This window comes from Xiphophorus hellerii, chromosome 10 (assembly GCF_003331165.1).
Source record: "Xiphophorus hellerii strain 12219 chromosome 10, Xiphophorus_hellerii-4.1, whole genome shotgun sequence".
Classification (NCBI taxonomy): Eukaryota; Metazoa; Chordata; class Actinopteri; order Cyprinodontiformes; family Poeciliidae; genus Xiphophorus; species Xiphophorus hellerii.
In genome coordinates this window covers 246,675-517,881 of record NC_045681.1, presented here as the reverse complement: position 1 = coordinate 517,881, position 271,207 = coordinate 246,675, and the positions used below count along the sequence as shown (strand labels likewise).

Below are 271,207 nucleotides of genomic sequence, written 5' to 3'. Positions count from 1 at the left end.
TTTGCGGCGCTAGTGGCTCATATTTTTTGCGACAGTAGGCAGAGAGGAAGGAGGGCGAAGGATAGGTCAAAGGTCACTGGGACCGGGAGACGAACCCGCGACGAGGACTAAGGCCTCCAAACATGGGGCGTGCTAAACCCGCTGCGCCACCACAACACGGCCCAAACTTTTCTTCTCTTATGTCAGAATAAACTAAAACATTTGACCCAAATCATCCAAAACTGGAAGTTATCCCTGATTCTGACCCAATAAGATTATGAAGTTTAATAAAATTTGTAAAAATGTCCTGAATAAGTTTTCTCATCTTTAATTATTTTATTTTTGGTAATTCTGACTCACCTAAAATGAGAAAAGTTAAATGATATTTAACTTAAACTGTGTTATTATATTCTATAATGTCCTGTTTTTATGAACTTAGTGGAAAATAATGAAAATGAACAGAAATAAAAGCTGGAAAACAAAAGTAAATAATGTAACGTAATACGGGGGGGGGGCGGGGGGGAGGGGCTGCGCGCGCAGCACTCCGATGTTGTTTTGTTACTCATTCTGCTGCAAGTTGGCTCAATTTTAACCGGTAAAATCAGGTTTGGGATTTTCAAAATAAAAGATCCGGAAGTAGTTCATTATTTCTTGCGCGGCCCGGTACCAATTGGTCCGCGGACCGGTACCGGTCCGGTGAAAATATTTCGTCCGCGGACCGGTGCTTGGTCCGGTGCTTGGGGACCACTGCCGTAGTTGATTACCATTTACAGTCATTTAACTGTTAAAGTTTATTACTTTATAAAATATTTTTAGTTGCTTCCCAGAACCGAAATTAAGAATTTTCTTCATTAAGCCAAATAAAATGGATTTGTGTAAAAACTTGTAAAACTTATTGATATAAAAATAAAATTTTGAAAAAGCTAAGAAAAAATATTATTTTTCATTTAAGGAAATATAAACTTTGCACAGAAAATCTCATCCTAAAAAATTACAAAAAGTGTCAGAGGGACAAATTTGTTTCTGAATTGCAGTCAAAGGTCACCAAAAATAAATAAAGTTGATAAATAAACCGACCAACAGTAAAAGCTGCAGATGAACACTAGATGTCACCAGAGAGCAGAAATGAAGGGCAGCGTCTTTGGTTTACAGCAGGGGTGTCGAACTCCAGTCCTCAAGGGCCGCTGTCCTGCAACTTTTACATGCGCCTCTGCTGCAGCACCTGAATAGAATAATTAGGTCATTAAGCCATTTCATTCCAGTGTTTTGTACCTGTGGCTCATCTAAAGACTGCAGGACTGCGGCCCTGGAGGACTGGAGTTTCACACCTGTGGTTTACAGGGTGACGTCATTGATCCTGCAGTAGCATTTCTTCATCCATCCATCCATCCATCCATCCATCCATCCATCCATCCATCCATCCATTATCCATCCATCCATCCATCCATCATCCATCCATCATCCATCCATCCATCCATCATCCATCCATCCATCCATCCATCCATCCATCCATCATCCATCCATCCATCCATCCATCCATCCATCCATCCATTATCCATCCATCCATCCATCCATCATCCATCCATCATCCATCCATCCATCCATCCATCCATCCATCCATCATCCATCCATCCATCCATCATCCATCCATCCATCATCCATCCATCCATCCATCCATCCATCCATCCATCCATCCATCCATCTATCATCCATCCATCCATCCATCCATCCATCCATCCATCATCCATCCATCCATCCATCATCCATCCATCATCCATCATCCATCCATCCATCCATCCATCCATCCATCCATCCATCCATCCATCATCCATCCATCCATCCATCCATCCATCATCCATCCATCCATCCATCATCCATCCATCCATCATCCATCCATCCATCCATCCATCCATCATCCATCCATCCATCTATCATCCATCCATCCATCATCCATCCATCCATCCATCCATCCACCCATCCATCCATCCATCCACCCATCCATCCATCCATCCATCCATCCATCCATCCACCCATCCATCCATCCATCCATCCACCCATCCATCCATCCATCCATCCATCCATCCACCCATCCATCCACCCATCCATCCATCCATCCATCCATCCATCCATCTATCATCCATCAGCATCTCCAGAAACATGAGGAGACAAAACTCAGTTTGTTCTTTTCCTCTCATAACGATGGTAGGAGAGGAAAGAGAGAGAGGCACACACCGATCAGATAACCTGTGTGTGTGTGTGTGTGTGTGTGTGTGTGTGTGTGTGTGTGTGTGTGTGTGTGTGCGTACCACCTGCTCAGGTGTTAGTCACCCAGGGAGATTACTCCCAGTTCCAGGTGGTTAATGAGTTTCGTTTTACAGCAGCTGTGAACAATAGAGTTACTGTAACAGTAAAACCGTCAGGAGCTGCAGGAAGTTTCATCCTTTAATTACACTTTATTCTTTCCTTTGATGAAAATGTGATTATTTACCTTTTGTTTTATAAAAGCAGGTTTAGGAACTACTGGGAGGGTTTGAATGAAGCAGCAACACAAAGTCTGAAGATCATTTGTTGAAATATAAATTCAGAACTAAATAAATGCTGATATGAAAACATTACAGGAACATAAAAAAGCAAAACTAAACCTTTTATCCACATTAAAGCATTAAAACACATCAATCAGGCGACAGTGAACAGTAACTCAGTTTGATGCTTCAGCACCAAAAGCTGTGCTAATCCAGGGAGCAGCTAGCGTTAGCTTATAGCTCATTTCATTATAAACAAAATCATGTTTAGTATTAAATTCAGCCTGATGATCCAAATCATGTCTAAAACAGGAGAAATCACTGAGAGACGTCAGCATTACTAACATAGCGGTTAGCATCAGGCTGGTTAGCCGATAGGCATTAGCATCTGAACCAGCTGCAGTAATAAAAATTAATGTTTAGCTTCTGGTTCATTCTGGGAACAACATGGACAGTGAACGTCTGTCTCTTTAAGAACCCCTGCTCTTTTTGAAGCTCCGCCTCCAGAACATGGCTCCTCTATTAACCCTTTGACGTCTCTACCAGCATTGCCCCCCTGAGTGGGGGCGGAGCTGCACCTCGAAGGAGGAGCTAGGTTCACTCAGGCGTTTCACAGCTGAATGGTTGCCATGGAGACTAAAGGATTTCTCAAACACGCAAGAATCAAAGCAACACTGAAGGTTTGATTTAATGAGGGAAAAACATGAAAACGTTGATTTTACATGACACCGGCCCTTTAAGTTTCTCGCTCATAATGACACACAGTTGCCATAAGAGTTGCGCATTGCCTGGATTAGTGTGTGTGTGTGTGTGTGTGTGTGGGTGTGTGTGTGTTTTAACAGTGATGTCCCATACCTATGAGGACCAGTCTGTATTTTTCTTGTTCCTGTCGGCTGATCTGGCCGGTTTGCAGGAGGCGGTCATGAATGGTTCTGATGATTCTGAAACACGAGCAGAGAGCCGGACCATCAGGAAGTGAGGAGAAGAACGAAGGAAAACGAGACGAACCTGCAGCTGCTGGTCGGGTCCAGACTCTGCAGGAAGGAAAAACTCACCTGCAGCTGGATAATCAGCTGCACCAGAACCAGAACCTCTGCATCTCCTCCATGTTGGGCTCTGGTTCTGTTCCGGTTCTGCTGGACCTCCTGGATGAGTTGCTGATGAGCTCTTGGAATGGTTCTGGTGGATCCTGGTTCTACTGGGAAGGATGTGAGCTTCTCTGTAGTCCAGAAGAAATAAAGTTAATCACAGTTCATTTAGGATTTAAATCAAGAGTATGTTTTCTCTCTGCACTGACCCAAACCAACCTGTTCCCCTCCTGGCCTGTGGGGGCGCTGCACCAAGAACCACTGAAGGAAACGACACAAAAACCTCTGAAGACACTGAGATCAACTTCCTTCTTCACCAGATGGAAACAAGATGGAGGCGTCAGATTTTAGTGTTGGAGGATTTCTCTTTACATGCAAAGACCAGGAGCCATTTCTGCTGCTAATGCTAAGCTAGTGTAACAGTTTGTAAAAAGGATCAACACTGGAATCAGGATCTGCGTCGGTTTATTCCTATAAGACAGTGTGGGTCACTCAGCCATCGTATGGTCACAGTCAGTCTGATCCCTGCGGCCCAACAAACACATTTTGGAGGGAAAACTTCAGACAAACTTTATAAGCGTAACAGTTTAATTTTCACCAAACCCAAAGTTTTTAAAACACTTAAAGACAGTTAACATTATATTTTTATGCAGCACAAAAACTGTGGGAACTATTTTTAACGTTATAAACATTACTGAGAGTGAGAGGTAGCATTAGCACGCATCTTACCAGCAGCTCAGTTAGATAGCTTCTGCCTGTAGTGATGTGTCGGTCGCGAACGATCCGGCTCTAAGAGCCGGCTCTTTGAAGTGAACGATTGGAACCGGCTCCACAATGGGAGCCGTTTTAGGATCCTATTTGGGAGCCGGGTTTTTTTCTACAGTATATCGCTGTCTCTCCGCCTCCCTGTCGTTGTGCTTGTGCTCTGCAAGTGCCAGAGCCGATAGTTTTTCCCCACATCGTTTTTTTTTTGTCCTGCGGTGCCTCGCTGTCTCTCCGCCCCCTTCTCCCTCTCCTTCGCGTTTTGCTCTTCTGCCAGTGCTAGAGCGGAGAGTTTTTTTTCCCTCGGTCGGTCCACTGCCCTCATGTCAAGCGTGTGCTCCACACATCTGACCAATCACACATAGTTTCAATTAATAATGTGGCGGGAAAACACTGAAAAAAAAGTTTATCTCCACTTTTTTTGTGGAAACGGCAGGCAGTTGGCCAAGCTGTATAGCGTTCGTCGGCAGGTGTTTATGTACAGACACTCACTCAGCGGTCAAGAAGCACAGAAAGAAGGGGAGTCAGTGTGAGAACTGAATAGGTGAAAATAAATGAATGACAGAAAACGGAGCAAGATTTGGACTCATTTTAATGCTACATCAAGCTCCAGGGCAGAGTGCAGACTGTGCAAAGTCAGCATTTCCTATCGTCAGGCTCCACAAACAACCTGCACAGCCACATGCGACATCACACGCATCGGTATTGCTATAGCATTGTTATGTGGCATTTTTACTCATCATAAGTGCTTAACAATGTCAATAATGAAACAAAATATTATAAAATTAGGTTTAAGCTATTAATTAATTAATAATGTCAAAAATATATATGGGGAGCCGAAAGAGCCGGCTCTCCACAGTAAGAAGAGCCATTAGAGCCGCATCTCGAAAAGGAGCCGAAAATCCCATCACTATCTGCCTGGCTGCTGCAGCTACGTCACAGAACCTTGTTTGTGCAACACTAATAACCGTCCTCCCAGAACAATATTTACAGTAGGAACCAAAAATAAAAGCAGAATAAAACAGAAATAGCCTGCAGCAGTGCAAAAGTGATAACAGACATGTCAATTCAGCAAAAAGGTGTTTTGAGAAGGTTCATAAGAAAAATTAAAAATAAATAAAATTAACTCAGCTAGGCTAGCACGTTAGCTTTGGCTGTTTTTACCCAGAATGCCCTGCGCTGTAGTCCACTTCCTGCTTTTGAAGTGGTCTCCGGTCCGCTTGGTGTTCACATTCAAACTGAACCAGAGTTTACTTCAACTGAACCCAGACCGAGGTTTGGAGGACCAGAGGTCAGAGGTCGATTAGCGTTCACACCTCACCAACCGGACCGAAGTTTATAGGCAAACGGACTGGAGTCGGGTTAAAGTGGACTGAGCAGGACTGGATTTCCACTTCTTGTCTTTTGCAATATAATAGAACAGCAGCATATTAACACAAGTAACATTACCTGCTCCAGGCTCCCTCTAGTGGTCTGGAGTGGTCTTGCAGTATTTTTTGTTTTTGTTTTTTGTTTGTGTTTTGGAGTTTGTACCATTTATGTGTTGGCAGAATGTTTCCGTGTTTGCTGAGACGAAGACATCGTCAATGAGGAAGATCAGCTGAAAGACGATTCGTCACTGTAATTTATAATTCAGCATCTGAACCAGTATGGACATGGGAACAGAACCAGTACTCCCAGCAGGCGCTTTATTATTCAATAAGGAAGTGAAATAAAGAATAAAAGTGACAAAGACTTTACTGGTGATCCGGAGAACAGAAACAACATGGTTCTGTTTCTGTCAACAAATACAACTTCCTCTGCTGCCAGTCTGAGCTGACTGTTGTTTTAAAGACGCTGTGTGTGTGTGTGTGTGCGTGTGTGTGTGTGTGAACTGGTGCTAATGCAACAGGGATAAAGCAGCTTTGTGTCCGGCTCAGGATCTCGGCCCGGAGCGGCGGAGCGGCCATTGTTTCAGGTTCACTGCGGTCGTTCACACAGAACCAGAAATACAGAACAACACAGAACCAGACATCGGAACAGCAGAACCAACTGTTCGGCCCATTTGGGTTTTTAGTCTGATGGGTCAGCAGAATCAGTCCAGAACGTCCATCTGGATCAGAACCGACACCGCTGCAATGCTGATATGTATTTATATCAACCAAAGCCGATTATTATTCATTATTTAAGATCAAATTTCTTAATTTGCCAACATTTTTACGTTTGTTTGTGTTTTTGTTTTTTTCCGACCTGCTTCAGTCCAACATTGATCTGACGGTCAGGAACCAGATTTCTGATCAATAATCTATTAAAGCTTCACGTTCTGATCATCTGCTTCCCTTTAAAGTCTGAATTTACATCCAACTGTATAAATCCTGAGTTTTTTTGTTCTCACTCAGATGTTAAATTAATTAGTATATTTGAACATTACACCTGTTATTAATGTGACTTTAGTTGTGATGCTAATTAGACTCATTAGGCACTTAAGGAATTAATCTGATTATTTAGTGTATGTTGATTATTTTATTGATGCTGTTTTTGCTCAAACAAAACTTTAAAACGGAGTAAAAATATGTTTTTGAACAACCATCAAGGTGTTTTAATGGTAATTTCTGCAAAATCCCATTAATCTGTCCAATGAGCTCCAAGATTACTTTTTTCTGAAAAATTAAATCAGTTTTACAAATTAAATTTCAACATACATTTATAAACAATCAGTTTTCCTCCTGTAGTGTTTCCAGTTTAACTAAATACTGAAAAATCAGTTTTCCTGACCTAGAAGCTTTTATAAATATTCTGTAACAGTATGTTCTTGGCAAAAATAATTGTCAATATTTATATTACTTTGTAATCTAAAGTAATCATTTAGTTTAAAGTTGCAAAGTCTAAATATTAATATAATTTACATTTTCTTCAGCCATAGCTTCACTATACTATTGCTTCTTATTACTATTACCCATTTCCATTCCTTAGTTGCCTGGTGTATCAAATAAGCTTCATACCCAAAATCAGGAATAAACTTTAGAATTTTGGTCAAATTTAGTAAAAAAAAAATAAAAAAAACCTAAATCTATTTTTTATGCACAAGCCTAGTTTAACATTAATATTTACTGAATTTATTAAACACTTCCATAACAAACATGCAGTTCCCACTCCGTCCACTAGATGGTATAAAGGTTCTTCAAACAGCAAATTTAGTGAGGCAGATGCACCAACCAACATTTATGGTTGTAATATTTTTCTTTGGCTGATTTCTCAATGAGAGAGGCTATTATTAGCTTCCGACCCAAACCGGATCAGAACATTTTGGTTCTGAACCATTTGGTTCTGATCCGGTTCCAGACATGGCAGATGTCCACCACTCTCTTCCTGTGTTTCAGCTGCGCAGCAGCACCAGAACTTTCTCCATCTGGTTCCAGTAAAGTTTTATTTGATCTTAAAGGAGAGGAATGATGCATTATGGGTAATAAAAAGTTTTTACAGTAGTGATGCTTGTCAGCTGCTTGGTTCTGATGGCCTCCTCTAACCGGGTCAGGCTGTTCTCTGGACCCGCCGTGTTTATTCTTCCTCTTATCTCCCCAGAAGTTCAGCTGCAGCCGCTGCCAACGTGGTGAAGCTCCAAGCAAAGCAGCTGGAGGCCAGACGGGCAACCCGCTCCACTTCCTGGTGGGCGGAGCCTGCAGGTCAGATAAGGACAGGCGAACCCTGTGACCCCGCCCCTCACCGCTGGGTGTGGGCGCTTAAGAGATTACATTCAGAAAGCCGCTTTTGGTTTAAATCCAAGAATCTGAGGACAGTGGAGACATTATTAAAGTTATAATAACCCAAAACTTCATCCAATCATCACCTTTAATGCATTTAGAAACAGGAAGTGAAGGAAAAGTTGGTTTCCTGAAGAGGTTGACATACAATATTTATTTAGGTTCACAAAAATGATAAGTTATTTATCAGGTAGTCCACAAATATTGTGGGAATGGTCTCATACAGTCATACAACGGGGGAAACATACATGAGAAACCATTAGGAACATTAGGCCCCGCCCACAAACTGACTGAACCAAATAAGGAACCAAACTTTGGGAAAAATGGGTCACATCCCACATTTTAGTCTAAAGAAACAGGATGATGGTTAATCCTCATCAATATGTCCGTAATTATTATTCTTAAAAAAAAAAAGACCCTAAGCTATTTAAAATATTTCATTTTAAAGTCTCTGATCAAAATCAAAATCAAAACTGGAGAACCTGCTTTCAAAATATTGCGATTTTTTGAGGGTTGTTCCCGAAGCGCACCAGCAGCTAGTCGCCTTCAGAAACCTAGAGTCCAGCAACGGGTGGGGGAGGGGCGTCATCCTGTCCCTGAAAGTAGTCTGTAGTGCCTCTGACTCCCCCTGCTGGCCGTTTTCAGTCCTACACTCACATTTCTGTTTAATTTGGACTTTTGACAGCCAGATTCTGCTGCTCATTAATGGGAACACCCCCCTCCTTAAGCCCCGCCCTCCCGCCATAAGCCCCGCCCCTCCTGAAACACGCCTCGTGTATGCTTTCCACAAAAGATGTCACACGTTGTGAACACGTCATGCAAAAAGTGGCATTTCTGTTTAAAAAGATGGAGTAGTCTCGTTTTTAATCTCTCATCATTTTAGCTGCGACTGTTTCACGTTTACAAAAGATCAACCTAAAGCCCCGCCCACTTCCTGGGCTTCCCGCCTCTCAACAAATAAAACGTCATTAGAAACAATAAGATGGAAAGGATGATTTGTTGCCTTGAAGCCTCCTGCAGTCCAGGTGAAACGGCGAAAGGAGAAGTCGGCTGGTTGAAGAACAATCCCTGATTGGCTGAGAGAAGTCAGGTGACCACCAGGCCGGGTGAGAAGAGGTCCCCCCCCTCTGACGGATATGGAGGCGTTTTGTTTCCTGCTAAACCCTAAATTATGCGTTTACATTAATATATATATATATTTATATATATATATATATATACTGGAACTTTATGAATACACGTCTGATTACAGGTCGACCGCTCGCTTGCTCTCATGCGTCCCACATGCGTCCCACGCGCCACCAGTTGGTGATCAAATCTGAATCTTAAAGAATAAAAAAATCACTGCCTCGTTTTCCTCATGCAGCACAGACGGTCGCAGGAACATAGAACAGCAGTGGGTTAAAAAAACACCGGCTGGAAAACAAAAAGACTTGCTGCCTTGAAAGTCCTTGAATATGGTGGATAATCCTTGGGCATGACATTTTTTAAATTTCTGTTTTGTACTTGAATATCTCTTGTTGGAATCTTTATTGGTAATGAAACTAGAATCCTCAGCGTTTCTCTTTAATCCTCCATAAATCAGTTTTTCTTGGTTTGCGTAGATTTTTTCCGATCTAATCCCGTTTCTACCCATTATTGCCACCCACCCGCCCCGCTCCCCCCCTCTCACCGTCGCCATGACAACAGCGAGGCGGGGGGGCCGTTTCCAGTCCTTCATCTCTCCGCCTCCATGGCGACGCTGGCCTTCTGCTCGGCGCCCGCGTGCGGGGCGACGCCCACCGGCCAGGGGGGCGGGCAGGGCTGCGTGGGGGGCGGAGTCCAGAGTCCCTGCTGTGGCGCGTTGGGCGCGCCGGGCGCCGCGCCCCAGCCGCCCGCCTGAGGGGGCGGCGGCGAGGTCGCCATGGAGACGGCCATGGGGCTGCCGGCGCTGCTGGCGAAGCTCTCGGAGGCTTTCAGCCGGGAGAACATGGTCAGCGCGTCGGGGAAGTTGGGGGGCGTGGCCGGCGTGTTGGCGGGGGTACACATCTGAGGAAGAGGAGAGGAGAGGAAGAGCGGGGTTACTGACTGGACGCACAGCGCCACCTGCAGGAAATATTCACAATATTATAGTTGAAATTGATTATTACTTGATGTATTTTATTAGTAAGAAATATAATTAATCTGAGCTTCATGATCAAAGCTGATTTATTATCATTTCCTCCGTTTATTATTTGATTTTGCTCTGATTTTATTAAACCATAAGAGACAAATTCATGTGAATCCAAAACGTGGAACGATGACAGCAGAAACCAGAACCGCCTCGAGCGTTGGAGGACGGATTCTCCTTATAAAGATTCTGGTTCTGGTTCTGGTGGGAAGTTGAGGGGAATCCCAGCCGCTTATGATGCAACACCGTCTGAATCACTTCCTGTTGCAGAAAAGCTTCCAGCTGATAAATCAGGTCAGCATGTGAACAAAGTGAAGCTCTGAAAACAACAGGGCGACCTTTGACCTCACAGCCACCAGGCGGGTCGGATTAACAGATTCAGCTTTAAATGCAGAAAAAAGTTTTTTATTTCTGCTTTCATGGTAAAATTGATTAATAATCTGATCATCGTCACACTTCCTACAAGCTGCTGCGTGTTTTCTATACTCCACTAATAATAATAATAGTAAATAAAAACAATGGAGGACGGATTATAACATGAAATAAAGTCATTTATGAGCCAAACATAAAAAAATAAAAATCTTATCAACTTATTTGATTATGCAGTTTTGTTTTCCTTTTTTTCATATTTAGTAAAAGTTTTTTTTATTTTATTTCATCATTTTTCTCCCATATTTTGTATTTTTTTAGTTTTATTTGTTCCCTTTTTAATCATACATTGATTTAATATTTTATTCTTTGAATCTTTTTACTCCTGTTCTCTGTGAATTTGATTGGCTGGGATTCAGAGTCAGCTTCGCTCCGATTGGTCAGAAAATGGTTCATGTTCTGATCCGGATGTTTGCTGACAGGCAGAACCGGACCCGACCAGCGCCATCTGATCCACTGCCGCCCCGTAACCATGGAAACGGACGGTTCTGAAACCTGAGTCCTCTGAGCGGTCAGACAGAAAGTGCTGGCTCCTGTCTCTGGAGTCACTTCCTGTCTGACCTCTACCTGACCTCTGGCTGCAGGAGGCGCAGCAGTGGCGATGCACGACCTCAGAACGGCCAGCGGGGGGCGCTCACCTGCACCACACCTCATGTTTTAAAACTTGGGCTGGATTAAAACAGGAAGCAGGTCTGGACTAAAACAGGAAGCAGGTCTGGACTAAAACAGGAAGCAGGTCTGGATTAAAACAGGAAGCAGGTCTGGACTAAAACAGGAAGCAGGTCTGGACTAAAACAGGAAGCAGGTCTGGACTAAAACAGGAAGCAGGTCTGGATTAAAACAGGAAGCAGGTCTGGATTAAAACAGGAAGCAGGTCTGGACTAAAACAGGAAGCAGGTCTGGACTAAAACAGGAAGCAGGTCTGGATTAAAACAGGAAGCAGGTCTGGACTAAAACAGGAAGCAGGTCTGGACTAAAACAGGAAGCAGGTCTGGACTAAAACAGGAAGCAGGTCTGGATTAAAATAGGAAGCAGGTCTGGATTAAAACAGGAAGCAGGTCTGGACTAAAACAGGAAGCAGGTCTGGACTAAAACAGGAAGCAGGTCTGGATTAAAACAGGAAGCAGGTCTGGACTAAAACAGGAAGCAGGTCTGGATTAAAACAGGAAGCAGGTCTGGACTAAAACAGGAAGCAGGTCTGGACTAAAACAGGAAGCAGGTCTGGACTAAAACAGGAAGCAGGTCTGGACTAAAACAGGAAGCAGGTCTGGATTAAAACAGGAAGCAGGTCTGGACTAAAACAGGAAGCAGGTCTGGACTAAAACAGGAAGCAGGTCTGGACTAAAACAGGAAGCAGGTCTGGATTAAAATAGGAAGCAGGTCTGGACTAAAACAGGAAGCAGGTCTGGACTAAAACAGGAAGCAGGTCTGGACTAAAACAGGAAGCAGGTCTGGACTAAAACAGGAAGCAGGTCTGGACTAAAACAGGAAGCAGGTCTGGATTAAAACAGGAAGCAGGTCTGGATTAAAACAGGAAGCAGGTCTGGACTAAAACAGGAAGCAGGTCTGGACTAAAACAGGAAGCAGGTCTGGATTAAAACAGGAAGCAGGTCTGGATTAAAACAGGAAGCAGGTCTGGATTAAAACAGGAAGCAGGTCTGGACTAAAACAGGAAGCAGGTCTGGATTAAAACAGGAAGCAGGTCTGGACTAAAACAGGAAGCAGGTCTGGATTAAAACAGGAAGCAGGTCTGGACTAAAACAGGAAGCAGGTCTGGACTAAAACAGGAAGCAGGTCTGGACTAAAACAGGAAGCAGAGCGTAGAGGCCATCGATCTGAGCCGTTTATCAACATGTTTGGTCTGATTTAGTAAAATAATCTTCGTGTTCAGAGCAGAAGCTGAGCTGCAGCGCAGCTTCCAGCAGCTAGACTATAGAAGATCCAGTACCTACACCTGCTGCTCCAGCTGGTTTTCTCAGAATCACTCAACAAGTCAACAAACTTTAAGACCCAACTGGCCCAGTTCTGGATCTTAACACGTTAAATTCTCGACCAGTTTTCAGTTTAGTTTATTTTTTGTAACTTTTATCAACATTATCATGTTTTCTAACTGAACCAGATGTTCTTTATAGTTGAATATTTTCTTACAGTAGAGTTTGAGTATATATGGCTAATTTCACATTACTGCAGTTGATTGGACTACAATATTATTAGCCAATAATAAGCTGCGTTGCATCCATTATGTTTGAACAAGTTTTTTACTGTTTATTGGTTGAAAATGTTTTGAATGAAGAAGTTCATTAATAAAATAAGTTGTTTTTGTGATGCTGTAAAAACTTCCTTGTTGTGATGAAAACATTGAATTATTTTTCTCAGTAGCTGTGAATCAGATTTTATCTGGAGTTTATTGTTGCAAAGACAATAAAACGGAGCCGTGTCCAACGTTCACTGAATGCAGCACGTTTTATTAACCAGTCCGTTATGGAAACGCCTCCAGAGGGAAAAAACAGATTTAATACGGAGTTTCGATCTTTGTTGCGTTTTGGAGCCGGGTCAGAATAAACCCGAGTTTAGTGAAGTTTCACAGTTTGGTTCAGGAGGCAGAGGAAGCAGCTGATCGCTGGTTTGTGTGCTGACCTGAACGACCTTCAGGTTGCAGCTGGAAGGTCAGAGCTGCAGAGAAAACCCAACCAACACGCAGCGGGACGAGACCGAACACCAACACCGGCTGACGGACGAACCGCACGGAGCTGAGAGCGGCGCTCAGCCGTCACTGAAATAATAAACTAATTTAGTAATCAATCTGAACAGCCAGCAGGACGAATGTTTCTACATCACCGCAACAGAGATCAACAATTATATTGCCGAGTTGAGACCAATTTACAGTAATATAATAATAATGGTGGAATAATAATAAGAACACAAAAACCAGTAAACTTTAAATTCTTAACATTTAACTCTGGAAGACATTTAAATCAACAAAACAACAAATAAAACGAATTCTGAAAAATCTGCTGGTTGAGACCAAAACACCAAACTGAAACTTTTATCAGCCAGTTTCTGGTAGAAAGAGAAAAACTATAAATCATGCAAATGGAAATGATTGAGTTTGCTTTAAATTATCATGCGACTAATTGATTTATTGATTGTAGCGCCAGGCCTGCTCACCGGAATCTAGAAAAGTTAATTTACTGAAATATCAACATTCAGAGCCGTAATGTTCAAATCGACTGGCAGGTCAGAAAATGATGATTTTCCTGTTCAATAAATAATTACATTTTTATTTATTTGCATCTTTTGATGTTTTTCTAATATTAAATGAAAACATTAAAACCTGCAGAATCTGACATTCATCTGATTAATCATCAGAAAACCTGAGTTAGCTGCAAAAACTAAATCTGAACTCAAATAAATAATGTTAAATTTTATCTGAACGTTCTGTCAGGTAAACCTGGACCGGGTTTTACTCCAAGAACCCGGTCCAGGTTCTGGCAGCAAAGGTCCAGCCGGTTTGTGAACAAGCAGGAGACTAGCAGACAGTTTGTGATCAAAACACGGCCAACTGAGCCGTTCCCATGGCAACGGTTGTTATGAGCAAAAGGAGCACAGATCTGCTGCTGTTGGGACGGAGACCGGGTCACAGGTACCGGTCCGGTTCCGGAAACCTCCGCTCCGTTTGTCTGTAAACTCAGACGGTCTGAAGTTACAGGAACCATGGAGGCTTCACCACACAATGTTTACCTTCACACACACACACACACACACACACAGAGACACGCTGTGTTTCGTTGCTAAACGTTCATCTGGAGACGCGAACTGGAAACCAGTTAAAATGTTTATGTTTCCCCTTCGAACAAACTGGAACGGACAGAAAGACCATAACCTGAAACATGACGTCCATAAATCTACAGCAACTTCATGATGACGGACATAAACAGCCGACTGGCTCCTGACGGCCGGCCGCCATTTTCTCTGTGAAAATACATCCAGGTTAGATTACCAGCAGGTTAACTATAACTAGTGTTACCAGGTGATGAATCATCCAGAGGTTATTGTGGTAATATAATAATTATGAACACATTCTCAAAGATCAATAAACTTTAAGCTCTAATCAATATTTAACTCTGGAAGTGGAAGACATTAAAATGATCAAAAACAAACAACAAATAAAATAATTATGAAATCTCTGATAGTTGAGACCAAAACTTTAATCATCCAGTTTCTGGTAGAAAAACAATAAATCACACAAATGGAAATGATTGAGTTTGTTTCAATTAATCATGTGATTAATTGATTTATTGCTTATTGTGAAGGCCTAATTATCAGAGAAATTACATGTTTAATCCTGATTAAAAGGAATGATGGAAATAAAGTGACTTTGTGGCGTTGAGCAGTAGTTCCAGCTGACAGTGATCGTCACCAACGTTCCTCAAACGTCTCAGTGAAAACATGCAGAGCAGGAGAACCAAGAGTTAAACAGAAACTGAAGGAAAAGTCAAAGCAAGCAGAAGAAGAAGTGCTGAGTGACGGTTGGAGCGTTGAGCCGATTGTTCCTGCTGCTTCATGTTTCACTGATTTAAAGGCAGGAGGTCAAAGGTTACTGCAGGCTTCAGGGTGAAAGAAAATTTAAACGTCCAAACACATTTCTACTCCAGACACTGAACTCTCTGGTCAACGAGCCGAGTCATCCTCCACTAAACTTTCAGGTTTCTCTGCTGATCTCCTCTAAACAGGAAGCTCCTCACTGACAAACCAAACGGACCATCAGGAAGCTGCTTTCTCCCGGAGGTCAGTGAACGCATCATCACCGTGGATCATTAGCTCACAGTTTGGTTTCAGCCGCCGCCACTGGAGCGAACAGCGAGCCCCACTTACTGAAAAAAACAAGGCTGGCAGAAACAAGCAGGTCAAAGGTCAATGTGAGACCAGGTGTGTGTGTACACACACACACGCACCCCCACACACACACGCGCTGCAGGAGTTTTTACTTTCACTTCTGAAACGTTGCTTCCAGTTTCATGATGAAAACTTTAAGTTCGCTCTGCTGCTGGTAGAAAGTCGATTCTTTGTTTCTGATCCGGTTTTAACCGACTTCACAGAAAATAATTTCATATTTTCGTCTCTTCAGCGAGTTTTCCAATCAGGGCCAGGCAGAAAAAACTTTATAGATTAGAAATATTTCATTAAAAGTTTCTTACTTCAAGCTGACAAACGTCTCAGTTTAATCTGAAAAGTTTTGTGCACCTTTTCCACACATCAGACTTTTTAATCATTTTGCATTTTAAGCAATAAAATCAAATAAATAAATCATTTTCCAGGAATTTCCCTTTCATAAATTTATTTTACCAGCTCAAGCAGCTGCTGAAAAAACTAAAATATTCGATTACTGAAAAGATAGTTTACAACTGACTTGTTTGCTTGTGTTTCCTGTTGTGTGTGTGTGTGTGTGTGGGTGTGTGTGTGTGTGTGTGTGTGTGAACGCTGTGACTCCAGGAATCAGTGTGAAAGCCAATCCGCCTCCTCGACTCATAAACACATCTGGTCTGCGCCGCCGTCCTGCATGGAGTCTTGTTCCCTGAAGCACGTCAGGCCAACTTCCTCTGCCTGAGAGTGTGTGTGTGTGTGTGTGTGTGTGTGTGTGTGTATGTCATGCCAAGCATTCAACCACATCTGAAGAGGCTTAGCCTGCACTCCCTGCATGTTCCAACATGTTACTCTGCATGTTTCCAAAAGCATGGTTTCCCAGAACCCTAACCACACACACACACACACACACACACACACACACACCCACACACACACATAGGATTCAGTCAGAAACTGATGCTTATCTCCTCAGACTGACCAGCAGCAGAAACTGAAAGGTTTGATTTCCTGTGAGGACAGGAAGTGTGTGTTGGTCCTGACTACGCAGCGTAATGCAGTAAGAGGCGTAAACAGCTCTGTGTGTGTGTGTGTGTGTGTGTGTGTGTGTGTCATCACTCTGAGCTTTATGAAGGTAATTATAGCTCTGCTGCTCTCTGGGAGAGGAGAAAAGTCGGGATTTCAAGAAATCCTCCAGACGAAGCCACGCCTGGACACCCAGACCGTGTTTACCGTTACCAAAAACACACACACACACACACACACACACACCCCTCCTCCTCGTTCTTCTTCTCTCCTCCTGTGAGCTGGCTGTGCCAGGAAACGGCCTCACACCTACTTTATAACCTCCCAGCAGCAGCGCAGCCTTTGGCTGATCCCACCAAAATAAAAGCCTTTTTTCTGATTATTCATATAATAATAATTTTTCCGCTTCGTATCTTTAGAGCGCAGCACCATGCTGCGTTTAGGGGTGGAACTGTAGGGGTCAAAGGTCGCTCCGTGACTAAAACATGATCTTGACATTAAGCTGTGAAGCTTTGAGTTGGAGCCTTTACTGACAAATACACACAGTGTGACGTCACCCCTCCAGCTCAGAGGAATAATAATAACACTGCGTTTCAGTCGTACTGCGACAGACGGGCGACTCGTTTAGTCCGGGCGACCCGTTTAGTCCAGATGACCCGTTTAGTCTGGGTGACCCGTTTAGTCCGGCTGACCTCGCGTGGAGATTATAATCTTTGCCAATATTCTGCTGATGTTACAAGTGAATTTGCTGTTTCCAATAAATCTGATTAAAATCAGACATAACTGAGTTTAATGCAGCAAGTCATTAAAAATCATGGAGGTTCTGTTCTGGTTCTGGTACCAACATGTTCTCAGGAACATGAAGGAAACTCTGTGGTTCGTTTCTCTGCCTCAGTCGCATGATGGAGTCACATGATCTCAGACAGCCGAGCCACTTCCTGCTCCGGTCACATGACCAACATTCAGATCCCTGAAGGTCTGACCGACACGGAGAAAATCAATAATGGAAACACAGAGGCTGCAGCACAAACACAGATACTGCAGCACAAACACAGATGCTGCAGCACAAACACAGAGGCTGCAGCACAAACACAGAGGCTGCAGCACAAACACAGAGGCTGCAGCACAAACACAGAGACTGCGGCACAAACACAGAGGCTGCGGCACAAACACAGAGGCTGCGGCACAAACACAGACACTGCAGCACAAACACAGACACTGCAGCACAAACACAGAGGCTGCAGCACAAACACAGATACTACAGCACAAACACAGATGCTGCAGCACAAACACAGATGCTGCAGCACAAACACATATGCTGCAGCACAAACACAGAGGCTGCGGCACAAACACAGAGGCTGCGGCACAAACAGAGGCTGCGGCACAAACACAGAGGCTGCGGCACAAACAGAGGCTGCGGCACAAACACAGAGGCTGCGGCACAAACACAGAGACTGCGGCACAAACTGCGGCACAAACACAGAGGCTACGGCACAAACACAGAGGCTACGGCACAAACACAGATGCTGCGGCACACTGAGGATGTGTGTGCTGCAGCCCAACCGGATCGACCCGATCCAGATCTATAGATCCGATTGCTTTCGAAGCGTCGCTGTCTGAAAGTCACATTTTACCCAGCATGCATCATAATTCAGCAGCAGGAGAATCTGGACACAAAGTCTGACAATGATGATGATGAAGTGATGAAAGCTGCTGAGTCAGCAACTACGATATTTCATAACCAATATAAATATTGAGGATCATCAGATGACGACTGCTGCACTGCAAAAACACAAAACGTTACCAGGTAGATTTTACTCGCCGAGGTTCCGCCTGCGATCCGCTAGCAGCAGAGATGGGATTCATTTCTGCTTCAGAACATTTTCATTGAGTTCCTCCACTAGTTTAAATAAAGAAATAGATGAATGCTGCGTGTTTATAGTGCAGCAGCTGCAGCACGATGCTGCAGCAACGTCTCAGACGCTGCAGACAGAACAAAGAACGTTTCATAATGTTCGTCTGCTGGGTGTGTTAGCTTCATCTCTGATCCTCAGTCCCAGCTTGGCTTTTTCTCCTCCTGCAGTCCGACTGAGCGTGTCGGGTCAGAGGACCGACCTGAAGCTGCTGCAGCAGCAGCTGCAGCTGCAGCAGCTTCAGGGTCTCTAATGAGGCATCTGGTTAGTTTTTTCCTCAAACTCAGATTCGCCCGTCTGTCTGTTTCTCTCCTAACTTCCCACATGTCAAAAGGAAGATATTCTTTAAAACTGATTCACTGAAAAGCCCAGAATGTATTTCCATGTAAATAAACTTTAGGACAGTTTAACTTCTCTACATTCACAGTTCTTCCTTCACTTTAATCTCAGATTCTTCTGAACGGCTGTTTGACCTGAATCAGGCTGTAAAAATATTAATTCATCCAAATACTAGTGATTCCTTCTGCCTGGTTTGGATGTTTCGGCGTTTCCTGCGTCTTCCTCAGTGATGGAGACGAATTTCACCCTGAACTGTTGGTTCCAACGACACCGTTTTGTTTTTCTCCGTTTGTCATGTTGAAGTGAAAATGTCAGAAAAAAACATGCAGGAAAGAGTCAGTGGCTCTTTAAAATGTGAGAACACACACACACACACACCCACACACACACACACACACACAGCCTTAAATAGCAGAAAACACACAAATCCTCTGAATCACGTTCCTCAGAAGCTCTGCAGATAGAAACTGCTTGGCTCATCTTAAAGGAACTATTATTATTGTTAATAATAATAATACATTTGATCTGTCCAACAAATCCAGAAGGTTTATGGGATTTCACACGACAAGCATTTTGTTTTTAAAAGATGAAGTTAATGTTTTACAGTGAAACATTTCTCCTCTAAAGGAAACGAAACCCAACAGATAAATAAAAAAACGTCTGACACCAACAAACAGAACGGAAACATTTAATCCGTCACTGAATTCAACTCATTTCATAATCGATCCATCATTTCAGCCCTAAGCTACTGTAGTGATCTATTAATCGTTAACTGAGCATGATGACTCTAAAAAAGATATTTTCTGAAACAACGCAGTAATGAAACCAAAACTGAACAATGATAGAAATATTTTACATTTACGATAAAAAACTTTCTTAGTTCTGCCAGAACATCAGTTCAGTTTCATCTGCTTCAAATTCTGTAAAAGAATAAATAAATCTCATATTGATCACATTTTGCATCCAATTATTGATGAGCTAATCAATAAATAATCTCTACTCTGTATTGATGTTCAGCGTTTCTCATTATGACGCTTGAAGGCTTTTTAATCTGCATATGAAAAGTTTTTGATTCTCATGCTAGAAAATTGTTTTATTGTTTATGCAAAAGATGAACTGAATTATTTGTTTATTTGCATTTTTATGCATTTTCTGATACTGGATAGAATATGTTTAAGTGTTTAAATAAATCTGCAGAACAGATTGATGGAATACCAGCTGACTCAGCTAATGGTTAGCTGCAGTAATGTGGAGTTTCAGAGCTGCAGCTCGTCTCTGCAGGTCCACAAGCATCGACCAAAGTCCAGAAGGAGTTCTGCACCGTTCTGCTGAGCTCACAGATTCTGGTTCCTCCAGTCCAACGACTGCTGGAGTTTTTTTTTCCTCGGTTTTTATTTAACTCAGACAAACAATCAGAGTTACAGCAGAAGGAGCCGATATTCACCTGAGTCTGGAAATTCAGTTAAACGATCCTGGTTTATAACGATGTCTGCAGTGAGACAGAGACCGCATTGGCTGCTGCTGCTCGGGATGCAACAGCCAATCAGATCGGCTCTTACTGGAAGATGTGACTGAACCTGATTAACTGGACCCACCAGAAAAAACCCAAACAAGCTCCAGTCAGAGCTGCAGCAGGTCGCCGTTTGACTGCAGCAGCAGAACGACTCGGGCGTTTCCCGCAGAATCCGTTTCCTTCAGGAACAAATTATAACAACAACAATAATAATAATAATAATAATAAAGGAGGAAGCTGCGTGTGATCGGCTGAAGCAGCCAGAACACAGTGAAACCGGGTCAACATGTCGGTTCTGCTCCAGAAAACAAACAATAAAAAGTTGCTCAGCATCACCATGAGGGAGTTCAGAGGAAAACATGGAATATAATATTCACCTGGGTTTATATGAGGAGAGTTTTTAGTTTTACGCTCAGAACCGTCAAAGTTTAAATAGATTCATAAACATTTTATTTATTCAAATAAAATCTATTCATGTCGGTTTGTTCCTGTTGGAACTTGATGCAATAACCTGATTATTAAATAGTTCTTAGGTGTTTAGAGCTAGATTAGTTCAAAATAAACTCAAAACGGTAAAAAATGAAGCTTCAGACAAAAACCAAACTGTTTAAATCTAATAAAGCAGATGTGAGAGGCCCACAGGGGCCCGAAGGGCCACCAGGGGCCCACAGGGGCCCGAAGGGCCACCAGGGGCCCACAGGGGCCTGAAGGGCCACCAGCGCGGCCGGATGCCGAGGCTCAGAGAGAAACCAGATTACAGACGAAGAACCAAAAACTCCTGACTGCAGCAGTTTGATACCTGCTGGTTAGATGTTCTCACCTGGAGGGCAGAACCATCCTCACACACACACACACACACACACACACACACACACACACACACACACACACACACACACAGCGGCTGATTGGAAACAGATCCAATAGTCACTGTTTGGCTGATATTAATGAATTATTATTATTATTATTATAACTATAATCGTTGCACCAGGTGGAGAAGAGCTGAACTGTCTCTGGGTCACTGAGTGAAAAACTTTATTCTGTAGAAATAAAATGTTTAAAAGTAATAAGTTAATTATTCTAACGATTAATAAAATAAAATAGTCTTATTATCCATATTTTTCATGCAACATCTAAGTTTATAATACAATATTAGAAATACATTAAAAAACACAAACAAACTAAATTTATTTCCTTTTTTAAATGATGAATCTGCAGCTGAAAATCCTTCACCATGGATTCAGTGCAGAGCTGATCTGGGATCATTATTGATCGACTGATTAATGAGACGTAGAGATTTATCTACAGAATGTGAACCAGGTGAAGATAAAACTGGACCAGAGGAGTTCTGGTCCAGTTTCTAGAGTCATTTTCTAGAGTCTGAATTTATTACTAAATTAGCTGATTTATTTCAATAACTGATGAATTTGATGAATCTTTCCAGCTGTAAGCAGAAACTCAGTTTTCTCCTCAAACTCTGGATGTGAAATCCTGGCAGCTTGTTGGTGTCTGAGTAAAACTCCATCAGACGGATGGAAACACCAACTGAGCTAATCCAGAACCAGGAGGCTTAAAACGGAAATCCATAATCACTCAGTCTTTGCTTTAATGTAGAAACATCCGGTTTCACAGCGACCGCTCCCTCACAGTAACGAGTTTGGGTTTAACTGTTCTTAAATGAAAAGATTTGTGATTTGAGTTCAGATTCTGCAGCATGTCGGATCTCAGCCCGGTGAAGTTGAGCTGAATGTACACCGTGTCCCTCCTCCTGCCTGCCCCCTGTGGCCGCTGCCGGAGCTGCAGCCTGGCTGTGTTTATTTCTGGAAGCTCACAACATGGCCGCCATGTGCTTTGTTATTGTTAGTACAACATCGTCTCCCTCTGCGGCTCCCATCACCAGAACCACAGGCCGGCCGGCGGACCTCGGTTCGGCCGGAAACAGATAGAGAACGGGCGGGTTTCTGTCAGAACTCACCATTTGATGATGATGATGGCCATATGGGATATTTGTTTCTTGAAAAAAGGCACTGAGGGCAGTCTGAAAAAGGAAACAAACGCAGCAGTTTATGGGTGGAAATACGGATTAAAACCACATATTTAGGTGTTGATTCATCTTACAAAGAGTGTAAATAAGTCAATGAACCTGATTAGTGTAAATATTTGTACAGTGTGTGTTATATTGCATCAGAAGGCTCGTTTATAGGCCAGTCTGTACAACACGGCGGTCATCTTTATTGCGTAATAGTACTCTGGCCTCGGCTGTCGGATTATAGTATCTAATCTGGAGTAAAGTCTAACTGGATGCGCCTTAACCTTGTGCGATACATTGTTGTACTTCACACTGATTTATTAAGCCCGAACTGAGCAACCATGGCGGTTCCGAAAAGTTCTGGATGTGGTTGAAGGAACAGTCGGTCTGAAGTAGAAACGTTTTTTTTTTCTTTCTTGTTTGTATAAAGTGTCTGTAGAAACTGGCAGGATAAACATTAGCGGAGCGGCTAATGCTAACCCAGCCGAGCCGAACCGAACCGAGCCGAGCCGAGCCGCTTCCCCCCGGCTGCTCTCACCTCAAACTGCCAGTGTGCCGCTTGCAGGAGCTGCTTCGCTTGGTCTGCCGCACAACCCGCCGTCAGGACGAACTGGTTAATCATCACTTGATGTTTGAGTTCATCCATTTTTCGACCGAAGCCCGTCCGTTTCCTCCGAGAAGTGGCGGCAGCTGGTTCTGAGGCGGACTTTCCAACGCTCGGCGTTTATTTCTCCTCCTTCTGCTCTTTTGTTGGATCCCGTCGCACTCTGCCTCACTCGTCCACCATTACAGCCGGTTGAGCAAACACAAATATTTACTGTAGGAGCGGTAAGGAAGGACCTGGGCCTGATTGACACGATGACGCAGCCAATCCACGCAGAGCATGCGCAGATGGGAGTTGTAGGCCGTCAACCAGCGGCCTGGGTGTAGTTGTCTGGTGGCGGTTAAAGGAGGGAGAATCTTCATCTTTAAACATAAATTAAACCAGCATAAGTTATAAAATTATAGTATTTTTAAAATATGACGCTTTTGTCGGTCAGAAATGACAGAAATCGACGCGTTCCGGCGATAGGCGTTTGTTTTGGACTACAAATCCCATGAGCATGCGCGTTGTTTGTAAAAGCTCCAGAAGGTTGACTTTTCTGAATGACGGCCTCGCTCGTCCAATTCCCACGCGCTGTTGTCAGCCGCTTGCCAAATATGGTAAACAAGTCCAGCAGCACCAATAACACGGGCCGGAGTTAAATTAGGCCGCGGCGCGGCGCGGCGTCGTGTCCGCTCCTCGCCGCTCCCGCTCCTCGCCGCTCCCGCACGGCGGCGTGGCTCGGTGCGGGGAACGCCGAGATGCTGCAGCGCATCTGATGCACGTATTGCGGGGCTGCTGCGGTGCTGCAACCGCACACATCCGCTTCTCTCCTTTGTTAACAGTTTTCTGCCATGTTCCTTTTGTCTGAAGTGGTTTGACAGAGAAACGATTCATTTAGTGAAACATCTTTATGACTTTGTCAAAACTCACTTTAAAAATGCTGCTTACTAATAACAATACTGTATTTTTAGCACATAATCATGACTTGTTCCTCTTAAAAAGGATTTGATACCTTTAGCAGACTGTCAGATTATTACATAATCCTTATCATATTGTGACTTTACAAATACTGATGGCAGTTTGAAGACAGCAGACACTTCCGCTTCTGCTGCGGTTTTTTCTTTAACACTAAAAGAAAAAAGTGCAAAACATGAGCCGCTCAGCATTGTGGGAAAACGTAATTGTAAACATTGTGGTTGGTAGTAGCTATGACACCAGGAATGGGAGAAACAGGGGTAGTAGAGACACCTGCTGGTGGTAAAAGGCATGACATTCAGACAAACTGGTAAAACATTTAACTTTATTTTTAAAGGTCACGAAAAAAAATCATGAATTTTGACTTTAGGGCAGCTGGGAGACGCAAACTCACTTTCTGTAGCAACATGACAGATTGAAACTATTATTATTTTTAAAATGGCTGATTAAAGTCAGAATGCTGACAAAATTGTTAAAATTCTGAGGAAAAAGTCAGAATGCTGAGAAATTTTTAACATTTTTGTCAGAATTCTTATTGTTTTTATTGGCCCTAATTGTCTTCCGTATAGCTGACCTTTTTGGGTATGAGAAGGAGATATCTGCCGTTTTCCATTCTCAAAAGTTTGCTGCAACAATGTTGTTAATGTACTCCAATAAGTAATATAGAGCAGGTCGGTCAGAGTTCAGTAAGGGTTATGATGCTTCATATTCTTCAGTTGACTGGACCAACTGTGGATCAGAACCACATTCAACAGAAAAAGTTTTACACATTTACCCAGCATGCATCATGGTTCAGGAGGAGTTTGGGCCCTGGCTGGTGAATTTCAACATAAAGGAGCGTCTGAACATTTTTAATTGGCTATTTAATGAAATCTGCATCTCTGATGAATTAAAGGATCCGAACTTTTCTGAGTTTAGTTTCTGGTTCAACTGCAGTGCAGAAATGATCCACAGGGTGGCGGTGTTCTCATGTTTATGAAGCGGTTGTGACCAACTGAGTAAAACTTCACGAATCCCCAATTTATTCAAATCCTCTGTAAATTATCATCGGAGTTGTAGAAAATGATTTAATTCTGACTCAATGAGAGACGAAGTGACGCTTTGAACGTCACGTATGACGTCAGATAAATGACGGCTAGACTTCGTTTCGGTCCCACGTATTGTTTTATCAGCTGTTTCTATTTTTCTTGTGCTGATATGTGAAGAATAATCATTTGTTAAATTAGCTGATTTAACTTACCCGAACTGATCTTCAATTCAGAAAAGATTCAAAGTCGAACAATATTCAACAACACATTTATCTGAACAGAATACAACAGTTTGTACAAAGAACAAGGTCATCTATACTTTTTTATATAACTAAATATATGTATATTTTTAGTTATATATATATTAAAAGGGGGACATTAAAATAAGCTTCATGAAACATGATAAAATATCAGTCAATGCAGTTCAATTTTAAAGAAAACATTTTATAAGATTAAAAAGTTCAGTAAAATGTTTTGTTTTATTGGTATTTTTAATGATCTGATCTGCATTATGAAAACTGTCATCAGCTGCCATCTGACAGCATAACATCACACTTCTTTATTTTATTATTTCTTTATTAGGAAATTATGCTTTGTTTATAATTGTCCAAGAAATGTTTAGCAAAATACTGCATTCTTATTAAAACTGATCAAATATCTGCATTTTGTGGCTCAATCACTTCCAATTAGACGATTGTGACTCACATGCTGAAAAGTTCATAACATCACCGGTTTATCTAATTATATATTTATCTAATTACAGAGACGCTGAAGGTGAAGAAAAGGTTTGATCTGAGCGGGACGTGGCGCGGATTTTAGCGCCAGTCCGACAGCCATGAGCGCCAGAGGTCAAAGTTCAGCTCGTTTCAGGCCAGAAGCTCCTCTAGTTCAACATCAGCTAGTGATCAGTCAGGGAGCGGAGCTGCAACCATCATTAACGAAAATAATCGACAAGTTCGATTATTTTCAATATTTGAAAGAATCTGGATAAGGGAAGCCGGTTCGGTTCGACTGGCCAGTTTACGGTGCTGCACGGATTCTGCTGCTGCTCGCCCTTCACCAGAGAGACAGAGAGAGAGAAACAGAGAGAGAGAGAAAAAGAGAGAGAGAGAGAGAGAGAGAGAGAGAGAGAAACAGAGAGAGAAAAAAAAAGAGAGAGAGAGAGAAACAGAGAGAGAGAAACAGAGAGAGAGAGAAAAAGAGAGAGAGAGAAAAAGAGAGAGAGAGAGAGAAACAGAGAGAGAAAAAAAGAGAGAGAGAGAGAAACAGAGAGAGAAAAAAAGAGAGAGAGAGAGAGAAACAGAGAAACAGAGAGAGAGAGAAACAGAGAGAGAGAAACAGAGAAACAGAGAGAGAGAGAAAAAGAGGTGGAGGAGGAGAGAGAGGTGGAGGAGAGGCGCAGCAGCAACAGGTTCCCTCTCAGCATCTTCTCCATTCTGGCACCGGGAGGTTTTCCAGTTTCGGGTCTTTCTGCAGGGATCCGGTCAGTTTGCTGAACTGTTTTATGTGATTCTTTTTATTCGTGAACTTTTCTGTTTTTTTTCTTGCTTATTTTTCACATTTTGAAGCGGCGAACCGAACTTTAAATGCGCTAAAATCCCGCCGCCGCCCCAGACCGCGCAGACAGCAGGATGCCCGTCCTATCGAGCCCAGACAGCGCCAACAGGTTCAGGGAGAGGTGGCTGGACCAGGCCGCCGGTTCCGGTTCTGCCCCCCTGGATGACAGCCTCACCAGCCTCCACTGGCTGCAGAACTTCTCCATCCTGAGCGCCGACCCGGAGCGGCTGGCCGGTACCGGCCCGGAGTGCCCGTCCTCCCCCCCCCACCTGCTCCTCAGGCGGCTCGGCTTCCCCAGAACCGGGACCGACTCTCCGTCCAGCCCGCCGGCCGGGGACACGGCGGCGGCCGCCGGGATGCCGCGGTACCCGGGCAGCCCCGCCACCTCCGGCAGCCAGACTACCGCCGCGCCGCCGCCGCGGTTCTCCCAGCTCCCCGCACCGGGCTTCCCGGTCCAGGCGGGCCCGCCGGTGGAGGTGGACTACCGGAGCAACCCGAAGGTCAAGCCGCCCTATTCCTACGCCTCTCTCATCTGCATGGCCATGCAGGCCAGCAAGCAGCCCAAAGTCACGCTGTCCACCATCTACAGCTGGATCACAGACAACTTCTGCTACTACCGACACGCAGAGCCCAGCTGGCAGGTAACCGAGCCCGGTCCGGTCCGGTCCGTCCATAATTCATGAGTCTGACAATACTGAGCTGCGCGGCACTCCAGTGTCACCATCACACAGAGCAAAGAGACACTTATGGTTTAACAGACAGACCAACTCAAAGCAGAACAAATCAGGTTTATGGAAAATCAACATGATTTTCAAAGTTCTTGAAATAAAAACCATCAGAGGAAACGTCAGCAGCAGAGATCCGGAGATCCGGAGATCCGGAGAAGGGATCTGCCGGCAGGAGAAGTTCGTTTCTAACAAAAAAAAATCTGCGGTTTTTAAGAGTGAAACAAAAATCAAACAGTTTCTCTACAGTGAAACATGGTGGTGGCAGCGTCATGCTGTGGGAAGATGGGCGGAGATACAAACCAGAGGACAGGCAGAGATATTATGGGATGGATTAGATCAGATCTATGGGTCGGGACGGGCCTGATAACAAATGTTACTGGATGATAAATTATCACGATAAACGATAATATTGTCATTTTCAACTAATCTAACGATAAAGGCAGAATAATCAAGGACACAAAAATCTATTAACTTTCACTTCCAAAGAACGTTTAACTGGAACTGGAAAACGTTTTACAAATAACAGTAAATGAAACAATAAATAAAACAAATTATGTCTCAAAATTCAACTTCGAAGCAATAATTTTAGGACATGGAGAACTGCCAGGTAAGACTTTGGTCAAATTAATAAAGTATAAACTAAATACTTTATTTGGATGTCAAATGTTAAAAGGATTTTTCAAAATGGTGGCTTTTCAATAATATAAACGAACTCTTCAAGAATGCAAACAAGAATTATCTCCGTTATCTGATTTACTGCTTACGTTAGAATGGTCTATTCAAAGTTCAGACCAGAACTGTAAAACTCTTCCAGCTGAAGGAAAGAGGCAGAAAACAAAACACACAAACTATCCGACTTCCTTCTGTTGAAACAAAAACCCAACGTGTCGCCTGGATGGGAGGAAATGTGGAGAACCTTTAAGGAGCAGACAGGTGCTCTGCATCTCTTCTTCTACGTTTTCTGTTCCAGGGGATGTGTGTGTGTTCCAGGGGATGTGTGTGTTTTCCAGGGGATGTGTGTGTGTTCCAGGGGATGTGTGTGTGTTCCAGGGGATGTGTGTTTTCCAGGGGATGTGTGTGTGTTCCAGGGGATGTGTGTGTTCCAGGGGATGTGTGTTTTCCAGGGGATGTGTGTGTGTTCCAGGGGATGTGTGTGTTCCAGGGGATGTGTGTGTTCCAGGGGATGTGTGTGTGTTCCAGGGGATGTGTGTGTGTTCCAGGGGATGTGTGTGTGTTCCAGGGGATGTGTGTGTGTTCCAGGGGATGTGTGTGTGTAACCAGGGTTTCTATCCTTGTGGGGAAAACTGCTTCCTGGAGGGACACTGCTGTTTTTGGGTGATGGTTGGGATTAGGCTGCAGAAAATGAATGGAAGTCAATTAAAGTCCATATAGACATGAAAACATGACCATGTGTGTATGCATTTGTGCCTGTGTGTGTGTGTGTGTGTGTGTGTGTTAATGAGGGCTCCTGAGAGAGCTGGCAGCTAAGCAGCTGATCAGGTCTGAAACGCTCTCAGCTGCCTGTTACTAGAAAGCCTCATTAGCAACATTAGCTTCTCTATAAACAACAACGGCCTCTGCCCCGCTGCCCACGCTGCTGCCTGCTGACAGACGGACCGTTTTAGTTCCTGCCTGGCTGCCTTTCCTTGTGTTAAATGTGTTTTTTTGTTCTTCGTGGTGCAGAACTCGATCCGTCACAACTTGTCCCTCAACAAGTGTTTCAAGAAAGTCCCGAGGCAGAAAGACGAGCCTGGGAAGGGGGGCTTCTGGCAGATCGACCCTCAGTACGCCGACATGTTCGTCAACGGCATCTTCAAGCGCAGGAGGATGTCTGCCAACCACTATGGCAGCGGCGGCGCCGCAGCAAGGCAGAGCAAGCTGGTGGAGGGTTTCCCCGGCAGCTGTCCTCTCCAGGCGGGCGCCAAGCGGAAGCAGCTGTCCTCCACCGACCGCAGCAAGCTGATGCGCTCCACCGAGTCCCCGCTTCTCGCCATGGAGGCCAACAAAGTCGACATCCTGAAGGGGGACTTTGACCTGGGGTCTGTGTTCGATGACGTTCTCGGCAGCGGCTGCAGCACCTTCGAGGATCTGGACCTGAACACGGCGCTGAGCTCGCTGGGCTGCGAGGTGGAGGCGTCCATGAACGGCCGGCAGCACGCGGTAGGCCCGGGGCGGTGGGGCGGCGCCGTGGATGTGACCCACTACCCGTCCTACAGCTACCTGGACCTGAGCGACGCCGCCACAGACGGCACCGTCGGCGTGTCGCAGCAGCCGCAGCAGGACCAGCTGCTGCAGGGACAACACCAGCTGCAACATCTGGACGAGTCGGCCACGCTGTTCGGCGAGCAGCCGGCGGACGCCGCGCTGCAGCCGTGGGAGGAGATTAAAGAGGAGCCGCAGGTCATTCCCCTGACCCTGGACCCGGGCTTTGGGCTTTACGAGGGCTTCTTCACCGAGATGCAGCAGTGGGAACGAGCGGAGAGTTTCCTGTGAACTCATGGAGAAGAGTCCAACCGCTGGTCGGCTCAATGAAACGTAAACCAGCTACTCATCTCATCTCCTCTAATCCGATCCAGCAACCACTGAATTATTCATTCACACTGATGAGCCATTATGAACACCGAGCAGGTCTTCATGTCTCTGGAACCGGGTTCTTTGGGTCAGGTGTCAGATCCCATCAGATCAGAATTTGGGGAGTAAACTCATCATCTTCTTCTAGCCTTTAATAGTGATTTTCTGCAGCCGGGTTCATTTTGTGCCATTTTGTTCCAATCTACTTTCATTTCATACCTGTAAGCAATTCATTTTGGTTCCATTTACTTAACCAATGCATATCAGTGTATTTTTCTTTGTAGTTGTCTGTTTTAATGAATAATACAGATAAATAGTTATAGAATAGTTCAATCTTATTACAGAGATGTTCACAAGTCAATCTTTTCCCAGAAAGGTCTGAAGGCATGTTGACCACTTTGTCCTTTTGCCATTTCATGTCCTGATCGTCTGTCAGGGACTATCCACCAGGGGGCGTTTGGTTTTTAAAGTACAACTAAACCCCAAATCAACTTTTTGCTGATAAATTGTCTAAATAGGTTCTTAAGAGTTCTGTGATGTTTCTGTTTGCCATCAACTGGAAGCATCATGCATAAACTGTACAAGGACCTTAGGGTGCAGTAGGGTCTTAGGGTGCAGTAGGATCTTAGGGTGCAGTAGGGTCTTAGGGTGCAGTAGGGTCTTAGGGTGCAGTAGGATCTTAGGGTGCAGTAGGACCTTAGGGTGCAGTAGGACCTTAGGGTGCAGTAGGACCTTAGGGTGCAGTAGGACCTTAGGGTGCAGTAGGACCTTAGGGTGCAGTAGGACCTTAGGGTGCAGTAGGATCTTAGGGTGCAGTAGGGTCTTAGGGTGCAGTAGGATCTTAGGGTGCAGTAGGGTCTTAGGGTGCAGTAGGATCTTAGGGTGCAGTAGGACCTTAGGGTGCAGTAGGACCTTAGGGTGCAGTAAGGTCTTAGGGTGCAGTAGGATCTTAGGGTGCAGTAGGGTCTTAGGGTGCAGTAGGATCTTAGGGTGCAGTAGGGTCTTAGGGTGCAGTAGGGTCTTAGGGTGCAGTAGGATCTTAGGGTGCAGTAGGGTCTTAGGGTGCAGTAGGATCTTAGGGTGCAGTAGGGTCTTAGGGTGCAGTAGGGTCTTAGGGTGCAGTAGGGTCCCACAGTAGTGTAGGGTCTTATGATGTACAAAACCTTCCCTGCTGGGTTGAAACTGACCAACGGTTGGTAAAACATCCTCAGCAGTAATCAGCTATTTTTCATAATCGCTAAAGCATCAAAGGACCAAAGTTAAAAATGGCAAAGGGTTGAAGTTTCCAGCCTCCTGTCCTACTGAAGCCATGGGGCTGCAGGGGAGGGTTAATGTCATGTTAGACATTTGATCGGTCTCCAAAAGCTGGCGATGATTGAAGTGTTGAAGCAACATCCTTGTGAATCCAGCAGAAAGTTGCTTTATAACGAGATGAACAGTGTTCCTCCTCCTACCTGTGCTGGTGCACCATAATGTCATGTGGATCAGTTCATTTCTTTTTTCTCTAAAACATGATGGAGTGTAATGTGTGTTTTAAAGACTTTTGATTCTTTCTCCTGGTTGAAGGAGGTTGGACAGAAGACATGTCAGTGAAATGGAGATCCATCAGATCTTAACCATTTCATTCTGGAATACCAACGGAGTGAAAATGGAAAAGTCTGGGAGGCCTGGAGCAGGACTATGAGGGACCTGATTGTCCCGGAGACCCCGGCTGCTCTGGAGTCGTCATAGTAACAGGACTGATGCACAACCATCCTCCATCGACAGACTCTCCAGAGAGAAACTCTGAAAACTGACAGGATGTTACTGTGCTACATTAGCATTGACGTTTTATACTAACTGTTTATGTTTGATGACTAAAGATGAACATAAATGGAGATGAATAAACTTCAGAGTCAATAAGAAGAGTTTAGAAATCCACAACATCCTAACAGCTGAAGAAGCTGGACAGGATGAGCCGCCATCTGTCCTGATAAAACCAGAACAAGTTCATCAAATCTAACTTTATGCACTTTTAATAAGCAGCAGCAGTTTGGTTTTGTTTTAGTTTACTGTGTTGAATTGTTTTTACTGATTCTTAGCACATTACACTGCAATAACTCAAACTGGCTAGTTCTAGTAAGCTTCATCCACGCTGTGTTTATGGTTTTATGTAAAAATTTATATTTGTTGATGATTTTGCGCCAAATCTGTAGAAGAATTATGCAGTTTGCTGTTATTTTTTTATTGATTAATCAGAAAATGATTATTTGGTTTTATGATTGGCTGATGATTTTTTTAAACTTTCTTTTATTTCTATTGTTTGTTTTCACAGATTTGATCAGAAATGGAGAGAAAAGTTTTAGAGAAAAAGTTTATTAACAAGCCAGACTCTCGTTGTAATAAGTTTGATTATTATTGTTTGATTTTGTGTTCATTTGTACTTTTTTAAGCGCTTTGGGATGCAATCATGCCTTAATGCAATAAACGGTGTCAATTCAACATGTTTCAGCTCCACAGCAGCGCAGCTTGGTGGCCCGGCTCACTGTGTGTAATCTGCAGATAAACAGCCTATCAGGGTTTATCATTAATCAGAACAGACAAGTTTGGACTCGTCTGCTTGTTTCAACAGGAAAAAGGTCTGTAATCAAAAACTCACTGCAGAAGAAACCGTTTTATTGAAAGCTTTATGTTTTCACAGCTCGTTTCACTCCCCTGCTGTATCTGATGTTTTAGCAGTAAACTGTATGAACAGCGAGATTAAAATACTGCAGCCATAAACCAACTTTACATTAATCAGGAAACAAATCTTTTACAGAAGAATCTTTGCCAAGAAAGCAGCACAAAAACATTTTTTTGAGTTTAAAACATAAAAACAAAAGTTTTAAGAGCTTCTAGAACGATTTTTACTTATTTCCTTCAAAATGTTAAGAGAAATCCATCATGGAGATTTCAGGCGTTCTGCAGCTGATCTCAGACGCCGACTGAGACGACTTCCTTCCCCGGCCAAGCCCAGAACATCGGGATCTTCAGACGGCGAGTTCTGATGGCGACCAGATTAACGTTAATCTGAAGAGCGTCGCCCAGCGTTAAAATCCAATATGGCTGCCTGTGACACACTGAGAACTGCAGCATCTAGGTTTGGATTTTATTCAAGGGTTCTAAAGTAAACTGGGTGGAAACCAAATGCATGCCACACTTTTCAGATTCTGCCTCATAACTGCGGAGCATTTTGCGTTGTTCTACCAAAGCAGAACCCAGTTAGGTGTGATTGGATGTGAAGTTGATGACGACCTGAAACCTAAGAGGTGTTCCAGTTTTCAGCCAGCTGCGCAGCAGAGCTCAGTGTCTCCGTCCGGACTTAGAAACCGGACCCAGGCGTCGCCATCACCACAGCTCAACCTGCTGCAGGACTTTATTTCCTTGTCTTGTATAAAAAATGTGCTTTTCCATCCCAAATCTGCTTTTAATTAAACTGGAGGAAGGAAGCGGGGCGTAAACACGGCTTATCCACGTCCCTCCGGTCCGCGGCGCCCAGCGGCGCCAGGATCGGCCCGAATAACTCAGATTCCCTGAAGCAGCAGGACGAGGCCGGGTTCTGCATCTGGACAGTCACCTGAAGTGATGAAGGTGATGAAGAAGCAGCTGCTGCTCTGTGGGGGGAGAACTTCCTCCCCAGCCTCCATGTGTGTGTCCATCCACAGGTGGCTTCGCCCGCCTGGTGTGTGTGTGTGTGTGTCGCCCGCTGAGTGTGTGTGTGTGGCTGTGCTGGGCCCAGATAACGTATCTCAGTGGAGCAGGGCCCCACGGCTCTATTGAGGAAGGGTCAGGGGTTAAGGTTAGCTGGTGGGCGGCGCAGCATGCGGACCTCCTGAGCGGCCGTCTGCAGCAGACCCGGATTATTCTGCTTTATCGCCTCCTCTGGGAGGCCGGGCTTCACTGCGACTGTTTGCTGATGTTTTATTGCCTTCCCAGCGCTCTGCACCGATTCTGATTAGAGTCAGGCACAAACAAGACGGCCTGAGCGATTCATTTTGGGTGAAGCAGAAAGACGAGACCCACAAATTACATCCTTTTGTTGCTGCAAAAAGAAAAAACGTGTTTTATATCCCAGAGGATCCGCAGAGCCGGCGCTCAGATAAGAGCCTGAAACCTGGACGGTCAGCAGGAAGGAGGCTCCTGCTGACCGCCTCTCTGGGGACTGGCGGCATTTTTTCTAAGGATGAGATCAGTTCTAGTGGTGTGAATCTTTTTAAATCTTTTCATATTAAATCCCTGATCAATTCTAGACATCTTGTTTTTTTAACATTAATAAAATAGATCTTCATTTGAGATTTCTGTTCATATATTTTGACAAAGGTTGACTTAATTTTTCAGTTCAACGTTTTATATCTTTGTTTAAAAACAGAAAACTTGACTGTTTTACTTCCAGGTGTTATCTCTGGAATGAGAAACTATCACTCATGGTGAATCCCTAATCATTTGTGTTGTTCTGTGTTTATGTCCATCAGCTGATTGCTAAATTTGCTCATGTACGGAAAACCAAGAGGGCCAAAAAGATGTGAAATTTCATGTCTTTCATACATAAAGTATGGCAGGAATCTGTCCAGCATATGAATCCTGACAAAGACAGACGGATCGTTTTCCTCCAATCAGAGTTCAGCTTGGATAAAAAGGAACCAATCACAACCAACAAGTCAAAATACTCCAGGAAGTAGAGCTGGGCGATATGAACTTAAAGGTTTTATCACAATGATTCATAACAACAATAAAACTGACAATAAGAAGGATTTATTCTCTAGCTAAATTTAGGTTTGGCTGTGACTGTAATCAAAGCTCCACAAACACTTTAAAAAATGTGAAGCGTGTTTCTTTAGGACCAGTCAGTGAAATAAATAATGACTTGTATCATTAACTGCACACAGTAACTGCCTTCAATGTGATTTTCAAATTTACTGATATTTATTTGATTATCTCAGTGAAAAAATAGTGGAGAAAAAAAAAAAATTCAAAATTCTCATCATGATATAAAACGTATCGCGATAAACGAAATGATAAATGTCCAGGAAGTGAAATTATACAACAAAACTACAGGATTCAGGAAACACACGAGAAATCTGCAAGATTCTCATGTTTCCTGTAGCTGAACATAAAAATACTTTGTACATTTGAGGAAACATTTCCACGTTTGTTGTCAGCTGCTGCCTCTCTGGTTTCCAGAGCTTCATCACATATTGATAAGCGAGGACAGAACGCGGAGCGCTGACCGTCCGTTAATGGCTCTGGTTTAACAGGAGGGGCTTCGGCAGGAAATGCATCTCAACAGGTTTCCTCAGGCTGCTGATTATGGATGAAATGCTAATGGAGGCTCCATTTAGATGGCCTGCTCCAGGCTAAAAGGAAACATGAACGCTGAATTAGAATAAAAGCCGCTGAGGTGCATGAAGACGAGGAGGAAAGGCTTTTATTAGCATGTGGGATCGGTCCACTTGGTTTCAGAACAGGATCATTACTTTCACTCAGCTTCACTGGGTCTTATTTGCACGAGTCCAAACAGAAAAGATCTCAGGTTAGGTTTGATGTGCTAATTTAATTTATTCAGGCATCTGTACGGACAGATGCAGGTGTGAACATTATGGAAACATCCTGCAGGGTTTAGAGGCCAAAGACGCTGCAGACATGCAGCAAAATTACATTTTGACAAATTACAACCAAAACTTTCGTGTTTTATTAAGATTTTATGTGAACAAAAAAGGATCTTAATTATGCAGGGAATGGAGGGATGTGCAGTTTTACGTTTTCACTGGAGGTGGGGCTCAATTCAATTATTAATCCAGTTTAAATGCAGAGTCTGTAAAAATGAATCCAATTTAATCCACAAAATCAGCAACACTATCAATGAAAAACCATTTCTGCTGCCAAGTTACTGAATAAATATCATCAGACAAGTTCATGTTTCCAGAGTTTCTCTCATCGTTCATGGAGCTTCTTTAGAAATCTGGACGCTGGACGCTGGCGTTAGCTGCTACATGTTAGCATTCAGATGCTATTTTAGGCTAGCATGACTTCACTGCTATGCTAACTGTTGTTAGCACAACTTAATTAAAGCTAACCCTTAGTGGAACCAGAGAAGACGAGTTAGCGATGTAGCTTTAGCATCAGATTTACAGGTAAAAAGAAATAATTATTAATTGCATCAAAGTTTTTAAAATGTTAAAATCTGTACAGAAGCAGAAATGAACTCACTGTTATTAGCAGTCGTTGCTTTGCGTTAGCTTTATGTGTTTAACAGAAACAGAAGACAAAGGTTCCAGCTCAGGATGTTTCTGTTTGCAGTCAGAATCTGGTTCTGGTTCTGATTAGGGAACGTCTGAAACTGGTTGCACTGGATTTTACTGAGCTGTGCTTTGTAGGGATTTATTACTTACTGCTGTTCTGTCACAAAAATCCCAGTAAAACACTGAAATGTCTGCTTGTAATGTAAAAACTTTACTAGGTTTGAATAACAGAAGCAACCATTTCTACTGCATCTTCGTTTTTCTGAAAGACCTGAGAAAAAAAAACAACTTCTGACTTCAGCAAAGCCAGAAAGATTTTATTACAGCAGGAAAACCTGAAGTTAAAGACATTTTTAGGAGGATTTTAACAGATGTTGGTCAACACATGATGAAGAAATCTTGTTTTATTTACGCTGAATTGTTCCGGCTGTGTGTGTGTGTGTGTGGGTGGGTGTGTGGGTGTGTGTGTGTGTGTGTGTGTGTGTGGCAGCTGCTTGCCCTCCTCCTGTCTGGCTGTGAGACAATCAACTTCTCCTGCCACCACAGAGACCGAATCTACAGAGTAAGAATGTCTTTTACTGACCAGATCAGATCCTGGATGCCAAGACACACACACACACACACACACACACACACACAGCGTGGAAAACGAGCCAAGGCGACTCGCACCAGAAAACCAGTCTGGTCGCCTTCGACTCGTTTTCAGCCCAGAAACTCCTGGTTCAACTTTTACTCACTTCCAGATTTTTACTAAATAAAATTAAATCATCACAAAGTTTGACCTTTTCACCCTTTGTCACTTTACAGTCACCAACTTCAGTCTATTTGAAGGGAATTCAATGCGACAGACCAACAAAAACCAGAGAAGGATTTTCCTCTGGTTCCACTAAATAAAATCCACGAATTCGTCCAGACGAGGACAAAACAGATTCCTGATGATTCTGAGAAAATATTTTGCAGAGTAAGATGGACCTGACAGCCAAACATGGCGGTGGCAGAATAATGCTGTGGGCTGTTTCAAAGAGCCATGAATTCTGCAGAATGTCCATCTGGAAGGGAGAAAACCCACCGAGATGTTGGAATGGTCTAGTCAAAGAACGGGCCGCTCACAGTAATACGTTTCCAGGTTGGTTCAGACGGTTTAATTACTGCGTTTTGTTTTTACTCTGATTGTAAAACCATCAGAAACATTTCAGCTAAATTAAGAGTAAATTCTAAAACTTAGTGATATTCTTGTGCGTGAGAACAGCAGCGCTCTGCCGCCTCTCCGGCAGCCATGACCTCATTCCAGCCCGTCCATCAGAACCTCTGGTTCTGTCAGAACGATTACCGACTGACACCTGATCTGCAGCGCCGCAGCTTCACCAACAATCAGCGAGTTAATAATGCATGCAGGATCAAAGCTGCTGCCGGAGCGCGGCTCAACAACAAACTCCCTGCAGCGTCCTGATGAAGAGGAGAAGCAGCATGGAGGCCAGAGAGTCACCAGCAGACCCGGTTCTACTGGAACCAGAACATCTGCTCCACCTCCAGCTGCTGTGGTTCTGAGTCAAACCAACCTGTTCCCCTCCTGGCCTGTGGGGGCGCTGCACCAAGAACCACTGACGGCTTTGGTTGGATTTACCCAGAATGCCCTGCTCTGTAGTCCACTTCCTGCTTCTGCAGCGGTCTCCGGTCCGCTTGGCGTTCGCATTCAAACCGATCGAGTTCACTTCAACCAAACCCAGACCGAGGTTTGGAGGACCAGAGGTCAGAGGTCAATTAGTGTTTACAACTCACCAACAGACCGGATTATACAGACAAACGGACTGGAGTCGGATTAAAGCGAATGAACTGGGCTGGTGGGAACGCAGCCTTACACACTAAAACATGCAGAGATCAAATAAAATATTAAAAATGTAACTGGGAGTTTAAAGTTTAACAGTCTTCCATGACTTCCTGTTTGCTTCAGTTTTCAGAGTTTTCTCTTAGCCACTCATTAAAATGGGAAAGACAAAAAAGCATCTAGCAGCCGATGTGTGCTAGCTAAAGGCTAAAGCAGCTGAACTCAGGTCTCTAATTCTGCGTATTAACCCTTTAATCAGCACAGTGCTGATGGAGGAGAGGCGGAGCGCAGCCCACCCCCAGCCTGGGCCACCGGGGGTTAATTAAACTGATTGGGTCCAGAGAGACAGAGTCGGCCTCTGACAGGTGTATCTGAGCGTGTGTGTGTGTGTGTGTGACCATGTGTGTGTGGCTGTGTTTAGCGCATCAAGAACACAGTGTACTCTAATGCTCATCCCTTTGGAGTGTGTGTGTGTGTGTGTTAGGTTATGCATATGGATTGCAGCCTCCATATTTAACTCTCTATTTGCATTTTGTTTTAATTCATTTCGTGTGTGTGTGTGTGTGTGTGAGAGCCTATTCAGGAAGCCTGATTAACTTTCTGCCTGGAACCAATCGCTGCTCCACACCTGTCTGCCTCTGGAAGAGCAGAGCCTCCTCAGCTCAACGCTGCGCTGATTACAGAAACGCCGCTGACGTCGCATGCTGAAGGGTTCTTCACTCCATCCTGATGGATGCAGCCGCAGAGCCACGCAGGGCAGCAACGGCCGTCAGAGCCGTCGGTTTGCATGCACTGATGCTGTTTGTGTGCAGCGGTGAAACTGCTGTTAATACAACAGGAGGCTGGCAGGGGAGAGGTGCTTTACACACACACACGCCAACACACACACACACCAAAGCTGGCAGGTAGAACAGTCAAATTAGCCTCTGGAGGACGAAGCCATCAGGATCTCCACGGGGAAACGCAAGAGACGGAAAACAGAGGAGAGAAGATGGAGGACAGGAAAACACGAGGCATGAATGAACAAACGGCTGAAAGCTTTGTCACGATATTATGCAGTTCTATCATAACAATAACGATAAGAACTATTTATTATTTATCATTTTAGGCAACTGTGTGTCACAGCAATTATAGTCCCACAAACACTTTAAAAACATTCCTATTTGTAAAATGCTTCTGTAGGACACCAGTCACAATAAGAGGTGTGATTTATATCATTAAACTACACAGTTTATTTATTCATATTTATTGATGGTTTCATTGAGCAAATAATAAAACTAACAATAACAGTTTTTAGCTTTTATGCATCATCAACTGGAATTAATCATGGTAACGATAAATCAAAATTCCTGATAAGAAATTTATCACGATAAATAAAAATCGCAAGTCAAACGTTATCTCTGATGTTCCTCCTTTGTCTCATTTAGAAATCTGCAGCTGGCAGCAGAAACAGATTTGTGAAATGATGAGGATCAGAACCCGATACAGGGAGCAGAACAAACAGAACCGACAGAACGAGCAGAGTCGACCCGAATCAGACCTGGAACCGTAACTGATGCTGCTGGATTCATCCCAGAAGTTATCGCGATAAATGATCATATCGCTTTCAGACCATTTTGGTAAAAATTCAAATTCCAATGAAAATTTAAAACTGGACGACATTTGAAATATCAAAAATAAATAAACAAAATAGAAACAACAAATAAAATGAATTATGAAGTTTCTGCTAGTTGAAATCAAAACACCAGAATAAAAACTTTTATCATCCAGTTTTTAGCAGGAAGAGAAAAACGATACATTATGCAAATGGAAAGAATTGAGCTCGTTTTAATTCATCAAGCGATGAATTAAAGGCCTGATTCAAACCAAACAGCCGACAGGAGAACAAAGAAGCAACAGGAAACAAGCAGACAGGAAAGACGGGTTTTCAAAATAAGACAAGAACTAAATTACTGAGACTCAGGTTGTCACAGCAGATCCTCAATAAAAGTTTTTTTATTGTCGTTTTTCCAGCTGCAGATGAAACCCGACTGCAGTCAGACATCTGCGTGAAGGTTCTGACCAAAAAACGACCCAAGAAGAAGAACGAAACGTCCCCCTGCAGCGCCTTATGGCAGTAACGATGGCCGCCACAGCGCTCCGTTTATGGCAGTAAAGATGGCCGCCACAGCGCTCCGTTTATGGCAGTAAAGATGGCCGCCACAGCGCTCCGTTTATTGCAGTAAAGATGGCCGCCGCAGAGCTCCATTTAGGCACCACAGCACTCCATTTAGGCAGTAAAGATGGCCGCCGCCGTCTGTAGATGGATTTTAAAGTTGCTGGTCACCAGATCTGAACAAACCGTCGGGATGTTGCTGCAGATGTTGTCATTTATTTGCCTTGCAGCAGGAAAACTTTGTTTTTTATCCGTTTTCTACCGACTGGAATGTTTTCTACATTCTGACAGATTTCTGCTGCTTTCTTGGTTGTCTGATTTTTTCCTCATCGTGTTTTTAATGCGTCCAACTTTTGACCCTTATCTTTGTTGATGATCTGATTTGCTGTCTTTGTGGATTATTTGAGTTGTTTCCAACATCTGGTGTGAATTTTATATCAGTGGTAAGAGATTTAAACTAAAATGAGGCTCGATATGGAACAAGATCAGGATGAGTCACAATTAACAGCGAAACAATTCAAACAGGATGAGACATTTTGTTGGAGAGGTTAGTTTGACAGATTCCCAATCTTTGATCAGTTTGTTTAAAATCTGTTAGAATTTGATCAATTTATTTTATTTGTTACGTTTGTATCGTTTCTCTTCAGTTAATCTAAAGTTTATGCAACTTGTGTCTCTAATTTTCTAGGTTAAATTTTAACGTTTCTTTGTGTAACTTTAATCGTCCTGTGGTGCAGAGCAAACCTCCCTGTTGGTTCTGGCTGTGACCCGGTCCAGCCAGAACCGGTCCAGCCGTCCGTCTGTCTGTCCATGATGGACCAGAGACTCGTCCCCACTGGACAAACATCGGGTCCTGAGCCAGCTGGGACCGACGCTTCTGACCTTTCATCATCTGGGAGACGAAAGAAAAGCAGGAGAAGAAAAAGTGTTCAGCCAGATCTGGACCAGAACCAGAACCAGGTCCATCTTATTATTCCAGCAGACCGCTCAGACGAGGACAAAGAGGACGAGAGACAGCAGGGACGTTTCCAGCTTTTCCACTAAACTTTCAGTTTTCCTCCATTTTGTTTCAGTTTTAGGAACATTTTAAATAATGTGGACGGATCCGCTGCTGAAGGAGCTTCCTGTTGGTTCCAGTCAGTCAGCAGCTGCTGCAGCAGCTGCTGCAGCTGCATGTCAAACACATTGAACCAGAAAAATATCAACAACATTACAAACACAAGAAAAGGTTCTGGAAAAAAAATTTTCCCCTCAGCTGGGACTAAAGAAAACTGTTCATTCTGTATGTAATATTTCATTAATATGATAATTAATGTAAGCTGTTCAACCTGAAAACTGAAATATCTCTAAGTTTGACACCAAGTCTAGTTCTGTAGAACTCGAGACCGGTTTTGGTCTCAGACCACTTTTTGATGGTCTCCATCTCGTCTCGGAAGCTGAAGACTTGGGATTTTATTTCAAGACCACAACTGTAAAATTATCACTAAAATGCCAGCATATTGTCCAGTTTATATCTTGGCATCTCTCACACACACAGAATAAAAAAATATCTAGAGTCTAAAAACAATAATCCAGTCTTTTGCTGCAGCGAGTTCATTTCTAATTCCTGCAGCTGAACAGAAGATTCAGGATGAGCCTGGAAAACATGAGTTAGGATGGAAACAGGCAGACATTTCAGATCTGATTGATTTTTCTCTTTGTGTTTTTATATCTGTGTGCTGATCTGCAGTAGAGCTGGAAGAAAAGCTGGAGTCTCTTTGATAAAGAACCCAGCAGCTCTGTCTGCCCCTTTGGGAAAATTACGGCACGTATTTTTCTCCATATGAGACACAAAAGGGAAGCCTGGTTTCTCAGTGACACGCTTCCCTGTGATTAGCTTCAGAGCCGCATGGCGGAGAGAGGCGTGACACAATCTGTGGTTATAATTATGGTCTCCCCTCTCCAGAGTAATCAGCAGCCATTAAAAGCCCCTTAGCTCAGCACCGCAGCATTAGCGGTTAGCATCTCCATTCCTCTGGGGAGAGACACAAACAGGACAAGTTACAGTAGAACTACTGCTACATACTTTTACTCAAGTAACAAGAAGCTTTACAAGAAATTACTCTAATAAGAGTAAAAAAGTATTTGCGAAAATGTCAATACAATTATTGAGTAACTGATTAATTATCAGTCATTTAATATTAAAAAATTACATCATCAGATGGAAAAAAATATAAAGTTATGTGGAAATTTTGGTATTTTAAGGACAAAAATTACAATAAATCATATAAGTAACAAAAAAAATCAAGCAAAAGAAAAGTTTTCAAAATCATTTCTTTCAATAAAAAACAAATTTAATTAAAGCTGCGAGCAGCCTCGGGCGGCCCTCGCAGCAAGCGCCGCTCCGGCCTATTGGCCACCGCGGGGGTTCCAGCCACCGCAGAAGCTCTCTCACGGTTTCCAGAGCCGCAGCCCGCTCCCCACCGCAGAAGCTCTGCCGCAGTTTCCAGCACCGCCGCCGCTAGCCGCCGCAGAAGCTGTCGTGCATTTTCCCCACCCGTCCACCGGGCGATACGCGTGAATGCGTTCGGCAGCGCTCCCCGACGACTGTCAAAAAATCTGGTGCAGATCGGTCGATGCATCGAGGAGATATAGCCGATGTATTAACTTAGGGGGCGCAGTGGAGTCAAATTACATTTCAACCTTGTTGGGCTCTTTAGAGGTGAACAAAGGTCATACATATCCAGTTTGGAGCCAATCGGATGATCCATGCTTGAATTAGAGCCAAACGTATGAATATGGCGAGGGACTGATATTCGCCATTTGGCCACGCCCACACGGTTCAGCCAGCAGCGAGCAATGACAGAGCTCATCATCCGAATCATCTTGATTAGGTCAAGAGAGCCATAAACGGAGCTTTCCAAGGAAAAAAACGGCACTTCCGGTTCCGAGGGGGCGGGGCTTAGATGACGTCATAATGTGATGACGTAGGATTGACGGGCAAGCCTCCAGGATCACTCAGGCCAAGTTTGATGCAGCTCGGTCAAAATATGTGGAATGTAGAGGCAAACGTATACGAACGGCGTTGCCGCCATTGAAAACTCTTGGCACTTTAAAGCAAGCGAGACCAACTTCCTATCTGTCATCCAACACAGAATCACCTTGATTAGGTCAAGAGAGCCATAGATGAAAGTTTCCAAGGAAAAAAATAGCACTTCCTGTTGTGAGGGGGCGGGGCTTAGATGACGTCATAATATGATGACATAGCATTGTCAGGCATCACAACAGGATGAGTCAGGCCAAGTTTGGTGCAGCTCGGTCGAAACATGTGGAATCTAGAAGCAAACGTATGGCATCGGCGTTACAGGTCACTTCGCCATGCAGCCGCACCCAGCTGCTTCATCGCAGCCGGTCAGGGCTTGAATCCACAACACACCAACATGTCTTCTGTCTCTGGACACAGTTTCATGTTGAGTAGGTCAAAGGGCTAAGATAGCGACCGTTCACAGTAAAACATGACACTTCCTGTTCTCAGGGGGCGTGGCCTAAGCGATGTCATAATTTCACCACAGGGTATTTTAGGACACCTATTGATGATCAATAACTGAAAGTTTGGTGTCTCTGTGAGTTTCTGTGCAGGATATATAAGAGTTTCGTGTTTCATGGCGAGTAGGTGAACTTTGACCCCTGGTAACCCCCCTTCAGCAAGCTCATACAGTCACCAATTTGATAACTTTAAATCAGACATGCCTTATGATCAGACTGACCGAGTTTGAAGCCGATCAATCGAAATCCCTAGGAGGAGTTCGATCAAATGCAAAGGCTGTAAACGTCAAAGTCGAGGTCCAAAATGGACCTTCAATACAAAATGGCCGACTTCCTGTTGGGTTTCGACCATGGCTCTAAGAGACTTTTTTGTACGTCCTGACAAGATACACATGTGTACCAAGTTTCGTAATTCTAGGTTAAAGCATGGCTTGGGGCTGTTCATTTAAAATACTCTAGGGGTCGCTATAGAGAAATTAGGCCACGCCCACCAAATTTTGTTATGAATTCCTGTCGGTGGGTGGATAAGGATCCATCCTAGTGAGTTTGGAGCAGCTGGGCCCGAAATTGTGGAATTCAGAGCCAAACGTATGGCAACGGCGTTACAGGTCACTTCGCCACGCCGCCACGCCCACCTGCTATGTCAAAGCCGGTCGGGGTTGGAATGCTCAACACACCAACATGTCTTCTGTCTCTGGACACAGTTTCATGTTGATTAGGTCAAAGGGCTAAGATAGCGACCGTTCACAGTAAAACATGACACTTCCTGTTCTCAGGGGGCGTGGCCTAAGTGATGTCATCATTTGACCATAGGGTATTGTAGGGCACCCGATGACGATCAATCACTGAAAGTTTGGTCCCTCTATGTGTTTTTGTATAGGAAATATAAGAGTTTCGTGTTTCATGGCGAGTAGGTGAACTTTGACCCCTGCTAACCCCCCTTCAACATGCTCCAAAACTCACCAATTTGATAACTTTAAATCAAACATGCCTTATGATCAGACTGACCGAGTTTGAAGTCGATCAATCGAAATCCCTAGGAGGAGTTCGATCAAATACGAAGGCTGTAAACGTCAAAATCGAGGTAAAAAATGGACGTTCAATACAAAATGGCCGACTTCCTGTGATAGTTGGCTTATAACATTAAATGTAAGTTCTGAGTCTTTTGGTGAGCTCTACAAGTGTACCAAATTTCATGTCTCTACGATGAAGTACGTTCATACCATTGTGTCAACAGAAAATTGCTAGTTGCCGCCGTTGAGCAATTTTTTTTGCGATTTTTGCGACAACCTTAAAATTCAAAATTTTTAAATTTTCTAGTCGCGACCGCCAAGTTTGGTGAGTTTTTGAATATGATAAAGCCCCCAAAAAGGCACCTCTTTAGGGGGGCAGAATCGTAATAAGAAACAGTACAGATACAATAGGCCTTCGCAGCGCTTTGCTGCTCGGGCCTAATAACAATCTTTAAAAGAAGCTGCAGCTGTGAGTCTGGTGAGGTTTCCGTTAAAACGTTTGCTTCTCATTCAGTGGGCAGAAAATCCCACTGAATTCATAGTAAATGAAGGATTAACGTGACAATGAAACATCTTTCAGTTTTTCTAACAAACTGTTGGAGCATGTCAGAGAAAATGTTCTGATCCTGATGCTAACCTTCATTAGCTCGGTAGGAGCCCAAACTCCAGCTTTTTCTTCAGACTCGCTCCTCTTCCTCTGTTCGCTCCTCTTCCTCTGTTCGCTCCTCTTCCTCTGTTCGCTCCTCTTCATCGCCATTTCAACTCGCTCCGGTTCAAAAGGCCTGAATTTTCCTCAATGCGCAAAATTACTGCGCCGAGTCCGAAGGGACGGAGCTAGCGCCGTAGCACCTAGCATACACTATCTACCCAGCATGCATTGCAGTGTAAACAGCATGGCGACGCCTGGGTGACTATATTTTACAGACGCATAAAAACGTATATTTCAACTCACCTACAGTGTTGTGTTTACATTTGAAATAAGTGTTTCAAATAAAATTTATTGCTACAACTACTGCTGGCTCCGTCTCAGGCAACAGAAAGGAAATTTTGGCCAAACTAAAACCAGGACTTTCTATTCTAGGAAACAGAGCAGAGACCACTGGAGGTTTTACACGTCCACATATTCCCTTTAGCACAAAGTTTAAAAACTATTTGTTAGGATCATAATTTCTGCTCCATATTTGGGCAACATTTACCAGAAACAACATGTGAGAACTGAAAAGCTGTAAAACTGTAAAGTATTTTTTAAAGTTTGTGTTGCTGTAAAAGCAGCAGAATGTGGGAGAAAGACAAAAAAGTGAGATGAAGAAAACAGAAAAGGGAGAGTCTGAGGAGGAGGAGGAGGAGGAGGAAGGTTTATTCAGTGTTTTCCCTCCTTTGCTCTGTCTTTTGCCTCCTTTTTCATCTGTTTGAAGTGTGTGTGGGTGTAGGTGTGTGTGTGTGGGCGTGGGGATGGGCGTGTTGTGTGTGGGTGTGTGTGTGGGTGTGTGGCACACTTGAGTCTTTTACTGATTACCTGGCACACATCAGGTCTTTCAGAAGGGCTTTTAACCGTGGAGGATAATCTCTCTGTTTCATCGAGCAGCTGAGAAACCGTCTGAATCGATATGAAACTAAAGACGCTCTGCACTGGCTGCACATGGAAAACATCTTCTGTATTACAAAAAATATTTTACTGCTAAGCCTAATAGATTTAGATTAAATGTGTTTTGTTGCTGAAGTGACGGTAAAACAATGTCAGCAGAGAAATCTAATATTATGTTTTATTAAATTTGCCTGCCAGAAATCATTGATTCCCATCTTCTTCATGAGCTGATGAACTTTTTCTTCCTCTAGCAGCAGAGCAGTTTTCTGCAGGTTTTCCAGTTCCTCCGGTTGGAAGGCCTCCATACCATCACCCTAATCTTTCTCAGAGTTTCTATCAGATTCATGTCCGAAATCCAAAACAATCAGATCACAGTAAAAAAATGTTTTAAAACCTTAAACTGCAGGGGTAGAAATAACGCTGTTTATCTGTATGTAATGCAAAAATACAGATTTAATTTGAATTCTTTTCTGAGTTTTCCTTCTGAATTTGATGATTTCACATCTTATTGCCAAGTCTCCCACCAGGAGCTGTGCTGGAGGTCAGAGGTCGTCCTGTAATTTGAAAAGCTTTTGTGTTCAGAAAAGCAAATATTTAAAGGTTTTCTGTTTCCATGTTGCTGCTGCTGTAAGCCTGAAGTTTGAAAGACATTCAGACATGACTACCAGCTGTTTTACCTCATTAATTCACAGTTTTCTGTTACATTTGAATATTTTTAAAACCATAAATGTTCGTCCTGAATGAAATTAAGTCATAAAAGTTTAGAATTTGGGCAGAAAATGAGTGAAGTTGAGTTTTCTCCTGATGAGAGCTGATGTATCTCTGAGGTGGTCGGGGTGTTTGTCCTCCCTCCTTCCCCCGCCTCCTGTGTTTTATGTGTGTGTGTGTGTGTGTCCTGCCCATCCTCTTCCATTCAGACCCCCGTTTACCATGACAATAGCTGCCTGCCGAGAAGCAGTGCTGTGTGTGAGTGGCCCACCGCTGGCTGCTGGCGGGCCCTTTCAGTGCTGCGACCCTCCCGGGTCATAAAGAGGCTGGCAGCAGCGCCAGCAGCCCGTAAACTCACAGCTCTACACTTGTTGTGTCTGCCTGCGGTACCAGCAGCGCGCTGGACCGGCTGGGTTCATGTTCATGGTTTTGTCAGCAGATGAAACGGGAGGAGTTTGATTTTCTGAACCTGGTGGATGGGGCCGGTCTGAAAGGATGGGGACACAGCTGAGGACAGAGTGTCCAGAGTGGGAGGAGGAAGACGGGAAGCGGAGAAAAACAAGTTTGCTTTTGAGTCGTTACTGTAACTTCTATTATCCAACTGAACATCAACTGGAAGCTCTGGAAATACCATCCAGAAAGAACACAACACAAACGGTACCAGAGATCGGTACCAACAGAGCAGCAGCAGAAAACCTTCCCCACAAGCTGGGCAGCGAACCCAGAACATTCAGAACCAGAACCAGCAAATCTGTAGAAGGTTAGGAGAAAATGATACCAGCACCATGATCCTCTAGTCTGTCCTGGTTTGTCCTGCTGGACCTTTCTGGACTCCTGGCTGACAACTGGCAGCTGGACAGTCTGTCTCTCACTATACTGCCCCCTGGTGGCGACCTTAGGCAAGTGTGCAGCTACTTCCGTCTCCATGTCAAACGTCGAGACTAGTCCAGCAGCAGTTGGAGGATTTCTCTTTAGTCTTTAACTAAAGACCACTAGCTATTTTGCACCGTCACATTATCTGTACATTATCTGTACTTTGCCATAATTGGACCTGCTGCTACTTCTTTGGATGGTTGAGTGCCTTTAGTTAATTTAGTTGTATATATTGTTATTATTATTGTGTGTTTGCTTATTTCTACTGTATATATTTGACCTTTTGCACGGGAGCTGCAATGAAAATTTCGTTGAATTCTGTTCAATGACAATAAATGCTATCTATTTCTCCTGCTAGAGCTAGATAAGAGATAAGATAAGATGAGATAAATCTTTATTGTCATTGTCACAAGGACAACGAAATTTAAAAGGTGCCATCAGTCAGTGCATATGCTTAAAAACAAAAAATAACTGTCTCACAATTCACACACAATGTAAGAATCAACAAATAACTGGTAAAAAACAAAACAACAACTAATAAATAAGAACAGCCACATTCTCACATACATCATTCATGATGATTAATGGTTGTTTTTGATTGCATCTAGTTTTGTTATTGCTGTCGGGTAGAAACTGTCTCTGAGACGGTTGGTTCTGGTTCTGGTTGCTCTGTATCTTCTGCCTGAAGGCAGCAGTGTGAACAGAGAAGGTCCGGGGTGAGAAGTGTCCTTTGTGATGTGTTGTGCTTTTCTTAGACAGCGGTCGCTGTGCAGGTCCTCCAGTGAGGGGAGAGGGCAGCCAATGATTTTTTGGGCTGTATTCCCAACCCTTTGGAGAGCTTTCCTTTGAGCCGTAGTGCTGCTGTTATACCAGACGCAGATACAGTAGGTCAGTATGCTCTCTATGGAGCACTTGTAGAAGGACACCAGCAGCTTCTCCTTGATGCTGTTCCTCCTGAGAACCCTCAGGAAGTTCAGTCTTTGCTGGGCCTTTTTTATCAGCTCCAAGGTGTTCATGTTCCATGTGAGGCCCTGCTCAATGTGGACCCCCAGGAAACGGAAATCAGCTACCCTCTCCACACATTTTCCCCCAATGGTTAGTGGTGTAATGTCCGTTTTATTCCTCCTGTAATCTATTATGAGTTCTTTTGTCTTTGAGTTGTTGAGGAGCAGATTGTTCTCCCTGCACCACTGCAACAGCCGCTCCACCTCCCCCCTGTAGGCGGACTCGTCGCCTCCTGAGATGAGCCCCACCACTGTGGTGTCATCAGCAAACTTGATGATGGTGTTGCTGTGGTGGGCAGAGGTGCAGTCGTATGTGTACAGACAATAGAGCAGGGGGCTCAGCACACAGCCCTGTGGAGAGCCAGTACTAAGGCTGAGGGCAGTGGATGTATGTTTTCCCACCCTAACTCTCTGCTGTCGGTTGGTCAGGAAGCTCAGAATCCACATGCAGGTGGAGTGAGGGAGGCCCAGGTCCCCCAGTTTGTCCACCAGTCTGTGAGGGAGGATGGTATTAAAAGCAGAGCTGTAGTCTACAAAGAGCATCCGCACATAGCTCCCCTGCTGCTCCAGATGTGACAGAGCAGCATGGAGGGCCGTGATCACAGCGTCCTCTGTGGATCTGTTGGCTCTGTAGGCGAACTGGTGGGGGTCAAAGCCAGGAGGGAGAAGTGCTGTGATGTGACCCCGGACCAGTTTTTCAAAACACTTCGTCACCACAGGGGTTAGTGCCACTGGCCGGTAGTCGTTGAGGCAGGAGATGTGAGGTTTCTTGGGTATGGGGACTATGGTGGAAGATTTCAGGCAGGATGGGACTGTAGACAGGGCTAGGGACTGGTTGAAGATCCTGGTGAAGACTCCAGCCAGCTGATCGGCGCAGTCTTTCAGGACACGTCCAGGGACGCCATCAGGTCCAGCAGCCTTCCTTGGGTTGACAGCCCGCAGTGTGCGCCTCACCTCGTGCTCCTCTACAACGAGGGGTGTGGTGTTGTGGGTCGCTTGGTGTAGTGTGGCTGCCTCTGTTGGCTTCACCTCAAAGCGGGCAAAGAAGAGGTTCAGCTCCTCTGCCAGCGTGGCGTCGCCTTCCGCAGCTGCGAGGTTGGTCCTGTAGTTGGTGAGATGCTGGATTCCCTGCCACACCTGCCTGCTGTGGTTGCTGTCAAGGTAGCCCTCTATCCTCCTCCTGTAGTCAGACTTAGCCATTCTGATGCCGCTCTTCAAGTTAGCTCGGGCTGTACTGTAGGCGTCCTGTCCCCAGACCTGAAGGCGGTATTCCTGGTCTTTAGCAGTCGCTGGACCTCCTGAGTCATCCAGGGCTTCTGGTTTGGGAATACCCGGATGCGTTTATCCACAGCTACAGTGTCAATACAGTTCTTGATGTAGCACAGTACACTGTCTGTAAAAACCTCCAGGTCCTGATGTTCAAAAACATCCCAGTTTGTCCTGTTGAAACAGTCCTGCAGCTGCTGTGTCGCATCCTGGGGCCAGGATTTGATGGTTTTGGTGATGGTTGGAGCAGTTTTCCTGAGGGGGGCATAAGCAGGAATTAAATGCAGGGACAGGTGATCGGACTGACCCAGGTGAGGAAGTGGTCTAGCCCTGTAGCCTAGCTTGATGTTGGAGTAGACTTTGTCCAGAGTGTTAGCCTCTCTTGTAGCACACTTTACATGCTGGTGGAACTTGGGGAGCGCCGTCTTCAAGTCTGCATGGTTGAAGTCCCCCGCTATGATGTGCACAGCATCTGGATAGATGCTCTGCAGATGGCTAATGCTGCCATGCAAAAGTCCAATAGCTGTTTTAGCATTAGCATCCGGTGGTATGTAAACAGCGGTTACCATGACTACGGTGAACTCTCTGGGGAGGTATATTGGTCTGCATCTAACAGTCACATACTCCAGGTCTGGGGAGCAATGGCTGATGACAGTCGCTGTGTTAGTACACCAGGTGTTGTTCACGTACACACAGAGCTAGCACATTAGCTTTGTATTTACCCAGAATGCCGTTGAGCTGTAGTCCACTTCCTCTTTCAAAGCGGCCCCCGGTCCTCTTTGCGTTCACATGCCTGCATTTGGTCTGGATTCAGACTGAGGTTCATCTATCCGTCCATTCTCTAACACCTTGACCCTTTGGGGTCAGGAGGTGCTGCTGCGCTTGGGGCGAGAGGCGGGGTCACCTGGACGGGTCGCCGGCCTGTGGCAGGCCTCAGACTGAGGTTTTTTAAGGTACATTTAATCATAAAGTCAGCACGTTTGGCTGATAAAGAAGACAATATTTCATAAAGTTTAGGTATGAATAATGGTATTTAAGAGCTTCAGGAAACCTTTAGCAGGTTTGGGATGTTTGCTCCTGGCTGACTTCCTCTATTTATTCTTTGCTAAATGTTGAGATTCATCAAATCTGTTTGCTAAATTATAAAATCACAAAATGTTTCAAGGAGGAATCATCAGAAAACTAAAAGCTCTTCAGCATCAGTCAGTCATGGCTGGTCAGACGCTCTAGATTCAGATGTTCGGCATTCAGTGTGTGTGTGTGGAGTGTGTGATGTGTGTATTAGCCATAGTTGCATGCCTCAGACCTTGGGAGGCCGGGCAAGTCTGGGCTTGCCCGGCGGTCGGACAGAACCTGGCAGAGACGAAGCCTGAAGACACACAGAGCAAATAAACTCTCCAACGTACGATGCATCTGCGTCTATCTGTTACCACATCTGTGCTTTATCACTGCAGGCCACAGAGAAACGGGTGAGGGAGGGGAGTGATCCAGCTGTTATTGACCTGCAGCAAACAAAGCACAGAGTCTCTGATAACCAGCTGACAAGTCCTGAAGCAGCAGATCTTCGCTGAAACGGAGCGACTTCCAGAGGAAGAGATTCTGTTGATTCAGCCTGAGTCCTCCTAAACGTATTGACAGAGGGCCATGCATGGCCAATGGGACCTGTTGGGGTTACTGTGGAAATTTCCACTGCAGACGTTTCCTCTCCAGACTGTTTGGGATTTCTGTGACACTAATAAAAACTCCCGATGAGAAGCATTTTCACTCAGGGGGGAAACAAACCCAACAACAGGAGGTTTATAGTGATAAGATGTAAGAAAGCTGATTTCACTTCACACAAGGTTTAAAATACATCCCACATTTCCTACCAAGGAGAGACGGTGATTTTTGAGATTTTTGAGAGTGGCAGTGATTTTTATTACTGGGGTGAAATGTCTGTTTACCCATGCAGCCTGGCTTGATTGGCATAAAAAAGCATTTTAAGTCATTTTAACCATCACATCTTAATAAAATGGTTAGAACTGCTCCAGGTGAGGCTCGAACTCACAACCTCAGCATCTCTCACACCTTGTACTGTCTAGAAGTACCGCGCGCTGACCGGTTGCGCCACTAGAGCTGATGGTTGATAATCTAGTGAATCTGTTCCCACTGGGAAACTTGTGATTTTCTTTCAAACTGACTAAACGCTCAGCAGCTCAAATGTCAGATAAGAACTAAATCTTTGGTCACTAGCTGCTATACTAGAAAGTCTTTAGATCTGCTGCCTGAACCTTTGACAAAACTCACCTTAATGCCTTGAATTCAGTTAATATTGAGTAACATATCATTTACAGCTGTTACATTAACCCCTGGCAGGTTTTTGTTTGATGCAATGTTAAAATTTCTGTGCTCCAGGTGAGGCTCGAACTCACAACCTCGGCATCTCTCACACCTTGTACTGTCTATAAGTACCGCGCGCTGACCGGTTGCGCCACTGGAGCTGATGAGTTTGTGGATCAGACCACTGGGTCCTGCTCATCCTGCCAGTAATCTGCTAACAGTTGAGCTAACTGTAAAACTTCAGCTGAGTCTTCAAAGTAACGACACCTGCTGCTACTCCTGTTGCCTGAAATTCAGCTGAGATCTAAGATCTCTGGTTTCTTTCCTTAATTATCACATTTTTAAGTTTCTTTGTCCCTTTAAAAAACACTTTGCTCCAGGTGAGACTTAAACTCACAACCTCGGCATGACTCTGCAGGTCACTGTCTATAAGTACCACACGCTAACCGATTGCGCCACTGGAACTTGTTCACCAAACCAGGATTGATCAATTAATCTGTAACAAGTCACAGAGTGTACCCAATTCAAAATAACGCCACACGTTTTATATTTAGGACATTTCCGTGTCTAAGCCTTGGTAACATCACTATCGGTCTCCAACTGTCCTTCAACCTTACTGACTAATTCATGTCTTTCCTCATAGCGCCAATAAAAGACACATGTTCCAGGTGAGGTTCAAACTCACAACCTCTCACTCCATATACTGTCTATAAGTACCGCATGCTGACCGGTTGCACCACTAGAACTTGTTCACCAAACTAGGATTCATTAATTAATCTGTCTAAAGTCACTGGGTGAATTGACTTCAAAATATGGAACACCTTAAATGTTAAATTCAGGACAATTCTGGGTTTTAAGGGTTGTAATCTCACTCTCTGTCTCCAAACTTTGGCTTTTCTTCTGGTGTAATTGTTGGTTTTAGGAGTTTGTTCCTCAATCAGTGGTTTGCCAGTTCAATTCCTGCTCTGTCATTGTGTTCTTGGGCAAGACACTCCACCCATCTAACCTGCTGCTGGTGGTCAGATTGCCCCGGGGCAGCTGCGGCTTCTATCCAGTAGCTTGCCACCATCAGCGTGGGGTCTTGATAAACCTTACCGTCTAATTCATGTCTTTACTAATTGCTACAGTTTAAATGATGAGAAAATCTTTGTTGAATCTTCAATTAAAAGCAACACATCTACAGCCAGTAAACTCAGCTACAAATCAATAAACTGCACTAGCAGAAACATCATCATGTGGAAGAGTTAATCTGTACCTGCCCAACCTGTTCCAGGTGAGACTCAAACTCACAACCTCAGCTTGTCTCCCACATGTTGCTCTGCTGGTCACTGCCTAACTGCAACCCGCCACTGGAGCTGATGGGCCTGTTCATCACACCACTGGATCATCTAGCAATGCTTTGCTTGTAGAAATATCTACTGCAGCTAAAATATATCTTAAAGACTATTAATATATCAGACAAGTGAAGAAATATAATTTTCATCAGAATAAAAAAACTGCTGAAAATTTTCAGCAGTTTCATAATTCCTCTATAATGCCTTGTGTTCAGTTGACATAGAGGCTGAACTTCTCATCCAGCTGTGATATTAATATATTAGTGATTAATATATTAATGTGATATTAATCACTAGCAGCTTGTTGGTGCAACTCCAGTGTTAAAACTTCTGTGCTCCAGGTGAGGCTCGAACTCACAACCTCGGCACCTCGTATCGTCTATAAGTACCACGCGCTGACCGGTTGTGCCACTAGAGCTGATGGTTGCTCATCTGGTGCAGCGGTTCCTAAAGTGTGGGGCGCGCCCCCTGGAGGGGCACAGTGCCATTACAGGGGAGGTGTGGGGGGAAGCGGTATGGATGAATGAAAAAAAAAAACTAAAGTTACACAAAAGTGTTTCACTGTAAAGATGGTTTGTAGTTTTGTTGCAACCTGAAGTGTGATATAAACTTCAGTGGAGTTTGAAAACAAAATGTGTGTTTAGGTTTGTCTGGTTGAACGATGTGTGACCAGCTGATTCTTTTTCTTTATTGGGGGATTTTATTGTAATCTATAGGGGGCCAGAAAATCTTTGGTCTGATTAGTCTGATAAGTAACATGCTGACCAACTGCAGTACATAGAGACACTGCTGACTGTCAGGACTTCAGCTGTTGATCACACCATTGAACCCAGTCAGTCATCTGTTTGTGTAAAGCTTAAACCAAATGTGAAATCTTTGATCGTTCTCCAACACAAGGAGCCACTTCTGCATAGGAACATAGATGACACAAACTGCTGGTTAGGGTTAAGGTCCCAGTCATCATTCACCCTCTATTCACCTGTTTTCTTCTGATTAACCAAGATTGGCTCAGGACGCTAGGACAGTGTGCTTGAAGTGAAGAGGTTCTGACTTTTGGGTGGATGAGTTGAGTTGATCTTTTCTCTGGGCTGGAGCCCCCAGACGTCCCCAAAGCAAAGGGGGAGACTACAGGGTCCCACCAGTCCGGTTTGGTCTGCTTTTACCCAACTCCAGTTCATCTGTCTATAAAGTCTGGTTTGGTTGGTGAGCTGTGAACGCTAATCGACCTCTGACCTCTGACCTTTGGTCCTCCAAACCTCGGTCTAGGTTTGGTTGAAGTGAACTCTGGTTCAGTTTGAATGTGAACGCCAAGCGGAGCGCAAACCGCTCTAACAGCAGGAAGTGGATGCAGCGCTTTCTGGGTAAATACAACCAAAGCTAACATGCTAGCCTAGCGCTAGCAGCAGTAATGTCGGAACAAAGTAATTGCTCATAAACTGATATTTCTGCAAGTTTTAATAATAATGATCAATCACGACATCCCAACTGGAAGGAAACTTCCAGCAGCTTCCCAGTCCAGTCAAGCCCAGACTTGCCTTGTTCAATCATTAGTCCTCTTGTCTTACTGCAAACACAACAAGCCCCTCCCCCTCCTCTCAGCTATGCATCCCTGTTGACCCATCACTAACCGACTGAAACCAGGAGGGAGGACCAGACCATTTCATTAAGAACAATAAAACACATGCAATGTGGGAGAGCCGCATTCCACAGCCCATAATTAGCCTGAACACTGGAAATGTGAAGAACTGATTGTGTTCTAGTTTTACACCCAGACGTGTTTGTGACCATTCAGAAAGAGTCATAAAAATGCAACATTTTAAACATCGAATGACTAATCTAACGTGAAGTTTTAGGAATATCCTTGGTGGTAAACGTGCAAATTGACACTTTGTGTAAATGTGCAAAATGAGATCTAGATCTCAACGGGGTTCACCTGGTTCAGTAAAGGAAATTTAAAAAATAGTTCCGCTAACGCTAAAGCGCAGTACTTAGCTAGGCTAATATTCTAAAACACTTTATTTAATCATATTGATATCTATCATAAAAGGTTGACATTTAAATTAGAGTTTTAGAATTTATCCAAAAAATGCATTTAGGGGAAGTTAAATGTGCTAAACATTTTGAAAGTTACCAAAAATGCAAAAATGCTAAGCAAAATGTTAGCGCTGTGATTAGAGCATTAGCAGATTAGCAGCACTGGAAACAATAAAATCCTACAAACAGACGAAAGACTCATTTTTAAAAAATAATTTAGAGTTTTGCCCGCGCTGGACCTGATTGCTGTGTCTGCATCAGCTAATAAAGAAGACAGCAATATCAAACCTTGAACTTTTATTTATATAATGTATAAATTCTTTATGCAGCTAGCTGCTTTGCAATGTGCATTAAACTTGTTTGGGAAAGCAGAACTGCTGCAGGAATCTCTGGTTTTATAAGTCTGGTAGATTATGTCATCAGTAAATATTTTCCAGGTTCAAAAGACAAAACAGGTAACCAGGCCGCCTCCTGGCGGTACGCCGTCTGAACATTTTGGAGCAGAAAGTTGCTGTGAGAACTCTTTGTTCCTGGTTGTCTGACTAAATGTTCTTTACTATTCCTGTCTGGTTCCCGGTGAGCGTTCCATGAAAACACGTCTGTAGAGACTCAAACCGAGCAGGAGGGAGGAGAGACGGCAGAGCCGGACGGATGAACGGAGAATCTCCTTCAGAGGCTTCACGACGGCATCCAGGGAAAAGGTATTGTTGAAGTGATTGCTAATGAGCCATGTGTGTGTGTGAGGTGATGAGAAGCAGTGTTTAGGACAGCTGGAGGGCGATGAAGAGGCTTTGCCTCCAGAGATGAAGATGAAATGAGTGTCTGCGGGGAGGATGCCACTCGGGAGTTTCTGTGTTTTACTTTGTGCAGGTCCGGTCCGATTCTCTCAGGATTTACGTTTATTCCTGCAAAACGCCTGCAAAGAAAAGCAGAACGCACAAAAACTGAAACCTGAACATCAACATCAAGGTTTGGGTTAAATTTACTGATTATGCTGAAAGGAACTCACCTGTCGCAGTGAAGAGTCGGTTTGATTATTCTGGGATGTTTGTGAATTTAACTGATGAAAAGTCTGAAAATGGCAGAATCGTCATGGTAAAATTGGGCCTCTGTCTCTTTAAGAACTCCTGCTGTTTCTGAAGCTCCGCCTCCAGGAAGTCGTCCCAACATGGCTCCTCTATTAACCCTTTAATGTTTTTACCAGCGTTGCTCTGAGCAGCAGTTTCTATAATGAGCTCAGCAGCTGTTTGCTAATCGCTGCTGGCTAGTCTGAAGGAGCTGAGAGGGGGAGGAGCTGCGCCTCGAAGGCGGGGCTAGGTCTTCTCAGGCGTTTTAACAGCTGAATGGTTGCCATGGAGACAAAAGGATTTCTCAAACATGAAAGAATCGAAGCAACACTGCAGGAAAAACATGAATATATGATGATGAAAAGATTAAAAAATAGATTTTAAATGATACTGGCCCTTTAAAACTTTGGATCTACAATGAATAACATCCATTATGTATTACTAAAATGTACTATTTTATTTATTTGTCTTCTTAATTTAGTTAAAATAATAAGTGTGATGTGATGTTTTATTATTCTATAAGCAGGAAAATGACACAAAATTCTCACTGAGGAGCCGAATAAACCTTAATCTGTGTGTGTGTGTGTGTGTGTGAGGGGGGGTCTGTCAGTGTCAGCCCAGATGGTGTATGGGACCCCACTGGGAGAATGGGGGGGGTATAACGTTACTCTGCCACGGCGGCTCATCAGGCAGGTGTACGCCACGGATCCGTCACACACACGTGTCTAAATACCACACACACACACTTCACCTGACAGCGAGGCTGCTGATGGATCTGAGTGTGTGTGTGTGTGTGTGAGTTGCAGTGAATAGAGAGGGGCTGTTGGCCAGCTGGCAGGGTCCCGTTTCAGGTAAACACGACTCCTCCACGTCCAGCATCCGCTCCCTGAGGAACCCCACAGCCCGGGTTCAACCCCCAAACTAAAACTAAAACTAAAACTAAACAGAGTGATGAGATGTGAATGAGGAGGAACGAGAGGAAGAGGAGGAGAGATGATTCCTCATGAAGATGAAGGCAGGAAACAGGAAGGTATTAATCGATTAATCAAATAAAAATATTGCCACATTCTGCAGATTTTTTATTCAGTCACTTAAACATTTTTTATACAATATTAGAAATACGTTAAAAATGAAATAATTCAGAGCAGAACCAGAACATCTGCTAGCTTAGCTTATCTCTAACGATGCTAAAATGTAGCTACAGCTACCTTATTCAAGCTCATTTAACTTAGATGGCCTATTTAAAGTAACAAGAGGCTGTCGCTGATATCAATGGCCTCCTGCAGCAGGATGAGCAAAATGATAAATTATTTAATATTCACCCAAATCATCTGGTCAAAGATTCTTCATCTGATTTCTATTTTTATCAACTGAGAAAATAAATTTGACCAGAATCTCAAACATTTAATAAACTTTTTTCACCTCTTTGCTGCTTTTCTGCTTCAGGTGTTTTTATCCAGAGCAATGCTGTCAGTGTGTGTGTGTGTGTGTGTGTGTGTGTGTGTGTGTGTGTGTGTGTGTGTGTGTGGTCACTGAGCCAGGAAGAACCAACATGTTTTCTGGTTGATGACTTTAGAAAACCTGATTTAATCAACAGAACCTTCATCCAAAGGTTGCAGGTTTTTACCCAGAAATACTCCACTGGCGCCATCTAGCGGTCATCGAAGGAATGAACATTTATTTTGTTTTACATGAAAGAAACATAAAATCTGTAAAGTTTAAGGAAATGAAAAAAGGAACAATGTCATTATTGCTTAATTTAACTCTGCAGACAGAGAAAAAACTTTAGTTTGTCTGATGAAGTTGGACTGGAGACATGAATATTAATAGTGATGCTAAATATTTAGTATTGATCCGATACAAAGGGCCAGTGTTGATATCAATACTTTGGTAATAAATATAATAAAGCTAAAAAATCATCAGACTTCAGATGATTTTTTTTCTTTACATAATTTTTGTTCAAACTTCAGGCAGAATTTGGACAATATCAGATATGACTGAGAAACTGCAATAAATCAAATAATCTAAAACTGAAGCATTGATCTTACCTCGCCAGTATCGATTAATAGTTCCAGTATTTTGGATCAAATCAGTTCTGATTTTTTGCACGTTTTACTAAAAGAAAATGCACACAAGTTTGTTTCTCTATTGTTTCAGTTTATCATGTTAATGTATTAAATTATTTCCTATAGAAAAATAATAAAAAAACCCAGAAAAACACCTGATGGTCAGAAGTTTGATGTGTATCAAACTTAACAAACTGTATCGGTGTATCGGTATCAGTGATCCTGATCCTGTATTTAGTTTGTTGGTTGAACCAAAATGTTCAGCTGTTAGTGAGAAACGAACAGGACGAGTCCAGCTCAGCTGAAAAGTAGCTAAAACGCTACAATATTTAATAAAACATGAAAAAAACCCAACTATTTTAACAGATTTGACAGTAATTCAGCTTTAAGTGCTTCATTCACAGGATGAAGTTTTACCACCGGATATAAAAACGTTTCATTCATAAACAAAGTGTATAAAAGGCTGTAACTGAATCATAACTCAGCCACTCAGAGGATTTCCAGGCAGGAAGTGAGTCTGTGGAGGATGAAGCCAAGGCACGTTTCATCAGAACGGGTCAACTCCGGCCGCGTGTCATGTTCCGTCTGGCCGCTGGGGGGCGCTGTGACGTCAGCTTTACAGTAAAAACAACCATTTCTCCGACAGGTTAACTTTGCTCCTTGTGTTCAGGTGTGAACCCACGTTTTCTAGAAAAACGTGGAAATTTGAGTTTGAAAATTCAAAGTGTCAACAAAACACTCAAATTTTAGAAAGTTGGAAATTTCTGATTTTGCGATGTTGAAAATTTGCTAGAAAAAAACTGAAACTTTGAGATTAATCACAGAAATGTTCCAGAAAAAACAGGGAAAATTCTCAGAAATTTCACATTTTCCCCCCCAAAATTTCTGAGATTAATCTCAAATTTTTAAAGTGTTTTTGGCGCAAATTTTCTTTCTCCCTGCAGCGGTTCTGATCCGCCGACCTCTGGTCCTTCCTGATCCAGAAGTGATGCATTTGTTCCAGAAGGTTCCTGCGGCGCCACCAGGAAGCAGTTATCAGACCCGGTTCTGACGCCCAGACCCGGTTCTGACGCTCAGAGCAGGTGTGCGTTCAGGTCGTACTTCTCACAGAATTTGTCTGTGACCGGGACGCAGGTGAGGAACTCGCACCAGTCGCATTTGAGCGGGTAAACGTAGAAGAGGACGGCCAGCGCGGCGAACAGACCCAGGAAGACCAGCAGGAAGCCGCAGATCTGGAGCCGCTTCCTGTACGAATCGGAGCGGCCGAAGCTGAAACAGGAAGTGGATGTTTACAGACGGAACGGATCCTGGATCCTTTTGGTTTCGCTCCGCTGACCCACCTGATGTACGGCAGGAAGGCGAAGGACAGGAAGAAGCCCGACAGGAAGCCGCAGACATGGGCGAAGTTGTCTATCCACGGCAGCAGACCGAAGGAGAAGAAGAAGACGGAGATGGCGGCGAGCTTGGTGAACGCTCGCCACGGCCGCTCCAGGATCTGCCAGCTCTGGAAAAGCTCCACGAAGAGGCAGGCCAGGATGCCGAACTGGCTGCCGGCGGGACCCACCTGGAGAGGAAACAGGAAGAGGAAACAGGAAGTAGATCCCTCTGTAGGGTTGGGTAGGGCTGGTCGATAAATCTGATCTACCAATGAATAAAATGTTTGCTTTTGTAAAGCAGTGCATAAATGTTCCAAAAGAGGGTGCTGTTGTTTTCTGTAATTGCTGGCACTGCCACAATTCTAACATGTTTGTCCTGCCGGGGACACCGTACCGCAGGGGATTTTTGCGCGCGAACTGCCGTACTCTTTACAGTGTGTTTACTGCCTGTAAGGTAAGCAGCAGCTCTGCTAGCTCGGTGTAAAATCTACAGTATATTAATATACCGATCCATTTCTGTTTGTTCAGTTTGCCTGTTAAGTATAAATTACATTTTGTTTTGGTGATGTTTGATTATTTTGTAAAAAAGAAAAACGATTGAATGCTGACAGTGTGTTTACTGCCTGTAAGGTGAACGAAATAAACGCGCCAAAGTCTCCCCACAACGACGAGCCGCCTGTCTGATTCCTCTCCTGCACGGAACACATCCCACCCTCACACAAACACAACGCAGAGTCCATCGGGTGTCTTCCAGCAGCTGCAGGGTTAAAGAGGGAAAGCCTGGGTTACACTTTAAAAAAAAAAGCGAATATTTTCCACCAATTGTCTCCTTGGGTTGCTGTAGTTCAGAGTGATGTCATCGCACCCAGTGGCGCCATTTTGGTAGATAAAAGTGATTTTATCTGGACTTTGAATTCAGGCTGAATATGACAGAATAGAACCAGCTACAATTTTGATTGTTTTTTTTTGCTTTTTTTATACAAAGGATTGAACAGAAACGGTGGAGAAAGTTTAACATTTTCTGCTGTTTGTCTTTGGGATGAAATCCCAACAAAACCTCCAGTTGGTGGATTTAATGTGAGAAACATGAAGGCAGAGCGTAAGACGTGTGAGCCAGCGTGTCTCTGCCAGGCTGCCGTACCTCTGCTCTGTAGGGCAGGAAGATGGCGGACGCCAGGTTTCCTGTGACGCCGCTCAGCAGGTAGATGATGGAGATCCGGAGCCAGCCGGCCAACTTCTCCAAATCCCTGAGAACCGACATCTGGAAAAACACCGAGACCAGGCAGTGCAGGACGCTGCAGACACACAGGAGACACCGCAGTCAGCCTGCAGCGCCACCAGCTGGCGGCGCTGCAGCTACAGGAAGAAGCTGACCGACCCGGCATGCAGGAAGAGAGACAGCCAGAGGCGGGAGAACTGATCTGGGATCTGTGGGTTGAGGAACGGCAGCAGGCCGCAGACATCGTCCATACAGGCCACCTGGAAGACACAGTGACATCATCAGGTGTCGACCATGAAGCCCCGCCCCCTGTGACACTGCTGAAAATCTACTTTATTCTAGCTCCAGTCCGTTTGCCTAGTCAAAGTCTGGTCCGTTGGTGAGGTGTAAACGCTAATCGACCTCTGACCTCTGGTCCTCCAAACCTCAGTCTGGGTTCAGTTTGAATGTGAACGCCAAGCGGACCAGAGATCGCTCCAAAAGCAGGAAGTGGACTACAGCGCAGGGCATTCTGGGTAACTACAACCAAAGCTAACATGTTAGCCTAGCGCTAGCAGCAGAAATGGCTCCTGGTCTTCAGCCAAAGACTAAAGAGAAAAATCTGACGCCTCCATCTTGTTTCCATCTGGAGAAGAAGGAAGTTGCTCTCAGTGTCTTCAGAGGTTTTTGTGTCGTTTCCTTCAGTGGTTCTTGGTGCAGCGCCCCCACAGGCCAGGAGGGGAACAGGTTGGTTTGGGTCAGAACCACAGCAGCTGGAGGTGGAACAGATGGTGGAGTTTTTTCTGGTACCTGTGAGCAGAGCGTAGCTTCCTCATGGAAGTATCCGTGCATGAAGTCGCAGTATTCTCTGGACGTGATTTCACATCTGAAACAAACAATTCCTGTTTTACCTCCAGTTAACAAACATCCTGAAGCCATCGCTGTGTTTGGTTTTAAGGAACCGTGTTCTGGATCCAGAAGGTTCTGTTCTGGTCGGGTTCTCACCGTCCCTTGGTGCCGATGCAGCAGGGCCGACCCGTGATGCTGCAGTCGATGTGAGGCAGGTTGGTGTGGTTCCCAGAGTCCAGCTTAGTGCAGATCTACAGGACCGACCAGAACCAGGAGGCAGAAGCAGACATAATAATAATCATAATAATAATAATAATAATAATAATCATAAATGCGCTGGTCATACCGGCCACTGTGTGATGTCGTCGCTCCACTCATGCGGTGAAACTGAAGCGGGTTCTTGGCAGATTCTGCGCGTTGAGCAGAAACAGTGAAGGTTACAGTCAATCTGTCAACATGTTGAACTTCAGCTTCGACGTTCTGAGGTGTAAAAATAAAACACATCCTGCAGATGAAACAGAACCATCCCAAAAACACAAACGCTGCAGTTTTCTATCTAACTGTGGAGGAGTACCGGCCCGGTTTGTGAAGGTCACACAGGCCCAAAGCCTCATTCCTACACCGCCGTGCTTTGTGCTGAGGGAAGGTTTGGGTTTTCATCAGTCCAGAAGTTTTGACTGATGATTTCATCCTTTAGTTTACTGCTGGCCTCCAGAGCAACAAAACTCAGAAACCTTTGGGTCCAAATGCTAAGAACTGCCGACACTGTTCTGTTCTGGGTCACCTGGGGTCCTGGTGGCAGACTGAGCCGTGCTGCCGTTGTTTCCCCTCTAAATATGGAGCGCTGGCGTGTTGAGGCCACTTCACCCAAACTGCCAGGGTGTTCTGCAGACAGACACAGTTCAGTTCAGCTTTAGTCTGAGGGAACCTGAGAGCATGGCGGAGTTCTTCCACCCACCGAACATTCCTCCTGCAGCGTCTGCAGGCAGCCGGAGCGGTCGTTCCGAACGCAGCAGCCGGATTGTCGTTCTCTCGCCTTCGTCTCCTCAATCAGCTGCTGGATCTCTTCATCTTGACGCATGCAAGGAGAAAACTTTGCCCCCAGGTGGATCAGCGCCTCCTGCAGGACAGCGGCAGAAATAAAAACTTTAAATAATCTTCAAAGATGTTCTCTGCAGGAAGAAATGAATTAACTGTTTGCCTTACAGATCTGAACTATTAACATGAAAGTGAATTTTACAGTCGGTCTGTTTCCTCTTCAAAATGTTCAGAATAAAATGTTTGTTATATTCATGTTCACTTTAAATAATCTTACTTGAATTTTTCAGAATTCTTTGCTACTGCAAATTTTTTTATTTCTAATATTTGTTCAGCAACTTTAACATTTGTTATCTTCTCTCCTGTTAATATAATTATTTCTTTAAGCGTTTATCAAAATATTGTAATTGTTTTGTTACAGTTTCTGAAAGCGATTCAGTGGTTTGGTTCTTACCGAGCTCGGACCGACCCAGAAGTTCTGCTGCTGCACAAACTTCACGTTTTCATAAACTCCCTTATTTCTCAGCACCTGGATTGAATGGAAGGTGAAACATTCAGAGGAGAAGGATTATGGAACAGATTACAGATTATAATCCGGCTCACAGAGTCGACGGTCTCGTGTTGCGTGAACCCGATCGGTGCGATGCCGTAGATGGAGACGGACAGGACGGTGACCAGCAGGTGGACGAAGGTGATCCAGTAGCTGAAGAAAGGCCTGAAGAAGAAAACATGACGAGTCACAGAGCCGGCTGACCTTTGAACCCGGAGCAGAGGTCGAGCAGAGGTCGTGCCTGTGGTCATCCATGTCTTGGATCTGTTTCTGGACGAAGCTGTCCAGGCGCTGGCGGTAGGTCCGGTTGGTGAGCCGGCCCACCATGCCCAGTCCATACGGCCTCTTGTCCCGGGCGAACAGCTTCTGGACCGGCGCCGAGATCCTGCGCCCGCGCCGCTGCGGCCCGCTCGCCGCCTCCCGCTGCGGCGGCGCGCCGTCCTTCGCCTTCCGCCAGCCTCGCTCCAGCGGCCTGTGGAGAGGGAGGAAGGAGTAGTCATGGTAACGCTCCGGTTTACCTGTGAGGTCACACTCGTGTTCAAAACTCCGCCCACAACATCAGGTGAGTCCGCTCCAGCTTGGTCCGGTCCAGAGCACTTCCTGTCAGAGCGTTTCCTCTCTCGGCGCCGGGCTGCAGGTCGGTCTCTGACGGCGTCTCAAACACGTCGTCGGCGTAGCTGGACGTCTCTTCCTGCAGCGGAAAAAAGTTTCTCATTTATTTCATACCAAATCAGATTTCATTGATTTTTTAATTTAATTTAATTGGTTTATTTGGTAGGGACAGACATACAGACATAGACAAACTGAACAAAACAGCAGTCCCATGTTTACGTCATAGTGCCATAGCAACAGCTAATTCGCAGCACTTGTCCCTTTTCTTCACTTTCTTTCCTAAAAAAATTATTATAATTTTCAAAAAGTGGATTTTATCTCAATCCTCAGAAGACGGAGTATCAGGGAAAAGCTAGGAGAATTTTTGTTTAATTACAAAAATAAAGTTGTGATATTAGCAGAATAAAGACACAATTTTACCAGCAGAACGTCTCAAACGTTTTGTTTTAAAGAAAAAAAGTTTGTATTAGTTATCAGGGTCTGATTTGATCAGTTCAGTTTTCTTCTAAACAAACTCAGTTATTTGGAAAATCAATTGAAATTCCTGGTGACATTTTGATGCTGGCGTGTAAAAACATGAAACTTTTCTTTACCTGTAAAACGGATGCCAGCGTCACAAAATGATCAACATCCATCATTTAATTGACTCATTTTTGTGAAGCAGTTCCCATAAAGTTACTAATTTATCCTCCTAATATTACGACTTTAAAATTAATCAGTCTTATCCTGACCACAACACTCACTGACCTGAAAGTCCAGATTAACAGAACACTTAACAAAACAAGATGGCCGCCCTGAGCGATGACATCACTACAGAAGCCCAAAGAGCAGATTGGTGGGATAAAATCCAGATTTTCTAAATTAAATCTTTGAAAACCAAAACATTTATTATTTAATAATCGATTTATCGCCGAGTCTCCATATGAAAATCCAACAACTGAGTGTGAGATCCAATCAACATCAAATAATACTACTTTATATTATTATTCTTCACATTTTTAAATAAACGGCGTTTCCTCACTCTGCTGAAGAACGAAGTGTCCAACTCGTCCGGGAAATCCGTCGTGTCGTCGTCATAGAAACTCGGAGGCATGAAGCTCCGCCTCCGCCTCCCAGCGCCGCCCTCAGCAGCCGTCCGACCCTGAAATCAACAATAGAACCCAGTCAGGACGCCGGGTCAGAACCAGAACAGGACCAGCCCGGAACAGGATCTGAGACCGACGTTAAAAAATCAGTCAAAACAAACAATTATTCAGAGTTTGTGTTTGAAAAAACTTAAATAAAATTCCTGGATTAGCATCTAATTTGATGGAAAAATTAGATTTAAATAAAAAGTGTCCCATTTAAAGACAGGAACAGAACGGTGCTAGCCCTCAGGAAACACGGTGGTGGCAGCATTATGGCTCAGGTTTGTTTCTGGATGAGAAAAGGTTTCAATAAACTTCAAACTCTGATCATCAATTTATTTTCATTTCCTAAATGACCAACAATCAAAACCGAGCTCTATCTAGTAAAACTGTAGCTGTATTTATTAATATTATTAAAATATTAACATTTAAAGGGATACAGGACTAGTTGAACATGTTGCCTAAATATGTTGCAATTTTCCTATCACCTAAAAAATTGCTGTTTGTGATTCGCCAAAACTCATAATTACTTCAAAAATATTCATCTTTTGATATATTTTTCACCCATGGAGGTCTCCATCTCTTCACCGATGGGTTAATGACATCATCAGGTCCGTTCTCTACTGGAGTCTACAAACCGGACGGCTAACTTTTCCCCAGTACTTGCTGCTGTCATTTTAGATGAAGCCACACTGTGTCGCTATGGGCTGTGATAAATATTAAACAAATAAATAGAAATTGAGGCGAATCTGGATAATTTCCCACATGAGAGGAAGGAGAGCGCAGGGCGAGGGTGTGTGTGTGTGTGTGTGTGTGTAAATGACTGATGGCTTTAAAACGGCGGAAGAGGAGCAGTTATAGCAGAAAACAAAGAAATTTCATTTCCAAATCTTAAAATCCAGAGTTTTAACGAAGAATTTATAAAACTTTTAACTTTATCACATTTGATCATGTTACAAAAACAAACTAATGTTTATATTTTTGTCCTGAATAAATGAATATTTATGCAACGTCTGCAACAGCAGAGCCTCATTCACTGGAATTGATTCAGAATGCTCAAAAATTTGAGTTGGACTTTATTGAACATAGTTCATTAAAATTCAAACTAAAATAAATGTAAAGCAAACAAAAGAATAATGTATGATATACAGCTCTGGGAAAAATGAACTGCTGCACTGAAAACTTCCTGGTTTTTCACCAAATATTGATTTCCTGAGTTTAAACTTTAGTTTTGTTGTTTCTAAATGAATATAATTTTTTTCTTTGCATTACTTGAGGCCTGAAAGCGCTGCATCTTTTTCGATATTTTGACCATTTAAATAATAAATTTTTGCTCTTAATTTTGGAGACCTGTCAGTAGTTCATAGAATAAAATGTTCATTTGATTCAGACATAAAGAGTAAAATCTGATCATTTTAACTGACCTCTGGCTTTGAACTCATCTTTACATCATCTAATCAATTATTATTCCTGTTAATTTAGTTTTAACTTTCAGTATTTTCTATATATCTATAACTAGAACAGTGCATTAATATCTCCAAGCCTTTATATGAAATAAATGTTAAAATGCGTATAAGTTGAACTTGTTTACATCCTGTTTGTTTTGCCCCCTTTATGTATTTTATGTATCTCGAATTATTCGTTGATCATTTTTCATTTGCATAAAAGCCAATATTGGTCATTTAAGTTACAGAGTTTAATGTAAAACCTATTTTTGTTTCTATGTAAACTGATTTAAAATAAACTGATACATTATGGAACCTAATAAAATAGTTTAAAATAAATGTTTATGAAGGCTTTTCTCTCATTAGTCATAATTTATTCAGAATCTCTGAACTATTTCAATAAAACAATTATTTCTAAATTAAAAATCGTTTTTGAATTGAATTGTGGCCCTGAAATCAGAATAAATTCATCAAACTCTGAAATATTCTGTAACATTCACCAATATCTGATATATTGATTTATTGATTGGCAGCAGGAGTCAAACCCACAACCTTCAGATAGTTTATGGTTTCTCTGCCTGGACCAGCTGAACATGAAGCTGTGAATAATAATAATACAAACGGTGAAAATACCAAAAACCTACAAGCACAAATCTGAAAAGTGTGGTGTGTTTGTATAAGGTGGCCCCTTTTACTCTGACACCCATAAAAAAAAAAAAACGGCCTCAGACTTTAATTAGTTGGTGAAAATAATCAACCTGAGTTACATTTCATCAGATTTGATTTAATTTAATTTTAAACTCAGTTTTTCATTAGTAACATTAAAATCACTGAATATTTTTTACTCTGTAAATGTAAACGGACAGAAACCAAACCTTCATCAGCGCCGCGGCAGCCTTGATGCTCATGACGGCCACGGACTCCCGCTTGCGTCGCCGTGGCAACCTGTTGAGGGCGGAGCGTGAGCTGGAGAAGGAGCAGAGGGAGGCGGAGCCTGGGGTGAGCGGCGTCTGAGGGGCGCCAGGTCCGTCCAGGTCATCCCCCATCCGGAAGGCCCGACCGCGAGCCAGGGGGTCCACGACCTGCACACACACGCACACACACACACACCCCCACATGAAACACACACACACAAAACACGCACATCAAATGTCGCTGCGGCGGATTATTTTGGGAATCTAAAAGTTGTAAAGTTTGAATATTTAAATGGAAAAGGAAATTCATTTTTGTGTCATTTTTCTTTTATGTTTTCCACTTTATCGTGATAAAACTCAGACCATCAGCTCATCAGGTACGGTCTAGTCCAAGTATCACGTTTGTAAAACCCTCAGCTCATTAGTGGAAACATTTCTACTAATCAGTGTTGTTTTTTAAAATCAAACTATTTCTGTTTTCTCTTCAGTCCTGAATCAGTTGAACCCTGTTGCAGGCTACAGGTATCCAACACGCGGCGCGGGGGCCGTTTAGGGCCCGCCATTATAATTTAAGAATGGACTAATTTAGTTTGAAAGATGAGACACTTAAAAAAAACACAAATTAAAAATTTCTTAAAATGGAAAACATGAAGTCTTTATCAGTCATGTTTTTGTTTTTAATTACATTTCATAGTTTAATTACATTACAGTTCATAGTACAAACTAAAAGAATTAAAGTCGCAAAAAGAACATAAATGATTAGGTTCATTTTGACAGCCCTAGAAAATTTTTATCCTTTTTGCACTTTAGTGAAAAATAAAGAAAGGAAAGCTTCGTGTCATTTGAACTTGAAATTTCTTTAGTCAAAACGTTTTTACACCAGGAACTGAAAATGTGATGAGGAACGAAGAAACGAAGGGAGAGAAAAGGGAATGTTTCTCCGGTTCTTTCCTGCGTCCTGAGCAGCTAGCAGCTAGCCTACCCGCTGCATCCCGTAGCGGTGGCAGCGTGGGGGCGGGCAGGGTTTGGGGGTGGGGTCGGGGTGGGGGTCGGTGCTGGACAGGGACACGCTGTCCAGGCTGAGCAGCGTCACCTGGGCCTTCAGGCCCCCGAACAGCTGGCTGCAGTGCTGCAGGCTCCGCCTCCTCCAGCGCTGGCCGCCGTCGCCGTCCTTACTCACGCCGAACCAATCAGCCGTCCCCCTGCAGCAGGACAGGCGCCATCAGAACCAAAACAAACATGTTTGTTAGCACCATAAGAATTCAGGGTCAGAGTTCAGATTTACATTTTAAGATGTAAAATATCCATGAACTGTTTTACCTTCACTTATAAAAATGCTTTATATGTCAAACAGGATTTAAAAGAACCAGCTGTTTGCTAACTGCTGCTGGCTAGTCGGAAGGAGCTGAGTGGGGGGAGGAGCTGAGGCTCGAAGGCGGGGCTAGGTCCACCCAGGCGTTTTAGATACCAGAAAGTATGAAAAAATCCAGAGAAACACATCATTTAGTCTGAGTCCGGTTCAGAGGTTCTGGTTCTGGTTCAGAGGTTCTTTACAGAACCAGTGAACCGAGCCGAACCCAGAGCTGAAGATGGATGAATAAAGGAAGAAACCAGTTACTCTGACTGGAAACCAGTTCTGCAGAAGAGGTCAGATTGGTAACTCTTGTTCTCCTTCACATCTTTCTGTTGGTTGATTCCATAAAATCCAAATAAATATTTTCAGTTTTATGTTTTTAACATGAAGAAAAAACTTGTGAACAATGTGAATAAAAAAACTATAAAGTTACATCATTTCATCACTTCATCATTTCATCTGTGGCTGCAGATCATTTCATTAAACAGAATTAGATGTTTTTTTGTCTTTTTCCACAGAGAAAAGCAGAAAGGTGAAGAAGAGGAGCTGAATGTCAGGAATGAGGAAGAAACCAGCAGGAGAAACTGAACCGTTCAGCTTCATCACTAAAAGCTGCAATTCTGATGAAGATCAAATGATCTGATAGTAAAGAGTCAGATGAACAGTTCAGGAACTGTTCAGTTCTGGCTCAGGTCCTCTCTAACGTTTCCCTCTGTCCCTTTAAATGGAGCGCATCGTAAATTTTTAATGATCATTTTTCTTAATAAAATCTAATCTGTTTTCCATCATTTTTAGAAAAACTTCTCATCTTTCTGATTGGCTGCCAGTCGAACTCGTCATGCTGCTTTTCTCCTCCAGCGAGCATAGCTAGCATAGCAACTAGCATAGCAACTAGTGTAGCAACTAGCGTAGCAACTAGCATAGCAACTAGTGTACCAACTAGCGTACCAACTAGTGGAAACAAAATGGAAAAGTTTGTGAGCAGAAAGCAGCTGTATGAAGATTCCAGCTGCAGAAAAGCGTCCTGGAATCAGGAGGTATGAATTCATTCATTCATTCATTCACTCTGAATGAATGTTTGTGTTTAGAATAAACTGATGATAACTGGGAGAAAAACATTCTGAAGTTTCTTACATATTTTGCTGCATCTTGTGTGGGTTTGCAGATGGAAATGGAAAAGTTTGGAAACGCTGCTGTAGATCAGAGTAATAAATAAAAACGAGGGCAGGCTGTGCTTCATCAGGAGGAAGAGGAGTGTTTACAGAGCTGAACGTTCCTACATAAACACTCATCCGTCATCATGGACAGCAGCAGCACCTTTTAAGGCTGAACATGACAGGGAGGAGTAGTGCTGCGGGCTCCTCCTGCAGACAAGAATGTTTCTGGAAGAACTTTGGAAAAACCAGAAGAAGAGGCTGAGGAAGAGTTCTGGGTTCTGCTTAGGGAACGTTTGTAGGGAACGTTTGTAGGGAACGTTTGTAGGGAACGTTTGCTCCTTTATTCCAGATCGAGACGAAGCTCAGTTTGATTTGACGCTCAGTTGGAACCGAGTCAGGAAAAATCCTAACAGTAAAATCAAATATTCTGGTCTTAAAGTTTCACAGTGACGGAAATAAAATCATCCAAACTCAGAATTTAAATAAACACAGCAGAAAGAAGAATGGTCATATCGCTATGGCAACGCATGGCTTCCTGTTTTCTCCACCTGAGCAGCGCACCCCCTCCATGTCAGCCTCAGACCGACCCAAACCGGTTCCCACCGGTACCTGATGATCTGTTTGGGGATAGACGAGCGGCGCCGGGCCAGAATTTTAGGAACGCAGGAGCGCCGGCGGCCGGTCGACGCCGTCCTGGCGCGGCGCTGGCCCTTTGGAGGGACGGTGTTCAGGCGGTCGAAGTGAACCCGCTTCTCACTTCACTCAGCAGGAAGAGGAAGGACAGCAGACAGAAAGAGGAAGGACAGCAGGCAGGAAGAGGAAGGACAGCAGACAGGAAGAGGAAGGACAGCAGGCAGGAAGAGGAAGGACAGCAGACAGGAAGAGGAAGGACAGCAGGCAGAAAGAGGAAGGACAGCAGGCAGAAAGAGGAAGGACAGCAGGCAGGAAGAGGAAGGACAGCAGGCAGGAAGAGGAAGGACAGCAGACAGGAAGAGGAAGGACAGCAGGCAGAAAGAGGAAGGACAGCAGGCAGAAAGAGGAAGGACAGCAGGCAGGAAGAGGAAGGACAGCAGGCAGAAAGAGGAAGGACAGCAGGCAGGAAGAGGAAGGACAGCAGACAGGAAGAGGAAGGACAGCAGACAGGAAGAGGAAGGACAGCAGGCAGGAAGAGGAAGGACAGCAGACAGGAAGAGGAAGGACAGCAGACAGGAAGAGGAAGGACAGCAGACAGGAAGAGGAAGTGTTAAATCAGGCAATCAGAAACAGGAAGAGAGAAAAAACTGATTACTGAGATTCAACAGAGAGGAAAGGGACTGAATCGATTATTTAAATAATACTCTAATAATTTAGGGATTTATTAATTTTTAATTGGAGCAAAAATGAAACCAGAATTGAACAAAAACATTTTGCATGTAAGATAAAATTAAAAACATAAATGTACCAGAACTCCTCTAGTTCAGTTTTAGCGTCACCTGAAAAAATCTCTATTCATCACCTTTTCCTATCAATTATTAATCTATAAACAATAATCACCAGATCAGCTCCACTATTGATTCTCATGTTGATGTTAGAAGGATTTTAATCTGCAGCTTCATCGTTTGTCACAGAAGATCAAACTTTCACTAAGGAAACCATGTTACTCACTTTTAGGCAATAAAAAAACATTATTTAAAAAATTAATCACATTTTTTATTTGCATTTTTATTGTAGTTCTAAGGTATAAAACGTCTGCAGTGGCTAAAGAACCAACAGATGGAAAACTTTGATATCATCCAGAATTTTATTATTCAGATAAAATCTAAATATAATCAGGTTTTACTTTATCCTTCATTCTGTTGATTCTGTTTACCTTTTATTTTTCTCCCACCTTGGTGCCAGGAAAATGAAATAATAATAATTATTATTATTATACTGATAAAAATGACAAATCTGCAGAATGTGATATTTTTACTGATTAATCATCAGAAAATAATCAATAAAATAATTAATGACTAAATAATAATCAGTTTAGCCCTGAAGAAGCAAGAGGAAGAGGAGCAGCAAGCAGGTGATCTGAGATGAAGGTGTGTGTGTGTGTGTGTGTGTGTGTGCGTGTGGGTGTGTGTGTGTGTGTGGGTGAGTGTGCGTGTGTGTGTGTGTGCGTGTGTGTGTGTGTGTGTGTCTGACCTCTTGATGGACTGCATGACGGCCATTTTCTCCGCTGGAGGTTTGAGGTAGACGTTGGACGTTTCCATGGCAGCAGAGTGTGTGTGTGGATTTTCCCCGGGCATGCTCACACTCCGCACTCGCTTCACTGGCTGCAACACACACACACACACCCCCACACCCACACACACAGCATAAGACGCTGGATCAGCTGGATCCCAGGTAAAGTTCCCTGTTTCTCTACCTGGAATTCGTTTTTGTCTTGCGCCTCGTTGCTGCGTCTGACTGCAGCAACATGTGGCCCAACATGCGGCGTGGCGGCCTGTGGCGGCTCGTCCGGCGTCAGCTGGATGGTCGGGATGTCCAGCTTCAGCCACGGCGGTTTCTTCCTTTGGAAGCTGTTGGTTCTGCTTCCCGCCCCATCCGGGTTTTCCGCCTCCATCTTGGACGGCCAGCTGGAAAACCAGCAGAAAATACAAAATTTAACAATTTCAGTTTAAATGCTTTATAGCAAAAATGTTAGTTTGTGCCGCTGTCGCTTCAAGGATTTTAATAAATATTTCCAGAGAGACTGGCAGCGGCACTGCAAATCACAACCACAGATATAAAACCATAATTAAAACACAATATGGATAATAAAAGGAAACAAATAGAAAACAGACATAAAGGTCAAAATAAAACTAAAATGCAGCTCAATTTTATTCCTAGTGAAGGTGATTATGAGTCAGAGTCTGATTGGTCGGTCGGTCCTGCAGCACCAGAACCACGTGATGACATCATGACAGATATTATGCATGTTCATGTTTGCTGCCATGATTAAAACTGTAACGACTGGAAATGATCAGGAATGAAAATTAGATGTTAAAAAGAAGCAAAAGAAAAAATATCTGCAGAAATTTGATTTATTTTGATGCATAAAGAGAAAAAACTGATTTGCTGAAACAGGAAGTAGGAACTAAAGCATGAACACACACACACACACACTCTCTCACACACACACTCTCACACTCTCTCACACACACACACACACACCCTCACACACGCACACACACACACTCTCACACACACACACACACTCTCACACACACACACCCCCACACCCTCTCTCACACACACACCACACTCTCACACACACACACACACCCCCTCACACTCTCTCTCACACACACACACACACACTCTCACCAGCTGCAGCCTTTCTGATTCTCCATCAGAACCAAAATGGACTCAGAAATCCTTCGCCGTCGCCAGTCCTTCCTCCTCTGTCCAGCTCAGTTCTTCCTCTCTGGGCTTCATGACAGTCAGATTATAATCTGTAATCCCTGAACGTCACATGACCCGGTCCGCTGGCTCAGACCGAGCCCGGACCGGACCAGAACCGCCGTCCGCTCATCAGAGCCCAGAGGAAGAGACGAGGCTAAACCAGAAAACATTTACAGATATGATGAGGTTCAAGGTTTCAAATGACGAAAATACAAACCTGAACAATTAATTTATCTGCAAATAAAAAATATTCAGCAGTCAAAGCGTCCAGATCCAAACATTCATCTGAACTAATTCTGCCTCTTTATGAACAGCACAGAAATATTTACAAGAAAGAGACTCTTTATTTTGCTTTTACACTTTAAATGTCTTTTTATTAAATACATAAAACCGTCCAATCAGAGCAAAGTTCATCCAACCGTTATGTAACCAGAAGGACTGGAGCAGATTAAAATGAATTATACTATTGCTGCCGAGGCCCCCCTCCCCCACCCGCCTGCCAGATGTTAGAGCCGACACACACACACACACACACACCCCCACACACACACAGACACACACACACACTGCGTGTTTCCTCCATGTTTCAGCTGCTTTATGCTAACAAACACAAATAAATCTGCAGCCTGATGCTTCGTCTGATCAGAGAAACTGAAACAGAGAAAAACAAAGAAAGGCTGAAGATGACCTCTGACCTCTGACCTGCCATGCTGCTGCTTAACGCACCGAGTGAAAACTTTACACACTTCAGTGTGTAAAACAGATTTTAACTTTTCATCCTGATCATTGTTCATCCACATTACAGAAACATCTGGAAGATAAAATAATCAGACCTGATGTTTAGTTTAGTTTAATTTAGTTTGGTTTAGTTTAGTTTGGTTTAGTTTAGTTGCCCAGTCAGACAAAACTGACCATCTTTATCAAACATGTTGGCAGTAAATCAGATTTAAAAACTTGTCGGCTGAAACTCTGAGAATCTGTTTCAAATGCATGAGAATAAATTCAGGAGCTTAAAGGTGATTTTTTGTTCATAACTCGGAGACGTGGATGAAAAAGCAGCTTAGCCGTGGGAACCAATCAGAGCGAAGGACCGAATCTTCTGCTTCCTCTGAACCAATCAGCTGAGGACGGACTCAACAGAACAGCAGATAAAGTAATCCAGAGCTCCTAGATCTCTGCCACTGTCATAAAATAATAATAATAATAATAATAAGAGGAGTTATAAGCAGAGGGCTGGGCTGCAGCGTGACGTAAAGCAAAGTTTGAGTTTCCACAGTCAGAGTGATGCATGTATGGAAACCTGACCCAGATACACACAGCTGGTCTGAACAGGAAGTGACACAGAGACGTGTCACTTCCTGCTGCAAACCTCAACATGACAAAGAGCTGAACTCTGTCAAAGATGTCTGCAGGAAGGAGGACAGAGAAGAAGACAAAACTGAAAAGATGCAACAGAAAATCAGCAGAAGAAGAAAACAGGAAAACCTTCAATGAGATCATGGAAACAAACTGAACGCATCTGTTGATCCAGCAACATGTTGCCGCCGTTGGGTTGCATGTTTACGTGGACGTCACACACACACACACACACACCCACACACACACACACACACACCCAGCTGCAGCTCTACACGCATACGAAATTAATTTCTCTTAAGCATTACTCCAATAGCTAAAAATTTTATTTACACCAGGTGAGTCTTTCTTCTCTGAGAAAGTGGACCGGTACCGGTACCGGACTGATTCTGAGCCTTCAAATGATTTTAACAGAAGTTTCTCATAACTTAGAAGTTGATGTAAAAATAATGTTTTTAGCCACTAAATGATTTTGCTCAGCAGCAAACAACATAGAGCAGCTCATCATGTAGCAGCTTGTAGCCTGACGGAAAAACATTTAGCTAACAACGTCAAACATTGACAAGTTTTAATTATTCTTATTAAAGATGGTTTGAAGCCAAAATAGCTCAGAAATATCCAGAGCCACCATGAGAATCAACTCATTTAAAGTTTAAACTCTAGCATAAATGTTTGGCTGCTGAACTGGACCGGTCCAGGTCGCTATCAAGCTAATGTTCTGTTAGCAGCTTTACTAATCTTTTACATTACATTAGCAAGACATATTAAAACAAACCTTTATCTTGGCTTTTTCTATTCTTCCTCTTTCTTTTCTCCCTCCCTGGAGGTTCAGTCCTTTTCTGAGACATAGTTTTGCTAACTTAACTTCTGACCGGAGCTTTGGACCTTTGGATGTTCTGCTCGGCAGCTCGTTACCGGCGAAGCGTGCGGTACCTACCGCGGCCACCAGGGGGCCCGGAGAGCAACTTATTTTTCATTTTATCCATAAAATAATAATTTCTACATACATTACCATATATGTTATTGTAAAAACAAATCACTTCATAATGAAATTGTGTGTTTTTGTTATTATAATGACATAGAAATTATTACAAAAAAAAAAAAAAATCAGCTCTACTGAGGGGCCCCTTGGTGGCCCTGGGGCCCTAAGCGGCTGCTTGGTTTGCTTATGCCTTAGGCCGGCCCTGCTCCAGTCCTATCTTCTTAGTAAAGAGCACTTCAGAAGACTCGGATCGGTCGTGAATGTCTCATCACTATAGTCAAAACCTCCACACAATAATTCAGGCAGGGAGTGACTTTTTTTTTTCATCATAAATGCTAATGTGTCTCTTACAGCTAACTTTGCTAACATCACGTCAACGGAGCTTAACTTTCTTTGAGCTTCTTTTCTAAGTGACGAAAAAGTTAGACGTAGTTCCCACCGTGTGAAAGCGAAGCGCTGCTGGATTAGCTGTCGCATCGGATTTCTTATGATTTATGCAGCGCAATTTTATTACTGACGATCTTTACAAAGATCTTCTGCTGCTCAGAGGAAACCACTGAGCTGAGACAATCAGAGAGACGTTCAGCTCCAGAGATCAGCAGGATGGAAAATACCTGCTGGTTTTTCATTAATCACACCTATAAAATAAAAACTATGTGTAATCTTGCTTCATGTATCCAGTTTTGTTCTTTCACAACTTGCATATATTTCCTTTTTATGTGTTTTTTATTTAAGTCTGAAGAAATTTAATTTAGGATTTGATGACGACAGAAAAAAAGAGTAAAAAATGAAAGAGACGAGAGACGGATTAAAGAAATCCTCATGTAGATCTCTGGGGATCAGATCAAATCTCCATCATTTGCTCTCTGAGTGGATGACAAGCTGCAGTTTCTGCAGCACCAGTTTCTGCAGCATCTGATTCTGCAGCATCAGATTCTGCACCATCACTGCCAACAGTTACAAATTTAAACAAAGCATTTTTATATATTTTATACTTTAATTTAGAACGTTTATCAGAGTTGGAATCTGTTTTCATTAATACACCAAAACTTCTTGTTCTATAATAATGCAGTAAACTAAAATACAATTTTGCATGTTTAGTTTATCAGAAAGCCAATAAAAAAACTTAAAAGGAAAGACAAATATTTTTGTGTCTTTCATAGTAAAAACTTGGGACTCTGTATTTTAAGGACTTTGTTTGTTCTTGTTGTGGTTCTCTGGCAGCCCGGCGCCTCGGGTTTGGTAACATTAGCAACACCAAATATTACATAATTTAACAACAAAACGCTGCAATAAAAGTGGGAGAAGTTGGGAAATAATCACCATCATTAAAGGTTTTACTGCCACAACATGATGAGCTGCAGTCAGATCAAAACCTTCACTGAGGCGGAAACAAGAGGAAAGTTTTCCTGATTCAGAAACCAGAAAAAAGCGGCGCTGAGAGAAACCGAGCCGCTGGCAGACCGACTCATCAGAAACCTGCTGCCGACCCAAACCGGTTCTCCACTCTGCAGCGCGGCACTTCCTCCCACAGCCTGTTGGAACTCGCAGAACGCGCCAGACCAAGCGAAGGGGAGGACATGCAACAGAACGCTGCAACAGAACGCTGCAACAGAACGCTGCAACGTTTTCACACCGTGGTTTTGGATTCAATCAGCTTCCTGCTGCAGTTCAGCTTCTGTTTTTGACATAAATCAGAACTGTAAATCTGTCTCAATCTTCCCTGGGATTATTATGGGATTATAATGGGATTACTAAGGATTATGGATTATACTTGAGTTGTTTGTAATGTGAGTGTTGTTTATTTATTATCTCTCAAAGTTTATCTAATGCTTTTACTTCCTGAATAATTAACTCATGTAAACCTGAGAATGTTATCTGATTGTGAGCGTTAAATAAATCGGCTTCAGATTTTAACATTTCAAGGAGAAACTTTCATTAGAAAAAACTGCATCAGGTTCAGTCAGATGAAGTCATCGTTTATCTTAAAGGGGCAGAATTTTATGTTTTCCAGGCACAAAGTGTCATTTTGTAGCATAATTAATTCATATATATATATATGTATATAAACATATATATATATATATATATGACTTAAAATAAATTTTACTTTCTAATTTAACTCCTTGAAATTGGGCCTCTGTCTCTTTAAGAACTCCTGCTGTTTCTGAAGCTCCGCCTCCAGGAAGTCATCCCAACATGGCTCCTCTATTAACTCTTTAACATTTTTACCAGCGTTGCTCTGAGCAGCAGCTCCTATAATGAACTGGTTGCTAATTGCTGCTGGCTAGTCTGGAGGAGCTGAGAGGGGGAGGAGCTGCGCCTCGAAGGCGGGGCTAGGTCCACCCAGGCGTTTTAACAACTGAATGGTTGCCATGGAGACTAAAGGATTTCTCAAACAATAAAGAATTGAAGCAACACTGCAGGTTTGATTCTGATGAGGGAAAAATATAAAAATGTTGATTTGACATCAAACTGCCCCTTAAATACAGAAACATCTTCTGTCTATGAAAATCCAACCTTTAATAGTAAGTAGAGTAAAAACAGTTTCTGTGTGGTTCGGATCTGAGGTCCGTTTCCTGTCTGTTTTGGATCGACTCAGATAGTTTCGTGCTCTTATTTAATGATTGTGTTTTTAGAAGAGCTGAACAAAGTTCCCTGAGTGGAGAAACAGGCCCACAGCATCACCAATCCCCCACCGTACCCCACAGCAGCCAGGAGATGCTTCACAGTGTCACACCAGACCCAGTTCTACCAAACAGTTTCACCCGAAGCTGCTTCAGCTCCATCTGGCCGATTAGCAACAGGAAGCAGCCGGGGCTCTAACAGAGGAAAGAACAACCTAAACTCATGAACAACTAAATACTAAGAAACACAAAAAAGTGAAAAACCCAAAACCAGCTGGGATCCTGCATGACAGGAAGTCCAGAATTCAACTTCCAGGTTTAAATCACTTTCTATGTGAATGTACAGTTACTGCAGCTGGTCCAGGTGTTTGTGTGTCGGCCAGATGTCTCCGCTTCCTCTCATCTTCCCAAACAGGAAGTTACATACAAATCCTTGAGTAAAAAGGTCAGAGGTCAAATGGCCTCAGAGGGGCAGAGCAGCCTTTACAGATCCATATCATCCAAAAACCCGGGATGGAGAGTCAGACACACACCCACACACACACACACACACACACACACACACACCTGTCCCTATCAGATCTCTTACAGCGCCTCCAGCTGTGGAAAAGCCTCCACCCAGCGCGGGCCCACCCCCACCCAGGAGGTGAGGAGCGACTCTCCCCGCTCACCTTCGTGCTGAGTCCGGTTCTGGTCCACCGGTCCGGGCCGGAAGTCCTCCACCGGTGAGGCGCGAACACCTGGCGGTCACTTCAGACGCTCCTCCGGCCTCATCACGAGGAGCGCGAGGACGGCTGCTGCTTTCAAGCGCGCGCTGAAAGCTGGAAATAAAACCAACGAAGAAGCGGGCAGAAACGTCTGGACTCCTCGGAGCTGCTCGGCTCTCTGGTGCCTCGGAGTTTCGGTCTAAGTTCGGTCCTCCCCCCGCTGGAGCTGCACAGCTGGCCGCCGCTGGAGGAGACGGTGGCCGCTCCTCCAGCGGCACCTAGCGGCCAAACAAGGAAGCTGCAGGCAAAATGGAGGCGATCCAGAATGTATGCAGAACGTTATTAAAAATAGACTTAAGGGGGAATTTTTCTGCCATAATCCACACATTTTCAGTCTGAAAGTGAGATTCAAGAAAAATTCCCCCATACAGACTCAGTTCATTGTTTGTTGCAACATTATTTATACAATAAACAAAGTGAGAAAATGTTGATGTTTCTGCAAATATGTAAAAAGAAATCAAAATTCACAGCGTTAACCGGAGGCAGACGATTTGTTTTAGTGTGGAAAACATAAAATATGATTTATGAAGTGGATAGAGAAATACTTGAGTTGTTTGTAATGTGAGTGGTGTTTATTAAGGCCATTGTAGATTGCAGTACATTTTGAAATTAATCTCATAAATTCCCTAGAAATAACTTGGAAATTTTCGGAGTTCGTAAAGTCAAAGATTTTTTACTTTTGGAAATTTTCTGACTTACAAAAGTTGACAGTTTTTGCCTTCTCGGGCTCAGAAATGTCCCCGTTTTTTCCTGAGCTCCCCTTTTTAAAATCTACAACAATAACCAGCTGTTGTACGCTTATGCTGACCATTTAGTTGTAAAAGTGTTTCTATGCAACAATGCGAGAAAGTCCCTTATGTTAGCTCTGCTGCCCTCTAGTGGCTGAATATAGCATCTTTTGAAAAATAATCTAATTGAATCCGTCACAGAGGTTCAGATTAACGCAGGCCTGGAGGGCCTAAAAGTCTCCTGCAACTTTTAGATGTATCTCTACTTCAACACACCTGAGTCAAATAATGATGTCGTCAGCAGGACTCTGCAGAACCTGACTGCACTAGGAGGAGATTCAGCTGTTGGACCAGGGAGACGTGTAAGAGTTGCAGGACAGCGGCCCTCCAGGACCAGGACTGCCCACTCCTGTGCTAAAGTGAAATGGTTCAATTAAAGTATAACGGTGGGAACAGTTTGGGTTGAGGCTTGTGTGTTTGACCTTTGAACTTTAAATGGCAAATATTATCCATCTGGGTCCCTGGAAGGATGAGAAAGAACTTTTTTTTTTCAAACTTTTACAGTAATAAATACATTTTTATATGGAATTTGATGCCATAGAAGAAAATTCTCCCTATTTATGGCACATAATATCCCACAATTATCAGTTTGCAGTGTCCTGTATGTATTTTTATGAAGCACCAAATTCTCCCAGTGGATTCCAGGTCAGTCCGTTGTAAAGCCAGGCTAGCTGCTGCTAGCTAACTGTTAGCTAACAGTCAAGAACGAACCGCAACAGTTTGGCTTATTTAGCCTCTTATGAGAGAAAAATGGGGTTAATTTTTCAAAGACATAATTTCATCATGTTATTCATTCGGAATTCAAACGGAAGTGGACTATCAAAATAAAAGCTGTATCGAGAGCGTATATCTCTGCTGCTGGTAAACATCTGCACTGCCTTTAAAACTGTCATCCGGTTTAAAGATGAAATGTTGTTCAAGAAACAAGTAAAGAGGACAAAACGATGATAAAGAGGAGACACGAAGCGATTCGGTAGACTCGTCTTTTATTTTGGCAGTCCACTTCCGGTTAATGGCACGTGAATTTGGATTTTTGGTTAGCTCAAAGCTAAATGCTTAGCTTTAGTCTGAAACTGTGACATTTATAGATGAATGAATAAGATGGTGAAACATGACTTTGAAAAATTAATTCCTTTTTTAAAATTATTTTTATTTTTTTTTTTTCATTTAACCTGAATTATTATTAAACTGGCTAAAGTTACAATCTGCGCTCAGAGGAATCTCTCCAGTTCACAGCTGGGATTCTGAGTTCAGGCGATGAACTCAGACTTTATTTAACAACTGAACAGAAAAATGTTTTTATTCTTTCATATCTGCTGCGGAGTGACGTCAGGGTGGGGCGGGAGATGATCTCTCTCTCCCACCCGCAGCTTCTCCTGGGAAAAACTCAAACACATTTCATTAAAAACTGGTTTTCAAGTCAGAAAACAGGGAAACTGATGAACTCAACATTAGTACAGCAAATTTATTGTTAGCGAACAGCAGAAAACAAGAAAAATAAAATATATTTTTCTGCTTTGATGCATTTCCTGAAAAGTTGCTGATGTTCTGCTCATTTTGGGGCACCAGTCTACACTGTAAAACCTGCTGGGTTATGTTTAATCCAAAGTCTGAAAGTTGCAGGAGTTTGAACCGAGCATGGGGTCAGCTGGTCGGACAGAGCGAAGATCCTCAGTGTTATCAGATGCTTCACACGCTCCACCCTGCAGATGGACAACTTTATCTGTTCAACAGTGTTTATGTTTGTTTCTCTCAATGGAGTTAAAATTTCCTTACTTTGACATTTAAAGTTATTAAAAGATGTTTTAATAACATCTTTAAAATAAAAACATGCTTATGTTTTATTTAAAAGATGAATATGTTGACGTCTTAGTGTCTTTTGTTGTTGTCAAGTGTTGACAAGATGAATGTTTATTTATTTCAAAAGCAAAATGCTCATTACAAAATATGCCAGTTAGCCATCAATGCCAGTTTTCATCTGCAGTCTCTTAGGTTATTATCAATATAAAAACAATATGTTACAGTGCAGGCAAGCTAACAAGCAGAAAAGAAAATAATCATAAATGGAAGGATTTTTATCTAAGAAACATATTTGGTTACATATTTGAAAAGAATAAAAAGCCATAAGCCCCAGCAGTTCACCACATAAAAATATACTTTCCCCATAATTTTAAATTAGAAAATAATTAGAACAATGTTGTTATGCTTTCTGTATGGGAAAGTGCAGAGCAGGATGTACTTCCTGAGGAGACTGCGGTCCTTTAACATCTGCAGCAAACTGCTCTGGATGTTCTACCAGTCTGTGATTGCCAGTGTCCTCTTCTACACCGTGGTGTGCTGGGGAGGCAGCATATCCAAGAAGGACACGTCCAGACTGGACAAACTGACCAGGCGTGCCGGCTCTGTGGTCGGCATGAAGCTGGACTCTCTGGTGACGGTGGCAGAGGCGAGGACACTGAACAAACTGCTGGACATCATGAACGATAGCAGCCACCCTCTACACGCCGTCATCAGCAGCCAGAGGAGCCGGTTCAGTGACAGACTGCTGCTTCCCAAGTGCCGGACCAATAGATTTAAGAACTCTTTTGTCCCCCATGCCTTCAGACTGTACAATTCCTCATTGGGGGGGCAGGTGACACAGGACAGAGGGTGGAAGGAGGAGTGACCCCTTGTATTTTTCTCCATATTTATCAGGTCAAACCACATAGTGCAATACGATATCACTGGTCAATCTATCCGCCAAATTCTTATATTTTTTTGCGTTGTATTTATATTTACTTATATTCTTATATTCTATATTCTTATTCCTTGTTTCTTGCATAATTTAAGGTTTTTCTTGCATAATTTAAGGTTTTGGTTACTCACATTTAGTGTGTACCTTAGTATTTAATTTGTATTTTGTATTCTTTTGCACCTTTGCTTAGAGTGTGTTAACTTTGTTTTTTGCCTGGGAGCTGCTGGTAACTTCAATTTCCTGAGGGAGTCTTCCCAAAGGATCAATAAAGTACAAGTCTAAGTCTAAGTCTGGTATTTTATTCCAGCCTTGAGGAGCTTCTTCAGGTGAGATATTTTAACTAAAGGTGAATCATATTTAATACCAATAATTAATAACCTGGATGAGGCTTCAGTTCGGTTAGAGGTAATTCCCAGGAGACGCGACACAGTTAGCTACTGGAGCAGCATGACGCACAGAAGGTTCTGATAGCAGGGGCTGCGGCCCCCGCCCTGCCCCCCGCCCTGCCCGGCGCCGTCTGATAACAGAGGAACAACAAGGCTGAAGCTTCACGCCTCGTTTTCCCTCCAACAGGAATTATTGACCTTCATCTGGTTTTCCTGGCTCCTTTCAGCCGTTTGACTGAGTTAAAGTTAGTTCAAGTTAGTTCAAGTTAGTTACAGGGTCAGTTTAGCTAACGCAGTGATAAAATGGTTGATTGAGGCTGAACCGACCGCGGGGAAGAGTCTGTACCTCGCTGACTTGGGGCAGGATGCTGTCCAAGAAGGAGAAGAAGCTGATTAAGGAGATCTGGGAGCGTCTGACTCCGGTGGCCGAAGACATCGGCTCTGAAGCTCTGCTCAGGTACGGCGAAATATTACCCACTCATGTGTGATGAAGTGACGTTACAGAAGCATTGAGCCTCTGTCTTTATGACTGTGGAGGGAATAGTTCAAGTCTGGGATAGTTTTTGTTACACTGTAAAAATGAACAGTAATAATTTGGGTTATTTAGAACCCAAATAGAACATGGTGAAATCATATTCACCAAGTTATTCAACAATTCATAAATGTCACAATTCAGAACAAAACCTTTAATTCACAAACTAAATATTTAGTTAGCAAATTAGTTTACAAGATAAATATTTAGTTTGTAAACTAAACATGTAATTAATGATTAGCTAACAGGTTGCAAGCTATGCAGCTTGTATCCATCTGCTCCATATGGATCCAAGCTAATTGTTTAGCCTCTTAGCTAAATATGTAGCAACAGTTAAATATTTAGTTTGTAAACAAAATAAGTAGATTACAAACTATTTGTATTTAGTTTAGAACCTAAGTATGTAGTTTGTAATCTACATATTTAGTTTGCAAGCTAAATAGCTAAGTAAATATGTAATATGAACGATAACTAATTTGTGAGTTAAATATTTAATTTTCAAATGATTTACTTTCAAAGTAAATCCTTAGTTTACAATCAAAATATATTAATTTGGAGCTAAATATTTAGTTTGCAAATTAAATGATGAGTTTGTGATAAAAATATTTAGTTTAGAACTGTTACATTCATTAAGTTGTGGATAATGAATGTCCACAAAAAATGAAAACATGACTGAAAAATTAACATTATATTTAGATTCCAACTAAACTAAATTATTTCTGTTCATCTTTGTCTCACCAAAGTCTGGACCTGGACATGAACCTGTTCTTCTGTCCTGCAGGATGTTTGCTTCGTATCCGGGAACCAAGACGTATTTCTCCCACCTGGACATCAGCCCTGGCTCCGCCCACCTCTCCTCCCACGGGAAGAAGATCGTCCTCGCCATCGCCGAGGGCGCCAAGGACATCAGCCAGCTGACCGTCACGCTGGCGCCGCTGCAGACGCTGCACGCCTACCAGCTGCGGATAGATCCCACCAACTTCAAGGTCAGGCTGGGGTCAGGCTGGGGTCTGTGGTCAGGGTCAGAGGTCAGAGGTCAGTAATTATAACAAACTTTATCCTCTCCAGACAGACACATTCCTGGAACACACCTGAGACTTTCTCACAGTTTCACCTCCAGGCTGACGGCGTTTTAAACTTTAATCTGAAAGTCGTTTCTTTAAAACGTCAGAAAATACTTGTCTCTGCGGCGGTTCAAACCGTGGTTCCCGGGCTCAGTGGAGCCCACAGTGGGTCCTGGAGGCCCGGCATCCTGCATGTGTCGGTTCCCTTTCTGGTTTAAGTCACCTGGATCCAATAATGACTCATTAGATGAACTTTGACCTGCTGAGGAGGAAGTTACTGCCACCAGCAGGGAGGAAGTGGAGCATGCAGGATGCCGGGCCTTCAGGACCCACTGTGGGCTCCACACACGGAGGTTGGCTTGGCTCCACCTTGTGGCCAAATGGAGCAAAACATCCAGAAAAAGTTTTTATAGACAAATTTCTGTTTTGAATTTTGAGGTTTGTAGAAATATTATGTTTAAAAATCTTTTATATTTATTTGGTAATAAATAAAATAATAGACCGGAGTGGATCGTAGTTATTCTTCTATCTTCTGTACTTTCAGACCTCAAGCCAGTTTTTATAAACAATATAAATAAATCAAAACCTTTTCATGCCTGTTTCTTTTCTGAAATGTCAGTTAATGTTTCTCCTGCCGCTGCTGTGCTGTCCAGGTTCTGCTCCAGGTTTCATTCGTTGCTCCTCTCTCTCTCTCCCTCCTGCAGCTGCTCTCTCACTGTATGCTGGTCACGCTGGCCTGCTACCTGGGGTCAGAGTTCACGCCGGTCGCTCACGCTGCCATGGACAAGTTCCTGTCAGCCTTCGCAGCCGTTCTCTCAGAGAAATACAGATGAGACTCAGCCACCGTTCCAGATCATATGTACATGTAAATGATGTGTTATTGTTTTATGGGTTTTGTTATAATAAACAACTGCAGCATAAATGAGTCATTTTTGGTTTTATTGTATAAACATTTATTAAACACGTTTCTTTGTGTCTCCTGGTGAAATGCTGATTATGTTTATTAAATTTTATGCTGACACATTTAATTACAGTTTAATGAACATAAACTAGAGATGATAAAAAGATTTTTAAAATTACATTTTACGAAAATTGTTTTCATGTTGATTTTACAACAAATCTAACCTCAAGCACAAGTATTAAAATATTCAGATTTCAATATTTTATTCTAATTTCCTGGAGCTTGTTTGTGAGGGACCACAGGGCTGTGTGCTCGGTCCCAAACCTTTATTGTTATGGATTATGCAGAAACATAAACATTTCAGATTAAAGAACTATTAGTGAAACTGAATGCATTAAAACGGACTAATTTATCAAACTTCATTAATCCACTGAAAGCATAAATTATTTCCATCCAAACTTTATTCACATGTTGGAAATTAGATAACCAAAATGTGAACTAATGTAAAGGCCAAAAGATATAAAAACATTTATATCTGTTATGAAAGAAAACCAGCAGAAGAACCAGGATGAGGAATTCAGACAATCATAACTTTTGATCATATTGAAGATTTTAAAAACCAACAAATCTTTGCCAAGTTTGAAGAACCAGAAAAAACAGTAAATTAAGCAACAGCACCACCATGTGGCCAATCAGCAGAACGCTTCCTGCAGAAAAACCTCCAGTCTGAGCTAAAGTGAAAAGGTTGGCTTTTGTGGCCTAGTCAAAGTTTAGCGTTAAATCCAATTGAGAATCTGTTTCCAGACCTTAAAACTTTCTTTTGTCATGTTGCAGGTTGTGGTTGAAGAACCAAACGCAGCAGAGCAGAAGAAGAAATCTGAATAAAACCAGACAGAGAAGGAAGAAAACAGCAGCAGCGTTTAAAGAGCGGAGCTGATTGGCCAGCGGCTCGCAGGTGACGTCACCTTACAGTCAATAAATCAACACGTTAATGTGTTGAAAATGAAGATCTAGTTTCTGGGATCTGTAATAAATCTACAGCAAAGTATGAAATAAATAAATAATAATCATTCATCTGAACATCATAGAAAACTGAAATTTATTAGAGCTTTAATAAATTATGAATGTTTTTAAGAAGAAAGAGAAAAAGAAAAAGCTTTGTCCGGGTGCAGAAGCTCCTATTCCTCAAATTATTTATGATGTTATTTATGATATTATTTATGATGTTATTTATGATATTATTTATGATATTATTTATGATATTATTTATGATGTTATTTATGATATTATTTATGATATTGTCATTATTATATGAAATCAGGCGGCGCTGTCCTTGACTGTCTCTGGAGCTAAAAGGAGAATTTATGTTTCATAAAAACAGTTTTTTTTTTTTCCAGATCTATTAAACTTGTTTTTTTTCTGATTTGATTTGATTTCCTGATGAATGAATTTTTAAAAACTTATTTGGATTTTATAAACAAAGCTCTGCTGATCAACTGATCGTTTCATCCAAATGGCGCCTCCTGCTGGATCCAACCAGCAACTGCAACGTTCAGGTTAGAGAGGTGGGACAAAATATGTTTATGAAATTCATTTTAGTTTTCCTACTTACAACAAATATCAAGCTGCTAATTAGATCGTTGATTGATGGATGTTTTTATTTAAAATTATTATTGCACTACAGATAAATCAAACAGTCCAGAAATACTTCAGTTATGTTTGGATTTATTATACTGAATTCAAATTATATAAAAATAAAACTTTAATATATTATTTTGTTTATATTTTGAATTATTTGATATTTCATATTTTGACCCCAAACGGAAAACAGCTCAGAGTCTTAGAACCGAAGCTTATTATTATTATTATTATTATTATTATTGAGCAGGTCGCTGTTCAAAATGAGAATTTGTTCTCAACTAATTCATGTTGGAAAATAAAGATTTATAATAAAAAAGTTGTTTTTTTCTGTTAGATTTTTAAGCGCCACAAAAGTGATTGAATCGAAAAATGAATAATAATAATAATAATAATAATAATAATAATAATAATAATAATAATAATAATAATAATCCAAAAGTGAAATTCTCGTCGCTGAAATGAATAAAACTTGATTCATGGACTCATTTTATTTTTTGCAACATGAATATGTCACATTTGGTTCTGGTGTTTAAACAGGAGTCAGGAGAACGTTCTGCTTTTTCTCAGCTTTTATTTCTTCCCAGAGGAGAGTCGCTTCCCGGCCGGGCGCGGAGCTCTGCTCCCGGGTTTGGGCCGCCGCCGCCGGGTTCAGTGGTACTGCTTCCCCAGGGCGGACACCACCACGGCCAGGAACTTCTGGAAGGTCGCCTGGATCTCCGGGGTGAAGCCGGAGCCCATCTTGGCGGCGATGACGATGGTCAGGCAGTCAGCCAGCAGCTGCGGGAGGAACACGCAACAGATCAGCGGCTCCCCGCACGCTGGGTGTGCAGGGAGCCGCCGGAGCGCCGGGTCCCGCACGCTGGGTGTGCAGGGAGCCGCCGGAGCGCCGGGTCCTACCTTGAAGTTGTCCGGGTCGACGTGCAGCTTCTCGGAGTGCAGCACGCTCAGCTCGGCGTAGGTGGTCTTGATGTCATCCATGTTCTTGACAGCGCGGTCCAGGCCGTGCAGAACCTTGGTTCCGTGGGCCTGGATGTTCGGGTTGGTCTTGATGGCGTCAGCATTGTAGAGGTTACCGAAGCTGGCGAAGTACCTCTGAGTCCAGGGGTAGACGATCAGACACCTGGGGACAGAGAGGCGGTGAGAGGGTGCGGAAGGCTGGGAGAACCGAACCGAACCGGACCGGACCGGTACCTGATGAGAGCCTTGGGGCCCACATCGTTATAGTCCAGGTTGGAGAAGATGGAGGTGATGATGCTGCGCTCCTGATCGGACCAGGCTACCATGGCGGCTGCTGTCGGCTTTCTTCTGCTTCAGGCTTGAAAGAGAAACGCTGAATGGATCCGCAGGCCGAACCGGGTCCATTTAACGGCCCCGCGGTTCCCCACGCCCTGAGGAGGCGGCCGCTGATTGGCTGGAAACGACGGCGCTGATTGGCTGGAGATAAACCGGACATCGCTCCAGAACTTACCAGAAAAACCTGGACTGAGATCCGAACCGAGTCACATTTACTGCTGATATCTTCTAATGTAACGTGACTTCAGATAATAAAGTTGACACAAATATTTTAATGACTTTTATTTCTTTCAATCCGTTTTATAAATAAACTCAATCAAGTTTATTATGAAACATTTCAGACACGAGAAACAAAGTTTTACTTCATAAAAATATAAAAACAAATCAAAAAAATATAAAAACATCAAAATATAAAAATATAAAAACAAATCAAAAAAATATTAAAACATCAAAATATTAAAATATTAAAAATATAAAAATATAAAAACATCAAAATATAAAAATATAAAAACAAATAAAAAAAATATTAAAACATCAAAATATAAAAATATAAAAACATCAAAATATAAAAATATAAAAACATCAAAAAAATATTAAAACATCAAAATATTAAAATATTAAAAATATAAAAATATAAAAACATCAAAATATAAAAATATAAAAACATCAAAATATACACTGTTATCCTTTGCTGTATTTTCTACAGTTAAATACCACAAAATGCCCAGTAAAACTACCATAAGACATCTTTACAAGTAGTTACTGTAGTTTGCATTGCATTATGGGTATAGTACATAGTATTACAGTAACTTACTGTATGTTTTGAATTTGCAGTAATTTACTGTTTACACATTACAGTAGTGGTACTGTACTTATAATATACAGTAAGAATTATATTTGATTCCCAACGGTCATCATACACTGTTAGCCTTTGCTGTATTTTTTACAGTTAAATACCACAAAATGCCCAGTAAAACTACCATAAATAGGGTGACCATATTTTCAGTTGGGAAAACCAGGACACGTTGTAGCGAGGGGGGGTCTGAAAGCGGGGAAACTCTTTTGTAAATAGTAGGTAAACATACATTTGCGCTTTCGTATGTTGTTTTCGTACTGACAGCCACGCTATCTATCTTCTGATTAAGAACAGGGCTGCCCGCACTGACGCGGCTCAGGGATTACGTCACACGCAGGGCCGTGCGCAGTGCCCTAGTGCCTGTAAATATAATGGTCCAATGAAGGTAATTTAAAAAACAGGACATTTCCTCACTTTCTAAAAAACCCGGGACGCCCGGGACAGGACGTGAAATACGGACATGTCCCGGGAAATACGGACGTTTGGTCACCATACCATAAGACATCTTTACAAGTAGTTACTGTAGTTTGCATTGCATTATGGGTATAGTACATAGTATTACAGTAATTTACTGTATGTTTTGAATTTGCAGTAATTTACTGTTTACACATTACAGTAGTGGTACTGTACTTATAATATACAGTAAGAATTATATTTGATTTCCAACGGTCATCATAGCTGCTTCATCGTGGTTCCCTGTTTCTGTATTTTTACTCCTTTAGTGGTTAACATATTTTTAAGGCAGAAAGAGAGCATGTACTTTTGTTTTGTTCACATCCTAGCTAACATTAATATGCAGTTTATCTAGCTACGTCATCAAGCGTGGCTTCGCTTCCAACTGTTTTCTGATGACGTTTGTTTTAAACTCCGAAGTTTTTCCCTCCAAGTGCAAGTGCAGCTCTGTCTCCGTGCTGTGGGCTCACACTGCTTCAGCTCTTCAAGACAGGAAAAAAACCACTTCTTAGAAAACTGTTTGAAGCCAAAACCTAGTCTGGAAATGTACATTTTAGATGGAGTTAACGTAACTTATAGCACGTTAACTTATAGCTCGTTTGTGCTGGTTAGCCTGGTAAAATAACGTTACCTTTACTAACTCTGGTGTTTTATATAACTGGCATATTGCAACCTTATAAGTTACGTGTCTGTAAATGAGGTGAAAGATAGGAAAATATGATGGTCTTACTTTTTGAGCTGGTTCGGAATTAACGTTAGCAAAGGTGCTAATTTTACCGCTGAAGGTTTTAGCTTGACTTTTACCGCTTAATCTTCCTCGGGCGGCTTTGGGTTGAGATGAGCTCAGTGCTGAGTGTCTGTTAGCATTGTTGCTACATCCTTTGTCGAACAATATAAGCTTAACTGATAATTGATCCCCCCCCTTCTCTTTTTTTTTTTTACATCTAATGACTGTTCATTTGTTTAAACCATGATCTTGCAAATGTTAAAAGTGCAGATTAGCTACGTAGGTCAGCAAGGATGAATTTCTAACTTTGTTCTTTTTTTTCTTTTCTTCAGATGACCTTTTTTTTTAACTCCCAAGCTTTTTCCCTCCAAGTGGCTGTTCAGTTCTGTCCTACTGACTGCTAACATAGCTTAATCTCTTCAAAAGACAAGACAACAGGTAAAAAGACAGCTCTTCAAACATATTTGAAGCCACAAAATAGTCTGGAAATGTAGAGGAGCAGCTAACCTAATCTATAACTTTGAGCTTGCTACAGCTGGTTAGCCTGCTAAAGTACCATTACATCTCCAACATAGTGTATAAGAGTCTGTAAATGAGGACAAAGGTGAAAAACATTAAAGTGGTTTCTGTTATTTTTTGAGTTGGTTCAGCCACAGTGGCAGGTGGACAAAAAAGTTAATTTCCAACCCTGGTTACATATAAGGACTGTTCACATGTTTAAACCATGCTCCTGTAAATTTAAAGTTAAGTCAGTACTAACAGGTGCAACTATGTACAGGTGTAAATTCTGCAGCATTTGTACTTCAGAATTTACAGAATTTTGTAGTCATGTGAAGAAACATCAACACACAGCTAATTATCGGTTTGCATGTGGAATAGAGCAATGTCCTGCTTCCTTCAGAACATTTTCTGCATTCAGGTCCCACATGCACAGGAGTCACCGCCATTGCAGAAGTCAGACTGAACACTTGTGGAATGTAATGCTTTAAAAAATGCATTTAGCCCCACAAACTGTCATTCACATCCGCTGTTTCAGAGTGGTAGCAGGATGTAGGGGTAAAGTCTAGTCTAGTCTCCGGGATGAGGTTCTCAAAAACCTGTTGTAATCTGGGTGAACTGGCCCTTTAAATATAAATTACTACCAGTAATTCATATTTAAGAGAGTTTTCCTTTTATGTTTTAAAGGTGTCTTCCACCAAGACGTCTGTTGAAATGGAAATGACCTTACCCACTACACCAAGGGTAATCATGCTTGGTAAGAGGAATATTTTCTATCACTATAATTTTTTCGTAGCAATGTATGTAATTGTTATGGTAGTCTGTACTTTTACTCACTAGCGTTAGCCTGACAAGGGTTTGTCTATTTTAGGAAATAGCTTGATGTCTGCAACCCGGTGGATGGTCAGTATGGAGGAGAAGGTATTTTTCCAGCCTGAGCAACTACATGACTTTGCCAGCGTCCTTGCTGTCTTTTTTGGGTCATATTATGTCTTCAATCTGGAGTATCAGGAGTCAGCATCCACCACGCTGGAGATGATACAACGGCAAGTACTCTACACCAAGCCATTTATGAATTAAATTTAATGACAGTTTGACTGATGATGAAGAACCATAGCTGATTGCTGTATTGTACGTCTTCATTAAAAAAGTACAATTAATATATTTTATTTCTGTTAAAAGATTCTTTGTGAGGATCAATCCAGATGTTGGTACCAAATGCACAGCCAAAGTCGGTACAAGCCGCAAGACGGGAAGTCTTGTCAAGAGGAAAGTAGTCAGTGTCAACTCCCAGATCACCACCTTCTTCCAACAACTTGCTGAATTTGAATGGAGGACTTCCAACTAGGTAAGTATTTTACCAAATGTAAATGTTTATTATTTTGTTGTCTTTTCCTCCTATCTTGCATGCTCTGACTTTACTTTAGCCTTTTTAATCTGATTTTAATGATTATTTATAAATGGCATGTGATTCCTACACAATAGCCCTTTAGAGTAGCCTGCATCTTTTCTGTGTCCGTGGTAAAAAGTGGATGTCGCTGCATCTCTTAATAAATCACAGAAATGTATAAGTGTGTAGTCGTTTAAGTGTGGTGTATTTTTATACTATGCAGTTTTCAGTTTATTAGGCACACCTTTGCAGTAATCCATCAGCACCAACAAAATGACTAAAATCTTTTGAATTACTGAAGACTGACTGACTGACTGCTTTTGCCATAAACAATCCAAAAACCTGAAGTGAAGCCAGTCCTGCTCATTCTTTATGCAGCTTCTATTATCACTTCAGTCCAATTGATTTTTTCTTTAAAACAAATTATCAACTTAATGCTGCTTTATGACAAAGATTTTATGCATGTGAACATTGTCACTTCAGCTTAATTTGTCAACTTCCTGTCGATTTGAAAATGTAGATAACTTCCTGACCATCTCATGACCTCCCACATTGTCTGTCTTATTCTTTACAGTTCAGCTTCCACAAGATGGATCCCACTGCTTTTGTTTGACGAATGGAATAAAAGTTCTTCTGATGTAGGAAATGTGTTCTATGGTTTTGTTGTTTTACAGCACATTATATTGTATTGTGACATTGTTTTTTATGACATTGCGAATATGTAAATGGATTTTATTTCTACAAATCTGCTGAAAATAAATGCCTGTTATTCACAGTACTTGGACTAAAATTTCTTTTATGAAATTTTTCGGTTTATGGTAAAATATTCTTATCTTAAAGAAATGTAAACTTTAATTTGCAGTAAAACTCTGACATTATGTTGTGAAACAAGTTTACAGTAGACCAGCTTTACTATAAAATACAATTACTGTATTTGTTAGGAAAATTGTATTAGTAATTATCAAATATTTGTTGTATCATGTAGCTTTGTAATTACATTTTAGATAATGTTTCTGTGTGTTAAATAACTTTGATTCTATCCTGAGACTTCCCTGGGAAATAGAGGTAACAGCTACTCTTAGCAGCTGTTGCCCTGCAGGACTTCCTACAAGACAGAGGTGTTAATTGCTCCCAGCAGAGTTTTACATGCCTGACAATAAACTCTGCTCTGTGCTTCTTTGTGATACAAAGCCGTTGCTTTGAAGCTATGCAACGTGTCTGGAGAAAGAAAGATTTAGAGTATAGATAACATGTGTCTAGATTAGTGAATGTTATTTAGCGCTGCAACCATGTTTTGACTCCACCCTTTTAGAGTTGCAGCGCCCCGTGTGGCAGGGTTTCCTAAAGATCAATAAAAGAGAGGAACAGACAGATGTGTTGCAGAGTGGTTGGAGATTTGTGACTAAAAGCACATCTCTGTCTGCTCTCCTCGCGAGTATAACAGAATCTAACTCTCTTGTCTTTCCTGTATTTGTTTAAATTGTCTCTAATAGGTATTTAGACCTGACAGTATTATACTATAAACTACATTTACAGTAATGCAGTTATAACTGTAAAGCACACTCACAGTAAAAATTAACTGTGAAATATCATAACAGTAAAGGTACTGTAGAATGGTAAATACAGTAACTTGCTGGCAACAGTGTTGCCAGCAAGTTACTGTAAAATTACAATAAAAGGTCTAACAGTGTAAAAACCAGAAACAGAAAATGACATTTTGTCAAATTCCATCGTTAAAATAATCAATTCATAAAAACATGATGATAATTTTATTTATTTGATTTTAATGAAGTGATTTCAACATTTTTTATGCCTGAAAACAAAAAGCAGAAATATGAATTCATATAATTTAATATAATTTTACTCCTTCTGGAGAAAAACCAACAGCTGCAGATTAATGGAGCACATTATTTAAAAACATTATCGCAAAATATAATAACAATAATAATAATAATAGTAATAATAATAATAATAATGGACATCAAGTTCATTTGGTCACTTATGTTATATAAGAAAAATAAAATAGTAAATAATTATTAAGCCGCTGCTATTTTTTAAAATTCCATTTTATTTCTAAAGTATTTTAAAACATTAAAACTAATAAAACAGACATCAAAACAAAACATTAGAGTGATATTATAATCATCATCATCTGGTTTTTATTTAATATTTCAAGGAGTTTTTGTTTTTAGTTTCTTAAAAACGATTCATTTCATTTCGTCGAAGGTTTTGTTGCTGCAGCATTTTGTTGCTGCAGCTGTTATCTACCCGCCCAGCCGCCTCTTATCTGCACCGCCTCCCCTCTGCAGGCGGGTCTGGTTCTGAACCAGAACCAGAACCTGAACTCCCTGATAAAAGCTGCAGGCCAAGTTTGGAGCAAAGATAGCAAATAAATTTATAAGTCGAGCCAAAAATGAGCAATAAAAAAAATACAATCAGAGAAAATCTGAGAAGAAATCTGAGAGGATTTTTAACTGCAGCTTTTATTAACATCATAAAATATTAATATGATTAAATGTTAGAGAAAATAAACTAATATGTTTATGGTTCACTGGGACTTTAATAAAATAAAAATGTATTATTATTTCTAAAAAGAAATCCTCAGTGATTTTGAACACTTTATTTATTCTGTTAATTCATTTAGTTTGTTCATCATTTTTCCACTTTTTTCAGTTTATTTGAGGAGAAAAAACAAAGAAACATTAAAATAAGTTTTAAAAACTTTACATATTTTGATCCGTTTCATTTTCAGGATCATTTTTCTGGTCTCTGGTTTCATGGAAATAAGTAAAGTTTGTTTGTAGTTTTTCAGACATAAAATGAAAAAATGTTGAACATTAAAATGTTTGAAACAGAATAAAATGTTGAGATCAAAATCAGGAAATAAAACGTTTCCAGTTTATTAAAATCCTCCAGAAAACAGGATCAAACTGGAGAATATGAACCAGAAAACTGATTATTATTATGATTTCATGCGCCTCCCCGCAGCATGACGCTGCCTCCATCGTGTCTGACTGTGAGACAAGACGTTTGAGCTCAGAAAAACTGAAAGTGAATAACTGTTAAAACTGATCAGGATTTTATTTTTATTATTTATTTTCTTATTTGAATTATGATTTTATTACGTCACAAAACGGATTTGACTCCAGAAAGACTTTTAATACTTGATGGTTCATGAGTTTTACATGTATAATTTCTGTGGTCTTGTGTTTACCGTCTCTCAGCTGTTCTCTGATTGGCTGTGACCTTTGACCTCTGCCGTTCTCTAACAGTTTTTCTATCTTTGCTTCCAGGAAGCCGTTTGTTCCTGATGGTGTTTCTACGCCTCCGCCCGTGATGCCGGCCGCTGATAGGGGCCCCGCTGCTGGCGCCCCGCCACCCGGCCTCCTATCAGGCGGGCCGGACCGGGCCATCTGCGTCAGCGGCGACTTGGCTCCGGCGCGGTGGGAGGGACGTCCGGGCCGAGGGGATTTAAACGGAACCGGGAACAAACGTCGGATTCAGGCAGAGACCGAGACGAGCAGAGATGAGTCTGACGGAGAAGGACAAGGCTGCGGTGAAGGCGCTGTGGGCCAAAATCGCCAAGGGGGCGGACGCCATCGGGGCGGAAGCTCTGGCCAGGTAGGTGACCCGACACCGGCCGCACCTGGAGAACCAGAACCAAGTAAAGCAAACGTAGATCCACTGAACTAGAAAAGGAAGTCATTTTGTTCCTCTGTTTCAGTTCAGATCGCAGATTAAAGCTGAAATATTAATTTTCACTCTGACGGTGTTTCCATGACAACCACAGCAAAGATTTCATTTCAGAGTTGAAGACGTTCAGCTCAGCAGCAGGTTGAAATAAAACGCAGCACAGAGTCAGGAAATGTAATATTTAATAATTCTTAAAGATTGATTTGACTTCTTCAGTCAGAGGCTCCCCCAGAGCCGCTGTAATACAGACTGCTACAGGAGATCTTTCCTGCCTGCAGCCATCAGTGTCTACAAAAACTCTCTGAAAATTAAATGTATTATGAATTACAATAACATTTCATTTTCTTTTTGGATCAATAAAGTATTTCTGAATTTTATTTGTTAATCAAACATTTTCATTTCCTCCAGTAAATCTCATTTTTTCTGTCTTCAAATTTCCCATAATTCAGACTTTGTGTTTGTGACCTTTGACCCCTGTTCTCCTGGCAGGATGCTGGCTGTGTACCCCCAAACCAAGACCTACTTCTCCCACTGGCCGGACCTGAGCGCCGGTTCCGGTCCCGTCACGAAGCACGGGAAGAAGATTATGGCCGGAGTCGGGCTGGCGGTGGCCAAGATGGACGACCTGTCCGGCGGCCTGCTGGAGCTCAGCGAGCTGCACGCCTTCCAGCTCAGGGTGGACCCGGCCAACTTCAAGGTTCTGACCCGTTCTGGCCCAACCCGACTCGGCCCGCTGCTTCCCGGTGTTTGGGGTGTGACGTGACGTGTGTTTGTCCGCAGATCCTGGCGCAGTGCCTGCAGGTGGTGATCGCCACCATGTTCCCCAACGACTTCACCCCGGAGGCTCACGTCGCCCTGGACAAGTTCCTGTCCAACGTGGCCCTGGCCCTGTCCGAGAAATACCGCTGAGCCGCTGCAGCATGACGCAGCACGACGCAGCATCATGCAGCATGACGCAGCATCATGCAGCATGACGCAGCACGACGCAGCATCATGCAGCATGACGCAGCACGACGCAGCATCATGCAGCATGACGCAGCACGACGCAGCATCATGCAGCACGATGAACAACCCGACAGAGCAATAAACTGCTTGCCACCCAACATGTCTGCTTCTTTTATTTACACTTTTCCTCTCATAACCAACAAACGACAAACATGTTGCTGTTAAACATCATTTATTTACCTTCAAGGAGTAAAAATGTGTTTATGTAATAAAGTCATTTTTATATATCATTTATTTATAATTTCATTACAGATTTATATACAGTTATGTATAATTTATATATATATTAACATGTTACTTGAGCAACATTTCAGTATTGCCAGTCCACATAAAGATCCTAAAATCCCCCAAACAGCTTTTATTTTGATATTCCACTTCCACTTATCAACAGGCTAATTTGCATATTCGTTAAACATTTAGCTTGGATATAAATATTTAGGTCTGAGCTAAATTGTTTGTTTAGAAAATAAATAATTTGGAGATAAATATTAAATTAAGAGAATGAATATTTAGTCAGAGCTAAATATTTAGTTTGAAAACCAAATGTTTAGCTCAGATAAGCATTTAGTTGGAAACTAAATATTTAGTTTCTTCACTAAATATTTAATTTCTGAATGAAATATTTAGTTTGTGACTCTGACATTCATAAATCTGGGAATAATACAGTGAAAATTTGACGTTGACGGATGAACACCTAAATAAACAGAATTATTGTTTTAATTTTTCACTGTAACTTTAGAAACTGTTCCCCATAAACATTAACTTCTGTTTTTATTACTCATAAATCAACGGTTGCCAATGTCAAAAACATCCATGAAACATTATATGAGTCAAAAGTATGCAGAGATAAAGTTTATACCTCCACCACAATAAAGAGCTGAATTATGACTTCAAGACGATTCGTAACTTCTGATCTCCCAGGACGAGCCTGAAACAGAGCGAAGGACGAGCTGGTCACAGCTTTTCCTAAAGGTTTGGTTTATCAGACAGTTTCGGTGCAAAGCGTTACCTGACCAGAGCAGTGGCCACCGCCCCGCCTGTAATGGGCCCCACCCAGTAAACCCAGTGGTAGGTCCAGTGGTTGGTGACCAGGGCCGGACCGAACGCTCGGGCCGGATTCATACAAGCTCCTGAAATATCAGCTCTGTGTTTCCATAAAACAGAATTTAGTTATTCATTAAAATACCTACAAATAATTGTGAATGATGAGAGATAACGGTAGATCTCCATATTTAGGAGAAAAAGTTAATTTTATACATATTTTGGAACTATTGATCAAAACTTTGATCATAAATGTTTTTTGAAATGTGATCTTTGAGTCGAACAAGCAGAAGAAAAAGAAACACTCTATTATATGTTGCAAATGACAGTCATATTCTAAATAACGCTGAAGATTTAAAGGGTTAGTGCTTCTTCACTGCTAATTTAGCTCCGTCTCTTTAAAACTCCCCAGAACTCAGCGCCCCCTGCTGGCGCCATCTTAATAAACCAGGTTGGTCAGAAAATTCAAGGTTTGTTTGTTTCTAAGGGAAATTATGATATCAGCAAAAACATTTATGATATTATGGTTAGAAAAGATAAAACAGTTTTATATTGATTCTGTTTCATTATTCACCAAAATGATGGATTTATCAACATGGAAGGAACAAGCTCATAACTGACAGGGCCATAAAGGTCACTAATGGGACCATTAAGGTCATTAATAGAACCATTAAGGTCACCAATGAGTCATGGTGGACCTTAATCACCCTATTAGTGACCCTATTGTCCCTATTAATAACCTTAATATCCCTATTAATAACCTTAATATCCCTATTAATGACCTTAATATTGTGGTGTTCCAGACAAGGAAATGATGGAACCTCCAGGATTACAATTGTTAGACACTTTTGGTCTGGTTATGTTAACAATTTCGCCATTGGTGGCGCTCTTGCGGTGCACAAGAGAGGTGAGCTGAAAAACCAGAGAAGAAGATGTTCTCTGTTCGAATAAACGTTGCCATGTGCTACTTCCAGTTATCTGCTTGAACATTATTTTATTTGACCTAGGGTATCATACACAACAGAGTTTTGGCGACGAGGATGGGATGTTTCAAGTTGGAAGGCACAGAGTCCGCAGACGGAGCGGCTCCATAGAGGCACACGGGACCGTAAAAGCCGAGCGTTTTGGTGAGTGAAAGGACCGCCGAACCAGAGCTACAAAGATGGCGTTTGGAAAGCCAGAAGATTTTCACTTCGAGGAAAGTGAGGAAAGTTTTGATAACTACCGCGAGCGTCTCGAGCAGTATTTTGCGGCAAACGACTTGGACACTGAAGAGGAGAAAACTAAGTCGGTGTTTCTCACGGTGGTGGGGAAAAGATCCCATAGCTTGCTGATGGACCTATGTGCTCCAGATAAACCGTCAGAGAAAAGCTACGAGGAGTTGGTGGATTTGCTGCAGAGGCACTACGTACCAAAGACGAACTTTATTGCAGAAAGGTGCAAGTTTCACGGAAGAAACCAAAAAGACAACGAAACGATCAGTGAGTACGTGGCTAGTTTACGAAAATTAGCAGCTACATGTAAATTTGGGACTTTCTTAGATGAAGCACTGCGTGATAGATTCGTCTGTGGTGTAAAGAGCGGTGAGCTCAGAGATCGGCTGCTCAGCACCGCGCACACCAAAGACTTGACGCTGCCGCTGGCTGTAGAAATGGCGCAATCCTTTGAGGTAACTAAGGACAGTGCACAGCAATTTGCACAGAAAGCTTTCAAAGCTCATGTAGTGGACAAGAAAGCTAAAACAAAATACCGCGAAGCTGAGAAAAATACAGCTACCGGGAAGTCCTGTTATCGTTGCGGTGGAAAAAGTCACAACCCAAATGACTGCAGGTTTAAAGAAAGCGAGTGCCATGAGTGTAAGAAGAAGGGACACATAGCAAAAGTCTGTCGAACACGCAAAGAAGGAGGCCGTTCGAGTACGACCAAGGGAACCATGCATCTGGATATTCAGAGACGACCCAGCGCTCTCAAGCAGCGCCATGATGTCGGCGTTCTCCAACAGCAGGATGTCTGCAGCTGGCCCGGTCCGCAGTACCCCCATGAAGGTGCGCCCCAGTATGCAGATCCAGGCAACAGGCAGGAGTTTAAAGGGGATTCAGATGACAACAAATTTCTGTCACATCAAGCCAGAGAAGACAGAGCAGCCAGTGATGTTGTGGTTCAGTGCAAGATGGAAGCTGCACCAAATTCTGACACGGTTCCAGATCAGACATTGGACAGTCCAGATTATGGTCTGTTTGAAATGAACACAGGTAATGGGGACATTGTAAAGCCTTATTATGTGTATGTCAGTGTAAATGGTTCAAGAGTGAAGATGGAACTAGACACTGGTGCCGCAGTGTCAGTGATATCTGAAAATCTGTATAAGCGCAGATTTAAATCAGTCAAACTTAGTTCAGCAAACTGTGTACTTAAAACATACAGCCAAGAGTCATTACAGCTGATGGGTAAATTTGTGGCAAAAGTGAAATGTAAAGAGACCACTAAAAAACTAGAACTGTTAGTAGTGAAAGGAAGAGGCCCTGCTTTGATGGGTAGAGACTGGATTAGCCAGTTGAAGCTAGACTGGTCACAGGTGAACAGAGTAGCTCCAGAAACAGTGGAAGATGTATGTGCTCAGTATGCATCAGTGTTCAACCCTGAGCTAGGCAAGTTGAAGGGTATTAAAGCTAAGCTACATGTTGCTCCAGAAGCAGTGCCAAAGTTCCATAAACCAAGAAATGTTCCATATGCATTAAGAGAAGCTGTGGAAAAGGAACTGACTAAATTGGAGGCGGAAGGAGTTATTTCACCCACTAATTACAGTGAGTGGGCTGCTCCAATAGTGTGCATACCTAAAAAGGATGACAGTGTGAGATTATGTGGAGACTACAAGGTCACCATAAATCCATGGTTAAACGTGGATCAGTATCCACTCCCAAAAACGCAAGATCTGTTTGCAAAATTAGCAGGAGGTCAGAAATTCACCAAACTAGACTTATCTCAGGCTTACCAGCAAGTCCAGTTAGAGGACAGGTCTAGGTGTTACCTGACCATAAACACTCACAAAGGGCTATATCAATACAACAGGTTGCCTTATGGTGTTGCGAGTGCTCCTGCAATTTTCCAGAAAATAATGGATCAAGTACTTCAGGGTATGGATGGTGTTATCTGCTATCTTGATGATATTTTGATAACTGGTAAAGATGCAGAAAGCCACCTGACTAACTTAAAAGAGGTCCTTAAGAGGCTCGAAAGCTACAACCTTAGGGTAAAGCGAGAAAAATGTGAGTTCATGCAAGACAGTGTTTCATATTTAGGACATGTCATTGATGCCACCGGCATTCATCCTATGAAGGAAAAGACAACTGCCATTCAGAAGGCTCCAGTTCCAAGAAATGTAACTGAACTTAGGTCATTCTTGGCTCTGTTAAACTACTATGGGAAGTTTATACCAAACTTATCGACTCTGATCCAGCCAATGTCAGCGTTGCTACACAAAGATGCAGACTGGATTTGGTCAGAAAACTGTCAAAATGCTTTTGAGAATGCAAAGAAGGCTCTTCAATCTGATAAAATTTTGGTACATTTTGATGCAGAGCTACCAATTATCTTAGCATGTGATGCATCTCCTTATGGAGTTGGTGCTGTAATCAGTCACCAAATGAAAGATGGAAGCGAAAGACCGATTGCATTTGCATCCCGAATGCTAACTAAGACAGAACAAAATTACTCACAGATTGAAAAAGAAGCACTTGGTTTAGTGTTTGGTGTTATGAAGTTTCATGACTACCTTTATGGTAGGAAATTCATTTTGGTGACAGACCACAAGCCATTGCTAAAAATTTTGGGACCAAAAACAGGTGTGCCTACGCTAGCTGCTGCTAGATTGCAAAGGTGGGCTCTAATCCTAGCTGCATACAAGTACGAGATTCAGTACAAAAGATCTGAGCAACACAGCAACGCAGATGCTTTATCAAGGTTACCGATGAAACCAAGTGTGGATGTGGTGTCAAACCCAATTTACAAAGTATCTTACCTTGACGAGTTACCTATTACTTCAAGGGAGATAGCAAAAGAAACAGACAAAGATCCTGTGTTAAAGGTGGTGAAACAGTTGGTGTTAACTGGCTGGCCTAAACATGTACAGGATGAGTTACTGAAGCCATATTTTCAGAGACGTTTTGAGCTGACTGTTGAAGATGATTGTCTGCTGTGGGGGTTACGAGTGGTGGTTCCTAAGAAATTAAGGGATCAGTTGATTTCTGAACTGCATGAACACCACTGGGGCATAGTAAAGATGAAATCCCTCGCCAGAAGTTTATTCTGGTGGCCAGCAGTAGATGAGTGCATTGAACAGGAAGTCAGTGAATGTACCATTTGTCAAAAGCAGCGTAGTATGCCTTGTACTGCACCAGTGCATAAATGGAAATGGGCTGCCAGCCCCTGGGAGAGAATCCATCTGGACTTTGCAGAGGACCACAAGCAGGTGTTTCTGGTAGTTATGGATGCCTATGCTAGATGGCCAGAGATTATTCCTATGCATACTACTACTTCAGTTAAAACCATTGAAACACTGAGGAATTTGTTTGCTGCTTACGGGTTACCGAAGGAAGTTGTAACGGATAACGGTCCTCAGTTTGTTTCACAAGATTTTGAGTCATTCCTGAAAAAAAATGGAGTGCAGCACATTAAGTCACCTGCATACCACCCTGCCAGCAATGGATTAGCAGAGCGCTTAGTCCAAAATCTTAAAAAGTCGCTAGCAAAGAATCGAGCCGTAGGGGGTATGACACTTGAGCACTGTGTTGCAAATTTTCTTTTAGGGTACCGAAACACACCCCATACAACTACAGGAAAAACTCCTGCTGAGTTATTTCTAAAAAGACAGGTTCGAACAAGACTGTCACTGATCAGACCCCAGTTCTCTCAGAGAATGCAAAACAAAACAGAACCAACTCTTCCACGTGTGAGAGTTTTCACAGTAGGTCAACCTGTATTGGTTAAGAATTACAGGGGAGGGGAGAAGTGGTTGAATGGAGTTGTACAAGAGGTCCTGGGTCCTGTAACTTACAGTGTGGAAGTGAATGGAAAGTGTGTTAAAAAACATGTAAATCAGATTTTGGGTGTAAATGGAAATCCAGCTCATTTTACACAAACAGACTCGGTTGCTGGAAACTTTTGGAATGATGACGATCTCGATACAACCAAAGGTGTGGATCAACAGATGGAAGAAAAAACTGTTGGGAATCAACCAATAGACTTGCCATCATCTACAGTCGAAAGGAACACTCGTCCAGTGAGGAACCGGCGACCTCCTGATAGACTGAATTTGAAATTGCAACTCTAATTGAGGGTTTAAAAAGAAAAAGAGTGTTTCTTGATTTCAGTTATATTTGTAAAAAAAAGACTAAAAAAAAAAAAAAAACATGTTTAATTGATTGGGAAGTATTGATTTTACAGGGGAGGAGCTGTGGTGTTCCAGACAAGGAAATGATGGAACCTCCAGGATTACAATTGTTAGACACTTTTGGTCTGGTTATGTTAACAATTTCGCCATTGGTGGCGCTCTTGCGGTGCACAAGAGAGGTGAGCTGAAAAACCTGAGAAGAAGATGTCCTCTGTTCGAATAAACGTTGCCATGTGCTACTTCCAGTTATCTGCTTGAACATTATTTTATTTGACCTAGGGTATCATACACAACAAATATCCCTATTAATAACCTTAATGTCTCTATTAATGACCTTAGTGTCCCTATTAATGACCTCAGTGTCCCTGTTAATGACCCATTAGGTTCTGTGGTCATGCTGCTAACTCACCCTGCCAGGATGTTGAACATGATGGTGCTTCCCACCAGAAATGGGCCGAAGGGCGTTTTGGTCCGGCTGTTGACCGCCACCATCAGCACCACCAGGGTCACCAGGCAGGTCATGGCCACCTCTCCGAAGAGCGCCCGGTACAGCTGGCTCTCTGACCTCAGGAGGTCAAAGGCCGCCCCGCTGGCGTTGCTGAAGCGTTCTGGGCTGGTCATCAGCTGGCGACGGAAGAACTGCTTCACATGCTGCTGCCGACCAAACAGCATCAGGACATTTTGATGTTGATAGCACCAACCTTAGCCATGCCCGCCCCCAGGACTCCTCCGACCAGCTGGCTGACCAGGTACGGCGCCACCATCGCCAGCTCCATGCCGCCACACAGGCAGACGGCCACAGTGAAGGAAGGGTTGAAATGGGAGCCGCTTCAACCAGAGAAGGAAAAACGTTACTAAACCAGAGTTTCCCCATCAGCCTGGCGGGTCACCAGGCTTCACTAGTGACCCCCGCCAGGCTGAGTGTTGCTTGTTTTTGTATTAAAGGTATTTTTTACACCTGTAGCAGTGAAGATGGTTAAAGAGTCTCTTTAGTGAGAAACTCAGCGTGTCAGCATGCTAACTACTGCAGCAAAGTCAAAAACTGTTTTGGTTTAATTCATTCATTTCTTTAATGTTTGCCCTTTTTAAGACTCGTTAGTATCATTATTAATGTCTTCCAATAGCAAATAATTATCTGCTCATATTTTCACATTTCTTGTCAACTTTAAACATTTTTGAGACAAAACCCGGCGGGCCGCAGGATGACCGACCGAAACACCGCAGAACGATTCTGAATTTTAAAAAATGATTCTTAAAGAAAGGAACCATCTAACCCATGATCGGAGGAGAATGTGTTGGTTCTAATCCTGAGGAAAGTCACCTGATTTTGTCCATGATGGCCACCAGAACCGCCAACGCCAGGCCGTGCACCAGAGCCGGCTGCAGCCGCCCCGCTGCGGGCGAGTTCTCAATGACGGACACGCAGCCAACGAAGACAAAGAACATGGTGCCCAGGACCTCCGCCAGGCAGGGCTGGAAAATCCGCTCGTACTTGTTGAGCATCCTGGAGATCGGCTTCTTGGGTTTGTCCATGAGGGAAGAGTCTGGAGCCTCCATCTCCAGTTTCTCCATGGTGTCCCTTCACTCCTGATGCAGTCTGCTGACTGAGGCGAACTTCTGTTTGTTTCCACCTGTCAGCTCAACCGACTGCTCATAAAATCCAAAGGTGAAGGATAAGCGACTATCTGAGGTCAGAGAGTATTAAAGGTTCTGCAGGTTCTGGCTCCGGCCCAAAGCGAAGCCTCAAAGTTTCTGTTTGCAGAAAAGATTAGAAAAGTCAAAGTCTGCAGGAATCAGACTCACATTATTTAATCACACGACGTTTCTTCAGCCTTCTGACCGTCTGGTTTCTGTCTCTGCTGCACGTCTTCACTGGAGGCATCAGGATTTCTCTCATAACATTTAGATGAATGAATGAATGAATGAATGAATGAATGAATGAATGAATGAATGATTTCAGCCTGGACTCTAAGTCTGTGCTGTTTCCAGGTCAGACATTTTATCAACAAAGAAAGAAAAATAATCAGGAGGAAATTTACACTAAAAAACTGACATTTTCTCAAAAATGTTGACTTTTCAAACTCAAAAAATGTTTTTCAGCATTTAAGAACCAGAAGATCAGATCTACAGCCAGACACGGCGGAGGCAGTATGATGCTGTGGGCTCTGCTCTCTAGCAGCAGAATGACGACCCAAAGGTCGCCAGCAGGTCATCGTCTGACTGGCCTAGTCAAAGGAACATGAACTTGAGACAGAACTGAAACACTGGAGGGGTGTGAAAACTTTCCAGGTTGTTTTTATTTTCTTCAGTGAATAAAATCGTCTGAAACAGATTTTTGATTTTATTCTATTTTCTTTCGTATTTAAAGAAAAAATCCAACATCAAAAACAAAAAGTGGAGATTTCTGTGAAAACTTTTTCACAAGATCTTTCGTTTGAACTTTAACAGTTTGTTGCGGTTGCCATCAAAGTTGCCGCTTTACGACCTTTCTGTGACCTTATGTTACCAATAAAACAATCAGAATCAATTTTTCATTGAAGATTTTCAACAGCAGAGATCATAAAGATGTCAGACCCGTCACGTTTATTATCCGAAATGTTTCTTCTGCTTCCAGCTGCAACAGATTCCAAAATAAAAGTTTCAACAGCCAACAATTTATGACCTCTGGATATTCAGAAGAAAAACATTTTAAATTAAAAAAACTTGAGTTCTCTGGTCACCAAACAGCCAACAATTGATCAACTGGTTATTGATTATTGTTACATTTATTGTTTAAGAATATTTATACATTTTTAATTTCTTCCTCCAGATTATTACTAGAAAGACTTTAAATATGATTAATAAAACGTCGTCCACACGTCTCAGTTCATGCCCAGTTATAAAAATGCTGCATATTTAAAACTTTATTTAAAAGAAATTTGACATTTTGAAATTGGGTCTCTGTCTCTTTAAGAAGCCGTAACTTAAAATATGAAACCATTAAAAAACCATTCAGGTCGGTTTTTTAAATGGATTCATTTGAGCCTCCATTTAAAAGCAACGCCTGATTTTTATTGGTTCATTTCCAGTCAATTTAATTTATTGACTTTTTATCAGTTTGAAGTATTTTGTGGATTTTTTCTCTCATTAACAGGGTGACAATAATTTGAATAACTAAAACAAAATGTTCCTCAGCCTGTCAGGATGTTTATTCTTCACCTAATTATGAATTTATTGTCATTCAAGGTCAGAATTATTAATAAAGTATTTTTAAAACAGTTCAAAATGCAAATGAACTATTTCTAATGAAATCATAAAACTATCACAAAGAATCATTTTAGAATCAAATAATAAAAATGGTTTAAAGACTTTCAACAATAAAATCAAACTTTCTGAAAATCCTTGAAGCAGGAAGCTCAAAGCTTCAGGTTGCCATGGCGACGCCAAGGCTTTTACGACGCAGATAAGTTACCAGGAAATGTTTCCATGAAAATGATTTAAACTCTGTTATGAACGGGAGATAACAGAAACAAACACTGGACTTGACCTTTGACCCCTGAGTATCAGAAAGGTTAACGGCCTCAGACGTTTGTAACGATACACTGTAAAAAATGTTGCGGTTATATAATGTTCACCATTTATAAATGTCACAAATATTTAGTTAATAAATTATATTTCACTGATAAGAAGATATTTTCCTGTTATAAGTGAAAAAACTGGCTGTAATAATTAGACGGATCTGCAAACCTGACAATTTATTTTAAATTGAAAAAAACTAATAATTCATTTTTTTTAATTATTTATCCTCTACATTGTTGATTTTCACATGAAAATCGAGGATAACTGGTTTGCTGTTATGATAATAATAATAATAATAATAATAATAATAATAATAATAATAACATGAATCTCTTCTCGTCTGTCAGTCTTTATTTCCAGCAGATTCTGTCAAACATTTTTAAATATTCCTGTTTAATTTTTTCCAGCATCTGGTTCCAGTGTGACCTCTGACCCCGCGGCTCCCAGGTGATCAGAGAGTCCTCTTCCCCTGCTGCCTCTGGCAACCCGACCGTGACCTCTGAACCTCAGAAGGCCAGCTGCGACAGACCTAAGGAAGCAGAACCGACCCGGCTGGTTAAAGATGGTGGACGGCTGGAGGAAGTTCAGCAGCGGCGCGTGGCGCTCTGCAGCGGCGGCGCTGCCGCCACTCACATGCAGCCTGTGGCGGGTCTCACCCAGGTTGAGCCGGTCCTTGGTGGCCCAGCAGATGCAGTAGTGCTGCAGCAGCTGCTGCAGAAGCTCCTTCTCATCCAGGAACTCCAAACGCTCGATTCTGCAGGACACAAAGTCACCCAGTCAGACCCGGATTCGAACCCACAACCTTCCTGCTGCAAGGCAGGTCCACATATGAACCTGATTCACATCAGATCCTCCGGTTGGTTGCTCAACATTAAACTCCCTTAGAAACCAGTGGTTGCTATGGAAACTCCATTTCTAACAATGAGCTTCCATTATTTTCTGTGAGGTAGAAGCTCAACCTGAGTTGATGTTTCAGCTGCTTTAAAATTCATAATTACTGTTCTGACTTTAAATTTAAGGAAAGTTTTATTCTGTTTCCCTCCTGATGGTCCGGTTGACCCGGTTCTACTGGAACCAGAACTCCATCATCTGCTCCACCTCCTGCTGCTGTGGTTCTGAATCAAACCAACCTGTTCCCCTCCTGGCCTGTGGGGGCGCTGCACCAAGAACCACTGAAGGAAACGACACAAAAACCTCTGAAGACGCTGAGAGCAACTTCCTTCTTCACCAGATGGAAACAAGATGGAGGCGTCAGATTTTAGTGTTGGAGGATTTCTCTTTAGTCTTTGGCTGAAGATCAGGAGCCATTTCTGCTTCTAGTGCTAGGCTAGCTTGTTAGCTTTGGTTGGATTTACCCAGAATGCCCTGCGCTGTAGTCCACTTTTCGGAGCGGTCTCTGGTCCGCTTGGTGTTCACATTCAAACTGAACCCAGACTGAGGTTTGGAGGACCAGAGGTCAGAGGTCAGAGGTCGATTAGCGTTTACACCTCACCAACAGACCGGATTTTATAGACAAAAAGACCAGAGTCGGGTTAAAGCGGACTGGACCGCTTTAATACCATCTCTGCCAGCAGGGGGCAGAGCAGCTGTCCTACCTGGCCACGTCGTCCTGAGGGAGGACGCTGTAGACCGCCATCATGTCCAGAGCGCTGGCCTGATCCCAGCCGGCCCTCAGGAAACGCTCCTTCTGCAGACACACAGACAGGCTGCTTTCGACGACTGGTTCCTACTGACTGGTTCTTACTGACTGGTTCTTACTGACTGGTTCCTACTGACTGGTTCTTACTGACTGGTTCCTACTGACTGGTTCTTACTGACTGGTTCCTACTGACTGGTTCTTACTGACTGGTTCCTACTGACTGGTTCTTACTGACTGGTTCCTACTGACTGGTTCTTACTGACTGGTTTTGTGCCGACTGGTTTTACCTGGGAGTCCAGGGACTGGCACAGCTCCACTCCGGCCAGCGCGCAGCGCCGCCTCTGCAGGTTCTCGATCATCACCTGACCAAAGCGGTCGCTCATGTTCACCTGCAGGAACAGACGGACAGGTCAAAGGTCACTTCCTGCTACTTCCTGAGAACTTGGCAGTACAGAAAAGCATATGAACACTGACGAGGCAAATGGTGCTGCAGCGTGACTTTAAATAGGCCAAAGTGTCAGAATTTAATCAACTCAGCAAAGCAGAGAGGGTCAAAGATCATCCTCGGCCATGTTAGGTACTGGGTTTAGTTTGCCACACAGAGGCAGGATGGTGTGGAGAGATTTTGGTTTGGTTTCCATAGCAACAAGTAGCAAACAGCTGCATCAGTGATTTTTACCTGTTCGTAGTTTATGAACATGGCGGTGTGGAACGTCTGAGCGGCCCAGTGGACGAGGCTGGATGACTGGGAGGGGGTCATGTAGACCAGGACGCATTCTGACAGCAGCAGCGTGGGCAACCTGCGGCAACACCAGGACAGGCAACATGAAGGCAACACAAACACAGCAGCAACTCCTGAGCCTGATCAGCCTCTTCGCTCTGCCTGAATCAGCAGATTTCATCTGAAAACGTGACTCAGCAAACTGGAGGTTTAGTTCTGATGCGGCGGCGGGCGTGGCGCCGCCTGCAATCAGCCTCCAGATGGCCTCTGACCGGCAGCTGCTCTGCAGCTGCGGCGCTGCAGCAGATAAGCTGCAGTTCCTGGACCTGCAGAGGCCTGTGGAGAAAACAGAGACCATGGTTTCCATGGAAACGCTGATCTCAGGTCACTAAACGTACTCCGGGTCCAGCTGGAACCGCCTCAGCTTCTCGTCCAGGCCGGGAACGTCTCTGAGGTCGGCTCCGATGATGCAGAACCGGTCCGAGTCCAGAACATGAGACTCTGAGGAGGCGCAGAGACGACATCAACATTTTAAAAATAACATATAATAATAACAATGATGATGATGATGATGGTTTTTACCCAGCAGTAAGGAGTCGGTGGAGTGAACATCGATGATGGGTTTGGACAGAGGGGGTTTTGTCCTAGTCAAAGACCAAAACAGAAACATCTGTCACAATAACATTTTGCTAAACGATAAATTGTCCCAGAAATTATTGCCATAAATGATAATATTGTCATTTTGAGACAATGTCAGCTATTTAAATCAGGGGAGCCCAAAGTGGCCCCTGAGGGCCGGCATCCTGCATGTTTTATTCTCTCCCTGGTTTTAGTAACAACCTTTCAGCAGGTCCATGTTCTTCTCTAATGATCATCATTGGATCCAGGTGAGACTGAAACATGCAGGATGCCGGCCCTCAGGGGCCACTTTGGGCTCCACTGGTTTAAATGCTGCTTTACCTGATTCTCCCTCTGCTGAAAAAAACCCGAGAAAATCTTAAACATAAAGAATCCAGAGAAAGCTGCAGAAGTTTTATTAGATAGATTAATGTCAGAGTAAGAAATGTTCTGTTCTGACTTTTCTCAGATTATCTTTCTGTCCAAATTTGGACTGTTTTACAAACGAAACGTTGAACCTGTTTGAATCTGGATGTTGAAAGCTGCTAGAAACTTCAGGTAGGTGATTCAATCCTCAGCAGGGCAGGACACACATAACAAGGTTTTTATTATTTACAGTCAAACACAATCAAAATAGGGGCGTGCTGTGGTGGCGCAGCGGGTTAGCACGCCCCACGTTTGGAGGCCTTAGTCCTCGACGCGGATGTCGCAGGTTCGACTCCTGGTCCCGACGACCTTTGCCGCATGTCTTTCCCCCTCTCCTCACCCTCCTTCCTGTCTGCCTACTGTAGAAAAAAAAAAAACGAGCCACTAGCGCCGCAAAAAAAAAAAAACGATCAAAATACAAACAGTGAAGTTTGAATCTGTAACCTGAACCAACAGGGTGTGAATACTTTCTCCTGGAGAAAAACTCTGGACTTTCACACATTTATCACAACATGGTAGTTATTTCTCCTGTCTTCGTGTTCAGCTCCTGAGACCCGGGCTTTTGTTTGATGTGCATTTTTTATGTCTCCTTACTATTTGGGATTAGTATGACCTAATTTTAGTTGAAATTAAATTTTAGCTTTCTATGTGCTCTTGAACTATGTCAAAACCAATGCCCTCATATGAGGACAATGGGTCTGTTTTTGCATATACATTTTTTCCTTGTCATTTGGGATCATAAGGACTCAATTAGCCTAAAAATGAAATTTTAGCTTTCTACAATAAGTGGTTATCTCAAAACCCAATGTCCTCAGACGATGACATTGGGTCTATCTGTGTGACGATAAGACCATTCAATCAATGTTATTATTTACATCTGTGTTTCACAGTATGTACATTTACGCTGCTTTCTGTCCAGACTTTCATAATGAAGACACCATTGGTTAACAAAGTACAAAACTTTATTTTATACTGTCAACAAACATAAAAGTGCAGATAAAAGTGTGCAGCTTTTGCATGGAAAAGTGCAAACTTTATGAACTTCATTATGAACATGTCATAGCGAACTCAGTCATTAATTCAAGTATTCCTGCTTGCCTATGTGAAAGGCTTTGCATGGAAAAGTGCAACGTTTATGAGCATCATTATGAACGTGTCATAGCAAACTCAAACAATAATGTAATGATAAAAATGCACAATCTATTTCCTTGTAATAGGAAATAAAAACTTGCTCCACTGGCAAATTATTCTACTTATTTTTTAGTGAAAGTTCGCTTGAAACAAGTGGTGATTGTCTAAAAACAAGTTACTTTTTACAGGATGAGTCTTATTTTAAGTGTAATAAGACTTATTTTGACTAGAAATTAGACATTTTGACTAGAAATAACACAAATGCTCTTGGAAAAATTTTACGTTTTTGCACTGAAGGTAGACCTGATGTCCTTAAAGAAGTACGTCATGTTTACAGACGTTGTAGCTTGCTAATATTACTCAAATATATCAAATAAGCATGCCACGTGAAGCTACAGACATTATTGTGCATAAATAAACTAGTTTCAATCATAAAATTTGATTAGGATTTTTACCTTGTCCATGTTTCTGTCGGGAGCTGCCGTAGAAGACGTTCGCTGTTATCCCCGCCATGTTGTTTTTTTTCAAATGAGTGTAATTTCATTATGAGACCACTAGGTGGTGCAGGCAGGGCCCCCAGATGAGGGCAATTGGTCAAAATTCTTACAAATTAAGTATCATGGTGCAGAACAGCAAAAATGTAATGTCCTCATATGAGGATGCAGGGTCTCAGGAGGTTAAGCTCCTATATGCTGATTTTGAACCAGACTGTGGCGCCCCCTGGCGGACGTTGCTCCGCATTGCAGGACCAGCCAGGAGGAGAAGAAGTCAAAGGTGATTTTATCTGATCTGGCTGGAGAACCAGAGCAGTTCTAGTTGAAACTGTGTTGTTATCAGTAACATGATGTTTCTCTGCATGAATCTGCTCTAATGTTTATATATTAATATTTAATCTATATTAATAACTGGATCTCCAGATCAGCTTCACTATCGATGTTCATCTTTTTATCCTTCAAACATCCTTTGAAGAGGATGATGAAGAGTTAACTAAAGCAATGCTGTTATTGACTTTTAGGCAAGAAAATATTGATTTTATTATTTAAAAAAGAATCCAATATTTATTTGCATTTTTTATGTGTAACCCAGTGTTTAAAAACACAAGAAAAAAATAATAGATGTTGATTCAATGTCTTATTCTACCAAAATAGCTAAAAGGTAATTACGTAAATCTTCAAAAAATGTGAAATATGCTTTTAGTGTTAGCTTCTATTGACAGATTAGGCAGCCAATGGCTGGCGCGGTCTGGTTTCGTGTCGGCCAATGGGGTTGATCGTCCCGCCCCTTTTTAACAGCTGACGGTTGTTTCGCTGCGAACGCTTGAGAGCTAACAGCTGACGGTCGTTTCCGTAAAGAGGTAGAAAGAAATTGACGAATCTGGAAATTGATCTCGGAGGGTTTCCCCCGTGAACAGCTGAAGCCCGAAAAATAGCCGTTGACAGCTCGGAGCATCGGTCAGGTTTTTTTTTTGGAGTGTGTACAGTACACTTTTGGCTTGGAGGGCCAAAGATTCCAAGACCCTCTTCACCTGAAACTGGATGGCGAGCCCCAGCCCAGAGGACCAGGCGCACGGGTAGATAGTAACCCGACTGGTCACCAGCTGAGAGACTTTGAGACTGAAGAATTAATTCATTGGAGACTGAAGTATTCAATTTATTTATTTATTTTATTTTTTTAAAAGCGCGCAGTATTTGTTTGTCTGTTTTAAATGTGGATCCACAATTGTTTATTATATTAAATATTTGCTCTTTTCTTGTAGACACTGTGTGTTCTGTTGTTGCTCACACCTGGGTTCCCTAGAATTTAATATCTTCTGATTAGGCCCAACTTCCTATATATATAGTATAAATTAATTAACCTGTTTTTGTGAGTTGCAGGTTACAAAAAAATTTGGCGAGTACAGCCAGGAGCCTAGTTGTGTGACAACAGTGGAACAACAATTTGAATTTTATCTGTTAACACATTGGTACTATGGATTTCATTGCAAAATTAGGAATTAAGATACCAAATGCAGTCATTGTCAGCGGTTTAACTGGATCTGAAAAGGATGATGATGTTTTTGACTACTTGCGACAATGTGGTACAATAAGTAGGACACTAACAGTCGATGATAGTTCATCTGAGTTTTACCAGAACTGTGTCGTGGAGTTTAGCTCTGATTTAGCTGTTCAGGAGCTAACACCTGCATTGCCTTACCTGTATCCATCAGCTGAAAATCCAGATGTTAAATACTGTGTCCGCGCCCTAACAGATGTTTACACAAAAACCGTAGGGGGCAGTGTAACTGATACCTACCTCACTGAACTAAAGACCTTAGCTAAGTTAAGTGGGAAGGATTTTGAAGAAGTCTTAAGGGAGGTGATGTCAAAGTTTGAAGAGTCCATGGGATCTGTTGAGGCAGCTGCAAGCCCATGTCCAAATAATGACACAGAGCCTACACAAAGTGTTGGTTTCCCTCCACACCACATTGATAACCCCCACTCTCCTAAGCTTGTTCAGAGCCCTAACCCAAGTTCCTTGAAACTTAATCAGAAACCTCATATATTAAGTCAAACCGATCTAGTCTCACCTGAAGTACAGAGGATTGTGGTTGAACATGTTGTCAAAACTACAGAGAAGACATCTAATGGTCACTCCACCCTTAGGTTGAGAGCTTTTTCTGGAAGAAACCCTAGACCATATCCCGAAGTTGACTATGAAACATGGCGTTCCCATGTTGACTTAATGATGGGAGACACATCTCTTTCTAACTTGGAAAAAACCCAAAAAATTCTTGAAAGCCTTCTCACTCCAGCTTCAGATGTCATTCGGCCTCTTGGGCCTGATGCATCCGTTGATGACTATCTTAGGCTGCTTGAGTCGGCATTTGGTACTGTTGAAGATGGTGAGGAACTGCTTGTGCGATTCATGAACACTTTGCAGGATCCTGGGGAGAAACCATCTGCGTACTTGCATCGCCTACAGGTGGCACTGAGTCTTGCAGTGCGCCGGGGTGGTGTAGACCCCCGAGAAAGAGACAGACAGCTTCTTAAGCAATTTCAAAGAGGCTGTTGGGATGATAACCTGCTGACAGAACTGCAGTTGGAGTTAAAGAAAAATAATCTGCCCACGTTTGCAGAACTATTACTCCTACTCCGTATTGCAGAAAACAGACAAGAAGTTAAAAGCACAAGAATGAGAAAACACTTTAGTGCAACCAAACAAAAAGCAGCGTCACATGAACAAACTGTCACTGAAACAAAAATGGACTTTTCCGAAACAACTTCAAACACTTTAAGTGATCTGAAAAAACAGGTTGCTGATTTAAAAAGCCAATTAGCAGCAGTTATGAAACAAAAGAAACAAACAGTACCTAAGAAGAACCAAACAACAAAACCTGACCATGCAAACCCTGAACCCAACTTACCTTCACACAGCCGCCCTAGTTCACGGCCCAAGCCTTGGTACTGCTTTCGCTGTGGGGAGGACGGACATATTGTTGCCAACTGTGAATCTGAGCCAAACCCTGCACTTGTAGAGGCAAAACGTAAAGAACTAAAAGCAAAAAGGCAAATATGGGATAGACAACACAATGGCTCTGCTTCTTTAAACTGAAGTTTGCCTCTGTTGAGGGACAAACAGAGGCTACCACAGAGTCAAACCGTCCCCTTGAACCCAGGCAAAATGTGCCGACTAAAAAACGTGCCATTTTAAAGTCGCATACTAAAACCGGCAGATTCAAACTGCCTCAAGGTTTAATCGGTACTAAAAGTACAGCCCAAGTAAAGATTGACAGCAATACTGTAAACTGCTTACTCGATTCTGGCTCCCAGGTGACCACGGTCCCACAATCATATTATGAACAACATCTGTCCAGTCATCAGATTAAGCCACTTTTTGACCTACTCGAAGTAGAAGGTGCAAACGGCCAATCAGTGCCTTACTTAGGGTACATTGAAATGAACGTCACTTTTCCAAAAGAGTTTCTCGGCATTGAAGCCGATGTGTCAACACTTGCCTTAGTCGTGCCAAACATTCGAGCTGCTTCCCAGTCTTTGGTGTTAATTGGAACTAACACCTTAGATGTGCTTTATGAATTGTATAACAAAGCATGTCCCGGACTGCAGCCTCTCATTTCAGATGGTTATAAGGCAGTGTTAAAAGTGCTAGAGTTAAGACACAAACAGACCAAAGGCAGTAGCCTTGGTCTAGCAACCATGTATAACAAAGGCCCTCAGCTAGTCCCAGCAGGCCAGACAGTTGTCCTGGAAAGCTTGGTAGCAGTGTCAACTAATACCACAGAGAGATCCGTGCTGCTAGAGCACCCATCCTTTTCAACCTTACCTGGGGGTGTCCTAGTAAAGCCAAGTCTCATCAGCTTACCTGAGCGAGCACCCTACCTGATACCAGTTGTTCTCACCAATGAAACTGAACATGATGTGACAATCCCTCAAAAATGTGTGATTGGAGAGATCCACACGTTCCAGAGAGTCCTCTCTCACCAACATTCAGTGGGATCTTCCAAATCTGAAGTCGGTCAAAAACACAATCTGGTTTTTAACTTTGAGTCCTCTCCTATCAGTACTGAGTGGAAAGAGCACATCTTGCATAAGCTCAATAACATGCCAGAGGTTTTTGCACAAAATGACCTTGATTTCGGTCGGACTGATCAAGTCAAGCACAACATTAAACTGTCAGATGAAACTCCATTCAAACACAAAGCACGACCCATACACCCCAATGACCTAGAAGCCGTCCGTAAACATTTACAGGAGCTGCAACAAGCAGGCGTGATTCGAGAATCCACTTCACCGTTCTCTTCGCCCATTGTCGTTGTGCGAAAGAAAAATGGCGACGTCCGTCTCTGCATAGATTACAGAAAACTCAATTTGCAGACTGTAAAAGACGCTTACGCGCTCCCGAACTTGGAGGAAACATTCTCTACATTGACTGGATCTAAATGGTTTTCAGTCCTTGATTTAAAATCTGGCTACTATCAGATTGAAGTAGAGGAAGCTGACAAACCAAAAACTGCGTTTGTATGTCCCAGTGGCTTTTGGGAGTTTAATAGAATGCCTCAAGGCATTACAAATGCTCCCAGCACTTTCCAGCGCCTTATGGAACGATGTATGGGTGACATGAACTTAAAGGAAGTTCTTGTGTTCCTTGACGACATCATTGTCTTTTCCAAGACACTTGAGGAGCATGAAACTCGATTAATGAAGGTTCTAAACCGCCTCAAAGAGTACGGTCTTAAACTGTCTCCTGAAAAATGCAAGTTTTTTCAAACTTCGGTGCGATACCTCGGACACATAGTATCCCACAAAGGGGTGGAGACAGACCCAGAGAAAGTGAAAGCTCTGAGTAGCTGGCCTGTGCCCAGAGACCTTAAACAACTTCGTTCGTTTTTAGGTTTCTCGGGGTACTACAGGCGCTTTATCAAGAACTATTCGAGCCTTGTTAAGCCTCTCACAGATCTAACATCAGGCTATCCACCGCTGCGTAAGAGCACAAAACCCAAAACTAAGCCTGCTGAGTACCATGATCCGAAAAAACCCTTTGGTGAGCGGTGGACTCCCTCTTGTGAGCAAGCTTTCAAAGACATCATTGAGAAGCTCACTTCTGCTCCTATCTTGGCATTTGCAGACCCTAAGCTGCCGTACTCACTTCATACCGACGCCAGCACCACAGGGCTTGGCGCCGCCCTTTATCAGGAACAGAATGGACAAACAAGGGTCATTGCTTATGCCAGCAGGGGGTTATCCAGGAGCGAAGCTCGTTACCCCGCCCACAAGTTAGAGTTTTTGGCCCTAAAGTGGGCTGTAACCGAAAAGTTTGCAGACTATCTTTATGGGAACCAGTTTACTGTCATTACTGACAGTAACCCTCTGACCTATATTCTGACAACAGCTAAGATGGATGCAATGAGCTACCGTTGGTTAGCTTCTCTTTCCACCTTTAACTTTAAGCTCCAATATAGAGCAGGAAAACTCAACTCTGATGCAGACGGTCTTTCAAGGCGACCGCATGGTGAGTTATTAAATGATGCTGTATCACAAAAAGAGCTTGACAGGATACAGCAGTTCACCCAAACTCATTTGGCACAGCAAGACACCAGTTTAAGCCAAGAGGTGGTGTCAGCCATCTGTGAGAGACCCTTATGTTGTAGTTTCTCAGATGAACCTACCCCTCTTGTTCACTCATTAGCCATCTCGGTAAACACCTTACCAGATGATTTTGTCAATGAAGATGATTGTGGTGGTCTTTCAGTCGTGCCTCATCTGTCAGCTGAACAACTCAAACAAGAGCAACGAGCTGACCCTTGCTTGCGCGAGGTCATTATCCAAATTGAGACTGGTAAAAAGGTTCCACCTACAGTCAGAACAGAACTTCCAAATATAAGTCTGTTGCTTCGAGAACTAAATCGTCTTGAGCTGCACAACCAAATATTGTACCGAACACGCCAAGATGATGGCAGTGTCACTCATCAGCTCGTCCTACCCGAGCAGCTCCGTGAGGCAGTTTTTCACAGTCTCCATAATGATATGGGCCATTTAGGTATTGAGCGTACCCTCGATCTCGCCAGAGGAAGGTTTTATTGGCCTCGTATGGCAGCTGACATCGAGAACAGAATCAAAACATGCAACCGCTGTGTGCGGCGAAAGACCCCTCCGGAAAAAGCTGCAGCGCTTGTGAACATAAAGTCTACCAGACCGCTTGAACTGGTTTGTATGGATTTCCTATCCATTGAGCCAGATCAAAGCAACACAAAGGATGTGCTCGTACTAACTGATCACTTCACTAAGTATGCCATAGCCATTCCAACTTCTAACCAAAAAGCCCAAACCGTGGCAAAATGTCTTTGGGATCACTTTATAGTTCCTTATGGCATCCCTGAACGATTACATAGTGATCAAGGGCCAGATTTTGAGTCACACGTAATAAAAGAACTTTGCAAGATCATGGGCATTCACAAGATTCGAACCACTCCTTATCATCCTAGGGGGAATCCTGTGGAACGCTTTAACCGCACCTTGTTAAGTATGCTTGGGACCTTAGAACATAAAGACAAAACGCAGTGGCGCAACTTTGTAAAACCATTGGTCCATGCGTACAATTGTACGAAAAATGACACAACCGGATTTGCACCTTATGAATTAATGTTTGGTCGTCAACCCAGATTACCTGTTGACCTTGCATTCAACCTACCTCTCCAAAACAAAAGTTTTAAGTCCCACTCACAATATGTGGAAAAACTGAGAACAACTCTCCAAGAAAGCTACAAACTAGCAATCCAAAATGCTAAGAAAATGGCTGACAGGAATAAAGCCAGATTTGACATGCGTGTAAAACCATCCAAACTAGAACCTGGAGACCGAGTTTTGGTGCGAGCCGTTCGTCTTAGGGGTAAGCATAAACTAGCCGATAGGTGGGAGACAGACATTTATGTTGTGGTAGAACAAGCTGGTGATCTGCCAGTCTACACCATTAAGTCTGAAACTAAAGATGGGTCAGTGCGCACTGTCCATCGTGACCTTCTTCTACCTTGCGGGTTCCTTGCTCCCACAGAAGAAAATCCAACTCCGCCAAATCAGGTCTGCAAACCTAAAACACGGCAGTCCCCTGAGCAAAATGAAGAATTCACTCTTCCTGAACCTGACAACGAGGAGTTCTATTGGCTTAGAGAACAACCTGTCCCAGAGCCAATCAAATTCACGCGAATTTATGAGATTCCAAAACAGACATGGCCTAAAAACTTACCTATATGTGACAACTTACCTGAATGTGACAACACACCTGAATTCAGCAATGTACCCGATTGTGATGACGTTCCTGGCAGTGACCCGGTAGTTCCTTCTGAAGAGAAGTTTGAAGCAGTAGTAAATACTGAACGGTTGACCCATGGTAGTGATTGTAAAAGTGAACCTAACCTACATAGTGAAGGTGTATGTGACCAAAATGTATCAGAGGACAAACCCAACCACCCAAGTCATGAAACCACAAATCCTGTGAGACGTTCAGAGAGACAAACCACTCAACCAAAGAGGCTCCAGTATAGCCAGTTAGGGAACCCACTCATATCCATTGCCCAGTCCCTATTCCATGGCTTAAGCCTTGCTTTTACTAGTGCCTTGATAGAACCTGAACTTGAAACCACTTTTAAGGGTTCCAGCATTCCTGTCATTTCAAAACAACCCATCCTATGCAAAGGGACTTGCATGTTCCAAGGGGGGACAGTGTAACCCAGTGTTTAAAAACACAAGAAAAAAATAATAGATGTTGATTCAATGTCTTATTCTACCAAAATAGCTAAAAGGTAATTACGTAAATCTTCAAAAAATGTGAAATATGCTTTTAGTGTTAGCTTCTATTGACAGATTAGGCAGCCAATGGCTGGCGCGGTCTGGTTTCGTGTCGGCCAATGGGGTTGATCGTCCCGCCCCTTTTTAACAGCTGACGGTTGTTTCGCTGCGAACGCTTGAGAGCTAACAGCTGACGGTCGTTTCCGTAAAGAGGTAGAAAGAAATTGACGAATCTGGAAATTGATCTCGGAGGGTTTCCCCCGTGAACAGCTGAAGCCCGAAAAATAGCCGTTGACAGCTCGGAGCATCGGTCAGGTTTTTTTTTTGGAGTGTGTACAGTACACTTTTGGCTTGGAGGGCCAAAGATTCCAAGACCCTCTTCACCTGAAACTGGATGGCGAGCCCCAGCCCAGAGGACCAGGCGCACGGGTAGATAGTAACCCGACTGGTCACCAGCTGAGAGACTTTGAGACTGAAGAATTAATTCATTGGAGACTGAAGTATTCAATTTATTTATTTATTTATTTTTTTTTAAAAGCGCGCAGTATTTGTTTGTCTGTTTTAAATGTGGATCCACAATTGTTTATTATATTAAATATTTGCTCTTTTCTTGTAGACACTGTGTGTTCTGTTGTTGCTCACACCTGGGTTCCCTAGAATTTAATATCTTCTGATTAGGCCCAACTTCCTATATATATAGTATAAATTAATTAACCTGTTTTTGTGAGTTGCAGGTTACATATGCATTTCTAATATTGTATAAAAAAGGCTTAGAAACTGCAGAGTACACTAGTTTTTTATCTGATCATTCATCTGAATAATTAATAGATTAATCAATAACTCATTGATTAAATCATTAAAGGCCGATAAACCAACTAACAGGAGTAAAGAACAGCTGCAGACTCACTTTATGTGGTGGATTTTCCGAGCCACAACAGTCGGAAAGTCAACTTCAAACAACTTCCGTGGCAACAGGTTTTCCTCCTAAACACACACACACACACACACACACACACACGCTGGAGTTTCAGTTGGTCTGCAGCAGGACAGAGAGCATGCTGGGATGAAGCGCTCTCTGCTTCCTCACCTGCAGCCTCCAGAAGGTTGTGTCCAGGCCGGCGCCCAGGTTGATCACCTGGCAGTGACCTTGGGTTTTCTTTAGGAAGGCATCCAGCAGCAGGTTGACCCCCTGAACCCGGGCGTAGTACCCTGAGGTCAGAGAGCAGCGTGAACAGCGGCGGGGCCGGTTTACACACACCGGATCACTCTGCTGATCCCAGACCGGATCCCAGACCGGATCACTCACCTCTGTTGATCTCGGGCGCCTTCCTCTCTCCAACGTTCCTCACAAAGTACTGGAGGCTGGAATCCTTCCAGTAGCCTTTACTGGTGGCAAACCTGATAAATAAATTCAGTTATCAGGAAGAATAAGAATAGCAGAGAGTTTCCATGCTGCTGGAGATGAACCAGGACAACCCTGGAGGAAAACCAGTTAGAGACTGGGAGGAGAAACCCTGAACAAGCAGAGATATAATGGGATGGTTTAGATCAAAGGTTGCCATGTCTGATCCTGGAGAACTAAAATCCTGCAGCTTTTAGATGTTTAGATGTGTTCCTGCTGAAGCGGCTGAATCAGGTGAAGGTCCGGTTACCAGGCCTGAAGGACCGGTTCTGATGAGGAGGACATTCATTGATCTGCTTCAGGCTGGAGAAGAGACACGTCTGAAAGTTACAGGATGACAGATGAATCAGATCAAAGCAGATTCATGGGCTAGAATGGCCTAGTCAAAGTCTAGACCTAAACCCATGCATCTTGTTCCTTCTACTTCATTCCACTGGACTCTGAGTTTAGTTGGCCTGTCGCGTAAATACCGATAAATCTATTAAAGTTCTGATTAAGTTCTGATTAGTAAAATGAGAGAAACGCTATGAATGAATGAATGAATGAGTTACAGTGCGACCAGTTGCCAGATTTTCTTGCTGCTACTCACCTTTTACAGGTGGTCGCATCGTCGCAGGTGGCCCGGACCGCTTCATCCGCAGTGTCCGCGTCCGCGAAGGGTTGCCGGGCGGCCATCGGTGACCCAGAGCCTCGCTATTGGTGCAGCATGAGACCGGCCTGGAAGGAGGCCGGGGGCAGTGCGGGCAGCGGCGGGATCCCCGCTATCAGGGCTGGATCTCCCGCTAGCAGCGGCTGGATCTCCCGCTAGCAGCGGCTGGATCTCCCGCTAGCAGCGTCTTGCCGCTGCCTAATGTCCGTCCTGCTGCTCCGAGTCTCCTGGAGCTTCAACAACCTTTGGGGAGGATATAAACATCAGCATAAGTGACAAAATAACGCTAAAAATACTAAATAACTAAACACGGGAACAGAAAATGTGTGGAAAACTGCAGCCGGAAGCACAACATCATACACTTCCGGTTAGTGTTTTTCATAATAAGATTTTATGTTTTTATAAATTAATACATGTTTTGATTATGTGACAAAATCTCTGGAGAGATCTGAAGTATCTAAAGTTATATTTATTAATCATGATTTATTTGACTAAGAAAGCGATGCTTTCTTAGTCAAATACATTTTCTGTTATTTTAATCTGAAAATACCCACAGGGCAGAGCAGCATGGTTGCCCCACTAGCCACCAGGGGGCAGCAAAGCTCAATGTTCAGCCTCTTACATCAGAGATTCCCAACTTTTCGGCTTCTGACCGACAACATAATAACGGAGCGGATCAGAATAATACCACTATCACCAACAGCCAATGTATTGGTTCCTCTGTTTCTGATTGCTGTATTTGTATAGCAGGCCATAAAATCGGTTTCTTCTGACTATCTGTAATAACATTCCAGATATCTAAAAATTTGTTTTGACTAGACACAACTACATTTTGTCTCAGCTGATGATGATTTAAGATTTCTGCATTTACATTCTGACTATTAAGCATAAGAATTCAAGATAACTTGATTAAAATTTAGACAGTTTAAAATGCCTTTCAAGATGGCGTCACCAAATTCGTCATCTGCGGTTCTGATCCAAACCATTTTATTCTGTTAAACTGATTTTTCCTCAGGTTTTGATCATAGCTGTGCTCTAAATACTTCTTTTATTTAATAGCAAATTTTATTAAGTTACTTATCAGAGTTATATTTTCTTGCTAAATGACAATGATTATTTGCACAAACCACTGGGATTAATGCTAAATTCACCATGGCAACCAGCATTTGGAGACGGTGCTAACGGATAGCAGCTAACTATAATAATCTTTATGGTTAACACTGTGGTATAAAATTTAACTGCTGGTTTGTGGCTCAAGCAAAACTTCACCTGATATGTATATTGTTTAATAAATATCTCCTGAACAAGTGAATAAAGTTAGTGTTTATTAATTTATTATTAAAATCATGTGTTTGGATGTTAGCCGCTAGCTAGCTGGCTAGTTGCAGCTAGCTAGCGTGGTTACCCTGAAGGGTCTTTGTAATGCCTGCCTCGTGTTTCTAGTTATGTAAAATGCTATTATACTAAAAAATGTTTTAGCAATATTATTTGGTTCCTCAGGTTCTTAGTTTCTGAACTAAATCAACATTTCAGATAGAAATAGGCCCAAAATTATTCATACACTTGGCAGATTTAGGATTAAACTAATATTTTAATTTCATCAACATATTTCTTCTGACAGGAAGTAATCAATCAATCAAATGTTATTTGTATAGCACATTTCAGCAGCAAGGCATTTCAAAGTGCTTTACATCATGTCAAATACAGAAACACAATGCAATATAGAATCAATAATCAAAACACGACATTAAGTCAAGTTCCATCAATAAATTTGTAATTGATCACATTTCAAATTCAATCCTAAACAGGTGGGTTTTAGTCGAGTTTGCATAAAGGTTTACCTGTTCACTCCTACTATGTTATATGGAACAAAATACCTGTTGCTATTTTTATTCCCTCACGCTCACAATCACACACATAATCCGGAGGATGGGGAACAATCTGCCCAGAGAATCAGGGCAGGGAGCTCAAGATTAGGGTGATGGTAAGGAGACCTTCCAACCGCAAAGACCTGAATCTCATCACCAAAGATAAATCAGCTGAACAAAAGACATAAATGATATCTGTCACTTTGCCATTTTTTAATAAAAAAGTTAACAGAATAAAAAAACCTGATCTATATTGATATCCTTATTTATTTTTCATTTTCTGTCAGAAACAAACTTCTTAGTTTATTGAAAACTATTTTAAATCTAGATCTGCTAGGGGTATGAATAATTTTGGACTTAACTTATCTGAAAAGGAAAATAAATAAACGTATCAGGTAATTTTATTACAACGGTAATAAAAATGATATTAGAATCAACAGGAAGAGCCGTTTCCTGCTGTTTGTCATTTAGCTTATTACTGGATTTATTCAGGTTTCTGTGTGAATATCACCGTTCTCATGCCTGGTTACCATGTCTGACCATCAGCTGGAGGAATGAAAGGCTTCAGGTTCAGATAGATAAACAGAACAAAGCCGTCCTGTCTGCTTTTTAAAGCGGCTTCAGACTGAACAGACGGCTTGCTGACCCGTCAGCCGGTTCTGACCCGGCTGTGATTGCTTAAAAGCTTCCACAGGAGAACATTGGCTGAACTGGATCACCTGATCACGGTTATTATGACTCACATCCATTAGGTAACATTTGGGTTTCCCTCCCGACTTTCTGCTGAGAAAATGAAAGAGGCATCTGAAAAGAAGCCGCGCTGCCACCAGGGGACATCTTTTCTCCCAGATGAATCGCAGGTCAAAGGTCAGCCTCTTGGTAGGCTGCAGACAGAATATGACAGCGTTGCACAAACACTCCATTAACCCGACGGCCCTGAGACGTTTCACCCCCGGGGTTCGGCCGGTGGCGTTCTGCAGAAAATGACCCGGAGGTTTTGAGACGGCCGCCACATCGTTACGCCGTGTTCCATTTCCTCCCTGCTTACAGGTGAATCGAACCACAGGAAGAACAAATTAAACCAAACAGCACATTTCCTCCAAGCTTGTTCAAGTCTGAAACCAACACGGATTAGACTTTCTAAATATTATCTCAGAAAAACTCTGGAAAGAACTTTATTCTGCAATTATCTCAAAGCAAACAATTATTTTGGAAAATAAATCATTTCAGCTCCTGAGATCCAGATCAGATTATAGATGATTGTTGAAAATTATTCCATCTTTCTTCGAGTCTCCAGAGCCAAAACGCAGGTGGGTGACATCACAGCTATTCGAGCATTACAGATGATTTCTGAGCCAAAACACACAGAAAGGAGAAAAGTCAAGCCTGAAACGTCTGCTAACGAGGGAAGCTCTACTCACTGAGACAGAGGGAGTTCAGGTGATGCTCCTGCAGCGTCCAGGACGTCTGAACCAACTGTTGGCTTCTGCAGACACAAAGAAAAGTTTCTCCTCAAACAAAGACCTCCAGCTGATATAAAGCCCGGTTCTACTGCAGCCGCAGCCTATGGGCTCTCTGTGAAGCCCTGAGATTCACCACTGAATGAACTAAATGTTCAAACATCATCAGTATCAGTTCTCTGCTCATATTTGATTACTTATTATTGAATGAAAAAATGAAGAAATATTCTGTGTTAACAGGTACAAAGACATGAAAGAGGAAAACCTCAAAACAAACAAAAATAAATGGAACTGAAAAAAATTCTGCAAACAAAAAATGCTTCAAAGTGTCTGAATGAAACAGAAGTCCTCCAGACCAGTAGGGGGAGTCGACCACTAGATCAACGGAACCGGATCCTCAGTAAAGACCGGATGTCATGAGTTAAAGATCATGTCCCTGCTGTCTTAAATATTAATGTTACAGCAGCATATTTATCCCTGACCAGAACCAACCAGAACCCAACCAGAAACAACAAGAAGTGACCAGAACCAAACAGAACCTGGCCGGTCAGGTTGGTTCTGGGTCCCTCAATTCAGGTCTTTATGGACCCGTACATTAAGAAGAACCAGAACCTGAAGTTCTGTTCAGGAATGAAGAGTTCATGTCATCCGGTTCTGATCGTGACCCAAACTCAAACCGTCTCAAACTCTTTCTGATCCATTTTTCTTCAACTCTTTGAATCTTTTTCTTTTTTAGGTTTAGCAGGATTTTATTAAATTGGTCAAAATTGGTTTATTTATCCTTCAAATTTATTCTGTTTAGTCAAAAAGGTTACCATAGCAACCGGTAACTGACAGCTCCGCCCTTTTTTCTGTCTGTAACTAAGATCAGCTCCAGTATCATCTTCAAACATATTTTAGACACATTTAATTAGACATGAGTCTCATGTGTAATTTTGTCAGACTTTTAACTTTTCATAATTAATGCTGTTCATTTTAGAAGTTTAATTTTCTCAGGAGTTAATATCAGTTAACTCTTGATCACTGATATTAACTGATATTAATTACCCGATGCTACCCGATATTACCTGATATTACCTGATATTACCCGATATTACCCGATATTACCTGATATTACCTGATATTACCTGATATTACCCGATATTACCTGATATTACCCGATATTACCTGATATTACCTGATATTACCCGATATTACCCGATATTACCTGATATTACCTGATATTACCTGATATTACCTGATATTCCTTGCTGCACTCCAGGCCAAACCCCTGTGTTAATGCAGCGCTGCTGCATGGCTGCAGTGCTATACTTAGGCAGCAGCTAACTGCTCTCTTCTTGGTGAGTTTGATTTGCCGTAGCATTTTATTCATTGCATGTTTTGCTGCAGCCAGAATATATATATACAGTATATACTGTATATATCTGTATAAATTTATACCAATTTATTCAGTTTGTCTGTGAAGAAAAGTTTATTTGAGTTTAAGAGGTTCCAAGGTCTTTGAACGCATCATGATTAGTTATAGTCTGTCTAAGTGTGTGTGTGTGTGTGTGTTTGTGGGTGTGTGTGTGTGTGTGTGTGTGTGTGTGTGTGTGTGTTAAATGAAGTTTGCAGTGAAAATGAGCTGAATATATGACACCTGTTAGCCCTGTTGTCAGGAGGCATTGGTGTCTGTGGGGGTGGGTGTGTTGGTGTGTCTGTGTGTGTGTGTGTGGGGGGGGGTTGGTGTGTGTGTGTGTGTGTGGGGGGGGGGGGGGGGGGGGGTGTTGGTGTGTGTGTGTGTGTGTGATTGGGGGATATATCAGTGTCATCTTCGGCTCCAGCAGGGTGTGTGTCCATGCAGGCGGCTCCTCTCCTCTGGATGTGGAGGCATGAAACCTCTGAATCTGGAGCTGAAGCTGCAGAGCAGCAGCGAGGAGGTTTGAGCGGAAATGAGGAGAAATGAACTCTGGTCGACAATCACAGACTAATATTCCTCCTCCATCATTCTCCAGGCCTCCTTCCCTTCCAGCGCATTAAAAGCGCATTAAATATCATTAAAGTAACGACCATATTCCTCTGAAATTGCTCTAATAATCATTTGACATGAGACTTTTTCCTTTCTTTGACCGGATAATCGTTATTTTCGGGGTTATTTCCGCGCGCAGTGGCGCAGCGTGGGCTGGGGCCGGAGGGGGCGTGTGTTGGACGGACTGGGCGTGGATGTGAGTTTCCCGTGGAGCACCGGGACCAGAACCCGCGGAGGACCAGCCGAACATCCCGGCATGCTGCTCTCCAGTCTGGGGACGTGAGGCTCCCTCAGTGATGGATGCGTGGCGCTCCGCTGTGACGCGCAGTGGGCAGGTTTGGCGCACATCGCGCCTGTGGATGAGATGATCCGGTTCGCGGCTGAACCATGAAGTCCCTCGGCGTGCCATGCCTCCTGCGCTCCGTCCTCCATGGGATGCAGTAGATGGAGAGCTGCGCTCAACTTCGGACACCTGAAGGCGCAGTCCAGGCTGCCCGTCTTCCTCACCATGATCCTCCTCTTCACTTACCTCTGCTACTGTCTCAGCAGCCGCTGCGACGCGCTGCCCCGGCCGGTGTTCAGCATCGGCGCTCCGGCGGCCGAGCGGCTCCTGGGCTCCCCGGTGCCGCTGCTCCGGCACCGGCTGGCGGACTCCGCCGGCGGCCTGCGGCCTCCCGACAACATCTCCGTCTCCAATAACTTCGGCAGCAAGAAGTTCCCGCAGGCCATCATCATCGGGGTGAAGAAGGGCGGAACCCGGGCGCTGCTGGAGTTCCTGCGGGTCCACCCGGACGTCAGAGCCGTGGGCGCTGAGCCGCACTTCTTCGACCGCTGCTACGACAAGGGGCTGGGCTGGTACAGGTAAGACCTGCAGCCGGGTCACACTGCCGGGAAGGTGTGTTCACACACCGGGGGAGACGCGGACATGGTGGATGAGGAAAACTAAGATAACAACTTCCTGAACTAATTCTGCAGCCTGGAATGTTTCATAATATTAGCATTAAATCTAAAGCTGACACAGAAAAAAGCTGGGCGATACGGGGTTAGAATTTCATCGTGATATTTCAGTACTATTGCGATAACGATAAATATAATTAAATGCACGAATTATTCTTTTTTACTTAACTGTATTGTTGTGAATGGAAAAGCACTCATTGCGTCACAAACACAAATCCTGCTCTTGGAAAACTTTTCTATTTGATACGAGTTTCTTCAGTATGTCGCCAAGTTAAAACAATATTTAATTTATATCACTAAACTGAACACAGTCACTGTACTTCATCAGTTTTACAGTTTATTGGTTATTTGTTGATGCTCTCCTGGAATAAACAGCTCAAAATAGTATTTATGTCAGTTCTTTAACAAAACAACAATAAATGAAAATTCTTAAGAAATTTGTAATGATAAATGCAAAACGACACAATAACTGTAGATTCATTAACAAATGACTGGATGAACTTATCCCAGAAATTATTGCATAAATGATAATATTGTTTTGAGACCATTTTCACATAATATATTGATAATAGCATAATAATGCAAGTTCTCCCTCTCAAACATTAATACAGTTTTTAACAAACATTTATAACTGGACATGGAAGACATTCTAAATATCCAAATAAATAAAACAAGTAAAAACCATAAATAAAATGGAAATAAAAACCGAAACAATAAAGTCTCAGTAAACAAATATTAACCACCAGAAATTAAATTATTAAGCTCATTTGAATTTGTTATGCAATTAATTGATTAATTGCTTCTTGTTGCTTTCATTTCTTTCCTCTTCATAATTTTAAGCTTCTTGATCTGTTAAATAAAATCAAACTAATCTGAGAAAAAGTTCAAGGTTTATGAAAAAACATATAGTTTAATCTAATTAGTTTCTATGTTATGGTTATGTAGCACAGTCAGCTAAGTTGATGTATTTTGTGTATTTGGTCTCATATTTTGACGTGTTGTGTTTTATGATGCTGATTTGGTAAAGAGGTTTTAATGCCAGTGAGTTATTGTCCAATTTAAATGAAGGATAAATATTAATAACAGATGCACCATTACATATTTATTTTTATTGCTAAAGGTTTAAATTTGAAGTAAATTTAATTTTCTGAAATGTTCAGACTGTTTATGTCCTTTTGTTGTGTTAAAGGAAACATGATTTATTTATTAATGACATAATGTCCTCATATTAGAGAAAACAGAGTCTGTCATCAGAACCTTCATCAGAACCAATCAGGTTCTGTCTTCACTTTTTCACTGGAAAAAGTGAAGCACAGAGTTGTTCATTCAAGCTAATAACTACCATTGAATACATTGTAAAATAATTGACTTGGTTGTGAAAGTCTATTTTTTTGCATTCTGAGGTGTCAATTTTGATTCAGACTGAATTAATAACACTTCTGAAGGAAAGAAAGCAAATATTTTGGTTCCTCTCAAAACATACTGAAAGGAAATGATGTCATATTTTTTGCCAACCGCCATTAAAAACAAAAAGAAGAAGAAGAAGAAGAAGAAGATGTCATATTTTCAATCTGAGTCACGTGAGAAGAAGTTGGGGAGAAGTGCTTGGAGAGCTTCGTCCGTTTCGGCATGGGGAAGAAAGAATGATTAACGTCCCAACACGTCATCAAAGAATAAACCTGCGGTAAGTACTAAACTAAGCTGATGTAAACGTGTCTTAACAAGCCTACAATTGTATTAATGCAAAAGACTGAGTTAATGTCACCTGGTTAGCAAGCTGAAGGTCCCGCCTAAATGTGTGTATCCCAGTAAATGCTTTCTTTTTTCGCCGGGTTAAATGTGGTGTAATTTCTGAACTTACACTTATTTCACGAGAAATATAACTATGTGTACATTGTTCGGTTGTAGCTGGAATTAATCAAGGTAGGCATAATTCGTTACCAATCAGTAGCTTCCACCACGTTAGCTCGGCTACACCGTGAATTTGACTAGCTCAACACAAGTTAAGCCATGTTAGCAATTAGTTAGTCTAGTGTGTTTATACCACTATGATTGTAAAGTCCCAGTTTGTTAATGGTAGCGAGGCCCGTTGAAAATGAATGGTGTTTTGTGCATGCATTATACTTGTATGGTATGGTAGGTGATGTTTCCCAGTGTTCGCCATGCTGGTTTGTCCAACTGTTAAAATGGTTGCCCAGGATATGCTCTCGGTAAGCGAATCTCCTTGTTAAGCCTTAAACTTTTTGTTCGGCTCTACAACTGGTTTTCAGGCATTTTGTTCACGACACTGCCCCATTTACTGTAGGTTAAGAACTTCATTTTCCAAATGCATTGTGTTTTCAGAGATATGTCATGGCATGCTGGCAGGTATCTTATGAAGTGTGACTTCGCACGCGTGAGCCAGTAAAACTGTTGGGTTGCAACGTTCAGAAAAACCAAATGAATGTGGAGACGAGATTAAGTGGACCAAACGATTTAATTAATTAATTAATTTATTTTATTTCAGTCGAAGTGGTCTGCAAGATCAGTGTGGCAGACAGAGTGCTTCAAAAAGTGAACATGCCAGGTTGATGCAGAGTTTCTGCGGGTTACTGCAGTTCCCCTCCTGACCAGATTCATGGCACACCTGGACAAGCACTCCCCGCAGCTGCTGAAGATCTTCAGAAAGAAAGGCGGGACCACTAAAGCAAAAACTGCCACGATCCTTGAGTTTCTTGACCAGGTATGATGTGCAGTATATAATTAGCCACTAACGACAGCCCTCAATCCTTCTACATGAAGAGGATGTGCAGATGATGTGCAATTGATGTACATGGCATTGTTATTGTGTGCCAAGTTGTTTTGCACCATATTCACTATCAACCATTTAAAAAAGAAAAACATGTGCCACCTATGAGTACATTAATGTGTAGTAGCGCATAGAAAATCATTTGTGCACCTCTCACTGCACCAAAGATACTTTGAGACGGTTGGTCACGTGATCCGGACCAGTATGGACGCTTAGGAGCTTGCTCTGCCCCAGGACCTTATTAATTTTATAACTTTCTACTTTTGACATCTGCATTCTGTCTGTTAAACGGTCCATTGGAGATGCCGAAGTCGCAGCGTGACAAGGAATTCCCTATTTTTTCATCGACGGGCAAAAAAAGACCCACTCAACAGAACACACGTGCGGCTAGCGAGGCAGAGCTAGCTGTTGCTGGCCCTTCGGAGCCAGCGGCAGCTAACCAAGCTACTATGGAGCAGATTTTGGCCGAGGTAAAATCCGTAGCCTCCCGGGTAAATGGAATGGATGAATCTGTCGGTGCCCGTCTCGATGGCATCGATGGCACTTTGAGTGAGATAAAGATATCCATTACCTCTGTGGAGGAATCCTTATCGTCTCTGTCCAACCGAGCGTCACAGCTGGAGAAGCGAGCGGAGGAGGCCGAGGAAAGGATTTCCGCTGCGGAGGACCGTTCGGAGGACCACAGCTCTCGCTTAGCCGCCATGGAAAAAACAGTGGAGCGTCTTCTACTGAAAGTTGACGACTTGGAGAACCGCAGCCGCCGCAACAATCTGAAAATCATCAATCTCCCCGAGGGGGCGGAGGGCACTACCTCTTTGGTGGATTTTCTCCAGTCCGCTCTTCCAGCTCTGGTTGATCTTCCTGCCGATTTTCCTTCGCTGGAGATCGAGCGGGCTCACCGAGCCTTGGCCCCCGCTCCCGATCCGGGCAAACCTCCGAGGAGCGTTCTGGTTCGGTTCTTAAGATTCTCTCAACGGGAGGCTGTGCTCAGGGCTGCTTTGAAGAAACGTGATATTCGACATGGCGGCTCCCAGCTGCGCTTCTACCCCGATTTGTCTGCTGAGGTCCTGCGTAAGCGACGAGAGTTTGATGCTGTGGGGAGAGCGCTGGCTCGGCTCAACAAGTATCGTGGATTTGCTTACCCAGCTCGCCTCCGTTGTCTGCATAAGGGTCGGATTCTCTTTTTTGACACTCCGGAGTCAGCTGCTGTGTTTTTGGACTCTATAAAGTGAGGTATCTCTCTCGCTCTCCATTGCTGTTGTTTTTGTTCTCGATGGCGCTGTAGAGAGTCTGACTGTTCTCCGAGTCGTTTCTGACCGTTTCGTTCCTTTCACGCCAAGTTTTGGACTATGAAAGCGTGACTACACTACGAACAATTTCATTTTGTATACTTAAGGTGTCTTGAACTATTGTATTGTATCTAAAAATTCATTCTCTCTTCTATTAGAGAGAACAGAAACGAATATAAACAAGGCAATGCATTCCAATATTGGTCTGTAATTCACTTATTCATGCATCAATATTATTTCACTTTTTTACCAATATTATTACATTTTATATTTTCCAATTTTCTATGGAGGGAGGATTGTAGGTGGTGGTCAATTTTCGTCCAGGGGCACTGATGCGGTTTCTTGTTGTCCTGTTTGTTTCTGTGATCACACTGTTTAGATACAGTATTGTGAAGTTATATTTAGATTTTTTGGTGACTTCTTTTGGGATGTTTCTTTCCTGCCAATTGGGGGCAGGATTTGGGAGGGTATGTGCTGCTTGTCAAGGGGTTTTGTCTTGTTCTTTTTTGTTTTGTTACTCCACAACAATCTTGGTTTTCTCCTCCTCATGTCTCTTTTTGATTTCAGTATTTCATTCATCTCCTTCTAACATCATTCATAATACCTTACGCCAGTATGCCTCGGCCACTTAATCTCATTTCCTGGAATGTCCAGGGTTTAGGCCATGTAATCAAGAGGAAGAAAATTTTGACTTTTTTGAGGAAGCAGGGAGCTGACATTGCTCTTCTTCAGGAGACTAGGCTATCTAGGGTAGAACATCTGAAACTCAAAAGAGATTGGGTGGGCAATGTTTATTCTTCTTCTCATCCACAGAACAAAAAGGGCACAGCCATCCTTATTAATAAGAACCTCCCCTTTACCCTCTTACATGAGGAAAGCGATTCGGAAGGTAGATTTATTCTGATTAAAGGTTCAATTGCTGGTCAATCTATAACCATACTCAATGTCTATGCCCCTAATAATGATTCACCTAACTTCATTTCGCAAGTAATTTTATTGTTTAGTCAGTGTTGTGATGGTTTTGGCTTGCTGGCTGGCGATTTCAATTGTATAATGGATGCCGGTTTAGACAAATCTTCCGCGGCACATGTGTCCAACCCCAAAGTTTCATCTGCTGTTAAAGAATTGTGTTCAGACATTGGGTTGATCGATGTGTGGCGTAAGCTGAACCCCAAAGTAAAGGACTACTCTTTTTATTCACATCCTCATAACTCATATTCTAGACTTGATTATTTTTTTATCCCAAAATCCTACCTACATTCTGTTCTGTCTTGCTTTATGGGTTCAATTGCCCTTTCAGACCATGCCCCTATATATTTACAATTTGAATCTTCATTTAATACTGTGAGGACTCCCATTTGGAGATTTAATACCTCGTTCTTGAACAACAGCTCTTTTTGTACCCTTGTTAGGAATAATCTCTTACAGTACTGGTCTGATAATGAGTCTTCTCCAGTTTCTTCTGCCATGATTTGGGATGCGGCCAAGGCCACCTTAAGAGGGCAGCTCATTTCCTATAGCTCTTTTCAGAAAAGAGTTTTGGAGGAGAACAGAAAAAAATTGGAGAATGAGGTGTCTAGGTTGGAGCATATACATAAACAGTTTCCTACATCAGGGAATCTCAAGGCATTAGTTGCTGCTAGGACCAAGCTGAATATGGACTATACTCGCCATGCCCAGAAGCTGTTACTCTATACTAAACAGAAATATTACGAGTTTGGTAACAAGTCAAGCCGTCTGCTTGCCTATCAATTAAAGAACCAAATCAATGATCGCTCTATCTGTCAGGATCTGTGTTTTTCTGTGTTTATTTAGAGTTTTCTGTGTCCTTAGTCTCTTCGTTGTCCTGTCCTCCCCTTGATTGTTCCCAGGTGTGTCTCGTTTCTGTGATTACCCTCCAGTGTATTTAACTCCACCTGTGTTCCTTGTTCCTCGTCGGGTCCTCGTCATTGTTTCGTCAATGTCCAGTCTAGTCGTCCTCAGTGTTTCCCTGTGCCTGCTGTTCGTAGTTTTGCCTGGTTTTCATCATTAAATCATCATAATTCATCTAACCTGGGTCCGCTGCATCTGCCTCACCACCAACACCACCCGCACTTCATGACAGTAGGACCCGACCAAACCGAACGGTGAGGCTAGCTTTAAAATGGACCCAGCTGGAGCGAGGTTGCCTCCTAGAGGGCAGAGCGGCCCGAGGCGGAGGTCCGGCAGGGAGGACAGGGAGCTGGCTGAAGCTCTTGCCGACTTGCAGCGGGAGCTTTTCCGGGGGACGAGACTGGTGTTGGCACCCCCCGGATACGGTCCCCGTCGATACCTCCGTCCGGGAAGCCAGCGACCTGAGCCGCCGGTGGAGCCGGCCCCTCGTCGCTTTCCGGAGCCACTTCCTCCGCTGTCTGCCCGGAGACAGCGACGTGAGCCGCCGGCAGACCCGGCCCCTCGTCGCTTTCCGGAGCCGCCACCCCCACGGTCAGCCCGGAGACAGCGACGTGAGCCGCCGGTGGACCCGGCCCCTCGTCGCCTTCCGGATCCGTCACCTCCGCTGTCAGCCCGGAGACGGCGACGTGAGCCGCCGGCAGACCCGGCCCCTCGTCGCTTTCCGGAGCCGCTACCTCCGCTGCCCGCTCGGAGACAGCGACGTGAGCCGCCGGTGGACCCGGCCCCTCGTCGCCTTCCGGAGCTGTCACCTCCGCAGCCGTTTCCAAGGCTTCGCTGCGGCTCGCCCCCGCGGCCGGTTCCAAGGCTTCGCTGCGGCTCGCCCCCGCGGCCGGTTCCAAGGCTTCGCTCCGGCTCGCCCCCGCAACCGGCCCCGAGGCTCCGCTCCGGCTCGCCCCCGCAACCGGCCCCGAGGCTCCGCTCCGGCTCACCTCCAGCCGGCGCACCCGAGGCCGTTTCTGCCGGCGTTCCAGCCGGCGCACCCGAGGCCGTTTCTGCCGGCGTTCCAGCCGGCGCACCCGAGGCCGTTTCTGCCGGCGTTCCAGCCGGCGCACCCGAGGCCGAATCAGCCGGCGTTCCAGCCGGTGCACCCGAGGCCGAATCAGCCGGCGTTCCAGCCGGCGCACCCGAGGCCGAATCAGCCGGCGTTCCAGCCGGCGCACCCGAGGCCGAATCAGCCGGCGTTCCAGCCGGCGCACCTTCCGAGACTCCCAGTGTTCCTTCCGAGACTCCCAGTGTTCCTTCCGAGACTCCCAGTGTTCCTTCCAAGACCCAGACCCCCTGCGTTCTTCCAGAGACTCCCAGCGTTCCTTCCGAGACTCCCTGCGTTCCGACTCAGACTCTCTGCGTTCCTCCTGAGACCCTGACCTTCTGCGTTCCTCCTGAGACCCTGACCTTCTGCGTTCCTCCTGAGACCCTGACCTTCTGCGTTCCTCCTGAGACCCTGACCTTCTGCGTTCCTCCTGAGACCCTGACCTTCTGCGTTCCTCCTGAGACCCTGACCTTCTGCGTTCCTCCTGAGACCCTGACCTTCTGCGTTCCTCCTGAGACCCTGACCTTCTGCGTTCCTCCTGAGACCCTGACCTCCAGCGTTCCACCCGAGACCGAGACCCCCTGCGTTCCACCCGAGACCGAGACCCCCAGTGTTCCACCCGAGACCGAGACCCCCAGTGTTCCACCCGAGACCGAGACCCCCAGTGTTCCACCCGAGACCGAGACCCCCTGTGCTCCGACCGAGACCCCCTGTGCTCCGACCGAGACTCCCAGCGTTCCGACCGAGACTCCCAGCGTTCCGACCGAGACCCCTTGTGCGCCGACCGAGACCCCCTGTGCTCCACCAGAGACCCTACCTCGAGGGGCTCGTCATCGCCGTCTGTGGGCGGCCCCCGGGGCTCATCATCGCCACCTCCAGGGCCGCGGATGGCCGCTGGACCGCCTCCTGGGGTCCCGCCTCCGGGGTTCCCGCCTCCAGCGCCGCGGACGGCCGCCGGACCGCCTCCATGGTTCCCGCCTCCGGGGTTCCCGCCTCCGTGGTCCCCGCCTCCAGCGCCGCGGACGGCCGCCGGACCGCCTCCGTGGTTCCCGCCTCCAGCGCCGCGGACGGCCGCCGGACCGCCTCCGTGGTTCCCGCCTCCAGCGCCGCGGACGGCCGCCGGACCGCCTCCGTGGTTCCCGCCTCCAGCGCCGCGGACGGCCGCCGGACCGCCTCCGTGGTTCCCGCCGCCGCGGACGACCGCCGGACCACCTCCGTGGTTCCTGCCTCCTTTGCCTCCGCCCACCCTGTGGGTAGTTTTTTGTTTGTTTATGGACTCTTGGCCCTTCTTGTGTTTCCGCCCACGATGGTGGGTAGTTTTTTGTTTTTCTGGACTCTGGCCCCCCGTCCAGCGCCCCTCCGCCCACCCTTGTTGTGTTTTTGTTTTTTCTGGACTCTGGCCCCCCATCCGGCGCCCCTCCGCCCACCCTTGTTGTGTTGTTTTTTTTGGGCGTCTGGTAGCCGCCCTTGAGGGGGGGTACTGTCAGGATCTGTGTTTTTCTGTGTTTATTTAGAGTTTTCTGTGTCCTTAGTCTCTTCGTTGTCCTGTCCTCCCCTTGATTGTTCCCAGGTGTGTCTCGTTTCTGTGATTACCCTCCAGTGTATTTAACTCCACCTGTGTTCCTTGTTCCTCGTCGGGTCCTCGTCATTGTTTCGTCAATGTCCAGTCTAGTCGTCCTCAGTGTTTCCCTGTGCCTGCTGTTCGTAGTTTTGCCTGGTTTTCATCATTAAATCATCATAATTCATCTAACCTGGGTCCGCTGCATCTGCCTCACCACCAACACCACCCGCACTTCATGACACTATCAATATGATAAGAACCTGCAATGGGGATGTTACCTGTGATCCATCTGTTATTAATAACACTTTCAAAGACTTTTATAAATCCCTTTACACGGCTGGTAAAATAGAATCAGATATTGGTTCCTATTTAGATGGTTTTCTCTTACCCTCAATTTCAGAGGAGGCTCGCTCCACCCTTGATGCTGCTTTTACACCTGAGGAGGTTTGGGTGGCGATCCAATCGATGCCAATTGGAAAATGTCCTGGTCCTGATGGATTTCCACTGGAATTTTTTAAGAAGTTCTGGCCCGAGATCCATCCCATCTTTTTACCTGCTATAAACGATATCTTAGCAGGAGGTGTGCCTCCGTCTTGGAGTTTTGCTTCTATTAGCTTGTTGTTGAAGAAAGATAAAAATCCCCTAGATTGCTCATCCTATAGACCTATTAGTCTCCTTAATGTTGATTACAAAATTGTTGCTAAGGTGTTGGCGCGGAGACTAGAAAAAATTCTTCCAAAGATAATAAACCCCGACCAGACAGGTTTTGTAAAATCTAGATATGGAAAAGACAATGTGCGTCGTGCTCTAAACGTCATTCATTATCTTAATCAACATAAAGACCCTGCTTTGCTTATCTCTCTTGATGCAGAAAAGGCCTTTGATCGGGTAGAATGGCCCTTTTTATTCCTAGTTTTACAGAAATTTGGCATGGGCCCTAATTTTATTAACATGATTAAAGCCTTCTATTCCAGTCCAGTAGCCATGGTAAATACTAACGGTTTGCTGTCAGACAGCTTTTCTGTTCAGAGGGGTTGTAGACAGGGGTGCCCCTTGTCTCCTTTGTTGTTTACGTTGTTCATTGAACCTTTAGCTGTGGCTATTAGATCTAACCCAGACATATCTGGAATTAGGATAGGTGAAGATCACCATGTGATCTCTCTTTTTGCCGATGATGTCCTTTTATACCTGAAAAACCCAAATAAATCGGTCCCGGCTGTACTTAGTTCCATAGATAAATTTGGTGCTCTTTCGGGTTATAAAATTAATTTAGGCAAGTCTGTCGCTTCTCCTTTCAATATCCCCCAAGATATGATGCTACAACCTATTTTTCATACATCTAAAAGAGGTTTCAAGTACTTGGGCATTTTTATTACCCCTGATCTGAAAGACCTATTCCCATCAAACTACTCCCCCTTAGTTCAGAACATTAAGAATGATCTGTCGAAATGGTCTACTTTACCTATATCACTTCTCGGTAGGGTTAATACAATAAAAATGAATACTCTCCCTCGCTTAAACTACCTGTTTCAAAACCTTCCTTGCTATTTGTCCCTTACATTCTTTAAATCCCTTAATTCTCATATTTCTCGTTTTATTTGGAACAATAAGCATCAACGAATTAGGTTCTCCACTCTTACTAAACCCAAACAGTTGGGAGGTTTATCTTTACCCAATTTGCAGCTCTACTACTGGTCTGCTCAGTTTAAAATGATGTCTGACTGGTTTTCTAGTAGAGACACCTGCTTATGGCGGGACCTTGAATCTTTTTCATGCTGTCCTAGAAGGTTAAGCTCTCTCCCTTTTATCAATAACTTAGATCAATTGGATTCATTGAAGGAAAACATGGTAGTTTATAGTACTTTGTTAGCTTGGCAAGACGTAAGGAAATACTTGAATATTCCCTCCTTTATCTCAATTAGATCCCCCCTGACTTTAAACCCAGACCTACCAACTTCTATTAGAAGTATTGGCCTATTGAACTGGTCTTGTTCTGGTCTGAATGATTTCTCTGATTTGTTGATTTCCGGTGCTATCAAATCATTTAATCAAATCAGGGACAAGAGCAACATTCCTCAGAAAGATTTTTATAAATATCTTCAGATTCGACATTTTATGGATTCATTATTTCGGTTCAATGCATTCCGTAGGGAAATGACAGACTTAGAAAATGTTCTGGTTTCCACCAATTCTCCTAAAGGTCTGATTTCCAAATTTTATGCATTCTTCCTCTGCTCTGTACCATCAAGCTTTGACTCTGTCAAGCGCTTGTGGGAGCGTGATCTGGAGATGAAATTCAGCCCTTTAGATTGGCTTAAGATTTGCAATGGAACCTTTCCTCAATGCACTTCTACTATTTCTATACAAGAACAGAATTTCAAACTTTTCTATAGATCCTACTATACCCCTGTTCGTCTTCAGAGAATGTTCCCCAACCGTTCCAATCTGTGCTGCAAATGTTTGAGGCACAGAGGTACTTTTCTCCATCTATTCTGGTCATGTGATTTATTAAGGACCTTTTGGAGGGACATACATTTGGTGATTGAAAAGGTTTTGGGTGTTCGCTTTTCTTTGTCTCCTGTGTTCTATCTTCTAAATGTTTCCCCCAATCATTTGGATGCACATTCTAAATCCTTGTTTACGATTCTTCAATTTCTTGCCAAGAAATGTATTTTGTTACAATGGACTTCTCCTTCTGCCCCCACAGTAAATATGTGGCTCACACAGATATCTGTTATCCTTCCTTTGGAAAAGCTGACCCATGATCTTAATCACAAATCAGATACATTTTTGACACTTTGGGGTCCCCTTGAGTCTTTTCTGCTTGGTCCCTAGGATTTTATTTTATTTTTATTTTTCATTATTATTATTTTGTTTTATAGCTCCATTTATTCTTGCCTGCTTTTGTTTCTCCGCTCTTGATGGCTGAGGGATGACGTGGACTGGAGGAGAGGATTGACACCCTGTTTCTCGTGCTTGTGGGGTATTTTGTTGTAGATTTTTTTTTTTTTTTTTTTTTTCTGTGTGTGTTCGTTTGTTTGTTTGTATGTGTGTGGCGGCACAGGTTTCTTCTTTGTTCTTTATATTGTAACAAATCTAAAATTAATAAAAATAATATAAAAAAAAAAAAAAAAAAAGATACTTTGAGACTATAGGAACCCAAACAGGAGCCATCCAGTCTGTCTTCATATTTAAAGAGGCCACATCTGCCAGTGGCCTCTGGCAGATGTACTAGAATGGCTTTACATTTTCACTGCTTTCAATTAGTCTGCCATGGATTCAATATTGACCAGGCGCACACTGTAAAAGCACTGTTTATGGTAGAGCTGGGAATGAAGTTGCTAGACTAGTCTACACATCGCATAATAACCATTTTGATTGTCCCTAAAGGGTGCTGATGCAGATTTCAGAAGGGAGTGTATCCTCAAAGCTCTCATCATCTACCTGGGAGAACGTGTTGAGGACCTTATAAAGGAATACATGGTATGTCCAGATATTTTCTGTCACAATGATGATTCAACTTTATTCATCACGGGAGACCACCTATGCCATTATACAGTATATAGTGATTAATGAGGTGTGCCAGACTGCAGCTGTTCAGTTGCATATTTCGTATATTTTGCCTCAGGTCTCCCAGAAAGATCAAGCCGAGCAGGAGCTGGAGAGGACCATCATGGCAGTCTTCGTCTTCGGAGAGAATTCAAGCCTTCTACAGCAGCCCCAAGACGTTGGGATTGTCATTGATGGTGTGGAAGTCCTCAATGAGTTACCTTCTCTTGCAGCCGGAGTGGCAATGCTCTTTGGACTTTGCTATGCTCTTAACATGGAGTATCCACAGGGTTTCAGGTTCACCTTTGAGGCCCTTCAGAAGATCCTGATGGAGCTTGGTTCCAACAAGATGACTTCCAAGATTCGCAAACTCAGTGGTGAACTCAAAACTGCACAGTAGTGTATATTTGTGTGTGCTTAATGTGTGCATGTAGTTGCCACTGGCTTCTATTTAAGAGGTAGACCACCTCAGCAGCACTTTGTTATACAGGCTCACGGGGTCACTTTCATGGATGCTTTTGTTGGAATGTTAGTTCTTTGATGATGTTTAGAGATGCAACATTCCTTCAAGTTCAGATGTGTTTGACCAGTACAACAACAGTGGATGCTTTCCGTCCATTTAATTTAGCTTGGTAAGCCATATTGTCTTTATTTCATTGCTCTGATATAGAGCAACAATGACATGTTTATATTTGTCTGAACATGCAACTTTTTTTTTGTCCTTTTGTACTTGTGAGGAATAAATGACTTTGAAAATAAACTGTTGCTGGAGTGTGTTAAGTGTGATGTGAGTGATGCAAATTGTTTTTGAAACCAAGTTTATGAAATATAAAAAAAAGACTTTCATGGTGCCAATGAATTAACTGGTGTTAATGCCTGAATATTAGTTTGGTGCAATGTATATATATTTGATTGGTTCAATTTCAATATTTTAGTTTGGTTCCAAAACTGAAATGTAAATAATTTAACTTGGATAAAGGTGAAGAATTAATATTGGGTCAAGTAAAGTAATATGGTTTGAGTCAAAATTAAATAGTCATGTTGTACCAAACCACTTTATTTAGATTCTGTGAAGTCAAATATTTTAGATGCAACAAATGGACATCAATTTTTTTAATTTAAGCCAGGCCACACTTTTTACAGTGTACCAATGAATCTCTGCTTATAGAAACTGAGAGATATTTAAAACAGTTAAAACTGCAGCAAGATTTTTTTATTAAACTCATATTTTTCTGGACTATTTTACTCGTTCATCGTATATTTCATAAGGAATCCTTGATTAATTTAGAGGAATAATGATTTATCTGCATATCAGCTGGTTTTTAAGTTTACATTTAATTGCTCTTCATCTTTAATTGCTGTAATTAATGGTTTACATCTGGGATCTGAGTTTTATTAGAACTGGGCTTCAGGTTCTGAGCAGGTTCTGACGGGCCTGTTCCCTGGCCCGGTTCCTCTGCTGTGAACCAACTAAAACACCCTGGGAGGAAGCGCTGGCAGGTCGGTGGAGAACAAAAGTTTTCCTGTGGCGTTTCGCGTCCTGGAGCCGGCGCTGCGGTTTCCCGCTGGACGATGGGAAATCAGAGGAGAGGAAAACCTGCGCTGCATTCAGGGCCCGTTGGTTCATCCTAAACTTGCAGCATTAAAACTGAATTAAACATCAGAGCAGAGCGTTAGTAAAACCTGCGCTGCATTCATGGCCCGTCGCTTTTAAACCAAACCAAACTTGTTTGGTTTGATTTAAATCAGGTTTATTAAAAAACTGCCAACAGCTGATCATGATTTTATTTTCCCTCTGTCTCCATAGAGACGGTGTTTTTATTGGTTGTTTAGTTGAGACAGTTGATCTGAGTGAATGATTCTGAAGAACAGATGAACTGATTCACATCCTCACTCTGTTTTTATTGATATTTCATGAAATAAACAACACATAGAAACATCTAACTGTAAAGTTAAACGACCTGGTCAGGTTTTCTGTTAGAAATTAAAATCTGAAATGTGTGGAATGCTTATATTCAGCCCCATTTACTCAAATACCTGTAAATAAAATCCACCACCACCAGTTTCCCTCCGAAATCACCCAGTTTGAGTCATTCAATCCAAGTCCATCTGCAGAGGTTCTGGTTCTGGAGAACAACCAGCCTGATGGAGACCAGTTAACCCAGCAGACTGGTTGGGGAGGTTCCAGTTCTGTTTAAAGCTTTAACCAGCTCCCTCAGCTCCGATATGACCTTTAAACTTTTTGTCGCTTCCCTCTGGACAGACCGCCACCACAGTGAAACATGGTGGTGGCAGCATCATCCTGAGGGAATATGCAGCCACAGGTACAATCACTTCAATCAAAGCATATTTACGTGTTACAATGGCCTAGTCAAAGTCCAGACCTAAATCCACTTGAAAGCTGACTGTTTCCATTCCAATCTGCACGAGAAACATGAGCAGCTGTCAGTGGTCCATCACACTTTTCAGATCCTTATTCAGATCTTTTAGACCGGGGGTCCTGCAGTTTTTAGATGAGGCTCAGGTACAAAACACTGGAATGAAACGGCTTCATTACCTCCTCCTTGTGTAGATCAGTTCTCCAGAGCCTTAATGACCTAATTATTCTGTTCAGGTGCAGCAGAGGCTCATCTAAAGGTTGCAGGACTGCGGGCCCCCAGGCCTGGAGTTTGACACCCCTGCTTTAGAGGAATGATGCCTGGTCTGTAACCACAAACAGGAAGTGGAACTGACACTGTAATCTCAGACAGGAAGTGGAACTGACACTGTAACCGCAAACAGGAAGTGGAACTGACACTGTAACCGCAAACAGGAAGTGGAACTGATACTGTAACTGCAAACAGGAAGTGGAACTGACACTGTAACCTCAAACAGGAAGTGGAACTGACACTGTAACCGCAAACAGGAAGTGGAACTGACACTGTAACCGCAAACAGGAAGTGGAACTGATACTGTAACTGCAAACAGGAAGTGGAACTGACACTGTAACCTCAAACAGGAAGTGGAACTGACACTGTAACTGCAAACAGGAAGTGGAACTGACACTGTAACCTCAGACAGGAAGTGGAACTGATAAATATGTAAATGAATCTGAGATCAGAGCTGATCAGATGGAGGTGGAATGAAACTGGACCTTTGACCTGTGTCACATTTAAGAGGATGGCTGATGAGGAAGAGAAAGATCTTCTTCCTCTTTAGAGAGATGGAGATGTTGAGTCTGCAATGGTTTTACTGGTTTACTGGTTTACTGGTTTCAAGAGTTAACTGGTTAACACGGCTCCAGTTGTGCGCAGACAGCAGGCGCTGCATTCGGAGCGTTTCCAGGTCCAGAGCTTCACATGTGGCTCAGACAGAAAAGTTTTCACATCCTTCCTGATTTCTCCTGCCTTTTTGTCCGTCATCATGTTTCACATCAAACACATTTATCTATTAGACAAAATGACCCGATTTAACACAAAAAGAACGTTTTTTCATTTTTTATTACGTGAACTAATCTTTCCAAACCAGCAGTGTTTCTGACCGTGATGAGTCTCTAAACTGGACTCCTCCTCTGTCCTCTCTCTACTGCCACTGTCAAACCAAGTAAGAAAATCAGAGAAATTAATTTGTTTGATAAATATGATGTGATTAATGTGAGCATTAGCAGAAACCAGCTGATCTGTAAATCATAGATATATAATGAGAGAAGAGCCAAACTCACAGTGGGAGCCCACATTAAAGTCTGCCCAGGGCCTCAGACAATCTTGGGCCGGCTCTGGTTCCAACACGGAAATAAAACCCAAAGAAACATGAAAATGATAAACCGGCCGAGTCATGAAGAAGAAAAGAGAAACATGAAACCATTTATACACCCTGAGAGCCTGAATGACACGGCCTCAGTCTGCCTGGGTGTTTGAGTCTCTGGGTGCGTGTGTGTGTGTGTGTGTGGGTGGGTGTGTGTGTGTGGGGGTGTGCGTGGGTGTGTGTGTGTGTGTCACTGCCACTAATTGCTCCCTCCCTCTTCAGTTATCAGATGGGAAAATCAGAAGTTGTGTTCCTGCTGGTCCACACTGGTCTCCTTGTGTGGTTTTATCTAGGAGCAGCCAGGGGCCACAGGGGGAGCGGGGGGCCACGCCCTGCCTGATCGCAGGGAGGGAGGAACCAACAAACTGGTGCAGAGATGGGCAGATTACAGAGTGACACTTCCTGCCTCCATGATGGCCTCCATTACGGAAAAACCTCCAATGTGTCTGAACTGAACAGGCTAGCTGCTACAAGCTAGCCCAGGAAATGAGCCGGTTATTTATTGAGATTTACTTTCAGGGACAGTAAATAAATTTTAACTCCAAAGGATCAAGCTGGAGGTATTAAATTATGAGCAACATTCCTCCATGTCTGATAACACAAAAGTTTTAGCATCCTGCAGCATTGTGAGGCTATGGCTAGCAGCTTGCTAGCTCATCATAAACAAAGGAAGTAACAGAAGCAATGACAAAACATTATATGGAAATTTTAAAGAGATCTGACATCCATACACTTTGATTACACTCAGATGTTTACATTTTTTTTAATAAAAGGCTAAAGCTAGCATGTGGTTAGCTTAGCCGCAACAAAGGTCCTAACATTAACCCATAAGATTAGTTATTTAACACCTAAAAATCCATAGAAAGACATGAAAAGTTGATCTAATTTTTACGTCCAAGCTAACATCTCATAGAGCTAGCATGTGATGCTAACGTGTAAAAATCTCCAGCTGAGTTTCAGCTTCTCTTCCCAGCAGCTCTGAGCAAGCAGTCCATTTCCTCTCAGAATCACGAGCTGAAGATGAACTTTTTCTGAATCCTTGAGACGTTAACTCTCAGGTTCTCCTGTTGTTTGGTTCTGGTTCTGGTTCCTGAGAGGAAACTCTGACCTCCTGTCTCTCAGGCCTTGAGACGCGGGTATTAACCGTTACGCCTCTGTTTTTCCTCTCAGACACATTCTTCAGCTCTTTCCTACCGACCTACCCCAGTGATGCAAACCTCCTCAGTAAAAACACTTTTCACCGCCGAGCGCCGGCCAGGCGGCCAGATGAGCTACAAACCACCAAGAACCGAAGGATTTACATCACATGACGTAACCTCTGACCTTCAGTCATTCTGCCAAAATTAGTACCAACAATATCAATAATAATAGCATCCTGTTAATGAGCTCAGCATTCAGAAATGCTGAAGTGATCAGTTTTAAATGGATTATTGATCTGTGCAGCAACACACTGCCAGCCAGCAGGCTGAAAGAAAGCTCCTTCACTTTCCTGCCCCTAAAAAAAGAGCTAGCTCTAACGTATCAGACTCAATAAACACCAGAACTGAAAACAGGCATCATTAATGGTTTTTATGTTTTATTGGAAGCCTCGTCCAAACGTAGTTTATTGGTTGTTCTAACAGGTTTGGTAATAATTCATGCTTCAGTCATGATTTCTGATGTACATATCATGAAGCTGGAATATTTTACTGGTGTTTATCAAACCGGCTCCGTCCTGATCTGATGCTAATTTTAGTCAAAGTGACAGCAGAGAAACTGAAACCTTTGAAGAAATGATTGAATCTAGTTCTGCAAACATGGAGACAAGAAAAGACTTCATCATCCACATCATGCAGCACACAGACAGACAGACAGACAGACAGACATCACCTGAGCTCCCTGCCATCAGCCCACAGGAGCTGCTCACGCTGCAGCCACAGTCCGGAATCACTGGCTTCTCCTGGCGGCCGGCAGGTCTTTGAACGCACCACAGGGAAACTCCCACAGAGGCTCTGTGGTGTTTAAGGACGTCGTTCAGTTCTGGACTCTTCTGTCAGATTCCTGCCTGAAGGACGCAGGAGTCACAGCAACGCCTGGGCAGCTGCAGGACAACGAGGAAGAGGAGAAGGAGGATGAAGAAGAGGAGCAGGATGATGATGAGGAGGAGCAGGATGATGAGGAAGAGGAGTAGGATGGAAAAGTGAAGAAGAAAAACTGAGAGGAAACGAAACGTTGAGAAAACTCTGATCATGATGACGTTTCTTTACATGATCCCTGTGACCCCCGAGTGACCTCACCAAGAGAGAAACAGACAGTGACCTTCACTCTGACCTTAAGGTTGGAAGAGTCCATTTGAGGCTTCCGGTCTGGCACACTTTCCTCAATGGCGCTGCTGCCCCCCCCCCCCCCCCCCCCCCACACACACACACCCACAAACACACCCCCATACACACACACAGGGAGCTTCATTGCTCACAGATGTGAGTCTGTGGTGTTGAGGGAAAGTTTAAGTCTTTGTGTTTGTGTACAAACAAGAATGGAGGAAAGTGGCCCCAAACTGGCCCTAATGGGCCCCAAACTGGCCCTAATCCCAGTTTCCCAGTTAAGAGATTAAGAAACGCCAGCATAAATCAGAGAAGTATGGAAGAGAATTAGTGCCACTGAAAAAGTTGAATTCTGACTTTTTTTGTCAGAATCCAGATTGTTGAAATTATTTATGCAGCATCAGAAAAATCTAGTCTGAAAACTCAAACCTACCAAATAAATTTGTGAAAGGCTTTCAGTGTGGATACGTTCGCAAATTTACGACAAGGAAAACAAAAGTCATGCGATTATTTCTATATACTAACAACATAACTGAAATACATCTATGAATATTTGGTTATTTACTTGGATTTTGACATAGATTGACACAGAATTAGCCTGCTGAGATTAAAGTCCCTTCTCTTTAATGCTGCTGCTAATGCATTAGCATTAGCAGCAGCAGGCCTCTGCCTCTATCCGCCGTGTCTCTGCTGGTTCTGCTGCTTGTGGCTCCGGATCACAGACCCGCTGCATGTAAACACAGAGTGGATGGAAGAACCTCTGCGCCTGCAGCAGGAACAACAGCTTGGAATTAAACTGATTCTCTGCTACAAACACTCGACCGTCTCCCTGCAGCCACAGGAGACACAAGAAGTACTGGAACGCAGTCTTTAACACATTGTTCCATTTTATTCCAGTTTTTCTGGTATTCCTTAAATGAAACAAAACGTCGGTCTTTCTGCAGCTGAAAGGAGAAACGTTTCTGAGACACAAATATTACAGCCTCCAACTGAATTCTGAATATGTTCATTAAAGAACAAAACTTTCCCTGTTTTCTTTACTGGAAGCACTTAATGGCTTTGGCATGTTCACTGATAGACTTTAGAAAAATGTAGAAAACACAGATAGTGCGAGTTCTGAAGTTTTAGGTGCATCACTGCAGAAAAACCTTTCACCATGAAACTCTACAAGTTTTTATCCAAAGCTGGAATTTACTTTTAAAAGCAGCGTTTGGGTCATGAATAAGACGTGAAGCTTGTTTCTTCTGTAGGACTTTGTCAGTCAGTCACCAGCAAAATTCTGCTGATCCAGCAGATCCCATCCAGGTTCCAGCAGGCAGGTTGAGGTATAAACTTTGGCTCCAAACTGACATTTTAAAGGATCCCTAAAGAGAACGAACCATAGAAACACCACCACTTTCCAAAACCTCTCTGTGTTTGGATTTCTGTGTTCTCCTCCGGTTAGCTTCGCTCCAGCCGCTAATGCAGCTCAGACATTTCTGGTGAAGAGCTGAGGCGGTGAGCCCAGCGCTGCACGCCAGAGGACATGCTGGACTTGGAACCAAGTGTGTAAAGTTGGATCAGAGAGACAGAGCTTCATAAGACCTTCACTGACAGACCAACCACGAAGCCTCCGACCCGACCGCCACCACATGCCTGCTGAGGACGGAGAGGAAGCATGGAAATCAGCCCAGGGTTCCTTCAAAGCTGCAGCTCTGGCGTTCTTCACTGCTTACACATGAACTAACTCCATTATTTAAATCTTGTCTTGACTTGGTGAAAGGAGCTGTATTTTTTGCTCTTCAGAGAAAAAGACAGAGGTTATTACATTCTATTTTTGCATGCTTGCTCTTGAATATAGTAAATGACAGAAAACAAATAAATTTTCCTTCCCCTGTAATTTCCTTCCATTTCTATACAGCCTGCTCTGGTGTTTCAGGAGGTTTACAGATCATTAATCTGGTTCTTCATCAGAGAGCAGAGCCAGGAGATAAAAGAGAAGCGTGTGATCCAGTTCCCTAAAGCTACCAGTAGAACCAGAACCTTCAGACTGACGACGATAATCTGCAGAGCAAGAAAATGGAAACAACCAGGCCAGGGCTGCGTTCACAGCAGCTCTGCTTAATTCGCTTTAATCCGACTCCGGTCCGCTTTCATTCTAGCTAGCTCCAACACGTTACTGTTGTCAGCCATCAGCGCCGCTCTTTTTGATCGTTTCTTCATCCTTTCTTGGTCTGGCTTTTAGAGGTGGTTCAGTTTTATAGTTAGCCCAGAAGGATGCCTATCCTTCTGGGCTAACTTTTTAGCTTTGCTAGCAAAATGGAGCTAGCATGACGAAGCAAAATCAACCCAGACTCCGGGCGGTGGAATAAAGAGGTTATGATGTCTTTTAATATCTTTGTTTTCCTCCCTAACTCACTGAATTAAACTCACACTTTTAAAATATTTATTATAAGGAATTTTAAAGTGCAAAATTGAAAAAAACTTACAGAAAAGTGGGAAAACTTTACGTATGAATGTTTAAATATTCTAATTCCTTTCTGTTTTTTTTGTTGTTTTTCCTACAGGAGTTTAATGCCTCGGACTCTGGAGGGTCAGATCACCATGGAAAAGACTCCAAGTTACTTCATCACCAAAGAAGCTCCGCGGCGCGTCCACGCCATGAGCCGCCACACCAAACTCATCGTGGTGGTGCGTGACCCAGTGACCCGGGCCATCTCTGATTACACCCAGACGCTGTCCAAATCTCCTGGGCTTCCATCGTTCCAGAACCTCGCCTTCCGCAACGACAGCGCGGCGCTCATCGACACGTCCTGGAGCGCCGTACGCATCAGCATCTACGCCAAGCACCTGGAGAACTGGCTGCGCTACTTTCCTCTGTCGCGCTTCCTGTTCGTAAGCGGGGAGCGGCTGGTGACAGACCCAGCGGGGGAGATGGGCAGAGTCCAGGACTTTCTGGGCCTCAAACGCGTGGTGACGGACAAACACTTCTACTTCAACCAGACCAAAGGTTTCCCCTGCTTGAAGAAGCCTGAGGGCAGCAGCCGGCCGCGCTGTCTGGGGAAGTCGAAGGGCAGACCGCATCCTCAGATACCGACTGAGGTTCTGCTCAGGCTCAGAGACTTCTACAGACCCTTTAACCTCAAGTTCTACCAAATGACCGGCCAAGACTTTGGCTGGAGCTGAACCACCAAACATCTTCCATCGGTCAACGCCAGGCTGGTTGTGAAGCTTTTCCAAAGAGACTTTTAGGTCCTCGAGGTCCTTGCAGAAGTTATTCTTATGTCTTGATTCCACTGAGCGGTACGATACGGGTCGGCTTGGTTCTGTATTTTATGCCCGGTGTATTCACCGCCACGGGGCCGGCGGGGTTAGACCCAAACACCCAACCTGATGTCATAACACTAGTGTCTCTCTGAGTATCGCAAACAGTGACGTTTTTCTGTCGTCCAATCAAAGGGCTGCGTTGTGTGACATCAGCAGTTCCTCCCTAACCGGACCGGACCAGATCATTGTTCTCTGGACCTAGACCTGACGGAGGTCTAGGAATGGTGCGGTACCGGTCGGTTGTTTGGGTCTAGAAACAGACAGAACAGCAGCGATGAAAAACAATCAATTCTCATAAAAGTCCGATTCAGAATCACTTGAAAAAAATTGAAAATAAATCCGCCGTCTGTGCACCTCCATTTTGTAACCTTCTGACGTCGCTACGGAGACGGTACTGGAACATACCACAAAGCACCAACACAGAGAGAAAACTAGGAAAACCAAAGAGAGAGATTCAACCGGCCCCGAAACATTTGGACTCCGCTAATGGTCGGAGCTAAGCTACGACGTTCCCTCCATTACAGAGCTTTGGGAGGTGGGCTGTGATTGGTCAGAGGGTTGTGGGCGGGGCTTTATCTGCAGACGACACAAATACTTTTAAGGAACGTTTATCCAACTTGGTGAGGGAAAGATCAACAGTTTTGCAATTCTTTACTAATAACCAAAAATGAACAACTCCTGGACGGAAATGGCAACATCAGAAGTTTCAGTTGTTTGGAATCAAAAATTGATTTTGAATCAAAGGTGAGCTAGTAAAAGGTTCCCACTCCAATAAACTATAGTACCGACCCGACCCGAAACGAGGTGTTATAACCTCGTTTAAGCTAGTAGTTCTTGAGCCATGTTAGTAAAGCTGAAGTCCTAGTCAAATCCCTCAGAACCACTGAGAAGCACAAGCCACAGAGACACACACTACTTTAACAGTTGTTCAAACTTCCAACTTCAAAGAGCTGAAAGTACGATGACCTGTCAAAATAAAAGCACACAAACAGTTAATCTGTGGGTCAAAGGGCTAATGGACCCGAACAGAACCACACAAACCAAGGGAGGCACTTAGAGTCATGGTACTATCACAATAAAAGCACATAGTTTGGGAATCAGCTGCTCACTTCCACATCTACAGTTATATGGAAAAATCATTTTAATATTTCAAACTGAAGAACTTTTAAAGTTTATTTCTTTATGAATTAAGGAAGTACTCCTGGTCCAAACAGGTTCTGACATGCAAACTGTGCTGAACGTTTCCTCTTGCTTTGCATATTTACAGACCTGAACAAAAACTCCCAGCTGTTTCCTGACTGACTGGCCTGGTGCTCATATATGCAACTTTGTATTTTTGTAAAAACCTAATTTATTAGAAAACAAAGTGTTGTAGAGGCGTTTTTGTCTGAGAATTTTGTATCTGATTTTCTTATTTAAGTGAAATTGTGACTAAATCTTTTTACCCTGACGTGCTTTAGGATCATTTATCCAGAGAAACCGTCACTTCCTTCTGTTTGTATCGATTTCAGAGCGGTTCATGCTGCTGCTGCCAAAAACACGATCTACATCTGCCGGGCAGATGACTTGGCCCTGTGGAGCAGCAGGATGACGGCGACTTTAATCACTTCTGTAGAAGTTGACAGCATGTTTACTGAAACGTTCCTGAAGCGTGGCGTTAATCTCCTGACAGGAACTCTGAGACGGAGGCCGGACAGCAGAAGCTGCCGTCCATTAGCTCTTGTAACCTAATGCAGCCTCCGTCCTGCATTAGCTGCATGTTCTGAGAGAAACGTGGAAGTTCTTCTGGGTTTCAGGCCTTTTCACTGATCCATCTGCCATTAAGAGTCAAACAGCAAAGGCTTCAACTGAATTTAATACAAAATAAGAGAAAAGGAACACCACTAAACTAAATTTGTAGCTGACTACATGCTACTTTTCACTCACATCTTTAACTGTAGGGATGGTAATTAAAGGGATAGTTTACCTTTTTAAGTGACGTTTATTGACAGAGATTAGACATAAAAAGGGTTTTAAAGAGTTCAGAGATCCTACTGGATTCTAGTTTTTACAGTTTTGTGGACATTCTACAAATTTTAATTAAATTCAGTTTATTACGATAACGACATTTCACAACAAATGTCGACTCGAGGCACTTTAAAAAATATAATCAAATTAATCCCAGTTATCATCCATGCATCAAGTTCAGGTTATTATTCTAATTAGTTTGAAATGTTTGTATCTGGAAACCCAGCAGAACATTGAGACGTTACGCAGCATCACTCCTCCTGACCAGCAGGCGGCGACAGTGGGAAGGAAAAACTTCCCTTAAACAGGAAGAAACCTCCAGCAGAACCAGAACCAGAACCGGGTTCAGAACCAGCGTCATGTCAGCCCAAACCAGAACAGCAGACCAGACTTGTGTTTTAGGCAAAATAATGCAGAACTGAAGAAATTTTTATGAAAATGTCAAAATGTGCAGAGAACCATAAAGATTGAACCTTAAATGTCATATTTATAGAGTTTATCTGCAAAGAAAAGGTGGATTTAGGGTTTGGTTACAGCTGAAAGCCTCATCTAAAAAGTCTTCAGGGTGTCTGCCTCGGACTGAAACTGTTAGCTAAGGGCTCTGCTAACAGTTTCATTCTACAGCAGGAGCCAACAGGATCAAGCCTGCAGCATGAGAGCTAACATTTATTAGCATTTATTATCAAACACAGTAATACTGATAGCCGCCATCTTTCCTCGCCCAGCTGCAGTTTGTCCTCGCTAACACAGGAAATATTTTAGTTGGTCAGGAGGTGAAATGAACGCCGCTGGTCAGATGTGAAGTTAACACAAGACTGGAAGTTCTGATGTGTCAGCGTTTAATTCATCTCTGACCTCTGACCTCTCAGTTGACCTGTGAACCAGGCCGCCATAAACAGCTGAGCGCTCTGGCCAGGCTGGTAAATGGAGGCACACACACACACACACACACCTGATCACACACAGGCATGCAGCAGCTCCGTCCTGCTCCACTGATACTGCGATGTGCAGGCAGCATGCAGGGATCGATGCGCGTCCGTTTAGTTTATAGCTGGTCGCTGGTCGGCAGCATGTTGCTTTGATTTAACGCTGAGGTCAAGCAGGGGTCACCGGCGTCTATCTGTAAAATTTTATTTTCACCTGATAAACGATCAATCTGATCGCTGGACACGGACTTCAATCTTTTTAAGATTATAGTGTCAGACTGGAGCTTCTGTCACGTTCATATTTTTTGTTTATAGTCTTCAATTTAAGGTTTAAATTAATTTCAGAAGAAATAAAATCAAGATAATATAGAACTGAATAGTTTTCATGAGACTAAAACTTTGTAGCTGACAGCCATCTTGACAGGTATACGGATACGTTCACTCTGGCATCCATGTTACTTCCACAAACACTGAGCATGCTCACTACGTGTGACGTCACGGCGGCGCTCTCTACTGCTCATGCCGAACTCTTTTAGGTCATTTGTGAACGACCACACACACAAAAATCCAATTTCACAAAAAATTGGATTTGAGCATTAAGGCCTGCAGCGTGGTTCTAGCCTGACAGTTGCTATGACAACAATAAACAAGCCACAAGTTTAGAACTAGCTCTCGCCTCGTTCCTAATTGACTTATAAATAATATAAGTATATTACAACTATTAATTAATTGCAGTTTTTCAGTACTTTATCCGCCTGTGTAATACTAAGATAAACATCAGTGATATTTACTGTAGTACTTAATGCTGAACTAGCAGCGTTAGCTTAGCTGATGTAGCTTTTATCTGCTAGCTAACAGGACATGTAGCCTTGTGTTTGTTACTACATGTACTCACTCTGCCAGTCAGCAGAACCTCGTTTTTGATACCAAGAGTTGGTACGTCGTCTAGAAATCCGTTTAAATTTGACTGTATGGATTTCAGGCTGTGAAGCTCCTCCATGCTGGATCAACTCTTCCTGTTCACTAAGCAGTGAACTATGTCACAGTAGGAGGTCAGAGGCAGCGCGTTCACACCGTCTGACATGTTTCCGTTCTCCCTCTCATACGGGTCGATCCCCACAGCTCACATTTTCTTTACATATATTTCTCCCATTGTTCTGATGCTTTGCGCTGCGCTGGACCACCAAGATGGCGCCGGTCACTTCCTGTTCAGATTTGTGGAAAATATTATCTGAAAAAAAATCAAAAGAGGGAATAAATTAGTCTCCACTATAAATATCATAAGTGCATCATAACACAAATCCACTTTCCAGATGAATTTGTGAGAAAGGCATGAATCATTCCAGATGTTTTATTGTTGATCTGTCACCAAATGTCCTCTATTCATTTTCAAATGACCAAATCTTTTTTTTCTGTTCCATAAAATGAAACACCATCCATGAAGAGCATGTTTCTGTTTTCAGTAATAACCCAGCAGCAGAGCCGCTCTGAGCGCGCTCAGTCCGCCCCCTCTGGGCCCACTTCACTCCTGAAGGGACTCCAGCAACTGGTCCCAGTTCTGATCCAGTCCACAGAACCCTCTGTGGGCTTCCACCCGGCTCTGGGGTTACAGAGCCGGGTGACCCCTGGAATTCACTTCCAGGGGTCACTTCTGGTCATCTGACCCCCTCCGCTTCCCAGAATCCTCTGCTCCAATACAGTGATTATGATAGTAGCCTGAAGAAGAGCCGTGACTGAACAACTGCTGTCCTCTGGTTCTCCTGGTGGTCACTGGATAGAGTGGTCATCTGTTGACCTTTGACCTGAAGGAGTGGGGAAGTGGAGGAGTCAGACAAACTGAATGTGACACCTTCACTTCATTGCTCAGCCTGAAGTTTCTGTCAACATGTTTCTGTCTAATGAACCCAAACGGCATAAAGCTGGTTTACTTCAGGGTCTGTAGAAAATCTGGATGCTTTTTAAATGAGCCGTTTCTGAACGTGAGACAGAAGTGACCCAGTTTTTCCAGAGGAAGGCGAGCCGCTAGCTCGCTAACAAGAACAGAGCGATCTTAAATGGGAATCAGGCCTTAAAATATTAAAAGTCATTCCTTCAGATGTCTCATTCCTCTCTGTAACGTCCCAGCTGCTTGTGCTGACGCCAGACCAACATCCTCATCTGCAGCCAGACTTCAGAGCTCCTGGCAGCAAATCAGAACGGATTTGCACCTACGTTTCCTCTCTAATTAGCAGATCAAGGCTGCAGCGAGGACAATGTGCCAAACCTGATTACTAATTCCCAGGATGAATATCAGGGATCTCACATATCACAATAATTCATCTGCATGCCCTGGTGATGACAGTTTAATAAATATAACCGAGGATCCATTCAAACATATGTTCTCCAGATCCAGCTGGGTGAAGTTTCTGCTCTGCTTTTGATCCAAGAATCTTTCCATTTTTGCTGTGAAGAAATTATTCAGGAAAGAAAAAAAATCCTTGGAAAACAGATTTGAAATATCAGAATTTAATTCAGTGTATAATTACTGATAAGGGTTAGGGTTTCCATTGTGTTGTGCTTCGTTAATGTTGTTGTGCTTTGCACCTCAGGGCCACCATAGAGGGGATCATTTACAGTTAATCAGGGTGACCCTAAATTAGGCATCTGCAGATGACCTTTGACCCTTAAAGTGGACATTAAGTTTATGAAATGAGTAATTAATGCTTCAATTATTCAGGAACCGCACAGTTCTGATAATAAAGACAAGTAGTCCAGATTACAAAATCTGACCCAGAAACATAAAAGGTTCAGGTTTTTGCCTCATTACAAGACAAACTGACAGTTTCCATATTTTGGGCTCATCAGTTGTTTTGTTGGCCAAATTTGTACCATTCTTGACTTAAGATTAGGAGCCGAATAAAATTGTTTCTAGGGACACAAACGGCCCCAGAACCACAGTTTGGACACCGTTGGTGTAAACCCAGATTACCTGGTTCTGGAGGCTGAAGCTAACAGCTGGTCCGGTGGGGGAAAGAACGGTGAACTCTGGTACCGTTCAGTTTGAGTCACGTTAAGGTTCACGTAAAATATGATTTTAACGATTTTAGAAAAACGATTTGATGCGTTTTTATTTGGTGAATATTTTCACAGGAAGCAGTGGATCCACCATGGAAACCAAACGGAAATATTTCAAGCCAGTGAATTAGCATTTTATCTAAATATTTGGTTTGAAACTGTGACATTTATAAACGAATAACTTGATGAACAACTCAGATTTGTGCTGTGAAACTATGTGACCTTCCAAACGGCTCCCATCAGGCCTCATTCCTCTTTGCTCTAAAATCTAAACTGGGCTCCGTCCCACGCAGCAGAGGCCTGGACTCAGAGTCTCTCTGGGCTGCTGGGTCACCGGGCTTTTCTCACAGCCACAGAGGAGCTGGGGAACGTCTGCAGGGAACCCATCACCTTTCAGGGACGGCCTCCACGGACAGCTCCACTTCCTCTATATTCATCTGTTTAAGGATTTACATAATAACTAGGATCAGAAACTCAATCAATAATCAGTTCTTTATGAGGAATGATTTGTTTAGACCTTCGGGAAGAAAGAAATGACATGACATTACCTGGGTGGTTTTTGTAGAGCAGAAGTTTCTGCAGAAGTCGTGAGGATGGAGTCAGCAGACAGTTTATTGAAGATGTTCTGCAGGGAAACGCATGGCCTGTAGCAGGAGCGCACATTGCTCCAAACTCGCATATTGATGAGAAAACAGACTCTGGGCTCAGGATATAAGTTTCATATCAACAGGACAATAGACAGAGGATGCAGATATTAGCAGGCTCAGAAATTAAAATGCATCCCCCCTACATTAATAGACTGGACAGTATTATTATGATATTATTATGTATTAAATGTTCTACATAATGTTTTCTCATGTTTGAAGCTATTATGGTGTTAAAAGAAAAAGCGGTGAATTACAAAACGTGAGCAGAGAACATGTTCATCAGACAGTGACTGTAAAACTTTGACTCGTGTGTCTCATTAAAGGAGTCAAAACCGTATTTATTTCAATTCATCTGCAACATAAAACCCACCGGTTCAGGGCTCACATGGTTAGGAAACATGATAATGTTATAAATATCTTTTTTCAAAGTTTTCTCTTCGGTCATATTTCAGTCCGTTTTCTCATCAATATGAGTTTCGAGCGATGTGCGCTCCGGCGACAGGCTGCGTTTCTCTGCATAACACCTGTTCCCTGAGAGCCGGACTTCGCTTAATTCCTGCTTTAGAAGCAGAGAGGAGAACAAAATCAGATTTGCCTGCAGGGCCTGAGAGTCTCTTCGTGTAATAACCCAGCGCTTTCCTCAGAGGTCAAAGGTTAATGGTGAATAAGAAGCAAGTCGCACTCAGGAGGAAACGGAGCCACTTCAGCCGCGGATGTTCAGGCATTAGATTCTGCAGAGACGCAGAAACACAAAGAACCCTGAAGAGACAAAAAGACGAAGGGAGACGAGACAGCAAAAATAAAACATATTCAGCACATTTTTCATCTTTCTTTGCTTTTCATAAATGCTGCTTCACACCGAGTTCAGTCAGTTAGTTAGTTAGTTGGTTAGCTGGTTGTTTTTCTGTCAGTGAGCGTCCTGCAGAGCGGCTCAGGCTCCAGAACGTGTCCGTCTGAGACGGAGCCACTTGCCGTTGCCAGAGATGGATGGGCGCTGCTCTCCTCCACCCTTCAGCTCAGCTGTGATGCATCGTCAGTCCCAACACTTGGAACAGCTAATAGAGTGCATTGAATGCAGCACATGAACAGCCACAGCCGTCAGGATCAATAGGCAGCGAAAGGAGCAGGTAATATGATATCGATGGAGCTGCAATTACTGCGATGTTTAGCAGATGTGTTTGATTTTGTGTCAGGATGTGTGTGTGTGGAGGGCGGCCGTGTATGCAGACATAACCCTGAGTTAATTGATCTTTTTATAACATAAATGTATATTTTTCCAGTTTACATCCTCTGGGTTTGCAGCAGTGAGTGTCAGGCCTGCAGGAAATCAATGACAGACTCAGCAGGATCTTAATATTATGACTGAGGTTCAGCTATGAATGGACTCAGATATCAATATGATCAGTGTTGTATAGTAACGAAGTAAAAATACTTCACTACTTTACTTAAGTATATTTTGGAGTACTTCATACTTTCCTCGAGTATGAAAATTTTTGATGACTTTCACTTTTACTTCACTATATTTTCGAACTTAATTGCGTACTTTTACTCCGATACATTTTCAATGTGTGGTTTAGTTACTCGTTACAAAAAAGCGAGAGAGAGAAACGCAAGTGTTTTGACCCCACCTACTGATTAGCAAGTAGCAAGCAGGCTACCGAACAAAGTCGGTAGCCTGCTTGCCTGGGCTTGTTCATCACCACCAATAGGATACACCTGTTTCACTTCTCCCATTAAACACAAAGCAAGTCTCGCAATCAGCAGCAGCCACATGGAGGAGGAGACGGAGACCACAACGACTGCAACTACGTCAGACACGGCTCCAGGGGAACCACCAGCTGGTGATGAGAGCCCATGGCCTTATTTAAACACAATATACTCTTTCGTGGGTGTTAAAGATTCGTCGTACCGCATGCAGTTTATGTTATTCCTGCCCGAAGATGTGGAAATTCTATCTTACAAAAACTCCCCGTCCAACTTGAAGAAACACATCGAGGTAACGTCTTATGAAATGGTTATAATCCTCCTGTTTCAGTAACTATAGCTTGGTCACTAGGCACTACTGTGAAATCTTGAGCATAACGTTACCTGTATAAATGAACTTTGTTTGGCATTGTTTCAGTTCCACACGTGGTGTATTTAGCTTAGGCCTAATGTTGACTGTAGCAGGCTACCTAGACTCCTCTGTTCAAGGGGGGACAGAAGCCATAGCGATAGCAATTTAGACTCAATTTAACGAATATAGGAAAGGCATGCAAGTTCAAAACCACAAACCATTAACATGTGCTACTCTTTAAAACTGGAACAATTTATTAGCAGGTTTAATTTTGCCTGCACTTGGTTGTGTACATTATTTTAAGTGTATTTGACAAGTTTACCAAAATATTAAAAAAGTCATTCAAACTGCATTTGCCTTGTTTTACTTTTTACTTGTACTTTTCATTACATTACTTGAGTACATCCATTTTTACAGTAATCTCCATACTTAAGTACAAGAAGTTTCAGATACTTTAAGACTTTAACTCAAGTAACATTTCAGTCAGTGACTTGGACTTTTACCAAAGTCATATTTTGGAGAGGTACTTATACTTTTACTTGACTCTGAGATTTCAGTACTTTATACAACACTGAATATGATTTACAAACAAGCAACAATCCTCCTTACACACCAGAACCTGCAGTTATTCTTAGGTTTATTTAAAACGTCATGCTGTTGACCAGACGGGTTGCTGAATTCATCCGGACTGAATAACTCATTCATTCACTGTCGATTACCCAGGTCCAAACTGGCATAAATCGTGTTTCCATCAATGTTTTTTCTGTGTATTTTGAAGTGTCGCATTAAAAAAATCAAAATAACTTTTAATAATAATAATTTTACAAAGAAAGTTTTTCGTTTGATTTGGTTTTTGGCTTTTCAGGAAAAGAATCAATGAAACATGGAAACAAGTTAGCTAACTGTTAGCTGAATAGATTCTGATGTAGTGAACCCTCCCATCCACTGGTGGCGCTGTGCTTTACCAGAGGAACCAAAACCTGAAAAATGTCAATTTTCAAACCTAGAGGAGAAAAAGAACTGTTTCTGGTCCATGCTAGCTTCATGTTCTACTTCCTGTTTATCACAGCAGGGAGAAAATCACATCACACCGCGTCTGGGTCCAATTCACAGGAACCATGTAATGTCTAAATCAGATCAAAATAAAACATAAAAACGTTTCTGGACAGACTGATCTGAGAAAAGATTTAATTCTAAGAAGGAATCATCGACTGCAGACAGTTTGTTTCTGATTTTATCAACACCTTCTGACAATCAGGATCCAGAGGTCGGGAAGAATGGCCTAGTCAAAGTGCAGATCTAAATCCAGCTGGGAGTCTGAGACTAGACTTGAAAACTGATGTTCTCCGTCTAATCTGATGCCAGGTCAGAACCGGGTCAGAACTGAGTCAGAACCGGGTCAGAACCGGGTCAGAACCAATCTGCCCACCCAGGAAGAAAAAACGTACCGATTACATTTTGCCTTCATTTGCTCTGAATGTTTTTTTATTACTGAAGAATAAAAACAAATTTAATGTGTTAAATATGAATTTATTAATAATGAATGAGACCAGCTGAACTGCAGTAAAACAAGATAAATCCCTAAAATTACTGCTGGAATTATTAGACTGAAAACTCACATCAAGTTTGTTTAGGCTGGCTTAAAATATTTTATTTTCATTAAGTCATAGATTTATAAAACTTCGGACTTTACCAACGGGTTGTTTCTAGTGGTCATGCATTTTTGTTGTTATGGTCATAAATGAAACGGTAAGCCTGGCTGAGCGAGGCTGAAGCAGACACTGAGTTGGTTTATTGATTTAATAAAAAGCACATCCAGGAGATTTGTGAGCGCTTCTCCTGATTTTTAATCAAAAACAGATTTTTTAAAGGAAGTTTGCAGCTAATTTCCTTGGGAAATTCATACAGTTTCAAAATAAAACTTTATGGTTCATGTAAGTTAGAGATACATGAAGCAATCCCTCCAGAGGTCTGTTGTGGAGCCACTTTAGCAATATTTGTGAGGAATTTTGTGATATTTTCCAAAATTAAACCTCTTATAAAATCTACAATAGAAGAAAAAAAGATGAGAAAAAACAGGCAGACAGATTGGACACGCACATATTATAATAACTGAAAGAACTTAAACTCTATTTTTATGTTTCTGTAACGCAGACGATAACGTGATGTCAGGTCAGACCGAGGGAGAAGAGTTAGCATCAGTTTTCAGTTTGTTTGTTTTTTACATTTTTTGGAGAAAATTTGCAATAAACTAAGAATTATGAATTAGAATGAAAAAATGAAAGGATTTGATGGTTTTGACCTTGGAATCGCAAAAAACTGGACAACAGATTAAAGGTGATTTCCTCCTGATGGTCCAGTCAACCCGGTTCTACTGGAACCAGAACTCCATCATCTGCTCCACCTCCAGCTGCTGTGGTTCTGACCCAAACCAACCTGTTCCCCTCCTGGCCTGTGGGGGCGCTGCACCAAGAACCACTGAAGGAAACGACACAAAAACCTCTGAAGACACTGAGAGCAACTTCCTTCTTCACCAGATGGAAACAAGATGGAGGCGTCAGATTTTAGTGTTGGAGGATTTCTCTTTAGTCTTTGGCTGAAGACCAGGAGCCATTTCTGCTGCTAGCGCTAGGCTAACACGTTAGCTTTGGTTGTATTTACCCAGAATACCCTGCGCTGTAGTCCAGTTTTTGGAGCGGTCTCCGGTCCGCTTGGCGTTCACATTCAAACTGTACCAGAGTTCAGTTCAACCAAACCCAGACTGAGGTTTGGAGGACCAGAGGTCAGAGGTCAGAGGTCGATTAGCATTTACACCTCACCAACGGACCGGATTTTAAAGACAAGTGGACTGAAGTCGGATTAAAGCGGCTTGGAGTCGGGTTAAAGCGGACCGGAGTCGGGTTAAAGCGGACCGGAGTCGGGTTAAAGCGGACTGAACAGAACTGAAGAACGATGCAGAGTTGGATCTGAGGAACAGAACTGATCTGGTCTCTAATCGTCTCTGCAGGTTCAGGATCTCTGTCTCCGTTTCGACTCGTCAGTATGTTGATTTCTCTTTACCACTTTTCAGTCTCAGTTTAACCCCTGCCAGACTGCTGTTACCGTCCCGTCACTACGCATCAGACGCAGCCGGGTCTGGCGGGTCTGGCTTCCCACAGGCTCCGGATCTCTCTGTGTGTTCCTCTGCAGAACCGCAGCTCTGAACCCAGTTCCCCTCCCTGTCTGTGCTGGTCTGGGCTGGCGGCTGAGGCCAAGCTAATGCGCTGCAGTACATGATGGCCCTGACTAGGATGGGGCCATAATTCGTTCCATTCCTTTTTATTAAACTCATAGCCACACTGTTATTAGTGCCTGGTGAGAGAAGCTGCTCTGTAACAGCATGATGTCTTCCATATGTGATGTTACTACCATCCCAAGGCCCAGCACTACATCTCAATGCTAAAAGAGACAGATGAAGCAAAATCTTTTCCCTCTAATTGTAGAGTTTGGCTTGAGCAGAACCTAAATGACATCCAACTGGATTTGGGATCAGAGCAGCATGGTTTGCCTTCACACGCGTCTAATGCATGGCAGCCCGGCCGTCCATGTGACGCTCTGAAAAATATCCAATCTGAAGAACAATTTGCACATCGAATCACATTTATCTGAGAAAAACTACAAAGCTGCAGGATTCTCTAGAAGTGAATGAAACCAAGGCTAGTAAGCTAGCTAACACAACTAATATTAGTTCAAAACTGTTTCCCCAGCATAAAAAGTTTAGACTTTTTAAAACCTTGGTAAGTCCTATATAGATATGATCATAAAAAGATGCTCCTGGTGAAGCAGAATCACTTCTTCTCTAGTATATACCTTTACACAGATTAGCTCCAGTTGGAATGATGTAAAGGTTCTATTAGCTTAGCTAGCTTAAGGTAACCTAGCTAACATTTCATAACTCTGAAATGTGTCTGGTATTTAGCTGCTGAATATTCATTAATCAGATTTGATGGCTAGTATTATCTAAGTAGCTTAACTGTTGACCTGTGACCTCTGTCAGTAGCACCGGTTCTGGTATGCTAGTTTAGCAAGTGAGCCTAGTTATCATATCAATATTTGCTTAAAATTTGAAGAAAAGAAAAAGAACACTGATACATTTTTCAAAGAGTAAAAATTTGAGGAATATGTTATTTAATTTCATTTGTGTTAAAAAAAAAGAGAGAAGTTTGATGCATCCTCAGCTAGCTTAGCCATAATTTACTCTAGCTAACATCTGGATATTTGATGCAAAAGACATGAACTGTGAAAGTGCTTTTGTATTAAATTGCTTTAGCTCTACCATATAGATACATTTAAGTACTTTTACAAAGATTACGCCCAATCAGCCAAAGTTACAGGTTTTGCTTTTAATAGATGAAGTAGCTAGCTAAGGTAGCGCTCAAAATCTGTTGAAGTAATAAACATCCCAGGATGGATTATTCCAAAATAATGTTGATAGTGTGGGTAAAGTTGTTTAACGCAGATGAAACAAGACATTGTGCCTCTACACATGAAGATAAACTAATGGTGCTGATCTTTCCTTTACAAAGCAAATAAATCAATAAATTATCATGATGTTCCAATACAGGGGAAAGACTTGTGTTGCTGGTTGGACTCTTAAAGTCAATATGGAAATTATCAGAAATACTGCAACCAATCTTCTTTATATTACAGTGTGTATGGAGGTGAGTTTCACGCCCCTCCATTGGTGTTTCACGTCCCTCTGAAAGGCCCTCGCCCCACCTTTTGGAACCACTGAATTAAAGAACAAAATAAACTGAAATAATTTACATTTTTGTGTCAAAGTCTTTCATGTTTGGATCAGAAAAGCGTTTAACTTTAACAGATGTTAGAAGTGTGTGGTGAAGCTCAGATATTCTGGATTATCAATAGTTTTTCTGCATCCAGTTGTTGCGTCGCTGCTGACGGTGTTTTCTGCAGATCATCAGTTCCAGATGCTGTAAAATCAGCAGCGCTGCCGTCCCCCACATGGCCGCCCACAAATCTCCTTCATATGTACGGCTTTACGGCGGCGCTCAGAGAAAAAGAACGATTTCATTGTTCAGAGGAACAAGTGTGACAAAAATATGAACGCTCCTGTTTTATGTTTCATTCAGCAATAACTGAAGAAACGTGTTTCTGATCTGATGTTGAAATGTTGAACAGCCTGTTTTTAAATGATGAGAGCTTCCTGAGGTCAAAGGTGAAGGAGCTGAACCTGTCAGAGGAACCAGCAGAGTTTATGAGACAAAATATTTAGGTATAAACTTAGTTACAAGCCTCATATTATATGTATTAGAATTAAAATGGCAGAAACTATTGGAATAATATTTAAAATAAAAGATTTAATAAATGCAGAAGATTTGCATATTATGTACTCCTCTCTGGTTTTCACTATTCGTCATATTCCTCACAAATCTGGAGAAATGCAAATAAAACAACTGATATAATACTTTTTATTTAAAGTAATACTTTAACATTACTTTAATGTTATACTAGAAATAATGTATAAAACACTGAACAAAAGTTTTCTTCTGGAATTCAGAAATTATTACAGTTAAAAAGAGTAAATATAATTCACAAAGTTTGTTAATATCTGAACATTTGAAGAGGAAAGTAAAGTAAAATCCAGCTGTGTTTCAGTTATCAGTGTGAAACTGGAAAAAATTAAATGATCTCAAATTATGATCTTTGAAAGAAATTATTTAAACTTATACTGGAAGGTAGATGTATGTATGTGAGTTTACATATGCATATGCAAATGTAAGTGTACTGTATGTGTACTTATGTCTGTATGGTCAGTAGATGTCTAATAGACCCTTTTCACAGTGACGTCAGACAATGGCCGCCATAACTCAAAACTGGGTATCTTTACTTCCGGTGTGATTTTGCCTTGGGAACCAAGCTGAAAACTTCCCGCATTCTCATAATCTTAAGGATATAATAAAAGGTAAGTTTAATAATAACAGCATTTAAGTGTTAGATAGCTGTTACTAATCATTGTAAATTCACCATTCTCTATCTGTGTATAAAATAAACAGCCTCTGATTGGAGAGTAAACCACCTAGCAGCAGCTTTAGCCACATTTAGGAAACATATACTCTCTGTCAGCGCTGTAACGTTTAGAGGTTCACTTTCTGTGTTTTATAAAACAGTGTTTACGTGTTAGATAACCGTTATAAGTCATTGTCAATTTACCATTCTCCAACTGTATTCAAAGGAACCAGCTTCCGATCATGAGTAAACCAGCTAGCAGCAGCTTTAGCCACAGTTAGGAAAGATATACACGGCCGCCTGTCAGCGCTGTAACGTTAGAGGTTCACTTTTTTATTACTTTTTTATAAGTTTAGAAAAAACAAGACAAAAGCCACAAATAACAGTTGGGCTTGACGATATTTCTGTTTTTCCAGCAACAAAATGCGCGTCTCCATGCACTGTTCATGTTTCTGTCACTGCTAACTGTCACAGAGTCTCTCCCAAAGACGCAAAGAAGGAATAAAAATAAATACACAAGAAAATATTAATGTGCAATGATTTGGATAAATAACTTTAATCTGATTACTGGATTTGAAATACGAACTCGTTAGATTATTCGTTACCGAAAAAGTGGTCCAATTAAAGGCATTACAAAGCAGCGGCGGCACCGGACATCTCTGCTTATAACAAACAAATCCCTATTTTATGGGATGAGTGGCAACTCCAGTCTATAATTTAATAATCTGATCAAGATTAGAGCCTAAAACGTTATAGTTCAAAAACAGTAAAAAGTTCTGGTTAAGGAACAGTTATGTCACGTAGTTAGCTAGCTAACAAAATTCACTAATGCTAAGCTAACGGTTACGCAAAACAAAAATACCTACCTTCATAGTCAAACAGGTATTGTTCGGTGAAGAATTTGTAGCCTTTGTCTAATTTAGATTTTTTTGTCAGAGAGAACTGGTTTGCAAATCGTGATATATCTTCAAATCTTATTTTAGGCAAATGTTTTAGAGACTGTGTAAACTCCATGCCCCGGTGATCTGTCTGATCAACATATGCTGTCAGATTTATACCTCTCTCTCTCTCTCTCTCTCTCTCTCTCTCTCTCTATATATATATATATATATATATATATATATATATATATATATATATATATATATATATATATATATATATATATATATGACATATATATATATATGAAATAGACAACTTTATCATTACTTACTATGTACACCGGAACTAAGGATACACAGCTTCGAGCCAAAACGGAAGTTGTGTGACGTCATGTGAAAAGGGTCTATTGGCTTCAACATGTTTATATTTTGGTAAGTTATTGGTTTGTTAAATAGTATTTAATTTGACTTCTTTTTTTGTAACTTTTACTAAAATCAAGTTAATCTGAAATTCTGAACTGATTCAACTCTGGATCCTGCTCAGCTAAAAATATAAAACTATTCATCTGCGGCTCTTTCCCAGTAAAAATGACGAATGGCCAGAAAGTGTGTGTGAACAGCATGAAGCCGACAGCAGCAGTAGATCAGCAGCAATTTTATCCTGAGCTGCTGAACCTGTTTGACTGCAGCACAAATCAGACACACGCAGCAAAACGCAGAGGAACAGACACAACCTGAGCCGCACTTTCATTTTTACATTTGAGATCAGCAAGAAAAGATTTACAAGGTTTAAAGATTTACAGAGCACGTTTCACATGTGGAAGAAGTTTCCAGCTAAAGGCAGGCTCTGGTTCTGGCTTGCCGACCCGTTTACGAACGGTTAGCGAAACGCAGCGTTAGCCGTCCAATAATAATCAGATTAGAAAACATGAAAACTTCACTGGTCACAGATTCATTATTAAAACTGTTTATAAAAACAGAATAAAGAGCCAGGAAATGACAGGAAGAGCAAAACAAACTGAGAAAGAAGGCTGGTTCTGGTTCTGGTTCTGGTTCTGGTTCTGGTTCCTGATAAAAGTTGTCATCCTCTACACCAGGTGTTTACACAGCAAAGTGTCTTCAGTCAGAGGCTTCTTCAGATTAGTTGGAACACTGACTGCTACTTTCTGCCCACACTACGGCAAGTCGTTTAACATAAAATCGGTTTTGTCTGACTATCTGTTTACATTTCAGGACTTTGACTAGACACAGATACATTTTGTTTTTCGTGGATATTAAATTTCTGCAGTTTGTTTGTTTGGTGCTGAAGAGCAGAACTTGCTGCCGTCGACCCAGTAGCAAAATGAAAATGGAACATTTTTCATTTTTTCATTGAAATTTCTAAATGCTAATTAAATCTGGGACATTTTGGCTAGATAGAATAATTACTCCACATATTAGTGACGTCAATCTAACTATTATTAACTCAATATATCTGAAATAGAAAAGTTGTCTGGATTAAAATGTTCAAATATCTCTAATCTGGAAATTAGATTCCAGATTAGAGAATCTCTGGAACCTCTAGACTTACAGATTCCAGAGATTCTCTAATCTGGAATCTAGAGATCACGAGGGGAACGTGAAGAGAGCGCTCACCTTGATAAGAAGATTGATGACACCAACGTTGGCACTGGAACTGAAGACCTTGTTGAAGCCTGTCTCTCTGTTCACCAACTCCAGCTGGTAGAACTTCTTGTCATCCTGTAACTGTCCTGATTAGGATTAGGAGGCAGTCTCTGTTTTGCATTGAACAATAAAGAGTAAATGTCGGCATAAACACTGGAAAATGTCAGAATATTTCCTCTTTATGTCCTAAAATGTCATAATGTCATGCCTGCCAAGATGCCACAGAGCTGAAGTCACCAAACAAGGCGGTTAAATCATCTAACAGCAGATCAGAAACCGGGCCACAGCGAGAACAGGACGGCCGTCTTCCAGGACGGGAACTGACGTCATGCCGCTGCCTGACTTCAGCGGCATGTCATTAAATGCATTCATCGTTTGCTCTGCCTCCCTGGGACAAGGCCTCCATGCTGGACGCAGGCTGCAGCTGCAGGCAGGCAGGCAGGCACACAGGTGGCAGGGAAATTACAGCAGACTCCAGGTTGGACTTCTTCCAGGTCAGAGAAGCCAATAAAGCGGCAGGCTCTCCTGCCAGCGACTGCTAAAGCTATATGGCTGTGGAGGCACGCCATGCCAGGATATTGCTCACTGTGCACGGGACAGTACGTTTTATTAGTGGGATTATATAAAATAATGCAGATTGGATTCATTAGGCCATTAAAGAACTGAAACCTGTCGGGTTTTGAACAAAAGCTCCGTTGTTTTTAAAGCGTGAGAACAGAAAGTTAAACAGAACAGAGGGAACATCCTTCATCAGCTCTGCTCCCTCATCACATGAGATTTACCGGCAGATCCAGACCCAAACGTCCCAGTTCACCTTTCATACGACCTGAGCTCAAAGCTGGTTTGACTTTTTATGTTTTTAATGTTTTTATGAGTTCACATCTGCTCCCAGATTTCACACAGGATGTTCTGTTAACCAAGAAAAGTCTGGGAATGAAAATCTGCATCACCGTTTATGATCATTTATTATTAATCACATGAATAAAGTTTCTTTGGTTGAATCTGGGCACCAGCATCTCTGCAATCAGAAGTCAAACTGATCAGGGATTAATTGTAAATTGAGCTATTGATCAATGTTTGTGGCGGTGATCATTGCTGGGTGGAGACTTTCTTCTGCTTCTCTAATTTATTAACACTGAAATAAACCAGTTTTATGTTTTTATTTTAAGATTTATGACAGAAAAACAGCTGCATAATAACTTTAAAATATTTTTGTATCCAGCTGTATTTACACAAGTTTAGGTTTTGACCCATGAAATACCAGAGGTGTGACCCTTTAGCAAACTGAAGAACACACACATCAGTGATTAGTGGTGATAAGAAGTCAAACATCAGCAACTGTTTCACTATTTAACCATTCATCCATCGCATAATAGTTTTTGGAGTGTGGAAGTAAAAACCAGGGAAACTCCTTACAGAGTCCGCAGGCTGGGATTCAAACCGAGAACCTTCTGTCTGCAAGGCAGCAGAGCAACTGACTGTTCCACCAAGCAGCCCTCACTGCCTTTAAAAGGATATCATCAAAAATGCTTTTATTAAACATCTTTATTTACACAGTTTAAGGAACTATTTTAAGACCTCGCTCTCGGTGTCTCACGCCCCACTGAGGCCCTGATCCCACCTTTTAGAACGTCTGGCTTAAAAATGAGATAATCTGATTTTTTTTTCTGACCAAAAATCTCTTTGACATGTCAAAGACTTTCATGCTTAAAGCATAAACCCTTCTCCAGTCTTTAGCAGAACAGATGTCACCTTTTGTCATGATTTGTGGTTGTTGAGGTTCTGACCCAAAAGCAGAGAGATGAGGCAGCAAATGAGTTTTGAGGATTTAATGAGGATCTTCAGAGAGTACAAAAGTCCAGGCAGCACAGGTGAGCAATGAAACTAAAACTTAAACACTGGTAGCACTGGTAGACAACGACTCAACGTAAGCTGTGGCAGACTGGCGACCTGGCCAGGTGACCCCGTCTCTCGCCCGAATAGGCCGAGATAGGCACCAGCACCTCCCGACCCCACTAGGGACAAGGACGTACAGAAAATGGACTGGTGGATGGAGTCAAAGTAAGAGAGCAAAGACAAGGATCAGACAGGGAAACACAGACACAGGTGGGATTAAATACACAAGAGGTAATCAGGGAAGCCGAGACACAGCTGGGAGCAGACCAGACAGCACAGGAACTAAATTGACGCATAGAAAAACCAAATCCTCACACCTCTGTTAGTCAAAGTGTGTGAAATTCTTGTATTACAAGAAAATTAATCAGTTTTTACATTCATAATAATATCAACAGATTAATTAAACGCCCCATTTAGAACAAACAACAATGATACTCTTGTTTCCGACAACATTGAAAGCAGCATCTGTGTTCAGTCGCGTGCGCCAATGTTGCAGCGGCGCGAAAAGTAAAACAAACCAGGGGCGGTTTCGCGATAAAAACGACGTCGGCAGGTGAAAGACAGCGATTTATAATACACAGATGAATGTTAAACAACATTGTTTAATATTAATAGGAGTCTTTGACTAAAGTTAGCTGAAAATAATTTATGAATGTTTTTGTTTAGGCAGCGTTAGACTAGCTTTAGCTATGGTAAACGTTTCTTTTAGCTAAAGCTAACGCGTTAGATTCAGTTTTATTTTCAAATCTTTTACAAAAATAAATGCGTAAAATACGTATTTTTATTTAGTGTTCTTTATCCTATTCGTGACTGTATTATCGTGTTTTTCCATAAAGTGCGCATCAAATGGCTTCTCAGAGCTACATTTCCATCTCCGAGCTTCACCCCAACCTCTCCCATCCTGTGAGTTCACAGCTTATATTATTACTGCGGATTTCCCAGAATAAACTTCCGTGGTTATTTGGCTGGGACGTTACCTTATGTTTTTGAACGCTGTGTACTTTCAGACATGTACTTATTGAGTAATTTAGGCTGAATTATTTAAATTCCCACAGATTTTGTCGCTTTCTGTTTCTTTATGCTAATGTTTTCCAGAAAGTCTTTGGGGTCATCATTGGAAAAACGGATGTGAGAAGTTTCCCCGACAGAAAAAGTCAGTACAAGTCTCTTTTTTTCACCTCCTAAGACTAACCTGCTTTTAACCTGGCTGTGTTGAACACCAGCGCCCTCTGCTGGTCATCCCTGTATTATTTATAAACCTAATGCACCAATCAAATCTGTTTGTCCTCTGATTACAGATATTGAGATTGAACGATTCACCTTTGGCTTCACCATAAGAGACTCTGCAGAGTTCTTCATCAATGTGTCGGCCTGGGGCGGCGAGGCGTTTATCAGCGGGCTGGCCGACAGCTTCAGCATCGGAGACTGCGGTGAGGACGACCTGCTGGCTGCTCTGCCAGGATCCTCAGTTACATACTGTATATGTAACATAGAAACATTAGAAACAAGAAAGAATGGCTCCAAATATTTCCTGTTGAAAGTTTAATGATGGACTGTTTTTATAAACAAGGTTTTGTTATATTATTTTTGCAAAATATGGAAAACCTATTCAATTTTATTTTTTATGTCTAAAATTATTATGGTGAAAGAAAAATGTGTGGAAAATGTGTGTATATAATGTTTTTATTTCTTTTTTACATTCCATCTTTCTGTTTGTTCTTCCTTTCTTCTATTTTTATACTTCCTTCCTTCCTTCCATATTTCCTTCCTTCCATGTTTCCTTCCTTCCTTCCTGCAATTTTGTTTTTTTGTAAACATTTAAACTTTGAACTGATGACTGTCTTTGGTGAATTCTTGGTAATCGTTTATATGTTGAATTAAGCAATAAATTAAGAACTTTACAAAGATTTATGTCTGAAATTTGAACTTAAAATCTGTAGGAACTGATTTAAACCAACGCCTAAAAATAAATATTAATACAATAGTAAATTATTTGAAAATCTTTTCTAACAGTTTTGTTATTTGCTTGTTTCTTAGTGATCATTGAAAATCCTTTAGTTTCCACCAAAGACCCAGAGAAAGGAGACAAGTTCTGCCCGGCAACACCCAGGTAAGTGGATCAGGTTATGGTAAATATGACTTTTATTAAACTCCTGTGATATGTCATAAAGCGTGATGTAAGCAGGGTTTGTGCTGCTGCAGCCACTACAGGTTGCTGCTGACGGAGACCCACTCCCAGGTGAGTGTGTGTGGCGACGGCGCCAGTGTGGAGCGGCTGCTGCCGCTGCTCCACCTACCAGTGAAGGACAACAGAGACTTCTACTCTCTGGCCGACATCGTGGCCAACGGCCAGCAGCTGGACGGCGCCGTCATCAACGTCCTGGCAGCCGTCAAACTGGTACGGGGCTCCGGCTTCCCGATTCAGCTCCGCTGCTGTACGCCAAACCAGGGTGTCCAAGCTGTGGCTCAGGGGCCGTCTGTGGCCCTTCGCTGCATTTTAGGAGTGATACAAATCTGAGGACAGGTGATGGATGCAGAGGGAAACTTTTTCTCTGTAATCAGGGTAAAATCATCACTGACATCTTACAACGGTAAATGTTAAATACAACACAAAGTATGAATCTTTTTATGAGCTGAAACAATCAGATAAATGAATTATTGAAATAATCCATCCATTGTCTTCCACGCTTTTCCCTGGTGGGTCAGGAGGGGTGCTGGTGCTGCTCTCCAGAGGTCAACCGCCGAGAGGCGGGGTCACCTGGACAGGTCGCCCATCCATCACAGGGCATACCAAAATAATCCCCAACTAATTTAGTAATCGATTAATCATTAACTGGAGTATAGACACTCTAAAAAAGAATAACCTCAGAACTGTAATTTACCCAAAGCTGGACAATAAATCTATACATTTTGCGTTTAAGATAAAAAAAACAACTTATTTGTCTGTAAATCTGTTCTACCAGAACTCTACTTCACCTGATTCACACCCAGTAAAAAATCTACTAAAAACGTTTCCTACCCAGCCATTAATCAGTTTGTCAATAATAATCCCCTGATCATCCATGCACAGTATTGATGTTCAGATTTTCTTATGTTGATTTTTAGCTGCAGATGATCAAATTGTTTTTTGTTGTTGTTTTTTTTCGTCTTTTAATGTGTACAAAGATGCAATAAAGTTCATGTTCTGGTTAAACATAAAAACGCACTCAGACGGGTTGCAGTGTGTTTTTGGTTAATAAAGCTGACAGCGAAACCTGTAAGGGTTGAAGCAGCTGTGATCTGAAGCGTTCCGTTTCCTCTGGTCAGATCGGAGAAACGAAGCAGTTTGTCACCTCAGACGGACGCAGAGGCCAGAGGCTGGAGCTGAAGCTGTTTGATGACTCCGTCTCATCGTTTCCTCTCATCAGGTTTGTTTGGGAGCGCCACGTTTCCTCATGATGCCTCCTGATCAGGGATTTATGATCATTTATCTCTGTTTGTCCCCAGCTGGGACCGGGAGGCCATTCAGCTCCTGCAGAACCTGGTACCCAGAGAAACCGGTAACAGCTGCTTCTCGGCCCAGCTGCTGGGTTCTCTGCCTCTCCATTCGCTGAATTGGTTTTATTTTCCAGTTCTCTTTGTTGCCGATGCAAAGATGAGCTTTGACAGCTTCCGCGGCAGCATGGTGGCGACGGTTACCTCCAAAACCATCATTACTGTCAACCCTGGTGAGAAAACACAGCCACACGGTCTGAGCGATCAGAACCAGACCCAGTAATATCAGGTTGTAAAGTGTGTAAATGTGGTCATTGGTCCTCAGACACAAGAGAAGCCAGCCTGTTGTTCAGCTATGTGAAAGAACTGTCAGAGTCTGGAGCTCTGGACCAAGACGAGGCTCTGGAGGATCCACCTGGTGGGTTTCAGGAGCAATTACACTCCTTATTTAATTTAGATGAATTTATCTTCATCTGGAACCAGATGAGTCATCATTTCCTCTATTTCATTAATTAGAATTGGATCATACAGGTGAAGGGGGTAGCAGTCTGACGCTGCTCTTTAACACACTTTATCATATTTATTTTACATATAAAAGTCCCAAACTGGAACCGTTCTCTTCCCATGTTTCTGGTACACCTGTTAATGTGACACACAAGCTACATCCGCCAACAGCATCAACAACAAAGAGTCTTCCCTGGTCCACCCTGCTGTGTTTTGTTGCAGTAACTGCTGCATCTTGTTGCAGTAACTGCTGCATCTTGTTGCAGTAACTGCGGCATCTTGTTGCAGTGTCGTCCATCACGGCCGTGTTCACAGTGAAGCAGCTGAAAGAGAAGGCCAGAGAAAACGCCGAGCCGTTCTTCTGCCTCGCCTACGGCTTCGTCTCCAAGCTGGACTTGGACTCGTCCGTGTCCAAAGTGGTCAGGACTCGCTGGTACTCCAACTCGCTGCCCCAGACGGCCCCTGAATGCACCACGGTGCCGCCGACTGTGCGCTGACCCGCTCTGCCTCCTAGTGCCAGGTGCCGCTTCCTGGTGCAGCAGGAGCTGCAGCGCTGCAGCAACCCGCTGTGTCCGGACGGCGAGCGGCCGCTGGCGGCCTGCACCGCTTTCGACCTGCTGGTGGACGTCACCGACCACACCGGCACCCTGCAGGCCTGCAGCTTGCGCGGCCCTGTGGCAGAGCAGACCCTCGGCTGCACGGTCCGTTCCTCCTCACTGACGCTTCTGAGGTCAAAGTTCACCAGTAGACCAAGCATCCCTTCCTGTGTTGCAGACTGAAGAGTTTGTCGGTTTGACCGACGGTCAGCGGACGGCGCTGAAGTGGAGGTTTCTGCTGGAACGGTGCAAAATATACTTGAAGGTACCGCAGGGATGGATTGGTGTTGCTATGGAGACCAGTCAGGTGTTTAACGCCAGGCGATGTGTTGCAGATCTTCCCCTCTGCCAGGATGAAGAGCGGGATGAGGGGTACGGTCCTGGACTGTTCGCTGGCCGACCCCGGAGAGGTGAAGCAGAGCATGTCTGCCCTGCTGCAGGAGCAGTGATGCAGCCGCAACTAATGACAAAACTCACAGATAATATTTATTTAACTTATTCATCTACATCTATTTATTCTGTTAGCATGGACAGCTTGTTAGATTATTAAATATGTGTTAAATAAGTGATTCATTTAAAAGCATCCATAGCTATTTTGTGAAATGTTTCAATATTTATTATATTTATTAAGCGGCCAATATTGAACTCAGTATTCGTCTGCAGTTTGAAAAAGTATTTTCATGTCAGAATAAAGATAAATGCAAAAATATGTATGTTTGCAGACCCTCTAAAATTTCATCCATTCATCCTGTATTTAATTAAAATTTTACTTATAAAATATGGAGGTCAAATTCTGCCAAAATTGGTAATAAATAATTAAATCACAGGTGTCAAACTCCAGGCCTCCAGTCGCTGTCCTGCAGGTTTTAGATGAGCCACAGGTACAAAACACTGGAATGAAACGGCTTCATTACCTCCTGGTGTAGCTCAGGTCTCAGAGCCTTAATGACCTGATTATTCTGTTCAGGTGCTGCAGCAGAGGCTCATCTAAAGGTTGCAGGACTGCAGCCCTCCAGGACTGGAGTTTGACACCCCTGACTTAAATTAATACATTTCTTGATGGAGTAAGTAATTTGCCAAATATTGCATCAACAAAATGACAACTTTGCATACTTGTTTAATTATAGTGTGACATAAATGTATATTTTTTATCATCTACAGCAGCAATTTAATAACTATTTATTCCTCTTCAGAAAGTATAATAAACTGATGTAAAATAAAGTGAGTAGATTTAAAAATAATAAATACAGAAATTATATATAGAAAAAATGATTAAATAGAAATGTGACAGTAAATATGAAATGTTAAATTAATACAGAACATAATAAATAATGAAATAAGAAAGGAAACTAATTGAGCAATAAGCATGGAAATAAAATGGAACATTAAATAATATAAATAATAATAATATAAAATAAAAGTTCTTATTTTTTAGTTTTTGGATGCAATCAATACTTTAGCAGGTCATTTATTTATTTCTATATTGTAATGTAAAATGTTACATTTTGTCAGTTTCCGTCCTCCATAGTAAGTCTTGAAAACGAAGAAAAAAAGTATCATCCATCAGAAAATGGTTGTTTAAAGCTGTTTTAAGTCTGTTCAGGTATAATGAAATGCTCCAGCAGGTGGCGGTAGTGTCCCATCATTTTATCCAGGCGGAACTCTTTAGGTCCAGTTTCAGGTTTCTGACGGACATTTTAAGGAGCCGTGCCAAGCCAGAAGCGAAAACAGAAGGTAATGTAAACAAAATAAACTCTTTATTGTTCAGAAACGGTGTTTTAGTTCTAGCAGAGCTAGATTTATTTATTTTCTAGAAGCTAAGCTGGCTAGGATCAGACGTGGTGACGTCAGAATATGTTTTTCTGACGCTGGTAAAGGGAATATTTCCTGTTTTTAAGCTTTTGCAGAGTTCACGTTCCAGCTGCAGAACCATGAATGTGAACCAAGGGACGGTGGGCAGCGACCCGGTCATCCTGGCTACGGCCGGATACGACCACACGGTCCGGTTCTGGCAGGCTCACAGCGGGATCTGCACCCGGACGGTCCAGCACCAGGACTCCGTATCCTGACCCACAATCAGCCGAAACCACGAGTTTACAGCCTTTGCCGCCCTGTCTGAGGTTAAATCAGAGCAACTTTATAAGACAATATTATGTCTTATATTGTACTTACTTTATTTTATTACAGTTTACTTACAATACCACGTCACGTAGCATTGCGCCCACAAAGATTCATTTTCTCTCAAATGTTTTGGATGTTGAATGTTGAACCGCGAAGAGCCGAGGGATTTTAATATTAGAAATGTTAGGAGAATAAACTTATAATATCAGGGGAATTAAGTCGTAATATTAGGGGCTTAAAGTCATAATTTTACGAGAACAGTATTAACTTCACAAGAATAAAGTTTTCAAGTAACAAGAATAAAGTTGTAACTTTATTGTAAAAGTGACTGTAAAAACAGAAGGAACTATGTCTTCTGTGGTTTTATGTTTTATATTATGTAGAGCACTGTGTGGTTCCTGGCCTGCAAAAGGTGCGATGTAAATAAAGTTTACTTATAAATAAAGTTTACTTATAAATAACGTTTACTTGTAAATGAAGTTTACTTATAAATAAAGTTTACTTATAAATAACGTTTACTTATAAATAACGTTTACTTATAAATAACGTTTACTTATAAATAACGTTTACTTATAAATAACGTTTACTTGTAAATGAAGTTTACTTATAAATAACGTTTACTTGTAAATAACGTTTACTTATAAATAACGTTTACTTGTAAATAAAGTTTACTTATAAATAACGTTTACTTATAAATAACGTTTACTTGTAAATAAAGTTTACTTATAAATAACGTTTACTTATAAATAACGTTTACTTGTAAATAAAGTTTACTTATAAATAAAGTTTACTTATAAATAACGTTTACTTGTAAATGAAGTTTACTTATAAATAAAGTTTACTTATAAATAACGTTTACTTATAAATAACGTTTACTTATAAATAACGTTTACTTGTAAATGAAGTTTACTTATAAATAACGTTTACTTGTAAATAAAGTTTACTTATAAATAACGTTTACTTATAAATAACGTTTACTTGTAAATAACGTTTACTTATAAATAACGTTTACTTGTAAATAAAGTTTACTTATAAATAACGTTTACTTATAAATAACGTTTACTTATAAATAAAGTTTACTTATAAATAACGTTTACTTATAAATAACGTTTACTTGTAAATAAAGTTTACTTATAAATAAAGTTTACTTATAAATAATGTTTATTACTTATGATTTATTTTCGTTGCCTTTGAGCTGAATGACTTAAGGTTCTGGGTTTCCTTCCAGAAGCTTCTCTCCATAGTTTTCTGTAGTTCTGGTCCATTCCAGACAGAACCAGCAGAATCGGGTCAGGATTGTAGTCTGACTGGATGTGGAGGGACATCTGGGCCCATTTGGACCCGTTTGGAGTTTAACTTCCTGTCTGATGTCTATCCATGTTGCATCTTTTTTTATGAAGTTCATCAGTTCATACAGTCCCGCAGCATGATGCTGCCACCCCCACAAGGTCTTTGGTTTTTGTTCTGGGGTTTTGGACCAGAACCCGTCCATGACATCATCATCTGGGCTTTCCCCAGTAATCATTCTGTATGTAAGCTACAGCATTAAGAAATTTTAACATTTTCAGTGGTTTAATAATCTGCCCGGTAACAGGTGACTTCCTTAACTCCTCCCTGCAGCAGGTGAATTCTCTGGAGGTCACACCTGACCGCAGCATGATAGCTGCTGCAGGTCCGTTCAACCCTTCATCAACTGTTTTACATGTTCTATGTTATCTGTTTCAATAAAGCAGGTTTATGTGTGGAAGGATAACGATTCTTCAAAATCTTTACGACTAAAAATCTGAAAAGTGTGGTGGGTGTTTCTATGTGTTCATTTGAACCACATTTCGCTGCAGTCTTTACGGTTCTTCCAGCTTTGAGCATCTGCAGACTGGAACTGTTTCTCATTCTTGTTTGCTTCGGCTGCATAAGGAAGCTTTTTATTACGGCTTCTGCTGTTATGTCTGAATCTTCTGAATCTGTGATTTCCAGGCTATCAGCACATCCGCATGTATGACCTGAACTCCAACAATCCGAACCCTGTCATCAACTACGACGGTGTCAGCAAGAACATCACATCTGTGGGTTTCCATGAGGACGGGCGCTGGATGTACACGGGAGGAGAGGACTGCATGGCTCGCATCTGGGACCTCAGGTACCGCCGCCGTTAGCTCACCGTTAGCTCGCCGTGCAGCAGGCTGAGCCGCTGTCCTTGTTCAGGTCCAGGAACCTGCAGTGCCAGAGGATCTTCCAGGTCAACGCTCCCATTAACTGTGTGTGTCTACATCCCAACCAGGTGAGTCTGCTGGCTCCAGAGTAACTATTTACTTTTACTCATTTTATTATGAAGTATTGCTACTCTTACTTGAGTAAAATTTATGAACTTATTTTAAATGTCACCAGACCTGCAGTTTTTGTCATTTGGAAAAATGTTTTTTTTGCCTGATTTTATTTTGCAGTTGCAGTATTTATATAAATTATTTTCATTTGGAAATATTTTAATTTCCACATAACTTTATATTTTGGTCCGTCTGATGATGTAATTTTTAAATATTAAATGATTGATCATTTTATGAGTTACTCAGTACCTGAGTGGACGTTTTGCCAAATACTTGTTTACTCTTACTTGAGTAATTTTTTGGACGGGTACTTTTTACTTTTACTTCAGTAAAAACATGTTGAAGTGGTTCTGCTCTTGCTTGAGTACAGTTTGTGGCCCCTTCCCTCCTCTGCACACCCCAGGTTGGGAAACGGTTTGCCTCCAGATAAGCCGACGCTGTGGTTTGTGTTGGAGTCACGCAGCGTTTGCTTCATGGTCTGTTTTCCAGGCTGAGCTGATAGTGGGAGACCAGAGCGGCGTCATTCACGTCTGGGACCTGAAAACGGATCACAATGAGCAGCTGATTCCAGAACCCGAGGTTTCCGTCAACTCCGTCCACATCGACCCAGACGCCAGCTACATGGCTGCAGTCAACAGCTCGGTCAGTCAGGCTGCACAGAGCGCGAGCCGGCAGGGCCGTCACTGGGTTTTAAGGACGAGGGGGGCTTAGGCCCCAGCAGCAAGCGTAGCGGGCGAGGACAAAATGGCTCAAACCCCAACAAAACAAAAAGATGCTTTCCATTTTTAAAATAGAAAACTCTTCTACTACAAATATGACTGTAAACAAGTAATAAATATAATATAAAATGATTTCCTAGCAAACATTGCTCAGATAATAATAATAATTCTCTGCAGCTAAAATTATTAGGTTCCTTTAGAAAAACGTCAGTGCAAACTGTCATGCCTGTGTCATCTTCTGAGCAGTTAGAGTCAGACTATTGTACTAATAATTAAAGGGGAGCTGACAAATTTAATTTAATTTCAGCTTATTTGATAGGGACAGACACACATTGACAGATAGAACAGTAGTCCCATGTTCACATCATAATGCTTATATGCCTCTGTCTCTTTAAGAACTCCTGCTCTTCCTGAAGCTCCGCCTCCAGGAAGTCATCCAACATGGCTCCTCTTATTAACCCTCTAATGTTTTTACCAGTGCTACTCTGACCAGCAGCTCCTATAATGAGCTCAGCTGGTTGCTAATCGCCGCTGGCTAGTCTGAAGGAGCTGTGTGGGGGAGGAGCTGTGCCTCGGAGGCGGGGCTAGGTCTTCCCAGGCATTTAACAGCTGAATGGTTGCCATGGAGATTAAAGGATTTCTCAAACATTAAAGTATCAAAGCAACACTGCAGGGAAAACATGACAACATGATGAAAGATCAAAAAAAGTTGATTTTAGGTGAGACTGCCCCTTTAAAAATGATACTTTATGTGATTATTTATTTAAACTCATATTATGGCCACAATATATTGAATTTGTTGGCAGTTTTTTGTAACAAGAAACAAACAAAAAACTTGAAAGACTTATTTCAGTGAGGGTTGAGAATATTTCCGGGGGCTGCGGGCCCCCTGAGGCGGCCCTGGAGACGCCCCTGTGGGACTTTAACCCACGCTGGTTCCTCTGCAGGGAAACTGCTATGTGTGGAACCTGGCTGGAGGAATGGGAGACGAAGTCACCCAGCTGATTCCCAAGACCAAGATCCCGGCACACAAACGCTACTCCCTGCGCTGCAAGTTCAGCCCAGACTCCACGTGAGCGACCTTTGACCTGCATGCTCTCCTCCAGATGCAGTTTGTCTGTTTTTCTCTGTAGATAAGTTGTGTTTGTGTTTGTTCCCTCCAGACTGCTGGCCACATGCTCAGCAGACCAGACCTGTAAAATCTGGAGGACGTCGAATTTCTCCCTCATGACGGAGCTGAGCATCAAGAGCAACAACCCTGGAGAGACCTCTAGAGGCTGGATGTGGGACTGCGCTTTCTCTGGGGACTCCCAGTACATCGTAACTGGTCTGTATACGAGCCCTGGAGAACAGAAAGTCTCTGACCTGTTCATGATTCATTTGAACAGTTCTTTTTATCAGAGTGGAACTTCCAGGCTCAGATCTTTACATATACCAGCAATATGTGTGTTTGTCCAGAGTCTGAGTTTAAATCGTCTCTGGGTTGTTTTAGACTCAGGTTTGTTTATTATTTCATCCTCTTTAACCTCTGGCAGCTCGACAAACCCACAGCATAATGCTGCCACTGCAGCACATGGTAGAAGGTGAAAAAGTGATGAAAACATTAGAAGTTAAATAATCTGCCAGTGAACAGGAAACTCCAGTCATTTGGTTGTTCAGTAATTATTAAATACATTTTTTGAAAATAGTATTTTCTGTTGAATATTTATTAATTAATCCATGTAAACATAATCACAATCAGACAAAAAGTCACAACTAAACTGAACTGAACTATTCTAACCCTGGGCAGTGTTCTGGCTTTAAAGGCTCAAAATGATGTTGGTTTGTGTATGTAAACTTCTGGCCTCCACTTTAAATAGATTTCTTTAGTCCTTGATGACAGTTTTTCCTTCCACAGCGTCTTCAGACAACCTGGCCCGGCTGTGGTGCGTGGAGACGGGGGAGATCAAGCGGGAATACAGCGGCCACCAGAAGGCCGTCGTCTGCCTGGCCTTCAACGACAGCGTGCTCGGCTGAGGAAGACGAGGAGGACGACGAAGACGCCAGCAAGCCGGTTCCTCACAGTGGAGGAGAGTTAAAGGTTTCCCTGCAGCATCATGGCCGCCTCAGGCTTTACAGGACAGACTTTATCAGGCAGGAGGAGGAGAAGCAGAAGGTAAACCTCACATTTCAACACGTTTCTGTATTTATTCACCACAACTGGACATTCAGCTGAGCTCCAGAAGGGCTCACATTGTGTCACGTTGCAGCAAACCTCAGAGCTCCTTATTGGGACTTTAGATGAAAAAACGCAGAATTATTGTGAAGAGGACAGAGAAAAATACAAAATAAATCGCTTTCATATTCAGCCCAAAATTAACAAAGGTTTGTAGAATTACCCAGGTTTTTTCTGTATGTCTCATTTAAAGAATTAAAGTTTTACATCTGCTATAATCTGATACCAGGAGTGTCAGTATTAAGAGGCTGAACACAAATGCACACCACACTTTTCAGATTTTGTTAATTTGTTGCATAAAATCCAAGTAAAGTTTCTAAAAGTTTGTGGTTGTGACGTGTCTGTGATGCTCTCTGTTCAGATCTGTTTCTCTGTGAATAAACCATTACAAATTATTTAAAATCAGTTTTAGTCTCTTTTCTGTGAGATTAAATGAAAACAACATCAACATAAATACCAACTGTATGTGTTTTATAAGGCAGTTAAAAACATTTCTACAATGGTTGCACATAATTACGCCCCAGTCTAAACAAAAACAGATTCTGTCTGGAACCTCCAGATGATGCCACCAGGGGGCGCATTGCTCCACCACCATGCCGCTGCTCTGCTTACAGGCTGACCTCCGTCACTCAGGCAGGTAGTAGAAACACACCGACACACAGATGTTGCTGGGGAAGCAGATGTCGATGCAGAAGTAGACCAGCCGCTGTTTGCCTGGGCCTGGGGCAATTAGAGACACCATGGGGGTTAGAAACAGAGCAGGCTGCTGATAAACGCTTACGGTACATGGACCAACGTTTTCCACACTCAGCTGAAAATCAGATTAAAACTCGTTTGGTTTTTATAGGGCACCGTTTGAAAAGTTACAGTAGATTAACAGAAATAATTTGGGTGAATTAGCCTGAAAGAAGAGAAAACAGTTTGTCACGTTTTATTTTCATTTATAAATACCACAGATTCAAACTAAAAATTTAGATACAAACTAGATTGTTAGCTAATAAATAGTCAGTCAACTTTATTTGTAGCATTAGGTGGATTTGGTTACCGGGAGATGAGTCAGATTTCTATTTAGTTTGTAAGCTAAATATTTACCGGGCAAACTGGCTTTCTAACTAAATACTTAGCTTCAGGCTAACTAGATATTTCGCAAGTTACCTTGCTATGTAACTATTTAGTTAGCCATAAGCTAAATATTGAGCTTGCCAACTAAACACAACATATTTACTTAGCAAGCTAGTTTGCCAAGTAGATATTTAGTTTGGATCATAATCTTATCCAGGCCCGGGAGCATTAGGGGGCATTGGGAGGCATTGGGAGGAATTACCCGCCCACAGAGTCGCTGTGCCTCTGGACTGGAAGCTGTTTGTTGTTTTGACCTTAAACTGGCCAACTGTCTGTTATTCCTATATCGATTTGATACAGTACACTTCCCATATCTGTGCCTTCTGTCACTTTTTCTCAGCAGTTAAATCTGTTTAATCCGTTATTAACACGTCTTAGCCTGTTTTTCCGAGCCGCCTTTAAACGCAACATGAGCGCTAAGACGCTAGCTGGGTTTACACCTGCTGCTGCTGCGCAGAGCCGCGCAGGTTAGTGTTTGAATCATGGTAGCAACACGCAAAGAACTTTGCACAGTTTTTCTCAAACTAACCGACTGAGTTGAGTAATGATGTTGGATGCAGCTAATGTTAGCTAAAAGATGACTAGCTAATGTTAGCTAAAGATGATTAGCTAATGTTAGCTAAAAGATGACTAGCTAATGTTAGCTAAAAGATGATTAGCTAATGTTAGCTAAAAGATGACTAGCTAATGTTAGCTAAAAGATGATTAGCTAATGTTAGCTAAAATATGACTAGCAAATGTTAGCTAAAAGATGACTAGCTAATGTTAGCTAAAAGATGACTAGCTAACACCAATACAGCACCTTAAGCCTGTTAACAAACATATAGACTACTGGTGTTGTCTGTGTTCAGAAGTGGGCAGGACTTCTTACATTCACTCGAGTAACTTTTTTGTAAAAAATGTATTTATAAGAGTAGTTTTACTATACTGTGCCTCTATCTTTTACTTGAGTAATATTATTATTGCTACGTAGATTCATGTTGCCCCCCAAAATAAGCCAATGCCCGCCCTGTTAAACTCGTCTGGAGCGAGGCTGATCTTATCTCTGAACTAAATATTGAAACTGACATTTATAAATAAATAAAATGGTGAAAATATGACTCTGAAAAACAAAACATTTCTATTCCTTCAGGCTAAATGTTAGTTTTTGGCAGTAAGTTTAGAAACGGCAGCAGCATGTTGGTCTCTTCTGACTGAGCGTTCAGGGACACAACGACCTTTCAGTCAGTTGAAAGGTCAGAGTTCGTCTCATGTTTCTGCTGGTTTGAGTCCTTCCTTCTCCCAGGCTGTATGACGCAGACAGATGCAGTTTGATCGGTTATTGATTGGGATTAAAACTGATTCCGTTTTATTTTCATGTATTAGCACCAGTTAGCAGCCTGAGAGTCATTGCTGTGTGTATGAGTGGAGAGTTGAGTGGAAGGAAAACCTTTGTCTCATCAGTGGCATGTTTCTGCTCTCACCGTCGGTCCTGCGGGTCCGGTGGACGGTTCTGTCCCGACACAGCGTCCGGAGCGGCTCGTCCAGCGAGGCCACGCCCACCTGACCGCCCGCCATCACGCCCAGGAACTGCGTCCGCCTCTGTGTCTCGTTCCCAGACAGCTGGACGTCTCCCTGCAAGGACAGGGTCGCCGTTCAGACGTCCACACCAACAAAGGCTTACAGAACCAGAACCAGAACCAGCAGGAATCATGTTGAGCTTAAAGAGCTGCTGATGACTGACGACAAACCAGATGGACGCAGCGGTCTTCCGATAGTAAACTCATGACAATGAGTCCAATCCTCCATGACAGATTAAATTACTCTCTGCTGCTGTCCATGCAGGAACAAACCCGGCTCCGTTCAGCCTCAGATTATTGTTAGAAATCAGATAATCCAGCAGAAATCATACCTGGCGTGGAACCGGACTCCGCCTCTAATCTGACCAGCAGGAACAGTCGGCCCTTTGAGAGGCTTCGCACAGAGCGACCATTGTGCCCCGGTCGGGTCGCTGCTGAAAGCGGATCCGCCCGGATCGGATCGCCGATTCAGCCTGGAGGCCACGGAGGGAGAGCTGCAGTTGCCTGAGCCCGACAGAACCGAACCGAACTGCTGCTGAGCCCAACAGAACCAAACTGAACCGAACCGCTGCTGAGCCCGACAGAACCGAACCGAACTACTGCTGAGGCTGACAGAACCGAACCAAACCGAACTGCTGCTGAGCCCGACAGAACCAAACTGAACCGAACCGCTGCTGAGCCCAACAGAACCGAACCGAACCGCTGCTGAGCCCATTCACCTGGTTCTGCGGTCCGCTGAGCAGGGAGCCCACGTGGTCGTAGTCGGAGCGCTCCATGGTCTGCAGGAAGCAGCGCTGCTGGTCTGCAGGTCGGTAGCAGATCAGGCCCTGCAGCAACAGACTCATCATCATCTTCTTCATCATCATCTTCATCTCCAAATGACTGAATATTCCTGATTAATCCTGATTAATCGGTTATTGAAACAATAGACTGATTTCTGCTCAGGTCCGTCTTCTGGATCTCTTTGCGGTTTTACCCGTTAAGAAAAGGAAATAAAATAAAAAATGGTTCAACTAATTCAGTAATTGATTGATCATTAACTGGAGTATAAAATTTCTCAAATAAAAACCTTTTCAGTCTGTAAATCTGTTCTACCAGAACTTTTATAGTTCAGTTTCAGCTTCACATTCTGGAAATAAATCTATTAAACACCTTTTACATCCAATTATTAATGGATAATCTCCAGATCAGTCCTTCACTGTATTGATGTTCAACTTTTCTCATGTTGATGTTTGAAGGATTTCTGTCTCAGATTCATCGTTTGCTGCAAATGATCAAGAGTTTATAAAAGAATGCTGCTGTTGACCTTTAGGCAGTAAGACGTTAAAATGTTTCTTTGTTTCTATTACAGAATGAAAGGTTAAAGAGACAAATCTGCCAATTTTGTTGCCTGATTAATCATTAAGATAATCGATTAATCATCAGAAACATCGATTAATCGTCAGAATAACTAGCATTACAGTTCCAGCTGTTTGTTGCCGTCCTGGTTTGCAGGGTAAACGGTGTAAATCACGTACATGTTTGACGTCAAACAGAACCGTGGACGTCTGGTTTCCTGCCGCGGTGACGGAAAGTGTCACCAGGTGGTTCTGCGGGTCCAAAACGGCCGTCTGGTTGAGCAGAATCCCCGTCTGGTCCGGCGCCGTCAGCCGCACGGTCTGCAGGGACTGAAGTGACGGAAACAGATCCGTTTAGACGGCGGCTCAAAGGAAAAACGCAGCGCGATCCGGACGTGAACGTGGTACCGTAGAGCCCGGCCCGGTCAGCGCAAGATAGCCGGTCAGTCCTATCGCCATGGCGACCAGGAGCAGCAGCGCCGACAGGCAGATCCAGAACCCCTTGGCTGGGAAGTGGGCCGAGTCAGAACCTTCACCCTGAGAACACGGCATGAACATCAGTAGGTCTACAGCGTTTAAAGACATCAGCAGTGAAAAGTATTCACACCAATCTGAAAAGTGTGGAGAGCTACCAGGACGGCTTTAACCAGAGAAGCTCTGGAGGAGCTGCAGAGATCCACAGCTCAGGTCTGAGTGTCAACAGGAAGAGCTACAAGAGTAAAGCCGGCTGTCCCGCCTTCGGCCACTAGAGGCAGAGAAGAGGCCAAAATGGAACTGAGGATGTGGTGGTGGCAGCATCATGCTGTGGGAAGATGGCTGGAGCTGAATCAAGAAAACTTGAGACTGGAGGTTCGGCTTCCAGCAGGACGATGGTTTAGATCAGAGCTAGTTCGTGGCCTAGTCAAAGTCCATACCTGAATCCAACTGAGGATCTGTGGAGAGACTCGAAGGCTGATGTTGAAAGCTGGTGGAAACGAACGGCGGTCTCACCTGGGATTAATGTGGGAATGAATAGAAATGCACGCCACACTTTTCAGATTGGTATCTGAATCCGTGACATTTTGCTTGAAGTTTTAGTTGTTGAACATGAAAACTTTTCTATCTTTTTGTAACAAATCCCGGATCATCAACTGGATATACTCATGTTTGATCTGCTCTGGTCCATTTGTAAATTCAGTTTGATATTTTTTTCCGGGTTATTGTGAATTTCTGGGTAGGGGGTTATCCGGACCTCCGACCCGCCGCCGGACCTCCGTCCTTACCGCGCCCCGGCCTCCTCCTGAACGCGTCCAGCACTTCACCATCCTGGTTCCTCTGGTGGCTCCTCACGCAGCTACCCGCATCAGTCTGCAGTCATGACCCGCTCCGACTGAGGCTGGCTCACCTGGGCACGCGCTTTTTACCCCCACCCCGCCCAGCAGGTAGCACACCTCAGCACAAAACCCCTAAACTCCTGATCCTCCTCCAGGTTCGGGCCGCGCCGCCCGGCCCGGACAATGGACAAAGCGGCGAGGCGCGGCGCGGCGCGGACAGCAGCCGTCAGAGGCCCGGAGGCGATAGGAGAGCCGGAGCCGCTGACAGAACCAGGGTCACTTTCAGCTGAAACACTCAGGTGAGGCTGGCGCTGGGAAAATACTGGCTTTATTGGGGATCTTAAACATACAATATTATTATTTAGATACAAACTGGTCAGAAACGTGCGACGGCGTGGTACGGCCATAGATGGAAAAAAATAGATTTCCGCCAAAAAACTAAAACTTGGAAGGTAATCTCACAAATTTTCTAGAAAAACTTGGAAATTTTTGCATTTCAAAAGTCAAAATGTTTCAATTTTTGATTTTTCTAGACAATTTCTGAGATTAATCTAAAATTTTTTCCAGAAATTATTTGACTTAAAATCAGTAAATAAGTTTTTCTGGAAAATTTCTTAGATTCTTGTAGTAAACTTTTGAGTTTTCAAACTCACAAAAATGTTAAGTTCTTTTCTAGAAAACCTTTGAGATAATCAAAATTTGTGTTTTTTAGCAGAAAATTACTTTTAATTCGATCCATAATACCAGTAATAAGCCCCTCACACATCTTCCAACTGCATTGGTTGCACAACTTGTCATTGCACCATGAACTGAACCCAACAGGAACTTAACAGATTCTGGAGCAGACATGTCCAAACTGGTCACCAAGAAACAAAAAGAAACAAAATGCTGACTTTTTAATCCACTGAACAATAAACCAGTGGATTAAATTAGTAAAATGTTTTTTAAGGGATGTGTAAATAATCGTTGATCCAAACAGGTTTACCTCTAAAAGAAAAGGTCTAATTTGAGAATTTACTGAGCATAAAAACATTTTTGTCAATTCTGAGCAATAAAACCTAGATTTATCACTTTAATTGAAAAGTAAAACCAAGTTTAATAACGTGATCAGAAGCAGCTCTGGATGGATATGATCCTCACAACGTCTTGGGGATCAATACTTGGTGCTGCATCCAACATTTTCTATTGTAAGATTTTAACTTGGCTGTAATAATTTTGCCCCGATTTAAAATAAAAACAAAATCCTCCATCTGCATCGACCACCTTTTATCTCTAATTGGAGTCGTGGGCCGCAAAAACAATCAGTCCAGGGCCGTAAATGGCCCCCGGGCCGCGCTTTGGACACCCCTGTTTCAGAACCAACAGCTGCAGGCTGAACATGGCGATGCTCAACAGGAAATGACATCACAAACAGGATGGAGACAAAGTGCTTCCTTACAGCTGCATGAACTGAAACAGAAACAATACTGCAGACGGCGGCTCTCCATCATAGGAATAGCCTAGTCAAAACATTAAGTACAGCCTGGATTTATTCTTCCTGCAGCTGTGACTCCATTTAAAGCTGCAGTAAGTTTTACATGTTAGTTAACACTGTCACCAGTTTAATACGAGGCAGATAATCAGTGGACAGACGGATCTCCAGATGCTCTGAGGAAATGAACCAAAAACAACCAATCAGAGGCAAGAGGCGGGGCTTAGCGCTGTCAATCATCCTCATGTACTGTTGCTAAATGTGCCAACAGCGGAGAAACAACATACCGATACAGGAAAACCGTTTATCCACTGTCATCTGTCGCTATGCTAACTAGCCTTAGCTATGCTAGCATAGCAGCGAGCAAAAGCCATGATTGACTGCGCTAAGCCCCGCCTCCTGCCTGCTTGGTTGTTTCTAGTTAGCATTTGGAGAAAGCAGAGGAGCTCTGTTTTTTCACAGATTATCTGTCTCACCATAGAATCATTTCAATAAATATACATTTTTATAAACGTTTCATCTGCAGCTTTAAGCCAAGTGATAAAATATTCCCTTCAAAGCGACGGGTCGTCTTCTCCCTGCAGCACCGGCAGCAGGTCGGCGATGCTCTCCACGTAATAGTCGGGCACCATGGCACGGCGCTCGTCGTCGCCGCTGTCGCGGTGGGCGGCGGCCTCGGCGGCGGTGCTGACCCCGGTCAGGGTCAGCAGCGTCTTCAGGCCGCAGGCGGAGCCCAGCAGGATGTCGGTGTCCAGCCGGTCGCCGACCATCAGGCAGCGCTCTGGCCGCAGGCCGAACCGCCGCGCCACGCACTCAAACATGAAGCGGCTGGGTTTGCCCACCGTCTGGGCCTGGCGCTGGGCGGCCGTTTCCACGGCCTGCAGCAGACAGCCCGTACCTGGAGAGGAGGAGGAAATGATGTCACTTCCTGTTTATACAAACACACATCATCTTTGAGAACCAGATAAAACTGAAGATCATTAGTCATCTGGTTCTTCAGGGTCACGGTCTGACCCAGAAGCTTCAGGTCCGGCTGCAGCACGGGGGTTCAAAGTGCGGCCCATGGGGCCATTCGTGGCCCTCTGAAGGATTTTAGGCGGCCCTGCAACCTCGATTCTAGAAATCATCAAAACTTCTAGGGCAGTGGGGTCCAAAGTGGGTCCCTGATTCCCGGCATCCTGCATGTTTCAGTCTCTCCCTGGTTTAACTCACCTGGATCCAATGATGGATCATTAGAGACTAAGAAGAACTTGGACCTGCTGAGAAGGTTCTTACTAAAACCAGGGAGGGAATAAAACGTGCAGGATGCAACCGGCCCTCCAGGACTTTGGACACCCCTGTTCTAGGGCAGCATTTTCATCTTTATTTATTTATTTTACAGATAAACAAGAGTTGCAAAAAATATGCTCCCATTTACTAAATTTCTGGCATTCATCTTAATTTTGGAGTAACTAGAATCACAATTATTGACCTGCTTTTACTCAAAAGAAAATAATGTAGCCAAAATAATAAAAAAATAAATATAAAGCAACCTGGAAAATGTAAAAACTGGTCTTGTACTGCAAAAACATTTTTTATGTTTAAAATGATTTACTGACTTTTGCTGATTTCTGTAATTTTTTTAGTTTATAATTGAGCAGATATATATATATATATATATATATATATATATATATATATATATATATATATATATATATATATTAAAAAGCACAAAACGTTTGTTTGAAAAATGTAATAAAAATATATGATTCTTGGACTAGAGGGTCTCAAAAAGTGAACAAACTAGAGAAAATCAGCCTGATTGTCTCAAACCTGGCCACTGTACGCCGCCCCCTACTGGACGGCCAGTGGAAGCGCAGGGGTCCTCGTTAGATGGCCAACATCAACTAGGACTGATTTAATATTTTAAAGTATTGACGTTATATGTGGAGAACTGATATTAATATGTTCATTAAAGTATCAAGCAGCACTGAACTGATTTTACCTGGAATTTTGTTACAAAAGTTTTTTTGGCAAATATTAGGTCAGTTATGTGAGTTAGTTGGTTTTTATTGTTTAAGGCTGGAGAACATGATGCAGCTAGTAACTAGTTACTTTGACAAGAGTAACTTTTTAAGGTACTTTAGCAGTCGTTTTACTCCACTGAATTATGGGATGTTCTATTTATTAATAATTATTACCCACTGGTTTCATAACTTTAATGATAAAAAACAACAACTTATGATTAAATTTGTGATGTTGTGCTTATTTATTTTTTTAAGTCTACCAGAATTTGAACATTGTTATATTTTTGTCATGATTTTAAATATGAACTCAGATGTTATGATGGTTAGTAACTCGGGTCGCTTTTCTTCTACTCGAGTAAAACGTCGTTCCAGCAGAACTACTGGAACTCTGGAGAAGCTGCTGGTTTTATTCTTTTCTTTACCTAATGGAGCCGTCCGTCTCTCTCAGGACTCCTGGTTCTGAACAAATTCATTACTGCTCAATACAACCATCTATGGGATCACCATAGAAAACAACTGTGGACGCAATATTTAGGTGGCTATAGTTGCCTTGTTCTAATAATATTGTGCAGCATATTTAATATGAATCAGATTAACTCAGATTAGAACCATTTAATGGAAATCTTTACTTCAGCATAACTCCAGTCACTTTATATTATTGTTTATGTGTTTCAAATAAGTGGAAAGGCTAAATGCAGGATGAGCATCGCAGCAAACCTTCTGGATCATCTTCATGTCTAAATATTGACTCATCCTAACTGGGATCATCATCATGGTCCAGTCACTCATGTGGATTTTAAAAAATTATATTTTAAATACTACATAAAAATTATTATACGAGTAAAAAAAATTACAAAAGTAAAACTTAAGGCTATTTAATTATATGAATAACATTCTAAAACACAAGTTCTTTTTTATTTCTATTAAATATTTTTTTACAAATATTACAAAATAAGTTATGGCAAAGTTCTATTACATAAATGAAAAAATACTTAAAACTTTAGGAAGTTATTTTTTTATTTTACGTATATAAATCAAAAAGTTGAGTTATATTTCATTGTACAAATAAAACATAAATTAAAACATATTCAGTCCTTTATTATTATACATCTAAAATAATAAAAGTTATGATGAAATTCTTATATAAATTTAGGTATAAATAAAACCCTTCAGCTATCTTTCGTTACATATAATAATAATAATAATAATAATAATAATAATAATAATAATAATAATAATAATATTTAGTGTAACCCTCTTCCAGGACCAGCAGCCCGGGGATCAGGTCTTCCTACCTGGAACCGCCTTGCCCCCCTCCAGAGGCAGCCTGGTGTCCCTGTTGGTTCCGACAAACAGGCAGTCCTTCTGGGTCAGGTACTGCATGGCTCGGTTCAGCTTCATGTAGCTGAAGTGTTCGTCGAACCCGACCACCACCGCCTGGACCTCCGGGTCCAGAGGCACGCTGGCCCAGTCCAGCTGCTTCCCGGACACCGGGTCCGGCCCCACGCCGACCGCCTGGATGCCCACGGCCTCCAGCTCCTGCCGCATGGCGTCGCTCCCCACCAGGTAGACCTTGCCCCGCAGCCCGCACTCCGACCGCAGGTACGCGGCGCAGCAGAACGCGGTTCCGAACACCTCGTCCTCCGCGGCGTCAAAGCCCAGAGAGGACAGCTTGTCGGCGTACATCTTCCGGGTCTTGGTGCTGTTGTTGGTGACGAAGAAGACCTTCTTGCCGCGCTGCTTGAGCAGGCTGATGACCCGGGCGGCCCCGGGGATGGCCTGGTCCCCCCGCCAGATCACGCCGTCGCAGTCGAACAGCACGCTGTCCACGGAGTCCAGCAGCTGGCGGACCAGCGGCCCGCCCAGCCGCGCGCACCGGGACCCGGACATGAGGAGAGCTTCAGCCGCTCAGGCTCCAAGAACCATTACAGACCCAATCCACGCTCACACTGGCATTTATTCGCTGTGGAAATTCACCCGACAACTCACCTGACCTTCTGCCCCGCGATGCGGCAATCTGCCCATCACTTCCGCGCCGGCTTAAAGGGGAAGCGACGCAATTCTAAAAGTCCCGCCCACTTCCGGTAGAACAACCGTAATTTCCAGCCGGGTCTGTATACATTTATATATAAACATCTAAAATACTTAAGCTCTATTTCTATTATGTAAATTAGAAAATAAATTAAATGAAACTTTTTATTTTATTCAATACTAATGTTAATACTAATATTAATAATACCCAGTAGTTAATTAAGCATAAATTTAAAGTGATGACCTCATGATGCCACCATCACTAAAACATTTAATTTGCATAAAAAGCTGAACTTTGAACATTTTGCCCAAATGAATTTTTTCCATTTCTGACTGAAATACAATTTTTGCCTCATTTCATCGATGTGTTGCATATTCGATGCATATTAGTGTATTTAAAGACTTTACTTTGAATTTAAAAAGAAAAACTACACATATAAAAAAATGTGCAATCAGAAATCTCAAAGCCAACTTAGGTGTTGCGACCCCCATGTTGAAGACCTCTTTATTTGGTAGAAAATGACACTATAAAAATAAACAGAACTGAATTAAATCAGACCCATAAAAGCAACTTCCTGTGTATAAAGTTTGTTTTGGTTTCTGCCGGGTCATTAGTGAAGCCCAGGAGGGTAAAGCTGCATTTACAGCACCGGTCCGTCCTGGCTGGCTGAGTCTTCCTCAGTTGCCTTTCTTCTGGCCGGCGTTTGGAGGGAAGAAGATCTCCCGCAGGTTTCCCAGCAGCCCCCGGCTGTAGCAGTGCCGCTCTGAGCGGTCGGGGGCGGGGCCACAGAGGCCGTCCGCCTGCGGCGCCGGGCGGCAGCGGCGACACGCCAAACCTCGGCTTTTGAACCATTCGTTGGAAGTCTGGTTGACCAGAGCCAGGAAGCAGTGGAACATGGTGTAACCGGCGAGGAGGAAGAAGACGAAGACCACAAAGCCCAGCATGAAGACGATCCGTGGAAACGTCAGGAACAGATGCTGGGAGAAACATGGAGACGGATCATGGTCTTTGGCTCCATGAACCCAGTTTGGTTCTGATGCAAAGGATGTTGGTACCTGAACGATGAACAGCGGCCCGGCCGGCTGCTGCTGGCCGCTCTCGTCGACGTAGCTGGCTCTGAGCAGTCCTGAACGCAGCACGGCGTGAAGCAACATGTCCGCCGTCAGCAGGCCGATGGCCAGCGCCATGCCGCACATGCTCAGTAGGTACAGCAGGAAGTAGCGCGTGTTCCTGGCGCCGACGCAGTTGTTGACCCAGACGCAGTGGTGGTCGAAGCGCTGGACGCACCTGTTGCAGACTCCTGAGGTTCAGACGAGAAAAGCTGCTAAAAGCCTGCATGACCTTTGACCTTTAGGCTGACCCCTGGCAGCTGCAAACATCAATGTGTTTCATCAGCCAAAACAAAATAGCTAAACTCCCAAAGTAAGAAACTGATATAAAGTTTTAAATCATTTTTGCAGATACAAATCTTGAAAGTGTGGCATGCATTTTTACTTGGCTCCCTTTAATCAGAATAAAACCCAGTTCAGCAAGTCGACTCGAGAAGTTGCCTATTCAGTAACCAGAGTCCTGCCGGCTAACGGCAACCAGCCAACCATCCCCGAGATGAAACATGGTGATGGCAGCATCATGCTGTGGGAATGCTTTGAATGGAGCTAAATAAAATGAGAAACCCAGTTAGAGGCTGGGGGACAACCAGCCTGAACATGCAGACATATTATGGGATGCTTTAAAGGTTGCTCATGTGTTAGAATGGCCTAGTCAAAGTCCAGACATAAATACAATTGAGACCCAGTTGTACCTAGACCTCCACCCGTTCTGACTGAGCTTGAACTGTTTTACTATGACCAAGAGAGAAATGCATGCCACACTTTTCAGATTTTTATTTGGAAAACATTTTTGAAATCACGTTTCTTTTGGTTCACATCATAGTTACGAGCTGCTCTGTGCTCATCAGCCGGCTAAAGTCCCAACCAAACACTGAAACGTTTGTGGCTGGAACTTTGCAGAATGTTGTGAGCAGAGTGTGAACTCACTGCAGTGTTTGGAGCGTGCCGGTTTGATAAGTTGACACGTTTCACAGGAAACTCCAGGGTGGAACAGCCGCCTGTCGTACGGATAGATGGGAATCAGGCTGGAGGCCTTCGTCTTTGTGACTGTTCCTGGTGAGACGCAACCCGCACAAAATAATCTAAAAAACTACATTAATGTCACTTTTTCCTACTAATCAAGAAAAATAACCCAACACCGCCTCTGTTCTGGCTTTAGGGTAAAAACTGGGGGGAAAGAGGAAGTGAACCTGGGTCTGTCTTGATGCACAGATAGAAGAAGAAGGTCTTGATGGCCAGCAGGACGTAAGGAACCGACAGGCTGGTCAGGCTGCTGTCCATCTCCCTGCAGAAACCAAACACCTCCAAGCTGAACTCAGCGAAGACGGCGCCTTCCAGCAGGATGTGCAGGTAAATGAACAAGCTGCTCCTGCAAAGAAACACAGAAATAAGGGTAACCCTAACCCTAGGAGGAAATTACAACACAGTGATGTAGCAAGGCTAAGAAAAATCATCTAAAGTCAGAATACTATGAAAAAATTCCTATAAAAAATAAACTCATAATATTGAAAGAAAAAAGTCATACAAGAATTAAGTCAAAATGTTACAAGAATTAAGCTGTACAATAAAATATCACAAAAAAAGTAAATTATTTAGGAATTAACTCATATTACAAGAATAAGGCCATAATATTATGAAAATAAAGTCTTAATATTAACAGAATAAAGTCTCAAACGTCTGAGAAAAAAATTCATATGAACATAAATTCATAATATTAGAAAAGCTGTAATGATACAAAATGAATGTCTTGCAACATAAAGTTGTAACATTATGAGAATAAAGTGTTAATATTAACAGAATAAAGTATAATGAAATAATTTTATGGTAACTCTTACATGGAAAAAAAAACCTTAAAATGAGGAATGTTGAGCATGTTTATAATCTGATCCTTCATCTTTAACACAACAGCATCAGATTCCCATCAGCAGCAGGAAACAATCGTGAAATCGACTGGATCTATTTAGGAGAAGCGCGAACCAGACGAGCTGCTCACGCCAAATCTTCATAACTTTATTGAAGCTTTTGTCTTATTAGAAAACTTTTGTCTCGTAATTTTTCATTTTTTTCAGGTAACATTGAGCTTTGATTCTTCTAATGACTCTATTCGTGGAATTTTAAAAAATCTGTTAGTCTGTCCCTAATAGTCAACTTTTTGTCAACCCCTTAATTGGGGTCATAACGTTTAGTAAAAACAAAAAAGAAGCTTTTTAAACTGAAAAGATTTGAAACTGAAAAGTTCCAAACTACGTTCAATATTCAATGTTTTAATTAAAAACAAACCTCTGATGGAAGAGTCTGTGGAAGATCCAGTGTGAAAACCTCTGCAGCCACCGAGGAGTAAACGGTGCGACTACCTGGGAAGGAAATGCACCTGTATGAACCTCAACAGCGCCACTCAGCGGTGGGTTGAAGAAATGACAGAATTAAAAAAACTTACCTTTGTAACATAACTGATCAGAGTGTTAAACGGGCTGTGCTGCTGGCCGGAGTATTTACAAACGAGGAACATACAGGTTAGCACTACCACGACGTAGATCCCAAACAAGGTGAGGAAGTCCATGTTTCACCTGGCAGGGGCGTACAGGTGTGTTAAACCTGTCCTTCCTGCCTCGGGAACGCTTTGCTACTGTTAGCTCGGTCTATTCAGTTCTCATGTAAACAGAACATAAAAACTACAACATGAAGATCCGGTTCTCTAAAAGTCCCAGATAAATAACTTACGCTAGCATGCTAACCATAAACACAGCGGCCCCGCAGTTAGCATGCTAACCATAAACACAGCGGCCCCGCAGTTAGCATGCTAACCATAAACACAGCGGCCCCGCCGTTAGCATGCTAACCATAAACACAGCGGCCCCGCCGTTAGCATGCTAACCATAAACACAGCGGCCCCGCAGTTAGCATGCTAACCATAAACACAGCGGCCCCGCAGTTAGCATGCTAACCATAAACACAGCGGCTCACTCCCAAGAGCCAGATGTTGCTCTTCTCTCACCTCAACATAACTGGCCTGCTGACCACCAGGTTCACCTGTCTCTCCCACCTTTTGCATCCGTGAATGACGCTACTTCCGTAGCCTGACGCTAACATGTTCACGTGGTTCTTGATGCGCTTCGCCGGGTCAAAATGGATGTAACTCCGGTAAAGGTATCTCTATTTCAATATAGTTTTACTCGATTGGATTAAAGATGTTAAATTGCGGGATCAGACAGATAAAAAAATATTCAGAAATCCTGTTATTTTAAAGAGTAAATATAATAATAGAAAAATCAAATAAATAAAGATAATACCAAATTCAGGCAGAAGAAACACTTTCCCACTAATTATGAGCCTACCTGTAAAACTTACAGGGATGCACTTTTTGCATTAAAAAAGTTCTGTTTTTATAATAAAAATATAAAACAAAGTAGAAGAAGTTACACGGTATTCTCAGCCCAGTTATTCTTCTCTTCACAGATATTTTATGTCCCCAACCACAATTCAAGAATAAATTAGGACAAAAATACAACTTTTAATCTATTTACAAGAATGTTAGATGCAACACAAAGTGATATTTTTTTCCCAAGGTTTCCATCTGTTGTCATGGTAACTATGACCACATTTACTCATGTACATACATGTATATTAGGAGTTAGACCTTAGTTCATCAAAATCTGTTTTTAACTGCTTTATTAAAACTTGACTGAATACAGGAAGAGTTTTCAAACGAAGGTTGACCCAGCAGACAAATTTGAGTTTTCTTTAAGCTAAAATAATAAACAACTGGACGCCTCTCATTTAGCAAGGACAAACATTTGAATCTGCAATCCTGTTCCTACAAAAAGAATCTGATTATTTGTTTAATTAAAATAGTTCATGCTTAGTTTATTGTTATGTAGGTAAAAAAATATTTCAACATATTTAGTGATTTTAGTTTTTTTAAAATGATATTTTTTGACCTGCGAGAATGTTTGAGCTGATGACATTACAAAAAGTCTGGACTCGCCTGACGTTCAGAATAAAACACCTGCAGATGAAACACCTGTCCCTCTGCAGGTGTTTTAAGCTTTTGTCCCGTCCAGGTCCGCTCTCCGCGCCTTGATGCATGATGGGATACCGGCTGGGTCTGGTTGCGGACGCGGCCGGCGTGCAGCTCAGGTTTCGTCCCTCCGGTCTGGCAGGACCACATCACTGTGGAGCTGTGAGCTCACCTGTGGCTGCGCTATAAAAAGGTACTGGTTGTGTCCAGGTTAGACTGGAGGGAAACTTCCTGTCCTGGTGATTTTTCCATCTAAATCCTGCGATTTACAGTTAAAGCAGCTAAAGCGGTAAATGTTTCTGTCTGGATCAGTTTGTTTCCTGTTTGGGAGAACGCTCGCTTTGTTTAATTATTCAGGTGTAACGTACTGCCTGTTTACAGTGTGCTCTCTGCCACTAATAACTGTTTACAACACATCCAGGACTTTCTCTTGATCTGTAAGGATTGTTTGACATGATTTACTTAATATGATGTTTTGCAATAATATTAAATTATGTGTAATAGAAAAATGTCTTTTCCATGATCAGTTTAATGTGAACTCCAGCTTCTCTTCCTGGTTAACATTAGGGTTGATTTAAATAAATAACATTTCCAACTCATTTTGTAAAATATCACAAACAAACTGGAACCCACTAAAACTGAATCACATGTTTTAATCAGTTACTCAGAGCTGAAATTGTCTTTCTATGAAATATCTTTTCACTCTTTCCTGGGTAGTTTTCTGGATGGATACTTTGATTCTACTTCAGTAAAATCTTAGAAATATATTGATAGATGATAAACAGGAAGTTCAATTCCTTTTTTAAATGAAACATAAATATTGGGTAACAGCATGCCTATAGTGAAATCTATCATCAGTAGTAAACGATGAATCTGCAGCTCAAAAATCATCAACATGAGAAAAGCTGAGCATCAGGGCGGTGAATGGATGATATTGAGATTATTATTGATTAATGTTTGGGTAGCAAAATGTGCTAAATAGATCTATCTTTCCAGAATGTGAACCAGGCGAAGCTAAAACTGACCTAGAGGAGTTTTGGTAGAACAGATTTACAGATGAAGAAGGTTTTTTATCTTAAATGCTAAATGTTTGTATATTTTGTTAGTTTTGTTTGGACTTTTGCTCAGATTGTGTTGTTTTTCACTAAATGGTTTTTCTAGAGTCTTTATTCTCAGTTAATGATGAATCGATAACTAAACTAGTTGATGATTATTTCAATAATCGTGATTGATCCGATGAATCGTCTCAGACTTAATGAGTTATTGTCGTCCATCTTGGTTGATAAAACACCATCAGTATGAGGACTGAGGCGGTTTAGAGGGGTGTTCCTGTATTCATGACGGGGTTGGAGGAGGACTAAAGGTCCATCTGATAATCCTAATCCTGTGGGCTGAAGGATTAAGTCGCCCCCAGTCCTGCACAGACCCGCAGACTTCCAGGCAGGCAGATGCTCCAGTTAGCGTCCGTCAGGCTTCGTCAGCCCAGCGCAGAGTGATTCTGGGCCAGCAGCGGTCCCTGGGAGAGCCACCTCGCCCAGAGAGGAGGAGGAGAAGACACTGCGGTGTATTTATAGCTAAATGAGGCCTCACAACGGCCTTTTTTGGACAGAATTATTAAGGAAGTGAGGTGCGCGGTGCAGGCGTCCCAGTTTTCTGATTACCAGTGTGCAAGCTGGCTAGGCTGAGGATGAATCAGGGACTAACTCCCTGACACACTCACAGAGAGACTCACTGCACACTCACCCTCTGCTCATGACGAAGCGGCTGCGCTCTTAGGGTGGAGGAGCATCTCCAGCCACTGACCTGCTCTGCCTGCCTCCGGCCTCTTGGGACGTTTTACAGCTGGACTGACTGACTGACTGACCGGCAGGATGAAGAAGTTCCTGCAGAATAAAAAGGGCAGATACTCGTTCCGGCAAAGCAAACGTGGCCCTCGGTGTCCATCGAAAGATTTCTGTAAGCTTTTACTCTCAGTTCTTACACTTTGGAAGAATTATTCACAGCTTAATGTCAAGTTTAACAATTATTTCTGAGGCTGTTGCTTTGGAGTAATTTGTTTTCAGGTTTTAGTCTTAAGAAGCTTGAAGTTTGACTTTGATAATTACGTCCAACAGAAGTGAGCTGCTCCACTTTCCTTTGCTCCATAATTACCATTCAATGGAAATGTGCTCATTTCTGCACAAACGTTTGTCTTTCAAGCTAATTAAGGTCACAGTCTGTGTCATGCCTCCGTGTGATTGGCTGCCGTGGCTTTTAGAAGCGGGTCGAGTTCGGTTCGGCTCGGGGTGAAGGCAGCTCTCAGTTCAGCCGCAGGCTGAGGAGGCAGATTAACTCAGATTAACTCAGATTAGACACTTTGGAGGTAAATCAATGGAGCTGGAGGTTTGGGCTGCGGTGGGTAAGTGGAGTATCTGATGGTGGGAAGAGTTGAGATGGTTTCATCATCATCATCACCTTCATCCTCTCCCCGTCCAGTCCTCAGCATGCCGGCGTCCAACCAGGGCTGGCCCGAGGACTTCGGCTTCCAGCTGGGCGGAAGCGGACCCAGCTACATCCTATGGGTGGAGGAGGGCAGCAGCGCCCACCTGGCCGGGCTGCAGGCGGGGGACCAGGTCCTGGAGATCGAGGGCCACAACGTGTCCACTTTGGCCCCGCAGGCCGTCATCGCCATCGCACAGACGCAGAAGAACATCCCGCCCAGCATCGGCGTGGTGTCCCGCATCCAGCAGGTCCAATTCAGCTCTCCGCCTGTCCCTGCTGCTCATGTATTCATCTGTTCATTTATTCATCTGCTTATGTATTCATCTGTTCATTTATTCATCTGTTCATTTATTCATCTGCTCATGTATCTCAAGGTGCAGTTCAGGTATAATGAGAATTTAATTATCCATCCTTAAGTTTCACTTAAAAACTGATAAAAAGTTTAGTAACTGGTTGTTACTGGTTGCTGAACCAGGTTGCTGAACCAGTAACCAGGTTTGTTTGTTTACTTTATATTTGTGCTTTAATCAGATTAACAGTAAATGTTTATTGTAAATAACATTTTAAAGACCAGGGTCATCATCCATCCATTTTCTTCCACCCTGTCCCTTTGGGGTCTGGACGGTGCTGGTGCCTCTGCAACCGTCAGCGGGCGAGAGGAGGGGTCACCCGGGTCGCCGGTCCATCGCAGAGACCAGGATAATCTATATTTTAATTTGGCTGCAGTGTGACTTCCTGTGATGTTTTGTTTTGAAGCTAGCAGCAGGTTTCTGTGGTTTCACCGTTGTTTCTGTGTCTGGTCCAGATGGACATCGTTCCGGGTCCGGACAGTCGTTTTGGCTTCACCATCGTGGGAGACTGCCCCCTGCTGGTGGAGGACTGCTCACCATGCTCCCCCGCCGGCCGGGCCGGGCTGCGGGCCGGAGACTTCGTCATGGAGGTGAACGGGATCCCTGTCAGGCACCACGAGATGGCCGCCGCGCTCATCAAGGCGTCGCAGGGCCGGACGCTGCGCCTGGGCGTGCTGAGCCTGGGGCCCCGGCACAAACGCAGCACCAGCCTGGAGGACGGCCCGGCGGGCGGCGAGTGGGCCCGGCTGGACCGCAAGCACAAGGCTCTGGAGTTCAACATGAAGGTACGGCAGGCAGACAGGAAGCGGCTCAGTCCAGACGCTAGGCTAATCCAGGGTCAGCAGGAAGAGGAACCGCACCACTTCCTGTTTCAGTGTTCTCCATTAAAACACAGAGCTGAATAAAGATACCACCGTTTTACACTGACACTGTATCTTAGCACACTTAGAATTGGACAAAATTAACTTACCAGTAACTTTTAATCAAATTTTTTTTAGCTTGTTTTAAGTCAATAATTCCTTAATATTGATGAAAAAGTTCTGGTTCCAGTAGCAGCGCTAGTTACCCTTCCTGAAACTCCTCCACATCTGAAGCTACGCCCTTTTTCTGAAGCTTTTCCCTTGTTTCTTTAGCTCCTCCCTCAGTGTTTGTAGCTCCTCCTTCAATATATCAAGCCCCACCCCTCGCATGAAGCTCCGCCCCTCATCCCTGCAGGTGGAGCAGCTGCTGGGCGAGGCCCCAGAGGTGAAGGAGAAGCTGTTCTCGGTGCTGAAGCAGTACGCGGCGGAGAAGAAGGTGGAGTGGCTGGCCTCGGTGCTGCCAGAGGTCCTGACCACCGCAGAGCAGAGGCAGCTCATCTCCAGCATCAGGTAGAGGTCGGAGCGGCTCCCCGCCTCCATCGGGACGGGCGGAGTAGAAAACACATGTCAGTGGTTCCCAGTGTTCCCAGTCAGCCAGCCTGTCAGATCTGGAAGAATCAACATTAAGGTCTGTTTGAGCCTTCCTCCTGGTTAACACCTGAAACATTGAGGTGAAGTTTTCAGTTTGTTTAAACGATGATCAGGAGCTTTAAAGGAACAAAGCGATTTAAGCTGAGAAACTCTGTGCTGGGAACAGAGCAGTGAGTGGGCCACTGCTGCCTGCTGCAGAACATTTATTTATATCCCAGCGGTCTGCTGCCTGCAGCCAGCAGGGGGCGCTGGCAGCACCAGGCTTTCATCCTGATTGGTTCCAGAAAAACACCAAACATGCATCTGTGAAACAGATGACGGCTTCTCTAAAGGGAGAGAAACTGCTGACAGCCCCCAGAGTCACAGCCATTTAAAGGTACAGCGCGTATTTATTCATTACAGCTTCTGTCTGAAATATTGGCAGAAAATACTGAGTCCTTCTAGAGGGACGCTTCAAATCGATCTGGGAACAAGAGTTCATGTTTGATCTTATTATGGCCCAAAGCTGTAAATATACAAACCTCCCCAACACTGCCTGGCCTGGTTGACCCGTTGCTAGGTCCGGTCCGTTGCTAGGTGCGGTCTGTTGCTAGGTCCAGTCCATTGCTGGGTCCGGTCCGTTGCTAGGTGCGGTCTGTTGCTAGGTCCAGTCCGTTGCTAGGTGCGGTCTGTTGCTAGGTCCGGTCCGTTGCTAGGTGCGGTCTGTTGCTAGGTCCAGTCCGTTGCTGGGTCCGGTCCGTTGCTAGGTGCGGTCTGTTGCTAGGTCCAGTCCGTTGCTGGGTCCGGTCCGTTGCTAGGTGCGGTCTGTTGCTAGGTCCAGTCCGTTGCTAGGTCCGGTCCGTTGCTGGGTACGGTCCGTTGCTAGGTCCGGTCTGTTGCTAGGTCCGGTCCATTGCTGGGTACGGTCCGTTGCTAGGTCCGGTCTATTGCTGGGTACGGTCCGTTGCTAGGTCCGGTCCATTGCTAGGTGCGGTCGACCCAGTTGACCCATTGTTTTCTGATAAAAATCTAGAAATTTCTGTTCAATTTCACTGATTTATTCTGGTTCTGGTTTTGGTTTTGGTCTTGGTTCTGGTTCTGGTTCTGGTCTTGGTTCTGGTTCTGGTTTTGGTTTTGGTCTTGGTCTTGGTCTTGGTTCTGGTCTTGGTTCTGGTTCTGGTTCTGGTTTTGGTTTTGGTTCTGGTCTTGGTTCTGGTCTTGGTTCTGGTTCTGGTTTTGGTTTTGGTCTTGGTTCTGGTTCTGGTTCTGGTTTTGGTCTTGGTTCTGGTTCTGGTCTTGGTTCTGGTTCTGGTTTTGGTCTTGGTTCTGGTTTTGGTTTTGGTCTTGGTTCTGGTTTTGGTTTTGGTCTTGGTTCTGGTTTTGGTTTTGGTCTTGGTTCTGGTTTTGGTTTTGGTCTTGGTTTTGGTTCTGGTTCTGGTTTTGGTCTTGGTTCTGGTTTTGGTTTTGGTCTTGGTCTTGGTCTTGGTTCTGGTTCTGGTCTTGGTTCTGGTTCTGGTCTTGGTTCTGGTTCTGGTTTTGGTCTTGGTTCTGGTTCTGGTCTTGGTTCTGGTTCTGGTTTTGGTTGGTTGGTCTTGGTTCTGGTTCTGGTCTTGGTTCTGGTTCTGGTTTTGGTCTTGGTTCTGGTTCTGGTTTTGGTTCTGGTTTTGGTTTTGGTCTTGGTTCTGGTTTTGGTTTTGGTCTTGGTTCTGGTTCTGGTTCTGGTTTTGGTCTTGGTTCTGGTTCTGGTTTTGGTCTTGGTTCTGGTTTTGGTTTTGGTCTTGGTTCTGGTTCTGGTTCTGGTCTTGGTTCTGGTTCTGGTTCTGGTTCTGGTTTTGGTCTTGGTTCTGGTTCTGGTCTTGGTTCTGGTTCTGGTCTTGGTTCTGGTTTTGGTCTTGGTTCTGGTTTTGGTTTTGGTTTTGGTCTTGGTTCTGGTTCTGGTTCGTTTCCAGACATTCTTGCCGAATTGTGAATTTCCCTTCAGCAAATTAAATAAAGATGATCTCTAAAAAGTATTAAAATATAAGTTTAGTTTTATTTAACACCAGCAGAGCTGCAGCAATATTCTATAATCTCAGATTAGGGTGTGACTAGATTTCCACATAAGGCCAGGTTGGTTTGGAAATATTTGTTCCCTTAAAATCTAAAATCATCAGTTAAACAACCAGCATTTTGTGTTTGTTTAGATTATGAAACATTTTCCTACAGCAGGCAGGTGGGAGGAGCCTGCTCTCGCTCAGCTCTCACTCTCACCGCAACGGGACTCCAGATTAAAACTTCATCTAAATCCTCCACAAACAGATGCAGAGTTAAAATCTGACCATGACTTATGGCCATTTTTATGAAAAGTTATCAGCTGTTTGTTTAGGAAGAGGAAAATCATTTTCATAACTCATCATCAGTTTTATATTGATATTATTTGTTATTGATTCATTTTATCAGCTGTTTTCCAGCCTGCAGTCGTTATGTAACATCTGACTGCAGCGAATTTAAGAAGAATTGAACCAAATGAGGATTTTCTCTAATTTATATGGATATTTACATACAGGCTGCTGACGTCTGATTGGATGATAGTTAGCATGTTAGCATGTAGCAAAGAAAACCCAGCAGGAGCGTCCATCCATCCGTCCATCTATAGTCTATAAAGTTTCATCCCCGTGTTTTTCCTCCAATCATCTCTCAGCTCTGTTGTCTGGCCGACGGATGCAGGGAGGTGAGATGCTGGCGGAAGTGGAGGAGAGAGGAGGATGGAGAGAGAGAGGGAGGAATCCCACCTCGCTCGCTCACTCCCACACCTTTTCTGTCCCGCTGTATCGATGCGCCGCCGTTTCTCTCTGCAGCAGTTCTGATCAGCAGGCAGAGTTTCCTCCTCAGATCCAGATCTGATCTCTGATCAGTTTTCTGCCTCCAGACTCGTTGGAGTTCCTCCTCTCTCCCTCTGGGAATCGGTTTCTTCAGTTCTCTGAAGGGAATCTTGTTGAGTTAGTTCCATCTGAACTCTGAGTTTCTGTCTCCAGCATGGACTGAACCGGACCTGAACCTGAACCGGACCTGAACGGACAGCCTTCTAACGTTTCTCCGTCTTCCTCGCATGCCGCCATGTTTGCCAGAATCTTCGTCCCCAAGAAACACCGGCAGCGTTTCGACGAGGCCGTCTCCCAGAACGTCATCAACCGGCTCTGCCGCTCCAAGAGCATCAGCGAGCCGCAGGGCCGCATGCGCCGCAGCCGCAGCGAGGACCAGTCCGACCGCCGCCACGGCTCCAAGCGGGCCAGCTCCGTGCCCAGGGACGGCGGAGAACCAGAGAGGGAGCGGGGCGCCAGGAAGGCCGGGGGCCCCACGTACCCCCCGCTGGGGCCCAACCAGAGGTAGGCTGCAGAAATGTGAAGAAGACGAGGAACTCAGACATTTTTATGTTTAAAATGATATTTGATGCAAATTCTCAGATTTTAATTCCTGTGATGTTTGAAATTCCAACATTTGCTGCATCATTTATTGTTTATCTGCATAAAAAGTATCAAAAATCAAATATCTATCATTTTATTTAATTAAAATTATTTTTAAAGTCACAGCAGCCATTAGATGGTGTCATGTGATACAGACACGTTTCAGTTATTCACAAATAATCTACAAAAATTATAGGAAAACACAAGCAACTTTTAAATTTACTAAGAAAAGAAGAAAAACCTGGAGTTCCACTGTTAATATATTTTGTTGTTTTAAGTGAGAAATATAATATTTTCAGTTTTAACTGATTTCTAATGAAGAGTTCAGGTATGTGGTAGTTTACAATAATCCTGTTTAATGTTGGTTATTCATTATAAAAATATAAATCCATTGTAATAAGCTAAACTGACTCCTGAATAAAATCATAAACAATGATTAACCAGGAGGTATTGATATTTACAAACCAATAATCAATGAAACCTGCAGATTGATCAACTTTCATCCCAGTGAGATTTTTAACCTCAGCAGTTTGAAAACTCTGATTAACACGGCGAGCTGCGGTGGCGTAATGCTCACCGTAATGCTTCATGAAGGAGAGAGACGCCGACGCTGCGTATGATGTGGGCCGGCCGGAGTCGGGTAATGTAGCAGATCATCGGGCTCCTATCGGACCGGGCCAGAAATCACCTTCCTTTAAAGTTTTAATTTTTGGGAAATTGGGGTTTCGCTCTTTGGGTTCCCCTAGTTCAGAGTGATGTCATCGCACTCAGAGCAGCCATCTTGGTAGGCAGCTTCTGTTTATCTGGACTTTAAATTTAGGTCAACTCTATGATGGAATATTAGAGTCAGGCTAAGAGTTTTATTCTTTTAAATTAAACAGTAAAGATTCAATAGTAGGAGAAGTCCAGTAAAAATGAAACTGAGGATTGTTGAGCATCTTGTTAAATTATAATTTGGCATCAGATTCACAGATGAAGGAAATCTTTCATCTTTAACACATCAGTGTCAATCATTACTGAACTTTGAAACGATTTAACACCGACTGAGTTTAGAAGAAACAGCCAGATGAGCTGAGCTGCTCTCAACTGAAGTTTTTGTCTGTAAAACATTTTCTGGTAAAATTACACGTTTATTCTGCTAATATTCTAACTAAACTGTATTCTGGTAAATTTGTCAGGGTAGCCTGGCCCTGATATTCCATCGTCTGATTCCCAGAAGGGACGATTGGAATTAAAACAGTTTAGAAAATATTTTCTGTCATTTATTTTGTAGGAAAGAAAAATGATCAAATTTGATATGAAATAAATCAGACTGAATTTTCCCCTCAGGCTGCTCTCATCCCGCCTTACATAAGATGCTGCAGACTCCCCGGTTTTCCTCTGCAGGTTGCCTTTTTAGGTTTCCCTCGGCTCAGAGACGCCCAGGCTGCGTTGCCTCCTGCCGTTTCCATGGCAACGGGCTCTGGGCATTCAGCAGGCCTCCGCCGCCTCCACCGCCGATGCTGACGAAGCCGACAGAAGCACCGCCGCGATCGAAATGTCACGGCTGTTGTCGGCGACGAAAATGTCACGATCTGGTTTTATTTTGGACTAGAACCGACCCGACAGAACCGCACAGGGGAGGGGAACAGAACCACAGAGAGAGAGAGGGAACAGAGCGTCATGCCTCCATTTGCTTTGACTCCCACTGACAGGAAGTGACACACAAAAACAAAGAACAGGCTGGCGAACAGCAGCGGATCGGACCGGACCGGATCGGACCGGTTCCAACCGCTGACGCCGCATCACAAGGTTCTGCTGAGGCTACATAATCACAAAATAAACAATAAATCATTTAATAATTGATCCCAATAATCTAGTAGATTAAAGGTTTAAACAGGAACTTAAAGCCGTTTCTCAAACGGTGGTGCGAGGGCCCCCAGTGGTACGTTGGCTGCCTGGACTGCGATCCTGAACGCCCAGCTGTTATTCAAATGGAAAATATGAACCAATCAGCTGCTGATGCAAATAAACAAATAATCCAAAAATAAACTAACTAAAGCAGCAGCATTCCTTTACTAAACTAAACTACTCTAGACTAAACTAGACTAGACTAGACTAAACTAATCTAGACTAGACTAAACTAGACTAGACTAGACTAGACTAAACTAATCTAGACTAGACTAGACTAAACTAGACTAAACTACTCTAGACTAAACTAGACTAGACTAGACTAAACTAATCTAGACTAGACTAAACTAGACTAGACTAGACTAAACTAATCTAGACTAGACTAGACTAAACTAGACTAAACTACTCTAGACTAGACTAAACTACACTAGACTAGACTAAACTAATCTAGACTAGACTAAACTAGACTAGACTAAACTAGACTAAACTACTCTAGACTAGACTAAACTAAACTAGACTAGACTAAACTAAACTAGACTAAACCGGAGGAGTTTTTCTAAAAGACGATTTTTCATCTTAAATCCAAATTGTTTATTTATTTTGTGTCATTTCTGATTGTCCTCTTTTAGTCTGTAAATCCAGATTAATCTGTTACTGGATTAGTTGGTGATTATTCCAGTAAGGGGTTAATGGTTCCAGGCCCGGCTGCGAGCCGGTACCAGCGGCCCGGTTCTGCTGGTACCAGCTGATGTCTCCGTCTGCAGGGTGATCCGAGTCTACAGAGGGAAGAAGAGCTTCGGCTTCACGCTGCGAGGCCACGCCCCCGTCTGCATCGACTCCGTCATCCCAGGTACCACTTCCAGATCAGAACCCGGGTCGGTTCAGAACGGGTTGGTTCTGACCGGGTCAGTTCACACCAGGTCAGTTCTGACCGGATCGGTTCAGATCGGGTCGGATCAGAACCTGGGTTGGATCAGAACGGATCCACGGGATCGGGAACTTGCCTTAACGGTTGGTGCTTTAATGTGACGACCAACAGGAAGTGGAGCTTTGTCTTCCTGGAATATAATCTGAGTTTTAATCTGCAGTTTGTAACTTTTATCAAATATTTTTACTTATTTAATAAACTGTCTCCATGTTGTTGAGACAGATAATCTGTGAGCACATGGATCTCCTCCAGCTCCTCCCTCATCTGCTACTGTCTGAAGAAATGCACCAAAAACAACCAGTCCGAGCCGGAGGCGGGGCTTAGTGCTGTCAATCATGTTACAGACTCGCTGCTAAATGTTGTAAAGGTGGAGAAACAACTTACTGTTACAGGAAAGCCATTTATCAACCGTCGTCTGTGTCTACGCTAACTAGCCTTAGCATTCACGATATGCTATGCTAGCTGAGCGTACAAGATTGTGATTGACTGCGCTAAGCCCCGCCCCCTTGCTCTGATTGGTTGTTTCCAGTTAGCACTGGGAGAAAACAGAGGAGATCAATCTTTTCACAGATTATCTGTCTCATAACAAATTGTGACAACATGGAGGCAGTTTGAATAAATATGTAAAAACATTTATTTTTCTGAAAGTTACTGCAGTTGACCTCCAGCATCGCCTGTGGAGGGAGGCGAACAAAACGAAACGCTGAGCAGTGGGAAGCTGTCAATCAGCTGTGATCTGAACACAAGGGGCAACACGGTGGTGGCAGCATCATGCTGGGAACTGAATCAGGACAATCCTGGAGGAAAACCTGTGAGGGGCTGAAGAAGAGCTGGGACAATCAGCCTGACTTAATGTGTTAGAATGGCCTAGTCCAAGTCCAGACTTAACTACCCTTAAGAATCTGTGGCAGAGAAAGATTTCAGTCTGTAGACGTTGAAAACTGCAGCTTCTGCACAGTTCTGACTCAGCCAGTCTGAGTAGAGAAACATGCCACACTTTTCAGATTTTATTTGTTGAGTTCCCCCTGCCTGGTCCAGCTGCACTTTGTGTTGTTGGACTTTTAGTACTTTAGCTTGTTTTTCTTTTTTCTTTAGTATTTTCACTTGTTTTTGTCTGAGATATTTTAACATGAGACTGAAGCTGTTAATTTAATCCCATTAGATTAATAACGATCCTTTATATCAGTTCATAATAATCTGTTTTGGGTTTCCGAGATGAAAGCATCAGGTTGTTATTGAAGCTTCAGCGATGACGGCGCCCAGCCGCCCACCGCCGCCCACCGGCCTGACTCAGTGGGCCTGCCGGGGGCGGAGCGTCGTGAGGCCGACGCCAGGCCTGCCGAGGAAGACGAGCCACGAAGAACAGAGAGCAGAACTGGAGCCGCTGTCGGTCTGCTGGGGTTACTGTGTGTCTGGACCCTCAGAGCCACATAAAGAGGCTCCAAAGCCGGCCTTCTGTCGGCGCAGGAACAGAGACCGACCCAAAGCCGGCCTTCTGTCGGCGCAGGAACAGAGACCGACCCAAAGCCGGCCTTCTGTCGGCGCAGGAACAGAGACCGATGCCTGAGTGTCAGAGAAACTCATCCAGGCATTTATCGGTCACTGCTTTCAGCTTCTAGGCAACAAACTTCTGGAAAACAGCTGAAACTCTGAGGTCCTTTAAATCCAGACTAAAATCATGTTTAGTTGTTTTAGCACCGTAACAAATTGAATATTGATCAATATGTTTGATGATTGTGATCACTCATCAAAATGTACATTTGTTCTCTTATTAGTGACTCAGTGATGTTTTTCGGACCTGCCCTGTTGCTGAGATGTGCTACTAGTAAACAATTGATTGATTGATTGATTGATTGATTATTCGTGTATTGTCCCTCTCAGACAGCCCTGCTGAGGAGTGTGGCCTGAAACCCGGTGACCGCATCCTGTTCCTGAACGGCCTGGACATGAGGTCGGTCCCTTCCTGACCAACGTTCAGAACCAGGTCCAGTACTCTGGACCTGCAGGTTCTCCTCTGATTCATCTTCAAATTCAGGTTCAGTTCAAAATGAACCAGATTTCAGGTTAAATTCTGCAGATTTAGAACCGAACCAGCCGTTACTGTGGGGAGGCATGTAGGGTCAATATTGCACACAGTGAGTGAAGTCCAACTGAACAATAATGTTTTATTTTTATTTTCCTGGTTAACATTAAGAAAACATCAGGCTGGTTTCAATGCAGCATATCTGGAAACTTCCATCTTCTAACACCTTGACCCTACTGGGTCAAGGAGCTGCTGCCTCTGCAGCCACGTTTTGAGATAGGCGGGGTCACCTGGACAGGTCACACAACCACACACACACACACACACACCTAGGGAAAATTTAGAGACCAGTTAACCTGACATGTTTCTGGACTGTGGGAGGAAGCCGGAGAACCGGACAGAACCCACCATGCACAGGGAGAACATGCAGACTCCATGCAGAAAGACCCTGGGAATCGAACCCAGAACCTTCTTGCTGTAAGGCAACAGCTCTACCCACTGCACCACTGTGCCTCTGGAAACTTCTTAAACAAATTAAAAATCATTCAGATGTTCCTACAGATCTCAGGGAAGCCAGAATCTACAAATCAGTTTCTCCTAAAGTCATTTTTAGATGATTTTTCTCTCCCTGATAATGTTTGCATCTATTTACTGAAATCTGCTTTGGAAATCCAGAGCAGAAATCAGAGGAAACATGAAGGTTTCACTGCTGCTGGTTGGTAAAACGCTGCAGTTACCCAGCAAGGAGGTTCGTCTCTTCGTTCTCCTAAACATAGAAATGCTAAACTTTAATTCTTCTGACAGCTTCAGATCAGAACCAGGCCAGTTTTCAGTGCTTACTGTCAGCGATAGCTGCATGAGTTAGCTTAGCGCTACAGCAGCCATTATGTAATATTGCTGTGCTGCTGCTGTTCCCACCTCACATCACCGGCTCCCTATGAAACTCAAAGCTTCATGAACGACATGAAGAGCAGAACCTGCTGTTAAATCTGGGACCGGCTCGGTCTGAACTCCAACAGCTGCTTCACCTGAACACGCTGCACCCACAGAAACCCGTCCTGACTCATGCTGTCACCTGGCAGCCACGTGAGAGCTGTTGCCATGGCGACCTGATCGTTTAGCTGCCGAACCAGGCGACGGCAGCAGCGTAGCACCTGCAGAGTCAGCATACGGTGCAAAACAGCCGTAACCATGGAAACCGCTTCCAGACCAGGAGGAAAACAGCTGAGCTGAATATGGTGATGATTTCATGTTTTCATAAACAGACGACTCAAAACCGGCGCCATTAAAATGTTTCATCAGGACAATTCCAGTTAATCAAACTCTATGGACAAAATAATTCATATTTTTAATTCAAATTCTCTTTTTTCTGCTAAATTATTGAATAAATATGATCAGATATGAACGTCAGATGAATTCATCTCAGAGTTTCTCTCATCGTTCATTCTTTAGAAATCTGGACTGTGGACGCTAACATTAGCATTAGCTGCTACATGTTAGCATTCAGATGCTATTTTAAGCTAGCATAGCTTCTGATAGGCTAACTGCTGTTAGCACAACTTGAACACAACAACAGTCTCTTCCATCGTCCAATCAGATCATTTAGAAACAGAAATGAACGGGGAGAATCGGCCTCCATTTTCTCCGTGTTTAGCTCAGAATAATCCGTGTATTGTGTTATTTCCTCTGGTTCTGTTCTTGGGCTTCATGTGGAACCCGGCAGAGGCCTGGAGCAGGTTTCTGTTTCTGGATGGTTTGTTGCATCTCCTGTTTCAGGCCCTCCATCTCGTCTTCCTGCAGGAACTGCTCCCACGAGAAGGTGGTGTCCATGCTGCAGGGGAGCGGGGCGGTGCCCACCCTGCTGGTGGAGGACGGCCCGTCAGACTTCTCCTCGGACCAGACCGACCCAGAAGAATCCCCCAGTCTGGCTCCTGCCATGGTTCCCCGCTCCAGGTCGGCACAGAAGCTCTTTAGCCTCACAGATACTCAGAGATCCTCCAGTTTTATCAGGAAGCTTTAGGCCTCTGGTTAAAATAAGGAAGACATTTTACTGTTAATTATGTTTTTTTTAAATATTGTAGTATGTAAGATAAAGTTGTTTTCTAAAATCAACTTTTGTTTACACAATGTTAATAGAAGGCATCTTGAAAAGTTGATTTACTTTTCTACCAGGCTGCACTTCACTTCCTCCGTCTGATTTAAATAACAAATTCATTATTAATTTGTGCTACAATAGTGAAGATGAGTTATGTTCAGACAAACAAACAGCAGAGACAGAGGAAGACATTCCTGACACTCTGTCCCTGTCTCTGCTGGACTCTGTGTCTCTGCTGAACGCTGTGTCTCTGCTGGACAGGTCCCCGGCACTCAGCTCCCTGCAGTGGGTGGCAGAGATCCTCCCTCCCAGCATTAAGGTTCAGGGTCGGACCTTCAGCCAGCAGCTGGAGCATCTACTGACCATCCAGGAGCGCTACACAGTCTGCAAGGCCCTGGAGACTTTCTTCCAGCACAGGTGAGTGGCGGCCGGGGCGGTGCGGGGCGGTGCGGGGCGATGTGGGGTGGGGAGCAGGAAGTGACCTCATATGGTGTGTTGTTGCTGGCAGGAACCTGGACAGCCTGATAGTGGACATCTTCCCGGTGCTGGACACTCCGGCCAAGCAGCTGATCTGGCAGTTCATCCACCAGCTGCTGACCTACGACGAGCAGGAGCGCTGCCAGAGCAAGCTGTCTCGCTTCCTGGGCTTCAAGAGCAGCGGTATGGGTCAGAACCGCCCGGGTCAGAACTCAGGGCTTAGAAGGAACGGGTCTGAGTAGAAATACTCAGCATAATTTTATTTGCACAAATTATACGAATATTTAGAAAGCTAAATAGTGAGCTTGCTAACGTGATGTTTAGCTCCTTTGAGGCAAATAGACAACTAAATATTTAGTTTGCAAATATTTGGAAATAAATATTGAAATTCCAACATGCTAAATATTTAGCGAGAAACTGTGACATTTATAAAAGAGATGCTGAAGATATGACTTCATTTTATTGTCTGAATAACCCAGCTAGTTTATTGATGTTCATTTTTACAAACAGCGAAATGTTTAAGAGGTGCTTTACTGACTCTGTCTGCCTGTCTCCCTGTCTGTCTGTCTCCTTGTCTCCCTGTCTGTCTCCCTCCCTCTCTGTCTGTCTCCCTGTCTGTCTGTCTCCTTGTCTCCCTGTCTGTCTCCCTCCCTCTCTGTCTGTCTCCCTGTCTGTCTGTCTCCTTGTCTCCCTGTCTGTCTCCTTGTCTCCCTGTCTGTCTCCCTCCCTCTCTGTCTGTCTCCCTCCCTCTCTGTCTGTCTCCCTCTCTGTCTGTCTCCTTGCCTCCCTGTCTGTCTCCCTGTCTCTCTGTCTCCCTCCCTGTCTGTCTGTCTCCCTCTCTGTCTGTCTCCTTGCCTCCCTGTCTGTCTGTAGTGCTGCTGGATCCTGACAGCGCTCCAGAGCACCACAAACGCAGCAGCTCCATGCGGGTGACCGGATCGTCGTATCGCAGCTGCGTCAGGGAGAGGAGTTCTGACGACTGCATCATCGGGACTCACCTGGGAATGGGTACGCCGCCCGGAAACACGGGCCGGACAGAACCGCCGGCTTCACAGAAATCTAACTATAGATTTTCCATTGGTCTAGAATCGTTTTTATTGTTTGTTTAGGTGGGAAAAGCCAACAGCTGTGACTCCAGAGGTGTTTCTGTTTTACAGCATTTGTCTCCAAATTAATTATGTCTTTTATTGTGAAATCCTTTGAGGCTAGTAGGCAGCTTTTATTGTTTGTTGAGGATGTGAGCTGCTGCTCCACTAGCAGTCAGGCCTGATGTCAGAGATAGGAGCTGAGCTCATGTCCACCGCGCGTCGCCTCCATCAGCTGCAGCTGCTTCTCTGTGCTTCCTGCTCTCCTCCGGGCGAGCCGGGTGGAGCCGGGCTCACGGCCGTGTCTCTCCACGCTCTGCTTCAGGAATTCATGTGGATGAATGTGGGAGCCCGGAGGAGAGGCAGTCAGGAGACGGGACCTCCTTCCCCGAGTCCCCGGACCTCAGCCATGTAGGTAGACCTGCAGCTTCCCAGCATGCCGCTCTGCACACACACCATCATGGCACCCTGCCACCTACTGGCACCTGATGGCCAAACATGTAAAACCACCAAAGTTAAGTCATATTCATTCTCTTTTTCCTTGGTTTAGAAGATATGGTGCCATTTTAAAGTTACACTGTCAAAATGAAAAGCAATGTTTATTATTTCACCTCTTATGAGAGAAAAAATGAGGGTTCATTTTTCAAAATCACATTTTCAACGTTATTTATTCATTTATCAATGTCACAGTTTCAAAATAAATACTTAGCTTGTTAGCTAAAGGTTTAGTTTACAAACTAAATTTAGTTTGTAAACTAAACCTTTAACTAACAAGCTAGCTTGCTAACTGTAATATTTAGCTTGGAGGTAAATAGTTAGCTTGTAAACTAACCTGAAGCTAAAGATCTCTAAACTAAATATTTAGTTTAGAACTAATTAGCTAGCTGTAATATTTAGTTAGGAGCCAAATGCTTTGCTTGAATTTATCTCTAAGCTAAATATTGAATTAATATTGAAATGATCAACATGATGAAAATACGACTTTGCAAATGAAACCTGAATTTTTCCAGACTGTGTAACAAACAGCACCCAAAGGAAATGCACATTAAGAAATTACCGTTTATAAAATAATAACCAATTAGTGTCTCTGTTTTATTACCTTTTCATTTAAAACAACAACCTGAGTAAAATGGTTTTCTGCCGTTAGAGATGAATTTCATGTTTCGCTTCGAGGCTGCCAGTAAGTCTGCAGAGCGCTGCAGGTTCTTTCTGCTCTCGGCTCGCACATCTGCAGCTCTGATGTGCGAGCCGAGGCGTTGCCGTCGGCGACGGTGTGCTAACCAGCTGATCATGCCTTCACCCGTAGATGACAGGTGTGTACACGGAGCTGGAGAACCTGTACGCAGGGAAGAGCGTGTCGCCCGCAGAGCCTGAGGCAGCGGGGCAGACCGAGGCCTACAGCCGCTCTCTGTCCCCCCTCACTCTGCCCCCACTCACAGGTACCAGGGCTGACACACACTCACACACACACACTCACAGAGACACCACCCCACATACACACACACCCCCACACACACACAGGTTCTCAGCTGCTTCCTTCAGTGGTCTGATGTCATTCATCAGCAGCGTCTGATTGGTTAATGAAGAGAAACCCTGCTGGCGGATGATGATGTCATGATGACATCATGCTAACTCAGATTCTCTCATCATGACATAATAGCCACTGATTGTTGAATGTGTTGCAGCTCAGACTCATGCAGCCCGTTGCCATGGTTACCCCAGCTGCATCCGGCCGGTCAGCCGCAGGTAGAGACGGCGTGTCCGTTTGTCCCACAGGCAGCAGGAAGTCGGGTCTGTCCCTGTCCTGGAAGGAGCCGCTCCCCTCCGCCATCTACCAGGTGCAGCACCAGAGCAGCGTGGAGTCCAACCCCTACGTCAGCCTGGAGAGCCCCCCCGCCTCGCCGCCGCGCCCCGCCAGCGGCCCCAGCACGCTGACCCGCCGCAGGAAGTTATTCACCTTCTCCAGGCCGCCCCGCAGCCGCGACACCGACAAGTTCCTGGACGCTCTGAGCGAGCAGCTGGGCCACCGGGTCACCCTGGTGGACGACAACGACTACGAGGAGGTGAGGGGGCGGAGCCACAGGGGGAACGCGTTGAGCTAGAAAGGGGGCGGAGCCACAGGGGAACGTGTTCAACCAGAAAGGGGGCGGAGCCACAAGGGAACGCATTCAGTCAGAAAGGGGGCGGAGCCACAGGGGAACGCATTCAGTAAGAAAGGGGGCGGAGCCACAGGGGAACGCGTTCAACCAGAAAGGGGGCGGAGCCACAGGGGAACGCATTCAATCAGAAAGGGGCGGAGCCACAGGGACAGTGCATGTCGAATGATTGTATTGGCGCTAGAGTACCAGGCTGACAGGAAGCAGCTGGTGATGCCTTCATGCTCCGTCAGTAAAACTCAGCGACTCTCCTGTTTGCTTCAATGAACAGATTGATGAAGGTGATTGTCATGGTTACAGAGGAAGAGGGTTGTCTGTAAGTAAAACCTGTTTCTCAGTAGCAGCTGAAACTTTTAAACACATCAGCAGGGATCAGGCACAACATTATGACCAGAGGCTTTCCATAATGGCTGCCGTTAGCGTGAAGCAGCAGGTCAGAGCTGATAAAAACACTAAAATATGATTTGACTCAAGTAAAAGGAGAAAATAGGATAAAAAAAATATGAACAAAAGGCGACTAAAGTACAGACAGAGAAACATTTCTGGTATTTTAAACATTAAAATGAAGGATAGATAGATAGATAGATAGATAGATAGATAGATAGATAGATAGATAGATAGATAGATAGATAGATAGATAGATAGATAGATAGATAGATAGATAGATAGATAGATAGATAGATAGATAGATAGATAGATAGATAGATAGATAGATAGATAGATAGATAGATAGATAGATAGATAGATAGATAGATGCTCTGGCAGCTGAAGGTGGTCATAATGTTCTGCCTGATCTTTACGTTGACATTCAAACAGTTTTTCTTTATTTAGAGCTTTTCCATCGCAGCGTTGCGTTTCTGGCTCCATACACGCCGGAGCGCAGCAGCATGTTAGCCGCTCTAAAGTATTCACCTCTGAACGCTTTCACAGCAAAACGTTTTACTGGTTTTACTGGTTTTACTGGGATCTAACGGTGGAGATGAAGGAAAATGACTCATGGTTTGATGTTCTGATTCATGGTAGCTGAAAACGGATGCAAGCCACACGTTTCAGAGTGTTTTCTGTAACAATGTGGAAAACGTTTCATTTTCCCTCCATGTCAGTTTTCCACCTGGTCAAGCTGGGAGGAGTTCAGAGGTTTGTAAAGCTTCATCTCTGTGTTTCATGCAGATCAGCTTTTATAAACAGGAAACTGGAAAAATGCAGCGTTTCCTTTATGCGCCATTAGCATTTCAGTTAGCATCGACTTATAAACCCAGTTCCAGTGAAGAGGGAACGTCCTGAAACCAGAATACTGGGAAATCCTGAAAGCCTCTCTGAGGCCCAGGGTTACCGTGGTAACAGCGGCGCCTGGTGCTGCAGTCAGTGACGAATCAGTGAAACGAGAAACAAAACCATAAAACTGAGACGTTAAAAGGTTTTATTTTGCATTTTCACATTTAAACTAACAAACCAGATATTGATTAATCTGATTGATTGACCCGGTTCTACAGAACGACCCAACACAACTGGAACTGGGTCCAGTTAGGACACATCAGGACCAGAGCCTGACACTGCTGACCTCTGACCTCTCCCTCCTTGCAGATGAGCTTCCCAGAGGAAGTGGGCGTGGCCTTCCGGCCGCGGCGCCTCAGCAGCGGCAGCAGCGCGGAGCGCAGCAGCAGCAGCGGCGACGAGGACGCCCCCTCTCCCTCGTCCTCCTCCGGGTCGGAGCCCATCCCCCCCCCGCCCGACCAGAGCCCCCCGCCCCCCCCGCCCCTCCAGGCGCTGATCCCGCCCCCCGTCCAGTTCACCGACCCGCTGCCGCCGGCGCGGTTCTCCCCGGAGCGCGGCCCCCGCGGCCGCGCCCCCTTCCAGCCGCAGCACCCCATCATCCCGCCGCCACCGCCGCCCCCCCGCACACTGCTGGCCGCGCGCTCGCCGCTGCTCAAGCCCACCAGGGAGGAGGTGGAGAAGGCCCGGCAGCGGTTCCGCTCCTCGTCCAGCCGCTTCTCGCAGGGCACCGCCCCGACCTGCTGCACGCTGCGCGCCGCCCCCCCCCGCAGCACCCACCTGCCCCGCCAGCTCAGCCAGCCGCAGCCTGCCCCCCAGGCCTCCCCCCAGCCGCTCCGGCCCAGCCAGCTGGTGCTGCAGCGCCACCATCAGCTGCACCACCAGCACAGCTACCAGGGCCCGCTGCCCCCCTCCCTGCAGAACCAGAACCAGAACCAGAACTCCTCCCTCCCCACCCACACCGGCAGCTTCGACGCCCCCCCACCGGAGCCACAGTCCCAGCAGGTGAGGCTGCAGGTAAATCTCTGGCTGCTGCCTGAAGGAGTCGCTTTGTTCATGATGTGTGTCGGTCTTAGGCTCCGCCTCCTCCGCCCCCTCCCCTCCCTCCGCCCTGTGACCCCCCCCCGCTGCTAGCGGGCCAGCAGCCGTCCGACGCCAACCACATGAGCGTGAAGCGTCTGCGCTGGGAGCAGGTGGAGAACTCGGAGGGAACCATCTGGGGTCAGGTGAGTTCTGGAGCGCTACAGGAACAAGCTAACAACGAGATAACAAGCTAACTGGTGAGACACCAGTCGTGACTGGAACCAGTCTGTTTGCTTTCAGCTCAGAGAAGACTCGGACTACGATAAGCTCAGCGACATGGTGAAGTACTTGGACCTGGACCTGCACTTTGGGACTCAGCGCCGACCTAGTGAGTGATTCTGGAACAACCCAGCCTTCTTTTCAAAATAAAGCGTCACATGGTGACTTCCTGTCAGTAATCACCTCCTGTCATTTACTTTTCATTCTGCTGATCTGCATCTCGGCTTACTGAGGATGTTTGTCGCGCTGCTCCTCCCGTTCTCCATAAGGCGCCATTAACCTCAGACTGTCATGTCCGCCGTCAGCTGCTGAACTCTGCTCAGGTTTTCACAACCTTCCAGTATTTTATTTCATTTTCAGATGATGGACCAAAATGAAGCAGCACTTTATTTTGTGAGGCAAAAAGTGAAGAATTCAGAGTTTTTAAATTCAGTGGAACTGTTTCCACTCAGCGTTGGTCTGCAGTTTGTTGACCAGCATCATGTTGGAAAGGTCAAAGGGTATGAAAACCTCAGCAGGGCGCTTCATTCTTCAGGCTCTGCCAGCGACAGAGGAGCAACCCGTTCAGCGGTCGAAGCGTTGCGGTCTGTCGTGGCAGAGCTGCGTTGATGCTAACTGACCTCCTGGTGCCTGGAGAACCAGCATTGACTCTCTGTCTGTTAAAATGGCCAGTTTCTCCTACAGAACCAGCATTCCTGCCAGAGAACCTGAAGAAGAAAGACGTGGTGGAGATCCTGTCCCACAAGAAGGCCTACAACGCCTGTAAGAGCCGCAGCAAACAGACCAACATGAATGAGACCACGCTAACAGAAGCATGACCAGAAACTTCTAACCAACCCGACCACAGAGAGAAGCTAATAAAACCAGCTGTCCTCAATCTGCAGCGCATTTACTGCAGGTTTCATCCTGGCTGATGTGCAGTTCACTCTGTTCAGTCATAACCCAGTAACTCTGAACAGAACCAGCTCAAACTTCCCTAACCACCGGCAGGGTTAGCATTAGCGTTAGCGCGGAGCAGGACGGCAAATGTTCAGCAAACACACTAATGATGCAAATTCTAAAAGTCAAACAATAAAACAGAAAAACTGAGAAAAAGCTGCAAGTAGCAAAAACAGCAAATATAAAAACGCTGCAAACTGGCTGCACCACATGGAGGCCTCCAGGCCACTAGGGGGAGTCGAGCTGCGGACCAGATGGCTCCAGACTCAGTAAGACAGGATGTCCACTTCATGTCTTTTCAAACATTCTTTTACAACATTAAACAACATCAGGATATTTACCTAGGTAGCATTAGGTTCTCCAGACTCCCCCTAGTGGCCTGGAGGTCCATTAGGTGACGCCGGTTTGGAGCGTTTCATGTACTCAGCAGCTTTTCCTTTCTAGTTTCTGTGATTGCAGCGTTTTTCTGTTGCTTTTGATTTTGTGTTTTGGAATTTGCATCATTTTGTGTTTTCTAAACTCAATATTTAGGCAGCAAGCAGAAATATTTTTATAACTATGTATTTAGTTGGTTAACTAAATATTTAACTTGCTGCCTAAATATTCAGCTTCAAATTAAATATTTAACTACTAACTAGTTTGAAATTGTGACATTTATGTAAATAAATAATTACTCCCATTTTTTCCTCTAAAAACCCAAATTATTTCTGTTAACTTTTGGCTGTAACTTTATAAACATCCATCCTTTTATTGAAAGTTTACATTAAATTTAATTTATATCCAACAGAAATGTAGAACTTTACATAGAAATCCTCAAACTGAAAACTGAAGGCTTTTTACAGAAAAACCAGAATTGATGGATCTGTTACTGATGATCTAATCGACCTCAGCAGCCAATCAGGAAGCAGCAGATTTGACCTTTGTGCTGACCCTGCAGCCATCCTCATGGCCCACCTGAAGCTGTCTCCTGACGAGCTGCGCCAGGTTCTGTTGGACCTGAGCACGGACCGGCTGGAACCGGCCCACATCAAGCAGCTGCTGCTCTACGCGCCCGACCAGGACGAGGTCCAGCAGTACCAGCGCTTCCAGCAGGACCCGGCCAAGCTCAGCGAGCCGGACCAGTTCATCTACCAGGTACCGCGCCGACGGCCCGCCGGGCCCAGGCAGAACCGACCCTCACACTGACCGCCGGCCCTTTTCAGATGCTGACGGTTCCGGAGTACAAGACCCGGCTGCGCAGCCTCCTGTTCAAAACCACGCTGCAGGAGCGGGCCGAGGAGATGAAGGCGGCCTTTGACTACATCTACAAGGCCTCGGCGGAGCTGAAGGGCAGCAGGAAGCTGGCCAAGATCCTGGAGGTGGGTCGGTACCGGACGGTTCTGCTGGTTCTGAGTGGTTCTCATTGGTTCTGTTTGCGACCCACAGTTTGTCCTGGCGATGGGGAACTACCTGAATAACGGTCAGCCTAAGAGCCACAGAACCACGAGCTTCAAGATCAACTTCCTGACGGAGGTAGGACCGTAACCATAGCAACATTTAGCTCCACATGAAATATTCAGATTTCTAACTAAATATTTAGTTTGAAACTGAGACATTTATGAATGAATGAATAAAATGATGAGATCCAGTTGTTTTAATAACTCTACATATTTCATAGTTAAGCACGACGAAGACTGTCGATGGAAAATCCACGTTTCTTCACATTCTGGCCAAGTCGCTGAGTCAGCACTTCCCTGAGCTGCTGAGCTTCCCCAGAGAGCTGCCGACGGTTCCTCTGGCCGCTAAAGGTACGCCGCCACTTCCTGCAGGTCAGTATGACTCCACCGGCAGCTGCTCAGTAGCGCCCCCTGTCGCTGTTCTGCTCCAGTCAACCAGAGGGCCGTCACCACAGAGCTGAGCGAGCTTCACGCCGCGGCCCAGGACATCCGGACGGCCTGCCAGAAGCTCCCGGCGACGGCCGACGACCACTTCGCTTCTGTCATGAGCGTAAGCAAAAACATATTTACAATAAAACATTTACAATAAAACATTTACAATAAAATGTTTAAAATATCATCTAGATGGAAAAACAGAATGGAGAGAATAAAAACAGACCAGGACTGGAGAGCAAGTCATTCACACATTCACAGATTACCAGCAAAGAAAAGATCATTCATTCATTCATTCATTCATTCATTCATTCATTCATTCATTCATTCATTCATTCATTCATTCATTCATTCATATGTTTCAGTTTCCAGATAAAGATTTAGCTACAAATTAAATATTCAGTTTGAAGCTAATCTTTATCTCTAATCAAATATTTATCCATCAAGCTGAACGACTTCTGGTTCTGGTTCTGGACCGGCCCAGCAGACCCAGACAGTAAGTGAAGTCTGTCTTCCTTCCACAGAGTTTTCTGGAGAACAGCCACCCGGCCCTGCAGTCCCTGGAGTCCCTCCAGTCCCGGGCCATGGCCGAGTTCTCCAAGGTGGCGTCCTTCTTCGGGGAGGACAGCCGGTCCACCAGCACCGACTCCTTCTTCGCCATCTTTGCAGAGTTCATGTCCAAGTTTGAGGTGAGCCGCCTCCCGGAACCGGCCGGGCTAAATTGGACCCGGCTCAGACAGGAAGCGTCTCGTTTTCGGCAAGATGGAGCGCCTGCGCCTCATGTAAGAGTAGCCTGGTAAAGGTTCTGGTTCTGGTTCTGTCTTTCAGAGAGCGCTGAGTGAGACCCAGAGTCCTGAGAACCCCCGCAGCCCCCGACTGTCCTCCCCCATGGCCTGGTAGGAGCCGCCGGGCCGACCGGACCGGACCGGATCAGAACTGGATCAGGTGTTAGATTAGGTGCTGAAACAGACAGAACATTGCTATCTCTGTACGAAGGAGAATATTTATTGTCATTATTAATATTATTAATAATATTATTATTGCTAATATTATTAATATTATTATAATATTGTAAATATTAAGTTTTCACGTTAAATATCCTGACGTTAATATCTGATATTCGGTTTGTTCTGCAGCTCCAGTAAATTCATGTTTTCACTTCTGGAGATTATTTTTCATCTGAAGCATAGATTTTACCAGATAGATTGGATCAGTTTTCTGGAGGAGCTGCGGTCCAGATTTACTCCAGATGATTCTAGATTTAATCTGACGTCAGTGACGATCAGACGGAGAGCGAAGTGAATATTTATTACGTAAAAATGCTTTTATTTTTTAAGAAGCCGATATGAAGAAATTTCTGATCTGATAAACGTTTTTCATCACTTCAGTCTGCGATCCGATAAAATCCGTTCTGATCCGTTAGCCTCAGTTTGGCTTCAGGTTATTAATAAACCGAGTCCAGATATTTGCCTCTGCCTGCTGGTTTACCTGGTAACCATGGCGACCCGTCCTGTTCAGTCTCTTTCTGATCTTTCTATGCATCCTGCTTGTTGGCTCCGCCCCAAAAATCCGTTTATTTTCTTATGAAACTTTTTCTTGTTCTGCGGCTTCGGTGAGGCGCCGCGGCGCAGCGGCATGACGTCACTTCCTGTTGGGATGTGCAGCTGGTAGCATATCTCTAGTTCCAGTAAGGTTCTGTTCTGGTTCTGTGGTTCTCGAAGCTTTTCTGCTTTAAATAAACTTCATGTTTTGGATTTTGACTCCTTACATTTATTCTCCGGTTCTGACGCTTTGGGTCAGAACCGGGTCAGTCCCGTTCAGTTCTGGTTTCCAGAAAAAGTTCTAGCAGAACTTACGATGTTCTTCTGAAAGGAACCAAAGAACGATTCAGTTAGCAGTCATCTGAATTAAAACAAATTGGTAAATTATGCAGATTTTTCATTGAATATTTGATCTTATTCTATAAACTGTTAGAAATACAATAAAAGATTCAAATAAATTCAAATGATTTCATTTCCTCCATTAGAGGAGTTCTGGTAGAACAGAATAAAGATATTATTATATTAAATGTTCATATTGAACAGTTTTGGTTCAATAATTCAACTAATCAATGATTAAGTTAGTTGATTATTTCAATAACTGATTTCAGATAACTCATGATTTAATTAGTGTTTTTATTTTTCCACATTTTTTATCGTAATAAAACATTTCCTGATTATTCTGATCAGAAACATGCAGATGCCATCAAACATGTTTAATCTTCATATACTTTATTTTCTTTGGGAAGCTTCAATATTACAGGATTTTTCATATTTCAGCTCAGAAAACATGATAAACGTTACAATAAATGAGCCTGAAGGATTCTGGGAAATAAGGCAGCGAGGTTCAGGAGGGAGAGCCGAGCGGCCAACGCCTTCATGTTCCGTCTGACCCAAACACACCGAGCGAGACCCGACCCGGCAGAACCTCCCCCGGCGTCATGGCTGAGGCTTCCTGTCAGCTCAGAGGGGGACGAAGGCATCGTCATCATCATCATCAGTTCATCTGTGCAAAACCGGCCGCTCGGAACCGGCCCACTCTACATTCACTCTGACCCAGACGGCGCTGAGGAAAGGCAGAAACTCTGACCAGAACTGGGTTCTAGTGAGGGATGGCAGCTCATGTCCCTGAAGGCAGAAACGCAGGAAACAGAACCGTAAGGCATGGCTGGCGCTGAACTGCAGTGTGTGTGTGTGTGTGTGTGTGTTCTTAAACCAGCTAATAAATACAAACATGGAGGAGAAACTGATGACTGAGAACCAGCAGTCACTTCTTCACCTGATCTGAATCAGATTCAACTAGAAAACAGGAAGAAAACTCGTCCCATCATTTCCACCGACTCCGATTGTCTCCAGCTAATTCAGAACAAAGAGCCGTGTAGAAACACACCTGGCGGTGTGTGTGTGTGTGTGTGTGTGTAAGAGAGAGAGAACGATGTTACACAGAGAAGCTGCTATGTCGCTTCCAACAGGAACTTTGGCTTAAGACACTTGTGTGTGTAGTACATAACAGCAGCCAGTAGGGGGCAGTGTGACGCGTCGCTCCACGTGAATCAGTTCAGTTCATACGAGCAGGACGCGACGAGAGACGGTGTGGAGGGCTGGGCCGTGAGGTCATCGTGAGGTCATGCACTGGTCCTCATAGAGCGGTGCTCTCAGTGTCCAGGTCGCAGGAGGAGGAGGAGGAGGAGGAAGAGTTGGCGGCCGCTAGCTGCTGGTCCACAGTGAGCTCGAGTACGGAAGCCTGACCGGGTCTCTTCAAAGACATCAGCGGCTCTAAATGAGACAGAACAGGTGAGTGACTGACGAAGATGATGATGAAGAGCTCTATTAAACACACATCAATGGAAGGAAAAAGAAAAAGTTGAACTAGAACCGGGACTTTGGCGCTTTCATTTAGATTCATTACATAGATTTGAACTCCTTTAAATTTTTTAGCAATTATTATTATTTTTCACATATTAATATTATGCCTGAAACCGCGATTTCCGGTCCACCCGACAGTCAGACAGTAAAGCTACATCGGCTAACATGAAGCTGCTCCAAACGATCTGATTGGACGCCCGAAGACACTGCTGTTGATTTCAAGTTGTGCTAACAAGCTGATAGGCTAACTGCCTAAAACAGCATGTGAATGCTGACATGTAGCAGCTAATGCTAATGTTAGCATCCACAGTCCAGATTTCTAAAGAAGCTCCATGAATCAGAGAAACTGGAAATTTGAACGTTGCTCCAATCTGATGAAACATCTCAGATGTTCTGGACCGGATCCAAACATCAAACTACTGCAATGTTTTAAGGTGTAAAATTGGACCCTGCATCATTTCTGACCTAGTTTGTCCCGAACCTCGGCGACAGCGTGAGGAAGCTGTGAGTCCCTGAGTGGACCGGACGGACCGACGGACGAGGAGCTTCAGCTCTGGATGTTTCCAGGACGTGACGGAGCCGCTTCTTCCTGCTGCTCTGACCAGCAGGGGGCGATGTTCGGCTCAGGGCGGGAAAGCGGCGACAGAGGAAGATGCGCAGGAATGGAGATACTTAAAGCTCCGAGTCCGTCTCATTAAAATGATTCTGATCCAAATGAAACCAGAATCGTCTGAACAGAACCGGGTTCAGATGATCCGGATGTTCAGGGATGGACAGACGGACGGACGCTGGTCTCCTCTGAAGGCTGAAATCGGGCGGTTTCCTGTCGGCTGAATCTGAATCAAACATCCGGTTGGATCAGAACCAGCTGTGGTTCTGGTCCATCTGGGTTTAGGTGAATTCTTGAGGGAGGAATGTATTCAGGTCATTTGGGTTTTGGCTCAAACGTGATTAAATTCAGAACCGTTTTCTCCATGGCGAATAAATTCTGGAAAACTCTCCGGGTCGGCCCGGCCCGGCCCGAGGCTCGTTGGGTCAATACTGAACGATTCGCTGCCCTGAAATAAATCCCCTTCCGGATCTGGTTTCGTTATGATGGATGTTCAGGAGCGGCCCGGCTGGAGGTCCGGTTTAAATCGACCCAGTTTCCAGAACTCTGGTGGTTCTGGACATGTTGGACAGAACCAGAACCAGAATCTACCAACCTCACTATCGCTGCTCTACCCTGTGGAAGCAATAACAGCGTTAGAACCTGGACCCGGCAGCGTTGGACCGGAACCGGGTCTCAGCTGGTACCCACCCGCCATCTTGCAGACACCGTTGGTGTCGCCGCTCAGGGCGGGGGGCTGCGGCGGTGGCGGAATGCTGGGCCGGTTCCGAGGCTTCGGGACGGGACGCGGCCGGGGGAGCGACCCAAACCCGGACTGGGTCGGGGGCGGGACGGCGTCCTGGCCGGCGGCGGCGGTGGGGGGAGGAGGGGGGGAGTCCGGGGGGCTCGGGGTTCCCGGAGGAGAGGGTTCTGGTTCTGGGCAGGGCGGGTCGGTCCAGGGCTGGGGGCCCGGAGCGGGCGGCGCCGGCGGAGGGTGGTTGGGGGCGTGGAGGGGGGGCTGGTTGTTGGAGTGGCGGCGGGGCGCGGCGCAGGGCGGGGCGGAGGCGGGGCCGCATGAGGAGGGCGGGGCCACCGGCTGGCTGGGCGGGGGATTGGACGGCTTGGGAGGGGGCGGAGCCTGCTTCTTGGTACCTGGAGGACAGACGGACAGGTTCTGATGTCATCACCAGATCACTGAAACTAAAAACCGTCACAGTTTGATCATATCATCCAAACTGACTGACGGGTTTAGAGACCCGGTTCTGATCCGGTTCCATGTTCATACCTGGTGGAGACGTTTCCTGTTTTACTCCACAAAGTGAAAAAACCTGAAGCTGCTGCTGCTCCAGCAGGTTGTTGCTAGGCAACCACAGATCAGATCAGACCGCAGTGAAGCGTCGGGCGCCGACTCACCTCGCCGCATCGTGTGAGGACTGGGCCCCATGGATCCGGTCCCAGACGACCCGCCGCCTCCAGAACCGTTCCTCTGAGGAACCGGCATGGGCGCTGCCGCAGCGCAGTCCCGCAGCTTCAGGCTGCTGCACAGAGAACAGAAACCAGAACCAGAGTCCATCAGCAGGAGGTTCTGGTCCAGAACCAGCAGCCATCGTGTTCTGGTTCTGGACACTGTGGGTCAGAACCCGGGCTGAGCATCAGCTGCTGCTGCTGTTCAACTCCATCGATCACATTTTATCTGATCAACACAAAGAAACGATTCTCCCTGAACACAACGCGGCCACAGTGAAACACGGTGGCGGCAGCATCATGCTGTGGGAGGCAGGTCAGAGTTCAAGGACAGAGCGAAACCCAGAAGAACCCTGGAGGAAAACCTGAGTCTGGGCTGGAGGGTCACCTTAAAGAATGGCCTAGTCAAAGTGCAGAGCTGCTCTCTGCTGGTGTGAAGCTGCGACTCATTATTATTATTTCACTTTGGAGTCGACACGAAAATATGAATATTAATTTTCCTGCTGTGCCTCCATCCTCCACCGGGGGGCGACGGCCTCCAGGGAGCAGGAGGTTTCCTGTTTCCTGTTCCAGCTCATCCATCATGTCTCCTTTAAACTCGACGCTCATCAAAATAGTAATTTATCCAGATTACAGTGACTGTAAGTTACTGTAATCTGATTACTGGACTGGATCCAGGAACACATTGATGACATCACTAAACATTTAACACCAGAATTCATGAAGATCTGCAGACGTTTGTTTAAACAGCAAAACATCTGGAGCTGCAGCAGCTGCTGCAGCAACAGCCATGCTGCTGCAGCAGCTCTTACCTGAGCTCCTCTGTGTTCTGGGTCAGCAGCTGCTGCGCTACTGCCAGATCCTGGACCAGGCTGAGCTGGGGGCCATCCAGCCCCGACCCCCCCACTGGAGGCGGGGGCTGGGGGTCAACCTGAGGGGCCTGGGGGCCGTGAGGGACCCCAGGGCCCAGGATGGGGGCCTCCACAGGGGTCAGGGGAGGCTGGAAGACAGGTGAGGTGTGCTGCTTTCTAGCTAAGGTGCTACTGCCTCTATGGAGGGCGGGGTCCGACTGCTTGTTAGAGCTGGGGGGGGGGAGGACAAAACAGCACAGATTTACCCCAACGGCCCCTTCAGGTGGTAGAAAATGCTGTTTGTATAAAAAATGAAATTGGGCTTCTGTCTCTTTAAGAAGCTCCTGCCCTTCCTGACGCTCCGCCTCCAGGAAGTCGTCCCAACATGGCTCCTCTATTAACCCTTTAACGTTTTTACTGCGTTGCTCTGAGCAGCAGCTATAATGAGCTCAGCTGGTTGCTAATTGCTGCTGGCTAGTCTGGAGGAGCTGAAGCTTGGAGGCGGGGCTAGCCCCACCCAGGTGTTGTATCAGCTGAATGGTTGCCATGGAGACTAAAGGATTCCTCTAACATGAAAGAATCAAAGCAACACTGCAGGGAAAACATGATGAAAGATCAAAACGTGATTTTATGATGCTGGCCCTTTAAGAGGAAGAACTGAAGTCAGAATAAACTCCTGACAGGCGGATCAGAGGAGGAGGAGCTAAGCGCTTCCTGGGGGGCGGAGCTTAGGGTGATTACTTGTCTCTCCGCGTGGCGTCAGCGTCTGCTCCCAGCATGCTGCTCCTCTTCCTCTCCACGCTGCAGTCGGCGTCCGGCGGGCTGCTGTGATTGGACGCTGCCGGCGGCGGCATCACAAACATGCCGGAAACATTAAACTCCACGTCTGGACAGGAAGCAGACCATTACTATCATGTCCAGCTTTCAGCCAGGAACAGGAAGTTCTAAAGCTCCACTTCCTGTTCCAGAGTGATGAAGGGCCAGAACCACAGCCGGCCCAAAGGTCCCGACCCGGCCAGAACCTACCCTCAGGGAAGAACCAGTCGGCGTGCTGGATGATAGGCTCTATGATGGCCACCACATGCACCGAGGTTGCTGCCGCCATCTCCGCCAGACTCCTGCAGGCCAGCGAGACGAGAGCAGAGATGAGACCCAGACAAGACGAGCCGATGCGCGAGCGCCCGCTCCGCCTCCTACCCCTCAGTCTTGGCCCACAGCAGGTTGGGTCCCAGGACGATGGCCATGTTGCTCGGTGTCATTTTGTTCGTCTCGCTGTCCTGAGCCAGTCTGGCTAAAAACTTCACCAGGTACCTGCAGGGAGACGCGGGACGGACGCTGAAACCTGAAACGCAACGCTAAAGGAAGGCTGAGCTGACTGACCTCAGGTTGTTCCTGTTGTTCTTTGGTAGTTTATCACAGACGAGCCAGAGCGCCTGCAGCCGTTTATCTGGGTCTGAAACACTGGAACCACAGGAACACAGAGGAGCCGTTAGCTTCAGGCTGGACAGAGATCCTCCGTGTCTGCTGCAGGGAGCTGGGCGCCTTGCCTGGAGGCCTGGATCCACTCGTCGTAAAGCTGGGAGGTCATCAGAGGGTCAGGGAGCTCCCTCAGGTACGACTTCAGAGCGCCTGATTAAAAACACAGAAACAATCCAATGCAAAACAGCTTCAGTTCAACCGGCTGGAAAAAAACTAACCAGAAAACAACTGGACATTTCTGCTACCTCACCAGGCCTGCTCTATGTGACCCTTCATCCCTCCAGCCACCGGGGGCGCCGTCTGCCTCATTCATCCCGAACTCCATGGAAACTTGGTATGAAGTTACTATTTCAGCGGCGAGTTGCTCGACTTTCAGGCTGTTTGGGTCGTTTTGTTGGGAGTTGCAAATTATTTTGCTGGGATTTGTTTTTAGGTCATTTTGTCTATTTGATCGTTTCTGGTTCTCGGATCAGAACTCCATAGAGAAGTTTGGTTATTTTTGATAAGTTTGTGTATAAAACTATTTGAGATCCTGAAGCAGGACTACTGATTAGCACTGGTTGATGTTTGAAGGATCCATAACGATTCGGCTGAACTGCCATGGACCCATTTATTCATTTTTATGAAGTTTTTGACATGTTTTGAAATGCTAATGCTTTTAGCATTCTTAATGCCTATGATTCCTGGGCTTATCAAGTTTTGAATGTATTTTTCAGTGAATGGATTTTTGTATGATTGAACAAACTAATTTATAATTAATGTAAAACATGGGTGTTAATTAAACCCTTTGATGTTGGGGAGGAATGTTTGAACTGCTGGAAGATGAACCTCCAGCCTCAGTTCTTCTGCAGAAACTGACAGTTTTTCCAACAGGATATACCTGAAGTAGCTCCAGCCATCTTCCCACAGCATGATGCTGCCACCACCCTGCCTCACCGAGGGGATGGTGAGTCAGAGTTAGCTTTCCACCACTCAACATTTCAGTCTGGCCGACGCTGTTTTCTAACCTGAGTTTATGACTGAATGAAGGTGAAAAAGTTCTAGGGTGTGAATACTTTGGCCGGCCACTGCAGCGACCTGCTGTGAGCGGGTTGGACCGTACCGGCGACAGCGTGGGGGTCCGAGTAGAACTCCTCCAGCTGGGAGGTGGAGCAGTCCAGCGCCGCCTTCAGCTTCTTCAGCTTGGAGGCTCCAGCTGCGATCCTGAACAGACCCTGGAACATAGAAACAGGCAGAAATGTGAGTTAAAACACAGAGAAACTGCAGAAGCCAGCCCTGACTGTGAACAGCTTCCAGATCTGATGAGTAAAATGGATCTGCTGCTGCACAGCAGGAAGCCAAACACACGGCGGCGGAGCGGCCAGGACAGATGCAGCACTTCTTCTGTCTGAAAGCTGTGATTTACTGACAGCAGCTTAGAGATCAGACCATTGTTTTCTAAGACTGATGGAAGAAATGCTACATTCATCTCCTGTTAACCAGTCAAAGCTGCTCTCTGCTGCTGCTAGCAGAGGGATGCTAGCCTGTCCTCCAGCTGAGCGGCTCACCTCCTCCTTCATGCCCGTCTCCAGCAGCATCATGACGCAGGCCTCCATCGGCACGGCGATCTCTCTGCCGCTCCTCTTCAGGTGATCGTCCAGAGCCGTTCCAAACGCCGGTTTCTCTATCCAGGAGTCTGAGCCGGAAAAGGAGACAGCAGAGGGAATGGAGATGATTTCTTTTCTTTCTTTAGTAGAATAGTTCATGTAAGAACCAGAAGAAATCCTGAATGAAAGAATAAACTTGTACCTGCTCCGTCTTCACAAAAAGAGAAAATCAGTTAGGAACCTATTTCAAATACACCAAACATCAGATTATTTAATGCTTCATCATAGTGGTTTCACACTATAGATACTGTATAAAGTGACACCGTTAACTAGAATGCATCTTTCCATCATCACTGTTCTGAATCTGTTTGTTTGAAGTTTCGTTTGTTTCTCTTCTTAATAATCTGTTTTTGTTTAAGTGCTTTGGATATAAATTTTTAAAAAAGTGATCCTCCATCACTGTTGTTTTTAGTGACTTCACTTTATTTACAGCTCTGAGCAAACGCTCCCGTTGCCATGGTAACTCCCCTGACATGAAGCTTTGTGATCATTAATCTCTTCCATGTCCTCTATAGCTGCCATATTATTTCTTTTTGCCGTTTACCGCCGCCAGCCTTCACTTGGACAGCTAGCATTAGCATTAGCTGCTAAGCTCCTCCCCCTGCCGCGTCCTGTGGTCATTTAAATGTTTTTGAAATGTTTCTCTGTCTGCCTCTGTGGGACTAAGTTAGAAAGAAAATGTCTAGCAGGAGTTTGAGCATCAGACTGAGGGTCAAAGGTTATTGTTGATGCATGTTTACCGTCCAAAACTCTCCTAAACACTTTGTCCAATCAGCAGTGAGATGTCAGAGTCAATACAGATCAGAGAGAGCAAGACAGGAGGGCGGCTAGAAAAACCAGGTGTGTGTGTGTGTGTGTGTGTGTGTGTGTGTGTGTGGAGGCTGTGAGTCAGGGCCTCATGCTGGGCTGATTAAGGCCACATGTTTGGTCAAACAGAAAGCAACCAGGCTGCAGAGCAAAGAAATAAAAACTAGATGAAATCTTCACGGCTCAGGATCTGAAGCAGAGGACGGACTCTGGTTCTGGTTTCGCTGAATGTGGTGAACAGGAAGTGGACAGCTGAGCCATTTGGTGTTTCCTGCAGGTTTCTACCTTGCTGGGCCCGGATGGCCGGCAGAACGCTCTCCAGGACAGACAAAGACTTCCTGTGGTAATCAGCCTGAGCCTCCAGGAGCTGTGCACACACACACACACACACACACACACACACACACACACACACACACACACACACACAGCGAGAGGAGGGAGGGATCAGCTGATGCACAATAACAAACATCATGGATGGATACGCTGCTGGCGGCTCTGCAGACGTGAACTCACGGTGATGAAGTAGTGGGCGTAGTCGCCTTCTTTAGAGAAGAAGGTGTACATGTCTGCAGCCAGCTGGTCCTGTTCCACAAACCGTTAATCACATTACAGCAACCATTCATCATTAGCTGCAGAATAAAGACTAAAAAAGGACATTTACTGAAACACAGCAGTAATGAAGCCAAACTACACAAAATCTAAAAACATTTAGCATATAAAATAAGAACATTATTAGTCTGTAAATCTCTTCTAACTCCTCTGGTTCAGTTTTAGCTTCACATCCTGGAAGATTTATCCCACTAATTAATCAGATAATCAATAATAATCCCCAGATCATCCATACTCTGCATTTCTGTTGGGCTTTTCATGTGTGAAGAGTTTTAAACTGCAGATGATTAAACTTTCACTAAAGGAATGAAAAAAGTGACTTTTAGGCAATAGAATGTTTATTTTCATCTTTTAATGTATTTCTAATATTGCATGAATTAAGATGAAGAGGTTAAATGAAAAATCTGCAGAATGTGACTTTAATCTGAATGCCAGAATAATCAACAGAATAATATTTACTGAAATAATCACTTGCAGCCCTAAATGTGTTTATTATGATTTTTAAAACATCATAATAGAATAAAATAAATAAAAACAGCAAACTATGTTGCTGTAAACCAACTTCTGGAAACTGCAACTTGCCGCCCTGGTTTCCTCCCAGTTTGTTTTACTGGGACCTCAGCAGTGAAGCCATTGAGCAAGGCAGCATCATGAGGGAGTTATGAGTTAGTTATGAAGGAGTTATGAAGGAGTTATGAGTTAGTTATGAAGGAGTTATGAAGGAGTTATGAGTTAATTATGAAGGAGTTATGTCTCTGATGTGTTTAGAAAACTTAATCAGCGAAGGGGCAGACCGTCACAGCAGCTCTGAAATCACATTTTCTTCTGTGGCGTGATGATAACGCTGCACAGTGACTGCAGAGCGTTGCCGTGGGTTACCTTGCAGAGCTCCACCTTGTTCATGGCCTCGTCCACTTCCTCCTTCAGCAGGTCCGCCTTGGCCGTCAGCGCCTGAGTGTTTGTTCCTGAGATTATCGACTTGGTCGCCTGCAACCACCTGAGTCCAGAGCAGCAGCGCAAAGCAAACGTTAGAAACACGGAGGAAGGCCTGGAAACGATCAGAACCAAACCGAGGCAGACGGACCGGGCTCTGGCAGAATCGTAGTCCAGCACCAACTTGGCCAGCTGCTTCCTCTGCTTCAGGATGTTTGGGATTTCTACCTGAAATAACCAAGCAGGACAGAAACAGTCCAGTTCAACACGGAAGCACACATCCAGGAGGAAGTCGAGCCAGGTTCCTCCATCATAATGGACCAGAACCAGACCCGTCAGCGTGTCGGACCTCTGCCAGCTGGCTGAGCGGGTCCAGAACCTCCTTCTCCATCTGCAGCTCGTGCTGCATCAGCTCTGTGGCCAGACGGTTCTCCACCTCACCGCACACCTCCATCATCTTCCTGTGGACGCAGACAGGATCAGGCAGGGTGACGGTTTCTCACCCGGAACCGACGGCAGCCGATACCGGACTCACCCCATCAACGAGTCTTCCCCCAGCTGGGTTCCTCCCTCCACCATGGCCTGGGACAGAGCGGTGAGAGGAAGCTTTTTCTGAAACAACACAGTAGCTCACATTACAGAGGAAACCAGCAAAGCTCCGGATCTACAGCTGCAGCAGTGGAAAAGCCTTCAGCAGCTTCCACTGAGCAGGACAAGAGGAGGAAGACTAGGGAGGAAGACGAAGTGATGAAGAGCTGGAGATGAAGATCCAGTTCTGCTTCCCAGAGTTTCATGCGTGGAAAACAGACACTGAGATGGAAAGGAGAGGAAGACGTGACGATTCAGGAGGTTTTTACCTGACCGTTTCCTGTATAGAGGCGCGGGACAGACTGGTCAGAAACAGAAACAGAACATCATGGAGCATTCTGCAGACCCCTGCGGTGCAGAAACAACTCGGACATTTAGGGATCAACAAAGCCTCAGGTGATGAACTTACATGTCTCTTCTCTGCTTCTGCTCCGATGTGACCCTGCAGACATGACACCATCTTCTTGTGCGTGTTGTGGGAAACAACGCGGACCAACTCCATGCGCCGCTCAATCTGTCAGCAACAGACTGAATGAACGCCTGAAATATTCACAACTTTTACACTGAGTCCCTTCAAAAACTCAAGCTTCAGAAGTTCGTCTCGTTTCAGATAGCAACTAAATGTAGAGAGTCATTCTAAAGCAGAATGGAAATTACACATGCTTTTCATTTTTATAGATATGAAATCAGATTCATTCACCAGGTCAGGAGAAGGAAAACCCTAAAACATGACCGGGACCACCTCCCCACCCAGAGCCACTCAGGGCAGCCCGGCTCTGGCCCGGCTCTGGCCCGGCTCTGGCCCGACTGCGGTCTCAGCCAATCAGGTTCAAAGACAGACGCCGCAGCAGCTCTGTGGGGTGTCGTGTCCCCGTCCTGCCAGGCGTCTCACAGTCAGCATTAGACTAACTGTCACCGTCTGATGAGTTTAAATCAGCTTAACTTCTGGCCAGCAGCTGAAGTTGGCAGCAGCATCTGGATGGAAACTGGAAGGAAATGGAGACGAACGGCGAGGAAACCCAAAAACCGGCCTGAAGTCAGGAATCCTCTGCTCCCCGTCCCACGTCATTCCTGACCCCCGCAGCGACCCGGCATTCCCAGAGCAGCTGGGCTCCATGCAGCACCAACACACACACACAGAGTGTGTGTTCTTCCTCCTGCTGTGTGAAGACGTCGCTCCCTGGTCGGTCTCATGATGTGTCACAGGTCAGCGAATCCCAAAGACACGACCCAGTTTATTTACCGACTAGAAAACGAGTCCAGACGAGTCCTGGACTGGTAGATGTGGCTCAGTTCTCACTTCCAGTCATGACGAGTTTCTTTCTGGTACCATAACAAGTTATGATCGAGATCCATATGGCAACTATCAAGTTATTTAAGTTTGTTTTCTCGTCTTTTTCTTCAATTCATAGATTTTAGATGGATTTTAATGAGGAAGAAATATTTAAAAAGCAGCACCACAAAATCAGAGACTTTGACTCCAAAAAATCTGAAAAATAATCCTGAATCCTGGATTATTGTAGAAATGCAGGAAGTGAGTCGTTCTGGCTCCAGGACCAGGATGAGGGAACTCCAGCTCACTGTGTGGATTTAATGTCTTTATTCAATTAAACAGGGACTTGGGTTTCAAAAGTTGTTTTTTATTAGGGAAGCTAAAAAACTAAAGAAGAGGCAGAAACGAACCATCGGCCCGATTTAATAGGCATGAAGTTCTGATTCCCCGTTTCTTTACAGCTGCAACCAGAAATATGCAGGAATAATCTTAAGGACGATGATCCAGTTTTAGGAAACTTCAGGACAGAGTCGCTAAAAGCACCAACGTTAGAAAAACCTCCAGGTTTATGTCCGACTTCACCAAGTAGGCCCAAACAAACCGAAACGCCACAAACCGAAACGCTCACAGAACCGGGTCTAAGCTCACAGAACCAGGTCTAAGGCTCTGGGCTCCAGAGAACCTCAGCAGAACCATGATCCACACCTGGACAAGGGGAGAACCTCCAGCAGGCCAACCCACCAGAACCTCCAGAACCTGGTCATGCAGGGAGTTCTGGTCAGGACCGGTGCTGACCCGTTAGCTCAGGGGAGCCCAAACTTCTAGAGACCAAGATCTACGTTTTCTCTCACCAGCGGCTGAGATCTGCCTCACGACACGAAGACATAAAAATTGTAAATTAAACTCTATTGACTTATTTTATGTCCATCAGTTACAGCAAAAATAATAAAGTGACAGAAAACCTGATGCAGTTTCTTCCTCAGTGAGACTCTGACACTGGGAGCAGGTTACTGGTTTCTCAGTCACAAGCTGGTTGCAAACCTGAGGCCAGCAGGTGTCAGTCAGTTCTGGTAGATCTGAACTTTGACCTCAATATGAGAAACTGACAGGAGGAACCAAAGAGCTCTGTAAAGGTAAAGGCAAATCTTCTGAAGTTGGGATGTAATTATGGCGGTAGAAGCCATTTGTTTGTTACTTACTGAAATATATTTGTCCTGTTTGATGTTTGTTGTTAATGACTTATACTGGAACGAGGTCATCAGTCCAAGTTTGTCGTTTATTGAACGTTTAGAAACTACGGCGGCTGTAATGAGCCACAGCGAAGGTAAACAAAGGTAAAATAACCCGAACAGGTGATCAACTCAGAACCACTCCTACCGTTTTACTCTCTCTCTCTCTTTTTGTCATTAAGCACACCTGTTACCGTGGCAACCGCCTGCGCCCCGCAAGCCGAGCAAAGATTACGTTAAAAACATGACATTCAGTTCGTTACGGTATCAAGTTTCCAGGCTTGATATTTATTTCTCGATTATTGATCAGCTGATTTAAACTCCTGCTCTGCTGCCAGTTGGTCTCTGAGTCGCTTTTTGTTAATGAAACCAAAACGCACCGAATTGCTCAACACCTTGTTGAAACAATAATTACTGAGATTATTAATTTCAACACATTTTGTTAATTTTTATTCTTCTTCTTCTTTAATGAAGCTTTAGGATCTTAGTGAATATTTTGATAAGCGCGTCAGAAGAGGAAGTTCTGGTCTCAGCTTCCTGGCGCCGTTCAGTTGTCACCTGCTGCCAAGATCGACTCAGAACCTTCTGTGATCGACCGGGACCCATTACTTAGCTCAAAGTGAAAACAGCAAACCTGAACATGAGGAACCAAAACATTTAGATGTGACATCACTTCCTGTCTGTAGTAGAAAAACAAATCAGCTGAGTGGACAGATTTAATTCCCACATGAGAACCAGAGTGATGGTGGAGGAAACCAGACTCTTCTAGACTCTCAGGCTGGAGAAGAGCAGATGGAGTAGAGCTGCTTCCAGCCAATCAGATGGCTGCTTGGTGACTCCAGTGAGACGCTAACAGGTGTAGCCGTGTTGGGAGGTAATGATTTACCTGCAGGAGGTCATCGCTGAGGACTTCTGTCTTCTCTGCTCTGTGGGGAGAAAAGACAGCGAAGGAAAACAGGAACATCATCAATCCCCTGATCAGAAACATAATCCACTTCAACGCGTTTCCTAATACCATCCAGCTTCATAATAGTTATATTGTGTGTTTATTGTGTGTTATCTATGAAAGCATTAGTGATAAATACAGATTCTAAAACAAGAGAAGAAGACAGATGTTGTGTTTCTGCTCTCAGTTTCTGGTCTTGCCTTCATGTCTGCAGAGACTCGAGGTAACAGCCATGCAGATCTGAGCCTATTAATAGCAAACTAAGAGCTGAGGTGGAAGAGGTCATGCAGATTAGATTCAGTTAAAGAAAGAGGAGGGAACCAGGCTGAGTGAGGAACGACTCCAGGTTCACCAGAACCACGTTTATTTAGACTAAACCTGATTTACTCTAGGAGAAAAGACACTGAAATGATCAGACTGCTGTATGAACCTGCTGACATGTATGAGTATTAATTAGCAGCGGGTCTAATTAACAGCACTCATTTTGATAATTACAAAGATTTTAACGCAGACAGAAGTACTGAGCCGAACCCTGTGGATTTTGTTTCTGGTAGCCATGAATCTGATCCACTAATGATTAATTAATTACATAGATTCTAACTCAATAAATCACAATTATTCTTTATTTTTTTGACATTATTTATTTGATTCTTCCTGAACCCATGCTTTCTTATCCGCCCGTAAATCTGATGCTAAAGCTACATTGCTAACAGCAGCGATGGAGGCCGATTCTCTCAGATAGTTTCTGTTTCTAAACGATCTGATTGGACGATGGAAGAGACTGTTGTTGTGTTCAAGTTGTGCTAACAGCAGTTAGCCTATCAGAAGCCATGCTAGCTTAAAATAGCATCTGAATGCTAACATGTAGCAGCTAATGCTAATGTTAGCGTCCACAGTCCAGATTTCTAAAGAAGCTCCATAAATGATGAGAAACTCTGAGATGAACTCATCTCTGATATTGACTTGATATTTATGATGTTGAGCTTATTTGTCTATTTAATTGAACATTTAAAATGTATTTATTTATTTTGTTGAGATATATAGTTTGAATAAAATGTGGTTATATAACAACAGACCCTGAAATTAACCATTAAACATTTTAATCTAATATTAATGCATGTTTAAGCTATAAAGTGAAGAAATTAGCATAAATTACCAGATTTCACTACTAAACTCTAAAGCAGCATGCAGCAGCTGCCAGCCTGAGTGCTGCAGCTCTAAATGCAGCCCAGGCCTGGCTGCAGCAGCTTCACCATGAACTCCAGTAACCTCCAACAGCTGCTTCCACTTACAGCCGAGGCTGCGGCACCAAAACACAGACGCTGCGTTTTAGAGGCTGGAGATGAATGGAGAGCGTCTTTATTGGGCCGAGCCTGGGCTGGACTCGGAGGGAAACTGGTGGGGGTTTGGGGCAGCGCGGCTGGGCAGCCTAAGAGGTCAGGAAAAACCTCCCGACTCGGCACAATTCAGCCAGCAGTTTCAAAACTACGGCTTCCCTTTGGCCTCTACAGAAGGACAGGAGCAAAACTATTCACACCTTTCAACTACTCATGTTTATAACGTGAAGTGACGTCACGTTTCTCTGGAGAAGCTGCTTTGTCTTTCTGATGCACTTTGAGGCATTTATTAGCAGCAGGATGTAAATAAACTGAACCACAAACTTCAAAGTGTTTATTGGGATCTAACTGAGTTATATACACACACACACACACACACACACACCTCCCCAGTCTGGAGCCATTGTTCTGCCATAAGCTCATTGCTAACGCTAAGCTTGTCTGCCCTCATGCTTTAAATGCTGAGTTAGCTTCAGAGCTACTGGATAACGGCGCTAAATGGCTGCAGCTAACGATTATTTTAGGAATTATTCTGATTAAAGACACATTCTGCAGATTTAACCACCTAAGCCTTTTTTATATAATATCAGAAATACTTAATATGCAAATAATTCAATTCCTGTTTTAAAAATCAGAAAATGAATATGTTCTTGTTTCTCCTCTCCTTCCCTTACTGAAGGTTTCCATCTGCAGCTAAAAAGACTTTCTGCTTTGTTATTAACAGATTAATAACATGCAAAAGATGCTGAACACGATTATTTTCCAGAATGTGAACCAGGTGGAACAGAAAGTTTTAATGTTTCCCTTTATGGTCGGGTTCTGGTTTCATTTCTCTGAGCCCGGTCCAGTCGGTGTTCTCCAGACGTCTGCAACCTCTGAGGATCATCAGCCGTTTGCTTCCTGGGACGAACCAACAGGACAGCAACTGTTCTGCTGAGTCAGCTGATCAGAACCATCATGGCCGACCCAACGCGCCGCACCGCAGCAGCAAGGTCAACGTCCTGCGCCCTCAGCTGAACGGTAACCATGGCGATTCAGGATGAAAGTAGACAGGAAGTGAAAGCTGAAGCCATGAGCAAACTGGACAGACTGTTAGCGTTGATCAGCAGGAAGAGACGGCTTCAGGGCGATGGCAGCGGACCCCGGTCCAGATGGACGGAGCCGCAGGATTAACGGAGCTCAGAGCGGCAGCAACCACCTTGGACTGTGCAGGTGACCCCGCCTCTCGCCCGAAGTGTCTCGCTGGAGGTCGGTACCAGCGGCCCGCCCAACCCCACAGGGGTCAGAGGTCAGGGGGAACCTCAGGTCCACCACTGGACTATCAAATATAAGTGAGGCCATCAGAACCATCCGTTTCATCGTTCAGACTGTAAACATTGACCCGGTTCTGGTAACAGCTTCATGTCAATGATGTCATAAAATCCAACAAATCAAGCGAGGAGATGAGCGGTTCCCTCTGGAACAAACATTCAACCAACACAAACATTGTTTCTTCGTTTTTCATCAACTGATGCACCAGTCTGTGCAGCGTCGCCCCCTGCTGGTCCAATCCATACCTCCGCTGAGCGCAGCCATGGCAACAAGGGACTGTTCATAATTCTAATTCTTCTGAATTCTTTTGAATTATTGCTTATTTTGGATATGCGTATGGCCTTAAACGTCCTGTGAAGGTTTTCACTCGGCTGATTTTAGGTTTATCATCCTCCAGGCTGCAGCGTCTGATCTTCTCCTCTGACCCGACTGCCTCACCAGGACGGGTTCAGAGGTCAAACGCAGTAAATCAGAGCAGCTTACATGAAGAAATTAAAGATGTTTGCTGACCTGGATCATGTGCTGCCTGCTCTGCTTGCGTCGGTCTCTCCAGAAAACGGAGTCAGCTTCCTGTTTGTAGAAGACAGAGGAGAGACTTCCTGCGCCGCCGCGCTCTGGACACGCTGTTCTGCCTTCGCACAATCACAGGAACCCCGGGTGGCGGGGAAGGCCGCCGAGCTGCAGAGACACGCAGCCCGACGGACGCTGCAGACGCCGCCTGAATCTGGCAGTTTAACCCCTCTGATGCCGACGCAGCAGCAGGAAAACAGGCGTCTGCTTCTGCATTTTCTCTGCTGCTGCTGTAAAAACAAACAGCGACGTCTCCAGATGTGCAGCTTGGTGCTGGAGCTGATTCTGTCTCACCTCAACGTTTCCACTGAGGGCCGATAAGGACATTTCTATTCTCTTAACGGGGCGGTGCTGTGTGTTTTCCAGGCACATGGTGCCTTTTAAAGCATAAGCCAGTGACTATGTTGCCATCAGCTGTTACAATGCTGCATATATCAAATATTATTTGAAATAAATGCAACTTTAATTTAATATGTTCAAATTGGGTCTCTGTCTCTTTAAGATCTCCTGCTTTTTCTGAAGCTCCGCCTCCAGGAAGTCATCCCAACATGGCTCCTCTATTAACCCTTTAAAGTTTCTACCAGCGCTGCTCTGAGCAGCAGCTCCTATAATGAGCTGTTTGCTAATTGCTGCTGGCTAGTCTGGAGGAGCTGAGAGGGAGAAGCTGCACTTTGAAGGCGGGGCTAGGTTTATCTGTTTAATAGTTGACAGATCAAAAAGTTGATTTTACACGACACCGGCCCTTTAAATAAAGTTTGAGTTGGAACATGGAGACGCCTGGTGACCTCAGACGACGAATCAGATCCTGTTTTCTCCTTCATCTGACAATTCAGCAAATTTATGAACAAAAAGTGGCTGAGCATCCATCAGCCTGTTTACCAGCACTGCTGCTGCATCACCGCCTGCTGCTGCTGCTGCATCACCGCCTGCTGCTGCTACAGCACCGCCTGCTGCTGCTGCATCACCGCCGCCTGCTGCTGCTGCATCACCGCCTGCTGCAGCTCCGCCTGCTGCTGCTGCATCACCGCCTGCTGCTGCTACAGCACCGCCTGCTGCTGCTGCAGCACCGCCTGCTGCTGCTGCATCACTGCGGCTCAACTCAAACCTGGATCCTCAGTGACCGTTAGCGTTTGTTGAAGCTAGCGATCAATAATCAATAGGTTGCTGAACACAGTGACTGAGACTCTCCGAGCCTCCGGACGTCAGTGGCTGGATAAATATTCTACTGGACGGTTTTAATAAAATCACAGCCAATCAAATCATTCAGTCCTTTCACTTGTGCAACTTCCTGTTTGATTATGAGATAAACATCCATCCAAACTGAAAACGTCTCAGCTCTTTTTAACTCATTTGAAGCATAAACAATAAAGACTTTATTGCAGATTTATTACTGAGTTGGATAATTTAATAATTTGTGAATAAAAGCAGCAACAGATTACTCACAACTGCAAAAACTGAAGAACGTTAGAAAGATGGTGGTTCTAGATATTTCCTCCTAAATGACAGATTTCCACATTTTTTGGTTTTATTATGGATCTGTGGCTTTTAGGTCTCACGTTATAATGTGATACATTTATCTGATGTTTGATTTTTATTTCCCACACGTGAAAATGTTTTTTTCCGTACTTGTGGCCTTTAGAAAGTCTTCGCACCCTGCTGTGTTTCTGCTGCCATAATCAAAAACACATGAAATGCTCGGATTATACTTTATATTTACACTCATGTGACTTCTGTTCTCCCTGAATTCAAACTGAAAGTAACTGACTGAGAGCCAGCCCGGGCCTGTGTGTGCAGCTGTTGCAATAAAGAAGCCCAGTGAGCAGCGGTTCTGGTTCTGTCCAGTTAAACTTCCCCACTAACCTGCCAACAGTCTGATTAGCGAGCTGCTTCATCCGATTGAACTGCTTCTTCATCTTCGCTCCTCCGCCAGCCGAGTCTCTTCAGGTCGGGCTTCTCCAGCGGGTTCTGGCCCAGTTACCCGAACTTCCCGAACCGCGTAGCCGTCGCTATGACAGGGGAAAACAAGCCAGAACCATTGGAGCCCGAACCCAGTTAGAAAGCGGCTGCTAGCACCACCAGCTAGCCCCTCTTCCCTCTCGGAGGAGAAAATTTAGGGAAAAGTTTCCACTGAGGTCCGACATCCCACCAGAACCTCCCAGAACCTCCTTCTGGGGACATTTACGTACATTAGAGTCCAGAAGTGAGAGGCAGGGAACTTTCACTGGCTCCAGCGGCTCTTCATGGCTGCTGTCCGGACCGTTAGCCGACGAGCTAGCGACGCTGAGCGCAATAATCCTGGAGGGGGGCTTCTTCCTCCGGCTCTCCTCTTCCTCGGCCTCTTCCTCTTCCCCGGACCGCCGCAGGAAGTAGCGCCGCAGCCCGAGGCCGCAGCTCCTCCCCGGACCAAACACCGCAGCTCATGCCCCTAAATATGACCCTAAATATGACCCTCTGCGCTGCCCATAGGGAAACTCTGTAAAAAACACCAACACCATGAGCTATGGAACACCAATATTGCCACACACAAAAACAACTCCTGAACTCACAACGTTACTTTTGGATTAAAATTAGAATTCTGAGGGGGATCATTGAAATTAAATTCACTAAAAAAAAAGTTTTTACATTTTTTCTAAGAAAAAAAACTGAACAAAACTATAAAACAATTTTATCAGAATTCTGAAGAATACATTTGACCTGCCTTCAGGCCACACTTAATCTGTAGAGAGATTCCTCTTTAGGTATCAGTTATGAAATGTTATCAGTTCTTATTCACAGAAGACAGAGCCAACAAGTTGCACAGAGACTTTGTTTAAAATGATTGTTATATTAATTATTGTGTCACGTTAACATTTTTCATATTTGAATAAATGTAGAAAAAAAAGTCTGGATTTAAAATGTTCTGTGTGACCTGGTGTTGCTGCAGGAACAGATTCCTTTATTAAATATTAATATAAAAACAACAAAAACACAGAAAGTGGGTTTTTTTTGGGTTTGTCCCGCCGGCGGCACCTTGCTCTGCTGAAGCCAACATGGAGAACAACGGCTGCAGACGGAGGATCAGCAGGGCACCCAAACGTTTTATCACAAATCACCAAGTCAAAATGACTCAGGCCCAAAAAAAACAGGGAAAAAGGACACAGTTTATTATTGAGAAGCTAAAACTTTTCACCTTCTCAATAATAAACTGGGTAGCGATACTTTCATTAAATAAATAAATGTGTTGTTTTTTGCTGGAAAAGGTTGTGTAGACTTTTGGAAATTAAAAATGTTAAAAGGAGGTTTGTCTCTTAAAAGAAAGGAATCCACTTTGACATTTTTAAAAGTCTGGACAGAAAATAAAAAAACAAACTTTTTTATCTGTTCTGAGCAATAAAAACAATATTTAGGTCATTTTTATTAAATTTCCAAGTTTAATAAATTGATTAGAGCTGATCTGGAGCTGCTGGATAGATGTGATCCTGGGGGTTCAATACTTTCTGCTCCAGCCAACATTTTCTATTGTAAGATTTTAATTGGGCTGTAATGATTTTACTCTGATAGAAAACAAAAATAAAAAGTCCTTCTTCCACAGCAGAGTAAAGCTTCATGTTGCTTTTAAGTGTTTCTGACCAACAGGAACAGAATAAGTTCAGTTTTTACAGGTTGAGCTGGTCATGATTCTTCAGCAGGCAGGGCGTCCTTCTCAGGCTTTACCCCGTCCACGTCGCCCTCTGACCCGACCCAGTCTGAGCAGAACCAGCGTCTCTAAAGCTCCTCCTCACCTGCAACAGGTCAGACATAAAACAGCAGCAAAACCCCATCATCAAACATCTTAATAAAGCGTGGCTTCTGTTTGGAACTAACACTGAAACTTTTAAAGTGATTTCTTTGACCAAAACCCGATCTGACACGGGAACTAAACCCCTAACAGGAAGTTGGCCTGCTTTATAGCAGGGTGGTGGCATCCTACAGGATTCAAGAAGCTGACCCACAGAGCGCCTGAACAGAAATGCCCCAAACCAAGAAATGCAAATTCTGCCAGAAGGGGCGCCAGTGAGCTAACTCAGCAGAGGTCCAAACTTCTCTACACTGAGAGCAAAATAGCCAAATATAAAATCATCTAAAATTGTCTTGTAAATCTTATTTTATCCGTACAACAATAAACTCACCTTTCTAGATTTTAATTTTAAAAATAAAGAATTTATGCTTTTGTAGGGAGGGATGGAAAATACTGTAGATCCAAAACATAAAAAGTGTTTTTTCATGTTATTAGAAGGAAATTAATCCTCTCTGCTGATAGTTTTAGAAACAAAGTGTCTATTTTCATCAAAAAGATCAGGACTAAGGTCATGTCCCTTTAAAAACATTTGCTGTAGTTAAGTTTAAAGGGCCGGTGTCGTGTAAAATCATGTTTTGATTTTTCATCTTGTTTTTATGTTTTCCCCTCATAACATCAAACCTGCAGTGTTGCTTTAACTCTTTCATGTTTGAGAAATCCTTTGATCTCCATGGCAACCATTCAGCTGTTAAAATGCCCAGTTGGACCTAGCCCTGCCTCCGAGGTGCAGCTCCTCCCCCTCTCAGCTCCTCCAGACTAGCCAGCAGCAATTAGCAAACAGCTCATTATTGGAGCTGCTGCTCAGAGCAGCGCTGGTAAAAACATTAAAGGGTTAATAGAGGAGCCATGTTGGGACGACTTCCTGGAGGCGGAGCTTCAGGAAGAGCAGGCGTTCTTAAAGAGACAGTGGCCCAATTTCAAGGAGTTAAATTTGATATATGTAGCATTATAACAGCTGAAGGTGACATAGTTACTGGCTTATGCTGTAAAATAAAACTCTGTGCCACAGAATACTGTCTCTTTAATAATTTCATTACAGTATTTCATTCGTTTCCCCCGAATTGATTCTGGACTCTCCTGACCCGGCAGATCCTAAACACAGAGTTCTGAAATAAACCAGGCCGCAGAGAGGACCGGGTCGCCGGTACCTTTGTTTGGGATGAAGTGGATAGAATGGCTGAAGATTCAGAACCGGGACGTCCCGTTTTCTGGACAGTCGTTCAGCAACTGGTGGCCCAGTCCGGAGCCATACTTCCCACACAGAACCTGTGAAGGAGAAACAGAAGGGGGTTAGTCCTCCATGGTACTGGTCCTGGTTCTGGTCCTGGTTCCGATAGGACCTTGAAGGCGGTGAGGGTCTCCATCATCTTGGTGACACTGTTTTCCCTCAGCATGTCTCTGAACGCCGGCCATGGAGACGAGTGGGGGAACTTGGAGCGGCTGGAGAACAGGGGGTGGAGACAGCGGGAGCAGACGTACAGCCCTGCATGGAGGCGGTCAGAGGTCACTGCATGGAGGAGGTCAGAGATTATTCTGGAGGGTAGCATCACTGCTGCAACATCCAGATTAGATTCAACAGAATCATTTCTCATCAAAATCCTCTTCCTTCCTGCAGAGTGACTTGAAAGGTGCTGATACACAACATGAATTATTATTATTAAAACAAAATAATAAGCGGGCAAATTGGACACACAAACATTTTTGTTCTTTAAAGAACTTAAATAGTTTGGTGTCTGTTACTCTCCACATCGATCACGGACAATAACAGGTCATCAGGTCAGGCTGAGGCAGCGCAGTAAGAAATACTGCCACCTGCAGGTGGGAGGTAGCATCACTTGAGCTAAATGTTTTTGACCATTTTTTTGTTGAAAATTTGCAACAAAAAATATAACTCACAATTATCCATCAGTGCAAAAAAAATGCAGTGAACTGTTGATGTTGTATTTCTATGATAAAAATCGAAGCGCTGCCTAAAGCATGATGCTGCCACTACCATGCTTCACTGTGGGCATGGTAGTTCTGGAGGTCCAGTCGTTGGTACCGCTGCAGCTGATCCGGGCCGACTTCACTGAGTTTCTGTTAGTTCTGATGGAAACTTCTCCTGACTGATCCAGAATCTAGCAGAACCTTCTCTAAAATCCGTTCTGGGATGTAACGTCACTTCCGGTTGACTCACCTGGTTTAAAGTGATCCTTGTAGATTTCCTCTCCACCGAACCGACAGAAGGACATGTTCGGTTGCTCGACCAGAACCACAAAGATAATCCTAATCTGGATACTGTTCCTCCTCACTGACGGCACCGCTTAGATTCTGGTTGCTACGTGTGACGTCATCACGGCTAACGGCACTGTAAAGGTGGCGCTCCTCCCCTCCATCATGGCTGCCGCTAGATGGCAGTGTCGGACAACAGCAGGATATTATTTGTTTCAAATGGCAGCTGGACTCAGTCCGATCATTTTCTGCTTTATTTAGCATAAAAAACAAGAACAGTTTATCTGGGAGAAATTAATGGAAGTTTTTATTTCATTTCTTCACAGACATTTGAAAAGATCTCCGCTGGTTCTTCTTTTTTCTGCACATCCAGACGCTTCATTCATACTTGCAGTAGTGCTTCAGCGCGGCAGGCAGCTGCAGCCAGTCGATGGCCGTCCTGTGGACAATGTGCTTCTGAATGGCCTGCCTGCACAGCGTCTGCAGAGAGGAGACTGAGAGAGACAACAGATCACTTATCAGGAGAAATCTACAGGACACCACTTAGAAACCTGTCAAAAACACAAAGCTACCATAAAAGGCTCCTAAAAGAGATGCTGATGAATGCAGAAGCAGAAAATCTCAAATAAGAGCAAATAATTTCCAGAAACTATAATAAGAAGACAACATGACAGAGATCTATCTGAGGAACAATTGAAAAATAAATTCTAACGATGTCAGCCCAACAACACCATGACATCCCACAGTCGTGTTTCCATCAACATTTTACATGGAATGGAAAATACTGTTTTCCATGGAAAATACTGTTTTCCATTCCATTAACCGCTCCTGGTTGTCTGCATAGTCTCATCATGAGACTGGTCAAGCTGCTCTCACATTGACCTCTGCAGTGTCATATAACAGCAGGAGCTCCTCGATCCTGGAGACCATCGAAATGTTTCTTCCCAACCCAGAACTTATCTGCCCCTTTAGCACCAAAGAACAACCCCCTGTCCTTAACCACAGACGAATGGCCAGACCATCTGTGTTGGGCTACAGAATCCCTGGTTCATCTCAATCAGGGATTCACACCTGTAGTCCAATCAAGTCTCTCTTCTCTGACCAGAACCTATAAAAGGAACCGGATCCACTGTTGGTCAGAGCAGACAGACGGACTCCTTTCACTCTGTGTTTCTGTTCTCACCTTGCAACGTTTTAATACATTTCTTATTTCTTCTCATCCAGACTCTTGTTAAAGTCATTTCCGCATTAGAAAAAGTTCATGGAAACAGAAAAACTAATAACTTCCTCAATTTTGCAAAAAAAAAAAAGGTTTTACATTTGCTGGAGGTTTTTGGCTTTTCCAAAGAAGACTTGTCCACACATAGCAGAGTGTTCATAAAATAAATATATCTTTCACATTTTTAAAAATGTAGAATCGAACTCCTGAGCATTGTTTTAAACATGCCAACCCATAGGGGGCAGTGTAGCGCTATGCTAACACCCGTCAGCCAATCAGATTGCTTCGAAATAACCAGCACTTCCTGTTAGGAATTAAATATGGCGTCAGGAAGTTCATCTGTGATGACAGACAGAGAGGTTGAATTACTTTTAAATTATTAGAACATAAAGTTAATAAGAACATCCATCAGAACCAGATGGATTATGCGTAGCGCCAACAATCGACACCATTACGCTCTGCTTGTGGATTCGAACCAAACCAGTAGATGGAAGTATGACTCGCTCACATTTTCATTTTGCAACATTTTAAAAGTTCACTCAAAATTCACATAAAGATTGGATGTGAAGATGGCTCCTGACACTCACATCCGTACTCCACCTGGACGATGCGAACCGTCTTGGTGGCAGCGAAGACGTCCACCACGGCGTACAGCGGCCTGCTGGACGGGAGTCCCTTGGCGGAGGCCCCCATGTCCTCTCCGTTGATCACGATGTGCATGTCGGCCGTGTCTCTGCTCTTCGGTACGTACAGAACTCCGATCCTGCTGCGTCTAGCCGTGGGCGGCAGCGCGTTGCTCTTATACAGGTCGTCCAGGATGTGGCTGAAACGCCCCGGACGGCTCCGGCCGGCCAGTTTGTCTCTGGGGATTCGGACCGAGTCAATGTACAGGTGAGAGTCCGTGAAGAAAGTCTCTGGTTTGGTGTTGCTTCCACCGTCTTCTCCCTGAACTCCGTCCTCTTCCTCTCCTCGTCCAAGTCTCCGCCCGGCGTGTCGGACCTCAGGCTCCTCCAGGACCTTGTTGTGGTTCCGAGTGATGGCGAACACCCAGCTGTCTCCCAGCTCCATCAGGTCTGGGATGGAGTATTCAGGGACCACGGCCAGGCTGTCCGGGTCCCAGGCGGTCAGGCCGACCCGCAGGTGGCCGCACCAGCCCAGCTCCTTCTCCTCGATCTCTATCAGGAAGATCTGTCCGGGTTTCAGCGGTCGTTTGCTGAAGCAAACCCCATTAGCAAAGCTTTCCACTCGAGTGGCCTGCGTTCCCGACTGGTCCAGGATTATGTTGGTACCGTGGTTGGGGTGAAACTCCAGGAACTGGTCAGAAAGAGCCTGCAGGTCCATTTCGTTTTCTGTCAATCAGAACCAACAGAACCAGAACCAAAAGCTAATAAAAACAAGAAGGATCAAAGTTTCCAGTCAAATTGCCTGATCATCTGACCTCAGTCCAACACATGAAGACCGGAGGCACCATGGACACTTCTGCAGGCCTCTGCTCTGCTGGGGCTATTTTTAAATGGCTGCCTGTGTCAACAGGGGAGAGGTGTGTGTGTGGGTGTGTGTGTGGGGGTGTGTGTGTGTGTGTGTGTGTGTGACCATTGAATGAACGGGAATAACAGGAACAACTAAATCCAACATCATTTTAAATCATTACATCAGATTCAATCAGAATGAATTCCTACCCATCATGCTCAGGGGAAACTTGCAGAAACATCCGGGATACAAACATTCATAAAGCACGCTAATTAAAGATGGCCGCCCACTGTGTTACCAGAGGAAACCCCAGTAGAGGAAAGTTTAGCTCCTCCAGAGTCGACAGAAACCTGCAGGTTCGTTTCATCTGCTGTTAATCGCATCAGACGATTCACTGCAGCAGGAAATTAATTCCTTCACAATAAACTTTCCTGTTATTATAAATCTGATATGAAGGAAAACATGAAGGTTAGTTTCTGTGTAGCTGAGTCACGCTGAGTCTCCACTCAGTGACGGATAATGCAGACGTCTCCACTCAACTCTCTTCTCTCTCCCTCTCTCTCTGGTGTTTGTAGGTCAGCGAGGAGGAAGAGATTTATTCTCATTTCATCTCCTCTGCTTTATTTCTTGACCCATTTCTGCACAAGAGGTAATGAAGAACCAAAACTTTTTCACATTTTTAAAACCACAAGAAGTTATCAACAGGCCCGAGTAACTCCAGAGGAGCTGCAGGGAACCATGGTTTAGGTGGAAAGTCTGCTGAAAGGAAAAACACTCCACAAGTCTGAGCCTTAAGGAACAGCAACATCGCTGGAGAAAATTCTCAACAGGTTTGGTTTCAAGTTTGGAGCAAACCACGAAATGTGTGGAAGAGAGAAATGTTTGGGAGAAGCAGCTTCACCACAAGCTGAGAGTCTATTTCCAGCAGGAACAGGAAGCAGAAACAGGAGCAACTTCCTGCTTCCTGTGGGAACAGGAAGCCGGCCGGAGCTGAAGACGAAAAATGAACCAAGAGTTCAACTCTGGAGAAGAGTTGAAGGTTCAGCAGGACGACGAGCCTGAACATCCAGACAGAGATATTATGGGATGGTTTGGATCCGTTAATAGAGGAGCCATGTTGGGACGACTTCCTGGAGGCGGAGCTTCAGAAACAGCAGGAACTTTTAAAGAAACAGAGGCCCAATGTCAACGCCTTAAATTACAAAGTAGATTATATTTAATATTTATAGCATTTTATAACAACTGAAGGTAATATAGTTACTGGTTGTGATGTAAAATGGAACTATGAACCTGGAAAACACAAAATGCTGCCCCTTTAAATGACTGCAGCTGGTTCATAAAGTATTCACTCCTTAATAAAAGTAACATTTTATTTGTAAAAACAGAAACATGCAGAATTTCAATACTTTATATCACATAAAATGTCAATGAAAAATGAGAAAATATTCATCATTTTAGAATTAATCTCGGCACACTGCTACTTGAATTAGGCCTTTTAGCTGTAAACCGGAAACCACCCATATAAGGAGCTATGGCAGAACCTATAGACGTCCAGCTATAGGAGAGCAGGCAGCAGCCGCTGGCAGACAGCTGGATTATTTAATCTGGATTATCCTGCAGCGTCACACATCTGGTAGTCTGGGAGGCAGAGAGAGAGAGAGAGAGATTTTCCTCCACTCTTCGGTCCAGAACCTCTCAGATGGAACCGGAACCAACAGCAGAACCAACCCGGAGCCGCAGCTTAAGGCTCGGTGAGTCAAACGTCTTTATTCCTCCTTATTAAAAGCTTTGTTTTTTAAACTGAATGATTATTATTATTGTTATTTATTGTTATTAACAGATGTGTTTCCCTCTTTGCAGAGCAGAACTTTTCATTCCTACTTCTGCTCTCTGCGAATAAGTCATAGATTATTACTGTCATTAACTAATTAAAATATGAGGTAAATACACGAATGATGTCTGAAAGGTCAATTTAATATCACTTCAATAATGAATGAATCAATGAATCAATGAATGAATGAAAATGTATCGTTTATCAAACTAAATTTGTGAATCCACTTGCCTATAATCAAAAGTAACATTTAAATGTTTATCGCATCGTTCACCGGATCGTTTATCGCCTCGTTCACCGGATCGTTTATCGCCTCGTTCACCGGATCGTTTATCGCATCGTTCACCGGATCGTTTATCGCCTCGTTCACCGGATCGTTTATCGCCTCGTTCACCGGATCGTTTATCGCATCGTTCACCGGATCGTTTATCGCCTCGTTCACCGGATCGTTTATCGCATCGTTCACCGGATCGTTTATCGCATCGTTCACCGGATCGTTTATCGCCTCGTTCACCGGATCGTTTATCGCATCGTTCACCGGATCGTTTATCGCCTCGTTCACCGGATCGTTTATCGCCTCGTTCACCGGATCGTTTATCGCATCGTTCACCGGATCGTTTATCGCCTCGTTCACCGGATCGTTTATCGCCTCGTTCACCGGATCGTTTATCGCATCGTTCACCGGATCGTTTATCGCATCGTTCATTGTTGTCGTGGGAAATTTCTCATAAGAATTTAGATTTTTAATAAAACCATTAAATTCCAGTTAATGTAGACTAAATTGTCAGGATTGTTGCATTTACTGTTTTCTATTTTGCCGAGAAACATCAATAAATATCAATAAACTCAAAAATATGCTGAAATATAATTACTACCTGCAGTTTAGTGATAAAAGTTTTCACAGCTGTTCATGTGAGGCTGCCCTGAAGAAGCCTGATTATAAACTGAAATATTAGACATGCAGCCTCACTGAAAACACTGAAAGGTTTAAATATGATGATTAAATTTCGACTTCACGTTCTGCAGCTGAGCCTGGATGGTCATCATGTTTTAAATTATTGTTATTTTATGAACACAGAACTAAAAGCAACTGAATAGCAGTTTATTGTTCCACAAATGATCAGATTATCAGATTATCTGCTTCTGGTAAATTTATCTGCAAACTGTCATAAATATTGACAGAAACAACAGAACATTTTAACCTGACAGTTTTATTGTATTTATTGTTGCTGATGAAGTGATGAGTCTGACATGAACTGAAATTTTCCAGGGGGATGATCCAGAACTAATAATCAGATTAGAGATTAATAAACCAACAGATTAACTCCTAATTCTGTCAGCTGGACAGTTTCTCTGGGACCTTTTCTACATTAAGTGTCCGTCCTTCGTCTAGACCGATTATCCCTGCGGGGGGGCTGGGGTCTCCACAGGTCACTGAGAGGAACCAGTAAACCCAGTAACAGTCATGGGAGGAAGCCGGCGGACCCAGAGGGAACCGAGGACCCGACCAGAGCTGCTCTAACAGATAAATGAATATTTATGTGAAGCATAAATAACTAAAAGCTCAGTGAGCTGCAGCCGCTCAGACCTGGAGACTCCAAGATGGAAAGTTAATGGGAATCAGCTTTAGCTTTAGCTCCTAATCCTGCTGGATGATTTGTCAGATTTTACAGTAAAATCCTGATTTAACGATCATCTGAGTTTGTTGGTGGGTGTGAGCATTCAGACGGCCCACAGATCCGGACACGAGCAGAACTAAAGATTAAAAACTGATCAATTATCTTTAGCTGAAGTTCGTCAACCTGAGGATTTCTTGTTTGGGCTTTGAGCAGCTGCAGTTTGCTTTTACCTCAGGCCGGCTATGAAGATGGCCTAGTCAAACCACGACTGAACTTTGAGCTCCAGTTTGTGAAACCTTTGTTTTATGACTTTCCAAATCTGCTCTGGTTTCATTTTGTATCATTTATGATGTCAGCATGATGCATTGTTAGCCTGTTTTCTACAGAGATGCTAACAATGCTAACGACGGCCATGTTTCCATCAGATTAACAAAATATTCTCGTCAGACGAGTAAAACACCAGACCAATCTACTTTTGACTTTTCTGCAGATATTGTAAGTCAGACCAAGATGGCCGCTTCTGCAACACAAATCTGTAAAGAAATATGTTGATATAATTTAATAACCGACGCCCAAGAACTCATTATGCAGATTTTATCCAGAGAAACATTTTCACGATGAATACTGTTCCACTCAGATAAAATATAACTCTTTAATCTCCTCCTTTCATGGACAGAAATATTTATTTCATTTTCTAATAGTGTAAAATCCAACAGCAGGAATGGATAAAGAATCTCTCAGCAGCATCTCTCCCTTCAGGCGAAGCCAGTTTACGGCTCAGGAAATGAAACGGTTCTGATGCTGCAGCTTCCCGTCCCACCAGGGGAAACTCTGGGACTCAGACTGACCCCAGCCCTCAGGTTCATCCCCCTCCGTCCATTTTGGACGAGAGCAGATTATAGCGACTCCACCAGCTGCTGTGGACTTGGTTCACATTGTGCCGCGCGGCATTTTAATGCCGTTACATAAATGTGATCAGTTAGAAGTCGGGTTAACTTGCATCCAGAGCTTGACCTGCAGCCACGTCGCTGAGCTTTCTGCCGTTTCCAGGAAGGAAAACTGGTTTCATCTCAGCTGGAAGCAGAGCAGCAATGAGGCTCCAGCAGCCTGAGGAGGATTTAAGATGCTTTCATTTCTACCACTTCCATCCGGTGAAGTCGTTACGGAGGAAATGAGCCGCTGCTCCTCTGATCCAGATGATGATGAACCATTGACCAGCAGCAAAACTCACGGCTGATTTTCTGACTCAGATCAACGTGGATCAGAGAAAATCTTCTGTTTTAAAACAAGTTCAATGTTTGATGGTCAGACCAAACTAATCAGCGCCTGATTGCTGCATCACTAACTTTATCACTTCAGATTCAAATGTAATGTATTTTATTGAGATTTCCTGTCTCAATAAAATCAGCTGCTCTGAACCAGAACTCTACAAAACCGGAACCAGAACCGCTTCCTGGTCCAGTTCTAGTGTGAGTCCAAACCAACCTCGATCCAAACCAACTACAGGAAATGAATGTCTTTTTGGACTTCATGAGCCACCGTAGTTGGGCGTCATGGTAACGACGGGCCTTCCAGATTGCTAACATTGCTGGTTCTGATTGGACTGAACGTGATCCATTTCCTGCTTCGCGGTGCTGCCAGCAGGTTGTGGGTCAGAACCTGCAGAGCCTCAGCAGAATTTACCGCCGCAGATCCAGAATCAGAAATATGACATCATAAAGCTGAACGAGCAGAACTGGACTGTTGGGGTTCTGCGGGTCTGTCCGTCATTTCTGCCCAATGAGAGCAAAGATCATAAAACACGTGGAATTGTTTACGAATTATCGAATAAACCGAAACCAAAACAAACCAAACCAAACAATATAAAGTTTTTTTTTGTTCCGGACCAAACAAACGAACCAAAGGACGTTGGGTGTGTGAACGCAGCCCGAGTTACACACAGCTGGTTACTAAGAGTCTGCTGAAGATAATGATCTGGAATGGATTTTAATTCAGATGTCAGAGTGACTCTTCTGTCATTAAACATTTTCTTCCTGTTCTTGTGAAGGATGTGTCTGAATCAGACGTTTGGATATCAAACTCCAGGCCCAGTCGCCCCAGATTCAGAGAGAAACTGTGAGCCTGAGAAGCTCATCGGTATATAGAGCGACATGTTGACTTGGCTGGGATTCAGACTCACTAGTCCTCAGATTATTTCATAATTCTTTAAAGCCAGAGGACAAAAATGTGACAAGTTAATGCCTGGTTGGTGCTCTTTTTGCAGAAATGAGTCAGAAGCTACGAAAAGCAGTTTGACGAGGGGTAGAGGCGACGAGGGGTAGAGGCGACGAGGGGTAGAGGCGACGTGGGGCAGAGGCGACGTGGGGCAGAGGCGACGTGGGGCAGAGGCGACGAAGGGTAGAGGCGACGAGGGGCAGAGGCAACCCGGCGTAAGGCGACGTGGGGCAGAGGCGACGTGGAGCAGAGGCGACGTGGGGCAGAGGCGACGAAGGGTAGAGGCGACGAGGGGCAGAGGCAACCCGGCATAAGGCGACGTGGAGCAGAGGCGACGAGGGCTAGAGGCGACGAGGGGCAGAGGCGACGTGGGGCAGAGGCGACAAGGGGCAGAGGCGACGTGGGGCAGAGGCGACGAGGGGTAGAGGCGACCCGGCGTAAGGCGACGTGGGCTAGAGGCGACGTGGGGCAGAGGCGACGAGGGGTAGAGGCGACCCGGCGTAAGGCGACGTGGGCTAGAGGCGACGTGGGCTAGAGGCGACGTGGGCTAGAGGCGACGTGGGGTAGAGGCGACGTGGGGCAGAGGCGACGCGGGGAAGAGGTGGCGAGGTGTAGAGCTGATGTGCCTGACTGTGTTTGTCTTCTACTGACCCGCAGGTGTCTCGGTTTGGAGATGTGAACTAGAGAAATGGCGGATGATGGAAAAAACTGGGAGGGAGGAGGCAGGAAGGACTCAGGCGAGGGCAGCAGGTCCTTTCATGACCCTCACAGTCTCTTCCCACTTGGCGTCACAAAGCGGAACCAGTCCCGAGGGATTGTGATCCATCTGACCGGCACCGAAGGGGAGTGGGACAGCTTGGAGGACGATGAGCTCATCTTCCCCCTGGACCATGGCGAGGAGAAGCCTCTTCCTGCGGAGGACGACAGAGACTTGAAGTCCCAGAACTTCCATGTTCCTCTTTCCCCGTCATCACCTGGTTCCCTGGGGAACTGCTCTGCAGCGCCCCCTAGCTTCCTCTCCCCAGGGCTGCCCTCACCCAGCCAGCGGCCCCTGGCCAGCCTCGTCAAGTCACGTTCCACTGAGCTTGAGCCAAAAGAGGGCTCCACCCTCAGACCCAAGCCTCTCCTCAGCCTGGTGAAGTCCATCTCCACGGAGCTGTCCCACTCGGAGCCCGAAGTGTCTCAGTCCAGATCGGACTCCCGTCTCAACCTCCACCTGTGGAAGCAGCTGACCCAAACCAAACCCCGGACGGCCCCGCCGACCCCCAGCGCTCTCTCTCCCAGTGCGGAGGGCCTGAAGGGGGGCTTCTTCAAGATGGAGCTGGAGGACACGAAGAGGAAGCTGTCCGAGGCCATGCATGAGCCTCTGAGCAGCATGTTCAGTAAGATCATGGGGGAAGATGGCGCAGGAAGCCCCAAACACCAGAGCAGGTCCACGGCGGCTCATCAGGGGAGGGACGGCAGCGTGGACACCGTCCTCTCAGAGTCTCCGGTGAGGACCGGAAGGAGAGCAGATGGAGACGTTCTGCCCGTGTTCGACTGGCCTTCGGTTGAAGGGCAGCCCGGAGCGCGGCTCCGCCCGTGTCCCGTCCATCACCACAGAGAGCAGGAGCTGGAAATATGCCAAGATGATGACACGATGCAAGTGTTTGCCATTGAAGCTCCCAGGAGGGTCAGGAGGTCGCCTGGCTCTCCAGCACCGAACAGCTCCAGGTCCGGTCCGAATCCTCAGCCTCCTCTGCCACGCATGAGTCTACTCTGCGTGGCGGTTCTGTCCTACGGCTACTTCATCCTTCCTCTAGGTCCGTACGTCTCGGGTCTGGCGTTGGGACTGGCTCTGGGCTTCCTGCTCGGCCTGTTCCTCATTCGGATCGGTTCGTCCGGCTCGGCTAACGTACACAGAGCAGCGCTGACCCGGCAGGCTGAGGCCCATTTCCCAGGTGGCTCCAGCGCCGAGCCCGACGTCCTTCAGGTAGGCGACTTGAAGTATGGGCTGCCGTTTGTGACGTCAACAATTACCACCAACCATCTGGATTAATAAGTCATATTGTCACAAAGCTGCTGTTATAAATGTCAGTTTCAAGCCAGATATTTAGTTTGGACATTAGCATTTAGCTCAGGACTAAATATTTAGCTTGGAAGCTAATTCACCTGCCGCTACCAGGAAGTGAACTACCAAAATAAAAGCTGCCTCTTTGTAGCCTCGATAAACTCCTGCTTTCAAGTCGCTTCATGTCATCTCTATCTTTGTTTCTGTTCTTGAACATTTCAGCTTAAAACAAAGATTCTCTGTTTTAAAGGCAATCCAGACGTTTAGCAATGGATCTGCGGCAACATGTTGCATCAGCGGCAATTCGACTTTTATTTTGATAGTCTACTTTTGCTTATAGGCAAGTGGATTCACATATTTAGTTTGAAAATATGACATTTATAACTGAATAAATGAATAAGACCTAAAAATGAATCCCATTTTTTCTCTTATTACAGGATAAATGAAATTATTGCTGCTAATTTTTGACTAACTTTACAGAAGCTCGACATTGCAGCAGCTTCTTCTCATTCATTCGTCTCCGCAGGTTTCAGATACTCATATGAGAACCTGAGATAATAAATCATCTGTTATTACATTTTCAGGCATTTCATCCATTAGAACTGAAAGAAAAGATTCACAAAAAACTCATAACTTAGATCTTTTATTCCTGACAGAGTTCAACTCCCACTCTGTTTCTTTCTATCTTCTGCTGATTAAACTGAAGCTCGGGTCAGAAGTTTTCATACCAAATGTTATCAGAGCTCAGATATACGGGAGGTAGAACAGAACTAAAGATCTAAAGTAGATTCAGGCTGCATCAACACCAACAATATTAAATATTACAAATATTTCACATCCAGAACCAGAACTTAACCTGAACAGCAGGAAGCTGTGCTGCTTTTCTCCTGGTTGTTGTCCAAGGAGAGCGCCGAGCCGCTTTCCTTCCTCCGTCCGTCTCCATCACAGATTAAAGTCTTATTAAAAGGAACGCAAGTCCAGAACATCAGGCGCCCCGGGTCAAATTAGGCCCGTCAGAACCGCGGCGGCACCGTAATTAGCCGCTCCTTCTGGCTGAGCCTGGCAGCCGGCTGCAGCAGGAGGCTTCAGAGGCTGGAGGAGGTCAGAGGTCGCCATCAGCAGCTCCATGTTGGAGGATGAAAACGCTGTAGAAGGATAATCTCTGTCCCGGTTGATCACTAGCAGCTTGGCTTTAGCTCGGAGCTTCAAAACGTTCCGAACTCAGAAGGTTTTCCAAGTCATTTTTAATCTTTTTATATCGTCTGGTTTGTTTGTGTAAACGCAGCTGGTTCAGGAATCCGTTCTTCTCCAAAGGGAAACTGAATGTTTTTAACTCAGATCCTCCAACCTTCTTGCTGAGGGCAGGAAGGAGCTCCTGTAGCAGTCAGTGTTTCAGCGAGTCTGCAGAGGCCTCTGACTGAAGACTGATTGGTCTCATGCTAACATGCTAGCAGCTCGTCAGGCAGCAGAGTTGATATTCCACAGCCACATCCTGGGTGCCATCACCAGTTGCTAGCTAGCTCTGCTAATCCTCCTCCTTTGCTTTTGCTGCTCCTCTTTAAATCCGTTGGTTAGAAAGACGAGTAGAGAGAGGGAGTCTGGGATTTGGTTCATGTCTGTCTTGATGCTTGACTTCATACTCCAGGTATTATTTGAGCTTTTGGGATGCTAATAACCTTGTTACCATGGTTACGCTCCATAACAACTGTCCAAAGGTAAAAGAGAGCAACAATCCTGCCAGCTGCACAGAACCAGAGGAATAATGATCCAAACAGCAGAGCCAACAGAGCTCATTATTGATCATATAATTTTTATCACTATTATTATCATTATTGATAATAGTTATAATTGTAATCATAAAAGTAATGATAGTAATTATTGACCTGTTCAGCTCAAGTCGCTGATTCCTGAAGGTCAGCAGCTCCTGAATGAATGTTGGTGTTAAACCTGCTGTCGTCTTCAGGGTTGGATGAATGAGATCCAGGATTACGACCCGGAAATCTTCCACCCGGCTCTGACTCACTCCGTGTTCGCCACGCTGCAGGGCTGCGGCCTCCGTCTGGATTACCCACGCTGCAACATCAGGCACCGCGCCGCGCACGACGACCCGCCGCAGGAAGTCGGCTTCGTCAAGACGCGCTGCTTCCGGCTGGAAAAGAGCAAAGTAAGATCTGAACATTTCATTTCACTTTTCATTCTTAATGCAGATTTATGCTCTGGGTTCAGGAGCGGAAAATTCAACTGACTGATGAAAAAGTGAGGCAGTAAACTATGGAGAGCCAATCCTGCCATAATGATGAGAAAATAGAGAAATTTAAAAAATGCTTGAAAAATAAGCAAAAGATGAAAAATACGGTAAATTAATAAATGCTGGCGGTAATTATATTAGACAGTGAGACAAACTTTTGTCTCTTTATTAGCTTATTTATTTAATCACCTTTGTAATAATGACCTTTTTTATTAATCATTATCATTTTCAAAACAGACAGAAATAAAAAGCTTTGAAGACATAAAAATACATAACAGATGCATTTAAAACTGAAGCTGAAAATGATAACAGATAATAAATGAGGTGATTATAAACGTTCAAAAAATTCATTCAGGAATCAAAGAACAAAGAGTTTTTGATCTGAAGAGTCATGTTTTACTGCAGAGTTCCACAGGAAAACTTGTGGTTCTGGTTCTGATGGGTCTGACTCTTCATCATGCTGCCTCCTTCCTGAAGGTCTTCCTCCTGCCGGCGGCGCTGGCTCGGAAGAGAGTCTGGAACCCCAAGTATCCCATCTGCATCCAGCTTGGAGCAGAGGAGGACAGAACCGGGTCAGAACAGAACCTGGGTTCTGATCCAGCACAGACTTCCTCCACACAACCTGGCGCCGCCCCGCCTGCGCTCTACCTGTTCGGACGCACAGGCCGGGAGAAGGAGGAGTGGTTCCGCCATCTCCTGTTGGCGTCTGCGGTCCAGGACGGGCCGAGCCCTGGCCGATGGTCCACCCGACCCGGTAACAAACGACCCGGTATCAAACAAACGACCCGGTAACAAACGTCTCCAGTTCTGGACCGAAAGAGAGCAGAAAGTCTCCTGGGAAATCATCCTCATGAATAAATGCTGTAGAGGCTAACGCTAACGCTAAAGGCAGAACCAGAACGACTGAGAGTCCAAATGCTGCAGCGGGTCGGGAAGCGGGCGGCGTTAGTGAAGTCACACAGTCAGAGATTAACAGCAATAATATAGTTAAATATGGACAAGAGAAACAATGAGGATCATTTTTACTGTTTTTCAGTCGTAAATAAATGAAACTTTCAAATTAAATATTGAATATTTATTAAATATAATTAAATATTTAGTTTGTAAACTAAAAATTAATGCTAATACAAACATTTAGCTTCAAATTAAATATCTAGTTAGATAAATCCACTAATCTAAAGAAAAGAGCATTTTTTAAATCGAAATCGGTTCTACAGAAAACAACCAGAGCTGCAGAACAGAAAAACCTAAAATATTAAAAAAAACAGAGCAAAACCATCAGGAATATTAAAACTGATGAACAGAACATGAAAAGCCAGAAAGAAACCGTAGAAAATGGCTCCTACAGATGATTAACAGGCTCACTTTCACCTCAGATTAAAACTAAAGACAGATTTTATAGGAATTATTAGGGTGCCAATAATTTCTGAATGAGTTATCCTCACAGATTAACTGACTCAAATAAATGGTTGTGTTAATGTGAGATTATCATATTGTAATGAAATCTGCATTTATTATCAGATGTTTGCCAGAAAGCAGGTTTCTCAAAAAATACATCATTATTTCATCCTATTTCATTAAACAGTGAAATAATTATATCATATCATTCAGAAAGTATATTACATTATTCAGTCAGACATATAATGATATACTTATTTATTTCATAATATATTGACTGTCTAATTTGTCTCTTTTGGGCCTCCATACACATCACTGTGATTCTTAATGAGACAGTTTATTTTCGGTTTATGAGATAAAATATTGGTCAATGAGACAGAAAGCGCTGCAGTAGGTCTGCCGGGCCAGTCGGTGGCGCTGTAACACAAACCAGGTTTCTAAACGGACGGTTCCTGGTCTCCCATGATGCTGAATCTGACTCGCAGCTTAAACCACTAAGATCATTTGTGGATCCACCTGATGGTTTCCGTGCAGAAATCATTTTGCGACCCTCATGTTGAGAACCTCTGCTCCTGTCTGAGGTAACATCCAGAAACTCGCTTTGCCTGGATTCTCTGTATTTTGGAGGAAACTTAATGAATAACACTGAATAATCTGCAGCAGATCTCTGTCCTCCAGGCGCTCCGTCCCAGAGTGTCCCCGTCCCGAGGAGCCGAGGCCCCAGCAGCGACGCCGCCGCCGCGCCTGCCTCGCCCGCCGCGCCTGCCTCGCCCGCCGCGCCTGCCTCGCCCGCCGCGCCCGCCTCGCCCGCCGCGCCCGCCTCGCCCGCCGCGCCCGCGGCCTACTACGGTCCTGCAGATCCCTGCAGCGCCACCAGGGGTCTTTCTGCGCTTGACTACCACAGCTACATGGCCCACCTCCTGGCTGCACATGAGGCCACGCCCCCATGCAGCCCCGGGGCTAGCAGCACAGAGGCTAGCCCCACTGCTAGCCCCACCGCTAACACCACCGTAAGCTAGGAGAGATTTTATTTCCTGTGAATGGATCTGGAGTGACTCTTAGCTGCTTCCTTTCTCAGTGTACCTGCGATCAGGCCACGCCCCCCGGAGCCGGCCCCACCTCCTGGGTCAATGCTCTGATTGGCCGGATCTTCTGGGACTTCCTGCGAGAGAAGCAGTGGGCCGACGCCGTCGCCCATAAGATCCAGAAGAAGCTGAGCAGAATCAGAGTGAGGCTGGACGAGCAGAAGCAGACGGTCGTCTATCGATACGTAATAAACTGACGGCTTCCTCCTCCTGCAGCTGCCTTACTTCATGAACGAGCTGACGCTGACCGAGCTGGACATGGGCTGCAGCATGCCGCACATCGTGGCCGCCTCCAGGCCAGAGGTCAACCACAGAGGTCAGCTCAGCCTGCAGCTTCCTCCTCAGAAGATGCTAACACTTTAATGCGTTTGTTTAGATTAGTTAGATTCTAACGCATTTTTTTCTTAAATGTCCAAATTTGTTCATCCTGTTTTCTATCTGTGGTTCCTCTCCACTGCTGAGTGTTTTTTAATCCCGCTCCACCAGGAGCCAGACTGCCCCCTGCTGGCTGCTGGGTCCTCTACCGCCTTTCACAGCATTACTGCAATCATTTTGGTAAAATAAAAAAAGTTATAGCAGAATACATTTAACACATTTTGAATAATTACATGGATTAAATGCAATTGGTTTTTTTGTTTCTTTTTTACACATTAAGATTTTGCCCAAAACCACGATTTCTTATCCGCAATGCTAAAGCTACATTGCTAACAGCAGCGATAGAAGCTGATTCTCTGTTCATTACGATCTGATTGGACAATGGAAAACACTATTGTTGTGCTAAAGCAGTTAGCCTATCAGCAAAGTTATGCTAGCCTAAAATAGCACCTGAATGGTAACATGTAGCAGCTAATGCTACAACAACCTGAAGATTAAAAACCAGAAATATCTCAGATTTTCAGATCTGATCATATTCATTCAATAATTTAACTGGAAAAAGAGAATTGGAATTTAAAGTGTCATAGATGCTTAATTACTTACAGAACCTGCAATTAACCAGATTCAAATTTTAATCTAATTCCAACTCTAGTAAATATAGAAGTCAGTGTCCTTGTACGGCGCATCCAGAGGTCATCCTTCCACCAGATCTTCCCTTCTCCCTCAGCTTCTAAAGAGGACTAATGATTCTGACCCGATCTTCTCAGCCAGACCCGGGATCAGATTAGGCACCATGACCTTTGGCCTGTCTTGTCAGCCTGGTGTTGAGCTGCTCTGTGCGCCCCCTGCAGGTCTGTGGGTGCAACTGCAGCTGGTTTACACGGGGAACCTGCAGATGACGCTGCAGACCAAGTTCAACCTGTCCAAGCTGGGCAGAGAGAGCAGAGAGGAGACGGCGCAGAGCGGCCCCGAAGCTGGAGGCCCCAGGTCACACACACACAGAGACACACACACACACACACACACACACACAGAGATAGACACACACACACACAGAGATAGACACACACACACACAGAGATAGACAGACACACAGACAGAGACACACACACACACACAGAGATAGACACACACACACAGAGAGATAGACACACACACACACACACAGATAGACACACACACACAGACAGAGACACACAGACACACACACACACAGATAGACACACACACAGACAGAGACACACACACACACACAGAGATAGACACACACACACAGAGAGATAGACACACACACACACACACAGATAGACACACACACACAGAGATAGACACACACACACAGACAGAGACACACAGACACACACACACAGACACACGCCCTCTCTCTCCCTTAGTGAGGCTGTCAGGAACCATCTGAGGTTTTTTTAGTTCAGCTGCTTTTCTCCAGAAACAGGAAGTTATGAAACATAAATATTAATCGTTCTGTCTGTTTCCTGCTGGCCTCTGATTGGCTGCTGCGTGTGGTCTCCAGCTGCAGGCCCGTCCTCAGCGTGTTGGCGGACAGCGATGAAGAGTCGTTCAGTGCTGCTTCTTCTGATGAAGAGGAGCTGCTGCTGTTGGAGCCTCACTGTTCAGCCGGGGAGAAAGGCTCGGTGGCGCCCCCTGAAGGGTAAACACACACCGTCATGCTCCTGGCCACAGGCTAAAACCAGAAACTACCACCATCACACGCCAACTCACCGTAACGGTCCACAGAAAAACGACATTTTCTAATTTTATTACCACAAAAACCTGATTAGTGTGGAGTGCACGTGTATTCAGCGTTTCTGCGTCAGCCTTCACTTCACATTTTTGCCAGTTTTCTTCGCAAAATAGAAGAGCAGCAGTGAGATTGGAGGGACTGGACTTTGACTAGGCCACGTTCTGCTGTGATAAAACAAGTTTGTGACTTATAAAAGGTGGAATGAACAGAAATAAGCATTTCCCTTAGCTCATCTGTTTCTGTAGCTGCAGACATCTTATTTTGAATGGAAAAGGTCGCTGACCCCTGACCTCTGGTTCTCCTGTTGGAAGAGCAACCTCCACCCAGTCTCAGCTCTGACTTATTTTGGGGGTAACAGAGTAAAAGGTGCTCTCCGCATTTTTCATTTTTTTATTAAGCAACAATAAAAACAAGACATGAACATCAGTGTGTGTGAGGGGTGTGAATACTTTATGCAGCTTCTGCAGTTTTATGAAATCATGTCCATAAAAGGTGAAATCTGTGAAGCTGCAGATGGCTCTGGATGCAGAGTCTCTCCTCCAAACTGCTGCCAAAAACAGGATGAGTAAAACTCTCCTCCTCTAATCCTGTTGGTTTTTTCGCAGAGGAAGAACCGGGAGGAAGATTTTAAGATTTGTGGACAAAATCGCCAAATCCAAGTGTTTCCAGCGAGCGGCGGAGAACGAGTTCATCAGGAGGAAGTTTGAGGATTTGTCCAACACGCCCCTGCTGCTGTCGGTGGAGGTCCGGGAACTGTCCGGCACGCTGGTGGTCAACATCCCAGCGCCCCCTACTGACAGGATCTGGTAAGGCAGCAACATGCAGACAATGGAGAGGAGGAATTAAATCTTCCTGGGTCGCTGTGACAGCCTGCCCTGCCCGGGGGTTAAAGGTCGTCCAGTCTCACAAACTGGCAGTTTGTTTTGCGAATATTTACATTTTGTTTACATTATCAGCTGATTTGACCATAAAGTGGCGAATATTTACAGGACGATGACGGGCGGCACAGCGCCTCCTAGCTGCATGTCCAGGAGGAACAGAAGAAGAGCTTCACACAAAAACTCAATATTCTGGTTGCAGAATCAGATTCATAAAATCTATACTGCTTTTGGAAGAACTGAGGAGCCATTTTTAGCTTTCCTAAAAATATGGTTAAAATCGTGTCATGAAGGCGATTCTTAATCTTTAACGTTGAGGCTCAACATTCACAGCCTGACGGACGCAGCAGCCGCAGCTTCATCAACTTCCTGTGTAAAACATCCAGAAATTACCAGAGATCAATGATCTGATCACAACCTGATCACAACCTGATCACAACCTGATCACAACCTGATCACAACCTGATCACAACCTGATCACAACCTGATCACAATCTGATCACAACCTGATCACAACCTGATCACAATCTGATCACAACCTGATCACAATCTGCATCATGTGAAATAATTTTCTCCCCATTTCCTTCCAAAAGTAAAATCATTTCCTTCCTTCTCGTGGTTAGTGCAGCAGTCAGGTCTTCTCGTGTTTCAGACTCGGACCGGTTTCTTCCGTCTCCTCTGCAGGTACAGCTTCTGCGTGCCGCCCAAACTGGACCTGCATGTTTGCCCCAAGCTGGGGCAGCGAGAGCTGAGCTTCTGCCATGTGAGCGACTGGATCGAGAAGAAGCTCCAAGACGAGTTCCAGGTGAGGAACATAAAAAACGTCTTTCGTTCTGAACCAAGTTCTCATGTTTCCTTTGCTTTCTCCTTTTTTCTGCTTAGAAAGTGTTTGTGCTGCCAAACATGGACGACATTTCCGTCCCGCTGATGCATGCTGGGATGGACGAGTCCCTCAGTTCCTCCTGGGAGGATCCGGCCGCCGCTCACCGCTAGTGCCTCGCTGCTGAGGAAACCATGAAGAACCGAGTAAAACCAAAAACCCTTCATGTTTAAAAAACCAATTCATCCAGTTTGAACAAGTTTACATGTCAATAATCTGATTTTAGTTATTTATTCAACATAAATCAGTTTTATTTTGGATTATTAGATGTGAAACATTCAGAAATAAAAGCTTTTTAAATAAATATGTGGATATTTATTCTTCCACCTCAGAGTCTAATATCATCTCCATAGAAACACAATATAATAATCCATCAACCATAAAGGCTCCAAAACCTCATGTTTTATTGGGTTGATAAGCCAATAAGCAGTCAGACCATTCCTGAGTCCTGGACGGACGCTGCAGCATTTAGCCGCCGCCGCCATCTGAGGTTTTTACATCAGGTGAGTCCATGTGGAGAAAATCTAAACTAGAAAAAGCCGTTCTGAAAAATAATTAGATAAAAATAATATATTTCTTTTATCGAATTAGAAATGGAAGCAGACTAACGTCATTCTGTTATTGTTTCATTTATTTTAGTTGGTTTCACACAAACAGCTGCTGCTGATTCGCTGACATGTTGTCTGATTTATTCATATTTCACTTTAATGTTTGTGTTCAGTAACAAAGTTTCCTGAAATACGCAGCTTTTATTTTGGTAATGCACTTCTGCTTATCAGAAAGAATTTGTAAACTTAAATATGTAGCTGGCTAACTAAATATTTGGTTTGAAGCTAAATAAATATTTACCTTTGAACTTTGACATTTATAAATGAATGAATAATAACACGGTGAAAATTAGAATGAAAATTATTGATCTTTTTTTCTCTCATTACAGATTAAATAGACCAAATAATTGCTGGTTGTTTCTGATTGGATAACTCTACAGAAATCTGCCTCTGATTCAGAACTGATTCCTTTGGAGCAATGAAAAAAATAATTCTCATGTTTTCATATTTTCATGTTTCAGGTTCTGCCTTCCCATCTAAGAGGTGATATTAATCGAAATATCTCCCAAAGATCCTGTTGACTCTCAAACATTCGTCACAACCAGTAGATGGCGCTGGAACGCAGGAACTGCAGCTTCTAGGCAGGATGTGACCATATAAGGTTAAACTGGTTGGCAGGCCGAACCAGCTGCAGACTGGCATTAGATTTTCTGTTTCCCATCAGATCTGGAGATCTGCTGGATTCTTACTGTCTGTCTCAGAGATCCAGCAGATCTCCAGCCTGGAAGCCAACAAGCTGCTTGGAGGAAACAGAGAGAGTGAGTGAAAGCCAAAGCAGTGATGGAGATACTTTTACCCAGAATGCATTGTGGCGCCTTGCAGAGGGTCAGATGTGACAGGATGGTGGACTGGTAGCACTGGTTTTCCTCCCAGTTGGTGACTGGTTGTGTTCTGGTGAACCAGACTGCAGGAAACTTTCTAGAAGTTTCCTGTTCCTCGTGTGCCAGAAACCAGCAGAGCTCTGAAATATGGCAACACTGTTACCTAGCAACAAGAAGGTCGCGGTTCGAATCCCGGCCCAGCTCTTTCTGTGATGCTCTCTGGGTACTCCAACTCTTACTGGGTTAACTGGGTTAACTGGTCTCTATGGGCCTGAGATTAGTGAACCAGAGACAGCTGGAGAGAGAGACATTGGCACCCCGTGACCCCGTGACCCTGCATGGTGCAGACGATGGCTGGGTGGTTAAAGGAAGTGAGCTTCTGATTTAATTTCCCCTTTGGATCCATAAAGTATTTTTATTATTTTATTTCCTGACCTTTGACCCAGTTTCTGTCAGAAGCTGAAAACATGAAAAGCTTCAGCCGTCCAGCCAACATCAGCTCCACCTTAAATATTTTAAACGAGTCGTTTTTATTGTCACTTTGGGGAAAAGGTGCAGCAGCCATTATGTCCTGTAACACTTGTGGTAAATTTCAAATCTTCTTCCTGAAACAAAACAACAGTGACTCATTTCAAAACAATAACTGCATGAATTGCTTTATGATTAAATGAAGAGCAGAGTTCCTGAAGCTCAGCAGGAAAAAGGTTGAAACAAACAGAGGAGTGAGTCAAACCTGCCCAGGTTTATTATTAGCAAACCATCTTTTCCTTTTGCCTGAAAGGAAAAGCTTTCAGGTGTTTCTCTGAAGGAAGTGGTTCTGTGGCTCAGTGGACCCAACCGGAGCTTATCAGAGGATCCTGGACGTCTGCCAGACAAACCGCTGCTTTCCTCTGGGCTCACACACCAAAACAGGGTTAACACACAAAACGGACGTGTTTTATGAGTTAATTATGGAGTAAAGAAGGTCAATTATTATGTGAACGGAGCTTTGCAGGGAAATTTTCCAGCAACCTGACGGCCGGACACTGAGGAACAAAAACATCCATCGCTGATTCCCATCATGACTCACCTCAGGCTTCCTCATATTTCTCCATAAACGCTGTTTGATGGTAAGTGGCCTAAAGGAAACAAAGCCGTTTTATGATTAATGGTAAACTCGATAACCTTTGACCTCTCTCCTTCGGTGCAGCCCAGGAACGCTAAAATATGTTCCAAGTGGTTTATTAAAGGAAGTTAAATATACTTCACATCTGATTTATTATGAGGAATGGATTATTAATGCATTGAAACTTCATCTGACCCTGATCAGAGGCCAGAGGTCGTCTTTAACCCGCATGCTGACCCTCGAGGATCGATGAGGATCAATGAGGATCAATGAGGATCGATGAGGATCAATGAGCTCAGCAGCTCATCTGTCCTCTGCTGACTGAAGACGTTCAGCAGCAGTAACAGAATGTCTTCAGTCAGAGGCTTCTTAAGTTGTGCTGCAATACAGACTGCTGCAGGAGATCTTTCCTGCCAACAGCCGTCAGTGTCTATATGTCTTGAAGAATTTGAATTAAAATGAGTTACAACAACACTTATTTTCCCTTTGGGATCAATGAAGTATTTCTGGATTTGAACATCTGCAGCTCGTTTCCTCCATCAGCTCCACCTGCAGCCGATCCGACCCGGATCCTCGGCGCCCTGTGCTCGGCGCCCTGCGCTCTGCGCCCGGTGCCCTGCGCCTGGCACCCTGCGCTCACTGCAGCAGGTCGGCTTCGTTTCCCTGGAGTGAGGATCAGGTTTCATTTTGATATTTAATGGAGCAGAACAGGATCTTTGTTCAACTGGGCTTTCCCTTCGTTTGTTACATTTTACTTTTATTTTGTTTCTATATTACAGACAGCAGACTCCTGTGGGGTCATGACCTCCTGTGGGGTCATGACCTCCAACACACTGAATCTCTCGCTGATGACCTGGATGTGGAAACCCAGCAGGAGAACCAAGCGATGCAGCTTGAATGTTTCCTGTCCAGGTGATTTTCTGCAGCTACAAAATACCAGGAGGAAAATCACACGTTCATCAGTCAGAGACGAGGTTCATTCATTCACCACTCTGCTCATGTGTATTGAATTATTTATGTATTTATTATATTAACTATATAATAACTGACTGAAGGTTTCTGATCTTTAGTCAAAAAACAATAAACTGCTGTTTGTGAACCTTTTTGACAGTTTTGACCTTTGACCTTGTTTGGACTTTTTACTGTTTTGCAATCAAACTGAATGAATCAGTTTAGTTTGTCACCCAGGTTGCTGAACTTTAACCCCTTCCTGCACAGCAAACTTCTTCATGGTGGACTCAACCAGAACATCTGGGTTTGAAACCGACAACCTGCTGCAGGAGGAGATCTGAGCAACCGGAGCTGATCGGTTTCCTGCGTCTTCAGAAGATCTGGGTTCACCTGCAGCGTTCAGACACCCAGCTGTGATGATTAAAGTCTGTTTCTAAAGGTTCACAGAAACCTTCAGTGAAAATCTCATTTCTGATGGGTTGCCAGGTTGAACACAGAGACGCATTGTTCCAACATCTGGGGAAGTTTTATTTGTCTTCAGGAGAAACCAGGCAGATGCTCAGAAACACCAGGAACTTTCAGAAGCAGAAGCATAAATTAGGTTTCCGTTCCCTCGTCTTACTGTAACAGACGTGATGCAAGAAGCTGCTGCTAAGCTAACGATCAGGCTTCAGTCTGACTGAACAGGAAACTCACTTTCTGCCTCCCGGCGACAAACGAAGCCGGTTCTGCAGCTCAGGAGAGGCGGACAGATCAAACATCCAGGCCCTCAATGTTTGAACTCTGGCGCTAACAATTTAGCGCATTAGCTTTAGCTTCCGGTAATGTTTTCATGTGACTATATGATTATATGATTCTTGTTTAGTGATTTATTGGTTATTGAACGTCACTTTTTAGTTAGCGGTGGCTAATAACTGCTTTACAGTCATGGTAGTGGCCATTTTGAAAAATGGCCACCAGAAAATGGAAACAAGATCAAGAAAACATGCATGATTTCTATATGCATGGTTTGAAATATGTAGACCGTAATCTGACACAAACACATTCACCCAGTTCTCCATTTTAATGCGAAAATAAAATTTTCATGACAACCATTTTTCTATTTTATAATCGCATTGTATTTTATGATTGTGTATAGCACTTTGGTCCTGTTGGTGTATAAAGTGCTTCATAATAAAGTTGGTATGGTAACCATGTCGGACATCTTAAAAAATCAGAAAATGTATCAGTAAATATGATTTCTATGGGTCCAGTTATGTCTGATTTGACACCAGAAGTATTAATTTGGGACAAATTTTGGCAAATATTTTTTTCTTAACCATGGCAAGATGGCATGGCAGCCATCTTGAATTGTTCAATGGTAAAGAATTTGTTTTCAGCAAAGCAAGACTTTTTAGCAAAACTAAATATTTAATTTTCTGCTTCATGAGGTGGAAACTGAAGAATAAGACAGAAACATCCGGCGAGACGTTTTAATGTTTGAGCAGGAAATCTGGACGCTTCAGATTCAGCAGAGATAGAAATATTCCTCATTGGCTCCCATCTACACACACCCACACACACACGCCCACACACACACACACACACACACCCAGCCTGTGCTGCAGCATTAGCTCTGGCCATCGCTAACGTCTGTAAGCAGACCGACGGCCTGCGAGCGGCGGCTGGTGAAGGTCAGAAGGTCATCCGATGCTTCAGCAGGAATGAACCACACCTGAACAGGTAACAAAAGGTGTTTGGATGAACTTCTCAGTCGCTCTTCCTGCTGCAGCTCAGTTAAAACAGAATGAATAAAATATTTTTAGGAAAAGTTACACAAAGATTTTTCCTAATCAGAATTATTTTCTTTTCCCATTGATTGAAAAATATTTTAATATTGAATAAAAAAGTTTTCTTTAATATTCCTTCTGCATTAAACCGAGGCAGGCATCTTTAGTCACAACATTAAATAAAAATAAAACGATTCGATTAAACAAACGTCTCCTAAAACATCTGCAGCAATAATGGTGAATATTAATTTAATAAAAACGCTTTGGTGGAAAAGCTGGCTCCATAAAATATAAACATACCAGAGTCATAAAATGCTTCATGTTTTGTTTTGTGAGGATTTTATATTTGAATAAATATAAATAAGGAAATAAATCTTTCCTGCTGAAGCTTCTGTCTCTAAAATGTTGCAGGTTTTGAATCTCGGATTATGAAGCTTTAAAATCATTTCAGAAAATAAAATTATGCAATAACAAAAATTATACAATAACAAAACTAGATGCAATCAAAAACAACCATTAATCATCATAAATGATGTATGTGAGAATGTGGCTGTTCTTATTTATTAGTTGTTTTGTTTTTTACCAGTTATTTGTTAATTCTTACATTGAGTGTGAATTGTGAGAAGTTATCTTTTGTTTTTAAGCATATGCACCGACTGATGGCACCTTTTAAATTTCGTTGTCCTTGTGACAATGACAATAAAGATTTATCTTATCTTATGGCATCATTAATTATGCAACTCATCATTCGATTCTTATACTCATTATGTGTTTTTATGTATTGTAAACTTTTCTGCTATTTCGTTTTTTATTCTTTT

At 43.7% G+C, this 271,207-nt stretch overlaps 19 protein-coding genes, 4 long non-coding RNA genes and 2 other non-coding genes across 46 annotated transcripts; 10 read left to right on the top strand and 15 right to left on the bottom strand.

Annotated features, from left to right (window-relative positions):
• Nucleotides 1–8,165: 8,165 nt before the first annotated feature.
• On the bottom strand, nt 8,166–23,607 carry ubald1a (UBA-like domain containing 1a). Its single transcript, XM_032575139.1, has 3 exons — nt 22,891–23,607; nt 22,299–22,361; nt 8,166–10,119 (listed from the first exon to the last, which is right to left on the bottom strand). Exons 1-3 carry the CDS (start codon nt 22,996–22,998, stop codon nt 9,808–9,810), a joined length of 483 nt encoding a protein of 160 aa, XP_032431030.1. The 5' UTR covers nt 22,999–23,607; the 3' UTR covers nt 8,166–9,807.
• A 2,692-nt stretch (nt 23,608–26,299) lies between these two features.
• Nucleotides 26,300–32,282, top strand: foxj1b (forkhead box J1b). Its single transcript, XM_032573324.1, has 2 exons — nt 26,300–27,139; nt 28,910–32,282. Exons 1-2 carry the CDS (start codon nt 26,573–26,575, stop codon nt 29,717–29,719), a joined length of 1,377 nt encoding a protein of 458 aa, XP_032429215.1. The 5' UTR covers nt 26,300–26,572; the 3' UTR covers nt 29,720–32,282.
• Nucleotides 32,283–52,030: 19,748 nt separating this feature from the next.
• Nucleotides 52,031–52,124, bottom strand: trnar-ucu (transfer RNA arginine (anticodon UCU)). The gene is made up of 2 exons: nt 52,087–52,124; nt 52,031–52,066 (listed from the first exon to the last, which is right to left on the bottom strand). It is a non-coding gene; the product is annotated as a tRNA-Arg (tRNA).
• A 270-nt stretch (nt 52,125–52,394) lies between these two features.
• Nucleotides 52,395–52,488, bottom strand: trnai-uau (transfer RNA isoleucine (anticodon UAU)). The gene is made up of 2 exons: nt 52,451–52,488; nt 52,395–52,430 (listed from the first exon to the last, which is right to left on the bottom strand). It is a non-coding gene; the product is annotated as a tRNA-Ile (tRNA).
• Nucleotides 52,489–55,977: 3,489 nt separating this feature from the next.
• Nucleotides 55,978–56,837, bottom strand: LOC116727356 (uncharacterized). The gene is made up of 2 exons (XR_004340793.1): nt 56,705–56,837; nt 55,978–56,611 (listed from the first exon to the last, which is right to left on the bottom strand). It is a non-coding gene; the product is annotated as an uncharacterized LOC116727356 (long non-coding RNA).
• Nucleotides 56,838–57,828: 991 nt separating this feature from the next.
• Nucleotides 57,829–79,805, bottom strand: rhbdf1b (rhomboid 5 homolog 1b (Drosophila)). Of its 4 annotated transcripts, none has more exons than XM_032575049.1 (20): nt 79,493–79,805; nt 72,838–73,048; nt 72,615–72,745; nt 71,058–71,204; nt 68,920–69,139; nt 67,899–68,105; nt 65,473–65,592; nt 64,394–64,530; nt 64,081–64,311; nt 63,893–64,004; nt 63,744–63,818; nt 63,210–63,371; nt 63,036–63,136; nt 62,598–62,661; nt 62,408–62,502; nt 62,213–62,288; nt 61,583–61,683; nt 61,346–61,499; nt 60,169–60,392; nt 57,829–60,097 (listed from the first exon to the last, which is right to left on the bottom strand). In XM_032575049.1, exons 2-20 carry the CDS (start codon nt 73,033–73,035, stop codon nt 59,902–59,904), a joined length of 2,751 nt encoding a protein of 916 aa, XP_032430940.1. In that variant the 5' UTR covers nt 73,036–73,048; nt 79,493–79,805; the 3' UTR covers nt 57,829–59,901. The 4 variants fall into 4 exon arrangements, with proteins under 4 accessions (XP_032430940.1, XP_032430937.1, XP_032430938.1 ...); XM_032575046.1 differs by lacking the exon at nt 79,493–79,805 and adding an exon at nt 73,779–73,891 and having other exon boundaries at nt 58,184–60,097; XM_032575047.1 differs by lacking the exon at nt 79,493–79,805 and adding an exon at nt 73,779–73,891 and having other exon boundaries at nt 59,728–60,097; nt 69,031–69,139.
• A 3,828-nt stretch (nt 79,806–83,633) lies between these two features.
• Nucleotides 83,634–86,071, top strand: hbae4 (hemoglobin alpha embryonic-4). Of its 2 annotated transcripts, none has more exons than XM_032575054.1 (3): nt 83,634–83,953; nt 84,810–85,063; nt 85,797–86,071. In XM_032575054.1, the coding sequence occupies exons 1-3, from the start codon at nt 83,862–83,864 to the stop codon at nt 86,015–86,017; spliced, it is 567 nt and encodes a 188-aa protein (XP_032430945.1). In that variant the 5' UTR covers nt 83,634–83,861; the 3' UTR covers nt 86,018–86,071. The 2 variants fall into 2 exon arrangements, with proteins under 2 accessions (XP_032430945.1, XP_032430946.1); XM_032575055.1 differs by having other exon boundaries at nt 84,810–85,014; nt 85,797–86,017.
• Nucleotides 86,072–88,103: 2,032 nt separating this feature from the next.
• Nucleotides 88,104–88,931, bottom strand: hbbe2 (hemoglobin beta embryonic-2). The gene is made up of 3 exons (XM_032575057.1): nt 88,826–88,931; nt 88,532–88,754; nt 88,104–88,411 (listed from the first exon to the last, which is right to left on the bottom strand). The coding sequence occupies exons 1-3, from the start codon at nt 88,915–88,917 to the stop codon at nt 88,283–88,285; spliced, it is 444 nt and encodes a 147-aa protein (XP_032430948.1). The 5' UTR covers nt 88,918–88,931; the 3' UTR covers nt 88,104–88,282.
• Nucleotides 88,932–96,291: 7,360 nt separating this feature from the next.
• Nucleotides 96,292–97,647, top strand: hbae5 (hemoglobin, alpha embryonic 5). 2 transcript variants are annotated; one of them, XM_032575059.1, is made up of 4 exons: nt 96,292–96,472; nt 97,034–97,241; nt 97,325–97,469; nt 97,510–97,647. In XM_032575059.1, the coding sequence occupies exons 1-3, from the start codon at nt 96,378–96,380 to the stop codon at nt 97,451–97,453; spliced, it is 432 nt and encodes a 143-aa protein (XP_032430950.1). In that variant the 5' UTR covers nt 96,292–96,377; the 3' UTR covers nt 97,454–97,469; nt 97,510–97,647. The 2 variants fall into 2 exon arrangements, with proteins under 2 accessions (XP_032430950.1, XP_032430949.1); XM_032575058.1 differs by having other exon boundaries at nt 97,325–97,475; nt 97,516–97,647.
• Nucleotides 97,648–98,301: 654 nt separating this feature from the next.
• On the bottom strand, nt 98,302–105,621 carry LOC116727555 (aquaporin-8). Its single transcript, XM_032575053.1, has 5 exons — nt 105,301–105,621; nt 104,681–104,807; nt 104,389–104,603; nt 98,559–98,693; nt 98,302–98,477 (listed from the first exon to the last, which is right to left on the bottom strand). The coding sequence occupies exons 1-5, from the start codon at nt 105,549–105,551 to the stop codon at nt 98,432–98,434; spliced, it is 774 nt and encodes a 257-aa protein (XP_032430944.1). The 5' UTR covers nt 105,552–105,621; the 3' UTR covers nt 98,302–98,431.
• Nucleotides 105,622–107,868: 2,247 nt separating this feature from the next.
• Nucleotides 107,869–122,774, bottom strand: lcmt1 (leucine carboxyl methyltransferase 1). 4 transcript variants are annotated; one of them, XR_004340820.1, is made up of 11 exons: nt 122,343–122,774; nt 121,658–121,749; nt 121,439–121,560; nt 121,259–121,335; nt 110,480–110,541; nt 110,296–110,398; nt 109,856–109,976; nt 109,412–109,565; nt 109,133–109,263; nt 108,171–108,291; nt 107,869–108,066 (listed from the first exon to the last, which is right to left on the bottom strand). XR_004340820.1 is itself a non-coding variant. In XM_032575050.1 (11 exons), exons 1-11 carry the CDS (start codon nt 122,426–122,428, stop codon nt 107,989–107,991), a joined length of 1,056 nt encoding a protein of 351 aa, XP_032430941.1. In that variant the 5' UTR covers nt 122,429–122,772; the 3' UTR covers nt 107,869–107,988. The 4 variants fall into 4 exon arrangements, 2 of the variants coding, with proteins under 2 accessions (XP_032430941.1, XP_032430942.1); XR_004340819.1 differs by having other exon boundaries at nt 108,194–108,291; XM_032575050.1 differs by having other exon boundaries at nt 109,133–109,224; nt 109,464–109,565; nt 122,343–122,772.
• A 1,838-nt stretch (nt 122,775–124,612) lies between these two features.
• On the bottom strand, nt 124,613–167,790 carry LOC116727560 (uncharacterized). Of its 3 annotated transcripts, none has more exons than XR_004340823.1 (5): nt 167,455–167,790; nt 156,772–157,629; nt 154,065–156,660; nt 146,497–146,707; nt 124,613–125,756 (listed from the first exon to the last, which is right to left on the bottom strand). It is a non-coding gene; the product is annotated as an uncharacterized LOC116727560 (long non-coding RNA). The 3 variants fall into 3 exon arrangements; XR_004340822.1 differs by lacking the exon at nt 167,455–167,790 and having other exon boundaries at nt 124,613–125,620; nt 125,692–125,756; nt 156,772–158,266; XR_004340821.1 differs by lacking the exon at nt 167,455–167,790 and having other exon boundaries at nt 156,772–158,266.
• LOC116727554 (heparan sulfate glucosamine 3-O-sulfotransferase 6-like) lies at nt 127,934–151,686 on the top strand. Its single transcript, XM_032575052.1, has 2 exons — nt 127,934–128,599; nt 149,477–151,686. Exons 1-2 carry the CDS (start codon nt 128,169–128,171, stop codon nt 150,093–150,095), a joined length of 1,050 nt encoding a protein of 349 aa, XP_032430943.1. The 5' UTR covers nt 127,934–128,168; the 3' UTR covers nt 150,096–151,686.
• Nucleotides 167,791–170,226: 2,436 nt separating the features above from the next.
• meiob (meiosis specific with OB-fold) lies at nt 170,227–174,537 on the top strand. The gene is made up of 13 exons (XM_032574812.1): nt 170,227–170,283; nt 170,476–170,533; nt 170,679–170,810; nt 171,418–171,490; nt 171,583–171,778; nt 172,687–172,787; nt 172,867–172,919; nt 172,992–173,087; nt 173,180–173,272; nt 173,647–173,791; nt 173,873–174,059; nt 174,133–174,219; nt 174,290–174,537. The coding sequence occupies exons 1-13, from the start codon at nt 170,227–170,229 to the stop codon at nt 174,401–174,403; spliced, it is 1,392 nt and encodes a 463-aa protein (XP_032430703.1). The 3' UTR covers nt 174,404–174,537.
• Nucleotides 174,538–175,543: 1,006 nt separating this feature from the next.
• Nucleotides 175,544–181,553, top strand: mlst8 (MTOR associated protein, LST8 homolog (S. cerevisiae)). Of its 2 annotated transcripts, XM_032574213.1 has the most exons (9): nt 175,544–175,688; nt 175,853–176,014; nt 177,696–177,747; nt 178,050–178,212; nt 178,278–178,353; nt 178,886–179,038; nt 180,063–180,187; nt 180,279–180,442; nt 181,013–181,553. In XM_032574213.1, the coding sequence occupies exons 2-9, from the start codon at nt 175,886–175,888 to the stop codon at nt 181,129–181,131; spliced, it is 981 nt and encodes a 326-aa protein (XP_032430104.1). In that variant the 5' UTR covers nt 175,544–175,688; nt 175,853–175,885; the 3' UTR covers nt 181,132–181,553. The 2 variants fall into 2 exon arrangements, with proteins under 2 accessions (XP_032430104.1, XP_032430105.1); XM_032574214.1 differs by lacking the exons at nt 175,544–175,688; nt 177,696–177,747 and having other exon boundaries at nt 175,938–176,074.
• Nucleotides 181,554–181,619: 66 nt separating this feature from the next.
• Nucleotides 181,620–185,164, top strand: LOC116727089 (uncharacterized). The gene is made up of 2 exons (XR_004340752.1): nt 181,620–181,967; nt 183,959–185,164. It is a non-coding gene; the product is annotated as an uncharacterized LOC116727089 (long non-coding RNA).
• On the bottom strand, nt 181,928–186,877 carry bricd5 (BRICHOS domain containing 5). 2 transcript variants are annotated; one of them, XM_032574217.1, is made up of 6 exons: nt 186,611–186,877; nt 185,757–185,885; nt 185,529–185,678; nt 184,731–184,838; nt 183,916–184,066; nt 181,928–182,050 (listed from the first exon to the last, which is right to left on the bottom strand). In XM_032574217.1, the coding sequence occupies exons 1-6, from the start codon at nt 186,650–186,652 to the stop codon at nt 181,956–181,958; spliced, it is 675 nt and encodes a 224-aa protein (XP_032430108.1). In that variant the 5' UTR covers nt 186,653–186,877; the 3' UTR covers nt 181,928–181,955. The 2 variants fall into 2 exon arrangements, with proteins under 2 accessions (XP_032430108.1, XP_032430107.1); XM_032574216.1 differs by having other exon boundaries at nt 185,757–186,877.
• A 95-nt stretch (nt 186,878–186,972) lies between these two features.
• Nucleotides 186,973–192,269, bottom strand: pgp (phosphoglycolate phosphatase). The gene is made up of 2 exons (XM_032574215.1): nt 191,437–192,269; nt 186,973–189,030 (listed from the first exon to the last, which is right to left on the bottom strand). Exons 1-2 carry the CDS (start codon nt 192,029–192,031, stop codon nt 188,687–188,689), a joined length of 939 nt encoding a protein of 312 aa, XP_032430106.1. The 5' UTR covers nt 192,032–192,269; the 3' UTR covers nt 186,973–188,686.
• A 350-nt stretch (nt 192,270–192,619) lies between these two features.
• zdhhc4 (zDHHC palmitoyltransferase 4) lies at nt 192,620–196,403 on the bottom strand. 2 transcript variants are annotated; one of them, XM_032574210.1, is made up of 7 exons: nt 196,278–196,403; nt 195,720–195,849; nt 195,563–195,636; nt 194,473–194,651; nt 194,210–194,335; nt 193,229–193,473; nt 192,620–193,150 (listed from the first exon to the last, which is right to left on the bottom strand). In XM_032574210.1, the coding sequence occupies exons 2-7, from the start codon at nt 195,840–195,842 to the stop codon at nt 192,851–192,853; spliced, it is 1,047 nt and encodes a 348-aa protein (XP_032430101.1). In that variant the 5' UTR covers nt 195,843–195,849; nt 196,278–196,403; the 3' UTR covers nt 192,620–192,850. The 2 variants fall into 2 exon arrangements, with proteins under 2 accessions (XP_032430101.1, XP_032430102.1); XM_032574211.1 differs by lacking the exon at nt 195,720–195,849 and having other exon boundaries at nt 196,278–196,391.
• Nucleotides 196,404–197,404: 1,001 nt separating this feature from the next.
• On the top strand, nt 197,405–222,793 carry grid2ipb (glutamate receptor, ionotropic, delta 2 (Grid2) interacting protein, b). Of its 6 annotated transcripts, none has more exons than XM_032574203.1 (26): nt 197,405–197,493; nt 199,776–200,029; nt 200,587–200,916; nt 201,347–201,501; nt 204,669–204,926; nt 207,659–207,744; nt 209,704–209,773; nt 211,646–211,798; nt 212,202–212,357; nt 212,449–212,600; nt 213,291–213,425; nt 213,828–213,913; nt 214,809–214,941; nt 215,279–215,565; nt 215,930–215,974; nt 217,243–217,935; nt 218,007–218,156; nt 218,254–218,341; nt 218,905–218,994; nt 220,109–220,305; nt 220,374–220,529; nt 220,597–220,683; nt 220,829–220,958; nt 221,039–221,157; nt 221,564–221,728; nt 221,868–222,793. In XM_032574203.1, the coding sequence occupies exons 2-26, from the start codon at nt 199,784–199,786 to the stop codon at nt 221,937–221,939; spliced, it is 4,239 nt and encodes a 1,412-aa protein (XP_032430094.1). In that variant the 5' UTR covers nt 197,405–197,493; nt 199,776–199,783; the 3' UTR covers nt 221,940–222,793. The 6 variants fall into 6 exon arrangements, with proteins under 6 accessions (XP_032430094.1, XP_032430092.1, XP_032430095.1 ...); XM_032574201.1 differs by lacking the exon at nt 197,405–197,493 and adding an exon at nt 198,406–199,256 and having other exon boundaries at nt 218,917–218,994; XM_032574200.1 differs by lacking the exon at nt 197,405–197,493 and adding an exon at nt 198,413–199,256.
• A 401-nt stretch (nt 222,794–223,194) lies between these two features.
• Nucleotides 223,195–242,538, bottom strand: arhgap17a (Rho GTPase activating protein 17a). Of its 4 annotated transcripts, XM_032574206.1 has the most exons (22): nt 242,265–242,537; nt 241,939–242,084; nt 236,801–236,840; nt 233,822–233,926; nt 233,682–233,714; nt 233,360–233,436; nt 233,174–233,285; nt 232,976–233,052; nt 232,771–232,888; nt 231,796–231,864; nt 231,565–231,646; nt 230,374–230,501; nt 229,929–230,040; nt 228,895–228,976; nt 228,728–228,808; nt 228,545–228,658; nt 228,374–228,465; nt 228,089–228,233; nt 227,309–227,578; nt 226,446–226,570; nt 225,744–226,184; nt 223,195–224,353 (listed from the first exon to the last, which is right to left on the bottom strand). In XM_032574206.1, exons 2-22 carry the CDS (start codon nt 241,989–241,991, stop codon nt 224,217–224,219), a joined length of 2,493 nt encoding a protein of 830 aa, XP_032430097.1. In that variant the 5' UTR covers nt 241,992–242,084; nt 242,265–242,537; the 3' UTR covers nt 223,195–224,216. The 4 variants fall into 4 exon arrangements, with proteins under 4 accessions (XP_032430097.1, XP_032430098.1, XP_032430100.1 ...); XM_032574207.1 differs by lacking the exon at nt 233,682–233,714 and having other exon boundaries at nt 242,265–242,538; XM_032574209.1 differs by lacking the exon at nt 227,309–227,578 and having other exon boundaries at nt 242,265–242,535.
• A 930-nt stretch (nt 242,539–243,468) lies between these two features.
• Nucleotides 243,469–246,211, bottom strand: LOC116726589 (methionine-R-sulfoxide reductase B1-A). The gene is made up of 4 exons (XM_075074332.1): nt 246,072–246,211; nt 245,236–245,378; nt 245,044–245,161; nt 243,469–243,839 (listed from the first exon to the last, which is right to left on the bottom strand). The coding sequence occupies exons 1-4, from the start codon at nt 246,124–246,126 to the stop codon at nt 243,823–243,825; spliced, it is 333 nt and encodes a 110-aa protein (XP_074930433.1). The 5' UTR covers nt 246,127–246,211; the 3' UTR covers nt 243,469–243,822.
• A 180-nt stretch (nt 246,212–246,391) lies between these two features.
• Nucleotides 246,392–248,825, bottom strand: neurl2 (neuralized E3 ubiquitin protein ligase 2). The gene is made up of 2 exons (XM_032573361.1): nt 247,913–248,825; nt 246,392–246,600 (listed from the first exon to the last, which is right to left on the bottom strand). Exons 1-2 carry the CDS (start codon nt 248,664–248,666, stop codon nt 246,485–246,487), a joined length of 870 nt encoding a protein of 289 aa, XP_032429252.1. The 5' UTR covers nt 248,667–248,825; the 3' UTR covers nt 246,392–246,484.
• Nucleotides 248,826–249,684: 859 nt separating this feature from the next.
• tex2l (testis expressed 2, like) lies at nt 249,685–265,441 on the top strand. The gene is made up of 12 exons (XM_032573364.1): nt 249,685–250,546; nt 255,117–256,431; nt 258,473–258,673; nt 259,235–259,526; nt 260,834–261,165; nt 261,234–261,383; nt 261,457–261,556; nt 262,467–262,602; nt 263,147–263,284; nt 263,983–264,183; nt 264,940–265,060; nt 265,138–265,441. The coding sequence occupies exons 2-12, from the start codon at nt 255,148–255,150 to the stop codon at nt 265,246–265,248; spliced, it is 3,066 nt and encodes a 1,021-aa protein (XP_032429255.1). The 5' UTR covers nt 249,685–250,546; nt 255,117–255,147; the 3' UTR covers nt 265,249–265,441.
• A 342-nt stretch (nt 265,442–265,783) lies between these two features.
• Nucleotides 265,784–269,542, top strand: LOC116726592 (uncharacterized). Its single transcript, XR_004340623.1, has 3 exons — nt 265,784–268,337; nt 268,449–268,643; nt 268,888–269,542. It is a non-coding gene; the product is annotated as an uncharacterized LOC116726592 (long non-coding RNA).
• Nucleotides 269,543–271,207: the final 1,665 nt, after the last annotated feature.

What these genes read in the sequence shown, in the direction of transcription:
- ubald1a (XM_032575139.1), bottom strand. Translation starts at nt 22,998, where the DNA reads ATGGATGAACTCAAACATCAAGTGATGATTAACCAGTTCGTCCTGACG. An exon ending in CGGCACACTGGCAGTTTGAG is followed by an intron (nt 22,362 to 22,890) that starts GTGAGAGCAGCC and finishes TTCCTTTTTCAG; the next exon opens with ACTGCCCTCAGTGCCTTTTT. An exon ending in GCCATCATCATCATCAAATG is followed by an intron (nt 10,120 to 22,298) that starts GTGAGTTCTGAC and finishes CCTCTTCCTCAG; the next exon opens with ATGTGTACCCCCGCCAACAC.
- foxj1b (XM_032573324.1), top strand. Translation starts at nt 26,573, where the DNA reads ATGCCCGTCCTATCGAGCCCAGACAGCGCCAACAGGTTCAGGGAGAGG. An exon ending in ACGCAGAGCCCAGCTGGCAG is followed by an intron (nt 27,140 to 28,909) that starts GTAACCGAGCCC and finishes TTCGTGGTGCAG; the next exon opens with AACTCGATCCGTCACAACTT.
- rhbdf1b (XM_032575046.1), bottom strand. Translation starts at nt 73,804, where the DNA reads ATGGAGAATCAGAAAGGCTGCAGCTG. An exon ending in ATCCCCAAACAGATCATCAG is followed by an intron (nt 69,140 to 71,057) that starts GTACCGGTGGGA and finishes GTCCTGCTGCAG; the next exon opens with GGGGACGGCTGATTGGTTCG. An exon ending in AAGCTACGCTCTGCTCACAG is followed by an intron (nt 61,684 to 62,212) that starts GTACCAGAAAAA and finishes TGTGTCTTCCAG; the next exon opens with GTGGCCTGTATGGACGATGT.
- hbae4 (XM_032575054.1), top strand. Translation starts at nt 83,862, where the DNA reads ATGCTGTCCAAGAAGGAGAAGAAGCTGATTAAGGAGATCTGGGAGCGT. An exon ending in GGCTCTGAAGCTCTGCTCAG is followed by an intron (nt 83,954 to 84,809) that starts GTACGGCGAAAT and finishes TCTGTCCTGCAG; the next exon opens with GATGTTTGCTTCGTATCCGG. An exon ending in GTCAGGGTCAGAGGTCAGAG is followed by an intron (nt 85,064 to 85,796) that starts GTCAGTAATTAT and finishes TCCCTCCTGCAG; the next exon opens with CTGCTCTCTCACTGTATGCT.
- hbbe2 (XM_032575057.1), bottom strand. Translation starts at nt 88,917, where the DNA reads ATGGTAGCCTGGTCCGATCAGGAGCGCAGCATCATCACCTCCATCTTC. An exon ending in GGCCCCAAGGCTCTCATCAG is followed by an intron (nt 88,755 to 88,825) that starts GTACCGGTCCGG and finishes CTCTGTCCCCAG; the next exon opens with GTGTCTGATCGTCTACCCCT. An exon ending in TCGACCCGGACAACTTCAAG is followed by an intron (nt 88,412 to 88,531) that starts GTAGGACCCGGC and finishes TTCCTCCCGCAG; the next exon opens with CTGCTGGCTGACTGCCTGAC.
- hbae5 (XM_032575059.1), top strand. Translation starts at nt 96,378, where the DNA reads ATGAGTCTGACGGAGAAGGACAAGGCTGCGGTGAAGGCGCTGTGGGCC. An exon ending in GGGGCGGAAGCTCTGGCCAG is followed by an intron (nt 96,473 to 97,033) that starts GTAGGTGACCCG and finishes TTCTCCTGGCAG; the next exon opens with GATGCTGGCTGTGTACCCCC. An exon ending in TGGACCCGGCCAACTTCAAG is followed by an intron (nt 97,242 to 97,324) that starts GTTCTGACCCGT and finishes GTTTGTCCGCAG; the next exon opens with ATCCTGGCGCAGTGCCTGCA.
- LOC116727555 (XM_032575053.1), bottom strand. Translation starts at nt 105,551, where the DNA reads ATGGAGAAACTGGAGATGGAGGCTCCAGACTCTTCCCTCATGGACAAA. An exon ending in ATGTTCAACATCCTGGCAGG is followed by an intron (nt 98,694 to 104,388) that starts GTGAGTTAGCAG and finishes ATGGAAACACAG; the next exon opens with AGCTGATATTTCAGGAGCTT. An exon ending in GTGGCCACTGCTCTGGTCAG is followed by an intron (nt 98,478 to 98,558) that starts GTAACGCTTTGC and finishes GCTCTGTTTCAG; the next exon opens with GCTCGTCCTGGGAGATCAGA.
- lcmt1 (XM_032575050.1), bottom strand. Translation starts at nt 122,428, where the DNA reads ATGGCCGCCCGGCAACCCTTCGCGGACGCGGACACTGCGGATGAAGCG. An exon ending in GATGCGACCACCTGTAAAAG is followed by an intron (nt 121,750 to 122,342) that starts GTGAGTAGCAGC and finishes TTTATTTATCAG; the next exon opens with GTTTGCCACCAGTAAAGGCT. An exon ending in CACCGACTCCTTACTGCTGG is followed by an intron (nt 110,399 to 110,479) that starts GTAAAAACCATC and finishes GCGCCTCCTCAG; the next exon opens with AGTCTCATGTTCTGGACTCG.
- LOC116727554 (XM_032575052.1), top strand. Translation starts at nt 128,169, where the DNA reads ATGGGATGCAGTAGATGGAGAGCTGCGCTCAACTTCGGACACCTGAAG. An exon ending in AAGGGGCTGGGCTGGTACAG is followed by an intron (nt 128,600 to 149,476) that starts GTAAGACCTGCA and finishes TTTTTCCTACAG; the next exon opens with GAGTTTAATGCCTCGGACTC.
- meiob (XM_032574812.1), top strand. Translation starts at nt 170,227, where the DNA reads ATGGCTTCTCAGAGCTACATTTCCATCTCCGAGCTTCACCCCAACCTC. An exon ending in AAGTTTCCCCGACAGAAAAA is followed by an intron (nt 170,534 to 170,678) that starts GTCAGTACAAGT and finishes CTCTGATTACAG; the next exon opens with ATATTGAGATTGAACGATTC. An exon ending in TCCTGGCAGCCGTCAAACTG is followed by an intron (nt 171,779 to 172,686) that starts GTACGGGGCTCC and finishes TCCTCTGGTCAG; the next exon opens with ATCGGAGAAACGAAGCAGTT.
- mlst8 (XM_032574213.1), top strand. Translation starts at nt 175,886, where the DNA reads ATGAATGTGAACCAAGGGACGGTGGGCAGCGACCCGGTCATCCTGGCT. An exon ending in TGTGTCTACATCCCAACCAG is followed by an intron (nt 178,354 to 178,885) that starts GTGAGTCTGCTG and finishes TCTGTTTTCCAG; the next exon opens with GCTGAGCTGATAGTGGGAGA. An exon ending in TGGCTGCAGTCAACAGCTCG is followed by an intron (nt 179,039 to 180,062) that starts GTCAGTCAGGCT and finishes GTTCCTCTGCAG; the next exon opens with GGAAACTGCTATGTGTGGAA.
- bricd5 (XM_032574216.1), bottom strand. Translation starts at nt 185,933, where the DNA reads ATGTCTTTAAACGCTGTAGACCTACTGATGTTCATGCCGTGTTCTCAG. An exon ending in TTCTGTTTGACGTCAAACAT is followed by an intron (nt 184,839 to 185,528) that starts GTACGTGATTTA and finishes CTGTTGCTGCAG; the next exon opens with GGCCTGATCTGCTACCGACC. An exon ending in CCGGACCCGCAGGACCGACG is followed by an intron (nt 182,051 to 183,915) that starts GTGAGAGCAGAA and finishes TAATTGCCCCAG; the next exon opens with GCCCAGGCAAACAGCGGCTG.
- pgp (XM_032574215.1), bottom strand. Translation starts at nt 192,031, where the DNA reads ATGTCCGGGTCCCGGTGCGCGCGGCTGGGCGGGCCGCTGGTCCGCCAG. An exon ending in GGGGGGCAAGGCGGTTCCAG is followed by an intron (nt 189,031 to 191,436) that starts GTAGGAAGACCT and finishes CCTCCTCTCCAG; the next exon opens with GTACGGGCTGTCTGCTGCAG.
- zdhhc4 (XM_032574210.1), bottom strand. Translation starts at nt 195,842, where the DNA reads ATGGACTTCCTCACCTTGTTTGGGATCTACGTCGTGGTAGTGCTAACC. An exon ending in CACAGACTCTTCCATCAGAG is followed by an intron (nt 194,652 to 195,562) that starts GTTTGTTTTTAA and finishes GTTTCTTTGCAG; the next exon opens with GAGCAGCTTGTTCATTTACC. An exon ending in GGCCGCTGTTCATCGTTCAG is followed by an intron (nt 193,151 to 193,228) that starts GTACCAACATCC and finishes TGTTTCTCCCAG; the next exon opens with CATCTGTTCCTGACGTTTCC.
- grid2ipb (XM_032574200.1), top strand. Translation starts at nt 199,172, where the DNA reads ATGAAGAAGTTCCTGCAGAATAAAAAGGGCAGATACTCGTTCCGGCAA. An exon ending in CGGACCAGTTCATCTACCAG is followed by an intron (nt 220,306 to 220,373) that starts GTACCGCGCCGA and finishes GGCCCTTTTCAG; the next exon opens with ATGCTGACGGTTCCGGAGTA. An exon ending in ACTTCGCTTCTGTCATGAGC is followed by an intron (nt 221,158 to 221,563) that starts GTAAGCAAAAAC and finishes TTCCTTCCACAG; the next exon opens with AGTTTTCTGGAGAACAGCCA.
- arhgap17a (XM_032574206.1), bottom strand. Translation starts at nt 241,991, where the DNA reads ATGAAGAAGCAGTTCAATCGGATGAAGCAGCTCGCTAATCAGACTGTT. An exon ending in TCTATACAGGAAACGGTCAG is followed by an intron (nt 233,437 to 233,681) that starts GTAAAAACCTCC and finishes GTGTTGTTTCAG; the next exon opens with AAAAAGCTTCCTCTCACCGC. An exon ending in GAGTGGATCCAGGCCTCCAG is followed by an intron (nt 228,809 to 228,894) that starts GCAAGGCGCCCA and finishes CTGTGGTTCCAG; the next exon opens with TGTTTCAGACCCAGATAAAC.
- neurl2 (XM_032573361.1), bottom strand. Translation starts at nt 248,666, where the DNA reads ATGGACCTGCAGGCTCTTTCTGACCAGTTCCTGGAGTTTCACCCCAAC. An exon ending in CGTCCAGGTGGAGTACGGAT is followed by an intron (nt 246,601 to 247,912) that starts GTGAGTGTCAGG and finishes TGTCTCTCTCAG; the next exon opens with TCTCCTCTCTGCAGACGCTG.
- tex2l (XM_032573364.1), top strand. Translation starts at nt 255,148, where the DNA reads ATGGCGGATGATGGAAAAAACTGGGAGGGAGGAGGCAGGAAGGACTCA. An exon ending in TCGGTGGCGCCCCCTGAAGG is followed by an intron (nt 263,285 to 263,982) that starts GTAAACACACAC and finishes GTTTTTTCGCAG; the next exon opens with AGGAAGAACCGGGAGGAAGA. An exon ending in CCCCCTACTGACAGGATCTG is followed by an intron (nt 264,184 to 264,939) that starts GTAAGGCAGCAA and finishes TCTCCTCTGCAG; the next exon opens with GTACAGCTTCTGCGTGCCGC.